This window comes from Rhinolophus hipposideros (assembly GCF_964194185.1).
Source record: "Rhinolophus hipposideros genome assembly, chromosome: 14".
Taxonomy (NCBI): Eukaryota; Metazoa; Chordata; class Mammalia; order Chiroptera; family Rhinolophidae; genus Rhinolophus; species Rhinolophus hipposideros.
This window is the reverse complement of record NC_138060.1, coordinates 60,211,662-60,416,493: the sequence shown is the minus strand read 5'-3', so window position 1 is coordinate 60,416,493 and position 204,832 is coordinate 60,211,662. Positions and strand designations below refer to the sequence as shown.

Sequence of the window (204,832 nt, the reverse complement as noted above, 5' to 3'; positions counted from 1 at the left end):
ATGACCGCAGCCCTTTCTCTGTGAACACGTGGGTGTGATCGAGGGGATGGCCAGCTGTGGCGGGGCCGCCACACAACCTGAGGCCTTTTGAGGGTTAAGGTCCAACCCTGTGGTTGCCTGTGGGTGGCAGCCGGGCTGAATGAGCACACACACTGGACCAGGGAGACCCAGGAAGGGGCTGCTCAACACTTGCTGTCCCACCCTGCAGGGACAGTGAGTGGTGACGGCTGCCAGTGGTGCGGGTACCGACAGGAGCAGCTGTGAGATGGGGCTGGCCCAGTACTGCAAGCTGCCGAAGGCCATTGGGGTTCAAGCTGAAAGGCAGGTCTAAGGTGCTTCCTCCCCAAAGACAGCGCTTCCACTTTCTGTTTGCGACCACAGCTCAGCGTGCTGAGGCCCCAAGAGGAGCCCCCAGAGGAGAGCAATGCTCACAAGGGATAAATATAACTTTATTTTAAATAAACATTTGCACTCTGTACACAGCCCCAGCGCCCCAGGGCTCAGTCGTCAGCCGACTTGCGCACGTCAAAGCTGCCACAGGGTCCCCGCAGCAGCTCGGCCAGCAGGGCCAGCAGCCGCCCGTGCTCCTGCTGCACTGGCAGCGGCAGTGCGGCCAGCTCACTGCGCAGGCTGCGCTCCACCATGCGGCCCAGGGCCCGGCGCAGCTCCCGCAGCAGCCGCACTGTGCGTGAGTCGCCCTCCAGCCTCAGCAGGTCACTGTCGCTCAGTGATATGGTGGCCCGGCGTCCATCATCTACAGGAAAGGAGAAGATGGTGGGGAGCCACGGTGAGGCCAGGCCCTGGAGACAGCCAGCCAGGCGCAGCCGTGGGGTGGGAGACACGCAGCACCCACCACGGACGTGGACGTCCCCGTCAGTCAGTAGCAGCACAGCCAGCGGGTGCACCTGGGAGGAGTCCCGCACGAAGACGCTGCCATTGGACTTGACAGCCATGAAATACGTCAGCCACCGGCTCCGTAGCCGGGTGGCCTCCCTGGGGAATAGAGGGCTGGGTGAGGCCCCCCTTCTGGCCCATCCCAGCTGCCCCCGCCCGGCCCGCCTGCACCCCACCTGTTAATGGTCGACTTGTGCAGCAAGATGTTGCCTGATTTGGTCCTGTACGTGACACTGTTGGGCTTGAACTTGCCCTGCCGGGTCACCTTGCCCTGCCTCACCTGCGGGGTGAAGGACAAGATGGGTGGGCTGAGCAAGGCGCTGCAGATGGACGGGAGAGGCGGCTGGGGCCCGGTCGCTCCTCCCAAGGCAGTACCTGGATGAGGTTGGGGTAGAGACCCGCCATCAGCACGCCCTTCACCAGCTCCTCTTCCTCACTGTATTCGTTGCATTGGGCTGAGGCCAGAGTGCAGTCCGAGGGCTTCCCCACCAGGAAAGCCTCATAAATGTTCTCCGAGAACTGCTTGATGAGTCCTGGGAAGGCAAAGTCGGGGTGAACCCGGGGCACCAGGGTGTCTGGGAGTGCGAGGGGCTTAAGGTGTGTGTGGGACCTGCTGACCATGGATGAAGCGCAGGCTGGGCGCGTAGAGCAGGTTCTCCTCCAGGTAGTTCTCCCGGGAGCTGCGGTCCTGCCAGCGCAGCACCTCCTCCCAGCCGGCCACGGCCCGCACGAAGGCCAAGTGGTCACTGCCGCTGTCGTGGCTCAACAGTGCCTTCACCTGGGGGAGGGGTTGGGGATGGGCTAGAGTTGGCCACCTCAGGACAGGAGTGGTGCAGGGCTGCAGGGGAGCGCCAGCGGACCACGGGCAGGGACTGGTCTGACCTTGTCCACCTCCGCTCGGTTCTGCAGGCTGCTGCTGAAGGGGTCCCGGGTGAGGCAGGAGACGACCACCAGCAGCGGGTGCAGGCAACGGAAGATGGCGGCCAGCACTATGGCCTTGGCCAGCCGGGGGTCAGTGGAGATGTGGGCCAGGCGCTGCCCCAGGGTGGTCAGGTACTCCCGCTGGTCCAGCACCCCTGCAACAGGCCAGCGGTCAGGCATGCCCTAGGAGCCACTCCAGCCGGGCCCAGCCTCGCCACTCACCGATCTCCTGGAGCAAGATCACAGCCTCATCCACGGCCTTAATGTTTGGACTGTCCACGGCTTTGGAGAGGAACTCCACCGCCTACAGTGAAACAGCCCAGTGAGCCTGCGTTCCCACCGGCCACCCAAGGCCGGCCCGCCTGCCCGCTCGCCCGCCTCACCGTCTTCTCCGGCATGTGGATCTTGGCCTGCAGCACCAGGTTCTCCAGGGGGGTGCGAAGGATCTCCGGCACTTGGAAAGGGACCATTTTCTCCAGCCGGCTCCGTGGGAACAGGTGGTAGGCAAAGCCTGACTGGCAGCGGCCTGCCCGGCCCCGGCGTTGAATCACATTGGCTCGTGACACCCACACAGTCTCCAGGCAGGACACCTGGGGAGGGGACAGGTGAGCAGTGACCCAGAGGCCACAGGACTTCCGCAGTGCCCCATGCCTGGCCGCCACCTCACTTAACCCCTCAACAGCCCCACCCCAACAGGGACAATGAGACCCCACAAGTGTGGCCTTCTCCAGACACACAAGGCCGATCTGGGAGCTGGGAGTTCTTTCCCTGGGAACCCAGGAGATGGAGGCCACCTTGGTCTTCAGGTCGTAGCGCTCTTCCTTGTGCAGGCCGCTGTCCACCACGTGCACAATGTCATTCACTGTGATGGACGTCTCGGCGATGTTGGTGGCCAACACGATCTTGCGCACGCCGGCTGGTGGCTGCTGGAATATGGCCTTCTGGTCCATCATGGGGACGTTGGAGTGCACTGGAAGGCAGCAAGCACGGTTATTTACGGGCATGCTCCGGCCAGAGCCTCCGTGATGATGGCAGGGCAAGGATTTTCACCCCATTCTCCAAAAGTGAGGCCCAGGTCAATATGCCCAGGCAAGGCTGCAAAGCCAGCACCCAGGCCCATGAGTCCCGCTGGGTGGGCCCCAGGACAGAAGTTGCGCGGAGAGTGAGTGCGCAGGGCTCACCTGGCAGGATGAGGTACTTGCTCTCATGAACGCCTAGGGCCTCCTGCAGCCGCTGCTGTACTCCTTTGATCTCCTGCCATCCAGGTAGGAAGCAGAGGATCCCACCTGTGGAGGGAGCTGCAGGTATGAGGCTGGCTCTGGGTACCTGGGGTCGGGGTCAGGGTGGGCACGAGCGGGGAAGGCACCCACCTGGCTCCCCGCGGGCATCGATGTGCAGAACCAGGTCAGTGACGAGGTCCAAATCCAGTGCACATTCGTCCTCAGACTGGAGTGGGGGAAGAGAGGCCCGTCACAGCCCCAGGCAGGGCCAGGGATCGAGTACAGGACACAGCCACCAGGGACGTAGTGAGGCTGACACCTAACGTGTCCCCTGCAACCCTCACCACACCCCTGCCATAGCCCCCATCATTCCTGTTTCTATGAGAAAAACCAAAGCTTGGGGGGGGGGGGAACCTCGCGCCAGGCCCCTAGCCACAGGGACAGGTAGGGGCAGCCACCAAGCCAAGACGGGGAGCCCTGGGTGGGAAAGGGCGGCGCGCCCTCACCTCGTGGTGCCGGTGCCGGTGTGGGTACTGGTGCTTGCCCAGCTTGGCCAGGATGTCCTCTAGGTAGTGCTCCCGGACAGGGTACATGAAGCCGGGCACCTTGATGACGGGGCAGCCACCGAAGTAGCGGGAAAAGCGCTCGTTGTCACCGGTGGCGCTCATGAGCACCAGCCGCAGGGCGGGGTTGAGCCGCTGCAGGCCCTTGAGCAGGATCAGCAGGAAGTCCGTGTTCACGTCCCGCTCGTGCACCTCGTCCACGACCACGTGGCTCACGCCCTCCAGGCTGGGGTTGCCCTGCAGCTTGCGCAGCAGGATACCCACGGTGCAGAAGAGCAGGGCCCCACCCCGGGCCGGGGGCTTGCTCTCGAGGCGCACCTGGAAGCCCACGTTCCGGCGCAGCGAGGGGCCCAGCTCGTGGCTGACCCGCTGGGCCACGGACACGGCCGAGATGCGGCGCGGCTGCGTGATGATGACATTGCAGCTGGCACCTCGGCCCTCGGTCACATAGCGCTCCAGCAGCAGCTGGGGGATGCGCGTGGTCTTCCCACAGCCCGTGTCCCCAGAGATGACCACCACTGGATGCTGCTCGATGGCGTTCAGGATGGTGTCCCGATGCGGGTCCACAGGCAGCTGTGGGACCTCCTGCCAGACAGGCCCTCGTCGCCGCCACATCTCCAGCAGGCTCTGGCTCAGACGTGCCTCCTCTGCCTCTGACAGGGGCACATAGGGCTTGCCTGTGATGGGGTCACTCAGGGGCCCGGAGTCCTTGCCCAAGGGCAAGATGTCATCACTCTGCAGCCGGAGCTCTGGGGAGATCCAGGAACTGTCCACGGGGTACTGGGTGGGGGACAGGAGAAACAAGTGAAATGGTGAAAGGGACGCCTTCCTTCTCACTCGCACCCAGCCCCTTCCACGTGACTCTGGGTCGCCCGCTGTGGCCCAACCCCCTGGGCAGATGCCAGTCCAGGACTGCCCTGGGACCCTCGTGGGCAAAGCTGAGCTGCTAGGGTAAGGGCCTCCCCAGGCTCCATCCTCAGTGGGGAAACAGGGAGTTCCTATGGCCTGTTGTTGGGGGTAGGAGCTCTTAGTCTGGAGAAGATGGAGGCAGGGCTGGAAGGGGTCCTCTTACCTGGTTCAAAAAGGTCTCTATCTTGCGGAGGATGGGCTCAGGCAGCTGGATGGTACACGGCCGGCGCTGGGTCTCACCCAGCTCGCGCAGGGAGGCCAGGTTGTACATGGCGTGGGTGAGCGGCTCGTTGTTCCGGTCCACCAGGCCCAGGCTCTGTGGGGGACACACAAGGCTCGCTCTGCCTGCCTCCCCAGAAGTGGCCCAGGCGGGTCAGGGCTCTAGTGGGAAGTCGTGCAAAGCAACTGCTTTCCTTTCCTAAGATTTTGGTTTCCGGCTGACATGACGCAGGAGGGAGAAATGAGGAACCAGGAAAATGTGAATCTCCACCGAAGGAAATTAACTAGTTAAAACGAATGCAAGAAAAGCAAGCCCTGACATGTCCGAGCAGACAGCCTCACACTTGACATGGGGGGGGGTGTGCTCCTGAGAAACCTCCCACAGCAGCTGGAGCCCCCAAAACCGTCCCATCTCACCTCCACAAATTGCCAACACGGACTCCCTGACACACTGCACAGGCTACCTCTGCCTCCGCGGCCTCCCCGAAGCCCACCCGCCTCCTATCTGCATGGCGCCCGTTCCATCTGTGACCCCATCATACAAACGGACATGGCATTCCTATTTATGTGGCTTGATAAAATAAGCCACTGGAAGGGAACCACTGCATCCTACGTCCCTACGCCCAAAGCCATCTCACCAGAGATAACACCTCACGCAAGTGTGTAAAACCAGTCATTCTTCTGGTGTTGTGTTCCCGTCACCTGTAATGTCTGGATGCTGCTCTCCCTCTGAAGGCCAGGTCAAACACTCCCTCCGCCAAGTCTGCCCCCGCAGGAACCAGCATCCCGCAGGAACCCCGCAGGAACTGGTCTCCTGGTTGACCTCAAGGACAGGGGTCTAGTCCGTGCACCACAGGAGGTACCAACACAGCCCCCTTGCTGCAGGAGACGCTTCCACCGTTCCCAGGACAGCAAGAGTTTACCAGCAGCTGCTCTGCTGGGCTGGGCCGGCCCGTCGTTTTCTGCACATTGCTCCGGCTCAGGGCTGCTTCCTGAAACAGGACTCCAGCAGCTGCGAGGCTTCTGGTGCTTGTATCTGGCAAGCCAAATTCAGACCTCGTCCAAGTTCTCCCAGTGAGCCCTAGTTCTGCTCTTGAGCCAGGGGTAACATCCATTTCCTTTTCTGTCACCACTTACCCGTCCCTGTCTCTCCTGTTCTCCAGGCTCTTGTAACCTCTCACCATCAGCTATATCTAAAATGCACTTCACAAAGCCAAACATGCACCATTCAGAGTAAAGCAGGGCCTCAAATCCTCTGGTTCTGCAAACTGAACCTCGAGACATGCGTCCAAATCACTAACTTCTTGGGCAATCACGACACAAGGCTAACTCCCAGTGCTGGGGCATCTGCTGACCGCCAAAGCCCCTTCGAGGAAACTGCCAGCTGGAGGCCACTGCCTTTGCCTCGCCATGGTTTGTTTCATCAGTCTTCATCCCAGATAAACATCTTATTACTTGTTTTGGCCACAAAGCCCAGGTTCTCAGGATCTTTCTAGACACTGAGCTTGCCACTCAAGACAGGCGCCATCTCTCCGGCTTTTCACCATCCACAATGAAGGTCTCCTGCTAGCTTCACCCGGGTTCTGCCCACAGCACCGAAAAGGCTGGGCTCACAGGCCAAGCCCTTCCAGAGGGACTGTGGCAAGTCCTGGGGACAGCGGCCACAGCCTGACAAACAAGGCTTGGACACCATTCCATGGCCAGGCCAAAGCCTGGTACGCTGGATTTCACTTCCTAAAACGTGGACCTGTTTGCCAAGGGCAGTGGGGAGCACTGAGACATCTCATGCTTCGTACCAGGGACCCTCCTGGACTCACCTTCAGTTTCTTGCAGGCCAAGGCTGCCGCCTTATTCTCAGCCTCTGCTTTGCGACGCCCTTTGGCAACAAAGGTCATGGGACAGGGCCAGAGCAGGGTGAGGGTGGACAGCTTGGTCTTGGTGCCCACAGTATGGAACTGCATGAGGTTCTACAGGGAAGGCGAGAGAGGTGGTTGTGAGAAGGCGGAGATTGAAAACATCTGCTGCATTCTCAGAACACCAAGGAACCCGGAGATGGAATTAACCGCCAGCTTAGCATGTGCCAAACATGAGCCACAGGACAAGTGCCACCATCCAGACAGACAGAAGAGACGCAGGCCCCCACGCCCAGCGCCTGGACTTGCTTCTCCTGTGCTGTGAATCACAGGCGAAGACGGTGTCCAGGCAATGGCACTACCTGCCCTCCTAACTCACTGTCCTCTCAGCATCTTCAAGGCAAACAGCTGTGCTGGCAGCTGTGTGCTAAAAACCAGGCACATCCTGGGGAAGCCAAGGCCCACACCCGGAGAGATCTGCTTCACCAGAACCCCTGGGCGGGCAGCAAAGATGCAATTCACACCTCAGCGACACAGCTGCCACACCCCGACCCCTCCTTTCCTGTCCGCCACACCTGACAGATATGGCTCTGCCACTCCCACAGTCCCCAGCCCACTCGCCGTGCTCCTGTGTTTTGACTTCCATTCTGTCCTCACTCTTCTACCCTCTTTGCTCTCCAAGGACCCCCCAGCTGGCCTAGGTGTGGGCTGGGTGAACAGATGGCTCAGCCCTTCCAGACACCTGTAGTTTCCCTCCTACCTGGTCTTGGGGAAAAACTAGGCACGACCAAGCCAGCTTCCCACACCCATGCATTTTCAGAAGATCGAACTCACCTTAGCTGTGGAGGACGACGTTGCAATCTGAATCACCTTGGCCAGAAGGTTCTTGGGAAGCGGAAACTGGGTCAGAGCCCTAATAGCACTGTCATCGTCTGTCATTTCAAGGGAACCCCCCCTGGGAGGACCAAAAGTTTAGGTGAAAAAGTTCTATCTTTTTCCGGGCCAATTTCACCCCGGGCTCTGAGACCCCGGAGGCAGGACACTGAGTAGGACACTGAGTAGTCACAGCAGGCACGAAAAAGATGACAGACTGGGCATCTCTGCTTGGCCGGTGACATTCAGACACGCAGCATGGCCGATGCTCCCTCAGTTCCCCCAAACACATAAGAGGGCAGGGGGAAGGCAGAGTGGTTGCTGGGCCTCTGAGGGAGCCAAATGTCCACTGAGGAAAGGGCCACGCTGCTGTTTTGCCAAAGCCCAGCCCCATGTACAAGACCACAGCTGGCTCTCTCCTGAGAACAGGCCGACGGACCAGTGAGTAACGGGGCACACAAGGGGAGACGTGGGGCAGGGGCCGTCCTGTCTCAGAGAAGGCATCACCCCACTCCCATGTCACAGTGCGGCCAGCTTCCCCTGCACCCCCCCTCCAGCTGTACCTGAGTGGGGTGTGGGGGTCCTGCTGGGTCATGGACAGGAAATCGGTCACATCGATGGTCCCCTCTTCTAGCTCTTCCTCATCTTCCTCCTCCTCTCGGCCCAAGGAACGGGATAGGCCCCCAGGGCCCCCTGGCCTGATGCTCTCGGGATTCAGCTGCCGCCAGGAAGTGGGTGGCATGGTGGGTTCCGGGCGCCACCAGCTGTCAGCCGGAGAGCCAAAGCGGTCGGCTAGCACACGGTATTTGGCTGCATCAAACAGCTCATTCCGGGGACCCAGCAGACCCCAGCCCTGGGGGGAAAGGGGCGTTGTGAGGGTCTACACCCCCCTCACTCCTCAGCCTGCCTGGAATGCGCCCGGTTACACTGTAAGTCCGTCGTGTGGGAGCCATGCTTTTTCACCTATCTACCCGCCTCAGCCCCTAGTCAGAACTGGGCACGGAGAAGACACTAAAAATGTCTAGCTTTGGCAGATGAAAATGACAAGGTAAATTCTTACACCTCTTAAGATGAAAGACAAAAAAACAAACAAAAAAACAAAACCCCAACGGGAGGCAGACATTCTCCAAGTGATCTAAGAAGCCTCACCGAGAATAGCAATTAAGACACATCTGGCCCACCCCACAAAACAGATACACCTTGTGACACAAGCACGCTATGCTCCATGGGAAGGCTCAGAGGACACTGCTCCCTAAAGCAGTATGGATGATGAGAGGGGCGCCAGCATCACCAAACAGGACCGAAACTAGGGTGAAGTGAGTGAGGTACTTCCCTCAGGAAAAAAAAAAAGGAATGCGACGCTGGGAACATATTCTAGAAATATCCTGCAGTGTTTCTAAGCCACTTATACAAAAACATTAGTTTAAAATGTATTGTAGTTTCATTGTTTTCTGGAGAGTATCAAATAGAACATCTGCCGAGTCTCTGCGTGTGCAAAAAACACCTGGAGCATCAGCAGGACAGACGACTCCTGGTCCCTGCCCTCAGCAAGCTCAGAACCTAAGAAGCGGAACCAAACTGCAGACGACTGGTCTCAGGAACAAGAAAGTGAGAAGCTAGAAGAACAAGGAGCAGAGTAGGAATAAAGAATCGGTTCAGGAAATTCAAGTTGGGAGTGGTAAAGGCAACACAGCGAGACATGGCCATGTGACAGTGGGCATGGGGGCGTCAAGCGGGTTTCTGACAGAAGGGCCATGTGACAGTGGTCACAGCATGCTTGTTCACAAACAGCCAAAAGGCAGAAGCAACCCCAGTGTCCATCGATAGAAGAATGGATAAACAAAATGTGGTCCACGCACACAGTGGAATATTATTCAGCCTTAAAGGAGTGAAATCCTGACACGTTACAACATGGATGAACCCTGAAGACGTTATGCTGAGTGCAATGGCCAGTCAAAGAAGGCAAGTATTGTATGATTCTACTTCACGTGAGTTTCTTAGTCAAATACACAGAAGCAGGAAGTAAAATAGTGGTTGTCAGGGGCTCGGGTGAGGAAAAATGGGGAGTTAGTGTTTAATGGGGACACAATTCCAGTTTTACAAAGATGAAAAAGTCCTGGAGACAGGTTTGCACAACAACGTGACTGTGCGTAATATTACTGAACTGTACGCTTCAAAGTGGGTAAGATGATAAATTCTGTCTTTTGTGTATTTTGCCACAATTAAACATATAAACAAAAAAAAGGCTTTGAGCACAGACAGGGAAAGAGGAAGGGCCGGGGAGCAATGTGCTCAGGAATTGTGCACACAGGTTTGGTTTAAAGGGTCTTCCAAGGTCCAGGGAGGGACCAATTTCTCCCCCTCGGCACTACTGCCATTCGGGCCAGCTCATTCTTTGCTGTGCCTTGTAGGACATTTAGAAGCTGGCTTCACACCAGTGCCATTTCTCCAGTTGTGGCCACCAAAAATGTCTCCAGACATTGCTAAATGTCCACTGGGGGACACCTCCCCCTAGTTGAGAACCCTTGAACTCTATGGGAGACAGAGACTTCTTAGACATTAAACACAGAGAGGGTGGCTGTACCTCTAAGTCAAGATTTCTCTAGGGAGAAGGGGTAGAGAAAAAGAGATGTTTACAAAGGGTGGCAGAGGAAAAGGGCCTTGGGGAGCCCCAGAGGGAAGGAGGAGCAGGTGTCATCCAGAGGCTGAGGAAGGGACGCCTGGCAGTGCCAAAGCTACAGAGCAATCGAGCAGAGCAAGGACCAATGGCTAAGGGCTTGGTCAAGCATTGTTCCCGTCAGTCAACAGTCAGCTGCTACACGTCCCACTGTGTGGATGTGAAGATAAGCCAGCGACCGCAACACCGGAGCAGAGAACACGCGAAGCACAGCAAGGGAAGCTGTGTGCGGTGGACGCAAGGCCAAGGGAAGGGACCAGAGAATACACCGAAGTGTTTCTGAAGCGTACAGAAAAGAATCAGAAGAAGAATCTGAGAAGTAAGTAAAAGGGTGGGAGGGGTGGGGAAGGGACACAGAGAGGGGACAGAGAAAAGAGCAGAGTGGTTGGGGGGGCAGGACAACAGAGGAACTTTCCTCCTCCAATGTAGGAAGGAGCAGACACAGTGAAGACCGGGAGCCCATGAACGGAGAGAAGCCAAAGGACAACGCTGACAGTTTTATCCTTATCAGAGCAGAGATGAAGACCTAGGACCCTGAGTAAGATTCAAGGTTGGCACAATCAATGAGGAATGGAGAGAAAGGTTGAAGAGAGGGTCTACAAATGCTTGGAAACCAAAAACCTGAAAGCAATCACGTGCGACCACTGGGAAGTGAGAAAAACCAGTACCATGCTTCCATTACAAGTCAGAGAGGACATCTGGCTCCAGGGGAATATCCCCCATTAAATAACGGGAAAAGACAGACAGAAACCCAAATGGACGGACATCCACGTGCTGTATGTAGGGAGTGTGCTTCACGAAGGGGTTCCTTTCTGTGGTTTCTGAAACCTCAGAAAGTAGGTAACTACAGTGGCAGGAAAAAACGCTATTCCATTGTTGGCTGAACAGCAAGAAAGGAACCACGAGGCAGGAAGGGCTCAGGACAGGTAAGGGGTTGAACCCCATCAACCTCCACCTGAAAGGCCATCAGAGCAAGGGGCAAGGAGTGTCCCAGGAGAGAGGTCTGCATGTCTTTTGCTAGGGGAGGGTCACCTTGAACAGCTGGCAGGCCGCGGCTGCAGCCTGGCGCTCAGCGTCGATCTTCTTGCTGCCATAGCCTTCGACCTCCACACTCTTGGGCCACTTTATGTGGAGGGTGACTTTCTGGGGAAGAGAAGACAGAATCAGGACCCTTGCCCCTCCAGACTGCAAAGCTGTTGCACAGCCCGCAGAGACTCAGCAGCAAAGCCGTGGACTTCATGGCAGCCGTGCAGGACAGATTCTCCCCCTGCCCCCATCACTGACTCCTTGTAAGGCTCTAATTCTCCTATCCTCAAACCATTCATCCCACCTAGTTGTTCTGCTTCTTCGAAGTGTTCTGGCCAGGGGGCAAGGTGGAACCCATTTTTAATGTTAAAAATCTTCATTCAGAATGGTTTGCCTGTAGGCTTCAGTGGGTCCCAGGACAGACAATGCTGTTGGAGCAGGAATTCCCATCATCATCTCTAACCCTCTGCAGTGCCAGTTAGTTGACTAGGGGGCTGTGTTACACAAGATGAGAAGCCCTCACTTCACCTGCCCTGGGTTCCCTTTCCCTAAACCAGGTTCTTCTTCAAACCTAACTTTGCTCTGAGATTCTCTGCTGACTGTTTTCAATTCAGAAATGGCCTCCTTGACAAAGAAATCTGAAGGAGAAAAGGGCAGCCAGTCTTCTTCCTGAGAGTCAGACTGACACATCCCCGCCAGCAGTGGAGTTACCTTTTTCTTCGGTCCATTTGTATGCACGTAGACCAGTTTGTCTTTTGCATGTGAGATGCCCAGAGCTCTTCCAATCACACTGTTGAGAAGGTTTTTGGGCTGTGGGAATTCTTTTAATAGGTCCCTAGAAGCTAAGAAAATAAGAACAAAAGCATTATAGTTCTTTTTCTTTTAAAAACTCCATGGGATGTGTATCAGGGCATCCCTGGGCTGGATAGAGGGTGTTGGCTCATGACCCGAAACCACCCAGGAGCATCGTAGAAAAGGAGAGCAGAATGGCTTCAGACTTTACAAGGGAGAGTGGGGCTAGACCCACTTGCACCACCATCTCCTGAAGGAGAATGGCCAATGACCTGCACATCACAGAGGGAACCAGCCAGCATCCTTTTGCCCACCAAGCTCCTGATTTAATACACCAGCTACAAAAGCTGAGATGGCAACAAACCCCCTATTCTAATGTCTGGAAGAAAGCAATGAACAAAGAAAATAAAAATTCACCACACACACAAACTGGAGATTAAGACAATGCAAGACCCCTCCTAAAATCAAAGACACACAAAAGGGAGGATTCGCTCTAGTCTAAATACCAGGTTCCAGCTCTCAACTGTCCTCAGCATCCTACAATAGGTCTCCCTAGAGTCAGGCTACGTGTAGGGACACTGATTAGAGACCTCCATAGCTGAGACACAGGTATGAGCTACTCCTTCCCCGAGTTCACTGGAGTCACGTGATGGCAGGAGGCAGCAGACACCCTGAGAGGTACCTCACTTTTTTTACCTGGACCAATCCCTGAGCACAAATGAATGAGATGTCCACCTAGAGCCAGCTTGTGCCAGACACAGGGCTTAGCCAGACCATGAAGAAGCCTGCTGGGAGCATCTAAAAACAAAACGAAGGGCCCCAAAGCACCAGAGTAGCCCTTCAAGAAATTCATGGTCAGAGACCGACAGAGGACAGAGGAAGCCTTTTCATTCTCCACTCACAGTCTCTGGCATAGTCAACTTGAAACCAGCTCCAAAAAGGAACTTTGTAGGGGGTACATATGCACACACGTGCACCTGCACATACCTATCCTAAATCACCCAGGGAGCTTGTTCACAGCACGGGACAGACACCCGATCCCTGGGTTCTGATGTTGGGAAAAGCTCCTCCAGGAGTTCTGATGGAACCCTGCTGCCTGGGCTGCGGCTGCTTCCCTGGGGCAGACTCCTGTGCAACTAGCCAAGAGGGACGATCCTGTCTGGCTCTGGCTCCCTCCAAATGATAACTTGCAAAGCACCTAAGAGTCGAGCAGTCAAGAAAGAGTACTATCTAAGCAGACTCAAAAGAGTTTGATTCCCAAGGACCCAACTTTAAGTAGCCCACTAGACCCACAGGTATAAGCAGACCTGTGCTGGTGCCCCCTCCATCTCTGCAGGGCAAGCAAGCAGAGGCCAGCGCTCTCCATCCATCCCTGATGGGCAAGGATGCTCTCACCCGTTTCATTCCCTTCACTTTCCAGGAGGCACAGCGCTGCGATCCACCCGAGCCATCATTCCATCTCCATTTGAGATCTTGAGTCCCAGGTGTATTTGGGGCTTTCCCCCACACCGGTATGTGGGCGCTTTACCCTTGATGCTCTAACGCTTGGCCACCCATCCGGGCGACGTGTACGTTTTCTCCCCTCTCCAGGTCCGGCGCCGCTCACCCGCTCTTGCCCGGTGCAGGCGCTGCAGTCCCCGAACCTCCGCGCTCGGGGTCCCGGGGCGCCGGGACCACCCTGCGCTTTAGGACAGCGGGGCTGCGGCCCGCCGGCGAATAGCGGTCTCGATCGCAGAGTGGGCCCAGCCCGCCGGCCCGGCCCGCGCCCCTGGCTCTGCCATCCCCGGGAGTCAAGGGCGTCGCGCGACCCGCCACTGCCCTCACCGTTCACCACGCTTCCGTCGCCTTCCTCGGGCCCGCAGGGAGCCACCCCCGCCTCGGCCTCGGTGGCCTCCTTGTTGCGGTCGGGGCGGGCGCAGTCTGATGAGAAGCCGCGCGAGCGTCCCTGTCGCCCGGCAGCGCGGGGACCAGGCTGCCGCAGGCGCGGAGAGACGCCGGCGGCCAGCGCCATGAACCTCCTGGCGGCCGCCATCGCGCTCCCGCCGGCCCCCGCGGCCCCGGAGCCAGGCAGGGACAGCGCGGAAGGGCGGGACCGGGCGGCCCGCGCGCCCCCTGCGGGACGGGCGGACCCCGGGCCGGGCCGGCGCGGCCCCAGCCGCCAGGCTCCATCCGGCCTCACACAGCACAGGGCCTCGGCGCCCAGGCTCTCCTCAGCCCGTGAGCACGCCGGCCCTGGGCCGGACCCTGCCGAAATCCCTCCCCGGTAAATCTAAACCCACAGACTCGTCACCTGAACCTGAGGGAGAAAGAGGGAATGAGATATTTTGGGAAATAGTGCAGACCTTAGTTCAACATCCATCCGTAAATACCTCACGAGCCCTGGCAAATGGGCCTGCACTCCAAGCCACAGTGTTCAGAGAACTGCTAAAGGAGGGCACCCCATCTCCCCGAATGGCTTACAGAGTAAACCCAGGGAAGCATCTGGAGCCAGGACAGGGAAGCCCTCTTGACCATAAGCAGACCAGATTTACTCCCCAGCGCTGGCGTCGGAGGTCAAAGGCCCGGACACTGCGCCCAAGAGCCAAGCTGGTCCAGCAGTGAGAGCCTGAGCTGCCGTTCTTCGCTTGTTTGAAAACCAGGTGGGATTGGGCCGAAACTACTACGCCTGTGTTCTAGCCAGGCTCCTTCCTCTTCTGCCTGGTAGGGCACCGAGGAGCAGGGCTTCGGCTCGGCTGCGAATCAGACTGAACCCGCCTTTTGAGGCAGTGACAAGGACAGTAAGGGGGCCTCACGGGCTCATTTGCTTGGAAGGAGGCCTTGGTCAGAGGTTGGCAGTGCAGTTGGGGGGTAAGCTGGGAGGGTGTTGTTTGTAAACTCTAAATCTGACACCGGTGACCCCCTGGAGAGCGCATTAAAACATGGCTAGGAGCCACCCCAAGAGTTTCTTAGTCATTAGGTCTGGTGTGGGGGGCCTGAGAACCTGCAGTTTTGACAAGTTCCCAGATTTAACCAATTCCCAACACTGTGGGAACCACTGGCCAATGGCAAGAACGTGGGGTTTGAGTACTAATATTGGGCTTACTTAGTCCCAACTCCATCACTTACCAGCTGTGAACGTTGGACAATGGCATCAACTGGGAAAATCAGGGCAAACTTGCTCTACTCATTTGGCATGGCTGTGGTTAGGATAAGATGGGAATGTTTGGAAGGCAGCTTTGCAGAGTGCTGTGGTAGAGAAGACCCTGCCCTCTGAGGTCTGAGGTAACGGGACAGGTGCCTTAGCGACAGACCCAGGGCAGGATGGGGCAGCTTCAACTCTTGCTCTTCTATTTCTTCCTCAGTTGGTTTTTATTAAGAAAGGGGCTAAAGTAAAAGTGGCCTTGGCAGCCATATCTAACCCCACCAGGGGACACCACCATCTGTACCAAATGCCCACACCCAGCTCATCCACGTTGGGATAGCAAGACCCTTGGGGCAGAACGTGATTCTCCAAGGGCTTTGAATTTGGACAAATGGCACTTTAATTGGCCAAAAGGTCAGGCATCCACCCAGCTTCAGGAGTATTCAAGGGCTCTTAGCAGCTCAAATTCCCTCAAAAGAATCCAGAAGCTTATGAAGTCTGGTAGTGGCAGCAGGGGCTGAGGCCAAATTTTGAAAACTAGGGTGTCTGAAAGCTGGAAAACAGCCTAGACAGAAAGACCCGGAGCCTGAGTCCATCACGGTGCTTCAGGAAGCCCTCAGTACAGCACTCGGCCTTGAGAGCCAGCGGAGTCAGGCCAAGGTGGAAATGCTATGGTTTCATGGATCTGCTTCCAAGAGGCCAACATGGAGGGATTGGCCAGGAGTTAATTGTTCAAGCTGAATGACAGGGACGTGGGGGTTCATTATACTACTTTCTTGATTTTAGAAAATGTATTTCAAACACATTTAAAATTTTATGTAAATAAATAAATAAATAAATAAAGCAAGCAAGCAAGCATCAGGGGACACCAACCAACTAGTTGGTTCTCAGGGAACACCTTGTCCTCTTTTCCTATTTCATTTACTTCATTTGGGTTCTAAGAGCTGGTGTCACCTTGAGTAAATATTTCGTCTCTACAAACCTCATTGCCTCTTGTAAAATGAGGAAAACTCTTAGACCAGCTCTTGGAACCCTTCTGGTTCTGTAATCTTCTTTCCCTTGGTCTAGAGCAGGGATTGCCAAACTATAGCCTACAGACCAAATCTGCCCACTGCCTGTTTTTACAAATAAAGTTTTATTGGAATATAGCCATGCTCATCTCTATGTATTATCTATTACTGCTTTCATGCTGTAATGGCAGAGTTAAGTAACTGCAAGAGAAACTGCATGGTCCACAAAGCCCATTTACTCTCTGACCCTTAAAGAAAGTTTGCTGACTCCTGCTTTAGGGGACCTTGAAGAAAGTTACAGGGGCTCAGGCATGCACCCTTTCCTTTCCACCAACATTAAGCCTTCTCCTCCACTCTCCATTCTTTAGGGAGGGAGTGTTGACTCGTCTGCCTGTAAAAAAGAAGGGAAGTTCTGAGAAAAGAAGAGGGTTACTGGCTCAGAGGTCTGTCCACTCACTTCTGGGTCAAGCACACCATCTGGTACCAAACGTGCTACACAACAACATCTAGCAGCATGGAATTACAGTGTAAAAGACCCCGAAACTTTGGAGGCCCCAGGGAAAAGCAACAGGAGGAAGCCCAAGAGAGTCCAGACTTTGGGCAGAGCAGAGAACTTCTGGAAGGAAAGAGAGAGGGACCACTGACACCTGAAGAAACCAGGGGTCTCAGCCAACGTCTTCAACAATAGTTACTTTATGGATGGTCCAAATGGCAAGAAATGGTTCACTTGATCGGTAACAAGAAAGGTAAGGAGCTACAGGGGCTGGGTGGCCACCCTGACCACCCTCCCTGTCCTCACGGCTTTCCCACTCACACATGTAAGCCACAAGGGCTCTTAAGGTAAACCACCACACCAAGAGGAAGGGACACATCTATCTGAGAGAATGCACAGGAAAGACCAGTTCCAGGCCCCCAGGATCCTGCCAGGAATGTTAGCCGTGTTGCTTTCCAGTGCTCTGCGTCTCCGATCTGAATGGGTGGGCAAAATTCACAGGGGACGCTTAGAGGTGTTTCTTAGTTTATTCACCGTTTACCTTAAAAAGAGGCTTTGGTCAGAAGTTGGCAGCGGGGTGGGGATGGGTGTGGGAGGGTAGAGCTTAGGAAAGAAGGTAATAGTTTTTCCCCATTCCACATCTGACTCTGATGGGCACTATAACCTATTCAAGTGGCCAGTTTTTCTGAGCGCTGTTTTCCTGTTTGAACGCCAGAAGACTGTTTCTGACATATCCTTCCTTCTTGCCTGCCACCAAAGCCCCTAGAGAATCAGAAAACATGGCAGAAAGGTCCCAGAGTCATATGTGGACTAAGAGGTCTGTTGCTTCTATGATGAAGAAACAGAGGCAAGAACCCTTTGTAGAGTGAGCGAGAGAGAGAGAGAAAAAGAGAGAGAGAGAGAGAGAGAGGGAGAGAGAGAGATGGAGAGAGAGAGAGAAGGCAGAGGTGCATACACCCATGGGTGCCTTCTGGAGGCACAGCTGTGAGGAGACAAGCACGCTCAAGGTCTGTACCCCTCAGAGGAAGACACAGTGGGGCCTGAGGGGCCGACCCACAGGGAGGAACTGCCCCTCCCTAAGGCGGCGACCTTCTCCTCTGCATGTGCTCAAGGAGGCATTGCCTACCCATACTGCCTGCGTCATCCCAACTAACCATCTTTAAGCTTAGCTAAAGCACATCTGACACTCTCAGAGCCACTCACCTGCCATGTTGGAAATGTTAACGTTCAGCCTTTTCGAGTTACAGGGCATTTTAAGAAAGAAGAAAAAAAGGGCAATCAACTCTTGTTTTGGCAAAGGTACGGGGCAGCATTTCTTTAACACCTAAGTCAAATGGTCAGAGGGGCCGGAAGTACTCATTTCTATACTGCTGGCTGTAGTTGGGCCATTGCAGCAGGAGGGCAGTGGGTGTACAAACTGCATGGGAACATGGCAGCCGCGTGTGCTGCAGAAACCGAGGTGCTCTGTGCTCCCTGCACCCTTCCTGAGCGCTTACCTTCAAAGCACTTTACGGACAGCGTCTAAAGGGGACATGCTATCTGTCTCCACATGAGACAAAGACTCTATGACCTAAAACAGCGTCCGTCTGCTAGGCTACCGGGGGAAGGATGTGCACAGGCAGCCAGTGGGGCAGAGAGAGGCAGCGTCAGGACAAGAAAGAGACCACAGGAGCACTGGGCTTAGCAGACCTGGAAGAGACAGTCTGAAGGAAGAGAGGAGACGCTCACGGGCAGAAACACTTCCCTGGGTCCTATTACTGGGCCCGTCCCTGGATATCAGTGGGACCTGAGCTGAGCCGTCCCGAGGGCTTTGACATTCTCCCTGACCAAAAGGGAGCCAGATGGACTGAGAAGAGATTTTAATGTCAGTAAAGTGCTTTGAGGTGCTGGGGGAGACAGGAAGTGATTGACCAGGCATCCCAAAAGCCTCCAAGATGGAGGGCGCTGGGATGAGTCTGGCCCTGCTACGAGTGCCCTGTACTTTTTAAACCACCTGAGCCATCAGCCTAGAGGAGCCAGACCCTGCAGACTCCATACTGGTGCCGAACAGCCAGACTGAGCCTAGGCTTCATTCCTGGCCACATGAGGAGGCCCAAGGAGACCACAGGGTCTAAACCATGTAGCCAACGACCATGACATATAGCCCAGATCTTTCCACATGATCTCACCCTGAGGGCTCCAAGTGCTCTGCTAACCCCATTCCTCCTCACTTTCCAGAGGCCTGGCACCCGGGCTCCCGCGGCTGCCCATCTCCCCAGACCCTGAACCAAACTGGTGCTGGAGGCAAGGCTCCTCCCTTACCTCGAGAGATGGTCCCTCCAGGGGCAGGGTTGACACACATGGGTGGAAGGCGGGGTGGGGGAAGTTTGCACTGACGCTGCCTGTGCTGGGCCCGATCTGGGGAAAGAGAGAGGGCATCAGGGCGTTATCTTCTCACCCCTCACAGTTACAGACCCCTGGACTGACTCACCCCAGGCCATCTGTGAGGGGCTCTGGGCAGCACGGTTGCTGGGCGGTATCTGGAGCCAGTCACAGGTTCTGAGAGTGTCACCAATGCCACACAGAAAGAAGGCAGTTGTCTTTTAGAGATGTGATGATACATGATAGCCTTGTAGAGTTCTCTCCTTGGCTCTCAAAAAAGCCCTCAAACTCTCCCTGTTCCGTTAGCCACCTTCTATGAGTTTAACACCCACCCCATGTACTTCTCTATAGTCTTGAGTTGTGAGGCTGAGACAGGAGGAGTTGAAAACTGAAAAGCCATAGTACCGTGTAAACCCCTGGGGTTCTTCCACTTGCGCCTTCCACTTTCGGTAGCTGTCCCTGTATGGGTTCCCCAGAGGGCCACTTCAGCCAGCAGGCCTCAACTCTATTTCTCCCATAAGCCCCCGCACAATATTAAAGGTGTGTGATTTTGCAGAAAACACATATAATGTCAGAATAGAAATGCCTGTAGGGTCTTCTGGAACACAGTACTTAGGATCAAGGTTTATTTTATCTTGGAACTCACTCCAGCTCTGTCTGGAAGCTAAGGCTGGAAATGACTAGCTTCACCTCTCTGTTCCTGTTTGAGAAGGATCCCCATTCATACACAGGGATGCTGGATTTGAAAAAAGAAAAGAAGAATGATTTGATTACTGATTATCTCATTGAGCATTTTCAGTAATTGGGGCAAAGCTGTTATAATCCCACATCCCTGAGCCCGCTTCTGCCCATGGAGCTGGAAAAAATTACACATCCTTGCTGTTGATCCAGTGCCTTTCAGTTTTGTGCTCCCTGTAAAAGTTCCAGTTTGCTCTTTGTGGCCTGATTCTGATGGCATTACAGCTGAGAGACAAGAAACGTATGTTAAGTTGCTGACGAAGGCAACAACAGGTCACTTACTAGGCACATAAGTATTCTAATTGTGGGGTGTTGGCAGCTCTGTTGAATTACATAATGGGAAAGATGGTTGCCACAGGGAATTGCTGTAGCCATCACCGTCAGAACCATCAAATGGCCCCTGCCACTGAGACTGGAAGCCCCTGAGTACAGGAAGCCTCTCTGAGACGCAGCTGTCGCCACCCTGGTGTCCCCTGTGCAGCAGTTGTCCAGTCGTGCAGCCACACAGCACACTGCATGCTGAGGCCAGGCTGTCACTCTCCAGCAAAACATTGGCTCTGATCTGCACCCCAGATAAATCAAGATACTCACATTTATCATGGACCTTCCAACCCAAGACTAGGTGCTGGGGACAGACCCAGTGCTTTTCTACATCATCTCAAATCTTCACTATATCCCTGAAGATAAGGGCTGGGAAACAGGATCAGGTAAGTCAACACCTTGCTAATGTTGGTGGGGACCAGATTTGAACCCCAGCCAGTCTGACTCGGGAGCCCCAAGACTCACACCACATGACGTTTCCTCTCAAGAGTCATGACACCTTAGGGAGCTCATGATCTCATCATGAGGAACAAAGAAACATAAAAACTCTGTAAGAGGTAAAATAACAGTCCTATAGAACAATATAAAAGTGTCACAAGTCCACACATGACCAATTGGCAAGGTCATGATGTAAACCACAAGTGATATCAGCATTCAGAGGACAGAAAAGGGCATTCGGCCTTAGAGTCAAGAAACTGAAAGGATAGGTTTGCCTGAAGGACAATATTCAAAACAGTGACTTTTTGATTGACGGTTTTCCCTGAGACTTCCAAGCATGAACTGGCTGTTGGTGAGAACACAAAACTTACCTGTGTGGAAGGCAAAGCCCCAAACAAGACTATTAGTCCTGAGGCTACTTAATTACTAACACAGATGGTGAGTTTACCAGGTGTCAGGCCCTGTTCTAAGCTCTTTATGTGTATTAGGCCATCTGATCCTCTGAGGCAGGTACTATGATCTGGCCCACTCAAATCGTGAGGAAATCGCAGCAGAGGGGCTCTGTCACCTGCTCAGGCCTCCTGAGCGAGGGGCAGAACGGTGACGTGAACCCACTGGGCACCTGGGCCCGTAGCTTTTGCTCAGAGAGGTTGCACTGCCTCCTGCTAAACTGAGTGCTAATGCTGTCACCCTTGATGGACAATCTCTCAAACAAATCCATCCCAGCCTAAGAAGTAAAATCACAAATGCTATGAAGGAATTTCGCCCCCAAACTCTCTCACCTGGTACCATCTCCCTATCACGTCTGAGTTAAATGGAAAAAGGAGGATCGTGACTTTATCAGGCCTCCGTCTCTTCACAGAATCAGTGCTCTTAACAGAATCAGAGACGCTCCCATAGTAAGAAAGCCCATTTCCATCCAACTTCTACAAAGTGGACCACAAAGCCCACTGATTAGCAGGGAGACATAAAGCAATTAAATGTACTTCATTTTCAGCTCAAAATGTGCTGTCCACACTAATCTCAAGTTCAATATTGCCTTTTTCAGATACAGTTAACCCACAACCAAATCAGGATGACAGCCATTAATTTTTTTCATGTAATATGGAAAGAGAGGGGGCGGCTTAAGACAAACAAAGAGGCAGGAAGAGGCTGCTGTGCCCTGGTATCTCCAGCCCTCCTTCTGGCCCCATTCGGTGGTGACACAGGGTACCAACCGGCCAAGATTTCCCAGGCCTCTAGGAGCATAATTTGGAGAGGAGACACAACGGAAAGATCTCTTTAATCAGCGGTTAGGGAAGGCCTCTACGGTTCTCATTTATTTGGAAGATGCTCAGACAGGAGCCTCGCGGTCAGCCTCAATACAGGCGACAGGCCTTTTATTCTGTTCCCTTAAGGAGAAAAGTCACGGTGTGGGGACAAAGCCCCAGAGAGCAGTTTCCAGACTCTTGGCCTCACGTTGAAAGGTGCTCACTCAGGTAGTAGATGGTCATCAGCTGTGGCTAGTTGGCCGTCAGCTGTAACCAGTGAGCCTTTGGCCACTAATATAACTGTTTGCTACGCTAGCAGCAAATGGGGCTAGCCAGAAGATGGTGGCTGAGCTAGCAAGCGGCGGAGTGTGGATTGCAGTTAGCAAATGGGAAGTCGGTCGGTTGGCAGAAAAGCGGACAGCAGGTAGCACATCGTGTGAATCCAGCCTCCAGTGAGACCATACTGGTATGACTCCCCTACCAATGGCTCCGTGGGTGTTCCTTTTTGGCCTCACCGTGTCCTGTGCTCTTGTGTGGGGAGCGGGAGCTGAGACCCTGCCGGATGCCCCGCGTGACCCGTGGCCTGTCTAAGGCATACAGAGTCCTCGGGCCCTTGAAGTCCTTATCAGCTACTTATCACTTCCTGGAAGCAGCTCTTGACGCTACCCTCCCGCCCGGCTAGAGCTTAATTCTGCCACTGCTGATGCAACTCTCACCCCGTCTGCTGGAGGGCACTGATTTCAAGACTTGCCACAGCTTCTATGACACCTTGCTGATGTTGGTGGAATATAACATGACTCCATCCACTTCCAGCAGCGTTTATGGAGACGTAGCACGTGCAACTGCTGTGCTAGGTACTATGGATGATACAAGAGCACAACAGGCCCTGACTGCAGGGAGCCTCCAATCTAGTGGTGCAATGTTTCATTTAATTCAGAATAGACTAAGCACCAAGTATGGTGCTGAGGCAAGTCGGACAGAAAAGATTGCCTTTCGTTGACAGAATCGAAAATGGTTCATGGAGGAAGGAAACGGTATAAAACACAGGCCTGGAAAAATTCGTAGGAGTTCAATAAGCAGTGACTACGTGGGAGAGGGCATTTCAGGGGGAGGGGTGGCAAATGTACACCAAGGCCTGGGCAAGAGGCGGCATGGGTTATGAGGGTCACGCGTGATGGACTCTGGAAAGTCACCCAAAGAAAGGGTCCAAGAACATGCTGGTGAGAGGTTTTCACAGCCTTCACAGCTGCCCGTCACAGGGAAGAAGGGCACGAGGTCAGAAGCACAGTTAACGTTCTTACCTTTTCTGAATGAGTCCAGGCTGAACATTTCTGGCCAGGAGGGAAAGCTGGAATCCTAAAAAGGATGGCCGAGAGGCAATGGTTAATATTCCCAGTCCAGGAGCCCAAAGGGAAGACTTCAATTACACAGAGCACACTGTCCAGAAGACGAGAGAAATGAAGCTCTTTACTAATGAGCCCCAACTGCTGCTCCCAGTCTTAAGGACGGAAGGGCCATCTCCACTCTAGAGTAATTACATGTCTTTGTTTCTAATTGAGAGCTTTCTTCTGTGTCCTAATCTCCCTGGACCCTGCTAAACAGAAGGCGATGCATTTCATCATGAGACATATATTTCCACCTCATCAGAATACTTGCAGTTTTCCTGAGACTTCTAGGAAAAAGCGAAATTCTACATGGACCCCTTTTCTCATGTGGCATCAGGAAATGGGACTGATGACTGCTTTAAGGATACACTAGCTTACTGGGCTTTCACAAAACCTAGTGAAGCCCCTAAGAACGGGATGTGACTGACAGTATCAAACAGTATCTATAGTGATTCAAAATAAAATGCTTTTTATGGCCGAGTTTCTAATATTAATAACAAATATGAAATTGATAATTCAACTGTTGGCCAAAAATTTTGGTGCATTTTGCTCATTAGTACATTTAACTGAGGAATCTACCTAGAGACTTCAAAAAAACCCCAAAAAACCCCAAATAAGTAATGCCTCTGGTTTAACAATTTTGTTTTTGAAAAACACTCAGACTCATAGATGTTTTTAACAATGCAGTCCTCCTGGGTTGATGCAGGAACACTACGTGGCCTTACTTTAAAAACATCTACACAATGCTTTAGCAAATCAGGGTAATGTTCAACATTCCTAGGAGTCTACTGGGGCCTACACGCCTGCTCCTGACTGTTATTCCCTCTTAATCGTGGGATGGTGGGGGGTGGAGGGCTGACCTGGGGCCGAATCTTTCAGGTCCATAGCAGGTCTGCCCTGATGGCCTCCTCTCCCCCAGGGATGCCGGAAATTTCAGCCGATAGGATATGGTAGCTCAGAGAGAAAACTTCAATACAATATCAACAATGATTCAATTTACTTTAAGAAATTACATTCTGTAGACGCCTTCTATCCAAAATAAAAGAAGAAAGGTGTAATTTGAGATTCTAATTTTAAAGAAAACCTGAATATTATAAAATCTAAAACATCTAAGTGATTATTTAAGAAACAATACTTTCTTGCTAAGAAATAAGTTAATTTGCTTGTAAACAGGCTTTTGGTTTTGCTTTTAAAAAGTCCCCAATCCTCTCCATGCCAACACTATCTCATGTAACATATCATATAACACTCTCTTTTCCTGTATCAGTCTAAAAAATATAGTATGATATTCAAGATAGGATCTTTTAAAGATATTTCACAGAGCTCTAGAACATTTCACAGAGATCCAAAAGAAAGCTGCCTTCCTTGTCATACAGCATTACATCGAAAACCTTCACAGTTCTGAGTTTCTCTTAAATAATTCAGAGATAAGTAAAATAATATTATGTCAAGATTTCTTGCATAATGAAACACCATTTAACTCCAAGTAGAGTCACTATGGGATGATTCAAGGACAGAGAGCTTCCATAATGACTAATTAAAAATGATACCCGTCATCTAAGATAGCCACAAACGAACTGAATATATGCCTTTTGCTTCACAGTGGGGCTGAGCAGCAGAGCCAGCACGGCTTTGTATGCGTGGCTAGGCCAACTTACCTTACAAGAGCAGTGGAAGTCTCCGATTTTGTAGGCTTTTGAACTGGAGCTGAATTCTCTGCTTGCTATTCCTCATCACGAGGCTGGGCCTCCTCCTGGGAAGTACAACCCTGGGTCCCTAAAGAGATGGCCCCCACGGGGAAAGAAAGTTGCTCCGGGTCATTGAAATTCATTTACTAACTTTGACAACAAGGACAAGTGTTGTTAGTGGTGTGAAACACACACACTGGACCCACTGGCCTCACTTCAGGACCTGCCGTGACCCACTCTAGACCCATCAAATTGTGAGCTGCCCTTCATCAGCACCTGTAAGATACCAAGAAAGAAACCTCATGGTAGAGGGGCTTGTAGGTCTGAGAGCATTTTTTCCAAGCCCAGAGCACGGCCTACTGCGTTCTGAATTCTGCTCCCACCATGACTGTAGAATGAACCCATCTAAGGGAGATAACGCAGCTCTTCCAGAGTGGGGAAATAACAACTAGGTGTTGAGTGCCATGTTTAGTTTACAAAGTACTTCCTTAGACATTATCTCACTTAGTCTATGTAACTACCCGATGAGGTAGGAATTTTCTTTCCCAGAGAAGGTTACACAACTGGCCCATGATCCCACAGCTGCCTCAGGGCAGAATGGAAATCTCCTGATAGGGACTGGGTTCCAAAGCTTTCCTTCCTTATGCTACACCACTTTTCTATTCCCATGATATCATTTCATTACCTAGATGTGCCATGGGTCAGTCTTTGCAATAAAACTTTATAGTGACATCTTCAAAAGTTGAAAGGGGCAAGAAGTGCCCAACTGATAAACTTAGGACCACAGCCACATTAGTTAAAACACATGGAGAGTAACTATCTTTTGGAGGTAAAGGGATACCGTACACAGGTTTTTAAAAAATGCAGCAAAGGATGTATTTCTTGTTCCTTAAACAGCTACACAAATAAAGAGCACTATCCTAACCCCCAAAAACGGTATCAGGAAAAGAGTCCTTTCTCCAGAAAACTCCAAAATTCCAAGAGTTAAGTGTAAATTACAAGATGTGGTCAGCACCCACCAGGACTGTGGGATGTCCACTGCCTTTAAAGAACACGCAAAGGAAACCATTAGACAACGTCTCTTTTCACTCTGGCCAGTAAGTTGCAACCAAAAACAGGTTGAAGGTCTGTAAGTGGCCGTCTGCAAGTGGCCATCTGCGGTACACCTGCCACAGTGTGTGCCAAGCCCCTGTGGACTGGGGGTGCAAAGTGGGACAACCTGAGTCTTGCAAAATCACAATTAAGGTGACCAATGTTGCCACAAGAGGACTAGCTAGACAGCATGCTAAAGCCATACTCCTGGCTTGGGGATTCTGAGGACCCCTGGGACTCCAGTTCACTGCAAACAAAGAACCCAACATGCGTTAGGTCTTCCCTGCGAAATGGGACAAGGCACCATCAGCAAACAAAGAACACCTCACCCCTTGGCCTCCCCCAGTGACAAGGTCGGTGCAAAACGGGACAAACCAGGGGGGACAGATTGCACCAGGCCTCCCTTTGGACGCACGGTCCAGCCCACACGGGGGGGCAGACAAAGATCCCAGAGCACTCCGAGAGCTTTCTGCAGGCCCTGCTCGGGAAACCGAGCATCCCCTAAGGCGGAGGCGTTGTTGCGCCAATGAAGCTGCCTCTCCCGCGGCCCCCGTGGAGCCCCTGGCTACCAAGACGGCCCCAGCGGACCTGTTTGCCCCCCGCCCCCGCCCCAGCTCCATGGCAACGGCGGGCCGAGGCCTGGCTGCCCACGATCGGCCCGGCCGGCTTCTCCCGCAGGCCTAGGATGCCCGGCCTGCTCCTCGGGCCCGCCCGCTCCTCCGCCCCACTCTCCGCCAAGCCGGCGGTCGGACCCAGGCCCCTCCTCGCGCTGACTACCCCTGGCCGCGGCAAGCTCCTCAAGGGGGCACGAAAGGGGAGAATAAAAAGCCCAATTCACCTGTTGTTACAGATGTGAAACAAGCCTCGGTGCACCGCGCATGAGCCGCGGGCCCCCCCAACCACGGCCAGACTACAACTCCCACCAGCGATGGCGCGGCCTTTTCCGGGTCCCGGGGCGGAAGTCCCGCCCGCCGCCTGGGTGCTCTCCGCCTAGCCTCTCGGCCCCGCCTCCCGCTCTCAACCCTGCGTTTCAGCTTGTCTCGAGCGGGTTCCCCTTCAGGGACTCATAGCGGCCGCTCGAGGCTCACGCGGGCGGTCGGCGAACCCGCGGCGAGACCCCGGTGCAGGGCCCAATGGGGGACGGCCGCAGGCGGCGCAGGCGGGACTTCCGGCAGAGTCGCGAACGTGTGGGCGCGCGGGTAGCTCTGGGGTCGCCGAGGAAGCTGCCTTGGGCCGCCGGGGGCCGCGTACGGCCGAGCCGCTCGCAGCGCCTCAGCATCCGGCACTACGAGAACCGGAGGGCTTAGGTGTCCTTTGCGCGCCCGCCCCGCGCTTCCCTGTGCGCGCAAGGAGAGGCCGGGTCAGGGCTGAACCGGGAACGAACTCCAGCTTGGGCTCCGGGCTTCCACCCGCCCAGCCCGCCACAGCTTGTTGCCACGCCTCTTCTCTTCGCCATCTCCCTTCGATCTCCTGTTTCTTTAGGGAGGTGAGAATTTCTGCCTCAAGACATTGTTAGGAGGATGAAATCAACGTGACCGCGCGTTGTAAATATATTATGCAACGCGAGGGAAGGCCTAGGTGGCACTTGCAGGTCGCGGGGAGACCGCAGGTCAGAGTGCTGCTGGGCGGGCCTGGCGGTCCCGCCCTCCCCCTGTGCTCCCTCCTCCCCCCTCCCTCTTCCCTCCTCGCTCCTCGCTCCTCCCTCCTCCCTCCTCCCTCCTCCCTCCTCCCCCCTCCCCGCCCCACGTCCCATCGCTGCAGAAGTGAGGCCGTGCATTGTCCCTGTTGTATGTATGGTGCCGTCCTTTGGATGAGGCTTCTGTGTGAGTTCGGTGGAATCCAGCTTCAAAAGGAAACAACTCAGTATGAGAAACTCGGAAGCTGGGTCAGGATTTCACAGCTGGAAAAACCTAGAGTATGGTTTTAAGATGTGGCCATTCAGGATATGTGAAGAATCAGTACCATATCCCGTCATTTTTGCCCAAACAAATTCAACAAGTATTTATTATTTTCTTTCTACTTGGGACAGAATCGTGGGGAGTTGGGCGTGGGACACCATTCGTTCATTCAAATAATTATCTGTTCTGAGCAGGACGTGGAGGAATGATCCCTGGGCAGATGCTTGGGTGAACTACATAGCAGGTGTTCAGCAGGCGTGGAGGACCTTGTCTTCAAGGGGCTTTAGGGCCTATTAGAGAAGATGAAAACGTGTGAAGCAAATCCAAAGCGATGAATGCTGGAGAAGAAGTATAAAGTATTACCGGGGTTCAGAGAAAGGCCTTTACTCCTGAATGGCAACACCGGGGAGAAAACTATGTGAGCCAAGAAATCCAGGTGGGACAAGGAGCAAATGCTAAGGATATACAGTAGTTCAGTATGGCCAAAGGGTTGGATATGTGTACAGGTTTTAGAGGAGACAGAAAAAACTAGAGTGGGGATTGCTGCTCTAAGAAATTTTGACTTTATTTGTAATCTTTTTTTGTTTGTTTTGCAGTTCTAAGGAGAGTAAAGGAACTACGTTTAGGAAGCAAAATAATGAATTTTAGGAAAATTGGCTGGAAAAGCAGAAGCTAGGATCTATAATTAGAGGAGTGGTAATGAGGACTTCAAAACTACCTATGCTCGCTGTGGAAAAGGCAGAAAAGAAGGACACCAGAGGACGAATGAAGAGCTCTAGGCTGCAGGTGTGTGGAGTGATGACTTTGACATCTGTACCAGCGTGACTAGGAGGATTATGCTTTTAAATTAAGGGATCCAAGAGTTGGAGATGATGGATTCAGCTTCATACAGACTATGTTTATAATGCTGTTTTGAGTGTTAAGTTATAAATATGTGATCTCCACTCCAAAGGAAATTCTAATGTGATAGAGGGGATGAGAAAAGCATGTAAATAAGTCTTAAAAACCTAGAGTAAGCACTGCAAAAGAGGTGCAAGTGGAGCATTTTAAATACTTTAGCTTTTTGCACATTTTATATTTTTAGTTTTCTCTGAAGATCTCTTATTCTTGAGCCTTGAACTACTCTTAACGAACAGTTGTGTCCGGGGAGGCTGAGAAAATGATCCACTTTATGCTAAGGTGAGTGCTAGTTGGTGTCTATCTTTTTCCTTCCCTCCCACATATTACACCTCTTGTTTCCTGGTCATTTCCTTATCATTGCCTTATTTTCCTCTGTCCAGTCTCTAAACTTCATGCTTTGCTAACATCTCCATCTAGAAATTTCTCTACTTCAGACAGGCTCCTACTCATTCTGCAGAAATAGGAGGATTTGGGTAACCTAGTATCACGTTTTTTGGTATGCATTAAACACTGTTACAAAATCAGTTATTTCTGACAGAAACTCTAGTTTATGTCATCGGCCAAATTATACAAGTCACCTATTCTCAATATTATAAAATATTTGTTGGTATAACTGGAAAGAAAATACATGGCTCCCAGGCTGCTTTTTAGCCAACACTGTTAACCGTGGTACTGCCAAAGGACCAACATATAGACTTTTTAAGAAACATGAATGAAACTGACTTCTGGTCAAGATAGTGTTGTGTACACACTTTGATGCCACTCCCTTTGTTCCAAACACGTGGTAGTATTCATAAGAAAAGATTAAAATTACCCATATTTGGAAACAAGTAAAACATTTATGTCGACCAGAAAGAAAGACCTGGAAACTTGCTGGGCTACGGATCCAAAAACAGATAGAAGCAGTCTGGAGATTATAGCCTATAATGTAATATGATTGAGGGGGTGTCTCATGTAATATGGATAACTGGGGCCAGGATTGCTGTTTGTAGTAAGGACTTTTGATGGGGCTCCCTAGATTTAATAGATATTGAATAAAAAAAAAGAAATCTACAGGCCATCCATTCATGGAGGCTGCTGATACAAGCAAAGTTGTATCTGCTCCCTAAGTATACAATTTCATTTAACTATATATCTTCAGTTTGTTAACTACATATAACTAACTGAAGATATATAGTTAAATGAAATTGTATACTTAGGGAGCAGATACAACTTTGATCCAGACCTAAATCCAGCTACCTTCTCACTTGGTTCCTGTGTCTCCTATCTCCCAAATTTCATGGTGGAAACAAAGTCTCAAGTTACTAATGTAAGACTTATTTCTGGTTTCCTGGAGGATTGAGTAGAGATTACCACAAAACCATCAGGGAGGAAGAGATATGGGAGAAAAAAATTGCCATTCACAAGGAACTCATAAGGTAAGCTTCAAAACATACAACAAAACCTAAGCAAAGGAAAGACAAAATAAGCATCAAGAGATGAATTCACTGCAATTGAAATGAAAATAATGGAGCGACTTGATTATAACTAGAATAAGTATGTTGAGAATATTCAAAGACATGAAGGAGGAAGATGAAAAACAGTAATCACTTCGGATTTGTTAGAAAATTGTATTTAGAATGAGTAGAAGCAATGTAAGTATAACTAGTAAACAAATAAATGTAATTTATAGCTTCCAAGCCAGGCAAGGGGAAATAAAACAATATTACTTGAACAGAACAAAGCAGGAGAAAAGAGAAGAAAAGAAAACACATAGTAAACAGAAAATAAACATATGATAGCAATACATCAAAATATAACAGAGATCACGATGAATGTAAAAGGTTCAAACTTGCCTGCTTATTCCCCTCACACCAAGGAAATCAGTGACCAGCCAGCCAGCCGGTGGTTTTTTGTTGCCAGCCCTCTGCTTGGGGTCTTTTGAGGGGAAATGTAATTCTTCTATTAGGCGCTAGAGGTCAGCAGCGTTCGTTACTGTATTCTTTTCCCTACAGGATTTGGCTGTACTGTCAGATTCTCAAGAATCAGGAATGTGTTTCTTTTAGAGCTGACATGATTTTTCACCTAAGCCTCATTCCCAATTTTCAAAAAAACAATTTTACAGCATTTAGAATTTCAGCTACTCAAAATAGTTGCCAGGGATGTATTGAACTGCCTCGTAGATCTAGGAAGTGGACTTGGAGGCCAGATTTCTTACAGATTACTCTTCTTAATTGATGGGAATCATTTGGCTGTCCAATGAAGATGGCAGCTATAGCTATTGAATGAGGATTTAAGCAAGACTAAGGCAGCTAGAGAGCCTTCAGGGGATCCAGGGACACAATCTGTACAAGTTAATGTCTACTGTTGAAACACTTTTGAATCTGGCTAGCAGTTAACCTCGGAGAATCATATAGCTTGTTCATCTCTTGGAGGTGTGCTACCAGACAGGTTTTTTTTTTCAGATCCCCACCTTTTTCTCAAAAGCTCATTGGACTTTCTTAACCCCTGCTACTAGAAGAAGCAGAAAATGAGAGGGATTCATAAATGGGGGCACCCTCCTGCTCTGACCAGTTGTAAAATTTTTCCATTTCGTCTTGACTGCATCTTTACTTTCATCTTTATTACGTTAATTCCAGGAATAGTGGCTGTTAGTCAAGAGCCACTGGCTGCAAGTAATATTTGGTTACTCAGGCTGAATTTGAAACCAGGAATTATGTTTAACTTGTGTTTAAGTAGACAGTGGCTCATTTTTTTCTTTTTTTGACAGTGGCTCATTTTAACTTCACTTATGTGATGTCATCATGTGGCACATAATAATTTCATTATGCTACCAAGACATTATTAGCACATGAGGTAAGACAATTAAGTTTGCAAGAGCTATGAACTGTTGGTGAAAAGTTCAGGTTGTCTTAACTTTTTCACGCAGCCTTTTCAGCACTTCCAAATAGTAAACTTGGGTTAACTGTTTGTCCAGTTGGTACAAATTCATAATGAATAATCCCTGTGGTATCAAAAAAGGTTAGCAACATCTTTGCAACAAGTTCACGAACTTAATTATCCGACCTCCTATTGCTATGGCCCATCATATGTGTCTAATAACTTTATAGCTAATGGACACTTCTCTTTCCAGCTTGACTATCAAAGGATAGCACTTTTAAAGTTGAGCTTCTTGTTAAATTCACCATTTGTTAAATAGCTTTTCCAGAAGTGAACTATGCCATTTGTTAAAGTTTTCAAACCAGTAGTGAACTCTTCAGAATTTCTGCCTTGGGTATGAATTATTCATATCCTGAATAACAAAGGAAAAAAAAGCAAGTCTGATTTTAAAAGCAAAATTCAATGTTAAAATCTTTGAGCAATTTACAGTATTGTTTGAAATGGTAAAACTAATCTCTGGTGCAGGAAGTCAAGAGAATGGTAATCTCTGGGATAGGAATCGGTAGTGACTGGAGAAGGCAATGGAGAGGGGCTTTGGGGGTGCTTCCAGCGTTCCAGTTCATGAGTTGGATAGTGATTTCACAAGTGTGTCCATTTTGTCATAATCTGTCAAGCCCTACACTATGATCTACATGCATTCCTGCAAGCACATCATACTCCAGTATGTTTTTTCTGAATTTCACCTTAATCCAGACTGCATCCTAAAGTTCCTCCAGGTAAAGGAAAATTTTCAAGGATCCCTAGTCTTTACCTTGCCTTTTTAAGACCCTGGTTTCGCTGTGTTCCAGGAGGCGCACTGAGTAATGGGTCTCCCCCAGTTTTTTCCAACTTAGACTCATAGGGGATCTAGAAGTGATGTCACCAATTATCCTTCTGAATGTATGGTAGTGTGTGTTTTATGTTTGAATGTCAGTGTCATCTGTGCTTCTGTTAGATCCCCAGACCTTGTAGGCTTAGAGAATGGGATTGGAAGTGGCGTTGGAGCCATAACTCTAGTAAATTATTAAACCTGGTTAGACCTTTGCAAAGATATTGTCCCTACTGTTGTATCAAAAACTTGTCACAAGGCTTGGACTATAGTGTGAACTATGTCTATAGTGTTTATTTTCATTTTAAAAATAATTTTATTAACAGAAAAATTTAAAGAATAATGCAAAGAACTCCTGTCTACCCTTTACCAAATTCCCCTGTTGTTGACATGGCCACATTTACTTTCTATTCTCTTTCTCTTTTGGAAATAGGTTGCAGGCATGATACCCAATTACCCCTAAATACCTTAGTGCATATTTCCTAAAAATAAGGACACTTTCCTACATATAACCATTAAAATCAAGAATGTAACATCAATATATTAATAACACTACCATCTAATATACAAACCCTGTTCAAATTTTGCCAGTTGTCCCAATATGCAGGATCATGTGTTACATATATTTGTCATGTCTTTTTCATGTTAAATCTTGAATAGTTCCTAAGTATTTCCTTATCTGTCACAACCAGAACAATATTTAAAAGCACAGGCCAGAAGCAGTAGACTGCTTCTCAGTTTGGATTTTTGTCTGATGTCTCCTCGTGAATAGATTTAGGTCAAGCCTTTTTGGCAGGAATGTCAATAAGTGAATGGTGTTCTCATCATGTGGCATCATTACTGGCATTTGTTGACGACTCACTTGGTTAAGGTGGTTTCTGGCAGTTCACTTCACTGTGTAATTAGTAAGAATCTCATGAGCAGATACTTTGAAACCAGGTAAATATCTCCTTCCTCTGCAAAATTTCACTACTTTTAGCATCTATTTATGATTCTTCTCTGAATCAGGTGTTACTATGATTGTTGACAAAAGGTGATTTTCTAATGTCATCATTCTTTCCACATTTGTAGTTGGCGTTCTACCATAGGTAAGCGCTTCCTCTTTTCTTCATTAATTCATTTATTTTGTTTATATCATTATGCGTCCATGGATTCCTATTTTATTCAATGGGTTATGATCCATTACCATCATAAGATGTACTATACGCATACATGTACTTTCCATGTATGCGTGTGGTACATCTTATGAACACACTTTCCAGGTGTGTTCATTGCTAATGAGCTATCACTGTGTACTTACACACACACATAAATGTACTCACAACTGTATTTCTCTAACTTTCCATCTATTGAAAACCATGTGTTCACACCTATATCTCCAGTGCCTGTCGAACACCACAGGCGTTCATTCAGTCTTCCCCTTCTCCATATTTGTAACTTCTCTAATAGTGAGAAACCTGGTTCTCATTACCATCTGTATATTTAGTTATTTGTTCACCACCCCTGCCGAATAACCAGTCTTAGGGCATGCTCACCCTTCCCTCACCGTGACGACCTCTTCACTTGATCTTGACACTGTTGGGTGCCTCCAGTAAATATTGGGGAAAGAGAGAGAGTCATCTAAGTATCCATGAATTGGGTCCAGTCACCTCCGTCTCCTCATTTCCTCATGCTGGCTGCTCTAACATTGGCCTCCATTCTGTTCTTGCACATATGACGTGTTCTCTCATTGCCTTGGCACTTGCTTTGCAGTTGGTGTGGAATGGTCTTCCTCAGAGCGGTGGCTTGCTTTCACCCCCTTCTGAAGATTTCCTTCAAAAGCCTTAATGTAAAATGTGTACCCGCCCTCAACATCTCATATCCCTCCTCCATGCTTTATATTCTCCCCGATACCACTGACATATTGTGTGTATATCTTACTACTACACTCTGCCTTGCTTCATGGGGCAGGGATTTTGATACGTGGTGTTCACTACTTTATTCCTATCACCTAACTGTCTAGGACATACTAAGCCCTCAAGAGATTTTCGGTGTTCTTCTGTTAATAATTTATCACAGGAAAAGAAAGTCCAACTTACCATGGCTATTCCATAAAGCAGACAGCTGAAACTAGAGTTGACAGTGGTGAGCAACTTTGAACTCAGTGTCTCTGACACTTACGTAATCAGTGCGCATTATTTCCTCTGAGTACATCTGTGTCAAGCAGAACACTTTTCAAAAAACCGTGCAGAAATGGCAACCTCAGGATACTTGTCAGAGTCACTTCCTGTACTTACTGGAGGCATGAACTTCCTAAGTATACAGCAAGGATATATTATATCACGAACGTCATTCCTGTTGTGTGTAGTATTGCCAAAAGTCCTGGTTGTTGGCAGGAAGGTTGGAGGGTGATCACTTCCACGTGGATTACAGTTCCTAAACATTTTGTTTGTGGAAGATACTGTCACAACCCTTCACAGAGGCAGTGGAGTCACATAAAGTTTTTACTATGATGTATTTAGGTATGGCTTTTTTTTTTTCCTTCTTGAGGTTCGTGGTCTTCTTGACTCTGAGGATTATTGTTGGAAATAAAGTGTTTGAAAATTATCAGCCATTATTTCTTCAAATATTCTGTTAGTCTCTTCTCTCTTTCTGGGAATCTAAATATGGGTTATGACTTCTTTATCCTCTGTGTATCTTTATCTTTCTTTTTTTAGAGAGAGAATGAGAGAGAGATTTTGAGATTTTAGTTTTAGAGCATTCAAGTCTTACATTTTATTTATTTTTTTTAAAGATTTTATTGGAGAAGAGGAACAGGACTTTATTGGGGAACAGTGTGTACTTCCAGGCCTTTTTTTCCAAGTCACGTTGTTGTCTTTTCAGTCTTAGTTGTGGAGGGTGCCATTTAGCTTCAAGTTGTTGTCCTGTCAGACTTAGTTGTGGAGGGCGCAGCTCAGCTCCAGGTCCAGTTGCTGTTGCTAGTTGCAGGGGGCGTAGCCCACCATCCCTTGCGGGACTAGAGGAGTTGAACTGGCAACCCTGTGGTAGAGAGCCCACTGGCCCATGTGGGAATCGAACCGGTAGCCTTCGGAGTTAGGAGAACTGAGCTCCAACCGTCTGAGCCACCAGGCGGCTCTGTCTTTAATCTTTATTTGTTCATGCTTCTTTCTGCTTCTGTTTTTGCACTTCATACAGCTGTGTCTAATTTGCTATTAAAACCATCATGTTATCAATTTCAATTACTGTTTATTTCAATTTTAGAATTTCTATTTGCTTCCTTTCAAATCTGTTATGCCCTTTTACTTTCTAATTCTTTCCTGAAATTTAAATCTTGTCTTTTATCTTAAACTAGTTTAAACTAGTTAGGTAATTTTAACCTGTAATAATCACATTATCTACAGCCCCTGAAAGTCTATTTAAAAATCCCTCCGGCTCTGACATCCCATGTCAGGCTGTTCTCTCTGTGTAGAGGCTTTCCTTACCTTGCTTAGGCTCTGAAGAAGCCTAAGGTGGCTTTCCCAGGTGAAAAACCCTTCTCACTCTGCCTAGGCTCACCATGCCAGGTTGCCCCTCGGCATCCTGAGCACCCACCTCACTGCATTTGGGACCAGACACCGTGTGCTGGGTTGCCCCCACATGGATGCCCTCCTAACTGCTCTTGGACTATGAAACTCCACAAGGGACAGCCACTCAACCGCCATGTGGATGCCCTTATCTGGCCTAGACTGTGACATCGCACCTGGGCTACCACAGCCCTGTTCCCTGTGGACAGATGCCTCACCTGATAGCTTTCGGAACAAATTGTTCAGGACAGTAAGGGAAGGGGAAGAAGAGAAAGAAACATAGTTAAAAAACAAGTCCAATGTGAAGGGTTTGTCTTTTAAGTGAAGGCTTTTGGTTCTAATAAGTTTAATGCAATTACTAATACATTTTGGGTTGAAGCTACCATCCAGTTTTGTATTTTCTGTTTCCTATAGTCCGTTCCACTCTTTTGTTGCCTATTTTTTTCTCCACTGTACTACTATGAGTGATATGCAATGTTTCTACTCTTCTAATGGTTCACTAGAAATTAAATACATCATTAATTTATTAAATATTAATGGTAATATCATTATCTTCCTTCTTAGAATACTACCATTTCTCCACTCACAACATACACATTATTTTGTTAAACATTTCAATTCTCTAGTTTTAAACCACAAAGACGTTCTTCTTGTTTTATACAGATAATATTGAGAGTCACTACCACTTTCTTTGCTTTTTATTCCTTCTTACAAATCCGGTTATTTTTCCTCTAATAATACATCTTTTAGAATTTCTACAGTTTTACTAAAATGAATCTAAATGAGAATTTCTTTTTATTTGTCATGTGTGGCATTTGTTAGGCTTCTTGCATTTATGAATATCTGTCATCATTTTGGGGTAATTCTAAATCATTTCTTCAGTTATTGCCTCTACTCTCTCATCCTTTGAGATTCCAATCACCTGTATATTAGAACTTTTCACTGTATCTTATTGTTTACTCTGTCTCCCCCTTGGTTTCCCCTCGTTCTTTGGTCTTTTTGAACATATTTTTTCTGACTTATCTTCCTAGTTCACTGATTCTTTTGCTGTGTCCAATCTACTTCCTAATATGTACACAGAATTTTAATTACAGTTATTATATTTTCTATTTTTTCAAATCTGCTGTCACTTCTAATAGTTTTCCAATTTCTCAGTGAAACTTTCAAACTTGTATTTAATGTCGAAAAATAAACATAGTATACCTTAAACTAATAAATATTATGTCAGTTATATCTCAACAAAACTGGGGAAGAAATTAACATAATATTTTTATGGCTTATAGCTAATAAGTTCAATAATCGAAGCCCCTTTTGGTTACCTCTTTCTTCCCCATTTTTTTATTGTGGTGAAATGCACATAACATAAAATTTTCCATCTTAACCATTGTTTTTAATTTTTTATTGAGGTATAATTGACATATTAATTTCAGGTGTACAACATAATGATTCAATATTTGTATATATTGTGAAATGATCACCACAATAAATCTAGTTAACATTTGTCATCTTACATAGTTACAAAAAATTTTTCTTGTGAGAACTTTTGAGATCTACTTTCTTAGCAACTTTCAAATATGCAATATAGTGATATTAACTATAGTCACCATGCTGTACATTAATTCCCCATGACTTACTTGTTTTATAACTAGGCATTTATACCTTTTGACCCTCTTCATCCATTTCTCCAACTCCCAACTCCCTTTGGCAACTACCAATCTGTCCTCTGTATCGGTGAACTTGGTTTTTTCTGTTTCATTTTTTTGACTCCACATATAAATTAGATCATATGGTATTCGTGTTTCTCTGACTTTTTTCACGTAGTCATCTTAACCATTTTTAAGTATACAGTTTAATGGTATTAAGTACATTCATAATGTTGTACAACCATCACCACCATCCATCTCCATATCTCTTTTCATCTTATAAAACTGAAACTCTATATTCATTAAGCAATGACTCCTAATTTGCCCTTGCCCTTGGCCCTGACAACCAACATTCTACTGTCTGTCTTTAGGATTTTGACTACTCAAAGTACCTTGTATAGTGGAATCATATAGTATTCGTCTTTTTGTGACTGACTTATTTCACTTAGCATAATGTCCTCAAGATTGAAATCCATGTTGTAGCGTATGTCAGAATCACCTTCTTTATAAAAGTGGAATAATAGTCCATTGTATGTGTCACGTTTTGTTTATCTAAACCATGAAGGTTTGCCCTCGTTTTCTTCTGAATTTTGTAGTTTTAGCTCTCACATTCTGGCTTTTGAGCATTGTGAGTTAACTTTTGTATTTAATGTGAGGTAAAGGTTCAACTTCATTGTTTTGCATGTAGCTATCCAGTTTTCTCCTCACCGTTTGTTGAAGACTATTCTTTCTTCATTGAATGATTTTGGCAGCCTTGTCAAAAATTAGTTGGCCATAGACATATGGGTTTATCTCTGGACTCTCAGTTCTACTCCACTGACCTGTATATCTACCCGGTGTCAGCACCACCACTGTCTTTATTACTATTGCTGTGTAGTGACTTTCAAAGTCAGGCAATATGAGTTCTCCCATTTTGTTCTTTTCAGGATTTGAAAAGTTAAGTTGGTTATTCTGGTCTTTTGCAATTCCATATACACTTTAGAATCTGTTTATCAATTTATACGAAGAGGTCAGTTGGGATTTTAACAGTAGTTACATTGACTCTGTAGATCAGTTTGGGGAGTTTTGTCACTTTAAAGATGTTAAATCTTCTGATCCATAAGATTTTTTTCATTTATTTATATCTAATTTCTTTCAATAATATGGTGTATTTTTCCGACTATTAGAGTTACATTTTTTTGTTAAATTTATTCCTAATATTTTATTCTTTTTGATGCTATTGAGAATGCAATTGTTTTCTTAATTTAATTTTCAGATTGTTTACAGGCATACCTGATTTTATTGTACTTCACTTTGTTGTTCTCACAGATGTTGCGTTTTTTTACAAATTGAAGGCAAGACCCTCCCCCAGCAAAAAGATTGTCTTGCTTTATTGTGATACTCACTTTATTGCAGTGTTCTAGAACTGAACCTGCAATATTTCTGAAGTATGCCTGTATTTGTATACTGATCTTTTATCTTCCAACCTTGTTGAACTCATTTATTAATGGGATTTCTTTAGTGGCTTGCTTAGGATTTTTCATATAAAGGTCATGTCATCTGCAAATAGAGGTCATTTTACTTCTTACATTCCACTTTGAATGCCTTTTATTTTTTTATTTAGTTTTTCCTAATTGTGCTGCCTAGAACCTCCAGTACACCGCAGGATAGAAGTGGTAAGAGCAGATACCTTTGTTTCTGATGTTAGGGGGAAAGCATTCAGTCTTTCACCATTAAGCATGATGTTAGTGATGGAGTTTTCGTTGATGCCCAGGAGTTCTCAATGTCAGGTTGAAGAAGTTCCTTTCTATTTCAAATTTGTTGTGTGTTTTTATCATGAAAAGTATTGGATTTTGTCAAACTTTGTGTGTGTGTTTTTTTCCTGTAGCTATTGAGATGGTCAGGTGATTTTTGTGTTTTATTCTATTGCTAAGAAGTGAAATTCAAACCAAATGTAAATAGCATTAGAGAAGAAACAGCTGACCTTAGGAATGTTGACACTGATTGTTCTTTGAGAGACTCAAGATATACAGCCAGAGGAACTTAGTGAAGCCAAACATCCACATAAATGAGGAAACTGTGAACAAAAGTGATGAAGACATCTCAGAGGAGATGATACCTGTAAAAAGCTTCACCTTACAAGTGCAAAGTACAAAATTTTGGAAGCTGATCCAAATTTAGAAAGGGGTATGAGAATTTGACAAGCCCAAACAAAAAAGCCTTGCTCATATGTTATATAATGAGACATTCAAACTATTGTTAATTTTTTCACCAAAAAAAAACCCACTTTAATTCTCAATGTTTCTAATGTTTTAAATTCTAATGTACTAAATAAATTTAATTTTACTATATCCATTTCCTTATATACTGATAACCGATTGGGTTTTTAATGTTTTGATAAAAAAAAGTTTAAAGTCTATGGAATAAGTGTAATTTTCCCCATTGATTATTAAGTTTATTTTGTATAGTTTGTGCTTTGACTGTAATTTTGATGGTATTGCACTCCTATGCTAAGAGATAGAATGTATTTTATTGTGGCTAAGAGATAAGGTGTTTTTTATCATGGCCAACAAATTATTACATATTTAGACTTCAGTAGGTTTTAGAATGACGTCTTCTTGCTTTTGCTATTCCCCGACTATCTCTTCTCAAATAACTCAGTCGTCAAGCCATTAGGTAGAGTAGAGCAAGGTAGATGTGAGCATATTAGGATGGGTGAGCATTCCCGTGTAGGAGCCAGTCCCTACCTGGGCGGGTAGCCCAGCATGTAGATCGGTTACAATAGGTGAACCGTTATAATAAGTAAATATCGTAAGGATAATAGCAGCCAGAGTTTTCATTGTCAGAGAAGGAAGTTACATTTAGTCAAGTTTGGAGCCATTTGGGTTTGTCTGATAAAAATAAACAGAAATTTAAAGTAGGAATGGGATATTTACATACTTTCAAAATACCTCCCCAGAAAATACCAATTAATTACAGAGGCATAAATGATAACTTCACAGTAGAGAAGCTTGGCAATTACTCTCTTAAGCAAGTCATCAGAGTAATGGAAGAAATGAAGTCACAAATATATGGGGATGGAAGGAGAACTGACTCTGGTTGGTGAACACACAATGGGATTTATAGATGCTGTAATACAGAATTGTACACCTGAAATCTATGTAACTTTCCTAACAATTGTCACTCCAATAAACTTTAATTAAAAAAATTAAAAAATGAAAGAAATGAAATCATGAGCCATTTGATTGTATGAAATGAAAAGACCACAGTATGAAGAATATCAGCCAAACTTAAACTGAGGAACATTCTACAAAATAAGGGGCTTGTAATCTTCAAAGTTGTCAATGTTGTGAAAGTTAAAGCCTAGGGACCTGTCCAGATTGAAAGAAACTTGAAACTTAACCTAATGCAATGAATGATTCTGATCTGGAATCTTTGCTGCAGCGGAGCTTCTAGGAGCAACAAGAAAAACTTGATGAGGTCTGAGGACAGTTTTAATGTTAGATTGTGATTATTTTGTAAAAGAATATACTTGTCTGTAGGAAACACACAGATGTTTGAGTGATGGGCATGATATCAGCAATATACAGTCATAGTTCAAAAACAGAAAAAAGTTCTTTGTACTATACTTGCAACTTTTTATAAGTTTGAGATTATTTAAAAATAAAAACTTGTAAAAAGTGATTAACCATTTTATTTAAAATGTCCATTTTTATAATGTGCTCTTCAATGATTTAATTTTTGGTGAAAATTTTTAGATATTTTTCTAATAAAAAAAGGTGTATGGTTTTCCAAATTATTTTAGAAGTTATTTGAGCATAAAGTTGGAAAAACCACTGCCCTGGAAGAACCAACTTCCCTATGACTCCAGCAAATGAAACAGCTTTCAGAACTATTCCAGTGCGTTTTCTCTGCTGTACTCACATGCTATTACTAGAAAACACATTGTACTTGGGAAGAGAGGGAAGTAGTACTCCAGGGTCTAATTCCTGGGTTCAAACTCCTGACTCTAATATGTACTTGTTAGCCAGGTACTTAACCTCTCTCTACCTCAATACCCTAATCTGTGGGAATGTAGGTGTACTTAGCACAAAGCACCACACAGAAATGCACCATAAACACCAGCTATTATCATTTCTAAAATCTGAGCCCTTAAGAGGGCATGATCCATGTCTTACTCATATTTTAATCTCATTGCTTCTCATTCCTAGACTATTTATCAGGTCATCTTTTCTCCAATGTTCTTTCCTCTGATCTATCATTCACTGTTGCAATTGTTATCTTCCTAGTCTGTAAATCTGATCATGTCATTCTCTGTTCAAGTTGGTTTCCCAATTTTTACAGGATTAAGTCAAAATTCACTGCCACAAGCATAATCTCTGCTTCCATCCCATGTGTTTAAGGAGAGTTCCACCAAGCATGCTTTCACACTTTAATGGCTTTGTTCTAGTTGTTTCCATGCATCTGAAATGTCGTTCCCATCACATTCTATTCATTTTTTTTTTTTTTAACACAGAACAAGAAATTTTATTATCTCGAATGCTGGTGCATAACCAATAATAAGCTTCATTAGAGGAGGAGACAGAGGGAAACTTCAGAAACTTCAGGTGGATTTCTGGACAGGTTTAAAAACCTTTAAAGGTTGATGGCATAATTGTTCAGTCTTTTTGAAATGTAGGACTTTCCTTTTACTTGACAATTTTCACTTGACTGCTCTTGTTAAAAAGTTCAACCAGTCTGTAAAGTTAAATGAAAACCAGAGAGCAAGTAAAACAAAATTTCTCTAATATATAACAATATTAGAAGTCGTTTTTGTTTGTACTTTTACATACATTTTAATGTCTAAATTTGAAAATTTACTAAGGACTTTTTCATTTTTGACTTTTAAAAATGGTCAAGACAATGAATTTTCTTGAATTACGGATCACAGTAGCTTTATAAATGATCAAGATACATGTACAAAATTTCAGATGCTCTTGGAAACATTTTAAGATATAGCACACAAGATACATATTTCTTTTTGGGTTTGCTTATCCTTCTGGGAATGCTAATAATATTCAACTTATTAGACCCTAAAAATTTAGCCTTTGATAGATCACAAAGTGGAATCTTCAAAGTTTTCTTATCAGGTTTTCATTTCAGTCCAAATAACTCAAAGACATCTCGTTTCCTAAGTTGGAAGTTACTTATTCTTTCGTAATTAGTATCAGTGGGCTCTTGTACTGGCAGTTTGTCTTGGTCATGATTTATTCTTGCAAAACCATCCTGTGAAGTGAAATAGGAAAGTAACTTCCCCCAATGCAAAGAAAATAATCTGGATTAATAACAGTCAAAGCCATACGTGTTTCAGGACATTCTTGAAAACAGTTTTCGACAGTCCTAAGATCCTTTTTCTTTGTTTTCTTTTCCACAACAGTGCAGTCACAGCCCTATTCTGTTCTGCAAAACAAACAAAAAAAAACTGTTTTCTTTTGAACATCAAGTTCTTCATTGGCACAGAACTATTTGGAATAAACCCAAGAGACAGTGGAATGTTGGGTCTCTCCTCAAGTAGTTTCCTCCTCTGCTAACTGCATTTAACTACTCTCTGTCAATAATCTTGTCACAGCCAAGTTCTTCGGTCAGACAACTGACAACCATGAGTGAGAAAAGCTCTCCAATAAAAGCCAACTGATCAAACGGAGTCTTCTCCTAATGCATCTGAGAACCGCCATCCAGGGCTGCTTCTCTTGCTCTGGATGTTCTCAGAAACATTTTGTTGGCTTCTTCCAGGGCTGCGGATACTCTGTAGCCCGCACCACTCAGTGGCTCCTCTTCCGGATAGTCGTACTCATCCTCCCACTCATCAAATTCCTTGCCCTCGTTCTCCAAGTCAGGGCCTGCGATCTGGCTTGGCTGTTCCCCGGGGTTGGGGCGATGAGCAAGGCTTCGTTCCCCCTTTGGCTCCGCCATTGGCTGGGCCTCCTCCTCCTCCATTGGGCCTTCTTCCTCCAACTGTGGCGGGGCCCTGTTGCGGTAGGGGTTCGGGGATGGCTCCCGGCTCCCGCTGCCTACCTCCATCTACACTGGAAGGTCACTCTCGCCAGGCATCACATCCATCTGCAGGTCGTTGCTCTCATACAGCTCCGACAGCTCATTCGTTTCCGACATTGTGCAAGCGGCTCAATCTCCTGCAAGGCGTTTTCAACCTCTATTCATTCTGAAAAGTTGGTCTTGGGCAGCCAGATGGCTCAGTTTGTTAGAGCACGACCTCTGCATAACAGTTCCCGGTTCGATTCCCACATGGACCAGTGAGCTGCGCCCTCCACAACTAGATTGAAGACAACAAGCTGCTGCTGAGCTTCTGGAGGGGCCGCGGGATGTCTCAGTTGGCTCAGTTGGTTAGAGCGCAGGCTCTCAACAATGAGGTGGAGAGTTAAATTCCCACGTGGGATAGTGGGCTGTGCCTTCTGCAACTAAAGATTGAAAATGGTAACTAGACTTGGAGCTGAGATGTGTCCTCCACAACTAGATTGAAGGACAACGACTTGGAGCTGATGGGTCCTGGAAAAGCACACTGTTCTCTAATATTTCCCAATTAAAAAAAAAAGTTGGTCTCAAAAACTCACTAGACTTTCTCAGTCACCTTCTGTTGTAGGCTTTGTAGGGTCATGCTCATAAATCCATAATGGCCATACTTTGTTAATAATGTAAAACCTTTCCACCTCTCTCTAGATCATTCATACATTCATCAAATATTCATTGAACTATATTTATGAGATAACAGGCTCTGTTCCCAACAAGTCAAGACTAGATTCTCATATAATTTATGTAGATGATTATTAAGAAAAATAAATACCAAGTCGCGGTGACTGCTACGCAAAGAATGTCAGTTGAGTATGATTAGTTGTTCAAGAGTGTATGGTCAGGGATCGTTTTTCTGAAGTACCTTTACGCTATGAATTTGAAAGCGTCTAAGTGACAATTAGAGGGCAAGTGTTGCAGGTCGCAGGAAGAGCTGCTGGTCGTGGGAACAGCGGGTGCAAGAGGCAGCAATAAGCTGGTGTGGCTGGCACCCAAACAGCCCCTGGTGGTCGTCCCCTGGGATGGTTGTGTACAAAGGCTGACCCGGCAACTTAAGTGTGTAGAGAGTCTGAGGGCCAGCGGGGGCAGGCACGTATTCCTGCGAGTGGGTTCCTCCGCCAGCATCTGATACCCTGAATGGGCTTTCCCTGCGGAACTCCTCACACCAGCCCTTTTCTCTCCGGCGGTGGCAAAGGATGACACAGAACCTTAATGCAGTTGCTGAGCGCATAAGGATCCGACAAAGGAACCACGAAAGAGCTAGTCGCGCAGGGGCCGAGCCTGGGTAGCAGACGAGGACAGCGAGCCTGCACTGGCGGAAGAAGTCGGAGGAGGTACGAACCCGAAGGCCCCCGGCGCGAATGCTGCGCATGCGCATGCGCGCGCATACGTCAGTTAGGGCGCCGGTCCGAAAAAGGGCGGGGCGAGCCATCCGCACCGGAAGGGGGTTGGCTGGGCGGGGCCGGCAGGCGGCGGTGGCGGCTACGCGCGCGCGCGGGTGCGAACGGGGAACGCCGCGAGGGCCGAGGCGGGCCGGGCTGTGGGCACGACGGACGGCGACGATGGCCGCGGCAGCGGGCGGCAGCGGGCCGGGGACAGCGGCAGGCGCCACTGGTGCGGGAGGCGCGGCGGCGGCTGCGGGCCTGGCGGTGTATCGGCGGAAGGACGGGGGCCCGGCCAGCAAGTTTTGGGAAAGCCCGGAGACGGTGTCCCAGCTGGATTCGGTGCGGGTCTGGCTGGGCAAGCACTACAAGAAGGTGGGTTCGCGCGCCTGTGGGAGCCGGGAGGCCACGCGACGGAGGCCGGGGGCGGCTGCCGGCCTCGCGGACCTCGGGCTGCCCCTCCCCCCCGCGCGCCACGAGGGACAACAAAGGCAGGCGCCGGGCTCGCCACGCCCCCGCGGTCCGCTCCCGGGGCCCGCGGGCGCGGGGGTCTCCCCCGGACCCTCAGGGCCCTGCTCTTTGGAGCTCAGGCATCCCGGGCGAAGCCCCTGCTCCCCGGACGGGAACAGTCGAGCTCAGCAGCCCGGAGGGTGTGCATCTCTTTTGTTAGCTGCCCTATTAGGTGTGTGAACAGTGATTGTTAAAAACAGCTTGAACCAGTGTGTAAAAGCGGCTTCGTTTTGTTTAGAGACTAGTCTTCAAAGTCAAGTGAGGTAACTAAGGTCTCACTACCTGTTGTTGATTTGCTAGAGAAGGAACATGGACGATTGTGCTCGGAAGGTAATAACAGCAGGTTAATGTAAGGAATTCCAGTATTGATGGAAACTCGCATTAAAAATGGACTGTTTTTACTCTATAGTATTTTCAGTTGTGTATAGTGGGAGTAAAAGAGTTAATGTTCACTTGTACTTGAGGGTTTCTCAGTGAGGCCTTCCCTGAGAGCCCCATTTATATTAGATCACCCCACTTCATGTCCTCTTTATATTCTTCGTACCGCTTTTTATTTTTTTTCATTTCATTCTGTTTCTCCTTCCTTTGGGATTTAAGTTCCACCGGGTCGATGGTGTTGAAAGTTGTGACTTAACCCCTTGATCATAACAAATGTTTTTTAAGTTCCCCTTTATGTAAATACTTAGGAATGACTCCCTTACACGGTGTAATGAAGCACACGGCCAGAAATACTCCCTCTGCCCCCAAGTTTCCGTAACACCCTTTTCAGTTCTGTATTTCCCCATTGAAGACCATAGCACTGGGGCAAGGAGCTAATCAGGCCTGTTCACTACAATGTGTCCTTGAACATGGTTGGTACTCATTGCCTCGCCCTTAGTAGTTGCTTAGTAAATACTAGTTGAATGAATGAAAAGATAAGTACTCTAGGAACCTGTTCATGGGGTTCTACAGCGGAGTGAAGCCTGTTGGCCTTTAGAAGTCTTTATGCATGAACAAGGGACCTGGGGTTCCGTTGACATTACAGTGTGGTACTTCCAGAAATGACGATTTCTTATCTGAAGTTTTAGGAAGTGAGAGACAAATATTATTTACAGTATATTTTTAGATGCTTTGATTATTATTTCCTCCTGAAGTTTTGGAGTCACATTTGGGATTGTAGATTGATCTTTCTCATCTGTATGTAAGTAGACAAGAATATTGTTCTCTCTTGTACAGTTAAAATTGGTCACTTTTTTGTGTAGGCAATAGAGCTTCTGGAAGTGGCTAAGGTAATTGAATATATATGTAGTCTATATCTGTATCTATACATATAAAATGAGAGTTTTATATTTTATCCTGTTTCCTTCAGCTAATGCTTTGGATCTTAATTTCAGTGTTCCTTAACGTAGTTATTTTTTCCCACAGTCTGGATTTTTTTCCACCAGTTTTATTGAGTTACAATTGACATATAATATTGTATTACTTTATCAAAGTAGCTTTAACAAAGAAAAGGACTCAGGAGTAATACTTTTTTGGATTATCCCTTTGTGACTCCCATAGGACTGTTTTACAAAATCAAGTATCAAGGAAGGGAAAGGAAAAAGGGAAATAATTTCTGCTTCTCCAAAGTTGGTGTGCATCTGTTGGATCCCAATCTTAAGAGATCAGTTTGAGACTTAGATAACCAGCAGTTAGATAACAATGTTGGCTCAGTGTCCCTGAGGCCTAAGACAAAGTCAAAGTTAGGTTTGATTTCTCAGGGTTTCATAAAGCCGGACTATATTTCTTGCGTCTACTCAGATTCAGAATTCAATCTGACAGCTGGAATCCTATCAGTTTCTGAGAGTGTTGTTGGAGTGGTGAAAGTATTAACCAGACGGTTCTTTGCTGCTTTTGTACACACTGTATCTCTACTTGTATACGGATGGGTTTTAACTAAACTTTTCTATTGCATTTAATACTGAAGTTTCAGATTGATCAATCTCAGCAACTAGATGAAATAAGCATGACGTCGGTAGTCCCCTTTTTATTGATGGGTCTATACATGCAGTCAGTGAACTGAGCATCTACCATATCCAGGCACTTAAAACATAACTCATTTAAATCCTCACAACAGTCATGAATGATAGACATTATTTACTTTATATTACACGGGAAAGGAACCTGAGGCTCCCGATTTAAGAAACTTCTCCAAGATTGCTGGTAGAGGTGGCAGATTTGGGATTCAGTGAATCCTGCCTGGCTTCAAACCCGTTTTCTTTTTTGCTACACATCATTTCTCTTTAAGGAACTCAATGTGGAAAAGATAGACATAGACACCTATCCAGATGATTGCAAATTAGAAGAGAACTTCATTGTATTTTCATTTTCTAAGTGCCCATAATAGATGTTCAGTAAATACTTGTTTAATGAATGAAAAGGTGAACTATAGGTCTAGGAACCTATTCATTTAGGTTTTGTAAATACATTTGGCTTAGCAACACAGAAGGGAGGTGAGTACTTTTTGAGTGGAATGAACTTCTGGTCCGCCAAAGAAGTCCAGAGGAGGGGACCACTTTAGATAAGAGGAATCCGAAGCACAGGGAGGTTAACTGTTTGCCTGAGGTAGTAGCATTTTAAGTCAAGTAGCAGAGCAGAAGCTTGTTATCTACCTAAGCTGCCTTCTTCGTGTTTGTGTACATGTGTTCTGTACTGACTTTGATAGAGAGCTGTATTTCTGTTCATAGTTTCTGAGTGGTTTTCAGAACCTTCCTGATCTCAAATTGATGTAACTCAGATCGAGCACCTTGGCGGTGAAGTAGATCTCTAAGTCACTAAGTTCCCAGTCATTAAGTCTCTTCCCGAGGTTTGTCTAATTCCGGAAATAAGATTTAAGATACCAGAATGGTTTAAGGATGGTCACTAAAATAGACTGGATTGCGCAAGGAAGGCATTTCAACGGCCTTTACATAAATTAACAGGTAAAGAAAGTTACTTTTTTTAATGGGACATTTGCTGCAATAGGATTGTTTAGGGACAAATTAAACTTTTTTATTAATGCCGTAGGTAATATAAAGCAGATTTATTGATAAAACTTTCTAAACATATCTTCTTAACTTTCGTAATCAAAATACTTTGAGACTAAAGAACTGTTTTACGTTTAACATGGTTTTGAACCTTTTTTGATCAAAACAAAATATTTATGATTGAAATAGTCTATGTAATCCATTTTTTTCATTATCAGGATTCAGTATTTTGAAAGCTGTTAAGCACTTACATTTTAGGTGATATTTTTGGAAGCACTTGAAATAAACTCTGTTATATCAACATGAGATAGTGGGATGAACATTACATTTGGTTGGGAGATGTGAGTTTGGTACTCTTGGTTGCTAATTGGTGGTGTCCTTGAACAGATCACTTGATTTCTGTGTTTTAATTTTTCATTTGTAAGTAGGGAGTAAGACTGACTCCCATAAGACTGTTTAAATCTAATGAGATAATCTTTAAAGATGGGGTTATAGAAGTTTGAGGTGGTAGTGATACTTTTGCCATATATCTCGTGGTCAGCCTGCTTCCTTCTTATTGATTAAATAGAATGTAACTATTAAAAAAATTTTTTTAAGTTGATTAAAAAACCGTTTAAAAAGTCATACAGTGGCTGGCTGCCTTTTGAGTGGGTACAAGGTATAATACGTTCACCCTAATACATTAATTTCAAATTTCATACATGAGTTAAAAATGTTATCTCTTCCATACATTTTCATGTTTTATAATTTTTGTGGGTGATTGGAAAAGAGTAGCCAGAGTCAAATATTTTATAATTTACAAATGAGATTTAAAAATATCTAAAGTAATAATTATCATGGGACTTTGAACCTGGCCATACTTTCTTGTGAAACTATAGGGTTGTCCACATAAAACCTTTCTCATTCTAAATGACAGAATACATTGAAGAAAACATGTGCAGTAGTGAAGTTTAGAACATATACAAAGCTGTATATATAACAATTATTAAAAATGATGTTTTTGCCTGGAGGGTAGATTTGACTTTAGTTGAAAGCCTTCCTTCAAGATAGTATCATTTTTAGTTTTAGGATTCGGCATTGTTCAGTTATCTACCAGTATCTGAAAAATAAAAAGTTATGGTTATTTTTATGTTGCTTCACCATATGCAGAAAAATGGCAGCGTTGTTTTTTGTTTGTTTTTAGTTTTGTTTTTTTGACCCCTTTGGGAAGTCTGTACTTATTAAAGGTGATAAAGTACAGTGTATTTTGCCAGCTCTGTAGGATAAACTTGTAGAGTTTATTCTTTTTTAAAGGTTATACTATTACTAATTCCTTACTAGTTGAATATTACTTAGTGAAGATTTATTATGTTGAGTAAGTTGGAAAAAACTGATGCTGAATTTTCACTTGAAAAGTATATAGTCCTTAAAAAAGTAAACTTGATAGTTTTGTGGGAATTGGCAATATATTATAGGAAATATAGGGGACTTGTAAGTAGTTTTTAACATTTCGAAAATGCTTAACTGGTTTTTAGCTTTTATTATAATAAAATGGATTCTTTAACTGAGATATGTAATAATATCTGAAATGAATTTTTTAAAAAAGGTCAGTGGTTATTAAAAAGTGTGGTTCCTAGTCCAGTAGTGTCACCTGGGAACTTACTAGAAATGCAAATTCTTGGGCCTGACATTGAATTAAGAATTCTGGGAATGGGATTAAAATTTGAGGACCATTGTTTTAGACTAACAGAATTGGCATCTTGTATGCTTAATTGTATGAAACTTGTTTTCAGTTTTCGATTCATGTCTGCAATACTTGTTTCACTTTGTGGCCTTTTGGAAATGTGTTTTTACAGAACACCTTTTATACAAAAGGAAACTTTATAAGGATTAAAAGGAATGGTCCAGAACAGGAATAGGCAAAATTTTTCTACCAAGAGCAAGAGAGTAAATACTTTAGGCTTTAAAGGTCATGCAGTTCAAGTTATAACTGCTCGACTCGGCTGTTTCATGAAAGCAGCCATAGACCATGTGTAATGAATGAATGTTCTGTGTTTTGATAAAATTTGATGGATACTGAAATTTGAATTTAATGAAATATTTGTTGTATGTCATGAAATACTATGCTTTTAAATTTCTTCCCAGCCATTTAAAAGTACAAAAACCATTTTTAGCTGTAAGCCACAGAGAAACAGACAGCAGGCTCAATTTTACTAACCTTTGGTCTAGAAGATTTCATGTGAAATAAAACATTCCAACAAAATACCAGTCTTCAGCAAAGTTAACTGCATGCTGGCTGTTTCATTTGGAGTAGAAAGCTAATGCACCTGAACAAATAAAAATTTGGGAGGGTATTGAGCTTTAAAAAGAATTATCTTTATTTTATACGTTATGCTCTGTCTTTGGCAGTAGCACACGTTGAGAACCATTCAACTTACTGTACAGTAAGGATAGACTGTGCAGCTGGTATTTTTTGCCATGTATGAATAACTTAGAAATTATTTATTGTAATGGAAACATACCATATTAATCTTGCATGTTGGGTGGTACTGGGAAAGAAGTTTGCTTCAGAAAGAAAAAAATTAGTTCTTCGGTATCTTTTGTGAAATTGAAGGAGGTATAAATGCTTTTCCTGCTCAAAATTGATGTTTTTTTTAAAAAATTATTGCCTGTATGTGTTTCTCAATGTGATATTGAACATTTAATACCAGACTAAACTTTTGCATTTAATTGAACTCACACTAATTTATACTTTCCCTGTCATGTTACCCATTATCTTTCCTTGCTGTGAAGTTGTTATGGCTTGATTTGATGCCACTGGTTTGATCTTTTGACATTATCCACCTCAGTGTGGATAACTTTTGCATACTTTTTTTTTAAAACAACTTATTGTGTTAAAAACCAAAAAATTTACCATCCCAATTAACCATTTTTAAATGCACACACATGTATTTTTTTGATGCATAAAAACAAACATTCTATTGTGCTCAAACCTTAATGGCATAAAACAACCATTTTGTTATGCTTAAAGTTCCTGTGTGTCGGGAATTAGGAAGGGCGTAATGGGGACAGTTGTGTGTCTGCTCAATGGTGTCTGGATTCTTGATTGGGGAGATTTGGTGACGGGAAATTTGGTGACTTGGGGGTGAATTGACAGCTGTGGGTCAAAATCATCTGGAACCATTGTGTCTGGTGGTTGTGTCATCAGTCTTTTGGGACATCCGCTGGGGCTGGTAGCCATAGCATCTCCATGTGGCCTCCCCATGTAGCCTGGGCTTCCTTCAAGTATGGTGGTGTCAGGGTGGTTGGACTTTTTCATCATAGTTCAGGGCTCCAAAGGTGAGTGTCCCAAAAGAACTACGTGGTAGCTGTATCACCTTTCTTGACTTGTTCTTAGAAGTAACATAGCATCACTTTTGCTGCATTCTATTGGTTACAAGTGAGTCACTTAAGTATCGACCTGATTCAATAGAAGAAGGCATTCAGCCCATGTCTTGATGGGAGGAGTGTCAAAGAATTTGTGGATCTATTTTAAAAACAAAACAGTTTGCTCTCTGGCCACAAATTATGAACATCCCACATACAAAATACACTGTCCCATAGGTCTCATCCCATTGTATCAGGCTCCACTTTGAGGTCTGCTATATCATTGTCTAAGTTAATTCAGGGCAGATGAGATGGCTTGGGTTTGGTTTCTTGGGCATGGTATCTCTCATTCTGAAGATCTGTTAACTACAGAGACTTGTCTGTCCCTTTCGCCACCCCCAGGATTTGTTTTTGTAAGCTCCTTTAGAGCAGAGAGCGTGTCTCAGACATTTATAACTGCACTGTGCCAGTGCTTAGTAGGTACTAGGAAGTAAGCTAATGTTCTCTTCTGTACAATTGTCCCAATTTTTGAATCCCTGTCTTTATCTTGCAGTATGTTCATGCGGATGCTCCTACCAATAAAACACTGGCTGGGCTGGTGGTGCAGCTTCTGCAGTTTCAGGAAGATGCCTTTGGGAAGCATGTCACCAACCCCGCCTTCACCAAACTCCCTGTAAGTACGTCAGCTTTTAACTGTAGAATGTTATCGCTATTTAACTGTAGGAAGCTTCTCTTTCAGGCATCATTTAACATCTGCATTAAACAGCACAACAATTATTATGTAGACTTAACTGTTAACATTATACTATGTTTTAGTTTCCTTATAGTTTCTACTGTACCAAGTCGTCTCTGTTTTTTCTCCTGATTCAATTCTTGTGGCCAGAATACTATTTCATGGAATTTTTATATTTAGTAGGTAGGATTTCTTTGAGCCTATGTAAGAATATAATTCTGTTTTTCTTGCAATTGATATTTTGACTGATAGTTTGGCTGGGTATAGAAATACTGGGGTACGCTTTATTTCTTTTTGAAATATGTGGGTTTTGTTTTTCCTTAGAATTTGATTTTGTAGAGGAAAAATCTGATAACTGCTTGTTGATTTCTCTCCTTTTTTATACTGATCTTAAAAATCTTTTTTATCTTTGAAATTCAGAAATATGTCTAATTGTGATAAGTCATGCTCTGAAGACTCAATTATATTTCTTTAGCTCAGGGAACATTCAATCTTTTAGTCTTCTCTGCTGTCCTGTACACCTTTAATATAATGTTTGAACTCTGATTGTACAAATACTAGATTTCCAGGGACTACTTGTCATACCTTTTCTCATAATTTTTGTTTTCCAGTTCTCCGATTTGTGTTTTTACAGTTTCCGTTCTGCTGTTTTCTACCTCCACTGAATTTTTTATCAGTAGACTTTTTTTTTAAATCTCGGAAACTTCTGATTTGAGTGTTCTTATTTAATCGCTAAACCTCTTGTTGTAACAACTCACTGATCTCTCAGATATAATTGAGAATAAGAATTAGTATTGTTTTACTGATCTTGTAGTAAATGTGTTGACTTTGCTTATGGTATTTTTGCTATCCAGACATTTATTTATTTTTTTATTTTATTTTATTTTTAAGAAGGGCACAGCTCACAGTGGCCCATGTGGGAATCAAACCGACAACCTTGGTATTATTAGCACCACTGTCCAACCAACTGAGCTAACCAGCCACCCCCAGACATTTTTCATTTAGTCAAATGTGGCAATGTTTTTTTGAATCATGTTAGGAAGCTTTCTCCTCTTGTAGGTGATAAAGGAATTCAGCCACGTGTTCTTCAAGTATTTACATGGTTTCATTTTTTACAATTAACTCTCATCCATTTAGAATTTATCTTGGTATTCAGTATGAGCAGTGAATCTAGTTGTTTTTTCCCCCTATATGATTATCTAGTTACCCCAACAACATTTATTAAAAAGTGCTTGTTTTAGCACTGGTTTGCGCTCAGCAGATACTAAGCATTTGATTACTTACTGAGCTCTGAGAGTTCAGAGTAATGTGGTGTGTTGTTTGTCTTCAGGGAGCTCACACCTTGGGAGCTTTATGAAGAGAGTCTTTGACTTTCCTGACTCAGGAAGTGTTTTCCAGGGGAAAGGATGTTTGAACTGAGTCCTGAAAGTTGAGTATCAGTTCTTCAGGGAAGTGCTTGAGGATGGGATTTGCAGACAGTGATAGCATAAGATCCACAAAGCACAAAGGCCTGAGAAAATTTGGTACTTTAAGGTAGTTGCAGATAGTTCAACAAGGTTAGAACTAAGGACAATGGGCAGAGAGATGGGCCAAAATCAGTCCTAAAAGGACAAGTTTACCATGCTACAAGTATGCCTTTAATCTTGAAAGTAGTGGGGAACTAAAAGCAAGAGAGTAGAATTTAGAGGAAAAGGAACATGAAGCTTTAAATGATTCAGAAAATACATGCATACACGCGTGCACACAAACACACACAGCAAATGATAAAATTAACGTGGTAAAATGTTAACAACGGGATTCTGAATGAAGAGAAAATGAAAGTTCATTGTACAAGCGAGAGAGTCAGTTTTGGGTTTTAGAATAATCCTGCAGGCTTCAATGTGAAGAATGGATTGGAAGCTGTTGATACTGGAAGCTTTGAAAGCTAGTTTTCCATGAAAAGGCTGCTCTCAATCCAAGTGAGCAGTGATCACAGCCCATGGAGGAAGCAGTGGATTCAAAGAAGGCCGAAAGGAATTGAAAGAGTGTAACGGGGTAGAACTTTGTGATTTTGGGGTGTGTGAGTTGGGGGGGAGGTTGTGGGGCAGGAGCAAGAGAGAATTGATGAGGATACCTGTGCTAAGCAGATACCTTTGGCACTAAGGGGAAAGTCAATGTGAAAGCAGCTGTCTGGAGAAAGGCTCTTGCTCTAACTGTTGAGATTGGCTCTTATTCCAGGCACTTCAAGTTTAGAAATCCCACAGGTAGTAGGAATGAGGTCTGGAGTTGTAGAGGAAAGGTGGGATTGGAGAAAGAGATTTATGGTGACTGGATACTGGTTCAATTCAGCGTTGTAGGGTGATGTCATTCCTTCTATTTTAATCTATTTTCTAGCTTATTCTTTAAAAATACCTACATTTTAGTATGTAATTTATGTTATGTATATGTATACATATGTAATGTATTGGCATCGTAGTAAATACATGTATATAATTTATAAATGAATTTAGATATTGGAGGTACATACTCATTTTTTACTAAAAATGAACTTCTCAACTGGATAATTAGTATATTTCGTTTTCTGAACTCATGTGACTGAGATTTTTTTTTTTGGGTGGGGAGAGGTAAGTTAATTAATTCAAAATTAAAATTTGCAAGAATAGTACAAAGAGCTTTCATTTTCTATTCATTCAGAATAGAAAATGTGGTTAACATTTTACCACATTAACTTTATCGTTTGCTCTGTGTGTATTTTCTGAATCATTTGAAAGCTTCATATTCCCTTTCCTCTAAATTCTCAAGTGTTTATTTCCTGTTGGAACTAGTTGATGTTTTCATAATTTAAAACACTAATATAATACAAATAGATTGTACTTTACCAAGTAGAACATGATTTAGAATAAAATTTACACATAACATTGTATATGTTATGTAATGTAATTTACATTATATTGGTATTCCTAATTAGGATTATATGAGTATCTTAAAAAATAGGATTTATAGTGGGTTTTATTTGTGGAATATTTGTTAACTCCTGGAAACTGAACTATTATTTTTTTGCAGATTTTAAAGATTAGGGATATTTTAGGCATACACCATAATTAAAAATAATTCCTGGTTTAGTGCCAGTGGGACCAGATGTACTTCTCTTCCTCTCAAAATAGTGTTTAGCATTTCCCCAAATGAAAGGGATTGCTATAATGTGTAATTGTTTAAAACAAAAGTGGATGAGACAAAGCAAACAATGTTTTAGTGAAACATGTAAGCTATTTACCTTAAAAAGTTTCTTTTTCTCTTGAATAAACAGTACTGATATAAGAGTTCACTATTTGGGCTAATTTCTTAATCAAAGTGGAACTTTATAACTAACTTCCTAAATGATACTGGGTATTAAAAAAGCTGGCTCAACATAGGGTGTGTTCTATCTAATATAACTGAGAAGTTACAATGACTTAGGAAAAAAGTATTTCATAAGGCTAAAAGTATATTACATAGGCAAACATAATATGAATTGAAACAAGAAAAAATGTGTTTTTATCTCTACCACAAGTGAAAATTCTCATTTTTCCCTAATTCCTTCACAGCTTAGTACATACGCATACATAGCATAAACATAAATTGTAATGACAGGATAGAACCAGTTTTGTATTCTACCTTTTAAAAAAGATCCTAAGCATCTATGTTTAAAAACAACAAAGCTCTAAGACCTAGAAGACTATTAGAAGGTCAACTCAGAGTCTGAAGTAGCTGAAATTTTATTTTTTATTTTTTTCTTGTAATGAGAACTTTTTCCTTTTATTATATTGGGGAACAGTGTGTTTCTCCAGAGCCCATCAGCTCCAAGTTGTTGTCCTTCAATCTAGTTGTGGAGGGTGCAGCTCAGCTCCAAGTTCATTCGCCGTTCAATCGTAGTTGCAGGTGGCGCAGCCCACCATCCCATGCAGGAATTGAACTGGCAACCTTGTTGAGAGCTTGTTCTCTAACCAACTGAACCATTTGAGCTCTTGTCTTCAATCTAGTTGTGGAGGGCGCAGCTCACTGGTGCATGTAGGAATCGAACCGGCAACCCTGTTGTTCAGAGCTGGTGCTCTAACCAACTGAGCCATCTGGCCGCCCCAAGACTGATGTGTTTCTTGAAGCTGAGGATTTATATTCTTTACAATTTCAAAGAAATTTTAACTTCTATTCTGTATCTAGTTGTCTAATCCCCTATATAACCTGATAGTTATGCTTTTAGTTTTATTGAATGTTATTCATTTTAGGAGTTAATGTGTATTTTTTTCAAATTTTTCTCATTTTAACTATTTTATATATTCTGATTTTTATAGAAGCCCTATTATCTTTTTTCTGTTATCTGAAAATTTTAGCATTCTAATCTTGCTGTTTGTTGACTTAAAAACACTTGTGTTTTGTTTCTTTGTGTGTTTGAATTTTGGCCTATGAGCTCTCCTTCAGTGGAACTTTATCAGACAGTCCTGTTGGTCTGGGCTGAGAGTTTGCTTGTAAGGCCTTTTAGAGGACATGCCAAATTTAGGACCAATTCTTATTTTAATTTGGCACGAGGTTCCGAGACTAAGGTTAGTGTCAGTTCCAAACCCAAACTTGCTTGAGAAGGGAAGCTTATTTTCCTCTTTAGTTTTTGGCTGGCACACATTTTTTTCTTGCTCATCCTTTCCCTCATGGTACCACCTTTTGACACCTCTGGCTTTATATGTGTGTGGTGGGTGATTGTCTTAGTTCTAACAACTTCCCTTGCTTAGGTCTAAGATCTTATTTTCTGTCCTTGCATAGCCTGGGAAACCTTAGCCTTTAGATGATCAAAGCTGACATTATTGTCTGCTTAATGTCCTCGTTATCCCCAGCCCCATGTCAGTCTAGAGTCATGTGTTTTACCTCACAAGATTACCATTTTTATTTTTTTCTTTGATTTTCACACCTGGGGATTTGCCTTCTTTCTAGAAATTCAGCCACACATTTTTCTAGGTTTCATTCTACTCAGCAGAATTTTAGGTAGGATGAGACAGTATATGTACATCCAGAATAAGATAAATTTCCAGTTTAGTTGCCAGAGATGGAACAGCTTATCAAAAGCAATGTGGTCGCTCCGCTGGGAATAGAAGCAGCCTATTGAAACTGCCCCTGACCTCCGGAGTCTCGGATGGGGAGTGCAGCTGCTGGGATACGCCTATCAGGCGTGATCCCGCTGGCTCTGGAAAGCTCAAGTTTTGGTACCCTATTGCCCTTTTATTCTTTAGGTTTTTCAATACCAATAGAGAGGAATTGACCCTTGGCTGTCTGTGCTTCTGCTTTAGAGAATGTTTAAGAGCATGAGCTTTTATACGTGAACTACATCCGGAGTCAGTTAGAGAGCAAGGCCTCTTTAGGGTGGGGTGGTTGGGATCAGGGTTGAACCAGGAAATAGGGTCCAGCCCAGGGGGTGTCCCTGAGAAGTGTCTTGTCTGCCTCCAGCTCTCCATTCCCTGACTCTGGTGTACTGCTTTTTATCTGGGTGATTCTGATACTGAGCTTGTCATGAGGACCAGAATCCCAAATCCATTTCTGTGTAGGCTCTAAGAATCCTTGCTGTGTGGTGAGTGTTCCGTTTGGTTTTTTATTCTGCCGCATCTTTAAGGATGTTGTTCTTGTTGCACGTTATTACTGAAACTCATGCGCATGACACTTTCATGAATTTCCCTCTTTCCATTTATTCAGATACTACCACTGGAAAATTAAAGGCCACAGTTTTCTACTTCTTCATTCGTCACTTGTCCCTATAGTGGTTGACATGAAGAAGTTATTTTTGTCTTGAGCATATATCTGATAATGATTTAATGTCTCGAATTTAAAACCTGTCAAAAAATTGATTGTTGTCACACAGCAGCCTAGCCGATTTTCCCCCCACCCCCCGTGTCTTTCCTTAAGGAAAGAAGAGTCTGAGACTGTGCCTTTCTGGGACTTTGTTTTATCTTGATGTTTTACACCTCATATCTCTATCTAGTCTCCAAAAGAGGGTTTACAGCCAAATGACAAGTAAGATTCCCCACGGGGGGGGGGGGGGGAAACAACTCAAGCCAGGCGGAACCGCGTGGAGACCCCCGATGAGATGCCTTAGAAAGATCTGGGAACGGGCCTTGCCTCCCCTGCCTCCTGCCTGGGAAAAACCACTGCTGACTCTGGCTTTCCCCTCTCGCCTGACTGTGAGAGAAGTCAAGAGATAATGATCAAGCCCTCCTTGCTCAGCTCTCTGGAACAGTTTCAACATGTGATATATGTCCCTTAGGGAGTCACATACCTCGCCTCAGTTGTCATAGGACTTTCTGCTTCGGCTGTTTGGGGACCAACATAATTGGTTTGGGTTGTCTCTATGACGTGATAAGCGAGTCTCACAGACCGTGTCAGAAACAACGCTACCCCCTTGTATGCTTAGCAATAACAGCCGCCAGTCGGTCTGATTAGGGGCTCCAGTCGCTGGTGACTGAGAGACCACTGGCCTTCTGAGCTTTAACTGCATTAAGTCTCTGTTTCTTTCTTTCTTAAAAACTTAACCCAAAGCCGCCCCTTCTCGCACCCTCACTGCCCGTGTTGCGCTGGACGCGACAATTGACCTTAACCATAAACTATGTGTGCAAATGTTTTATTGTTCTGGTCTGCTCAGTATGTATTTCTCAGTAACATGGATCTGAATTTTTAAATGATTTTAGTATAGCTGAACTGTTGAGAAAATTTTCACAGATTACGTACCTACTTTGTCAGGCACTCTGCTGAATATTGGTGTTAAAGATTTGAATAAGACACTGTTCCTGTCCTCAGGGAGTTCATATTACAGATAAATCTATCGAACATCCGTTTCAGTATTGTGCTGTGAGTGGTGTGCGTGTGTGCAGTAGTGACATGCAGATGTGGCGTGAGGGAACATTTCGCCCAATCTCGGGGGGTTCAGGAAAGGCTTAGGAAGAGAACTAAGTCTCATTCTACTCTAGTAAGTGCCCACCTAGCACCTTATTCTACTTTAAGATGTGAATACTGTAAAATTGTAATGACTTGTGCATTTTCTCAGATAAGTAAATTGTCAGTGATTAGAATTGCATCCAGATATATTTGTCTAAGAATATGTAATGTAGCATTTGGGATGTACTGGGAATAGTGTTGGCAAAAAAATTAGGAACTCAGGACCCATGTCTTTAAAAAGACACAGGATAATGAGACTGAGGTAGAGGGCTTACTAGTCAGCTTAACTTTAGAAGAGTTCATCTTAATACTTCCTAATTTTTATTTTAAAAACTTTATTAAAATTTTTGTGGAAAAATATATATAACATTATAAATATACCATTTTAATAATTTTAAGTGTACAGTGGTATTAAATACATTCTCGTTGTTGTAAAAACATCACCACTTTCCATCTCCAGAAGTTTTTAATTTTCCCAAACTGAAACTCTTGTCCGCATTTCTCCCTCTTTCCAGCCCCTAGCAACCACCATTCTATTTTCTCTTTCTTCTTAATATTTGACATCATATAGTTCTTTTCATTATATTACTTTGTCATAATAGTTTTCAAAGAAAAAATGCATGGTGTATATCCAAAACTTCATCTTACTAGCCTATATGATGATCAGTTCATATTAAGTTTTTACTTCCATGATGTGGAAATCATTCAGCATTTAATTTAATTGAGTTATACTTTTATAATCCATAAAGTGCCAATCTTTTAAATTGTGCAGATTTTAGCTATAAGTTTATATATAGTTAAATATATTAATACTGTGTTTTAGTAGTCATTAAAATATTATGGAGTTCAGTTACAATTTTTTTGATAATTTAAAGTCAGGAAATTAAATTGGAAAAATATTTAATGTATACTAAATCTTACTTATTCTACAGGACCATTTTATGGGAAATTGTCTGTTGCTAGAATTTTAACATTTTAAAATCAAACTTTAAATTTACCAGTGGAGTTTGTAGTATATCAGTATTTTGTCTGTTGTCTCCTGTTGAAACATTTTAATGTATCTTTTGTAAATCTAGTTTTTCGGACTGTTTATTTATAGAGTAAAATGTTAATTGAATACAAAAATAAATGTTTTTCTGCATCCATTTTTGGAAAATTTTGTTTATACCTCTATTTGCTACAAAATGTATTAAAGGAGTTGTTTATATCTTTGACTTTATTAAACTTAGAATTCAGACATAGGTAATTTTGTCAGAACTTTTATTTTTCTCATGTGTAACTTGTATCATTTATAGGCAAAATGTTTCATGGATTTCAAAGCTGGAGGCACCTTGTGTCACATTCTTGGGGCTGCTTACAAGTATAAAAATGAACAGGGATGGTAAGTTTTTGCAGTTATTTGCATGTTTTGATGTGGTATTTGTTATTAAATTAGTTAAATCCTGTTCCTTCATTGGTGTTGGAGAAATCTATAAGTACATTATGCTTAACATGCAAAGTAGATTGTCTTATTTGGAGCCCTTATTTACTTTGTGCCTACATCCAAGAAAAATATCAAACGATTGCATTTATTAGGCAAGCTATTTTTCATATATGGTTATAAATGGGCGTGCATTGTTAGCAAATTGGAAGGTGGCTTAACTGTGAAGTACATGTGTGTATTATGAACTTACAATGTGCTGGAAGGTCGCAGTTTTAAGTGTTTAGTGAACCAGGCCTTCACAATGACAGTCATCCAAGTGGCTATGCTCAGGACACATGAAAAGGAGTCTGGCTTCGAGGAGGCCATGTCATTGCGAGGGCAGCGCTGGAGCCAGGATGAGAATTCCTGCTCTTGTTCCTACAGTTTTGCTTTTTCCTCCATTCCACCTTTTCCTGCCCTTTCTCTCTCTCTCTGTCTCTCTGTCTCTCTCTCTCTCTCTCTGCTCTCTTCCTTTTCTTTCTTGAACTTTGGTTCCCGTCTCAGTGTGGGAGATTCAGCTGCCAGGGCTAGTGAATGTTTAATGGTGATAGTTCTGAGTTCAAGGGTGATGGGGGAGTCGCTTCACAGGGAGGGACGTAAGAGGGATGCTGGAGTGTATTGACTTGAGGTTGTTTGGTGGTTTTAGTTGCATGGTCTGTGGACAGTTTGTAATTTTAGCATTTTTCACTTAGAATACTCGTGTAATTTATGTGTTTTAATATAAAATTTAAGCTAATTCAATACTTTATGGCTGGGAAATGCAAATAAGTATTCACATCAACAATCAGGACAGGTTTATAATTAAATGATTATTTATAGTAAATAGAGTTATAGACTTGAGTGTATTTTCTAGACCTTGTTATATATGTGTGGGTGTTTAAGAGACAATGCTTAATTGATTAAGTGAACATGAGAGTTTGTTGTTATCAGAGGCAGCTTTCGGTTTTTCAGTTCTGTTTCTGGCTCTAGAGTGTTCTCTGATCTGGGATTGACAACGTGCCTGAGTACTGTCAAATACTGTTTGGACTCTCGCTCTAGACTCCCAGTTGGAACTCTTTTCTCTGTTTTCTTGTCCATCTTGTATTCCAAGTTCTGACCTGGACTCTTGAAGACAGTCTCAAAGTGAAATGACTTTTCCTTAATCACATGTTATAGAACTCGCTTTGTGACCCAGCACAATTAAATATTTTTATCTGAAAGGATTTAGGTGGTTTTGAAGGATATGTAAAATAAAATGTCCTTAAATTAAAGATAGAGTGAGAGACTTTAAGAGGAGTGAGGAGTAAGAATTTTTCCAAATCCTTTACTTGTATTGTACTAGAACCATCCTCTTCCAGGTATAATTATACACCCAATTGCAGTGCGTATCTTCCCCCATCTCCCATGACTTGCACACTTGTAGAGCGGGTCACTTACACTCTGACCATATTTATGGACATCTGAATCGTGACCTGTCATCTCGACAGCTCTTCTGATAGTGCCCCACGCCCAACATTCCCCTCTGAACCTTGTTTGTGTTCTCCACTGAACCTCACAGTCTAGCTCCTAAATTAGCTGGTTTCCACATTATGGCCAAACACTCTTGCTCTTGTTCTTTTCGGTTCTTCTTTCTGCTTTCTGGTAGCTTCCAGTGATGTCAAGCTGGAGTGTTATGTGAGATGAGGTTGCATGGGAACACCTGGTAATTACTGGCATATTTGTGAATAGACTGTACAGATCAAGTGTTTGATTTTGATATTTCTGGACGTCTCTAAATAGTAAAAACGAGTGCCTTATTTGTGGTTTTTCAGTGAAGGATAAAACTTTGGGCTAATTTCAAGTTTAGTTGCATATAACTGAGGGATACCAAGTAGGGTGATTTTTGACATGCTATGGAAATCCAGAAGCATTTCTTGAAGATCTAGAGATTTAAATGGCAACCAGATTTAACTCAGTAATGGAAAAGCAAATGTTATTGTCCTTGTGCAGAGTGATTAGGACCTTGTTTATTCTCTTTTATAGCTATAAACAGATTGCTGTATGTTGTAATGGTATTTTATGCCCTCCAAAGAGATTATTGATTGTTATTTTGCTAGTTTTTCTGGCAGTGGTAAACTAGGTTCATTCAGCATAAAGTTTAGAATTTGCCTTAATGTGAGAAGTGACCTTTATTTTTTTTCCTATGACATTATTCACTGCTGACATCTATTTCTTGCAGACATGCTCAGACCCTTTTGTTTCTGGTGTTCATATGTAAGTTAGAGTTACAGTACTTTTATTTCTACCTTAAAACTTGGTTGTCCAACTTTTATGTTCTTTCAGATTAAAAGTTTGTTTTTTTAGATATTACCACAGTAGGTCTCTGGCACTGGCTTTCAAACTTTAGGAATCACTTGGAGTCCCTGTTAAAAATACAAATTACCGGGCTTCATGGACAGACTGTCAGCTACTGAAAATGTGCATTTTCAGAAAGCTCTCTAGATGGTCTTTATGCCTCACTTCAAGACATGCTGGTCAGTAAGGTTGTCATTTAGCACAAAGGTGGTTTAGATGTTTTAACGTGGGAAGAACTATGCATTTTAATATCATATTTTAAAACACTGCCTTCTGTTAGTCATCTTGCTTTTCTGTTAAAAAATAATAATATAGCAAGGACCCAAACCAGTTTCCTTATCCCCAAAGTCACACACCTAGCGTAATCTAAATTTTGATCTACTTATGTATAGTAAATCTCCCTCCCCCCATAATTATTTACAAACACTAATTATCTTTAGGCTGTTTGCTACTGTTTTGGTGTGTGGTACACTAGACCAGCTTTCTGGTGATGGTCTCCAGGCTTTTTAGCTTGCCATCCCTGAACAAAGCCCCTTGCCCTGGAGGCCAGCTTCGGTCACTTCCCACACAACTGTTCCAAGCATTGCTGCCTGCTGTTTGCCTTGCTCCCAGCTCAGTACATTTTTGTTTTACCTTTTAGAAGTTTGCCTCAGAAGGCCTTCACACAACTCTCCCAGGAGTTAAACTCATTCTCTAGGATCCATTGTTGATTATTTATATTCAGACTATATTTTCTATGTGTAGCTGAGCATGAAAAGAGAACACCCCTAAATATATTTACAAGAAGCTGCAAAACTAGAGTAGTATGGCTAGCTGAAGACAGTAGGTATTGCCTGAAATTGAAAGGTTGCAAGACATTGCCTCAGGTCACAAGAAGAAAACAAAGCAGAAGACTCATAATTAATTAATAAGCCCTTGATGGAGAGCTCTTATTTACAGTGTGAATGGCCAAAGGTTTTAAAAGTCAGAAAGAAAGATAATGTGTTCATTTGTTGCCTCTTTCTCTCTAGGGTTGTGGTAGCATAGGGCACAAATATCTCTTAAATTCTTTTTTCCCCCTTTTCTAGAGCCTTCCTATGAGACCTGCCCAGATGGGCATAAGGAATTAAGATACTCTTGTTGAAATAACAAGAAACATAATACAAATAAACATAATATAAACAGTTGCCAAATCATCTTCCATTAATGCTAACTTATTGTCCTACCAACAATGTATCGAGAATGTACCTTTCCCCTCTAACTGGCCAACAGTGTATTTATTTGTATTCTGTATTACCTCTCCTTTCTTTGCCAAATTGTGATAGATTCAAAAAGGTTTTAGAATTTTAGTTTCAATTTGCATTTCTAATTATGAGCAAGATTCAGCATCTTTCTATATTACAAATTGCAAAGCTTATTTCCCTACTTTTGCGAGATAAATCAGATGAACTTTCTTAAAGATTATAACTGAATTCTTCATTTAAATTTTTAAAGATATCCATATATTTTAAATACATATTTACATAGTATAATGCTGACTCAGGCTTTAATCTGTTGTGTTACTAAAAATCGTTGTTTGGCAAACCAATGTAGTTTATTATGGAAGATGCAAACTAAGTATAAGAGCAGAGAAAAGACAATGAACTGCCGTTTACCGTCATGCATTTTTAACTTACGTAATTTCATCTGTAAATATTTCACTGTGTTTATTTCTAAAATAGAATTTTTAAACTATAATAGTACCGTTATCACAACTAAGAAAATTATCAATAACTTTTCAGTATTAAATAACCTCTTACTTAGTGTTCAAGTCTCCCTGATTATCTCATGAATGGTTTTTATGTTTTGTTTGAATCAGTATTCAAATACGATTCATACATGGCATTTGGTTGTGATGAATCTTAAGTCTCTCTAAACGAATTTATAGTTTTCCTTCTCACTCTCTTTTCCTCCTTTTTTCTCTGCAAGTTATTTTTTTTACAAACACAGGTTGCATCGTAGAATTGTCTACATTCTGAATTTTGCTAATAAGTCCCTGGGATATTATTTAACATAGTTGTGTAAATTTCTAGTAAGGTAGTTGTTAGATCCACCGTGTTTCCCTGAAAATAAGACCTACCCCAAAAATAAGCCCCAGTTAAGATCGTCAGCCAGACGATGCATTTAGTACGTTATGACGATGTTTTAGAAGATGACAAGACTGTATTTGAATAAATGTAGATTGTTGTACATGAAAAAACAAGAAATCCCCTGAAAATAAGCCCTAATGGAGCAAAAATTAGTATAACACCTGGTCTTATTTTTGGGGAAACATGGTAGAGGTTTAGTCTGATCAGGTTCAGCACTTTTATTTATTTATTTATTTATTTAAATTTCAGGTGTGCAAAGCAACATAATAGACATTTACACCCCTCACAAAGTGATAACCCTCCTCCCCCAAGCTACTACCCCTGTGACATCTTATAAAAATATGGAATACTTCACGAATTTGCATGTCTTCCTTGCGCAGGGGCCATGCTAATCTTCTCTGTATCTCTGTATCGTTCCAATTTTAGTATATGTGCTACCGAAGTGAGAACTTGCGGTGTTTTGGGTTTTTTGTGGGTTTTTTTTGCCTGCTTGCAAGAGTGTAGAAGGTCCTCAAATAACGTTTTATTCAACGTAGTTTTTGTTTAGTGTAGTTTCACATAACACTGAGGTGCTGTAGGAAGCTTAGTCAAAGAACCTATCCACGATGTTAAGTGAGGACTTACTGTACTTCATAGACAACGTTTTGTTGTTCCATCTGCAGGCATATAATGTGTGGTTGTTTCTCTGTAATGGATAGTCGTCATAGCCTATCTTTACAACTTTATCTAATTTTGAGAAAAATAGAACATAGACATTCTAATGTATATCAGTCTTTATTGTTATTAGATTATTCCTTATTAAAGACTGTTACCTGCCATTCCTTCATTTAGTAGCTGGTTATTGATTTATTTATTTTTATTAATTTCAGTGTACAAAACAATGCAATATTTAGACATTTCACCCCTCAAAGTGATAACCCCTCTCCCCCATCTGTTGCGCCCCTGACCTCATATATATCTATTACAATTCCATTGACTCTACTCCCTATGCTATACTCCATATCCCGTGACTATATATATATTACATTATAGTTGACATACAATATTATTCAACTTCAGCTTCAGGTGTACAGTGCAGTGGTCAAGCATCTACACCATCCATGAAGTGGTCTCCCTAATAAGACATGTGCCCATCTGACACGCTACAAGATCTTGACATTATTGATTATATTCCCCAAACTGTCTTTCATATCCCATAGCAATATTGTAGTTACCAATTTATGCTGTCTAATCTCTTCACCTTCTCCCTCATCCCCACCCTCCTCCCTTCTAGCAACCATCAGTTTTTCCTGTATATCTCAGACTATTTCTGTTTACTTTGCTCATTTATTCAGATCTTTAGATTCCACATATAAGTGAGGTCATATGGTATTTGTCTTTCTCTGACTGACTTATTTCACTTAGCATAATGTTCTCTAGGTCCGTGGCATTTTTTTTTAGGAGAAATTGTATATCAACAGTTGGAAAGACGGGATAAATTCTTGATTATTTCTCTATTAATAGATTGATTAAACGTTTACTATTCATTTGCAGATCAATCTAGGCAGCTTTCTTTTCATTTGTTTAATGACTGCTTTCAAATTATTCCTCCAATTTGTAGTAGAGATAATTCCCTTCAGCCTTATTATCTGAATCATTAATTAAGGAAGCAATTTCTCTATGAATAATGAGTAAACTCTTATGTAAGCAGTTCTGTAAGTGATGCATTTCTGGGTAGAGAAGCCCAGAAGCCTATCAGAAGCTATGAAAGAAGCCTGTGAAAGAGTGACCCTGTCTTTAGAAAGGGGAGACACACGTCTCCCTTTTTATTGTGCTGAAAAAACCCTGGGAAGGTTGTCAGCTGTAAGAGGATTGTCTCAGTTCATCTGTTAATAATCAGTTGTCCTGCCAGTTAATGGAAATTGCTTGGAATTTTTAACCTACCCCTTCCTCAAAAGAGCTTAGGGAAGGAGGTTACTCAAATACCAAAAGAATGGAATTTAAGGAAAAGTTCTGTGTACCAGGTTAAATCAAGATACCGTTACTTGGGACAGCGGTCCCTCTTATCTATAAATGTCGTTTTTAAAGTTGTAACTAGTTCTCTTCTAAATTACCAGTTTCTTTGCTTTAATGGACTCTTTGCTTAAACTCTGAATTGAATTTATTTTAGGAAACACTTCAGTCTGTCCTAATGTAATAATGAAAATTTCATTACAAATACTAGACCTCAGCCATAATAAATTATGATTTATTGAGTGGTTTGCTTTATAAAGACACATGCTATTAGTCTCTAGGGCTATATAGGAAAAAATTTAAAAACCTGATCCTTTTCATCAAGGTATTTAAAGAGATGTCTCACCATCTAATGAGATGATTCTATTGTGGGGCCGTAACAACAGTGTGCACAGGATGTGTTAGGAACATGAAGGAAGACAGAAATAGCTTCATAGAGGAAATGACTTCTGGACTGATTCTGAAAGTGATAGTATCAAGCCATTGAGTGGGTAGTGACGTCCTGGAAAGGCTACAGAATTTCGAAAGAAAGATTGGAGGTGTGGTGAGCCTCTGCGGGGTAAAATAGGATGACATGAGACTTAAAAGCATTAGTTCTGGGCTCTGACTTCCTAATCTTAGGTAGTACATAGTAGCAATGATTTTAAAAAATTGTTGAAATGCTGTGCTTGCCTCTTTCCATGACCACATTAAAATTATGACTAATTTATAGAATAGTCAACCTGGAGAGTTATCTGCAGACTAGCTGAACAGAAGTCCTGTAACTGAGGTTGTAAAGAAGCCCTGAGGAGACTGGCAGGAGTGGTGGAGATGTGGATCGGGTGGCCCCACCCACGTGTGGGGGTTGAGCATCAGGAGGGATATCTCAGCTGTGGAGGACCCCCTGAGAAGCAAGGGGCCCCAGCCCCACACCGGACTCCCCAGCCCAGGGTTCCAGTGCCAGGAAGAGGAGTCCCCACACCATCTGGCTGTGAAAATCAGCAGGATTCTGTCTGTTGGGGTGAGATGAAAGGCAGCTGGAAACACAGGTGTCCTCTTTAAAGGGCCAGCGTACAGAGTCTCGCTTCCAGGCATTCACCCTTAGCTCCAGCGGATGGATGGATGGCCACTCAAGAGGCACCAGAGATACAGGCAGAGACTCAGTTGGGTGATTAGTGGGTGAGGCTGGAGGGACAGCTGCCATTGTCCCTGTTTTGAGCCCTCCTCCCGTGAAGCTTACATGCGGGTACCATCTTTTCTGTGTTGAGCCCTCTACCCACACATCCAAATCTGAATCTGCATTGGCCTGGTAAAATCTGCCTGTTCCACCCTGGTGACTCCCTGGAATCCTGCCCCACCCAACTCACACATCTCAGGAGGCACTTTAAGTAGCCTGGCAACCAGCCCCACACTGAACACTACAGGAGGCTCTTTCAACATTAAAAAAACAACCTTGGCTTGTGTGCCACCAGAAGCACTTTTGGTGGCAGAAAACCAGCTTCAGACTACTATCTTTTTCGGAAAACTGTGGGCCCAAGGCAAGTGGCAGCTGGCCTCAATGTGCTCTGACCCTCTTGCGGAGTGGCCACAGGCTTAGCAAACTAGTGTCAAACAGAATCTACATTAACCTGAGGAACACCACTTGCCCCACTCTGGTGATGCCCAGGTGCTGCCTCACTCAACTCTTGTGCTTCCTGAGGCTCCTTCAGTTGCTGAGCCTTATGGACAGGAGGCATCAAGCTTTGGGGTGCCCTGGGCCTTTTGCTGAGCTACCCCTGGCTTGGTAATGATGGCAGCTGGCTTTGGTTCCAAGCGTGGCTTCTCCCACGTGCCTCCCGGTCTAGCACAGGCAGTGACCAACCGTGGATAGCTTTGTAGCTCTTACCAGATAGCTCAGGGCCAGTTACAGGCAGTGGCTGACCTTGGCCTGCACAGGAAGCCCTCCAAAGAGACCCCAGAATCAGCACACCTGAAGGCATCCTCAGGCCACAACAGGGCACCACCCAATTAGCCCCACAAGTGGCACATCCAAAGCGTAGTCTCAACAGGCACATAAGCCCACTGGGGCGAATCCCTCTCCATGGGGTCAGCCTCTTCATAGCAGCTCACATGTTGTAAGCGTGGGCAATCCTCACAGTCAGTTAGCCTGAGGGTCAGTTCCTCCTACTGACGTGCCAACAGCAATCAAGACTCAACTACAACAGGAAGTCACACCCAACCCACACAAAAGACACTCCTGAAGCACCCGGCTCAGGTGATCTTATAGTAAAATAAGACTGGGTCTTATATTAATTTTTGCTCCTAAAGATGCATTAGGGCTGATGGTCTAGCTAGGTCTTATTTACGAGGAAACACGGTACTACGTAAGGCCATCTGGCCAAGACTGGAAGACATAGCAGATCTACCTAATGTATACAAATAAAGAGAGGCATGCAAAATGAGGAAACAAAGAAATATGTTCCAAATGAAAGAACAGAAAATCCCAGAAAAGGAACTAAATGAAATGGAGGCAAGCAACCTACCAGATGCAGAGTTCAAAATACTGGTTATAAGGATGTTCAAGGAACTTAGGACTTCAACAAAGAGATAGTAAGCATGGAAAAGGGCATAGAAACCTTAAAAAGGAATCAGTCAGAAATGAAGAATACTCTAGAAAGAATCAACAGCAGAATAGAGGAAACAGAGGATCGATCGAATCAACAATTTGGAAGACAGCAGAAAACACACAATCAGAACAGCAAAAAGAAAAAAAGAATAAAAGGGGGTAGTTTGAAGGACCTCTGGGAGGGACAGCATCAAGCGTACCAACGTTTGCCTCATAGTTGTACCAGAAGGAGAAAAGAGAGAGCAAGTGATTGAGAACCCATTTGAAGAAATAATGACTGAAAACTTCCCTAACCTGGTGAAGGAAATAGTTATACAAGCCCAGGAAGCACAGAGATTTTCAAACAGGCCCACACCAAGACACATCATAATTAAAATGCCAAAGGTTAAAGACAAAGAAACAATCCTAAAAGCAGCAAGAGAAAGGCAGACAGTTACTTACAAGGGAGCTTATTTCTCAACTGAAACTTTGCAGGCCAGAAGGGATTGGCAGGAAATATTGAAAGTGGTGAAATGAAAGGACCTTCATCCAAGATTACTTTCCCCAGCAAAACTATCATTTAAAATCAAAGGACAGATAAAGAGCTCCCCAGACAAGAAAAATCTAAAGGTGTTCATTGCCACCAAACCAGTATTACAATAAATGTTAAAGGGACTTTAAGAATAAGAAGGGGGGGGGAAAGCAAAAATAAAACAATTATTATATGGGTGGCTGGTTGGCTCAGTTGGTTAGAGTGTGGTGCTCACAAGACCAACGTCGCCTGTTCATTTCCCACATGGGCCAGTGAGCTGTGCTCTCCACAACGAGATTGAAAACAATGACTTGACTTGGAGCTGAGCTGCACCCTCCACAACTAGATTGAAAACAGCGACTACACGACTAGATTGAAAACACGACTTGACTTGGAGCTGATGGGTCCTGGAAAAACACACTGTTCCCCAGTATTCCCCAATTAAAAAAAATATATAACCATCATTAACATTCATTTATCAATTACCAGCAGCATAAATACTACACTAAGCTCTTAGTGTGTGTATCTTATTTAACTGTCACAAAAACTCATATTGGGCCATTGGACTCATGACAAAATTGATCCTTGGATTAGTAAATCACTCAAGATTACATAAGTAAAAATGGGGTCAGGATTCAAACCCAGTGCAGTTTGACTTCACAGCCCAATCATTAAGCTATACTCCTCTCCCTGGAATTAAAATGGAGCAAAAGCGAAGTTAAGTGTTAATTTAAAAATATGTAGAAAGTGTTTAAATTTGTAAAGATTTAACCACATGAAAATGGCTGGGAATAGGTGAAAATAACTCCAGAATGTTATGCTTAGGTGCTTACATAAAGAGACATCGGGGAAAGATTTCAAATAAAGGTGAAATGATTAATTTTACCAGATTTAGGATAATAGTAATCCAAAAAAGAACACAGACACTGTTAAATTTGAACAAATGACTTTTAAGTATATAAAGTAGATAGACTTTACTTATATTTGAAGAATGGGTGTAGTAGTTCAGTTTCTTTGGATCTGTGGACTACTTTTCTATATGACGTCAAGTGTCTAAGATGTAAGGAAAATGGGGTGCTTCATGGAACACGTACTACATTTTGACTGGAGTGGATCGTAATGTCATAACATTTAATCTTTTAGGTATTGACACTGCTGCTTTATACTACTGAGAACATACCCTCATACATTTTGTGGAGTGCTGTTTTAATTTCCAAATCTTTCCAACTTATTTGCATTGGATGCTAACACCAAGTTTTCAGTTTTGTTTAAGTTGGGGGAGACAAATTAATGATTTTCTTGTTTTAGGCGGAGGTTTGATCTACAGAATCCTTCCCGAATGGATCGTAATGTTGAGATGTTTATGAACATAGAAAAAACATTGGTGCAGGTAACTCAGAAAGCTAAATTACAGAAAGTTAAATTTTTTTCCTTGCATATACTTTTAGTTCTAAGATTAACTTCATTAGATTGACAAAAAAAATCAAATAAAATTTTTCTGAAATTATTACAGGTTTTGGGGGGATTATGGCTATAAAGTATGACTAAAACTTATTTATAGAATGTTGATCTTAAACTTCTGGTGAAATAATCTATGATATTTTTCTTTATTAATTTCACCTAATCCATTATTTGAATTTCTTTCATATTTTATATAAGTATTCTTATTTTACTAGTCACTTGTTTATACAGTCCTTTTCTTTGAATTTGTTTCATGGTTGTACCATAAATATAGATCTTATTTCCCCAACTAGATTATAACTTGGAGGAGACAATACTTAATTTTATTCTTTTCTTTCCTAGTATTTTTATTGATTGGTAATTTATAGTTATCATTGAATTAACTTTCCTGGGAAGAGGCAGCTGGCAAAATTTTAGCTAGATATTATTCACTAATGCCTAAAACTTGTTTCATGGACTGTTAGCTAGAGAAATAATTGAATGTTTTTTGTTGGTTGATTTTTGGTGATGGTTTGGGGAGTTAATATCCGTGTTTTAATCACTGTCACGTGTAATAGTAATGGGGGGAAAAAAGCTATAATTCACAGTCTTTATATTTTAAGTAACTTACATGATAAACCAAAATGAGCACATACTTCCCCCCTGCCAACAATAGGTGTAGGTGAAAACACTACATTAGACTTAGACTGATAGGTAAGTTCAGTAAAATTGACTGGAAGCATCAATATGTCATTATGGTACCTTAGTGAAAAAGATGATGAATTTCTTTAGGTCATGATCCTGAGCAAATTTTTGTCAGGGAGTACCTAGCTACAGAGGAGGGACATGGGGATGTTGTTAAGTACTCTGCTGAACACCTAGGTTTTATATTGAAATAAGACATTCTATGCGAAAGTACATCTTCCCATTTTAAGCAGTATTGCTTTGAGTGACACCTTTTACTATTAGGGTGATACATAAATAATACGACATTTCAAAACGAAAAGAATTTCAAAATCTATTCTTTATTTCTCAGAGCAATTGTCTGACCAGACCCAACATCTACCTCATTCCAGACATTGATCTGAAGTTGGCCAACAAATTGAAAGATATCATCAAACGACATCAGGTAATAGACACGATCACTTCAAAACATTGTGTAGTAGTAAACTTATTACAAGTCGCAACCATAGTATTTAATTTCTGTTTGTATCTTCATGAAATGAAAGTTTTCTCTCTGGGTTCTTACAGTACCAAATGTTTTCTCTCCACTTACCTTCAATTCTTAGCCCAGAATAGCATTTCCCTGGTGTTACTGAGATATAATTGACAGACAACATTGTGCAGGTTTAAGGTGTATAACGTGATGATTTTGATACATGTGTGTGTCCTAGAGTAGCATTTAATAAAGTCACCGGGGAGGAGTCTTCACAGTCTTACCGTGAAAAGTGCTTATGCAGAATGAACGAGACGTATGCCATAGCACTGTGATCAAAGTCAGAGTTGGTGACAGTTGTGGGTAGAAGATCAAATACAACTTCAAGTAAACCTGGCCCCCCCCCTTCGTTATGTGTATTTTATTTATATTCGTGGCTTTCAAAAAATGACTGGGAAATTATTTTCCCTATAAGCTTACTTAATCTTTTACATGTACCAGGGCTAACTTTTAACTTCTTCACTTCCTTCATGTAACTTCTTTATAGGCCAAGACTTTAGGTATTTTCTGCCTGTAGGTTTGTAACTACATGTGGCTAAACTGTAATATAAGCCAGCCCATGTCGTGATAAACTAGCTAAGGAGACCTATGTAGATGGTAATTTTCTGAAACAACTTCATTTGAGGACAAAGTTTTACCAATCCTTAGGTTTAATTGAGAAGCCTCATTAAATATCTTTTTTTCTGCTGCAAGAGAGATTGCCAGTTGAATTATGTTTTAGCATTTTCCAAGTTCCTAAAGTCAAGAAAGGTAATAAAATTGTGTTGTCAAATCAGGCAATCTGAAGTCCAGTTCTTTCACTAGCGTTATGACTTTGAACAAATCGCTTAACCTTCTTTTCTCTTTTGGACTCTCTGGTTATTGGAATGGCTGTCAAGTGTAGCTTTATTACATGTGGAATGATAGAGGGCAGAAATGGAACAAATTAACCTCCTGGTTATTGCCTTCCAAACTGAAATTTCCCACTCTTATTGCTATGAAACCATCCTGGGAAAAGTTTATATATTTTCCTACAGTTTTACTGAGCATTTAGTTGTCATAGTTGTTAAGAAATCTGACTTAGCAATTGTTTTCTAGGGATAACCTCCAGAGCTAATAATCTTACCATTATTGAATACTCATGATCAGACCTTTGCTCAGGCATTTAAAATGTATCAATTAGTCCATTGAATGAGCACTTACAGTGTATCTGTCACTATTTTTATTAGTTCATTGCATCTATTAGGTCTAATAAAATCCTTATGAAAAAGATATTGTTACCAATCTATTTCACAGGAGACATTGAAGTACAAAAAAAATTTACATGCTTGTCACATATCAGGCAAGTAATAAATGGTCGGGCTGAGTTCAAACCCAGGCCTGTCTGATGGACTGCAAGAGGCCAGAGTGCTAAATACTCTGCTCTGCTGTCGCCTCCCACTCGTGAGATGTTGACACCCCTTTCAGCTTCTGTGGCTGCTCAGAAGTGTACTCAAACACTTCTAATGGTGGAGAACTCCTTGCCTTATTTGGTAGCTCGTTCCCCTTTAAATCGCCCTCAATTTTACAGTTTTCTTTCTGTTTAAAATACCATTATTACGGTTTTCTGTTAATTTTGTTTAGGTGCTATGTAAACGCTTGATTTTAAGGCTTCTCATCATTTTTAGCATTTCTAGAATGAGCATTTTTGTGTCTAAATGTCATCCAAGTCATGTATGTAATATTCTACCTGTGGCCTCACTAAAATTTGACGTCAGCATGTATATCATCCACTTTTTTAACGTTGAATTAATAGTAGCATATATACGAATTGTGATCAAACAATACAGCAAATGTTTAAATAAAAAAAAATTATTACAGTAAAAGACACACTGCCATTAATCCCCCCTCCAAATACTCCCCTTCACTTTGAACACACTTATCCCATTGTTCTTGCCACTTTCTGAAGCAGTTCTGGAAGTGCTCTTTCGTGAGTATCTTTAGTTGAGCTATCATGGTTACCTCGAAGTCCTGAATCATTTTGACTTTGGGGAAGAGCCAGAAGTCCTACGGTGCCAGGTCCAGTGAATCAGGTGGATGAGGATACACCGTAATGTTTTTATTTGACAGAAATTGCTATACCAGAAGCGATGTGTGACACAGCATGTCATGATGGAGGGTGATTTATGGCACACTTTAAAGCACACCTTCTTTCAACTGTAGCTCACACCCCACTGACTCCACCGAACAAGTTCTCACACAGTGGTACCAAGGTTTGACGCGCCACTTCCCGTATTGAAGATCCCTGCCTTTCCATTGGATGTCACTCAGCAGCAGCATTCACTATATTTTGTGATCACAACGGAAGGCTCCCTGTCACACATCGCTTCTGGTACGGCAATTTCTGTCAAATAAAAACATGACGGTGTGTTCTAATCCACCTTATTCACTGGATCTGGCACCATGCAACTTCTGGCTCCTTCCCCAAAGTCAAAATAACCATGCTTTCATGGTTTTGAATCAGTTTAGGACATTGAGACAACCACGACAGCACAAGTAAAGATACTCACGAAAGAGGATTTCCAGAGCTGGTTCAGAAAGTGGCAAGAACTATGGAATAAGTGTGTTCAAAACAAGGGGGATTATTTTGAGGGGGATTAATGGCAATGGTCTTTTGCTGTAATAAATTTTTTAAATTTAAACATTCACCATACTTTATCGTTACACCTTATACATGCTAGAGTCAAGTCAATGTCCATCATTTATATATGTATGTGTAAGATATTGCTCATGGCCATAAACCTGCATTGATTCACTTCTAATAATAATGATAATTTATGATTACTTTGGAGTAACTTTTGAAATTAGAGGTACTCGTATTACTGATAGTTACTTGAGAGATACATAGAGAATTAGCTAAGAGGTACTTGTATTTTTTTTCCTATACAACAGTGTAAATCGTGTCTATAGATAATTTATTTTTGTTCTTGTTAACCACTATCCTTTTCCTTGACTAAAAATAATAAGAATATTGTAGTCTTAAAATGATACTTTTAAAATATAGTAAGTAAAATAATACCTTTATAATTCTTAGGCATGTTGCATCTGGCATCTCATAGTTTGTTGGCCATGTGCTTTATTTTTATGTTATTTGTTCATTTGCTTTTCAGGGTACATTTACTGATGAGAAGTCAAAAGCTTCCCACCACATTTATCCATATCCTTCCTCACAAGAGGATGGTAAGTTAGCTTTTGGTTGTGAACTGATAAACTCACATTTCACTAGATTTTAAGTTATATCAGCAGAGGTTTAAACGATATAACCAGCATTTTTAGAAAGAGACTATCAAGCATTAAATACAATCCACAGATTGTTTAAGTTTATAGTTTTTCCTTTTTTTGCTGAATTGGGCTAAGCAAACTAATTCTGTGATGTCCAACTTTTTAATCATTAGACTTTTATTTCTTAGTTGGTAATTACCATCTGGTGTTAAGTCTAGGCATGCCTTATGTATTAACTTTTTAAGTTTTATTATGTCTCTTGTGTTCTGAAGATTAAGAGACATTGCAGGAGAGCACAACATGTTTGGGGAATATGGCTTACAGGCGGTCAAAAGTAGGCCTCTCCAAAATAATGTTAGTTTGGTGAATTTACAGTGGTTCAGATTCTGATCGTCAACACTGCTATCCTGACAGTCGACTTTGTCAGTAGCCGCGGTTCATTAGACACCTATGGAAACTGATTTGTCCTAAGCATTCTTTCAAAAGTTGGAAAGTTGGGAAACAAAATGTGAATTATTAATCAACCAAATTAATTAGTTTAGATTAAGAAATAAATCTCCTGTAGGGATCAAATATTCTGGTAAGCACAACATATCCTTGTAAGACATCTGTGTAAGAAGCCAAATTATATCAGATTTGAGCTGCTAATTACCCCATGCTGAGTTTTTTTCCTGACCAGTGTGTTCTGGTAACCAGAAGATTACCAGACAGTTCCCATATGTTTGAAAATTAAGACGTATATTGCCAAATAATCCATGGATCAAAAAATAAATTGCAATGGAAATGGAAAATCTTTGAGTCTTAGTAATTATGCAATGAATAATAAAGTATAAGAACCTTAAATTTTGTAGGATGCAGCTGACTCTTTATCAAGAGGGAAATTTGTGTCTAAATGTGTATTATTAGGAAAGAAGAAAGACTGAAAGATCAGTGGTCCACTCATCTTTCTCAAGAAATTAGAAAAATAATGTCAAATTAAAATTAAAAGAAGGAAGGAAATAAGTAAAAGAGCAAAAATTAATGTACAAAATATACAGTATCAAAGTGCTCAGCTGTGTCAGAAACGGTTTTTAGACAAGACTAATATAAGCCTATTAAAATTTTGCTGCAAACAGGAGAGAAAAAGAAAGAACACATGATGTCAAGAATGGAAGGGGGCATTACTACAAATTCTACAGATACTAAAAACAATTATAAGCGATTGGGTTGGTTTGATTGATTGCTTGCTTGCGTGCTTGTTATCGAATATAAGTCATAAAGTTTTATACACCTATTTTTTCTTCTAAAAGTTTCATAGTTTTAGCTATTACATTTAAGTCTTTCCATCATTAGTTTTTATAGCTGAAAGTTTGATTTTATTTGTAACAGTCACAATTTTAGCTCTATGATTATTACGCTTTTAAAAAGTAAAAAACCTCACCCTGCCTTTTGTGTTTAGTGAGTTGGTTTTTGATTGTATCCTGTTAGGTAGTTGCAACTAGTTTCCACTAGATGGAGGTGGTGGATAGCTGTGTACGTTAGAATACTGATTCTGTTCCTGGCCAACTAATAAAGATTTCTCTCATAAAGGTGGTATAAATGTTCAGGTAGTGAACTTATTTGGGGGGAGAACCCTGTTTTTTACAGATTTGAACTGCAATTTTTATACCTTAGCTACTTAGTAATTAATTCTTTATGTGAGTTTTTTCCTTTGTTTAATACAACTTCGTTTACTACATACTGATGCTTGTATTGCTATCGGTAGTTAATTGTTAGGAGATATAATTTAAATTTAATTTTTTTTTTTTTTTTTAAAGATTTTATTGGGGAAGGGGAACAGGACTTCACTGGGGAACAATGTGCACTTCCAGCACATATTTTTTTTCCAAGTCAAGTTGCCGTCCTCTCAGTCCCAGCTGCGGAGGGCGCAGCCCAGCCCCAGCCGCCGTTTGCTGGTTGCAGGGGGCGCAGCCCACCATCCCTTGCGGGACTCGAGGAGCTGGACTGACAACCCTGTGGTTGAGAGCCCACTGGCCCACGTGGGAATCGAACCGGCAGCCTTCGGAGTTAGGAGCATGGAGCTCCAACCGCCTGAGCCACCGGGCCGGCCCTAAATTTAATTTTTACTATATTGAAGGTTATCTTTTTAATATAAAACATGATCCTACATACTGTGTGATTATCCTTAGAATAAATGGCTCTCAAGTAAATGTTGGCTCTGAGTGAAGCCTTGACCTGGGCTGCTTACCTGTACTTGTTTCATGCAAGTGTACAGGTGCTAAAACCGCCACAGCACATTAAAAACCAAGTTGTAAAACCCTTACAAATGCAATGTATCTTTCGTGAGGATTAGTTACAGAATTTAAAGTAAAAGGTGATATTTAATGGTGCTTAAAATTTTAAGTATGGCATACTAAAAGGGGATACAAAATATGGAAAAGCATAGAGGTAATAAATTATGACATTTAAGGAAAAGCAAATGGCAAGGTTGGGCTTAATGTCTCAGGATAGTGGGAGATAAGGTAGGTAAGTGAGAAGATACGCGTTCTGGTTTTAAGAGCTTTGTTTTTATTTGGTGGATGAAGGAAAAGGTAGACAGTATTGATCATTGTGGTGAAGAGAAATGTCCAACTGAGGCTGTATTAGGAGAGTTTGCCTGGGAGCTGATTTCTGGGATATATGCTGTAGGTAGACTGATCAGAAAGCAAGACCCATTGGAAGCTCTGGATTAAATTGCTGAGTGAGAGAACATTTACAACCCATTGGCTGGGATAAATCCATACATCTGGAGAGCAAAGGAGGTTAGGCAACCGACAAACCAGGATGGTCTGTATCTTAAAAGTCGGGAAAAGAAGGAAATGAAAGCATTTCAAAACGGAGGAGGTGGGCAGTGGAATTGTTCTACAAAGTAAGGCCTGAGACAGGGCATTTGGATTTGTCAGGAAATAATTGATAACCTTTGAGAATAAAATTTCAGTAACTTGCAAGTGAGAGGAAGTTGGGGAGTTGGTGGAAGAGCACCCTTTTCTCAGAAAGTGTGGCAGGGGAAAGAAAATCGAGGACTCTACCTAGCAGGTGGCCTGGGTTTTGTCTTTCAGGTCATGGCTTTATAATGCATTTCTGGGCAGAGCAGATGTAAATTGAAGCACATAATAGGGTTGAGACCTGGAAGGGATGGAGAAATTGGTTTAAGAACATGGGTTGATGTACTCGTTTTATCAGAAAGAATATGTACTTCCTCAGAGATGAAAGAAATTGAAACAAATCGAGATATTAATTAAAAGAGGAAAAGATACTAAATCTTATTCAAAAGAAATCTTATTCATTCATCTAAAGTCCCTTAGGCTTTCTTATCTGTTCATCATTCTTTTTTCTTTTTGTTCATCTGACTTGATAATTTCAAATTACTAGTTTTTGAATTTATTGATTCTTCTGATTGTTCAAGTCTAATATTGAACCTGAATTGAATTTTTCAATTCAGTTATTACATTTTTCAGCTACTCTGGTTGTTTTTTATAGTTTCTGTCTCTGTGTTGATGTTCTCGTTCATGCATCATTTCTTTAATTTTGTTTGTTTAACTCTGTTCTCTTGTAGTACATTGAACCCTCTTTAAAATGATTATTTTGAATTTGTCGGGCAATTCTTAGATCTTTGTTTTTTTAGGATTGGTTTTGAGATTCATTTCATTTCTTTGGGCCATTTTCCCTTTCTCTTTTTGTGTCTTGTTATTTTCTGCTGTTTTGTGTATTTGCAAAAATAGCCACCTCTCGGAGCCTTCTTTACGTTCTGGCTTTGTACGAGGGAAGACTCACTAGTCAGTTCAGCTTGAGAGGTCTAGGCATCTCTCAAATGATTTCTGGGTATGCATCTTCTCTGGACTTGGGTGTGCAATTTCCCAGTCAGAGAGGTTTACTGGTTTCTCTTTCAACAGCTTATAATCTTGTTGCTTTCTCCAGTGTCTCTCTGCTCTACTGTAAGTTCTCTGTGGCTGCAGCAAGCCACTGCGCTCTTTCCATCTCTGCAGTATCCAGACTTCCAACATATGTTGGTTCCCCATCAGCACTCTGAGTCAGTAGAGACAGAAACCATCCCTTGGGCTGTCCCCCCACCCCCCTCGCGAAGTCGGAATGTTGGATACATGTTCCACTCTTTTTCCCTACCAAGGGAGAAGTTGGGATCTGGGTGCTTTATCCCGATTGCACTGAGCTGAGCCAGCCTCTGTCTGTAGCACTGCTGGTTTGCTGGTGCTGCAGAAGCTGCTGACTTTTGTTCTCCATGGCTACCACGCATCCAAAACATGCCAGTTCCATCAGTGCTTTGAGTCAGGTGAGCCAGACCAGTCCCTTGGCGGCCCCCTGAAAAGTCGGAACATTGGATGCACTTTTGCTCTTTTCAGCCCAAAGAGGAAGCTGTGAGCTGATCTCACTGAGCTCTGCTGGCTTGGGAGAAGTGCTATTGTGGTTAATAACAAAGAGCTTTTCTTACTGTCTCAGTGCAGCTCATCTTGACTTTGAGCTTGCCAGGGTGTGGGCCTTTCTGTTCTCTCTTGCTAACATCACTTCCTGTGCATTATTCCCTTTTATTGCCAAATAACATTACATTATCTGGATATATGTGCTACCTTTTGTTTAGCCGTTTGAAAGTTGATGGACATTCATTTATAAATAATGCTGTTATGATCATTTGTATAAAAGTTATTGTTGGACATGCTTTCAATTCTCTTGTATTTTTATCTAGACAGTAGATTGCTGAGTTATATTGGCAACTCTGTGTTAAATATTTTGAGGTACTGCCACCCTGTTTCCCAAAGTGGCTGTACCATTTTATGAACCCATCAGCATTGTATGAAGATACCAATTTCTCTACATCCTTATTTGCACTTTATCTGCTGTTTTTTTATGTGAACCATTCTAGTGGGTGTCAGACAGTATATCCTTATGGTTAACGATTCCAAGTGTCTTGTCATGTGCTTTTTGGCTATTTGTATATCTTTTCTGGAGAAATATCTGTATAGATCCTTTTTCTGTTTTTCAGTTGGGTTACTTGCCTTTTTATTGTTGAGTTGTAAGAGTTACTTCCATGTTTTGATTTTGGGCTAATTTTTACTCATAAAATTGTGGGGTTTTTATAGGTTCTATGTAGCTTATGATCGTCTCTGGGAAGAGTATGAATTCACATCCCTAACCATTAGCTGTTTCTGCTATGAAAAATTTCAAGGGCAATCAGTGCCACAGTCTCTATCAAAGTCGGCTGTAGAAAGGATGAATATCCTCTGTTCTTTACCTCCTAAAGCTGCACAACCTTTGAAGGTAGATTCCGTATCCTAAAGACAGCTCTTGGTAGTTAGAGAGTCAGTATATCTCATATCCAGAGTGAGTTCTGAAAAGCCCACTGCCCTCCTCTTCACCTTTTCCTTGGACATTTTGGGACATCAGGCCAAGGAACATGGCCTGATTTCTTCCTTTTCACTTTTTTTCGAGAGTAAGGTGAGCACGTGGATGCTTAACAAAGAGCACAGGCATGTGGACCTCATGGCTTCAGTCAGTGAAGGGGCTATTTCATGTTGGAACGGGCAGTGCAAAGCCAATTTTACTTAGCTTGATTTCACTTAGTTTTTCTGTTTTGCTGTTTCTTGGGTTTCAAGGAGTTTCATTAGCTCCTTTTTAGTACCTAGAAACAAGTTTTCTAAGCTAAATTTAGACTACCAAAGAAATATAACAAGTGCTAAAATGTAGATATAATTCAACTATGACGAAAAGTTAGTAAGAATAATATGAGTATATAAATTTGCACCTATATTTGTTAAGGAAACTTGAAATAAAAATATCTGATGTGATCATATTTGCTTACAGTCTTGTTGGGAGGGCTCAATTAACAGGAGGCCGTTAAAGAATACCAGAAATCGTATTATTGCTAAAAGCTGTGATGTAGCACTATAAAGCATTACAGGATACAGAAAAAGTGGATCAAGAGGAAGAAGAGTATTTGGCAAAACTTTCAGGGAGTTGCAACATGACTTACACCTTGAAATATGTGTAGTGATTGCAAAGCCTCACAGAAAAGGGAGAGGGTCTACAAGAGAAATGAGGCACTAAAGAATATAGTGACTGATTTGGGACCTGGAGACACTCAGGCAGGTGAGTGGGAGGGGAGGGTTATACTGCACTGGACAGCTGGTTTGGTCAGGAGGGAGGGATAATAGGCCTAGACCGAGTAAATCTGAATACACGGTGGAGAAACTTCCCCTTAAAGTGTGGTAGATAACATTCAATTGTGAGAATACATTTTTGGGGAGGACTTCTTAGCAAACCAAAAACTTAGCAAACCAAAAATTAAGTCTAAATAATAGTTTATTCATTTATTTTGTCAGCTTGACTAAAGTTTTTTCTTTTTCCCTTTCAGAAGAATGGTTGAGACCTGTGATGAGAAAAGACAAGCAAGTGTTAGTGCATTGGGGGTTTTACCCAGACAGGTAATGTTGGGAGGTCCTGATTTGGCCTAAAGGTCTTTGTCAATGCAAGCCAGAGTTATGTATAAAGAGTGTCACTTTATGAATAATGACAACTTTGTTATAGTTTTAGTCATCAATCTCACTCTTTTGAGTCTTTTAGTGATTGTTTTCTTAGGGCATTCATGAAGTCACATGGCTTTATTTTTCTTAATAAACTGATATGTTTGCTGAATTTGCCAGAACAGTGCTACAGTATGGGATTAGGCTGCTAATTTAGATTCGTTTCCTTCAAGAAATGAATTTTTGTCCCTGGTATTTTATGACTGGGTAGTTTTATTTGTTTTTTCAGAAGGTACTCATGCCATACTATTAAAGACAACATTTTAGGTTTAAAAATGTTTTTCTTCTTGGCAGAAATTTATTCCCTAGTGGTTGTGCTGTTTTTTATATATCATGGCTCATGCTATATTTCAGTATCTAAGTATGAGTAAAGAATATTATAAAGAAGAGGTTAATGAAAGTGGTGGTCCTCATTTAATATTTTGCCCACTTGGGGCACCTTAGGAATAAGGATATGCTTCCATACCCACAGGAGAGCTGTTTGGGCATTCATTTCACTATTGTCTTGTCAGGTGGCAGTTTTCTCCATTGTGGGTTTTTCATGTCAGACCAGTGTTCTTTGACCTGTACCTACATCCACTTCTAGCCTTCCCATATTGCTGGAAGTAAATCCCAAATGTATCATTTCAATATGCCAATAATAAATATTTTAATATGTATTTCTATAAGCTAAGGGAAAAAATTAACAAAATTCCTTAATATCAAATATCTAGTCAGTATTGTTGTGTAAGCGATATATTTGATTAATTCTTATTTGTTAGAATTCAACCACATCTTGTGATTAGTTGATACATTTCTGAGGTATTTTTCAATTTATAAGTTCTCTCTTTGTCCTCCCACACCTACCCCAGTGTTTTATTTAAGAAACCAGGTTGTCTTGCAATTTACCACAGTGTGAATTTTTTTATGGCATCACTGGTATATTTGAACATGTTTCTCTGTTTTCTGTATTTCGTTTAACTTGGTCATTGGATCTGTAATCAGAATTTATTTCAGTTTATGGAAGGAACGAGACTATTGTATCAGTGTGTGTTCATCTTGAGACATAGAATGTCTGGTGTGTGCGGTTTTTAAGTTAGTCTATTTGAGTAACTATTTTATGCGTAAATATATTTTTTATAGAAGGAGATATGTCTTTAGATATGTTCAAACTCTTAAGAGGATATGCACAGTCTTTATACAGTTTGAGTTAATTAGAACCAAATCAAGTCAGCTTGCTAATCAACCTCTTCTAAACCATAATTGACTACTTTGAATGAACTAAGAATTTTTTTAGAATAACAAATAAATGCTTTCTATGAAACATTTCTAATCTTGAGGCTTCGTGTAGTCCTTGGGACTATTAAAACAAACCTTTCAGTATTATGGGAACTAGTAATTTAGTTTGCCCTTTGAAACTCTTAGATGGAAACGCAAACTTATGATGATAAGCTATGTAAGTAAAGAGTTGAGATAAATTTTGTAACAACACATTATAAGACGTGGTACCCTGTTTGCTAACCTTTTCTTCACGTGTCAAATACGATGTGGCCAGCTCAGGTCCTGTCTTTTCAGGGGGTCTTGTTAGTTGACTTTCTTTCTTAACTATAGTTTATGCCCTCACTTATACCTGTAGAACGTTTTCTACTCAAGGTTTTTAAAGAACAGGGTCACCAGTGCTTTCTTCCCATTGTAATCTTTAGCTGGAGTAGGTAATTGGCAAAGGAACTTTTTTCCTCCAGCTCATTTTTAAGTGTCCCTAGAAAACTTACTGGATGTTACTGATAGATAGGTAGAGCTGTGCTTATTCCAAATGCTTTTGAACTGTTTTGTGAGTTGTGGCTACAGGAATCCAATGCTTGTTAACCATACTTGTATTTCATTTAGATTTTATTGTTGGCCAGTATAGTAGCACTGACAAAGTTTAGATTTTATGCTTATTTCAGAATCGTGGCGGCGTAGGGGGAATGATTTATTTATATTAGTGAGTTGGACCTCACCAACAAGATAACCTTTGAGCTAAGAGATGTGAAGATAGGGGGGAGTGAGCTACATGGATATCTAGGAAGTGAGGAACATATATGTAAAGGGCATGAACTGGCCACTGCCTGGCAGGTGTAAAGATCGCCACTAAAGTCCATGTGGCTTGAATATATTATGAGTGAGGGGAGAGAAGTAGGAATCAGAGCGGCACTCATAGGACGGAATCACCAGGCCTTGGCAAGCCGCTATAAGGATTTTGACTTTCACCCTGAATTGGGTGCAAGTCATTGGAAGGTTGTGAGCAGTGGGGTGATGTGGACTGACTTCGTTTTCAGAAGGATCACTTTGGTTGCTATATGAAAAATGAACTCTTGGGGACTTTGGACAGGAGTGGAAGGGTGAGAAGTAGATAGATTCTGGGCATATTTTGAAGGTTGAGCTGGTATGGATTATTGGTGGTTTGTTATAGAATGTGATTTGAGAGTGAAGTCAAGGATATCTCCATGGATTTTGGCCAAAACAATTGAACAGATGAAGTTGGCATTTACTGAGAATGGGGGGGATTGGCTAGAGCCCATTGCTGGGGTCTGGAGGGCATTGTATGTTAACTTTTGAGTGTGTTAGTTTTGAAAGCGTTATTCGACATGTAAGAGGAGATGTGTGATTGGCAGTTGGATTCATGAGTCCAGAAATGAGAGAACAGATAGAAGGTTTTAAGTTGTCAGTATATACAGAGGTGCTAAAAAAAATGTATACACATTTTAAGAAAGGAAAACTGTATTAAAATTGTAACACGTAATATATACAGTGGTACCTCGGTTTTCAAACGTCTCCATTGACGAACATTTCGGTTTACAAACACCTTAAACCCAGAAGTAAATGCTTCGGTTTTTGAACATACCTCGGAAGTGGAAGATGTCACACGGCTTCCGCTGAGAGCAAGATCCTGAGGCCTAGCTGTCAGCTGTTTTCGAATGTTTCAGAACTCGACCGGTCTTCCGGAACGGATGATGTTCAAAAACTGAGGTACCACTGTACTGATAACAAAAGATGAATACAAGTCACGTTTGACTTCTGCAATTACAAGAGGTGCTCAAAGTGGTTACCATCACCATCCAGACACTTCTGATTATGGCGAACTATGGCTTGAGCAAAGTTGACCAAAGTGTCTACATGTATACATTTTTTGGCACCCCTGTATTTGCAGCCATGGGACTGCATGAGATCATCAAGACAATGAATAGATAAGATGATTGTTCCAAAAATCGAAACCTGGGACCTCCTGGTGTTGATGAGGTTTGGGAGAAGAGGAGGCAGTGAAGACTGAAGAGCGGCTAATGACCAGAAGGAGTACCAATCGATAGTACTGTCTTGGAGGCCAAGTAAGGGAAATGCTTTGAAGAGAGAGTGAGTGAGCGACTCGGGGAAATTCTGTGGACTGAGGTTTGACCTTTGGGGTTGCAATGTGCGGAGTGCTGCGGACCTCTACAGAAGCTTTCTTGTCAGAGTGCCTGAGACAAAAGTGTGTGGTAAATTGTTATTACTGGATCTAGGTGGTTCTAAAATATGTTTCTACCTTTTGAGAAAAGACTTTAGTAAACGAATTTTGTTCTAATTCATGTTTCCTATTTTCATGTCCTTTATAGCTATGACACTTGGATCCATATTAATGATGTTGATGCGGAAATTGAAGACCCACCAATTCCAGAAAAGCCATGGAAGGTGAGAGTCTTTTTTAAAAAGATTTATTCTTATGCAACAGCGCTTTTCAGCTATTCTGCACAGGGTTTTTTTAAGAAGATGCAAAATGATGATCTTCCTTTCTTGTCAGCCTATCAGACGTCCAAGGGCCGTGAAGCCCTCATTATCTAGGTCTTAGGTGAAAAGTCTGCAGGGATGTTTGAGGAGACCCCAAAGCCAAGTTAGATTGTGGTTTGAGATGGAGACGTAGATGAGTGTAAACACCACTGCTGGTGTCATTTAGGAAGCTAGAAGCAGTGCCTACGTGGCTTTTATTACAGTACAGACTTGTTTTACGAATCATTGCTATTACAGTGGTAAGAGGCCATAGAATCAACTTCTATTTTTCAAATTATAATGTGGAAATAATTTTGAAAGTTATAAGAATAATACAGAACAAAGTACTACTTTATACTTTTCTTCCAGATTGCCCTGTTGTTAATTGTTTCAGGAAATTAATTCTTAAAACAATACTATTACCTCGTACTGGGTCCATATTCCATTTTCACCACTTGTCTCAATGATATAGTAAGTTTTATACTCTTTTTTTCCCCAGCTCCAGGATCCAGTTTGGGGTCGCACACTGCATTTAGTTGTCAGATCTCTTCAGTCTACTTTAATCTGGATCTTTCAACCTTTATTTTTCTTCTGTGACACTGGCATTTTTGAAATGTATAGGCCAGTTTTGTTTTGTTTCTAGAATGTCTCTGAGTTTGAGTTTATGTGATATCTCCTCATTATTATATTCAGGCTGTGCAGTGTTTGCTGCAGTACTGTATAACAACATTGGGTCCTTCTCTGTGCATCATCTCAGAAGGCACGTGTCCTGTTCTCCATTATGGCTGATAGTTTGATTGTGAAGATGCTATCTGCCTGGTTTTCTTACTGTAACATTACTGTTTTTCTCATTGAAGTTAAACATATTTTGTAGGAAAATACTTTGAAACTATATAAATATTCTTTTTTTCATTAAATTTATATCCCAACGTTTGGCTCATCCATTGGTAATTCCTGCCTGACTGAATTAGTTATTACTGGTACTTTTCCAATTCTGTCTGTCCATCCCATCTGTACCTGTAATTGGCCTTTTGCAATGGGGGGTGAGCTTTTTCTTTTCCTTTCATGTGTGTCTGTAGTATCAGTTTGCACTTGTGGAACCATCACGTCCCTACCATTCTTCATTTTGATGAATTCTCTGGACTTTGGCCATTGGGAACTCTAAGCTGCCTCCTGTGACCTTTTGGCATTGTTTGATCCGTTTTTGTATACTTCCTACTTTCTGAGACAAAAAAATACTTCAAATTCTTTTTTTCATAATTTCTCTGTCCCATCCCCATAATCAGCATTTCAACAGGGAGCTCTGGTCCTTTCCATGAACAGTGGTAACCATACATGATTTTATTGACTGTTTTGTAGTACAGTGAACTCTTCAATTGAATCAAAATAATAGACTTTAGATCTGGTTCAACCTATTTCTGTTAGTGTGACCTTGAGAAAGACTTAGGTTTGAGCTTTAGATTCTGTGTGAGGAAAATGGAATTAACAAAAATTAGCCCTTTTAAAAAAAGGTTTTGTTTGGAATAATTTCAAACTCAGAGAAAAGTTGCAGGAATAGGAATAAGAATAGTACATGGCATACCTGTATATCCTTTATCCAGATTTGCCTGTTGTTAACATTGTATTCCCTTTTTGATTTATCATTTATACTCTGTGTGTTTATATATGTATATATTTTGTTCTGAACCATTTAAGATAATAATGCGTACATATATCATGGGCGTTTACTCCTAAACATAAGTGTGTGTTTCCTTGGAGTAAGGAATTCTCATATATAAGTACAGTACAGTTATCAAAATTATTAAATTTAACATTGACAGAATACTGTCTGTATTCCAGTTTTGCCACTTGACCCAGTAATATTTTTTATAGCGTATTTTTCTCTTCAGTACAGAATCCTGTCTGATAGCAGCTGTTGAATTCATATGTCATGTTTCTCTTAATTTCCTTCAACTTCAGGCATTACCTTTTTTACCTTTTGTGATGTTTTTGAATTTTAAAAGAATGTTTCTCATTTGGGATTTCTCACACTGACCCTCTAAGAGGGCACAGCATTTATTTGTAATCCAGAGGCTAATTTACATGGAGAAGCCAAGGTAATGGTTAAAACAAAGTTCTCAAGTCAACATATTATGAATTTTTAAAACTTGACCTTTCTTTGCTAGAAATAAATTTAACATTTCCCTAATGAATAATTTAGAATCTGGGTTTAAACAGATTTCTGTTAATAGCAGGAACAGGTATTGTGGTTTTAACTCTAAAATGACATAATACTTTTAATGACAGGAATGTTATAAAAATCAAGACAAAATAAATATTTTTAAATGTATAAGCTATAAAGTGTGTTTCTGTAGATGTATGTGGCAGAACAATATTCCTACTGAAGGAGAAACTGCTCTTGTTACATAACCTCTTGTTATTTTATTTACATGCAGAATGGAATCCTGGATCAAAAAGAATATAAACACTCAACTTTTCTAAACACTGCCATATTGTTTCCAAATAGTTGTAAAAATTTCTTTAGCCAGGAATGAGTAAGTTTTCTGGATACTCCCTATTCTGGCCAATCCTTGGTATTTTCTGACTTTGTATAATAATATTTGCCTGTCTAGTGTATGTAAAGTATTTCATTGTGGCTTTAACTTGTATTTGTTTTATTGCTAAGTAATTTTATCATCTTTTCATGACTTCTGTGGCCATTGGTGTTTCCTCTTCTATGAAGTACTTGTCCCATCTTTTGTTCTTTTTTCCATTGCATTGTCTTTTTCTTTTTTTATTCATAGGTACTCTTTAGATGTTCTGTATACTAACCATCATCAATTATATATGTTAAAAATATGGTTTCCTAGTAGGTTGCCTTTTGTTTTTCAGTCCTGACATCCTGATATTCTCCTACGTTGTTTCATAAAGTTCTTTAGTTTTGCTTTTCATATGTGCATTGTTAATGCACCTGGAATTAATTCTTTAAATGTTATGGAAGAAAGATTTTTCCCCCTGTGGTGTTAGATCAACTGCCTTGAAGAAGGAAAAATGTTGAAGTGGGATTCTTCTCTCCACTGATCAGTGTCATTTCTGTCAAAAACAATTTTTTTTATACATGTACAGATTTGTTTTCTATATGTAGAGATTGTTAGGTTTTACCAAGTTGTCTGTACTTGAATAGTCGCACTTTTTTCTTCAGTGTTCTCTTGGGTCTTGGATCTTTGCTTTTTTGTATAAATTTTAGGATCAATTTGTTGAGGTCTATGAGAAACAATTACACTTGTTGGGATTTAGTTTGGAATTAAATTGAATCTGTAGAACAATTTAGAGAAAACTGGCATTTTTACAGTATTAACTCTCAATCTGTGGATGCGATTTGTCTCCCAACTTACTTATTTTATATCTTTCAGTAAAGTTACATAATTTTTTTCATACTTCATTGATCATCTTAAGAATGACCGTATAGTAATTAAGATATGTTTTTGGAGAAATTTTTCTCTCTTAAATTTCACATGTGGAGTGTCAGTTGGATAAAACTAATTTTACTTTTTTGTAAGAGTGGCATATTATAGCCCATTATGTCAAATCATAGCCACCTGTTTTTGTATATAAAATTTTATTGGGTTACTGTCACCCCATTTCATTATGTATTGTCTATGGCTGCTTTCGCACTATAGCAGCAGAGTTGAGCAGTTGGGACACAGACCATATGGTGTGCACGCCTAAAATATTTATGTGACCCCTAAGAAAAAGTTTATTAATCCCTGCTGTACATATTGCCCCATTACCTTCAGTGATTTAAAAAACAAATGAACAAAATTTAAAAATCTGCCTTTAAAGAAGTAATCTGAGGACTTACATCCAAACCGATCTCTTACAGGTTTAATAAGAGATTCTTCAGTTTGTCATTGAAAACTTGACAAAATGTGAAATGTGTTCTGTAATGGCAGAACTACTTAGCTCCCACGATGGCCTAACAGTTTCAAACAGATACATCTTTGTGTATAGTCAGGTGGGGTGTGTTCCACATCTGTCTAGTCAAACAGAGTAAGTTGTTCCTTGGGGGAAAAAGTGTTAATTAAAGGAGTGAAGTATTATATATGACTTATGAGCCATACGACATTGTAAATTACTACCAAAGGATTTTTAGAAACATATATTCCTGAAGATCATGGTGTCAGAAATTTAGGACTGGAATTGATAGCAGAATTTACCATGGTAACCTTTTTATTGGTAAGGAAACTGGACTCTAGAAGTTAGTAGGTAAATTTGCCCAGTGCCACATAACCTATTATGTTATTCTGACCCCATGGTGGTTTAAGAACTTAGGCAGAATTCAGTGCAAACCAAGTGTTGCCTCTAGTTAGGTATGTAACCGGGCAACTTACTGACACTCTGTTCATTTGTTGATTTGGGCAAGTAGAGAGATGAACACTTGCATTGCTTTGTCATGTTTAGGAGAATTAAATGAGATCAGACACATAAGTAGTCAGCAGAGAGCCTGGCACACAAACTCTTGTTAGCTGTCCTAACATACTTTCTCAAAAGATTTCCGGTAAGTTTTCCTGGATAGTAAAGAATGTACAACGTGAATATTCAGCTCTACTTTTACAATATGTACTCACATTTTTTATTTTTTTATTTTATTGGGGAATATCGGTAAACAGTGTGTTTCTCCAGGGCCCATCAGCTCCAAGTCCAGTTGCCTTTTTCAGTCTTTAGTTGCAGGGGGCACAGCCCACCAACCCATGTGGGAATTGAACCGTCAACCTTGTTGTTGAGAGCTCGCACTCTAACCAACTGAGCCATCCTGCCGCCCCTGCACACACTTTTAACTCTCTGGTAAACACGAGTCTGTTTTCAAATACCATGACATATTTTATGCAGTGTTACTGATACCTTGGTCTTTAACACAGTCATAATACCTTTCAATAGATTTTCTTTGTCAATCTACTGCCAAAGAATAGATTTTAAATTAGCTTAAGGTTTCTTATGTGCTCTGTTTATACCCTTCCCATAATTTGTACATACAGGAGTCTTTTTCAGTTTACATTATTTAATGTCTTATTTTCTCATTGGTAGGATATTATTTTTGTGTTTGTGTGTGTTACTGCGTAACTATAGTTGTAGGGAAAGCGGAGGCATGTAATCAATGGATTTCATTCTTAAATCAGTATATGATAGAGGCATTATCCTGAACAACCAAGTTCGTAATCCCCTCCCCTTTTTTAATTTAGAAAAAGGGCAATGGGGAGCTTAGATTGAAAAAATGTTTTCTTTAGAAAATCCGTGCTATCTTCTAGTGATTGCCGTGTTGTATTTTCTTTTTACTTCTAGGAAGCCTTCATAGGTGTAGTTGCTGCTCTCTTTGCTCTCATGCTAATATTTTAATGGTTCTTAACCAGGCATGTTAATTGCGATACACACATACACACCAATACACCCATAACGTGAGATGTGCCAGCAGTCCCACACAGGCAGGAATTGTCTAGCCCCAGCTCCAGTTGTTCCCCTTGAGAAAAAGTATTGGATAAAAAGGAATATTACACAGGCTAGTCCTGCGGTTTAAATATTTACCTATGTCTTTATCTATACAACATCCAGAGGACATTTTTTTTTAATTAAGTCTTACTCAGAAATATTAATAGAAAAACAAGAGAGGTGGCCGTGTAAAGGACTGGGAAGAACCGTGAATGTGACTGTCACCTCTCTGTCCCAGCCCCAGCCATGGCTGTCCCTGAAAGGTCTCCGTAGAGCAGCATGTGTGCTTGACGGGGCTTAGTGATCGGTCTCTGTAAATGCCCTCTTGTCAACACTTTGAGTATCGTTGAGTGCGTAAACCTAGAGACAGCCTTTGTGCCTAAAGCAATGACTATGTTTGGCCCTTTGCTCTTGAATGGTTTTATCAGTGATTTTTATGAAGGTAAAGATGCCATGATTAGTGAAAGAGGTCAGACAAGGATCGATACTGCATGGCATCACTTATACATGAAACCTGAGAAAAATGAAGAAAAACTGCTGGAAACAATAGAAAAGTGGTTGGCAAGGAGCTGGGGGAAAATAGAGAGAGGTTGGTGAAAGGTACCAGCTATAAAATGAATAAGGTCTGAGACTCCAATGTGAATCATTAGTGACTGTAGTTGATAACACTGTACTTACTGTATAATTGAAATTTGCTAAGGGTAGAACTTAAATGTTCTCTTACACATAAGAAAATAAATATGTGAGGTGAAGGATGTGTTAATTAACTAGATGGGGGAATCCTTTCCCAATGTATACTGATATCAAATTACCAGTGGACACCTTTCATATCTTAATGTTTATTTGTCAGTTATACTTCAGTAAAGCTGTAATTAAAAAAAGAAGGTGGCATAATTGTCAAATGAAGGGTCTTAGTTATCAAAACCTCAGTCTACACAAAACCAGTGATCCTTTCTTAATCTGTTTATTCAGTAAAAGACATGGAATAAAAATTACTCATGTCATTGTTCGTAATTTGTTTTATGCAGTTGAGGATTTGAGAATAGTAAACCAGCTTCTTTCATTTTAAATACTTCTGAAGCTTCTTTCCTCTTCAATCCTTTTTAATACTTTCAAGTGATTTTATTATTTATGTAGATATTCTTGCTTTGATGTGGTTTTAGGTTCACGCAAAATGGATTTTGGACACTGATGTTTTCAATGAGTGGATGAATGAAGAGGATTATGAGGTGGATGAGAACAGGAAGCCTGTGAGTGTTCGTCAGCGAATTCCAACAAAGAATGAAGAGGTATTTGGTTTGGCACCATTTCTCTCCACTAGGCGTTTCTTCTTTCTTGGCCTGAAAGGTCTTAGATATTCATTGATAAACTGTTCATACACACCATGGTGCATGAGCCATCAGGTTAAGTGTACGTGAAAGTTACTACATGGCTGTAACGGCCATCTCAGGACCTGCCATCCCCAGAGAGAGGGCATGAAAAATCTCAGGGTCACTGAGATTTAAAGTGGCCCATACTGTATGACAGTCTATTTTGTTCACAAAATCAGGAATAGTGATTTCCTTCTCTAGATCATGAGTTTTAATTTTGTATGCCAAATATTTTCATGGGATAATTTAACTCAGTTGGTTTTACAAGGGAAAACTCCTTTAGTTTTAATATTTTTAACAGCTTTGTTAATAAACGTAGAATAGTTAGTACAAAGTATAGGCTTAAGGATCTCAAAGGACTATATATAGTTCAGTCCTTTTTTGAAATGGGAAGACTTTGCTATTTAAAACTAATCCTTTAAGAAGCCCAACCACTTAAATATTTAGCTGTGATTCTTTACAAGTTACAACTTGTGAGGTATGTGTGTCCCTAGAGGAAGACCTGAAACTGAAAAGAAGGCTTAGATGTGTTTGTGTTGGGCTTGTGACAACTTTAAATAGAGACCTATGATTCTGAAGTCTTTTTCAATGGGGAAATTTGAATGTTGGGGTTTTATTTTCCATTTTAGTTTTTTTTTTTTTTTTTAAATCTTGGAGACAGATATACTTTAACCATTAACTTAGAAAGTAATTCTTTTCATAATCTATTTTCAGCCCTGTGACTTTCTTCCTAAAACTTCTTTGTCACACTATATGTATTCTTTATGTTAAGAGAAACATTTTGAGACTGGGTCTTTTTCGTATCCTTTCATTTTCAGTTTGTCCCTATTAGCTTTGGAATTTCACTTAAAAATTTTTTGTTTTAGCCTATCTCATATGCTTATATATTTGTTTTCCCTTAATGTATTTCAGATTGAGTCTATTGTGTCATTAGGAATATTCCATTTTCTGTATCACATTATTAGACTGTCCTGTTCCTGTTCATCCCTGTTCAGATTTAGATGGTTTGTTTATTTGTTCACTTATATTTAGGGAGATTATATAAAAATTGATTTAACATCCCTTAAAAATTTTAACTTCAGGTTTACTCAAAGGTATGTGTAATTTAGATTTTCTTTAAAATTTCTCTTAGAGCTTGTAAGATGCAATATGTTCCCCCATTTGATGCTATAGAGATGCTGAAATGAAACAAGTAGTTGTAAGAGGTATGAGCATGCCAGAGAAAATGAATGTTCAATCAGTATTTTAATCTGATTATTTTTTTTTTGCACCTCTGACGCAATACTTTGGATCAGTTTAGGTTTTTCCTAGGTTTGTTTGGTTAAATTGGCATTTACTACCTACAGGTTGACTTTTTGTACGTTGATATGTATCCTGCAACTCAGCTGAACACATTGGTTAGCTCTGGTAATTGTTTTGTGGATTCCTTAGGGCTATTTAATGTCATCTGCTAGTAGGGATAGTTTTACTTCTACAGATTGACTTTTATTTCGTAAATTGCAACCTTAACATTTTTGTGTCATAAAGTTATCTCATTACTTTTACTGATGAATCAGGAGTAGTGTCTGGTACATTTTCACAAACTCATTCAGCCTTTCTTTCTATTTGTTTAATTTAGTAGCATGTGTTTCATATTTTTCCAGTAGTTACTGAAAATGCTTTTGCCACCTGAAGCACAGAATGTGAACAGGAGCAGTTTTTAGTTGTGTGGGGTTTGGGCATGTCTGTATTGTAGCATAGTTTGAGTACCTGTGGGATGGCATTGCCATTTCCATTGGTGATGCATCACCTAAAAGGTCAGGGGAAGTGTTTTGACTGCTGGTGGCCCAGGATGCTTAATGATGTGCCTTTCGTTTGCTCTGAGCTTGTTGGTTTGTTACTGTCGTTGTGAAAATTCACCTTTGGACGAGTATTTGTAGAAACTGAGGAGTCGGCAAAGCTGGCTGATATTTATTTCCGTTTACTTCTTCCTAGCCAGTCAGAAGTCCAGAGAGAAGAGATAGAAAAGCATCATCTAATGCTCGAAAGAGGAAACATTCACCTTCCCCTCCTCCTCCCGCAGCCACAGAGTCACGGAAGAAGAGTGGGAAGAAAGGGTAAGAACTGCAGCGTGGATTCAGAGGGCATTAAAACAAACTCCAAAGGAGTTCCTAGAGTTTTCCTTTTACAATGGAAGTTTTGCTGAAAGGAAGTCTTACTTTGACTCGATTGCAAGTCTGCTCTGATAGTTTATTTTTGCTATGGGTGGTTGTCTGACTGGCATCTCATGTCCTTATTTCTTGAATTTCTAATCTGAATCATGACGTTCAGAGATTTCAGTTACCTGAGATCCTCGTGCAGAAGCTTGACATCAGGTGTGCCACTCTTCCCACTTAAGGGCGCATATGGGCTACCCGGGCACTAGTGGTCACTGAACCAAGATGTAAAGGCCACACGGTTAACAGTGATGACATTTAGCTTCTACTCTCGAGTGTACAACCCACCACTGAGTTTCCCAGAATAAATGCATGCGTGTCCTTTAATTGACTATATCTGTTGTCTAAAGGGCAGGCCTTTGCTCATTTTAGGTTTCCCCTTAGAATTCTGTATTTAACCAAAGCATACTGAAACCTGTTTTCCTAATGTCTTATTCATCTTTCCTGCATCTTTTCTTCCCTTTTTAAATATTTTGTTTCCCCATCACTTTTAGATTGATAGGCCTTTTAAAAGTTGTCATGTAATTTTTATTTTACATTTAATCTGTATACCTCATTCTGCCTCTACCTCTACCAACATGTTGCCCATCTCAGAAGAGAGCTTTGAGTATTCTCTCGGCAGTGTGAGGACTCAGGCTGTGGCATCCTGGGTTTCACCCTTCCCACTCTCACTTGTGCATGTACTTTAATTTACTACCCATTCCTTCCCAATAGAAGTGATTTTTTTTATGTCTTTATGCCTTTGCTCATCCTCCTGAAACAGTGCCTACTGCTTGGTAAATTGTTACTGTTTCCACCGTTCAGCTTAACTGTCATCTTCAAGCTGGACTAACTGTTCTCTGAGCTTTATGTTTTGCTTGGTACTGTTATCCCTTTCTCGGTATTGGAATGCGTCACATTGAATGGGTTAGGTTATGATTCCTGTCATGTATCCCTTGTAATTCCTCAAGGTAAGGAATCATTCCGTTTTTGTTCCCACCCTAACATGCTTTCTGGCATGTATTAGCTTTAAAAATAAATATTGATTTGACTGAATTGGTGGTGAAAGAGCAATGGCAATTTTTGCAGAAAGAATTATTGTCATTCTAAGTGATTCTACTTTGCAGTTCCTGGTATTTGGATGATACAAAGAACCAGGAAAATACAGTTGTGTATCTTTGAGAAAATGCCTTATGTAAGTGATTGCTTATGATTTGGGATAAAATAGTGCCATATTTCCTTAGTTTTTATAACACTAATTAAGGCCCCTTTTTAGGATATGGTCTGCAGTTTGTATAGCAGGGTTTCTATTTCTATTTCCTAAGCCCAATATCTCTTTTTTTTGGCTGTAATTTGGAGACTATATCTAATTTGTTGATTTCTTTTGTCTTTTAAAGTGATTCTGAGCATAGATCCTAACAACAGTGAAAGTAAAGCCTCTGAAATTGCTTGCTAGAGTAGCTATAATCAGTCTTATTTATTTTTCGTATACCTTGTGTGTTTTAGCCAGGCTAGTCTTTATGGGAAGCGCAGAAGTCAGAAAGAGGAAGATGAGCAAGAAGATCTTACCAAGGACATGGAAGACCCAACGCCTGTCCCCAACATCGAGGAAGTGGTTCTTCCAAAAAATGGTCTGTATTCTGCCTAGACTATGAGTGTTAGACGTGATTGAGTCATTCCCAGCAGTGCCACGGGATGGTTGATTTCTTGCTCTGCATCCCCATTTCTCAACTTTCAAATATGAATAGATTCGCTCTTTTAATGTTAATGTTTATGAAATTTCCTCTTTCCCAGTCTTTTGGTGTAGTTTTCCCATTTGTTTATTGAGAAAATACACTGTGACCAAAAAGTTCTCTAAATTAGTACTTTAATGCTTTAAAATTAATGTTTTTAAAATCCCAACAGAATCAATATATGTGAGAAGAAATCGACTACTTATCTATGTACAATTTAATGTGTTTGAATCAGGTTTTGGAAGGAGGAGGATTGTTATACCTTTTTAAGTGTGATTGTGGATTTGTCGATTTTTCTCTTTATTCCTGTTAAGTATTTTTCATGTATTTTTTTCATGTGCTTTGAAGCTCTGCTATTTAAGGGCATATACATGTAGGATCATCATGTCCTCCTGATGCACTGACCCGTGTGTCGTGTCTGTTTGTGCTTGTGTTGATGTCTCAGTTCTCTGATAATAATTAAGCATCATTTAACCGTATCCTTTTTAAAATTTCTACATTTCAGTTTTTATTAGTCTTCAGTGATATATATTATAGTTTTAATTGAGATGTACTTCACATAGCATAAAATTCACTATTTTAAAGTGTATACTTCAATGTTAGTATATTCATTATGTTGTACATCATCACCACTCTTAATAGCAGAGCATTTACATCCCCTGCAAAGAACCCCCCTACCTATTGGGCTTCGTCTGAATTAACCCTTCCCCCATACCCTGCAAACACGGTTCTCCTTTCCTTCTCTATGGATTTTCTTCTTCTCTATTTGCTTTTTAGCTATTTTTTTCCTAGTGGTTGCTCTAGGTATTATGATATATATCCTTAATTTAGCAAATCTATTTAGAATTACTATTGTCTAGTTGAGGGGAAAATGTGTGAAATTTACATAATATATGCCCTCTCCTGTCTTTTGTGATCTTTTCATGTATTTCACTTCCACATGTGTTGTAATTCTCACATCCTTTTTTGTTGGTTGTTCTTTTTTTAAGGAGTCTATTATATTTTTAAAATTTTAAATAACGAAATACACAATATGTAATATGTTACATGCATTTTAAAAATTCATTGTGTTATATAAAACTAGGCACTAAAAACCACACAAATGTATTTTTAAGGTCATATGGAAGAAAATATTTATAAAAGTAATTAAAAGAATTACTTTAAAGAAAAGAGCTATAAAGGTGGTAGTAGTCCTAACAGATACCTAAACTGTAAAGCTCTAATAATTATGATTTGGACACAGGAATGGATGAATCCATCAGTGGACTAGAGTGGCCAATGTAAATGTAGACCCATATGTTTATAAATTTCATTTATTGTGAATTTGGCAATGCTAGTCAGTTTGGAAAAGACCAAACAAATTATTCCATAAATACTTTTGGTAAAATTTACTGTTCTTTGTATCATATATAAGAATGTAAATTTAGGTGGATTAAAGTACTAAGTATAAAAAAAACTGTAAAAGTAACCATCAAGTACTAATGCACTTTAAACAAGTGTAAACCATGGAAAAAATATTCACTACGCATTTAACAAAGAATTAGAACCCTAAATATGCATAAAGATTCATAAACCTCATAAAAGGCAATGTATTATGTACTGGTAATTTTGTAAAATACAAAGCCAGTAGGTGTCTGAAAAGATGCTCAACTTCACTTAACCAAGGATATGTAAATTATTAAAGTGTTTTCAGTCATCAAATTTTGACAACTTAGGTGATTCCTAAAGTACAAATGTTTTGAGAAAGTAGGTACTTCCAAATGCTGTTATTGCTGGAAGTGTAAATTGATGAAGTCACTTCACACAATCTGGCTATATCTGTTAAATTTTAAATGTGTACATCCAGTAGCAGTTTTAATTTCAGAGTCTTATCTTAAATAATTACATGCATGCGTAATGATAAGTAGAAAACAGTGTTGATTAAAGAAAAGTGAAAAATTAAAAATAAATCATTTCTATCAATATAAGACTACTTACTTTATGATCCACACGTGAACACGCTGGGCCTATTAAAAATGAAAGGGACGTAGCGTAAGTAAAAATTCTTACATGGAAATATTAGTGTCATGTGAGAAAATTAGAGGGCTAAGGACGGTGTGAATAACGTTTATATAAGATTTTTTAAATCCTCAAAGTATGTTTTAAAATCCACATAGATGTATAAATGGTTATCCGTTCTTCAGTTTATCTTTCTACATGAATGGTACAAAAATGGGAATCAAATGCACAAAAAACATAATAGAAATATTTTTAGGAAAGGGGTCAAAAGGTTCTTTTCAGATTTTGCTCCATATTGTTTACTTTTATGATGAAAAAAAATTGGTGCTTTGGTAATTAATTACGAATGTAGTGCCTTACATGAAGTGGTAATGCTTCTCAGTGGGCCTGTGGTTTTTATTTGAAGGTGAGTACTGCATGAGGGTGCAGTTGCAGTGAGATTCATGTAAAATTTAATTGTACCCTATTCGGTTTTCTTATTAAAAACGAGTAGAAATTGTCCCCTAAAACATGATTCTTTTTTTTTCCTTTGTAGTAAATCCAAAGAAAGATAGTGAAAATACACCTGTTAAAGGAGGAACTGTGGCAGATCTAGGTAAAACCCAAAACATCTATACACTTCTGTGTTGCTTTCTGTCTTGGATGTATGTATCTTCAGCTCTCATTGTTTTTCTTTACTGAGAGATGTTGCTTTCAATTGCTGTGCTTTCCAGAGCAGATATTAAGTGTGACTGCCTTCAGTAACCTTGTGGATTAGTGTGCTATTATATTAGGAAATTTAATTTCCAGCAATCCATTCCTTTCAGTCGTACTGATCTGCCCGTTTCACGACGTAATGTTTTCCTGCAAACTAGCAAAGGTGGTAGGTAATATTGTACCTAAATCTGAATTTTAAAGAATTTGTTGCAGTTAAAGCACTTTTTATATATAATCTTTGAAATATTTGCTTCACAACATGTGCACATTGAATTTTCATCTTTAGAACAAAAATCTGTTGATTGTTAGTACTTTGTAAGCCAACTTTCAGTTTTCTAAACAGTATAAAATGAGATTCCCATTATCCTGTTAATATCCTGTTAATAGTATTCTCAAGTTATAGAATACATTTTCACAAGTCAGGCATAATTCTTAGATGTGCTACGAGGGTAGAAAAGTGGAGTGCAGTCACTTGTTCTAGTTTTAAAAAATAGGGGTGGTTTTAAACATCTTTATTCCTGAGGGTTTTATGTGGAGTAATAATCTTGACTACTTTCTTCACTTGTAAAAAAAAAAAACCAAAAAAAAAAAACAAAACAGAAGAATCTAGTGTTTTCAGTATATACTAAATATTTGACTTGATGGAATTTTAGAACTGAAAGGAATTTTTAAGAGATCCTTATGTGGAAAATGAGATTTCAGTTTCTCTATCTCCTATTTAAATGAATTCTGTATTTCACATAAATCATGTGCTTCTTGCTGGGCAGATATGAGTGGGTGTTTGGGAGAGTTGTTTTACTTAATTTCACTAAGTACATCCTGTTTTTCTCTGGCTTAAGTCCTGTCATTGAACATCAGGGGACAATTTTATTTTTGATTATGTCTAAAATAGAAGCAGAAAATTATCTTCATGACAGTTTATATAAAGGTGGTTTAGGTCAACAAAATAGAGTAGTCTCTCATATCCGTGAGGGGTACGTTCCAGGACCACACGTGGATGCCTGAAACCATGGATAGTACCAGGTCCTACATGTTCTGTTTTTTCCTATGCATGCATACCTGTCATAAAGTTTAATTTATAAATTAGTAAGAGATTAACAAAAACAGTAGTAAAATAGGACAGTTAAAACAATATCCTGTAATAAAAGTTATATGCATGTAGTCTCTTTTTCTCTCTCTGATAACCATTTTGATAACCGAGACAGCTACTAAGTGATGAACAGGCAGGTATGTAGAGAATAGATACACTGGACAAATGGATGATTCTCATCCCAGGCAGGAGTGAGCAGCACGGCATTCGATTTTATCATGCTACCCAGAATGGCCCATAGTTTCAAACTTAATTGTTTATTTCTGAAATTTTTCCATTTAGTATTTTAGGACAGTGTTGGATTGGGGGTGGGACTGCTGTAAATGAAAAATGAGATGCCATCAAAACGTTATATCTACCTTAATTGCTTTTAACATTAATAGAATATTGATCTTGAATAACTTAATAGTTTACATTCTCCATAAATTTATATTGCCCATTCTACAGCTGCACTTACTCACTGAATCAAAGGCCAAGAAAGTAAACACTAACTATAAACAGTCTTTTATTTTTTATTCTCAGTAAAGAAGTGACAGGGTAGAAGATTGTTAAGACTTGAAACTCTTCACAGACAATTTATTAAACAGAATGGTATGGTAGTTTATAGTTTTAAGTATATCTATCAGAAGACTCAAATTTCAGCCAATTTTAAGAGAAGAATAGTGGTCCCAACAGGATTAAAATTTTTTAATGCTGTATATGAAAGATCTTTTGTGTTTGTGAACCTTGAAATTCAAGTCAGGAGTGTTGTAGCTGATGATGCTGCTGGTCACAGATGGTGCATTAGGGTCTATGGGATTTGAAAATGTTGTCCTGGCCTTTGATCCAGGGACCACCAGGCTTCCCATGTGTCATTTAATCATCTGGCTTTCTGCATCAGCTCTAACCTGAACCATGCCAAGGGCATCTGATCTGCCCACTGGGAATTGTTTTTCACAGACTTGTGTTTTTCACCGATCCCTCTTCTGCCTTAACGTGCCACCTAGCAAACTGTACCTAGTCCTTTTTTGAGTACTCAGAAAGGGCAAGATCTAGGGGCTGAGGTGAGAGGATATATGGCCACATCTAGAAGGAGGAGGGGAACATTTATGGAGTATTATCATTTAGGAATCAGTAGGAAGGGTGTCCGTCCTTTTCTTACTATCAGATAGTTTACTTTCCCTGGATACCAAGACCACCTCAGGGATGGAAATGTCAGACTCAAATTAAATGGTATATTATGGCCAGAGAGAGATCAAGTTGTGCTAGCACCATCTGATGAGAAGTTGATCATCCTTTGGTTTACCAAGATCCAAAGGACAAAAAGTTCATTTTGACAGCCTTACCTAGGTTTCTTTCTTAGTCACTTCCTAGAAAGAAAGGAAAAAATATCTCTGTGCGCAGCTGGATGACTCATGTGGGTACTTAGTACCATAATAGACCACACTGAATCCCCTATTCCTGTTGGCAGGTGTTTGTCTCTAACTTAAAACAAATCAAGCAACAGGGTCCATCTTTATGTTGCATGAGTACCTGCCAGGTATCATTCTACATATGTTTTCATTTCACCATAAAAACATGTTAGCCCTGTTTTACTGATGGGGAAATGGAGACTGGAGGGGTTCAGTATCATTTCTAAGCATACAGCTGTTATTAATAATTAAGTGCCAGAGCCCAGGTTCAGGTCCAGGCCTGTTTGACTAGCGCCTATGTGACCCATGCTTTCTCCTTGCTGCTGTATGTGGAATATAGGCTTTCTCCGCCTGTATTCATGCTCACAGTGGCCTTCCAATTTTGTGAAGTCATCAAGTGCATCCCCACCTGAGGCCTTTTGATCTGGCTGCTTTCTGTCTGTGGAAGGCTTTTTATGCCCTTCTCTTCTCATGCTTCAGCATAAATGCCACCTTTTCAGAGAGGCTTCTCTCTTTATGTGCTCTGAAGGGTCCACTCACCCAGTCTCTCTCCTAAATATGTCACTTTGCTTTTATTTTCTGTATGGCAATTTCAGCATCTTACATCTTTATTTTATTTTCCATCCCCTGCCACTGCTAACTGGAATGTAAGCTCCATCAAGATGGGGACCTTTCTTTTTCATCATTGTATCCTTGGCATTTGGACAGTGGCTGACACATACACCTGTTAAAATGCTAATCATCTGTTTATGTCTTCTAAAGTACGGATTGGCAGACTTCTGAAAAGAGCCAGATAGTGTATTTTTTCGGCATTGGTGGGCTCAGTGTTCCCTGTCACAACTCATCAACTTTGCCATTGTAGTGGGAACGTAGTCATGGATATTGTGTAAACAAGTGATCATGGCTTATTCCAGGAAAACATTTATTTATGGACACTGAAATTTAAATGTCAGTTTATTTTCATGTGTCATGATGTATCCTTCTATTGATTTTCTTTTCAACCATTTAAAAAATGTAAAAACTGTTCTGCTCTTGCAGGTGCATTGGGAATCCCCAAGGCCATCCCCAGGTTTCTCCAGGACTCATGAGATTCAGCATATAGTTGTACTCACAGCTGACATATATATGTGTATATATATATATCAGCTACGTAGGAAGTATAAACAGATCCTAAGGGAAAATGACACAAACAGTGCATGCAGTTATTTTTATGCTCTTTCCCTCACATGAGGGGTCACATAGAGTACACTCTTCCTGCAACAACAAAAATACAGCAACACGTATGCATGGTTTCTGTCCAGGGAAGCGCATTCGAGGGTCTACAACCAAGTTTGTTTGGGGGTTCCTGGTTATGTCGAGTACTCTCTGCCTAGCACTTACCAGAATTTCAGGCTCCTGGAAGTAAAGCAAGGTTTCCTCATGAGGCATGTTGTTCGCACAGTCCAGGCAGAGTAAACCACCTTATCAGATGACTTGACTAGGAACACACTGAGAGTCAAACTCCCAGATTCATACAGAAAGAGGCAGTGGGCCACATTGGCCTGTGGGCTGTACATTGCTGGCTGCTGGACTAAACAGCTTATTTACTTCTTTTCAAATACCTTATTCTTGGAATATTTGTTAAATGAGTAATTTAAAAAGTGACTTTGCCATGTTCTCTTGAACTTCACAGTGCCCTAGTCACTGCCAACATCATAATAATTACTTTTTTTTTAAAATGTTACAGGAGCTTAATGTAATTATTTGTGCCCGAGTTTCTTACCCGTTTTACACTGGCACTTCTACTTTACACAGTGGAAATCGGCTGCTTGGTTTAGATGATGTGGGTTTGCTCCTGTCTTTGCAAGGCCAGCATTTAGGTCATGGAGTCCCCTATTCTCAGAAGGTATTAACACTTACCAGGACTTCGTAGGGAATGAGTATAACCTCTTCCTTTACTCCTCATTCTTTACGCACTGCTTTGGGATCTAAAATGTCATTACTTAGTTTCTTATCAAACCTCTGGAGGCCAGAGCCTTATTCAAGCCTCTTACCTATTATTAAGCAAGATCATGACTAAGATAGTAGCCCAAGCAGTAATTAATTATAAATTCCCTACTGTTGGAAATTTTTAATTATTTATGCTTTGAAAGTCTGTTCCCCTTTGTGCTACTGTGTACAGTTCTAATTTACTGAGTTATCTGAGATGAATTTGCTTTACTCCCCTATTTCCTTTTGTCCAGTATCAATTACTTAAACCTTAAAGCAGGGGTGTCCAAACTGTGGCCCACAATCCATTTTTTTATTGGCCCGCAGCAAATTCCAAAAATATATTTAGTTTACTTAAATAAACCAGGTGAGGCAGTATATACTTCACCTCAAGTGAGTGGCCCGGCTCTTTGTGTATTTTACCGCATATGGCCCTTGGTGAAAAATGTTGAAAAAAGTTTGGACACCCCTGCCTTAAAGTTTCTGTGTAATCCAGACAGTATTTACCTGTTTTTCAAATAAATGATGTGATGTGTTTTGATTTGACAGATGAGCAGGATGAAGAAACAGTCACAACAGGAATCAAGGTAATGACCGAGTTCGGCCCAGTGTAGGGGACACACTCTGACGTTAAGTCCTGTGGAGCGAGCACTAGGAATGCGGAAGTAGAAGCGTCCTTAGAAATAGTCTGCTTGGAGGCCCTTTACGATTTTTTGTTTCTTTAACATATCCCAAAATAATTTGTGTTTCTCGACCTCCAAAATTTTATCAAAAGGAAATGTCCATATTCCCAAATAGTGTACCCCGAGAAGCAGTGGGTTTGAAATTACTGTGTTTGCAAAACCAGGTTTTTTAGGTGGAATCATTTGCAAAACCAGCATAATTGACATTCTGATACAAATCAGAGGTAATTGTTCGTAGTGGAAGTGATTGAGAGTTTTGGCCCTCTGGTTGGACTACCTGGAGTTACATCTTGATTGTAACTTACTAGTTCTATGCATGAGTTTCTCACCCACAGTGAGGGCAGTAAATAGTACCTGTTGGTGGTATTGGGGAGTCAGTGAGGTAATGCACCAAAGCCGTTAGCATATACTTAACGCTCAGGCTTTGGACAGGGGAAGCCTTGTTATTATGCCTTATTAGTGACCACCTTACAAGTCACTTGAGAACTTGTAATTTAGATTTGTGGTCCTACAATTAGGTAAAATTGGATAAGGACAAAGCAAGCTATTGTGAAAAAAGTTTTGGGCTATGAGTCTGAATTCCTCATTGTAGAAACAGCCTTTGTTTAAGTTGTTGTTTAATCTTATTATGAGACATTTACCTTTTCTTTGTTGATCCCTTCATCTGTAAAAGGGAGGAATAAAATCTGCTATGTCATGTGGACATCTTGTGAAGGAACCTTAAAAATTGTGACTGATTTTACTTGAAATTTGTTTTCCTTGATATTAGATCAACTAGCCATTTTCTGTAATGTAATATCAGAAGTTTGAAAGCTGTTACATACCTCTCTGTAGTTCTGTTTTTCTCTGAACTTCAGCTTCTTTTCTGTAGGAAGACGAAGATCCCAGCAAAGGTGATCAAAATCGATCAGTTGACCCTGGAGAAGATAATGTGACAGAGCAGACCAATCACATTATTATTCCTAGCTATGCATCGTGGTTTGATTATAACTGGTGAGTGAGCCACTTCATCTGTCAACATCGTACTCCGGGGTGGAAAAACGTTCCTTGAAATCATATTGTGCCATTGTGCCTAAGTTCCCACATCAGAAATCACTGTCTCACTGGATAAAGGAAGGTAGAAAGTGATTTTAACTTTGGAAGGTATACTTTAGAACAATTTCAGAATGTTAAGGATGGGTCAAAGGGGAAGGGATTAAGAAATAAAAATTGGTAGTTAATACAGTATGGGGAATATAATCAACAGTGTTATAAAGATCATGTAAGGTGTCAGATGGGCACTGGACTTATCAGGGGGATCATATCATAGATTAGATGCCTGAACACTGCGCTATGTGCCTGAGGCTGAAGTAGAATAATATTGAATGTCAACTATAGCTAAATAGGAATATATTGTCACAGGATGTGGAGTACGACATAGGGAAGATAGTGATATTGTAACAGCTATTTAAGTTGTCAGAAAGGTAGTAACTTGGGTGGGTTATCACTTTATGAGCGGTTTAAATGTCTATTTTGCTTTGTACACTTGACACTAATAAAAAATTTTTTTAAATTAACATTAAAGTTTCAGAATGGAAACTAGATTTTATTGTAACGGGGTTATAAAATTTTCGTAAGTTTGAACCTAACTCAATAGGAATCAGTCATAACTCAGACAAATGCTTGAGTGTTTAATTATATTAATATAATATGATATTGAAACATTAAAGAAATATATAAAGAACTCATCTGACTGTCGAGTAATGCCTTCATTTTAATAGGAGATGTTTTCACATTAGGAGGCTTTTCACATACAAACTCTGGTATGGAAAAGAGCTCAAGAAGGCAGACCTCCTTAGCATCTTCCCTGTTACTCACCACAGCCTCTGTGGTGCCATGGGAGCAGTCCTCACGGGGTGTAGTGCAGAGCGGGCTGGGTTTTGTTGTTTGTTTTCTTAGTTTTACACGTATGTACCAAAGGTTTTGTACTTATTTCAGTGATGCTCCCTGCCCTGACTTGGAATCTATTTTTATTTTTATTTTTTTTTTAATTTTATTGGGGAATATTGGGGAACAGTGTGTTTCTCCAGGGCCCATCAGCTCCAAGTCGTTGTCCTTCAATCTACTTGTGGAGGGCGCAGCTCAGCTCCGAGTCCAGTCATTGTTTTCAATCTTTAGTTGCAGGAGATGCAGCCCATCATCCCATGTGGGGATTGAATCAGCAACTTTGCTGTTGAGAGCTCGCACTCGACGCACTCGAACCAACTGAGCAATCAGGCCGCCCCTCTGGCAGCTCATCTTCAGTCTAGTTGTAGAGGGCGCAGCTCACTGGCCCATGTGGGAATCGAACTGGCAACCCTGTTGAATCTTGTTTGGATATTTTGCTTGCTCTTAATGATTATTACACTATCGTCTTTAAGGATAAACATGATTTTTAACTACATATATACATATGTATGATTTAGAAATCTTGAGAAGCCAATTTAAAGGAATAGGGTAAATGGTTCACTTAAGCTATATACCTTATATTTTTCCCAAAACCACAGGGTATGTCTCTAACACTGAGACTTTTCTTCATTGCTTCTTTAAAACCAACTCTGAATGCTGTTCCTAAATGTTCTGAATAAGTAGAAGCTGGAACAGAATAAGTATGTATTAATAGCTCTTCCTTGAAGGTCATTCTTCATTATATTGATTATTCTGTTAAATTACTTTTAAATATGGAAGTATCTCGGTGTTATTATTTGTAATTACATGTTAAGATTCAGACTGCCTCGGGACACACTTGAGAAACTAGCATTATTTTCCTCTAAAATTAAAAAAAAGGGGACGCCGTAACAGCAAATGATTTTGTAGGTCTTAGTAGTTACAGAAACACTTTGATTTGCATGATAACCTTTACATGTCACAAAGCGTACTGTTGGATGGATAGTGGTGGTATCAGCTGTATCCCTGTTGGATGGATGAGATAATTACTGCTTCAGTCCAAGTGTTCCACAGTTGCAGAGTTGATAATTAGAAGAACTCAGTTTTTCTGATTCTGAATACTCCGTTTCTTCCATTGCTTGACTCATTCTCAGAACCTAAGGAATCATCTGCCAGCACTTCAAACATAGATGCTGAAAAGAAAGTGCTTGGGATTTAACATTTTTTGTGTGTTTTGTTCTTGGTGAATATAGAAATTTTTTTTGGTGGGCTCTTCCAACCCTAGAACAGTTAAAGAGAGGTATATTAAAACTATATAATTAATTGCTGACAGCTCTTCTTTTTTTAAAAAGATTTTATTGGGGAAGGGGAACAGGATTTTATTGGGGAATAGTGTGTACTTCCAGGACTTTTTTCCAAGTCAAGTTGTTGTCCTTTCAATCTTAGTTGTGGAGGGTGCCGTTCAGCTTCAAGTTGTTGTCCTTTTAGTCTTAGTTGTGGAGGGTGCAGCTCAGCTCCAGGTCCAGTTGCCGTTGCTAGTTGCAGTGGGGTACAGCCCACCATACCTTACGGGAGTCGAAACCGGCAATCTTGTGGTTGAGAGGACGCACTCCAACCAACTGAGCCATTCAGGAGCTCAGCTCAAGGTGCCGTGTTCAATCTTAGTTGCAGGGGGCGCAGCCCACCATCCCTTGCAGGACTCAAGGAAGTGAACCGGCAACCTTGTGGTTGAGAGCCCACTGGCCCTTACGGGAATCGAACCGGCAGCCTTCAGAGTTAGGAGCATGGAGCTCTAACCGCCTGAACCACCAGGCCGGCCCGGCAGCTCTTCTTTTTATAGTAAAACTTAGAAAGTCGTTATACATATATCTATATAGCATTAATTCATCTTAGAAATTATCTTTCTAGAATTTTGCAGGTAATTCATTGCATTTATAGAATTTGGTAGTGCAGGTCCAGTTCAGATGACGTAAATGTTACCAAATAACAAGTGAATACTTTGCTTTTAGTTATATTTGCTCTTTCCCTTGTGACCAATACATGTTGCATACTTAGAAAGCTGCTGAGGAACTAAAATGTATTATTAGCAAAAACATTGATTAGTATTAGTGTCAAAACCTTTGTGCTGGATATACAGTTTGTTTATATGGATAGTGTGTTAGGCCTGATAATTTTAAATGGTCTCTACACTGCTTATCACCTATAACATTTTATAAAATTCTCAGTGACTTTATCTAAATGTTAAAAATTAGTGATATGATCTTTTTAAAAGCAGTAAATCACTGAAATAATTTTAAAATTCAATTCACTACAAAGGTTTTGAGAGCTGAACAGACAGGTGCATTGATGTTAAGAGCCTGAGAAACTGATTATTATAAATTCCATTGTTTTTTGGCCATTAATTTTATCAATTTGTTGCCATGCCAGCTACTGTGATTTTTGTCAGTCAGTTTCTAAAGAATGTCTTGTCATGACGTATAATGACAACATAATAAAATCTTTAGCTTTCAGTGTGTTAATGGAATTTTTTGAGTTTGGTTAAAGGAATAGAAAAACCACAGTAAGTATTGGGGGTGAGAAAGGGAAAGCTTTCTTTGATTTTATTATATGCTCTTAATACATAGGAACTTGTGCAAGCCGATTAATTTTTGCATATAGTGCTCAGTTTTTGGATTAATTAGTTTTACTTTGAAAATTAAACAAACTTAGCTTAAATTTTAAGATTTTTATTTTTCAAGGAGTACTCCCAATCCTTTTTTTTCTTTTCAGTATTCATGTGATTGAACGGCGTGCTCTTCCTGAGTTTTTCAATGGAAAAAACAAATCCAAGACTCCAGAGATGTGAGTGAAATGTGAACATGTAATCCTGATACCTTTAAATACTTTAGTGGGGCAGTGTTTAGAAAAATTGTTTATTTGTATATGTTTGGCAGGGGGATCTTAAAGCACACTTCTGAGTTAATCTTTGCTAATGTGTGGAAGTTTATAAAAAATTCTGCTTATAAAATATTCCATTCTGAGCAGTGTTCATATCTCAGCTGTACTGAATTCTTTGCTTCAAAGGAAATTGTTTCAATTTTTTTCTTCCTCAGCCTTGAACTACAATACATGTCAGCTCTTGCAGCTAAAGATGGACTTCAGTAATAGATATTCACTAAAATGAGTTCATGTTTCTTTCTAACAATTCCCACTTTGTGTATATATATATGTTTTTATGGGCTATAGATAATTCATGTGTAATGGTCTAGGAGAAAGTGGAATCTTTATCTTTCCTGATGAATGACTAGTACTTAAGAGATTCCAGGTATGATGATATAACGACATATGAATTGATCTTAATTGCATAAAGTATTGTTGTGCTTTTACACTGAAAATAGAAGAACTTTTATTGGAAAGAAGAAGTTTGTCAAGATGTATTTTTGCCTTTGCCTGGTGACCCTTAAATACATACTTCTGGAAACCCTTGCCACTAAAGTAAATCCACACCTGTCATACTTTAAATATTTTTCTGTGTATTATCTTCATAGTGTTAATTTGTTGTTTATTACACACATGTGACTGCATAAATACATGTCTCTTATTTGAATTGTTAGGGAAAGATAATTTTCCCTAGACCATTATAACACATGGCATAAATGAAATAATTGAAGGATAAATATATTTTGGTGGTAGATAGTTTGAGATTCTAACTTTAGATGTCAAAGATAAATCCAGCCTTTTCATAAGAAAGCTGTATGTAAGGAGTCATTTAGAACCAGAATCCCATTTGGCATGAGAAACCTTGGTAGTTTTTCCACCTATTGAGACACGATATATTCTTCCAGCTAATTTACTTATTGCCAGCATTTGTAAGTAATTATGGCCCGTGGGAGTCTCCTGTTTAAAATCACAATTTAGCACTTGAACCCATTTAACTTTGTAAATTCACTTTTCAGTCTGTTTATCCACCTGTGCTTATACAGGACCCTTTTGAGCAGTATACTTTTTCTACTCTGATGTAGCTAATCTCAAGCTGCCAAGCTTTTCTTTGACTTTTGTGGCAAGAACTTTTGCTAGGTCTCTTAACTTTTTAACATTTCAAGTTTTTTGTGGCAGAAATGCTTGGTTACATTGTGGAATCTGCTCTGTCCCCCAATCTGTTTTTCTCTCCTTTTGATATATTCTTGTCTTACTACCTTTGCGGGGATCTCTAAAAAACTGCCAGCCAGAAGGTACATGACCATGTCAGAGCCAAAGCCACATGTGGCTCTAGGAGAAGTGTAGAAATGAGATCCAGTATCATGCTGTCTGTGCTGAATTCTGCCTTCCCCCTTACCAGCATTGTGGTCTAGGACAAATTCTTTAATCGCTCTGTGCTTCAGTTTCCTCTTCTGTCAATGGGATGATAATAGACTGCACTTCATGAGGAGATCGGGAGGGTTACTGCATGGAAAATGCTCAGAACTATTCCGGCACACAGTAAAAATGCTAGATAAATATCACAGCATTCCCCCCTTATCTGCAGGGAATACCTTCCAAGACCCCCCAGTGGATGCCCCACACCGTGCATATTGCTGAACCCTGTACTGTTGGCCCTGTGTCTCTGTGGGTTTCCACATCCACAGATTCAATGAACGGGATTGAAAACAATATTTTCCATCCAGCCCTACGAATACCTGGATGCGTAGGGCTGACTGTAGTTAGGGAGACAGCCTAAGTTACCAGGTGGTACTTGCAAATTCTGCAGGCAAGCGTCCATTCATCTCTTTGATGAAGTTTGTATTTCTTACTTCACATTCACTTTGTCAAATCACTCCATTTCCTTATTGTTGGTATATATTAAGTAGTTGCTTTGCATGAGTCACACTCATGACTAAATACTCAATACGCTATCAGCGTTATTTATTGGAATGTTGTGTTTTTCTTTTATTTGCTTATGAGGAATATGCAGATTTGGGCTCTATGAGGTCCTGTTTCTGAAAGGATGTATGCTCACCTCGTGAATTTTGCTGTTGCTTTTTAGATACTTGGCATATCGAAATTTTATGATCGACACGTATCGCCTAAACCCCCAAGAATATTTAACCAGCACTGCTTGTCGGAGGAACTTGACTGGAGACGTGTGTGCTGTGATGAGGTAAAATGTCTGACTTTCTCAGACACTTCATTGCAGGTGGTTACTGATACATTGCTGTCTAATGTTTCTTGATTAAACTGGGTGTTTTCTTGGTTAATAAAAATACCTCAATCTTATGTCTCGTTTAGGGGTTGAATATTTATAATACCTTAGCATTTTTTCTCTTTTGAAAATTTTATAATCTTTTCATTTTATAATCAAATTTGAAAATGACCAGGAATGGAGAGTGGGTTGGAATGGGGAGTTGATAAGCTCTGTGCTCCAGATTTATCTAAAGAAACAAGCCAAAAGATGGATTTCCTTCTGTGTATTTGGTCTTTGTGTAAGCACTTTCATCGTGGACCTAAATGAGCATTTGTTCTTTCATTTCTGTGATTGAAGAGATTAGGCTTTATATTAGGTCGTGGGGTGCTATATTATCGGCATTATTTTGAGTTTGTAGAAATTGTCCTTCTTGAAACAAACCGAAATTGTCTGTTACTTTGTGTTGGTTCTTAGCCTACAGAAAACATGTTTACTTAATTTTTTTTTATTTGTTGTTTTGCTTTTGAGATGTGATGATGGTTATGAAGATGATGAGGTACATTTTTCAGATTTTAACTTTCGGAGCTTTATTCTTCAGGGTTCATGCCTTTTTAGAGCAATGGGGGCTTGTTAATTACCAAGTGGATCCAGAAAGTCGACCCATGGCAATGGGACCTCCTCCTACTCCTCATTTCAATGTACTGGCTGATACCCCCTCTGGGCTCGTGCCTCTACATCTTCGATCACCTCAGGTATATTTATTAATGCTGCCTTTTCTTCAGGTCTAGATGGTAACAGGCTACCACTTTTAGCATTCCTATTTAGGAACTGTTATCATCATAATGCTATTTCTTACCTGGTAGGTTTTGTTTGTTTTTATCTATTATAAATGTTTGAGTCCATAAGACGATTTAGTGTTTAAGATAATGCTCTCTTGTTAACCCCAACACTGGGCCTTACCCTATCATGTGTTACAGATGTGCTTTCATACTCATGATTCCCTTTATCACTTATCATCAAAGACACTAATAAACAAGCAGATTGTTTAAATCTCTTAAATCGTTTAAACCTTCTTCTTTTTCCTAACGTTTGGAAAGTGAACATCCATACACATGTTCTTGATAGGATTATTGCATCAGTCAGATTATGTATAGCATTAAGTTGGAATCATATGAATCTAAACTATAAATTGCCCTCCATTGTTAAATGGAAGATCATATTTAAGAAAATTTGTTGTCTGTCTTCTCTATGACTTAAAACAGACAAAAAAATGTTTGTTGTATGTTGAAATTTTGTTAGAAGTGTAAGTGTGGAGGTGTGGGTATTACTCTACCAGGAGTGCTTTTAAGTGCCAGTGTTCAACAATTTTTTAAAAACCTCTATCCTCTTGACTTTGTAGAGGTTACTAGAGCTGTTTGTCGTTTATCTGACTCAGGTCCCTGCTGCTCAGCAGATGTTAAATTTTCCTGAGAAGAACAAGGAAAAACCAATTGATTTGCAGAACTTTGGTCTCCGTACTGACATTTACTCCAAGAAAACCTTAGCAAAGGTAAGAATTTTTTCCCCTCGACACACATGGACTGCATTCCAGCATGTCCTCTTTGCCCTTCTTGTAAGGATCATCATTTTTCATAAGAAACCTAGTTTATTTTCTGTAGTGTAAGGAGGGGAGCTTTCTACTTAATCTGATGGCATTTTATAAAACAGCAATCACTTATTTTAACCATTTTTTCTATGTAGTTAGAAGATAGGTATTTAAAAATAACTGTGATTAATATAGTTAAAGAAAATAGAGAGAAAATGGAGAATTTCAACAGGGAATTGGAATATATAAAAAGAATCAAGTGTATAATTGAAAACGGTAGCTGGAATTAAATCATTGGATGCGTTTAATAGCAGGCAGGATACAGCAAACAATAGGATTAGTGAACCCAGGTTAGTAGACAAACTGAAACTGAAGGAACAAGAGAAAAAGTTGAATGAGTGTGGAGGAGACAGAACAAAGAGAAAAGAATGCAAGAGACACATAATATACAGTGAAAAGAACTCATATTTATTATTAGAGCCCTTATAAGAAGAGGGGGGAAAATGGATTGGAAGTGATAATTTGTAAATGTAATGGCTAAAAACTTTCCATAACTGATAAAAAATATACCAACTCACAAAATAAAAGAGACTAAACAGATCTAAATTTGGATACAGAGAAAACCACACCTAGGCACATTATACTTAAACTTGTTTAAAAAACTAGCATCTTAAAAGCAACAAGGACAGTGGGTCGGAATGGGATTGGAGATGACCACATTAAATTAAAAGGAACAATAATAAAACTGATACCTGACTTTTTAACAGAAATGATGGAAACCAGAGAACAATGTAATAACATTTTAAAATGCTGAGGGAAAAACTGTCATTCTGATAGTCTATATCCCATAGAAATACCTTTCTAAACTGAAGTTGCAGTGAAGTCCTTTTCAGACTTTCAAAAGGTGGAGAAGTTATCACTAGCATACATTAATTCCTCATTTAATTACACACTGTCAGAAAACTAAAGAAAGTTTTTCATAGTGAAGGGTAATGATCCCCGATGAAAGCACATGACTTTAGGAAGGAATAATAATCATGGAAAACGGTAAATGTATAAACATACATTTTAAACAACTTTTTAAACAGTGATCCTTTTGGAGAATATATACCATGTAGAAATGACAAAAATAACCAAAAGACAGTAAGATTAAGTTGAGGTAAAATGTTGTAAAGTTTTGACATTAGTTAGAAATGTGACAAAAATGCTAATTCAGGGTAAGCTATGAAAATTTGAGCATTTTGGGAGGGGACTGGATCTACATGGAAGAATAAACAATTCCGGAAGAGGTCAACATATGAGTCAGTATTAAGGATGTTTCCCCCTCACTTTAGTTTTTAAAGAGGGTAATAGACTGTTTAAACCCAAAATGATAATAATACGTTGTTAAGTTTACAACTTCTAAGCCTCATACTATATGTGAGATGCTAAAATACTATTTGAAGGTACACTGTGACAAGTTAGAGGTGACTATTATAAATCTTAGAGCAACTATTTAAAGTCACATAACTACAAAGCCAATAATGGAGATAAAAACAGAATAATACTCCATAACAAAGTCACTCCACAAGGGGGAAGGAAATGGGAAAACAAGGAACATACGGGAAGAGTAGAAATTAGCAAAATAGTAGATTTACATCTTACCATAGGTACAGTAGCAATTATAAGTGGTTTTAATACTCCATTTAAGCTGCAGAGATGATCACATTGGATAAAAACATCACATATAAGCATATGCTGTCTATAAGAAATCCACTTTAAATACGGAGACACTTCAAATGTAAAAGTAAAAGAATAGGAAAATACATACCTTCTAGACATTAATCAAGCAAAAGCTAATGTCACTATATTAATATTGGTAAAGTAGACATCAGAACAAGTGATTTTACCAGAATTAAACATAGATATTTCACAATGATAAAGGAGTGAATTAATTAAGAGGACATGATTATCCTAAATACGTATGCATCTAATTATAGAGATTCAAAATACACAAAGCAAAAACTTACAGAATAGCAAAGAGAAATAGGCAGGCACAATTGTACTTAGAGATTTCAGTAATCTTTTCTCAGTAATTGATAAAGCAAGCAGTTAGAAAGTCGATAAGAAAATAAAAGACTTAGAAAAAACTACCGGTGTCAACCAATATGACCTAGTTAGTGTTCGTAGAAGACTATACAAAATCACAGAAAAGACATTCTTTTAACGGTCACAGGTAACACTCACCAAAGTACACCCAATTCTGAGGCTTAATATGTCTCAAAAAATTTTAAAGAATTGATAGTATAGAATGTGGCTGTATGGTTTCACATGTGAAATAAATGTGGTTGGCTGACCACAACAAAATTAAACTAGAAACAAAAGACAAAAAAATATTGATAAAATTAAGGAGATGGTTATTTGAAAAGATTAATAAATATGATATAATAATATGATAAATAATATGATAAATAATAAATATGATAAACCTCTAGCCAGAAAGATCAAGGAAAATATAGAAGACAGATTACTGATCAGCAATGAACTGACTCTACATATATTTAAATGCCAATAAATAGTATGTTTATTAACAACTTGGTGGTAATATATCTGACCAACTTTGATGAAATGGAAAGCAACAAAATATAAAAATTTACTCAGGATGAAATAGATAACTTGATGTAATAGACTGAAAAACGGCCTCCAGAAAAATTAGATCTGATGCCCGGAACTTACAAATACTACCTTAATTAGAAAAAGGTTCTTTGCAGATATGAGTAAGTTAAAGGTCTTGAAGATGAGGAGATAGTCCTGTATTATCCAGGTGGATGTTGAGTGCCGTCATGTGTGTCCTTATAAGAAAGATAGGGATTTGACAGACAGAAGAAGAGAAGTGACCTCAGACACAGATTTGAATGAGGCAGCTACAACCAAGGAATTCTAGGGCAGCCACCAGAAGCTGGAAGAGGCAGATAATGAATTTTCTCCTGGAGCATCCAGAGGGAACATAGCCCTGCTGACACCTTGATTTTGTCCCAATGATAATGATTTTGGATTTCTAGCCTCCTAAGCTGTGAGAGAATGTGTTTTTGTTACTTTAAGCCATCAAGTTTGTGATCATTTTTTACAGCAGTCACGTGAATAGTCTTGTATCTGTTTTATCTATATGTAAACATCTTCCTAAAAACAAAACACTAGGCCAAGTTGATTCCACTGATGAATTTGTATTACTAAACGTTTCTGGAAGAAACAATACGAATCTACATAAACTCTTCAGAAAATAAAAGTGGAAGGAATACTGTTATAGCTAAACATATATACCCAGTCACCCAGCTTCTGGCTTTATAAACAAGATGAATGAGTTCTAAAAAGAATGAATGTATAGAAGAACATGCATGAGTGTCCATAGCAGCCTTATCAAAGATAGTCAAACACTATAAACAGCCTAGGTGCCTATCAAAAATATTAATATAATGGATAAATTGTGGTTTATTCAAGCAATGTAATAGTATACAGAAATGAAATGACTTCATATAAAAATGTGGTTGAATCTCATTAAGATAGTAAAGAACAAGAAGCCAGACCCACAAACTACATGCAGAATGGTTCTATTAATATAAAAAATTCAAATCCAAGATAAACCTGTGAATATGGAAATCAGAATAGTGTGTTCTTTTGTGCATTGGTATCAATTTGGGGTTTAAAGGAGAAAGAGTCTTTTGGGTGTTGATTTGAGTGATTGTTATATGGACATACAAGTAAAATTGTATCAAACTGTGCACATAAGATTTTTGTATTTTACTGTGTACATTTTATACTCCAATAAATACAAAATAAATTTCTAAAATCATACAAACGTCTCATGGGCCCTGATGAGCTTCCCTCAGTCTTTCGTGCGCCGTCTTTTATCAAGAGGAGAAACACTGACTTACGCTAGGGGAATGCAGAAAACCCTTCCTATACGTTGTGGCTGAGAAGTGGGGAAAAGGTTGCTGAGGACCGACCCGCTAAATGTCACCCATGCCTAGGTTGTGCACTTCTTCCCTATATTTTCATTTAACTTCTTCAGAATTTAGATGACATTTGAGTGAGTTTTGTTCTTCTCCGGGTCCAGATCTGATTGATGGTCACTTACGCCGGTTCGTTAAAAGATGAACCTTTGGTTGTCTTAAAGTAACCGTCAAGGAATCTGGGCAATATATTTTGAGTTACAGCTACATGCATCTTTGTCACAAAGCAATACATTAGGACTTTATTTCTGTAATGCTTAGATTCCTCTTTTTATTCTCTAGTTAAAAGACTAGTATTTTTAGTACATTTTTTGCAAATATTTCAGAATGATATGGATTGAATACCATGGAGACCTAGCAAATCATAATTTAGTTTTTACCTCAAGTGTGTAGCAGGTTAAATAAAATAAATTGAGAAACTCTACAGACACAAACAAGAAAATAACACAGGCTATAGAAATGTTTTCATTTTTTAAATTGTAATCTCCCAAAATAGATTTTTCAAAGAAGGGATAATATGTTCGAATGTATATTTTGAATTAGTAACATCTACAGGTAAAAAATGTCACATATACCACACATTCAGTCCTCTACAAATCTATGAATGGAGCGGGGCCGGCAGATCAAGAAGTATGAATTAATTGATAAATTTTAATTTTTACATAATACAAAATTGATTTTCGTATACCCTCAATACTCACATGAATTATAAGTTGTTAAGGGATTCTCATGGCAAAGATGGAAAAGGTAATTTGGGATTTACAGAATCACTGGAGATTATTTTAATCAAGAGATGTAAATCAAGAGATAGCATGAACTTATTGCCTTTGGAACAAAGAATGTTTCTGAAGAATGTGTCTTTATAGCTTCAAAAGGTATTTTCAAATATCAAAATAATAGAAATACTATGTCCTAAATAGTCTTGAGTTTTTGATAGACAACAAGAAATGTTTGAAATTGGCCAGCCTTTCTGTTGGAGGTTTAGGTACCTTAAGTGTTTTCTTCCTGTTACTCAGGGACTTCTTTTGGTGGTTTGCATAAAACAGCCACCTGAACTCAGAAAGGAATCAGCTGAGCTCCATTTCACCTTTAGGAATGAGTGAATAATTTCTGGTTTTGTTTCTTTAGAGTAAAGGTGCGAGTGCCGGAAGAGAATGGACTGAACAGGAGACCCTTCTGCTCTTGGAGGTAAGCACATCGATGGTGGAGCCTGTGTCCGCCTACGAGACGGGTGCCAGCTTTCAGTGACTCGCATTTTAAATACACCTGGGGAATTTATCCTGAATTTTTTTGATCCAGGTAATGAATTTTAATAGCGTTTTCTTGGGTTTGTTATTATTTGTCAGACTTGTAGGTAATGTACTGGCTGTCAGTAGGAGAGAGCAAGCCTGGATATGTGTTATTGTGGACCAGGATGCGCTTTTGTTTGTTTGTTTGCTTTAAATCTGTCGCCAGCATAAAACAAATATTGGAGCTTTGCCAAAGTAGTCCAGTTTTCTAACTTTTCTTCCAAAATTGGAAGATCTGGCAATTCTGAGGCCTGATTCCCACATAGCAGTAATTGGCTGGCCTTGACTAGCAGATATTCCTTGAAATAGAGCATTTCTTCAGACTCCAGTTTTTCTTTACTCATCCCACCTTAGTCATTGAAGATGAGTTCATTAGTGCTTGTATACAGTGGAGTGTACAACCTCCATATCTCCCAGAAGGACTTAAGAGAAGTAGCTGAAGATATCTGCCATCGAAAACACGATTTGATTTAAGAAAGCAGAAGACTAGTAAACCAATGATACTGCGAGATATCTCTGTCAGCTAGTTTATTGAATACTTATGTGGATTTTTTTCTTGTCTTTGGAGATTCTTGCAATTCTAGCAGTCATTTCTGCACTGAAGGGTAGGAAATAGAGAATATTGGATTCCATATTTACTAACTATTTCTGAAAAAAGACCATTTGTGTTTAGTAATAGAACAATTGTTTGGGTACGATGAAGACTACGTGACACTACTTAGCATTTGTAGGTGGAAGGAGCCGGTGGGAGCTGAATTAGGACCAAATGAGGAAGTTTATTGTTAAATCTGTTAGGAATGCTGTTGCCTGCAGGGAACAGAAAGTCTAACCAACAGTAGATTATACCAAACGGACATTGTTTTTTTGTTGTTCAATTGGATTTCTTCAGTTGGATTGTCAATTCCAGGATTCATTCCATTGCTCAGTTATCAGCACATCCCTAGTTTTCTATTGTATTGTTCCACCTCCTTTAGTTGTCCACATTCTATGTTCTCTTCTGGTCACAGGAAAGCCAGTTAGTTCCAGGCCTCACATCTCCATTCAAAATAGGAAGAAAGTTGGAAAAGGCACCTCTGTGGACCTTCTTCTTGGTCTCTTGGAAAGATAAGCTTTCCCAGAAGCCTCTCATCAGTCTTCCCCTTCAATTTCATTGATCAAAATGGGTCTTCTAACCACTTTGTACGTGATACTCGAAAAACAAATAACTGGCTTTCTAGTTTCTGTAAGGAGTTCGCCCTGAAAGAAGTTGATGATTGCTGCTGGTGACTTACTGACAGCATTATTTATAATTGTAACTACTGACAGCACGATTTATAACTATAACAATGGAATAGTGAGTTTACGGAGGAAGAGACTGCCTTTCACTGGAGCATTCCATCTCATCCGAACTTGTATATCGTGTGGAAAATATGCAAGCCAGAAATCAAACATCAAATACAAGATTAGGTTAGGTCAGCAGTTATCAAACTTTTTAGTCTCAGGATGCACTTAGACTTTCAAAAATTGTACTGATGATTCCAAAGAGTTTTCAGTTATGAGAGTTTGCCAGTATTTTCTGTGTTAAAAATTAAAACAAAAATGTTCAATTGATTTTAAAAAGAACAAACCCATTGCAGGTTGACACAATAAACATTTTTATGAAAATAGCTTTTGAAAAATAAAAGGTATCAGTGACAGTGTGATGTCACACATTTTAGCAAATGTCTGTAATGTTAGGCTTAGTAAAATACAACTGGATTGTCATATTTGCATTTCGCTTAGATATGTTGCTTTAGTTTAAGTATAAAGAAAATCTGGCATACCTCAATGTGTTGTTGGAAACAGCAAGAGTATCTTAATGGCCTTTTCAGATAGTTATGGACATTCTTCTTTAATACCATTATACATTTAAACTTGTTAGTTGCAGCATGGAATCCACTGGTCTCTCTTGTACTTGATCTTTTATTCACATATTACTATGTAACATCTCATATTGGTAAATTAGAAAATATTAGTTTGCTGAATTATGCAGATCTTCCGGTTTTTGTTACAATTTCTTATAAAATATTTTTTAAATCTCATTTGATGATACTGCTACCAATCTCATCTCATCAGAAAATGTCTTTTTAAGTAGTAGGACAAGCTAGTATGGCAATAATGTATTTTTCAGAATTACGATTTTCCTTTAATCATTGGCAACAAACACTATCAGTTGTTTTCCTTGAAGTGACATTTTTGAGAATCCTTGTTTGTTTTTGAGAAAATGTCTGCCAGAAATCTGTGTCTGTGAAACCGTGGTGTGTTAGCCATTGTTCTAGTAAAAAGGGTGTTCAATGAAGATAGTGGCTTGTTGAGCTTGAAACTAAATGATCACACAAATGCTTTTCCTTTAGACAGCCATCATGCTTTGATAGTTTATATTCAGTTCTCTTGTGTACCTTCTGTTTCACAGGGAATTAGATATTTAGATTCAATAAAATTAATAATTTTTACTGTTTCATTAAGGAAACATTTAAGTAAAGTTGGCTTATTTTATATTTTTCCAGTATGTGACAGTGAAGAATAAAGTGACTCTTAAGATATTCTGGTGCCACTGCCTCAATTCATGCTAAGGGGGCCAGTGGTTCGCCCACCATTGCTTTTGCACTGTAAATGGCATCATAATGAAAAAGGCAGAAGAGCCCTGGTATTTTGCCTCGTGGGTCTCCAGACCACACTTTCAGATAACACTTGGCCTGGTGTTCTCACATTTCTGTATTGCTTTGTGGTTTTTTTTTTTGAGTTGCTTCAACAGTTGTGGTTCTTTAAGAAGTTTGAATGGTGTATTAACTCTTCATTTTTACACCACTCTGCTTTTTCTTGTTCTCTTTTCTCAATCTCTCTCTCTCTCTTTCTCTCTGAATCAAATTCAGAAGATTTCTTCTTTTTGAGTTCTTGCCACTTTTTAAATTTATTCTCATCTGCCCATCCAGTATCAGTGATATACAGAGAACTTCTTTTCTGAGCCACTTTTTATTTCAGGACTGTTTTGTCTAGTCATCTGCCATGGATGTTAATTTAATAGTTCTCAGTACTTTTGAGGGAATGTAATATGCTTTTGTATTGCTATTTTAGAATCTTTAGGATCTAGGGATAAATTTACTTGTGCAACACCAACTGGACAACAGTCCGAGGTCAGTTCTTTCCTGAGCATCGATGCTCAGAATTTTCTCATCGTCTGCCTCTCAGATGAGTAGATAGTAAATACAGAGGGAGGTCAGACTGGCTGGGCAACTGTTTACCCTGAACGCACCTAAGGAAACCACAGTGTCTTTACACAATAGTGCGTTTTCTCTCCTGCAGGTGGAACCTATGCAGTGGTTGATTTCTCTCTTAAACATGCAGCTGAATCAACAGGTGTTGTCCACACTTAACACAAAGAGAAATAAAAGGCTGCCCAGCAGAATTGTTTACCACTAACACCTTCTATTTATACAGTTTGTTTATCGGTAATTAATAGCTTAAGAACATAAAGTCAGATGAAAATTTTTAATGGATTTAGAACCAAAAACATATTGTGTTTCTCCCTAATAAGTAGATGAATCTGGAACACTCATTAGGGTTTATTGTTTCCAAAAACATACCACACACCATTTTATTAGACAAGTGTATCACACGGTCAGCATGTCAAGTGTTTTGGGTTATTCTTGAGACCATCCACTTTTATTTTAAAAAGAGTGTGTTGGATATGGTCTCTTATCAAAGCACAGTTCTTGTATGAAACGCTGCAGGTTATTAGCTTTGGTTATGCTCATTTCATTGTTTTATTACAAATACTGTAGGCATGATTTCAATATTGCAAATAACCAAAGTGGAATCGACACATTTGACGAATGCAGTTTGAGAAAGATCTTTGATTGGTAGATATGAAGGATAATATAAGACTCTGCATTCGCTTTTAAAAAAAAATAAATATTTTATAAGATATGATAGAGGCTTGTTTACATACTATTTCATTTGTAAATTGTGTGAGATATTTCAGGTGTTTCATCTGGAAATGTGTCATCAGTATAGCAGTTTGAAATTGCATTGATAGAATCAGAATGCAGAATGAAAGAAGAAAAGGTGCCATTGTATTCCATAGTGATTAAGGAGATTTTTTAAAAAGGCTTTCATAATTTCTTTTTCAAGCCCAGTCCCTGGACTTGAAATTGACAAAACTTGAATCTGAGCTTATTGGTTTTCCCTTGTTAACTTTAGTCTTTCTCATGCCTGCTTTGCTTTCTTGTGCTTTGTATTTCTTTTCCCTTAGATTATTAATGGACATAAAATCTTGTACCTGCAAATAAAACCCATGAGGGTTATTAATGTTTGTTTATCACTAGAATTTCTCACATATTTTATACTGACTAGTTTATGGAAACAATAGCATTAGGAGATACTTAGTAAGCAGCATCAAAGATTTCCTCACAGTATGCATGCACTTGATACACCTTTCCTTCATAAGCAACTCAAGAAATATTTTCTGTGTAATTTTGAATTACACTTTAGATGAGTATGTCTTCCAGTAAAAAAACTTATCTTGAAGAAAACAAGCCTTTTTTAACAAAGCGTTTTATAACATTTGGAGCCATGTTTTATAAAAAAAAGTTTAAATAACAAGTTTGTTTGAAAATATCATGGTAAAGCATGCCAAAAAAAATCTCTACTCAGAATCAGAAACTTAAGATGGCCCCAGTTATGTTTTTGGCCCCAAGGGCCCTGGTGAGATAGGTTGATTTTTCGTTTTTGTTACAATCTGGGTCTTTTTTCTAAGCATTTTCTTCTAAAACTATCCAAAGCTGCTGACTATCCAGAGGAAACCCAGAATTAGCCTTGTTTTCTCAATGAATTTAATGAATAAGACTATTTACTGGCTTGGGTTTTGAAGAGTCCTCTATCATTCCAGCAAGAAAGAAAGACAAGAGCAGCATTTGGAGCCCAGGGTTAAAAATTCATGGAGGCAAGCAAACATGGAGAGAATCATAATGAGAGAGCGCTCCTCTCTCCGTATAGGTCAGCGAATGAGGCTGTAGAGCAGGGTTTTTCAGCCGCACCTCTATTGATGTTTGGGCCCGATAGTTTTTGTTGTTGTTGTGGGCTCTTCTGTGCATTGTTGAATGTTTAACAACATCCATGGCCTCTACTCAGTAGATGCCAATAACACCTCCCCAGTTCTGTCAGTCAGGTGTCTCCACACATTGACGAATGTCCCCAAGGAGTCAAAATTGCCCCTGGTTGAGAATCATGACCAGAGGGAACCATGTGAGTAACAACTTTGGCAAGCTACTGAATAGACTTTTTTTTACCCAATTAATTCCTTGACACAGCACCACATACATTTCTGGTTTTATTTATAACATTCTATCCTTCTCTCCCTTGGAGATTTCTTTACTCCAACCATATTTGTTGGAGTTTCTCAGCATTTTTCTATGAAACCTTACAAATTTTGAAACTAGAAATTTATGTACTTTATAAATTCTAATATCAGTTTCTTAATTTTTAACAAAAAACGCTTGGAGTTTGAATGGGATAATGTTGACTCTAGTTCACTGTAGAGAGAATTGGCATCTTAAGAGTACTGAGACTTCTAACAAGTGAAAACAGTGTATCTATCTCTTATTTAGGTCTTTCCTTTCAGCATGTTTTCTTTTTTCCAGCATGTTGATCTTACATGTTCTTTATTATATTTATTCCTGAGTATTTTCATTTTTGTTCTATTCTACTTTTCCCCAATTAAAAAATTTTTATTGCTGATATATATAGAAATGTAATTGAGTTTTTCTATTCCCTTCTATCCTGTGACCTTGCAGAACTTTTTAGTTTGAGTACCTCTTTTGTAAATTCCTTAGGATTTTCTATATAAACAATCATGTGTATTAATAAAAGACAGTTGCTCTAACTTTGTAATGTGCATGCCTTTTATTTTTCTTGCCTGATGGATAATGTAATAAGGAAAGCAATCGAGTCTGCTTATTTTCTTATGTAGAAGATAACCATTTTCTTTTTCTTTTTTTTTAAGAAACCTATCGCAAGAACAGTCACAGGCTTCTGATGTCGTTGCATATTATTTCGTTGTTATCTGGCATTAAAGCTCCTTGGTTTTTTTCTGTTGTAGGCCCTGGAGATGTACAAGGATGATTGGAACAAAGTGTCAGAACACGTTGGAAGTCGTACTCAGGATGAATGCATCCTCCACTTTTTGAGGCTTCCCATTGAGGACCCGTACCTTGAGAATTCCGATGCTTCCCTGGGGCCCCTAGCCTATCAGCCTGTCCCCTTTAGTCAGTCAGGAAACCCAGTCATGAGCACTGTTGCTTTTTTGGCATCTGTGGTGGACCCTCGTGTGGCATCTGCTGCAGCAAAGGCGGCTTTGGGTAAGTACTCTCGTAAGCCATATCGCCAGCATGACAACTTCAGATAATGCCTTGATACTTTCCTTCATATTAATGTTATCTAAAATTTAAATGTTATCAGCTGTTACATTCAGTTATTTAAATAGCAAAAAATTAGATATAGCCCCTTAAAAATACTATGTTATATTTAAAAGTATTACAACATTTTAAACTGAAGTACTTAAAATGTAATAGTTTTAAAATTAAGAGTACTTATTAAGAATTGGAGGGACAAAAGATATTTTGTGATTCATTTGAAATTTGATCGAACCAGCAAAAGAAGTCATTCGACATTCTTAAGTTATATTACTAATTGTAATTAGAACTTTATCATACCACAGATCTCTTTCTTGGCTTTCTGCTTTTTTAATCCTTACTGTTTTCTTTATTGTCAAACTAGCCAAGCAAAGTTAGATAGAATATGGATATCAGTTTTGGTTGTTACTGATAGAAATCTAAGGATCTCTTTTTATTCATAAAGCAAGATACTATGACATGTTAGGTAAACACACAGTCGTAGAATTTTATTACTTCATGCTGCTCTCAGTTGGCCCTGTTGTTTTGCTGAGATACAGAGGATGAAGTCCTCAAAAAGGTCACTTTTGCACAAGACACTAATGTTGTATTGGATTGACTAGTGGTTTACAGTGAAGCAAATATTTGTGTAAAACCAGGCCACTTCCATTTTTATTCTTGAACAGAGGAGTTTTCTCGGGTCCGGGAGGAGGTACCGCTGGAATTGGTTGAAGCTCATGTCAAGAAAGTACAAGAAGCAGCTCGAGCGTCCGGGAAAGTGGATCCCACCTATGGCCTGGAGAGCAGCTGCATTGCAGGCACAGGACCCGATGAGCCCGAAAAGCTTGGTGAGTTACTGTGTGCCCAAGGACAGTGTTAATCCATGTTGTATTTTCCTATGAGCTTGCTAATTGGGTTGGCTTGCACTTACAAGTGAGTACAATGATCAGTATAAACTTGTCTCTTAACATTAGTATATGATGTTTTTCTCTTCCTTTTATGGTAGCGAGAACTAAAATAATTGTCTCATAACTGCCAGTAATATCACACTAATGCCTGATGCCTGTTTTTAGATCAAGGTTTTAAGCATGTAGACGGGAATACTGAAAGGACTTCAACTGTTGTTTTAATTTTTATGTTGCTGGGTAGGTGTAAGTTCATTGTTTTGGTTATTTTTAAATTGAGGTAAAATTCATATAAAATTCTCTTTTTAACCACTTGAAGATATAATCCAGTGGCTTCTAGTACATTCACAATGTTGTGCAGCCATCATTACTATCTAATTCCACAACATTTTCATCACCCCAAAGAAAATTCCATACCACTTAAGCAGTCACTCCCCATTGCTTCCTCTCTTCAGCCCTGGTAACCACTTACCTGCTTTCTGTCTCTGGATTTGCCTATTCTGGATATTTCCTATAAATGAACTCATATAGCATGTGGCCTTTTGCATCTGACTTCTTTCTCTTAGCATAATGTTTTCAAAGTTCATTTATGTTGTATAAATCAGTTCTTCATTCCTTTCTATGCTGAATAATATTCTTTGAGTGGATATACCACATTTTATGTATCCAGTTGATCAGTTTATGGCTACTTGTATTGTTTCCACTATTTTGGATAATGCTACCATCAATATTCATGCGCAGGTTGTTTTGTGAACATAGTTTTTCATGTCTTGAGTACTATGAGGGGAATTGCTGGATCATAATGGTGATTACATATTTGTCTTTTTGAGGAAGTACCCAACTATTTTCCATAATGGTTGTACCATTTTCTGTTCCCACCAGCAATGTATGAAGGTTCCAATTTCTCCACATCCTCACTAACACTTGTTTTCCTCCTCTCTTTTTTTAATACCCAACCTAGTGGATGTGAAGTGGTATCTCCTGATTTTATTTGTGTTGTTTGGGGAGTATTGCCATCTCAAAAATATTTTCTTTTTAAATCAATGAACATAGGATGTCTTTCAGTTAATTAGATTATCTTTTAATTTCTTTTACCAGTGTTTTGAAGTTTTTAGTCTAGCATTTCCTGGTTAAATTCAGTGCTATGTATTTTATTCTTTTGGATGCTATTATAAATGAAATTGTTTTCCTGATTTTAGGGGGAAAGTTTTTAGTGTTTCATCATTAAGTACGATGTTAGCGGTTGGATTTCCCTAGATTCCTTTTAATCGGATTTAAGAAGGTCCCTTCTATTTCTAGTTTGTTGAGTGCTAATTTTATCATAATAGTGTTGGATTTAATCACCTGTTTTTTTCTGCATCAAATGAGATGCTTGTGTGATGTTTTTACTTTATTCTTAAATGTGTTGTATTACACTAATTGATTCTTGCCTATTGAACCACCTTTGTGTTTCTGAGATAAATCCCACTTATCAATGTGAATAATCCATTTAATATTTTATTGGATTAGGTTTGCTGGTATTTTGTTGAAGGTTTTTATATCTATATTTTTCAGGGATATAAGTACTTTTCACTCCTTGTAATGACTTTGTCTGGTTTTGGTATTGGGGTGATACTGACCTCATTTTTAATTCAAATTTTTATTTGTTTACATTTAGGGACTTGTTTTTTGCATTATAAAGGAATGTTAGCATTATTTTTTAATTATTATTTTATTTAGCATTATTATGGTACAAAAAATTTTATGTAACAAATAATTGCAAAACAGATACAAGGTACAATAAATTTTATGTACTGGGGTAACGAATTTATGGTATTTATGCATCATAGAAGGCCAGGAAGTCTTCCTCATTGCAAGTTTGTCTTAAGTTCAACAACACCGATTATCATATTCCAGGCTATTATTTTGCATACGGATATTGTTACTGATTTCTAGAATTACACTTTTAACTCATAAGCATAAATAAAAATTAAAAACATTTTATATAGATAACGGAATTAGTACTACCCATGTATAATGCACACCCTTATTTCCCCCTCACAAATTGGGGTAAAAACGTACACATTATACAGGCAAAATACTGTACCTTCACTAGCTCGTTCTCTCATCTATAACATGAAAGAGGTGGTTAGATACCCTCTATAATGTATTGTTTAGTTATGCTGATTTGTGATATTGGACAGATGACATTTTTGCTTTTAAGGACTTTTAATTATCAATTTTGTTTAATCAATCTTGAAGAGAAGGAAAATTTTAATACAGTAGCTTCATGAGCACTACGGGCTTCTCAAGTGGGTAATGTTCCTACATAAGAGCTTATTTTCACACCAGGTAAAAATATTATTTTGTATACAATTACCAGTAGTGTATTCCCAATGTTTCTTACATTGTTTTTTTCTTTTCTTTCGTTATGAAATAATTTCTAATGACTAATTCAAGCTAAAGGTTTACTGCTATCATCTTGCCTATTTATTTATAATAGTTCCATTTTTGTCTCAGTTGTATGCAGTTGATACAACCTGTGCTTCAGCTGCAGTAATTTTCTTTTGTCTTTTTCATTTATTCTTACAGAATAAAGATAGTATAAAGGAAAAATTAAAATTGCCAGGCAGTACTCCACGGTACACAATCTGAACTCCTGGTGCTCTGTTCTAGGGGATTTGAGTAGATGTCATTGAAATCTCTTGAAGCCTAAAATCGGTTTCCATGAGTTTGCATAGGTGGACCCCTGTTCTCTCTGCTTTCCTTCAAGTGTCAGTCTAGCAGTGTCACTGCGGAAATATGCAAACAGATTTTCAGGCTTTCAAGCTACTCACTGTAGCCCTCAGAATACATGATTTTATTGACCTAACCTTAACATTGGTTACTTAATCCAGTGTACCAAGCTTTTCAATTAAAAATCGATTTAGAGCATTCACAGTATTTCTTTGTTTGAAAACTCACTTATTTTCCTATTAGATGGAGACTGAAATTAGCAAGCCAAGCCACATCTCTGTTGCTTTTGATTGATTCTTTCCCGAAGGCAGTGCCCAGCTCAGGCGGGGAAAACCTGGGCCTATTGAATGCCTGGGAAAAGTCTTAACTTTCCTCAACTTTTGTGTGTGTTTTTGGTTCATTTGTAGGGTCTTTTGGTTCCCTGTGATCGTGGAATTGAAAAGGGTTGGCAAAGCCTTTTTATTTAATTCAAAGAAGTTTCTGTATTTTGTAGAATCAGGGACATGTTTTTACATGTAAATCTGTTTAAAATTTTTTGGTAGATGATACCACAGAACGTTAGTGGTTAAGAAACAGGTTGGAAATTTGTCCATTTCTGATTTAGTGGGATTTAAAGCAAAGAAGACACCCCCCAAAAAAATAAATAAATAAATAAATAAATAAATAAATAAATAAATAAATAAATAACAAATCTAGCGACCTTAGTCCTTGTGGGGCTGGATTCTCCTGATCGAAAGTGAATGTGTGGTTTCTGTGGTATGCAACGCTTGGGTCAGACTGCTGCAGGCAGCATTGGAGATGCAAAGGGTCATTCTTTGAAAGACATGAGTGGTAAAATTGATCCATAGTATCTGGAAGTAGCCTATCAGGTAACCTCCCAGAAATGCAAAGTGTACTTACTAGTTGTAGCAGCAAAATTTGTGTCTCTTTCCCTTTAATAAGGAGAATACCAACATAATGTGAATATTTCTGAATGAGTTATAAATAGCTTTCTAGAACGAATAATGGCCTGTTAAAGTTACTGTGATTCATATTGAGCTGTGACCAACAGAATACAATAGGAAACAGATGGTACTACTCCCTGTGAAATTCGCTCAGCAAAGTTGTTGTGGGATATTAACAGTGTACCTCCTCTTTCTGAACCCTGTCCTAAGTAGGGAGTTCAAAGAAAGGAAGTATTAACTTTACATTTCAACGTACACTTTATATAGCAAAACAGTGCCCTATTACATAGAACACTGATCTGAAATAGAATGATGTCGTGTTTTCCTTACAAGAGAATATTGTACTTGGGTGGTAGATTCATCATACTTTTTATTATGGTGCTTAATTTACTATGTTACACCTGTTAAATACTAATAATATAAAAGTAATAATATTGGAAAAAATAGTTTCCTTGTCAAATAACAAGACTTTTTTGTCACACAGCTCTGTGAAGAGGAACCCAACTAATCACTGCTAGTTTTCGAGGTTAAGAACTTGTCTCTAGTCCCTCAGGCAAGTAAGAGCATCTTGACAATAATAAAATTGAAAAGGGTCACTTTCTAGGAACATAAAGCCCAGAAATGCCTGTTAAAATTCTGGTCTCAGAGACTATTCGGAGCATATAAGTATAAATTGCTTCATTCTTCTCACCATGAGGATTTTCATAACAATTTTTTAAATAAGGCACTTTTAAAATAGCGTGGTGCAAACAAACTAGGCTAGTGCATCTAAGGAAACAAGGGAACTGTATTCATTCATCAGACTTACATCCTGTGCCGTGGGCTTCTCTCTTCTCTGTGACATTTGAAGGGCTCTTTCAGATCTGTTTCACGAGCCATTGAAATACAGGTGCAAACTTCTGAGCAGCTCATAATGGACATTTAACCTCTAAAAACTAGCTAATACTGTGTACAACTTAAGTGACTTGCCTGAGGACTCAATATTTATTAGATAGTAATATTTACTTTTAGGAAGAAATTGGCTTCCATTGCATAATTTTCTACCTTCTGCGAGACTGTTTTATCAAATCAGATGTTTTGGTTACTTTATATAGATTACTTGCTATGGGCAGTTATATGAGATACAGGTAATACCCTCTATATGGGGCTATATTTTGTGATGTTACACATACATGGAAAGATAATTCAGTGTCAGAGGATACAGTGAAGCATAGTATTGTTGTTCAAGGACGACTGCACGTAGGAAGTGCTGTGAGAATCAACACAAGGGGACACGTAATTTTAGACAGAAAGACTACAAAGAAAGTAGGAGTTGAGCTGAACATTGCGAAAGGTTTAGAATGTCACTGAGCCAGATTGGAGCAGATATTCGATTCTGTAGAACATTGTGGACAAAGTTACAGAGTCAGAAACGGGAGGTTGTTCAGAGGGTGGGAAGTAAACGGGTTGGCTGCAATACAAAGTTCAAATAAGGACGTGGAAAGCGGGCAGCCCACACAGGTGGGTTGGAGCTGGGTTAGAGAGTCTTCTGCAAGGCTCATGAGCTTGGTTGGATTGCGTATTGCCAGCTTCGTGGAATCCTTGAACTTTAACACAGGGAACAACTTAACCAGTCTCCCAGGAATGTTGACTGAGTTCCCACCATGGGTCTCCTGAGGAGACAAAAATTATTGTTTGTTTATTGGGGTTATATATTTATGTTTACTGTATTAGAAATTAAAACTGAGAAACTTTTCAAGCAAAGTAGCACACAAGTGCACTTCCTATAGCTGAATTCTTCAGGCATCATGCAGCCTCAGGAAAGCCACACTTTATACTTGTGCAAGATGAGAGTGAAAAGGCAAATCACATCTTAGTATTGCTATGAAAATAGTTTTGACCTTGGGGACCCCCCAGTTTACCTATACCACACTTCATGAATCTCTAAACAAACACCCTGGTCTTGGAAAAGACTCAGTTTGGGGGGAGATGGTATTTAAAAAGAAATACAGCTACAGATACAGGCACATGTGGAGGAAACACAGTTACTTATGCTTGGGTCAGTTAGGGAAGGCTTCACAAGGCAAGGTGACCTTTTAAACAATAATGAAAAAGGAAAAAAGAATGAATATAGCTGGCATATTCTGGAAATAATACCAAGGAGTCTGTGGGGAGCAGGTACTGTGGCCAAGTGCAGCTGAATAGATGTGTGGTGGGCTGATTTTATTGGGCTTTTTTATAATGAACATTGAGAAGTCACCAGAGAACAGAAGTAACGTGATTCAGCCTGCGTTCGAAAGTAGGTGTTGACGGTTTACGGACTATGTGCGGGAAATGGAGAGAGTTCTTACCAAATAATCATAGTTCCTTCCAGGGAGAATCGTTGCTTAGTCCTAACATACTTTATTAAAGGCAATATTTACAAGCATTTATTTCTGTCCTCACAGCTAACTTTCCCTGTTCCCTCAACTCTTTGGGACGTGGTTTCTCGATCTGCTCGTTTTGATTTTGCCCACCATGTTATTAACTAGACTGAAAGACACTTCATTGCAGAAGCTAGGAGAAAGGGGTGGTGATCGTGACGGAAAGAGTTCTGGACTGATGGATGGGAGGAAAACAGGAGCTCAGCTCAGCTTTCTAGGAAAGGTAAAAGAGACACAGAGATGTCTCCAAGGAATGTAGGACTGGTGGCAGGAGGCGTAACCAGTTAGGAGTGTCACTGCTTCATCTGTGGGAGATGGAGCAAGGGATAAAGCGGAACCTGAATGACAATGACATTTCCTACTTCTGGACTCTGAAGGTATTTTTATCGTGGGTGCTAGCCCATTTGCTTCTCACCGTTGGATGAGATTCAAGTTTAGTAGGTATAGTAGTTATCTATTGACACATAACAAATAACTAGAGTGAGTGGCTCTAAACAAGGTACATTTATTATCTCACAGCATCTGTGAGTGCAGTCCGTGCAGGTTCACTGCTTAGGCTTTTCCCAAGGCTCCAGTGGACGTGGCACCTGGGCTGCCTTCTCGTCTGAGGCTTGACTGTTGAAGAATCCACCTCCAAGCTCACTCTTGTTGTCAGAATTAAGCTCACTCCTGTTAGAATTCGTCGACTTGCACATGGAGAGCTAAAAGCTTCTTGCTGGTTGTCGTCTGGAAGCTGCCCTCAGCTCCTAGTGACACCACAGTTCTTGCTATTTAGGCTTCCCCAGCATGGCAGCCTTTTCATCAAGCTGGCAAGGAGAGGCTCTAGAGAGAGTTGGCTAACAACACGGGCTGCGATATGACTAACATCCCATCATCTTTGCTATATTCTGTTAGAAACAAGTCACAGAGGCTCCTCACACTCGGGGGACATGCAACTTATGAGGCAGGGATCCCGTGAGGCCCCTCGGCCTAGAGTCTCTTCAACGTGGTCACATCACCTATCTGCCAGTGTCCCTCAGTTCCCGACATTAAAGCTGAGACCTTGACAGTCAGACATCTCCAAAGTATATTTATTCACAAGGAAGACTGTCACATTAGCATGAATTTTCTATCACGGGTTAGCTTATTTTTTCTGTAAAGGGCCAGATGGTAAAAGTTATAGGTCTCTGTCACAACTGCTTTGCTTTTGTATTACAAAAGCAACCATAGACAGTGGGTGTGTTGGTTGACACCTTGTCCCATTAGTAACGTTTTAAGGTATAATGGGACATGGAGCAGGTGATTTTATAAAACTCTTTGACCTTTCACAGAAAAGTCAAAGGCACATGGAGAGGGGAAGTCACAAATGACACACCAGATTGGGAAGGCTCGTCTGGCAGTTGGGACAGAAGGAGAGTCCTTTGTTGTCACTGAGGCAGTGCCAGAGGCCACTGAAGGGCCCAAGTGACGAGAGAGAGAAGATCTGGGTCCAGTCAACTGAATTTTCTAATAATAAATTGTCATTGAGCACTTACAATTAGCAAGACAGTTATTAGCATTTTACACAAAACAGCTTGTTTAATCCTTAGCAGTACAGTTCGGAAGGAGATACTATTATTTTCCTTTTGTAGAAAGGCAGACCGAGGTTCCTGTCAGCTAAGTAGCTTGCCTATGGTCATTTGAGTTAGTAAATTGTGGGGACAGGATTTGAATCCAGTTAGTGGATCCTCTTTCTAGAGCAGGGGCTAGCATATTTTGCTTCTTAGGCCAAATCCAGGTTGCAACTTGTTTTTATTTAGCCCACAATATTAAGAATGGTTTTACAGTTTTAAATGGTTGAAAAAAAAATCAAAAGAAGAAGAAGAATTCATGACACATAAAAATTATATGACATTCAGATTTCAGTGGAACACAGCCACACTCATTCATTTTCAAGCTGCTTTCGTGGCTGATTTTGTGCTCCAGTGACAGAGTTGAGTACAGTTGAAACCCTTGAACAATGTGGGGATTAGGGGCACTGACCCTCGTGCAGTCAAAAATCCACATACTATTTCCACATTTGTGGGTTCCCAGCCTTGGATCGAAAAATACAGTTCCTCCATGTAACAGATGCCTGCATGTCAGTGGACCCATGCAGTTCAAACCTGTGTTGTTCAAGCGTCTGCTGAAGTTGCGACTTAGACCCTATGGCCTGCAAAGCAGAAAATAGTTACTATCTGACCCTTTACTGAAAACGTTTACCAACCCCGGCTCTACAGTGTAAGCTCTGGTTGTAAACTATGATTTCGATAGTTTCCCCTGGCTGGCCTGATAGTCCCCTCATGGCTCCATCACCTAGTCAGAGGCGTTTTTACTTTCTCGTCCTTTTTGTCTTCAGTGCATGGCCCTCAGTTCATTTTATGTGCCTTGTTTAAGTTGGAGGTTTTATTTGATTCATTCTAGAATCCTCTTTACTTAACTCTGCAGACATGGGTGAGACCACACACTTTATAAGGAAGGATTCCCAACCGTCTAGATTATCTGCATCAATAAGATGACGTGGGATATATGAGCGACTGCAGGCCCTTTAAGGGTTTGTAATTCTGACCAGAATTCAGACCAAAGAGAAGCCAGGTTTTGTGTGTTTTTTTCTCTTTTTCCAAGAATATGTCTTAAGCTTGAAAACATGTCTTATAGACTAGAAACCACTTTACTTACTCTACCAAAACACACATGTCATAATTAAACTCTTAATAGACATCTTAAAAGTCTGAGCACTTGTTTCCAGGTTTTCCCCTTTACAAAGCATGTGTTTACCATCATTATATGAATGAATATTAATATTATGTAATTGTAATTGTTCATCTTGAAGTCATAGCTAATTAAAAGTTGATATCAAGTTTGGCTTGCCTTACAATAGAGAAAAATGAGTATATAATCTTTTTAGAATGTGGAGCTGTAGATTGTGGGTAACCATTTGAAAAGCAGATTATCTTTATCAAAAAAATACTGCATTTCTCCCACATAATACATAATTCAGTCTAACTAAACTGACTCAGCAAAGCTAGCCTAATACACATTCAATTAAGAGTAATTTTTTGATTTTTAAAAACCCCATCTGCGTTTGATTTTTTTTGTTCAGATCTCTTCATTGTTACATTTTAATGTCTTATTTACATGTTTCATCTGAGCTAAGAATTAGAACATTACGGGGCCGGCCCAGTGGCTCAGGCAGTTAGAGCTCCGTGCTCCTAACTCTGAAGGCTACCGGTTCGATTCCCACATGGGCCAGTGGGCTCTCAACCACAAGGCCAATTCCTCCAGTCCCGCAGTTCAATTCCTCGAGTCCTGCAAGGGATGGTGGGCAGCGCCCCCCGCAACTAAGATTGAACACGGCACCTTGAGCTGAGCTGCCACTGAACTCCCAGATGGCTCAGTTGGTTGGAGCGCGTCCTCTCAACCACAAGGTTGCCAGTTTGACTCCCGCAAGGGATGGTGGGCTGCGCCCCCTGCAACTAGTAATGGCAACTGGACCTGGAGCTGAACAGCACCCTCCACAACTAAGATTGAAAGGATAACAATGTGACTTGGAAAAAAAAGTCCTGGAAGTACTCACTGTTCCCCAATAAATTCCAGTTCCCCTTCCCCAATAAAAAAAAATCTTTAAAAAAGAAAAAGAATTAAACATTACCAATAATTTCTATCTCTTTGTTCCTGCCTTTATTTTAATCTCACCTTCCCACTCCCAACACTTACTTACGAATCCTAAATTTTGAATATTTTCTACTTTTTAAAAAATTTGTAGTAAATTTTATTGGGCAGTATTGGGGAACAGTGTGTTTCTCCAGGGTCGTCGTCCTTCAATCTAGTTGTGGAGGACCCAGCTCAGCAACAAGTTCATTCGTTTTCAATCGTAGTTGCAGGGGGCGCAGCTCACCATCCCATGTGGAAATTGAACGGGCAGCCCTGTTGTTCAGAGCTCACACTCTGACCAACTGAGCCATCGGGCCACCCTGAATATTTTCTACTTTTAAAGTGGTATTTATCACAAAGGTGTGTTTAAAAACATAATATTACATATAATTTTGTTTCTCAGCTTTATAAAACATGGTATATTTAGACTTCTGAGACTTTTTTAAATTCAGTATTAAGTTTTCAATGTTTATCCACGTAGCCAGAGTTGATTTATTTCCACTGCTGTAAAATATTCTGTTGTGTGATTATAATCCAGTTTAATTATCCATTTTCCTATTGGATGAGCAATTTGGGTTGGTGCCTGTTTTTACTATTTCTAACATGCTTGTACAATCTCGTAAGTGCCTCACCGTGCACATATACAGGGTTTCGCTTAGATGCTGGAAGTGTAGTGAGTGGACCACATGCCACATCAAGATAAAGAGCTTGCTTCACTACATTCTTTGTTTATTTCAGTTGTTACTCTCTCCTAAGGTGAATTTTTTGATAAAAGAAGGGACGCACATTGAATATTTTTGAACATCAAACCTTGACCATTCCTGCTTACCTCCTTGTTTTCTTGTGAAGTGGTCCTGTGAGTAACACTGTTTTAGGGAATTCCAGTTTTGTTCCCAGAGTGGGTGTAGCAATTGACACTTTGACCCGAAACACTTCATCCAACACTTGTTAGTGTTATACTCTGCTGATATAGCAGGGATAAAATGACTTTCCATTGTAGTTTTAGGTTATCTCTCTCTGACAATTAATTTGAATATCTTCTATTTATTAATCAAATGTCATTCTGTAAAGCAGCTATTCCTGTTTTTAATGTTTATCTAAAGTGAGCAACTGCTCACTTGTCTTCTCTAGTGTTTATCTTTATAAATCTGATATACTAACTTTCTGCTAGTTACTTTGCTGTCTGTTTACTCCCATTTTTGTTGCTTGTTTTTTCTTTTTGCCATTTTTTATTGAAAAGAAGTCCTTGATTTTAATAGAGTTAAGTTTGTCTTTTATGGTTAGCACTTTTTGTATTGTGTGTATGGAAGATATTCAAGTTTTGTTTTTCGTGTCTTTATCTAGAATTGATTTTTGTTAACATGTCGAAATACAGTTGATTTTGTATGACAATTTTATAGCTAACCACTTTGCTAAACCCTGTGATTATCTCTAGTAACTTTTCTGCAGATTCTTCTAGCTACTTGCAGTTTTATTCTCTGCAAATTATAACTATTTTCTTCTTTACTTTCTAGTCCTCTTTAATTTCTTTTCTTAATTGACTGCCATGGCTATGATCTCCATGGCAATATTGAAGCGAAGTAGTAATACTGGCATCTATGTCTCGATCTTGATTTTAAAGAGAGTCCTGTAGGCATCTCCATGAAGAATGACACTTGTAGGATTTTTGATAATACCATTTGGGGACTCAGGAACTCTTCCTTGTAGCCCTGGTTTTCCAGGAGCGTATCAGGAAAGATGACTGAGTTTTATCAGATACTTTTCATGCCTGTGATCAAATAAGTTTATAGACTTAACTAATGTTGTATCACCCTTTCGTTACTATCATATTATGTTGTAATAATATGTTGCCTTTTTATATACTATATAGATATTTTTAGATGTTTTGCTTGGAGATTTTTATTTATGATTATAAGTGAGATTTAGCCTAGTGGTTCCTTATCTGTTTTCTATATCTGATTTGTGAATACTGGCCTCATAGAATGAGTTAGGGGCATTCCCTGTCTATTCTCTAGAAAAGTTTGTGTGAGATTGTAGTCATCTTCTCCCCTAAAAGTTTGGTAGGATTTTCTAGTAAAAACATCTGGGCCTGTGGCGGTTTGTTCATTTGTTTTAAAGTTTTTAAAATTATTTCAGTTTTTCTGTTGTAGGACTACTCAGGATTTCTTTTTCTTCTTGAATCTGGTACAATAGATTTCCTAATTGTCTGTAATTTTTCTATTTTATTTGGCATAAAATGTTTTAGAGTACTTTGTCACTTCTTTTTTGACCTTTGCTTTATCAATAGTTATGACCTTTTCTTCCATTTCTAATATATTTGTGTCTTCTCTCTCTTTTCTTGGATCTCTCACTAGAGATTTATCAATTTTATTAATCATTTTAAAGAACTAAGTTTTTGTGTTTTTTTTAAAAGATTTTATTGGGGAAGGGGAACAGGACTTTATTGGGGCACAGTGTGTACTTCCAGGCCTTTTTGCCAAGTCAAGTTGTTGTCCTTTCAATCTTAGTTGTGGAGGGTACCATTTAGCTTCAAGTTGTCCTTTCAGTCTTAGTTTTGGAGGGTGCAGCTCAGCTCCAGGTCCAGTTGCCTTTGCTAGTTGGAGGGGGCACAGCCCACCATCCCTTGCGGGAGTTGAACCGGCAGCCTTGTGGTTGAGAGGACGTGCGCTCCAACCAACTGAGCCATCCAGGAGCTCAGCTCAAGGTGCCGTGTTCAATCTTAGTTGCGGGGGGTGGAGCCCACCATCCCTTGCGGGACTCGAGGAATTCAACTGGCAACCTTGTGGTTGAGAGCCCACTGGCCCACGTGGGAATCGAACCGGCAGCCTTCGGAGTTAGGAGCATGGAGCTCTAACCGCCTGAGCCACCGGGCCAGCCCCTAAAGAACTAAGTTTTGGGTATCTTGACTCTATTGTATATTTTTAAACTCTGTTGTGGTTTTTTTTGTAGTTCTTTGATTTTTACTCTTTGATTTTTACCCTTGTTATTTTTTTCCCCTACGTAATCTGTTATTCTTTCTCTGCTTTCTTAAAAAGGACAGCTCATGAACTTTGAACCTTTTTTCTTTTCTGATATAAGCCTAAGTAGGCTTTATATTTACTTCCTTCTAGGTGCTATTTTTACTGATTCCCTTAACTACATTTCTAAGCACCAAGACATTTATCTGTATGTTTCAAACTTCTAATTTCAGTGTATTGTGGTAAAAGAACTTGGTGAGAAAATGTCATTGACTTTGAAATTTGCAAAAACTTGCTTTATGACCTAATTTGTGATCAATTTTTATTAAATGTTCCATGTGAGCTTTATATTAATTTATGTATGTATGTATCCTATAATTGGTGGGTATAGAATTTTACACATATACATTAGAACCACCTTGCTGTGTTCACGTGCTCTGTATATCTTAATTGAGAGAAATACGTTCAAATCGCCCACTGTGATGTACATTTTCGTTTTCTCTGACATTCTGTCAGTTTTTACTATATATAGTTTAACACATTTAATAGAGTCCTCAAAATATAAAAACTGAATAGTTTTCTGGTGATTTTAACCTTTTCTTCGTTAGGTTGTTACTCTTTCTTTCTAATAACGCTCTGTTCTGAATGCCTATATTGTCTTATATTACCTGGAAGGGCAGCTGTCCCTTGGATTCATTTTTGCGTCACATAGTTTTCCATGCTTCCTGTCCTTGTATGGGTCGTTTCTTTAGGCATGTTTTACGGTCTTGTAATTCTTCACTTACCTAACACTGCTTTGATGTTTTGATTATTTTTTGAAATCTTTGACTATCTCTAACATTCTGTTGTTGATGAGAGATCTTTGTGATTCTGTGTGTTATTTATTTACATATTGCATCCATGGCTGTTCTCCATTCAGGATCTGACAGATCTCGTTGGGTTCTGAAACTGTTGATTAATGTTTCTGGTCAGTCTTAGTGGCTTCCTTTCTTGGTGTTTGTTCTTTGAGTTCATGACTTGGGCATCATCTTGGCTAAAATGGGTATTAGAAAAAACTGCTTGCAGAGGATTCTGCTTCTCGTAGCCAGGGCTTTCCATTGGCTTGAAGTCACATTGGCCACCCTTGTGGCTGGCTCTGTGTAGGAACCCAGGCTTCCTTTCCCTGCCCTGGACCTGGCTAATCCATGGCTCAGCTTTCTCGGGGGGAGCTGTTGCAAGCAACTGTGTCTCGGTGACCCTGCTCCTATTTCTTCCATACTCTGGTCCAGCTTCTGGTCTTGTAGACTTAGGGCATTTTTTGTAAGGTGGTGATCCTTATGTGAGATTCCCAGTGTCCCAAAATATGTCCCTGGGAATTCCTAGTCAGTCTTAACTCGGGAGGTAATCTGATTCATCCTCAAAAATTAGAGAACGGGATTTTCCTACTCAATAACTTTAACACTGTTAGTTTTAAACATACTTGTTTAACTATGTTTACATATTCGTATTCTCATTGTGTGTAAATACTGTTAGTCTTATCATTTATAAGAGGATAATTAAGCTATAGGATATTTGAATGCTTTTATTTAAAATTGTAGCAAACCCTCATTATGTTTGAAATATTTGTTTCTGTATAAATTTCTAAAACCAAAAATATTTATCTGATTGTGTTTTAAAAATCTCTATTAACTTCTTATCTGTGGGATATTGTTGACCACCACATTCAGAGTGTTCATTAGGTGGCGTTATCTCTCTCTTTCTGATTTCTCTTCTCTGTCCTCCTTTTCTGGTCGTCACTGGTGACTTACATTTCCCCTGCACCCTTGAGTCTTTGTCTTTTTGCCTTGAAATGACCTTCCCTGTACCTGCACACCCCCAGTCGTGTCTGCCTGGGAGATGCTTATGCAGTTGTTTGTCCTTCCCTGACTGAGCTCGTTGCTTCCTCAGCACCTCATGTGCGCATGTGTGCTGGCTGTGTCCTCTCCCGCCAGAACATGACGCTCTTCGGTTTCGGGGAATATCTAGCTAAGCATTGCTTCTCCAGTACCTGACTCATGAAGTCTCTGTTAAATAATAACAAAAGTATTTTTGCCTTTTTTACTAAAAACATTTTGACTTTTTTTTTTTTAATTAAATTTATTGGGGTGACAATTGTTAGTAAATTTACATAGACCTCAGGTGTACAATTCTGTATTACATCGTCTATAAATCCCATTGTGTGTTCACCACCCGGAGTCAGTTCTCCTTCCATCACCATATATTTGAAAAACATTTTGACTTTTAATACATACAGAAAAGTGAAACCCATCAGTAAAATAGCCCCAAGATCAAGAAACAGATTGTCACCCTAGGACCTTCCCCTCAAATCTGCTTTCTGATTTTGCACCCCTTCCCTGGTTAACTGCTGTCCGATTTCTAACACGTATTTTTGAACTTTATCGGAATCATAAAGTGTGTATTGTTTTTGTATTAGACTTCTTATACCAACCGTACGGTTGTGAGACTCATCCATAATACCGTGTGTAGTTGTATTTCAGACAGTCTCATAGCTATATACCTTTTACTTTTTTTTCTGTATTGTATTACTTGTTTTTATTCTTTAATTTGTAGAAGGAACTGAAGAGGAAAAGATGGAAACAGATACTGATGGTCAGCAGCCTGAGAAGGTGAAGCCTGTTTGAATTCCCCCACAACAGAAAAGCCACAGAGAGGATGCCTTTCAGGGCATAATGGTTTGGGTTTATTCTGACCTTTAGTCCCTCATAGGGGCTGTAAATAATTCTATTAGCCATTTGGACTTTGCTGGGTTTTAAGGGATAGTTTTCTCAAAACATAATATAGGACATTTTTCATTTATTCATTGGGTGAACATTTATCCTCTCCCTACCTCTTTTTTAGTACCCTTTTCAGGCACATTTGGGAATGTGAATATAAGAGTCGTAGTTCTTAGGAATATTGAATTACAGGGTTTAGGTCCTAACCTTGTGTCAGAAGAGAATTATAGAAGATTAAGGGATTTTTTAAGAAAGTTGTCTGCCAGCAGAAAGATACTTAGGAAAGACTTACTGAGAAGATGGCATTTGAAGTAGATTTGAAAGAGCAGGTAGAACTAGAGAGATTAAAATGGAGGATACGGAATCAAAGATTCCAACTGGTGGCAGAGGGAAAACACTGAAGCCAGTGTGTGGAGGGCATCGAAATGCCGTGTGTACTAAACGTGATCCCTGACCCATAGAGGCATAAGTGCAAGTGCACTAGGGGCAGGACATTAGTCTTCAAGGTCAGAATACATGAGAGCAGTCCGTCACTATGTGAGTGGAAAGATAAAAGCAGAGATTTGCGGTCTCAAATTACATGAGGTGTTTTAAAGTTATACATAGGTAAGAAGAGGATGAGAGTAAAATTAATTACAATTCTTACAATGTTCCAAATACTGTGCTTTGTACTTTACATTTATGAATTCATCTCATTCCTAAAACAGTTTCATCAAGTCAGTGATAGTCTTTTCATTTTATAGGTGATATTACAGGTTTTTCCAGGGTTACAGGGATTTCAAAGTCAGCAGATGATCCCAAATGTTGACCAGAGGAATTGAAGTTTTTGGTCCCCAAAGCGAGCATGCTCACTGCTGCTCTGTTGTGGCTCTTGCTACAAACCGTTGGCAAGTGGCTGTGTTGCAGGGCTTTGTCACCTTTCTAGTTCAGCAGCATTGCATTTTTCTTCTTGGTTGGTATTGTGCATTATAGATGCTCTTAGTCCTTTTGGACAATAATCTGATCATTTATTTATTATGTAGTTCTCCATTTAACCGATCAATAATATAAATGAATTCCCCTGGCATTCCTTTGAGTGCTGTAACCGTGGCCTTATGGCAGAGGATGCAGAGGGGGCAGGGCCGCTGTCCCTGGGGGCGGCTTGTCTGGGGAGCGAGCACGCAGGTGTTGAGGGAGTGAAAGTTATTTCTCTGAATTTATTAATTTCTATTCCAGCGTTTCTCTCTAAGGCCCTTTTGAACCTAGTCCACTTTTTGTCAAAAATAAGAGAACTTTTAGTTATTCTGTTCTATATCACTTGTAAAGGGGCCGTTTTTTACTCACTCTCTATCTGCTTCTACTCCTTTCAGGCAGAAAACAAAGGGGAAAATGAAACGGATGAAGGTGATAAAGCACAAGATGGAGAAAATGAAAAAAATAGTGAGAAGGAACAAGATAGTGAAGTTAGTGAGGACGCCAAATCAGGTAATTTGAGGAAAGTCTTTAAACTTTGTTATATGAAACTGTAAAGGCCACTGGAGAAATGTGGGCAGTTTTTAATTGTTTAGGAATAATTCCTCGTTTATTTTTAGTTTGTTTCTTAATGTAACAATAAATACGCAGTTTGAGTTTTATATGGTAAGTAGGTAGCAGTACTAATGCTAGAAGCTGCATGGTTTTCAGTAGTATACAGACAGATAAGTTGGTCACCACACAGACCTGCCATTTCATGTTCAGTGTCAGTTGCTGGCAGATCTCATCGTGCCTGGCAGAAGCTTGCGGAAGTGCTCTCTTGGCTTTTCTGATTTCCTCCAGACCCTGGGATTTCCCAGGGCATTTCACTGATTAAGGGACAAACATGTTGGTCTTAGCTCTTAGTTCCCCTGAATTTTTCTTTATATCCAAGGGGACTACACACAGCTTAGAGAAAGGAAGGAAAGACAAAGTGTACTATTTAGCAAATCTGTCTCAGATAGAGGCAGACTTACATGCATGGGATGGTTCAGCAAAAATCTTTAAAAGGTCTCTTTGTAACATCAGTCCTCATTTGTCATGTGGCAGAAGTGAGAAGTCGGTGGCTTTTTGAGATGGGGCGCACTGCTAATAAAGCTTTCTGAGTTATTTTATTTATTCATTTTTTTCCAGAAGAAAAGGAGACTGAAGAGAACAAGGAACTCACTGATACTTGTAAAGAACGAGAAAGTGATATTGGGAAGAAGAAAGTAGAACATGAAATTTCTGAAGGAAACGTCGCCACAGCCGCAGCAGCTGCTCTTGCCTCAGCTGCAACCAAAGCCAAGGTTTGCCCTTGACAGCTCTTTTCCAGTGCGCTCTTAAGCCATGAACGGTTGTGTTGTTTTTAGGTTCTTGGGGAGCATTTAGTATAAAGAGCCTTGTGCCCAAAAGGAGATGACTGTTCGCTTGAGGCATCTCTAGGTTGAGAATTCCACAGGCAGAAGGAGGACGGTGGAAGGCACACCTGCTCCTGAAAGGGACGGCCTTCGACACAGCCATCGTGTCACCCAGCCTTGGGAAGACTGCAGAGAGTGGAGGCAGACATTAAAGTCTAATTTGATGGACTATTGTTCCAATTTCTACCAGATTGAAATATTTGATTTTTGAGACAAAAATCTGTTTCCTTGTATAAATACTTTACCCTGCTCTTACAGACTGAAAGGAGAGCGAGGAAACCTGAAATAGCTCTTTTTCTTCTTGAATTTGCCAGCTTTTCTGGGGGTGGCTTGCTCTATTTATAACACAGTATTGGATTCACAGCATATTTAAGAAGAAAAGAGAATGTTATTTTCCCTGCTTGTTAATTTACCATTTTAAAGCATTCCAGGCATGAATATGTGATTTTAAAAAACTTTTTAACCCCTTCACCATTTTACCCTCACAAGCAGTTTCCTTCCACTATAGGTTACCGCATTTCAAGCAGTAGTTGCTGGAACATACCTAATGGTTTTATCTTGAACTGTTCTTAATCCTTTGGTAAAGATGTTCTTGCTTGGCCCCTAATTTCCCAGACCCTTCAGCTGCTGCGAACTACTTCTGCAGTGTTTCATCTGTGGAGCATGTTTTATAAGGAACCCATAGATGGCCCAGTTCCAGCCACCAAACCATTGTTTGCAGTGTCTACCCATCAGACATAGGTGTAGACAGCAGGGGAGGCGTGTTTACAGGCCACAGTTCTGCTCTTCTGATTGTTCTGTTATAGTAGCTTGATGTATTCCTGGATGTTTACACTTGTCGGTCTTCCAAACATGCCTCCTGACCTTCAGCGCAGTTTTGGGGGCTCTCTTCTCTACCACCCCCGCCTCTAGGAATTTTTGAAGTGTGCCCTTGTATAAGCGAATACTGATGGTAGACACCAATTTTGGTGTTTTTTTCACAGTTGTTTGGTTTTCCTCCTTCACTGGAAGCATTTTTTTGAGTCTCTTTGTCTTCTGCCAGATTGTGCTTTTTTGGCATCTCATTATCTGTGAGCTGTTCAAGTTCTTACTGTTTATACTATTATCAGACCTTAAGGATTGTCTTGGGTATACTTTCTCTTTTTATAAATGAGATGCTGGAGGCCAGGAGGGCTTCCCTCTTTTCTGCCCTTTATCAGGGCATAGCATAGCCATCTATCCAATCTTCCAGCCTGCAGCTTCCGCTCATCTTGGACTTCTTCATTCTCCCACTTCTTCATTTTCTGTAGCTGTTTAGCCACCAAATCAAATCCTTCATGGCGCTTTAGTTCATCTGATAATGCCCAACCCTTCATTACTCCCTTAGGCCCCTCCCATCATCTGTTGCCTGTCTGCTTCATTCCATTATCTATTCTTCAGCCAAAGTAATCTTTGTTTTTTAAGTTTTTATTGAGTTATAACTTACATTCAAATGAGTGGGTACATCTATATAACTAGTGAATTTTTCAGACGGAGCCCACAAACAGCACCTACATCAAGAACATATCATTACCAGTCCTCCCAAAGCTTCCTCAGACTCCTTTCCAGTTGTTCTACCTCCTGTAAGAGCAGTTGCTGGCTGGTCTCTTAACACCATGGGTTAGTTTCCCGTTTTGATTTCATATAAATGGAATCATATGCAGAAGAATCTTTAAAAATACAAATGTGAGCACAGTACTTCAATAGATAACCTCCCTCTCTCTCTCAGACTAAAATTTCAAACTCTTTAGTAGGGAATTCAGGAGTTTTTCCTGATCAGGACACTTGTCAGTTCTTAAGCATTATTTCTTGCCTCTGTCCGTCCTGGACTGTTTCTTGCAGTGCTGCTTGACAGAACCCAGTCGGTCTCCAGCTGAGCCTCTCTTCTCTCTCACAGAGGACGGTTCTCTCCTCCTTTTCATTATTTCTCTTCTCTGTACCACTGTGTGCCTCATTCTAGGTTGCCAAAGAAGGAACTAAAATGGTAGATTTCCATAAAAAGTTGGACGAATTCTTCATGATGTTTTCATAGCTGATGAAAATGTGATGACCTTATAGCTGTGAATATGTGCAACTTTGCAAACAAAAGCCTGTGTTCTGTGCACCACTGACCACCTTGCCACAGCTGTTTGACTCCTTCAATGCAGAGAAGCCATTCTTATGGTCGGTTTTTCTGGCCCTTAGATAGTCCACACAAGAATGTCCAAAGAACATTTTTTTTCCAGGTCACTGAATTTTTACTCCCTCATCATCACCCACTCTTATTTCTAATACCTGGGAACTTAGATTTTTATTCTCAAAACTCCCAGGTTTTCTACCACTTTGTGAGAGTGATACGTACGGATGCTCGTGTGACGTGATGTGACTTGGCACAGATGAACTGTTCAGTGCCACTTACAGCTGGGTCTGGTACATTTCACAGCACACATAATCATTTTTGTGCTACATGGTAATTAAGGGGTAAGGAAGTCACTTAAATTACTGTAATCAGTACAACTTATCTAGCCAATCCAAGTTTTCTCTTATTCTCTTTTTCTTCTTCAGTATCTATAAACAGCTTTGTTATTAGGAGTTTTCCTGATACATTTTAATTGTTTGTCATGGACAGGAGTGGTAATTAGAGGTTCTGGATCTAGCCCCAGCACAGGCAGGGTGGCATGCTTCCTGGCTTTTCTCCAGCCTTCCCATGGGGGACTCGGCGGCAGCATGTCCTATTTTCATTGCACCTACTGACAAACTGTGAATTGACTCACCTGAAGGTTGGTATGTGGGAACAGAAAGGAACTTCATTGGCTGGCTGCCCTGGATCCCTTCCATCTGGGTGATTAGGTTTATCTGGAAGGAAAAGTCCAGAACTATTGCTGGAATAAATTAGAACATGTTTTGTTTTTCAGCTGCAGGATTCAGTTCTTCCAGGATAGCAAAGATCACATTTTCTTAGGACCGCAGACATTTCCTTCTGACTTATTCTTCCACCACCCCATGCCTGTATACCCTAAAATGGCTAAAGTTGGGTGTCTTCAAGGTAACTGGGTGTTAGTTCTGGAGCAGCAGAGTCTTTCTTACGCCTCAAAAATACCTTTTACTTCCTTATGCCTAAAATTTTCTTGAGATAGGAAAATTTTCATTGTACATTTCAGTCACAAGGCTTTACCAGATAAGCATTGATTGAAATTGATTTACACTATATGCATTGATTACTGATACCATATCTTTTACTTGATGAAACTAGGGAGAAAAGACAGATGGAAAAATTGACTATTTGATCAGTTTGCCTACAGTTAACCTGTTCACTTACCTGACGAAATAGACGCTGCTTTTATAAGTTTCCTCTAAAATAAGACCTAGCTGGACAATCAGCTCTAATGCGTCCTTTGGAACAAAAATTAATATTAAGACCCAGTCTTATATTTTATTCCATTATGTTATGTTTCTTATCATATCATATCATACCCGGTCTTATTTTGCTATAGTTAAATAAGACTGGGTCTTATATTAATTTTTGCTCCAAAAGATGCATTAGAGCTGATTGTCCAGCTAGGTCTTACAATCAGGGAAACACGTTAGCACCAGCTAGAATCATTGCTTTGTTACCTCAACTCTATTCCGATCAAGTTACTTCTTTCTTATCATTAATTAGTTTTTGTGGGGTTTTTTGTTTGTTTTTAATTTTATTGGGGGACACTATGTTTTTCCAGGACCTATCAGCTCCAAGTCGTTGTCCTCAATCTAGTTGTGGAGGGCGCAGCTCAGCTCCAAGTCCAGTAGCCGTTTTCAATCTTTAGTTGCTGGGGGTACAGCCCACCATCCCATGCGGGAATTGAACCAGCAACTTTGTTGTTGAGAACTCACACTCTAACCAACTGAGCAATCAGGCCGCTCCTCCAGAAGCTCAGCGGCAGCTCATTGTCTTCAATCTAGTTGTGGAGGGTGCAGCTCACTGGCCCATGTGGGAATCGAACCTCAATCCTGTTGTTCAGAGCTCACGCTCTGACCAACTGAGCCATCCGGCCGTCCCTAATTAATTTTTTAGGCTGATTCTCCTGCATTCCATACATCACAACACACTCTGAGACCTCATCATTCTTAGGTTTTCTAAAGCCGCGGTTTGCAGGGTTGGGGCTCTCTCGGTAGACCTTCTTTTGGAAGGCTCTGGTTATCACTGTTACCAGACCCTTCTAGAATCCACGCCTGAGCATCAGCAGTGATTGCTCTTGCTGCAGTGATCCATGGTTGTGTAACTACCACAAGACCTAGTGGCTTAAAACCATACTCATTTTGTTGTGTCTCATGATTTTTACAAGTGAGAAACTCGGGTAGACTCACTCAGCTGGGAAAACTCTGCTCCCTGTGGCATTGGCTCTGTTCATTCCGTGTTCCCCTCATGGCTGAGCTGCTGCTGAGGCCTGAGCGACTTCCCTTAGGCCATATGCCTAGACCCCCAGGGCTGGCTGGCGTCACTGTCTCCATACAGACCATCTAAGCGTTTTCTTGGACTTCTTCATATGAGGGTGGTTTCAGAGTAGTTGGGCTTTTTACGTGACTGCTTGTAACAGATAAAAGTGTCCCAAGTGACAAGGAGAACTTGCAAGTGTCTTTTGACTTGGGCCCTACCTGGCACTGCACAACTTCTACCCACCTCTACTGGTCAAAGGTTCTATCCGAATTCAAAATAACGGCATCGGAGATCACACCTCTAGATGGAAGGTGTGCCATCTAAACCCTCGACACTCTGCCCTCTGATCCCATGTGGTATTAGTTGAGTCATTTCGTGGTAGTCACCTCATAGGTAGGTTTATCCAGTGGGTCTAAGGCAGCTTCCTTCAAGTCCTGTCCTTGGCAGGGTAGCTGTGTCCTGTCTCTCCAGGTAGTCTCGGCGTCTCTCCCTGTGCTCTCTAGCAGGGTGATGATACTTCTTGCATTGCAGCTTGTGACTCCCAGAAAGAACATTCCACGAGATAAGACATGACGTTCTCAGGCTGGGAACTGGAAAATGGCACTATTTTCTATTGGGCAACGCAGTTAAGAGAGCCTGCCCTAATTCAGGAGGACAGGTTATAGACCCGACTTCTTGATGGAAGGAAGACCAATGTGTTTGTGGCCATCTTTAATCTCCCACAAGTCCCTTCTAAGAATTCCCCCGGAAACTATCCACTAGCATATCATTTGTTCTTATTAGGTATTGGGAGTTAACTGAACGGCCTTTGGATTGGAATTTTAAATTGTAGTTCCAGCTCTGCCATTTACTAGTCTCTTAATCTTAGGCAACTAAAATAACTTTTCTGAGTCTGTATCATTTTGTTTGCCGCAGAAGTCTTGCATTTTGGGTAAGATTATTGTAAGCTTCAATTAAGTTAAAGTATAAAAAAGCAAACTGTCAGCTGGAAAGTGCCATACTTTGACTATTCATTAAACTAGTATTTGAGTTCTCGTTATGTGCCGGACGCTACTATAATACTAGATTTGAGGCCTAAAATAGATATGGATGGTCCCTTAGGAACTTATGATCAACCCGTTATCCTTGAACCTCATATAATCATTTGAGTTGAGTTATTAGACTGTACATTTAAAGACTGTATAAAATGCTGAAAGTGTCACCTTGAGGAGTAAGTCTTAGTTGAGCTCTAATCAGAGATTATATCCTGTTTCAAAATTTCTTGGAATAAAACTTTCCTTTTCACACATATATCCACACTTAAAACACGTAAATTTATTCTACTTTTGCATATTTGATTTTCACACAGGTGTGTTTATAAATGGATTACTGCCTGAATAGATCACTTAAGCCCTACCAACAGACATTTCATTTGTAACATCAAAGAATGATTTTAGAGTTTGTTGAACTCTCCTTCATCTCATAGATGTAGAAACAGACCCACAGAAGTTAATGACAAACCGAAAGTTATGTCACTAGTTGTTGGCAGAACAAAAACCGAAACCCAGATCTACATACTTAGAATACGGTAATCCCAATCAATAGAGAAGTATAATCTGATAAGATTCTCCTATCTAATAAAAATATTTTCATATGTTTTACAATTGAAAACCCAATGGCTAGCTCAAAAAACATACCTTTTTTTTAAAGTACCTGTTGTATACCAATTGTGGTTTTAAGTTTCTAATTTTTAAGATCCAAAAAATAACAGGAAAAAGAAGAAAACATTTATACAAGACTGTTTTATACAGTACTATTAACTCCTCCCCAACTCTCAGTGTGTCACCTTTCTTACTACTCAGTTTTGTTTCTAGGCACTTCAGAACTGAATTCAGTTCCCAGCTCTCTTAACTGTGACCCTGGCAAGATATTTAACTTCTCTGAGCTTTATTTGCATTCTATATATTAGGTTGGTGCAAAAGTAATTCTGGTTTAAAAGGTTAAAAATAATTGCAAAAACCTCAGTTACTTTTGCACCAACCTAATAAAATGGAGATAATGTGTTTCTGGGTAGGTTATTATTAGAAGTAAAAGAAGTAGCATGAAAATACCCAGCATGAAAATACACCGTGGTGTCTAAAATGGCATCAGTGCTTAGTAAACCTAGTATTTCCCCCTAGTCCCATAATGTATGCCAACAATTCTCACTTTTACCATCTTCTAAGAATTTTTTTTTCTTAAAGCAAACATGAGTAATATTTGGATCCATTAATTTATTTTTTATTTTTTATTTGTTTATTTTCCCCCAGTGCTTGGTAACATTTATCTAATCATTTCAGGACCCCATGAAGCCTTTGTAATTTCCTTCAAAGTCAGTTTCTAAGCCTCTTTGACTTCTGCTGGGTTCAACTGGTACACCAAATCCATAAATTAGCAAAGTGTTTTCAAGTCTTGGTAGCAGGAAGTATGCTGTTCTATGAAAGAAGTTGCTCTCTTGCCTTCTTCCAGATTAGAAAGGATTTCTTACCAGTAAAAGTATGATAGTCACGGATGTTTAAATCAATATAAAAGAGGTTTTTCCTATAGATCTAGAAATACAGTACATAGAGACATGTCACGTTAACCAATGTATTAGGATTCAATCAGCAAAATTCAGAAAGGGAGACAGTGCGCAGGAGCAAGCTCCTTCTTTCAGAGAAACCTACTGTTGCATTTGTCCTCTTATAAGTAAGGTTTGCAAGATGGAGAAAGATGGGAAGATGCAGTCATTTGGTTTTAGTAATTGTATAAAGTCAGAATATTAAGACTTGAAATAATGAAAAAGCCAAACTTAATGTGCAACTTTGGTTCTTTTCTCTTGTTTCCACTCAAAACCCAATGTCATTAACCACACCAGTGAATAGTTCTTATACTTGAGGTGGAGTAATTTTGATAATTAAAAAAACTGCTTAGAGGTCAGAGTGAATAATTCTATAAATCTTTAATAATAAACTCATAAAATTTAGAGGTACAAGTTTTTTTTGTTTATTTTTTTCCTTTCCCTAAATTTTTTATTCAAATTTACTTTTGTAGTTTGAAGGCCACAATTTGCTGGTCATGATCTCATCCTTCACTTCAAAGTGCCCAGGTTTACTTCTGGAGATTTCCAGTGATTTTTCTAACCTCAGATACAGATGAATTCTAGGCTGCCTCTTCTCCCTGTCCTCTCTATTTCCCACTTCGTGCCCTTATTTACTCCCTCTCTGAAATTGCCAAAGGTACATAAATATGGGGCTTTTCTCGGCCTTGGCTCTTGGGAGAGGAAGTCAAGTGAATAGATAAAATGCAGTTCCAAGTACTTTCCTGAGGCTTTGGGAGCCATGATGCAGGAAGCTACCCAGAGCAGGTGATACCTAATGCCAAGTCTTAAAGACATGTTAGAACTGGTCCAGTACAGGTAGAGGAGGGTCTTCCAACATCCCAGCACTATTACAGCTCACAAGTGTCAGGCACCTACTATCATTCTGTGTGTGTGTCCTCACAACCATCCTGATGTAGGTACAGTTGTCCAGTTTCACAGAGGAGGAAACAATCACAGAGAGGCAAGGTAACTTCTCAGCCATGACTGCACAGGCAGTAAGCAGTCTGGCCTCCCCGCCCCCTTTCCTATTAACCTTTGCGCCATACAGCTTAATGAGAGAAGTCACGTTCACTGGCTGGAGTGGCAGAAAACTCTTAATGTGGACGGAGACAAGGCAAGTACATATAAAACTATCGAAGAACATTTTAAAACATATCTAAGGACTTAAGGTGGTCCAATTTCAATTCTAAGCATAATCAAGCCACCCTTCATGCATGAGGCTTAAATAAAATAACATTTGCCTAGACAGTCGCTTATTCAGTATCTCTTCTACTTCACATGAAGGAGACATAAAAGACTCTTTAAAAGCGTCTTCAAACTGGTTTTAATCCCTTTCCTGCCACATGATAGTTGTGTAGCCTTGGGCAGGCTTTATTTTCTTCCCACTTTTTTTTTTCTTTTTTTCTTCCCACTTTTTATTTGGAAATAACTATAGATTCATAGAAATTGAAAAAATACTATATAGCAGTCCTGTGTACTAGTCACCAATTTCCTCCAAAGTAACATCTTATTTTTAATTAATCCAATATATTTTATTCTATTTTCTCCTGTGATCTTGTTAATTACATATTTTGGTTATTAGTTTTTTTCCTAATGATTACATGTTGCATTCTTGAATTAAATCCAAATTATTTTTACCACTTCTTTAATATAATGGAACATAATTCACCTTTCCCTGTTGACTATGTCTAGTTTCTTTCTCCATTTCAATGTTTTCTTAAATGGAATAGGTTTTTTTTCCTCCTGTTCAAAGAACTCCCTTTAGAATTTCTTAGTGCTCAGTCCAGTTATCAGTGACTTTCCTTTTGTATCTCTTAAAAAGTCTTGATTTCACCTTCATTTTTGAAGTGCATCTTTTCAGTAGGTGTAGAATTCCAAGTTGGCAGGGTTGGGTTTTTTTGTTGGGGTTTTTTTTTCCCCATTTACAAAATACCATGCCATTTTCCATTGTAACTGTTAATAAGCCAACTATAATCCTCATTATTGTGTCACTGGAGGTTATTGAATGAAGGTAAAGTGTTCTTTTTTCTCCCCCTTTGGATACTTTTAAGATGATCTAATTTGTTTTCAGTACTCTGTGTTGTACCTTGATACGAATTTTTTCTTGAATTTTCTCTTTGAAGTTTAAGTTTGAATCTCTCTGTTGATTTGTTTCATCTGTTTTAGGAAATTCTCACCCTTTGCCTCTTTAAATGTTCCTTCTACCTCATTTTCTATCCTCCCTTGTGATTCTATTTACATAAATATTATACCTTTTGTGTATGTCCCAGGTCTTTTATGCTTGGTTCTGGTTTTCTTTTTTATTCTTTTCACTCTCCTGCAGTTTGAATATTTTTTGTTAACCTGTCAGTTCAGTAGTCTGCTTTTAAACCTAATCATTGAGTTATTATTTCACTTATTATATTATTTAGTCATATACTCAGTCAGGTATATGTTTATTTTTACATACATGTATTATACGAGGTCTGACAGTTATGTTCGTGACAATGTTGCGACAATGTTGCTAACCTCTTTTTAATATCAGAGGGATCATTCATTATGAATTTGTACCAACTGGACAGACAGTTAACCAAGTTTACTATTTGGAAGTACTGAAAAGGCTGCATGAAAAAGTTAGACGACCTGAACTTTTCACCAACAATTCATGGTTCTTACGTCACAACAGTGCACCAGCTCACACAGCACTGTCTGTGAGGGAGTTTTTAACCAGTAAACAAACAACTGTATTGGATCACCCTCCCTACTCACTTGATCTGCCCCCAGTGACTTTTTTCTTTACCTGAAGGTAAAGGAAATATTGAAAGGAAGACATTTTGATGACATTCAGGACATGAAAGGTAATATGATGGCAGCTCTGATGGCCACTCCAGAAAGAGTTCCAAAATTGCTTTAAAGGGTGGACTAGGTGCTGGCATGGGAGCATAGCTTCCCAAGGTGAGGACTTCGAAGGTGACCGTAGTGATATTCAGCAGTGAGGTATGTAGTACTTTTTCTAGGATGAGTTCGCGAACTTAATTGTCCGACCTCATATGTATTCTAAATTGTTGAAATTCTCTTATCCATATTTTTCTACATCTTATCGAAATAGTGACCTTAAGTTATTTTAAAGTCCTTGCCTGCTAAGTCTAGTGTCTGTACCATCTGTGGAGCTGCTTGTTTGATTGAATGCCAGATGTGTATAAAAGTTGAGCTTTCTGTCGCTGGACGCTGCATGTAGTGTGGTTAAAGTCTCCCCTCCCGCGGTCTTCATGTCTAAGTCAGAGTCTCCCAAAGAGCCCGAATAGCTGCGATGCTCCTCATCAGAGGTTTGAGCTTTGAAACATCCGAAGAGAGTCTGAGGAGCTGTTCTGAGCAGTGCGGGGGGTGCTCCCGGACTGTGTGGTGATGAGAGATCCAAACACCACGCGCTTCAAGGCTGAGTTTGTCACCTGTGCCACCGAGAAGGGAGTGGATGCAGCCGTGAAGGCCATACAAGGTGGATGAAGAGTTGTGGGACCAAAGAGGGCTTTCTGAAGAGAAGAGTCTCAAAGACCTGGTGCCCACTTCACTGCGGAAAAGACTTTTGTCAGTGGTATTAAGACGACAGTGAAGCACATTACCTTAGAGATGGTTTTGAACAGCGTGGGGAAACTGAAGTGACTGAAATCATGACCAACCGAGACAGGGGCTAGAAGAGAGGCTTTGCTTTTGTAACCTTGGAGGACCATGACTCAGCAGACAAGATTGTCATGCAAAAATACCATGCTGTGAATGTCCGTAACTGTCAACTAAGGAAAGCCCTATCTAAGCGACAGATGGCTAGTGCTTCATCCAGCCAAAGAGGTCGAAGTCGTTCTGGAAACTTCGGTGGTGGTCGAGGAGGTGGTTTGTTGGGAATGACAACTTTGGTCATGGAGGGAACTTCAGTGGCTTTCGTGGCAGTCGTGGTGGCGAGGATATGGTGACAGTGGGGATAGCTATAATGGATTTGGTCATGAATGAAACAGTTTTGGAGGCAGCAGAAACTGCATTGATTTTGGCAATTACAACAATCAGTGTTCAGTTTTTGGACCCATGAAAGGAGGAAACTTTGAGGCAGAAGCTCTGGCCCCTGTGGAGGCCATTCCTTTGCCAAACATGAAACCACGGTGTCTGTTGTGGTTCCAATAGCAGCAGTAGCTATGGCAGTGGCAGAAGGTTTTAATTACTGCTGGAAAACAAAGCTTAGCAGGAGAGAACGAGCGAAGTGACAGGGAAGCTACAGGTTACAACAGATTTGTGATCTCAGCCAAGCACAGTGGTAGCAGGGCTTAGTTACTACAAAAGAGACATGTTTGAGACAATACTCGTGTATGGGCAAAAAATGCAAGGACTGTATTTATGACTAATAGGTGGGTTTAGTTTCTGTCTGTGGAAAGTGTAAGGCATTCCAACAAAGAGTTTTGATGTAGTGTTTTGTTTCATTTTATTTTGGGGCACCTATGCTATTGATTGCTAAATATAGTAATAGTCTGAATAAACGTGTCTTTTTAAAAATGTGCTGCGTAAAGTTAGTCTAATCTGAAGCCATCTTGGTAAAGTACCCCAACAGTATGAAGTTAGAATTCCTTGAGGGTGATGCCAGGCTCCATTTAAAATTTATTTACAGCCTGTTTGGGAGCAGAAACTATTGTCTTTAGAAACATTGGTGTAGTTCAGTTGGCAGTTACTGTGTTGTGACCTGGAAATCATCATTGAAAGGTCACCCAAGTAGAGTCATGGAGTTTATTTGGTTATTAATGATTGTTGGTACTTCCTGTGCAATATATCTAAATTGAATTATGGTACGAGGTAAAATTATAGATGGGAATGAAGCTTGTTTGTCATCCATTATCATGTGTAATCAATAAATGACTTAATAGCCTCTCGAAAAAACTAAAGTTTAGATGCTCCTGAGGTGATGTATTCAGTATACACGATTCAGCCCGCTGCGGTGGTGACAGAACTGAGAGGGGGAGGACTGAGTTGAATCTAGATGGCAGTTCGGTTATTCTCCTCCTGGATCACCCTGTTCCTCTGGTGTGACTTTCCAGAACTTCTGACTGAGATTTTGAAGCAATCTTTACTGCCTCAAAAGGGAGTTTGCAGGAATTTCTGTTCTTACTTAACCCTCGTTTCTTAGTTTCCCATCCTCTGCATCTTCAAAATTTGCCAGTGTCTTGAGGTAGGTGGCCAATCTGCGTCTGAAGTCTTTCAAGTTTCTACCAGTATCACCTCATCCCTAGGCATGAATTATAAATAAGAGTTCTTTATATACTCTGGGTACGAGTCTCATCAGACATACAATTTACAAATATTTTCTCATAGTCTGTGGGCTGTGTTTTCACCTTCTTGATGGTGTCCTTTGAAGCACAGATGTTTTTAATTTTTATGAAGTCCAATTTATCAATCTCTTTTATCACTTGTGCTTTTGGTGTCATGTCTAAGAAATCTTTCACTTAACCTAAGATTGTTCAGATTTACTCCTATTTTTTTCTTCTAAGAATTTTTTAGTGTTATGTCTATGATCTACTGAATTTTTGTGTATGATGTGAGATAGCGTCCAAATTCATTATTTTGCCTTTGAACATTCAGTTGTCCCAATACCATCTGTTGACCCACCCACCAGTCCCTTTTAAATTTTATTACGGAACTACTGGACTATGTACAAAGCTAGACAACACAGTATATTGACTCTGTATTCCCACCATCCAGGTAGATTATCAACATCTTGCCAGTCTTGTTTCATTCGTCCCATTTGCTTTTGGCCTGTTAATGACTCCCTGTGAGCTTAGGGCTTCTTTCTTAGGTTCAGTCTATGACTTCTGGATCTCATGTCCTTGTCTTTTTCTGGTTTTTCACTGGGTTAACTGGAGCACATCTTTCAATGTGTAGGAAGTAAATTTACTGAGTCCTTGGTTTCGAATATGTCTTTATTCTGAACTTCCACTTAATTCATGTAAGTTGCTCTACTTGAAATTCTAGATTGAAACTACATCATCCCTCAGAATTTGGACGGCATTTTCCCATTGTCTTCAAAATCCATGGTTTGCTTTGGAAAAATCTGATAACAATTTAAATTTTTGTGTGTAAACCTATTTCTTTATTTGTTTGCCTTTCTGGAAACAGAATTTTCACTCTGTCTCACATTCTTAAATTTCCAAAGTTTTTCTTTGCTTTGGGTTTTTTTTTAATGTTTATTTTCTTTTTACTTTGAAATCTCATGATCTTAAGTTTTAAGAGGAAATATTTTGACATATTTATTTCATACTACTTGGGGAGTTCTTGAATCATTAGCAAGAAAATAAAACATTTTCTGCCAAAGCCAGCAGAGTTCCATTCTTACAAAAATAGATCTAGGAACTGATGATAACATCAGTCTCCTCTGAAGGATTGAAACTGGCAGATAGGCAAATACAAGGAAAAGGAGACTTAACTTTTTATGTGACGCCTCCTTGTAAACTTTCAGTTTTATGCCATGTGCATAAATTTCGTATTCAGAAATATCAGTTGCATGACACTATACATTGATGGCAGGCTTAGAATCATGCAATCTTTACTTAAACTTTTGGTGTAATTGACGTAGTGCAGGAATGCAAACGTATCATTAATAGCTGTGGATTCTTACGTAAAACCTTATCGTCACCTTGTACATACACTTCTGAATCTATGTGCAAATAAATGAGTCCATGGTTTAAGACTACATTTCTCTTTTTCAACTATAAAAGTGAAAAATAAGACTCTTAAGTGTTGTCTATCCATTTAGCTTCCAAAAGCCTATATTAAAATCCTCCTGCGTAGAACTCCTTCTGGATTCTGTAAGAAATGCAGAGACCGATAAGACTGCCTCTCTATGTTCTCAAAAAGTTGGATAGAAGCAGGATAAGCACATAAATTTAGCAGATTAATAAAAGTGAATGCTAAGCGGTGTTGGGCATTTGTTTGTAGAAGCGCTTAGATGATGCCTGGAGAGGGTGGGATTGGTTCCCTTGCCAGGTATTCAGGGCCTTGGCCAAATAATGGGGTCCTCATCTTCTCTGGGTGACGTGGATCTTCCTCTGTGTGATGCTCAGTGGGCAGGACACATGAGTGGGACTCACCATGAGTTCTGTTGCAGGCGAGTGGCACATTCTTCCAGAGTAGTGGCCTATCTTGTACTGTATTTGTTTGTCTTGCTCTGGACCCTCTTCTCAAGCTAGGGATGGAATATTGTTCACCGTTCCTCTCCGTACACAGTTCCACTCACCAGGGAGAAGGCAGAGGCTTTCCATCTGAATGGTTGGGTACCGAAGGAAACCACTGCTTTCCTGCGCCTGGACAGTTCCCAAGGAGGGAGGGGAGGGTCAGTATAGGGTGAAGGTGGGACCTCGGTGGGAGGGGAGGGGTTGGTGAATGGAGAAGTGCCCCCCAGGCCAAATGTGTCCTCCTCTCTGCCCATCAGGGCCTTGGTTCAACCTCTACTCCTTGGTCGCTCTTTGAAGGGAGAAGTTCACCATGCGAAGGTTTTCTTTTAATCCTTTAAAGGAGCTGATTTATGTCTATAAGGACCAGAAATTCAGGGACAGTTGGCATTTTAAGTTGAAATAAGTGTCTGGTAGTAACATACAAAGGGAATATCTAGAGCACCGCTCTTAATTACCTAATCCCCATTTTGAGTAGCAACCTCAGCATTTTGTTACCCTTTTTAAGCAGATGTTTAAATAATTTGAATGATCTTTTGTGCTTAGCACCTGGCTGCCGTGGAAGAGAGAAAGATCAAGTCTCTGGTCGCTCTCCTGGTTGAAACACAGATGAAGAAACTGGAGATCAAACTTCGGCATTTTGAGGAGCTGGAAACAATCATGGACAGAGAGAAAGAGGCTGTAAGTATGGGGGACTGTACAGTGGCCTTTGGACAACTGAGTTCTGACCACCTTTCATAGAATCCAAGTTAGGTGAGACGGATGGTAGCCTACACTCTTGGTCTCTGTGCACAATTATCTTCTGTCCTTGCTTTGCCCTTTCAGAAGGTTTATCAGGAATGATGGTAAGTAAGAAGAACTCTGTTCACATTCTGAAACTAATTATCCAAATACCAGCTTCTTAGACCGATCAGCTTTCCCGATACATGATGGCATCAAATTCTCCCCTTTTAGACTTGTTTTATTACCTAGTTGTTACCAATAAAGTAGAATCCTTATAGATCAATTACCTGATTCAAGGATTTTCTTGATTTCCTGTCTTCTTCAATACAAATATCAGAAAGGAGGAGTTAGGGGTGTATTCCTGTGATTCCTTTTAACCAAACCTTCCTTGGCCTTGACCCAGGCCCGCAATCTTCCTTCCCTCTCCTCTGTATGGTGGTGGGACGGCCCACACTGGGCCCCTGAGCAGCATTCTCTGAAGTAGACAGTTTTCATATTAGGATGACCCAAACAGGATGAAGAGAATTATGAAAAGGCCAAAAATAAAGAAGGAGCAACAAGAAGTAAGAAACATAGAGGCAAGAGGAACATTTGATATCTCAAGGGAATTTTGGGAAAAACGGGTCTTGGGAGAAATTTCTTTTCATGAGTTGACTAGAAAAGAAATTGGTGCCTTTCTAAGCAATGGGCTAAATTTGAGGATTTAATTAAGACTATTTCCCTCTGGTTTTTTTGACTTCTTATCTGCATAAGAGTTACTGGTAATTGGTACCTCTAAATGGTAGAATCTTAAGATCATCCCAGAAAAGTTTGAATGTTAAGGATCTGTTTGTATTTGTTAAGTTGTTTCTTATGGCTCAGTTCAAGCAAGTCTCTGCAAACCCCTCATAATGAGCAGCCTGGCAGCTGTCACAGTAGCCCATTTTCCGTTTTGTCCTGAGACCAGCTCTGCCACTTAAACAGGTATTCTGGCCCCGGGAGGATGGAGAGGCTGCTTCAGGAAGTCTGCGAACACCCTACACCATCCCACCTCAGTTCCCTGAGCCTAGAAGTGTTTGTTCCCTCACTGGCGCTCTCCTGCCCTGGGAGCTGCCAACCACCCCATCTTGCCTCCATCACCCTCTGTGCACCAGCCATGCCACACCACGTGCAGGCTGCCCTCCTGGCCTTGTTCTCTGTGCCACCTGTGAACATCCTGCCCCCCCTGCCAGTAAGGCTCCTTTCCCAACTCTGCCTCCCTTTTCCTTGCTTCAGCCCTGCACCTCTGACTGACAGGCCGGCTCCATTGGCAGCCTTGGCAGCCTAACAGAGCACTTCCTGTACTGTAATCGCTAATTCACATGTCTACCTCCCGGACCAACGTGGGCACTCTGAGGGCAGAACTTATCAGGTGTCTTTATAAACACAAAATTGGCACCTCATAGGCCCCTGTTTTAAGTGTCTGTTGAATGAATGTATGCGAGCATCAGTGGCAGAGCTAGAAAAATGGAAAAGTCCTTCCTTTAGTTTAATGAGGAAGACAGGGAAACAAAAGACAGTGTGTTTGGTTCCTATGGGAACAGAAAGGAGGAATACCTGGAAGGTGGGGAGAGGGGAAACAGTATTGGAGAAAACTTCCGAGAGGTGAGCTGGAGCTTTGAGGAATGAGTATTTGTGTTTAGCCCTAATAAGCTGCGCTTTCGTCATTTCATGATTTTTTTTTTTAGGGGGCTGTAATGAAACGGAGTATTGACCCGTACAGAATTGACGTGATGATTGCGTAGTTCCCACTGGCACCCAGATGCCTTGCTGTCTGTCATTCATGAAGCAGAACGGACATGTTAGCCTGGAAGATTGGCATGACCCCAACTGGGCATTTCCAGAACAGTAGATTGCCAGGGGGCTCTTTTCTCAGCTCTCAGTCACTTTGTCTTTAGAGGACAAACCTGCAGATCCCCCAGCTTTTAACGTGCCAGATGGAACCACCACCTGGAATAGCAGAGTCCTCAGACCCTCCCGAGTTCTCGCCACTGATTCCCAGACACCCAGGGCACTGTGTGATGGCTCCGTGTCTCTTGGGCGCTTGAATGTCCCTTGTGCTGGGGATTTTTAATAATTACTTTAATTATATAACCCCATTGTGTTTTTCTTACTTGAATCTACTTTTTTATGTTAAATAGTAATCAGAGCACATGAAACATTTTACAGAATAGTCTCTGAATAAAACGACAGAACTGAAAATTTTGGGGAAACACTCTCCTGAATCTGTCTACCCCACAAGGTTGCTCTGTTCAGATCCTTTGGTGTCAGCCTGCCTTTTCTTAATCAGCATTTGGGGCAGGAACATTCTTTGTTTGTGACAGTCCCTAGCCCGAGCCACTGGATGTCAGTAGCATATCTGTATTAATTATCTATTGCGGTGTAAAAAAATTACCGCAAGCTTAGTGACTGAAAACAGAACGTCACATGGTTTCTGAGGGTTGGGATTCTGTGAGCAGCTTAGCTGGGTGGTTCAGGCTCAGGGTATGTCATGAGGTTGGCAGTCTTCTTAAGATTCAGCTGTGGCTGGAGAATATACCTATAAGCTTCTTCATGTGGCTGTGGTCAGGAGACTTCAGTTCCTTGCCATGTGGGCCTTTCCCTAGTGCTGCTCTGGAAAAGGCTTCCCCCGGAGTGAGTGAAAAGAGAGGAGCATGAAAGAGCACCCAAAATGGAAGCCACAGTACAATCCAAACTTGGAAGTCACATCCCCTCACGACCCTGGACCTGGGTTCGGGTCAGGGAGGGACAGGCTTCAGTTCAGAAGTTGTAAGTATTAGGAAGCAGGATCGTTGGGGGCCAGTTCAGAGGCTCGCTGTCTCAACAACCAGAAAGTCCTTCGGACTTCAAAGTGTCCCTCATTCATCCACAGTTAAGACGTAACCTGTTCTTCTCCACCCCAGCATTAGTGTCCTGTCCTACCCTGTGGGCAGGCAAAGCCATAGTTGTTTTTCTCCTGATAATTTCCTCACAGGACTGTTGTGAGCATTAAATGGGAAAAGTATGGCCGGTGCCTGGTACAGTGCCTAGAACACATAGGAAGTGTTCAGTGAATGTTACACGCCTCTTTATGCAAACCAGTCATCAAGTATTTAGCAAATTCTTAATCATGGTAAGCCTTTGTTGGCTTTATGAACATTTACTGGACCTGTCACTGTGCTAAACCACTTTATATGGATTTTCTCATTTAATCTCTCAAAAACTGTATGAGAAAGCCATTAGCAAGAAAATACTGATTGCTTTGACTCTCCTGGACAAGAACCCCACAGTGATGCTGGATGGAACTATAAAGCCATTTCTTTGTTAACCCTTCTTACAGACGAAGAAACTGGAGCTTGGACAGGGTGCTTTCTGTACCTCAGCTGACACAGCTCCCGAATGACAGGGCCAGGTCTTGAACCTGTATTTGTTCAGCTCTGTATTTTTGTCTGGCACTTTATAATTTATAAGGAAACAAGCCATTCTTATCTCATTTTAACCTAGAGACTCTGAGATATGCAAGGTGTTACTATTCCTTATTATGACTCAGGAAAATTGAGACTAGAAAGTGATGGAGCCCACTGAGAGTGCAGCCTTCCCATCGCCTTGTGCTCTTTTGCCCCCCATACGGCCTCAGTTCACCTTAGGTGCACTCCTGCTTAACTTTCCCCACTAAGCAGTAGCTTCAGGACATATTTCTTTGAATTAAACAATTGGCTTTGTTTATATAGCATTAGATTTTAAAAATCATTTTTTTGGTCTTTAAGAATCAGACATGATTCTTAAGAATTGTTAATATTCTTAGGAATCAAATATGAAATTTCTTTTTTCCTCTAATGACTTGAATTCAGATGTTCTCTTGAGTGTTTAATATTTAATAATTAAGAATACAGATGTAAACATTTTTAACCTTTTGAAGATATTATGAATACAAGTTTAATTAGAGCTCAGTAGGCTGTTACAGCCCTCTCATAAAGGACTAATATTGGAGGAAGGCCATTACGTACAGAGTCTCAGGGAAGTGACTTGATAAGCAGTACTGACTCCAGTGCAGGTGACGATGGTGAGCTGGCACTGGGTTCACAAGTCAGGGTACTCCCCGCTGAGCAGCCTTCGGTGCCAGGCAGAAGCACACACCAGTCAACAGAGCAGGTTTCAGCATGGGCTCTATTGGGACCGGCAGCACCTGGAGAGAACTGGGGGGCTGGGCCCTACGTAAAGCATTCCCGTTAGGATTAAAAACAACCACCGCTTTGAGGCTGATGAGAGTGCATCTGTAAGCAGATCTAGTTTATAGCTTCTGGAATAAATATTATCTGAGTCTCTGGAAGTCATTTGGCTGGGTATAGAGATTGTATACCTTTAGACAAGAGAGGCGTTGTAGGCAATTCAAAGCTGTGAAAAACCCGGAACCTCTCTTTAAGGAGGTTAGAGGGTGGATGAGACTGGACACATAGACACCAAATACTTGAGACCATAGGGCTGTGGAAACGGAGAGGAGAGGATGTTGTGGTTGGCTGAGATTGTCAGGGAAGGATTCCTGGTAGAGGAGGGACTAATCTAAGCTGTAAAAAAGGAAGGACCAAATCCAGAAACGTGAATAGAACGGCATGATTACTGAGACGACTGAAAGGTCCACCTGCCCAGAGCTAAGGGTTTTGCAGCATAGGTGATGGATTAAGTTCATTTGTTCATTTGGCAAGTATTTATTGAGCACCTACTTTGTCTAGGTATGTAGATACTGGGGAATGCAGTGGTGAATAAAACCCAACAAAACTCTCTGCCTTGGTAGAGCTTAAATAATTAACGGAGGGTGTTAGAAGGTGTTATGTGCTATGTATGTGTATGCACACGTAGATACTGTATCTATACTTACCTCTATTACAGGCAGGGTAGAGGAGATTGAGAATCAAGGGAGGGATTTCTGTTTTACGTGATATCATCCAAGTAGGCCTCACTGAGAAACTGACAGTTGGGCAGGCACTTCTAAGCACTAAAAGAGCCAGCGTAGAGTCTCTGAGGCAGCAGCTGGATGGGCTGGAGGGTAAACATGCCGGAGGGGGTAAGAGGATAAAGTCAGAGGTAATGGTGACCGAAGCACAGAAGTCCCTGTGAGCCGTCCAGAGGCCTTTCATTTTCCTCTGACTCAGATGTGGAATAATTGTAGGGCCTATTGTATGCATTCAATAAAAATGTGCATAAATGCAGAGGGCTGGCACAGTTTTGCAGGGATCGGTCTGTCTGCTGTGTTGTAGGGAATAAATTATAAAGTGGTTCAGATAGAAGGGGACACTGATGAGGACTCTGTTAAGGTAACCACGGGAGAGGACGCTGGCGTCGACTGGGATGGTGGTGGCCATGGAAGTGAAGAGAAATGCTCAAGTTCTGGACAGATTAAAGGTATTACTAATGGGATAATCTCACACATAGGATATAGCTTTAGGAAAGTTCATTGTAATTTATAACAAATTAAGGAAGAAAGAACAAAAAGCCAAAAAGTGAATGTCATACTTCCCCAGGAGAATGGTACTGAACTGTTTTCTGCATATTTATAGTAATTCATCTCTGTGCTGCCATCGTATAAGTGAATCTATTGTTAGACATGCACGGTTGCGTTATGGGCAGTTTTATTTGAGATTAAGAAAGCTGTACCCAGTTGCAGGTTTAGTTCTGAATCAAGCAGTCGCATGGCCTCAGAAAGCAAGCACACTGTGAGAGGGACAGAGGGACCAGTCACAACAGCCTTTTGTGTTTCTGCCTCCGGAAGCACATGTGGAAGCAGCATGATGCGGCTGTATTTTGTCTTCCCACAGGTGTAAGAAGGAATGAATGTGTCTATTTTCTTGAGTGGAGGTCTGGTCACTGATACCAACATTTCAAGGAAAGGTGTGATTATTTACTTCAGTTCTGAGGCCAAGTCCTTGAGGCTTCAAGTCTCAGCTGATATTTTAGTCTTTGGCAGTGAGGATGGATTTTGTACCCCCCCTCCCCCATTTTATTCTTTCCCACCCCTCCTCCATGCTTTATGCAAATGAAGTGGGGAGAAGGGCTTTTGTGTGAACTTCAGCTGCACTTGCAGCTGTGTCTGCATTTGGGGGTCTTGGTACAGAAGAGTGCCCTGTTGTGCTCAGGTTCCGCTTGGACTCGGCTGCTTCATACGCACAGTGTAGGAGTGAACAGAGAGGAGGGCAGGGTGTGAATGCAGTCGGCGGATATCCTCAGAGTAGCTTGCCAGCTTTGTATGAAACTGGTTCCCTAGAGCCAGACTGGAGCCATGGGAGAAAGTGAACAGACTCATTGACACCCGATTTACGGGAGTAATTTACACGGTTTAGTTTAGCCATTGGGACTTTATCCATAGTTCTAGGAAATGGAAAAGGGAGAGAAGAAATTAAGATATCTGTGGGCAGTTGTTAGCATTTTTTTTTTCATTACAAAAATGTGTGATGAAAATTTCTTTTAAATAATAAAGAAATGAATAAATTGTCTCTCCTACCCTCAATTTCATACCTAGGAATAATCACCGTTAATAATTTTGTGTCTTCCAGAACATTTTTAGTGTTTATATTACGTTTATGCATGGACACAACTTTTTTTAATATAATTGGGATTATGTTATATTGTTGCAACTTGCCTTTTTTCTCCATGTATATAGATATAACTATACATCAAAAATTAATACTTTAATGACTGTCATTATACACACATGCATACAGTTTTCTAGGATAGATATCCAGGTGTAGAATCACTGGGTCATTGGTTAAGTCCATTTAAAATTTGCTCAATACTGTAAAACTCTCCTCAAAAATTCCCAGTTCACATCATTCTGATTGCCACAAAGTCGAATGCAGTCTTAGTTGGATTTAATAATGATAAGGTGTCCACAATAAGAGAAATGTTTCTTTTGCATGATGGGACCGAGATGGGCCCACAATTCTGCTGTGTGTGCCCCAGAGCAGAGGTGACCCTCCTGGAGCCAGTTTGTGACCTGCTCTCATCTTAGGACGTGTTCATCCCACATCAGAGCTTAAGCTTAAACAGGGTTGTCTTTCGGGTGTGTGTGTGTGTGTGTGTGTGTGTGTGTGTGTGTGTGTGTGTGTTTAACCACTTATCCTTTTTAATTCTAATTATTTTCTTTTAATTACCTTCTGTGCTTTGAAATGACAAGTGAAGCTTATGAAAAAAATCGTATAATTGAGGTAATTCATTTGTAGGCAAGGAAAATTCGGCAATATTTTTCCTCCAAGGTGAATACCTTGATACTAAGGTCAGCTCCCAAAGAAAGGCTTGTTCGGTAAAAAAAAAAACAAACAAACAAAAAAACAGATAGGTATTACAGAGACTAAACTTTCTCTTTAGAGACAAAATCTCCTTCCAGTAACTGTGCAGCTTCTTTATAAAGCAGATTTGACCTAAATTGCATAGTTCTTACATAACCACAGGACTTGAGCCAAACTGCAGACCAGTAGTGGCTCAACAAGAACATAGTAGGTAGGAGGTCCCTTTTTGGCAGACCTCAGCAAAGGCCTAAATTTCCTAGAAAGAAAGGTTTGAAGAAAGCAAAACCTAGGACCTGTAGTCAGAATCTTTAAATCCCTTTGTTGTCATTCTCCCTCTTACTGGCATTATCTCACTGATTAGTCTTGTTACAGAGCTGGACTTCTAGGGGATTTTTTCACTATTTACATCTTACAGCTCCCCCTTCTCATCCTGTAAACAAGAAGTTAAACTGGGCCAGGTTTTACCCCCTTGGGGTCACCCTCCCTAGAAAAAAGAAGAGTCCATACTGGTCTGTTGGAAACATGGTAGCACCGTGTCTTCCTCCCCCTGGTAACCCTCAGCCGCTCACAGGATCCTTCTTTCAGAAACTCTCCTCCTTCCTAGGGAGACACTCCGAAAGCCAGCTGACCATCACTCGGGTCATAAGCCTGACAGTCTGTTCTCTCCATTTCTCCTCCTCCTCACCGGCTCATGGGTCCTCACGCCGTGCCCATGGCCTGTCTGTCCATGGACATGGCCTTGTTGTTGCTCCTGACAGCCAGCGGTGCTTCTCACTTGGTTTTGCAGAGATTTCTCCCCAAGCAGACCCTCAGGCTAATTCTAATGCACATTCCACCTAGTTTTTGCTAATGATAGTATATAGTATTTATCTGTAGCACTGGCTGCTTCTGAAAGCTAAAAGGTTACATTTCCTTAACCTCTTAAATGCCTTGGAATAGTGCTATCCAACAGAAATATAGTGTGAGTCACATACATAATTTGAAATTTTCCAGTAGCCACATTTAAAAGTCCAGTGTATACAAACTCTTATATCAACATGTACTCAGTATGAAAAATTACTTTTTTTTTCCACACTAACTCATCAAAGTCAGCATGTACTTGACACAGCACATCTCATTGCAGGTGGTCCGGTCCTTTTTGTGGTTTGTGGCTGCTGTGTCGGACAGCTCTAGAAAATGCTTCCCAGTGACTCAGCTCTTGTTATAAAAAATGGTGGGAGATGGGACATTATTGAAAGGAAATAGATCTGTTAACCTTCTTGATCTTTATACCACTTCCAGAAATCTGGATTTTTCTTTTTATTTTCAACCCGAAACTAAATTACTTTGATAACGTATGAGGTGGGCTCCATTCTTTGAGCTATCATCAGGCATATGGTTTCTGAATTTCCTGGCACATGAAATAACTTTTTTCTCTGTATTTTAATGTGGGTTTTAGAAAGATGATCTTGAATATTGAAATGCTGATATTCAAACCAAGATTCATGCAAATTTCTATTTAGACATCTAAAATATACTGTGAATGTGTCACCCAGTGTAATTTTGGGTCTTAAGCTAAAATTTAGTGGCATTGCCAAAGTTCCATATAGAAAAATGTATATCGTTGCAGCTAAGGCCACATCCACTCACCCAGAAGATTTAACTCTGGTGACACACTCTAAAATAGTAACCCAAAAGGACCCATCCAGAAAAGAGTGCCTGGGAAGATTGAATAAACTTGAAACACTAGCATCTGAGGGACCATTATAAGGACAGGAAAGACTTGCTTTACCTGGGGAAGATTAAGGCAGTCATGGAAATTTTGTAAGTATCTGAAGGCCTGCCAGACAGAGGATTGCATGTGTCCTGTGCAGACGCTGAGAACAATAGCCCCACTGGGTAAAGGTCACAAGGAAAGGCAGACATGCTTAACACAGAGAAAACCTGGAGCCCCGTAAAAGATGTCCAAGTGGAAACACGCTACTCAAGAAATAATGTCTTTTCTCTCGGGGCAGATGTTGCAGGAGGCAGGGTGTCTTGTAACTGATGAGGTAGGGAGTGCAGGCATCGGGTAGAGGTCTGTGTGTCATCCATTCCTGAGACTCTCTCCTAGTATCATTTCTCCTCCCCTTCCTCTTAACAGTTAGAACAACAGAGGCAGCAATTGCTTACTGAGCGCCAGAACTTTCACATGGAACAGCTGAAATACGCGGAATTGCGAGCCCGCCAACAAATGGAACAGCAGCAGCACGGGCAGAACCCTCCGCAGGCACACCAGCACTCAGGACCGGGCCTGGCGCCGCTGGGAGCAGCAGGGCACCCTGGCATGATGCCTCACCAGCAGCCCCCTCCCTACCCTCTGATGCACCACCAGATGCCGCCACCTCACCCACCCCAGCCAGGTAGGAGAGGGCTCTGCTCACGGACAAGGATGGGCTGTCCCCATGGCACCGAGCGTCAGAGGGGCTAATACGCCACTGGTGACTAGGACTGTTCACAGTGTCCATTGTCATCCAGGAAATGGTAGGCAAGTGGGAGCTGGTTTTATAGGCATCACCACGTAATGCCTGCTGTGTGCTCCTTCCAGAATCTTCTTGGCATGATGTCCTTCCTTGGGTAGATTGGCCTCTGAATGGACAGTGTATTCTAGAGTTCCTTAGATATTCACCGTTGGATTGTCTGCACATTTTTTTTTTAAACTTACAGACATTATCAAAGATAGACTCACACAAAAAGAATAGTACAGTGAACTCTTATGTCCCAGTTTCCACAACCATCACCTTTCTGCCATTTTTAACTTTTTGTTACGGAACCATTCAGCTATATACAAAAGTAGAGAGAATAGTATAATAATCTCCCAATAACTATTGCATAAAATTATCAGTACTTTATCTTTTCCTCCTTGCTTTGGGGTGAGAAGCAGACTTCAAAATGTATCACTAACCAATGGAAATCTTATTCTTTAAGATAACCTCCTATTATTACACCCAACAGAAGTAACCCTAGTTCCTAATAGCATTAGTTAAATGTCTTTGAATGCTTCATTTGTTTGAATTAGTATTCAAATAAGGTCCACACATTGCATTTGCTGATAGTTCTGTTAAATCTATTTTAATGTGTTAACAGTGCCCCCTCCTTTTCTTTTTCTTCAGTGTTTAATGCCATTCATGTGTTGAAGAAACCAGGGTTTTCCACTTGTGTCTGTGTCCAGTTGTGCACTAGGTGTGTGTTGTCATTGCACCAATCTGTCTTTCCGCCTTTTCTCCCTCCCACACATTTCCCATAAACCAGAAGATTGTTCTGGATATTTTATCAAGCTCAAGCTCATAAAAAGCAAATTTTGTTCATCAATCATTTAGTTATCCTGGAAATCAGTCCTTACAGAAAAGCTAGATAAATGCATCATCCTTTCTTTCTTTCTCTATTAGTTATTGAATAGTCACTACCCCCTATCCCACCCTCATCTTCAAAGGTTGGTTTGTTTGTTTTCTATGTGTTTGTCCCATTTTTAGCATGTGGGAGCCCTTTCAAATTGACAGTATTTGTCACATTTTAACCACCTTGAAAGCTGAACTCACAATTCTTTCAAACTTAACTACCAACATCATTAAAACTAAAATGTACCTTTAATTCCAGCTTTCTTCTTCCCCGCATTCTTTCCCGTTTTATACGACAATATGTATGGGTGTGTGCTGCGTATTTTATTGCTCTAGTAACAGTCATTCTATAAAATTTTTATAATTTCTCTATAGTAGTGTGCCAAGTGCCCAGAAGAGCCGAGGGTTGTGCTTCTTGGGGTGGGATACAGATTCTTTGGCCAAAGGCATACAGAGGTGAACTAAGATAAATGCAGAGAGATCCTTGGAAGCACGAGAAAGTCCCAACATGACTAATGTCAGTTGGCCTGACCTCAAATGACAGATTTTCTAAGTCTCCTCGTGGAAATAACCAGGAATGATTGCCTGAAGAAGCCACAACTTAAAAATCTGCTATCTGACAACCTGTGTTATCAACATGAATCTTTAATTCACAACCCAAAACGTGTTTTAGGTTTTTATTGGCTTTACCCAAAAATGAGGCTAGGTTGACTTTGTTTGGGGGGCATTAATTTTCTCACACACATGCACACAAAACTATTAAACTGCAGTTGTAGCATTTCCTACTGTCATCAGCCTTGCCACTTGCTGTCAGTGGTGGTTGTGGATATAGTCCTAGAAGTCTGCCGTGCTCACAGGATACTCTCTCTTCCTCAGACCTTCTCTCTGCCTGCTTGAGTGGATCTTAAATTCTCTGTATGAGATCTAATTTCCTCCCATGTTATTAAGCTCTCAAAAGATACGAATGCCTAACAGAGTGAAGACCACAAAGTGACTTCTCAGTAACCGTAATTATTTTAGAAATTTAGTTCCTAAAACTGTCAGGGTAAATTTAAGAGGTAGTTCGCTGTAGCTGCCTGACATTTGGTTCTTGATGGCTTAAAGCGTCATCATCTGCAGTCACTGTTCCCAGAGAACTTAGAAGTAGCTCCAGCATTTGCATGTAGCTTGTAAAAGATGGGAGAGCGGTGCTTCTGCCTTTTCCCTGAGTTACGTCCCGGTGAGAGTAGGTGTCTGCAGGCCAGCCCGGCACCCACATGTTTCACTTCGTTCTCACTGTCTGCATCACAGTTGAAGAACTGACGCGTGGCCAGGCCACAAGGCCTTGCTGCATAGTGGAGCAGGGCCCATCCTGGGCCCCATCTCATTCCAAAGTGGTGTGGCAGCGCTGCTCCCACCCCGTGGTGGTGGGCAGACAGACTCAGGTACAACTGTTCTCTTAGGTGATGCCAGAAAACTAGAGTTCATAAAAATAGCCTTTAGAATAGAAATAGGCCATTTCTCTCCTTTTACCTGCACACAGAAATAGGTGTAAGTGAATTTGTAAAGAAAAGGATCATGATATATGTATGACAGTAGCTTTTTTTAATCTGTAATGATATACTGTCTTCTCTTAGAATTTTTTATTGAACTATAATGTATATGTGGAAAACTATAGATCATAAGTAAGTTAGTTGGTGGGTTTTAGCAAAGAGAATATACCTATGTAAGCAATACCCAGAAGCCCCATCCTACTCCTCCATCTCCTCCTTCCTGAGCTTAACAACTGTCCTGATCTCAACCACCACAGACTAGTGGGGCTGGTTTTCAATGTTACCTGATGGGTTTACTTGGTGAGTTTTGTTGGTATCTGACTACTTCCATGCCAGAGTGAGTCCACGTTGTTGTGGCTGCTTCTGCCTTCCTTTCATTCCCCATGTTCCACCGTGGGGCTCCACCATGATTTCTTAGTCCACTCTCCCGTTATCATTTCAGTTATTACGATTAGTAAGTGCAGCTGTGAACGTGCGTGTGTCTGGTGGGCAAAGGTATACATTTTTGTTTGTGTGCCCCTGGGGAGTGGCCTTTGGTGTGTAACTGGAATGGGTCACGGGACATGCATATGTTCCCATTAGTAGATGCTGCCACAGTTTTTCCCAGAGTGCTCATGCCAGTATACACTGCCTCGAGCAGTGTGTGAAAGCTCCAGCAACTCAAGGTAATCATTTTTCTTAATTGTCCCTTTTGCAGTTCAGGTGTAAAATGAAATCAGGTGTATTAGAGAGTAAAATTAATAACAATAAATTAAACCCTTAAATTAGTTAAAAGTTGCCTTAGTATTACCAGTTCAGGAAAAGGTGGCTCTAACAGGTGAATCTAGCACACCGTGTTCTAGAGATCAGCTAAGGGGCCATTCAAATCAGGGCAGGTGAGAAAATATGAGTATTGTCCTTCCAACGAATGTTTCCTAAGTTCTAGAAAAGTTAGCAAGCCACAGCAGTTCTGTTAGGAGCTCAGGATAATTATCCAGGTCCGTTGGCTAGCTTTTGGTATTTGGCCAGACTTGATGGTACGTGAAGGAAGGGGAAAAGCGGCCCCTGAAAGCCAGTGAGATGAGAGAATTGTTGAGAAGAACGTCAAGACAAATTTATTACTGCGTGGTTAATTTGGCAGCTCTCTGACTTCCTAGAGTTTATATGATTATATAGATAAATAGTCTTTTCTCCACAAAACTGGCTGTCATTTTGTATAGAGCCCATTAAAATAGCAACTCAGTGTTGTGACTCTACAAGGCTGTCACATGCATATGGGCCCGGGCTCTAAAGTGGCTCATACAAACTGACACCTCATATATTCTATTTAATTTGTACCTCTGCAGTCCACCCCCCACTTGCCCCCACCCCTTAATTCATTCAGATGCTTAGAATTTTGTGTAGAGTACTAGTCTGTATGCTGCTCTCTCTCCTTGGCTCTTTTATTATTTGGTCTTACTCCTGACTCACCTGGGAACTCCAGCTTTTTGTAGATTTTGTCCCCATATCTAATGAAGTATCCCAAGTTGATTTATTCCTACCAAACAAAAAGGCAAAGGGTGTACCTGTAGTAGAATGTTTCTGGTGGACGTTCGGCAACTGGAAACTGGAGGCCACAACCACCTTTATACCACTCTTAAATGTTGTTGATCTTCATAAAAGAGCACTGCGCTTCATCTTTTCATTTATATTGTTAAACAGTATGATTTCATGGAATGATTCCTGAATTAAAGCCTTACTAATTCTCCCTGTAAGGCTGACATTCCAGATGGAACGAGATGAATAGTCCCGATAGCAGCCAGTTCTTGAACACACACATAGTATCCCTTGACCACACCCTGGCCTCAGTTTCCATGACAGCACGTGGAGAACCAAGAAACAGAGTGGCCTGGGTGGTGGCAACTGTTTCCTGCAGTGCTGACTGTGCCGCTTACTCGAGCAAGGGCAGCACCCCGGACTGCTGGAGATCTCCTCAAAGTGAGGTGGTCGGTCCCCCTGGGGCTGGGCCACAAACTTAAAGGACGATTACCTATCAGTGGCTTGAGTCAAAAGGAAATGACAAATCTCGTGCGTGAGTGCCGTGGAAACTCTGCCCTCCTCTGGGCATTGGTAGTAAAAGAGGCACTCGGGAGTAGTCATGAGTGAGCTAGCTGCGTGCATTAGGGACGCCTTTGTGAAAAGCAGAGGGAAAAGGACATACTGGTTTAAATAGCTCTATGGTTTCCTTATTTATGTATAGGAATTTTTAGAAGTGCCTAAAAACAATATAGGAATTGATCTGATTTGATGAACACTCAGACATGGTAGCAATGATGTGTTAATGATAAAATTAGGACATTTTGCGTCATTTAGTAAAATATTGGTTGTTCAAGGAAAGTTAACCAATGTATTGGGGCACTTGGCTTTTAAGCCCCCAGGGTAGACCCTCTTACACAACCCTACCCGTGGGAAACAGGACTGAGGAAAGGATTACAACCAGCCGTCACTTCCCAGCCCACATACTGGACTCACAGTCCCGCGTTGACAGAGAAGGACCAGCATATCACACCAGCCGGCTTTTTCTGACCTGTGCCGCCTCTGGTCCTGTTTGCCTCGTGTGATAACAAGGTTACTGAGCCACTTTCCGGAGTAGCAGGTTACCCTCACAGAGAGAACAGTGAGGGCTCAGTCCTGAACAAAGAGTGGCTGTGGCGGGCGCCCCCGGAAGCTGCTGTGGGAGAAACAGCCTTGGGAGCTTGGGCTTCCCCTCACTTGGTCCCCATTGTTATTTCCGTTCTCCGGGGACTCAGCCAGAGCACGTGCTAAGGACAGTTAGAAACGGAGCTATGAAATGTGCTCAAGAGTTTCCTTTCCTAGTTTCCATGTTCTTTTCCCACCTGCCTCTTCCGTCCTAAAAAATAAAAAGTAAATCCTTAAATAATATTCCATTAGGCATGATGGGGTGTAACACTTTAGTAAAAGACCTAATAAACCTGAGAGTGTGAGGGGTTTTTCCACTAGGCTAAACCTAATTTTAGCAAACCTTTCCATTTTTTAGCCTTCAGGTACCTGCTGGGTTTTTTTTTTTTTTTTTTTTTTTTTTTTTTTTTTTTTTTTAAAGCTTGTATGTAGGTCAGACTCCCACCAGCTTACTCTTTGATACTGCTATTTTGAAGCCACAGCTCTCTATCACCCCCCTCTCTACTGGGAAAGGAAATACCTGAATTTTTTCAAAAATGGAAAATATGTATGTGCACACTGTTTATGTTGTTTGGTAAGGCCTGCTCCTGTGCGTTTCAGGTTCGTATGGGCTGGACTTCTTCATGTTTAGTAAGAATTAGTAGAAATGCTTTCAGACATTCTCATCCATTTAAAAATGGTAAGACCTGTATCAGACACCGGAAAAACCACAATGATGTATATGTTTTAAAAGGATGGGGTAGCTTTACAAGAAATTGATTTGTATTCTTTCCAGTCCTCTTAAGTTCTACACCATTTCAAATTTGATCCTTAAAAATCAGCTTTTGCGAGGATTGAGGTACTCCTTTAAGGCAGGGTGGTGTAAAGAAAAAAAGAATGGGCCTCAGGTCACACAGACCTGGGTTTGTTCCTGTGACTGTGAGCCATGTTACACAGCCTCTCTGAGATGTAGTTTCCTTATCTTAAAACTGGGCCCTTTCTGTCTCACAGTAACCTGGAGCATTCCAAGAGACAGCTGTCACTGCCTGGCTAATGGCAGGCCCAGACTCAGGGATACTCTGTCTCCTCCCTGTCTGTTCTGGAAATCCACCACCACAGGCACAGCAACACTGTGAGTCGCATAGCAGGTGACAGCAGTAACCTTTGGATGGCATAGGGACATCACTCACGCTTAGTGCTCCTTGCTTTCCTGAGAAATGTCTGTGGTCCCACGAGCAAATAAACTATTTTTCCTCTAGTCCGTCCTTTTTGCTGCCACCCTTCCCAAGGATCCATTGTCCTCTTGTACCCTGAGCACCCGTATCCCACTGGCTTTATTGCCCTGTTTGTGATAGGAGGATAGAAAGAACTTTATTTTTCAGAAGGCTTTGCAATTTACAGTGAGAGAAATAAAGGATTTTTTCTCAGCTTTTGGGCTCCTAGCCTTGGAAAACCCTAAAGCTGCCCTATCCCAGCTTGTTGCCATAAAGATATGGGGAAATAGGTAAATGGGCCACTGCCGCTGAGCATGTCTCTTTGGGAATGGCACTGCTGGGCCTGACGCAACAGCCTGCAGGCTTAGCCTCGTGCGTGGAGGATGGGCATCACCTCATGGTCGGTGTTTCAGTGCTGGGACGCACTCTGAGCTGCTGGTTCGGAGAACTGTTCTGTTTGGAGCGAGGTGTGGGCCGAACAACTGACGCATCCCTTCAGTGGCAGCAGAGTTTGCTTCACGTAGTCTGCTGGAGAGGGACGGACCCCTCCTCCACACCTTCCTCCAGGGGTGTGCTGTGGTCATGGGCACCATCTCTGGAGCCAGAGTACCCTGGTCGGAACTGGGCTCCCGTCTGCACACTGGCTGACATGGGGCAAGTTACTCAGTCTTTACGTCTTCCCCTCCCACAAACTTGGTGACTTAAAATAAGTCTATTCTCTTACAGTTCTAGTTGCTGCAAGTTCAGTCTCTAGCAAGGCCATGCTTCTTCTGGGGCTCTAGGGAAGTCTGTCCCTTGCCTCTTTCAGCTTTTGCTGGGTGGCAGCGTTCCTTGGCTTGTGGCCACATCTCTCTTTGCTCCATCTTCGTTTCTCCTCTCTGTGTCTCTTACAAGGACATTTGTCATTAGATTTAGGGCCCACCAAGATAATTCAGTATCTCCTCAAGATCCTTAACATAAGCACATCTGCAAAGGCCTTTTTCCCAAAGATGGTTCCATTTACAAGTTCCGGGTATTAAGGCATGTATGTATCTGTTTGGGGGCCACCATCCAATCCACTGCAAGGTGCTATGTTTGTTAAATTAAACACCTATTTATTGTAGGAAGCAGAGCAGTCTCTTAACTGTGACACAGTGAAGAAGAAAACGTGATGCCAGTTAAAATGTACAGCTTCAGAAATTTTTATGCTGGCTGTCATATGAAGTCCTGTCACATGAACTGTTTTGAGTACAGCATAGTGTGACAGAAAGAGAATTGGATTTAGACTCAGAAGACTGGGTCTGATTCCCATACAAGTTTTATGACCATGAGGAAGATTCTTAACTTTTCTGAGCTGCTGTTTACTCTCCATAAAATGACAATATTTGCTGTTCCTCTCAGAAGTGTGTTGGAGGAGCTAGACGTAATAGGGCACTATAACAAACAGTTCCCCTGGTCATACAAAAGCCGTGTGGTGAAAGTGCGTAGATGTTTAGCTTCACTCTCTGTAATCCCAGGAAACAGGCTCAGGGCACCCTAAATTACCTGCCCAAGGGCACTCATCTGGGTGAGGTGAAGTGGAAGTGAGCATCGCACTATTTAGTTTCCAGTCTCGTTCGTCTGTACTTTTCCGTGTTGAGGATGAATTGGGGTGCCCTGGCCAGTCAGGGGTTTGGTCAGTCCACACCTTGCTCTAGACATCAAAGTGTGAAACTGTCATACTGAAAACAGAAAGTGCTGAGGACTGAAGAGTTGTGTATTGTATCCCTTATGTGAGCACACACTTGGTGTGCTCTTCCCCTCCCCTTACCCAGTGCTCTTCTGGCCTCTGTGAAGGCCACAGGTATGCTTCACTGCTCCACTGTCAGTTTTCGAGAGAGAGACCTGAGAAGGACTGACAAAATGTTCTTCCTAACTTGCTCAAGTCCTCTTGTCCAGGTAGAACTTGGTAGAAGGAGGCAGCCTGTATGCATTGATAGACCTGGGCTGTATTATCTGTTCTAGTACATGGCTTCCATTGATCATGAGTCCATTAATAGCGTTCTTTCATCTCCAGGTTAGGATTCTGTAGGTCTGGGCTTACCAGTAGGCCTCTTGCCTCCAACAACAGCAAAAGTATCTCTTCTCTCCCTATCACACCACCTGGAGTGCCATTAGAGAACTGTTACTAGCAAGTGGGAAACAAAGTATCGCACTTAGTAATGGCCTAGGAGGTGACCTGTGGTAAGAAGGGAGCAACAAAAGGGGCCTCTGAAAGGGACATGGGAGAGTATCTCCTGAAAAACAAAAGTGTCTCTTTAACTAGCTTACAGAGCCCTGGCCCTGATTCTTAGTATAATAATATTCTGTGTACCACTGCCCTCTTGAAACTTGAAGAGGGCTGTACCTTCCTTCACCCTCCCAGAGTTCCACTCCAGTGGCAGCCAGTCCCGTGTCTCCTGTTCCAACAGGAAAGGTGCTCCCCGTCCTCTTCACTCCATCCCACCTGCCCATCACACGCCCAGTCAGATGCCAAGCCGGCCTCTTCCTCCTTAGCTGCACACTTGCCCCTCCTTGCTCTCACACATCCCGAGGGTGCCTGCAGGGTGAGTTCCCCGCCACCTCAGCTCCCACATTTCCCTACTAATCCTGCCCTCATGTCGCCCCTGCTCCTCCACAGCTCCAGAGAAGCTCTTCCTCTGCTCCAGGCGCTGACTCCTGCATCCCTTAAAGCTTTCCATCACGCGGGAAATCAGGCCCACATTCCTCCCTTCTCCACACCTTGGACCTAGTGCCCTGTAGCCTTACCATCGGAGGCCCCACCCCGTTTGTGTGGGACTCATCCCGTGCCCTCTGCTCTGAATCACGTCCGACAGACTGAGTGTAGAGAACTTGCCTCTAAAAGCTGGGTGCCTCTTTGAGCCTTCTGCCCCTCAGTTGAACTCAGGTGATGGGTGGGTGATACGGTGATGCAGTTACTTAGGATGACGGTGCTCCCCGTAAGCGATGGCTGGCTGAGGGGCATTTGTGTTATTTCCGGGTTGCTTAACTGTGGCCAGGCCTTGTGCTTTGAAAATTGTGCTGTTATCCTGTCCCTAGTCCCCCTCCTCCACTTGGCACATCCTCCATAATCCCATGTCACTCACAAGTTGTCTTGATTAACTGGAAAGTTTCTTCTGCTTTCTTCTTCCATAGTTTTCCCTTGGTGTGCACTGATCCTGTGTGACTTCTAACATATCTGCCATGTGTTCCTTCCTGTCATCCTCCAGCGCTGCCTGCATCTGTCCCGGCACCGGGGCCCGGGCACCGCATCTTTTATTGTCAGTGCTCGTTGGTGTCAGCCCAGCACCTGCTCTTGCTTCCTTGGAGGCGCTTTGACCACGTGGTCCTCCAGCGGGTGGGCTTCTGGGGCTCCTGTGCTGAGCTTGTGCGTGATTGCATTGGGAGGCACAGGGAGGGGCAGGTCGGCCCAAAACTCACGCTCCTGCTGCTTCTGGGGCATAATGTTCATGTCTTATGCTTAAAAAAAAAATCCTCCAAAGACAGTAGACTACCTCTATGCCTGAGTCTTGTACCTCAGTGGGGTTCTCTTCATTGACACCCCTGTAGTGAAGGGCTCCTCTGGGTCCTGGGTCAGGGAACAGACTGGAAATAGATGGTGTGAAGTCTGAAGCTTTGTGTGTCTTTCTTAAGACAGTCCTTTTTGTAAGCAGTGACAGAGAAGTCTTCACTTCTCCAGTACTGCTCTGTATATTTTAATCACCAGTTAGCTGTCAGGTAATCCCATCTCACAAATTTTCCAACAGCCTCAAGCAGTCTTATTTCCAGCTGTCTCGGGACTATGTCTAGAAACCTGTATTCAGTTCCACACAATTGCCCTTATGTAGATACTGAAGTCCCAAGATTTTTTAAAAAGAAAAAACTACTTAGATTCTTTTTCCTCATTCTGTAGAGAGTATAATTTGCCCTTTTATAAAAGAGCTTCAACTTCGGTTTGTACCCATTAAACTATTTTCCTTTGTTCGTGCCAATTTAAAACCAAGCCCAGCAGCCAAACCACTGAGTTCAAGATCTAATAAAATCTACCATCATATCTAGAGCAGGATTGGCAAACTGCAACCCGCAGCCAGATCTGGCCCATCTCCAGTTTTTGAATGGGCCATAGACAAAGAACGTTTTTTACAGCTTTAATAGTTGAGGGATCTCAAAAGAGGAAGAATGTTGATGTCAAATGAATATTATGTGACATTCACATTTCATAAATAAATATACAGCCACACTTATTTCATATCACCTATGACTGCCTTCATGCTACAATGGCAAAGTTGAATAGTTGTGACAGACTATGGCCTGCAAAGTCCAAATATTTACTATCTGACTCTTTACAGAACAAGTCTGCTAAAAATTCTGAGGGCTCAGAAACTGACAAGGAGGTATTTTACTATTCTTATGTCTAGAATAGAAACAATAGAAAGAGGTGAAGGAGGTGTTTGTCTTTCTCACTCTCTCCCCACCATGCTCTCACATGATTCTCCAGGGCCAGTGCTTCATGGTGGGGGATAGAGGGAGAGAGTTGTGTGCCCAGGACTTGGGGATTCCAATCGGAATCCCTTTCTAATGATACTTTCACTATAGTGACGGAAACCCACGAAGCCTGTGTGAGAAGCCCAGTCCTGACTGAGCTGCGGTCTTTGGACTGTGCACTGATTTGGAGTTAAAGTCTTCCTCCATTCCCTGTGGTCTGCGCTTAGCATTTTGTGTCCTCAGAAAGATATTTGATGACACACTGTTCCCCAAAACCAGAAGGAATCCTTTCTTTTAGGATACTTTTTTTGTCATTGCTTCATACAGCTACTTGGCTATCCCAGGGTTTAGGGTAGTCATTCATTCCTCAGACCTACCCATTACACCTCCCCACCCCCCAAAAGTAATAATAATAATAAGTGGACATTGAGATTGTTACAGATTATTGCTCTGTTGCTATTTCAGAGGGTTAGGTATTTGTTTGTGTTCAGTACTCTTGGGCAGTAAGTTGATCCCTTTCTTCCTAGTACGCTTACATTAGTACTTTATGTCTCCCTCCACAGGGCAGATACCAGGCCCAGGTTCCATGATGCCTGGGCAGCCCATGCCAGGCCGCATGATTCCCACCGTCGCAGCCAACATCCACCCCCCTGGGAGTGGCCCTCCCCCTCCTGGTATGCCTCCAATGCCAGGCAACATCTTAGGACCCCGGGTAACCCTCACGGCGCCGAACGGCATGTGTAAGTACCGCACGGGGGCTGCATTACCCCAGGGTCCCTCTGGGAGGGCTGCAAATGAGGGAGGACGGAGGAGGCTCTATTCTCTCCCTGCGCTTTGGCAGCCCGTGGACAGGGCAGCCTGTGACAGTGGGTTCCAGAATATCATCCCCACTGGGCAGGTGCAGAGATGATGAGTGCAACGTGCTTCCCGTCATCAAGCCTTGTATGCCATAGCCTTCGTGCCATGCACTCGTGTCAGTTCTGAGGAGGCCAGAAGGATATTTCTCGCCTGCTCCTGTGTAACCTATGTAGTGTGAATCTTGGTAGGCGTAGAGCTACTGGTTGTTATTTTTCCTACAGGACCCTTTATCGATACAGGGTTCCAAATAGTGGGTGTGAAGAAAAGAACAGGAACCTGTTTAAGGCAGGAATAACAGATAAGTGTCTTGTGGCCACTGCCATTCCTAAGGAAGGAATATTCGGGGCGGTGTTGAGAAGGATATGAGGTCTCCATAGGCTCGGAGGAGAAGGCACAGGTGCTGCCAAGAGATCTGTGTGATGGTGTATCGGCAGCCACGTCGTTTCTCATGTAGAGCCCTGGCTCTGCTCCAGCCTTGGTCTCCCCGGGGGTGTTTCAGAGGCTCTGGCCTTCCCTTTACTCCGATAGTCCTTCTCAGTTGAGAACGATCCAGAAATGCAGCCTTAGTGGTCACATACCCCAGCCACATGTGTGATCCCAGGTTCATTTCGAAGCTCACATATGTGCCACGGAGTTGGCTCCTGTACACAGTAGAGCTGGGATGCATAAGAATTCCTTGTCTCCAGGAGCTGTAGTCAAACAAGTGAGAAATGAGCTCTTAGATGGTAGTACAGGATTTCCCAGAAGTTACAGGAGACCGGGTCTGGAGTGCACTGTCGTACCCTGAGGGCGGGGCATCGCCGGGCCGGGAGGCAGCTGCGTGGGTAAAGGCCTGTCTCATGTCTGTTCAGACCCCTACGAGCTGGGACAGAGTAGGAGCACAGAAGAAAAGCAGGTGTCTGTCTCATTGGGTGTACAGGATCGCAACAGTACGGAAAACATGATGTCCCTTGAGTCAGTGGTTAGAGGTTATTAAGGTATAGCAGGTACCTCTTCTCCTTGGCAAGAAAGTGCAACATACAAACGTGCCAGCCTACCAAGGAGTTGACCAGTTTTCCATCCCTGTGCAGAGATGGTATCTTTGTTCTTGACCACTGTGACATCCTGCTGATCACCCATAATTCGTGACCCTAAAGGGCCCTGCGTGGAGCACGTTGAGAATATGGAGGGTTTGGCCCCTCCACACCCCTCCACTTCTTCCCACAAATGAATGTTTCAGGGATTCTGAGCTGCTGGCTTGGCTCTGGGGTCCTGGGCAGGCAGGCCTCACCAGGTGAGTTGCTTCCCCTCTTCAGGCCTTAGTTTTCTCCGCTGAAAGGTGACACAAAGGATTAGATCAGTGGGCTTTAAACACTTTGAAGACCCTTGGCGGTTGGGTGGAAACCTCTTGGGGGGAGGGTCGAGTGAACTGACTAGTAAGCAAGGCTGCACTTCAGTTATTTGTTTCATATGTTTTCATTTCTGACAAAATCTAGAGGTTTAAAAAACCCTGGATTAAATGATCTCTAGGGTTCCTTTGTACACTAAAGCAGCTAAAGTTGAAATAGGAAAGAGCCCCAGACACTCATACTAATTGTTCCCTTCAGGACCTGACCTAGTTTGGGCCAAAAATCCAAGGACTGCAGTTCAGGCGCTGTGGGGCCTCCCAGGACTGTCCAACTTGTCAGCAGCTGCCTCGAGTGAAGTTCTCTGGCCTTGGCGGAGACAGATAATCAGCAAGAAGTTATTGATAATCTGTTTTGTGCCCAAGTAGGCTAGGCACTGTGAGAGAAAGAAAAGAAGACACTGAACTTGCCCAGGGAAGAGCTTATCATTTAACTGAAGAAATAAAATTAGCACAGAGAACCATTAAAGTACAATAAAATCAAAATGTACTTAAGTTCTGAAAAGGTCTGGAGTGATTCTTGGAAGGGGTGGACCTTGCAGGAGGTGGGACAGATTCAGACACCTCCCCCCAACCCCAACCCCTTGGGTCTGAGAGCACCGTGAGCAGTGGCCTGGAGGTTCGAGCGGACCTGACCTGTGTGGACCGCAGCGGCAGCGATGCCTCAGGCCGCACTGGGTGCCTGCCTTGGAGGCAATTTCTTCCGGTATCCTTGTTCTCTGAGCGGGCTCTTCCCAAGCCCTGCATGTTTCCAGCAATGACAAGTCACTCTTGGATGTGTTTGCAGATCCCCCCCCACCGCAGCAGCCGCCGCCACCCGCAGATGGAGTCCCTCCACCTCCTGCTCCAGGCCCACCAGCCTCTGCCGCACCCTAGCCTGGGAGACACAGGGAACGTCCACGCCCAGTGCCACCAGCTGCAGTGGCGAGGACAAGACTTACGTTCCTCCGCTTCCTTGGATTTCTTTCAGGATTTTTCTTCTCACAGCGCCAAGCAGGCATCCCATATCTCCTCTCTCCCCACCCCTCTCCATGCTCCACACCCCTCGTGTTAGGTCCTCAGCCAACACTTGGGGGCACCTGTGGTGACAGTGTGCCCTGGTCCTCCTAAAAATAATCTGCTTGTCCCCTGTCCTGGTGTGGGGTATACTAGCAGTTTCTCTGCAGGTCCTGTCTCTGTCATTTTTGCTCTCCTGTTCTGCTGCTGTTTTTTTGCTTTGTCTTATGCTTCTGTGGATAATGCTTTTTTTTTTCTTTTTTTTTTTTTTTTGGTCATTATTGCTTTAAAGGGAGAGCATCATCCTAAGGTAATAGGAACCAAAAAAATAGTGATGGGCAGAGGGGATAGCCAGAGGGGACAAACCTTAAGGCATTATAAGTGACCTTATTTCTGCTTATCTGAGCTAAGGATGGTGCTGATTGTGAAGTATCATGAGGCTTTTGCTACATGTAGGTGCACCAAAACTACACGCGATAGGGAAAGCGACACCAGTAATCTGTATCCCCAGTGAGGACTGTGAGGGCCTCCATCCTACCTGGCAGAACATACCCCATTAGTACTTGGGTGGGGAGAGCAAGCATTAGAATAGACACCCCCTCCTGCCCCAGGCCCACTGGTTCTGGCTTTCTATGCAGATGGTTTATTGGATTGGGGGGTGGGTGTTTTTGTTTTTCTGAGGGCAGTTTGAGCTTTGAGGGCTGAGATTTGGGGAGGCATTCCTTAGTTCCCGAGACTAGCAGAAAGTTTTAGGGGTCTAGGGCAATGGCCACTCAGTGAATCTAGGCCACTATTCACTGCTTGTACGCATTCTTTTTGCTCCCTCTTTTAAAAAAAAAAAAAAAAAAGCTTTAAAAAGGAAAAAAAAAGTAGATAGTGCTGACCATTTTAGCTCATGGGACTTGGTTAGGATGGCGGGGGGGGGGGGTGCAAGTCCCCACACTACCTCTTGCAGTAGCCAGGGTGAATGGAATTTAGTGAAGCGGTACTTTAGGTTTGGGATGGAAATGGAGAAGTGGGGTGGGATCAGCGGCCTCTCGTACCTTCTCCCTTCCCTTTCTGAGATCTCACATTCCATCTGTCTCGAGGTTGTCAAGGAGATGCTGGGTCTGTCAAGGAAGTCACTTGGCAATCAGAGTCTTGCTTTGAGGGTTGGGGTGCTCCGGCTGAGAGAGTGGAATGCCATTCCAGAGGGAGAGCCACAAAAATGCCTTAATTTGAGCCCATTTCTACCCCTGCTGATGAGTGACTTGAGAGTTCTTGGTTTTCTCTTCTTGTCTTCCTTTCCTCCCCTCTGTCCTTCCATAGGTGGGGGAAGGGTGTTTTGGGTAGAGTTTGATTTCCAAAGCACCTGGCCTCTTTACTTCACATTCTCAAGTGGCAGTTTCATTTAGAATGCCAAGTGGAACATCTTTTCTGTGTATTTTATAAAGCTTTACATGTGAGAGGGCATAGATAGGTGTTTGTAAAAACACCTTAGAAGTTCTTTTCCTTAATATCAGGAAGCAAAAAAGAAAACCACAATTAAGATTTGCCTTTCAAACCCTCAGGTGTTACCTCTAGCCAGGTGGCCGTGGTCACCATCAGAGTCCTGGAACCAAGGAGACCTTGTTCCTTTTGTGTGTCTGTGCTGGATTCTTGGAGTAGAAATGAGTTTGTTCCTACTGGAGTTTAGTTCGAATGCATTTGCCTCCAGAAAGACCCCAGTGCCTTTTGACAATGGCCAGGGTTTTCCCTATTTCCTACCAGTCTTTCCCAAAGGAAACTCATTCCAAATAATTACCTTTTCCACTGAGGTCTTAGACGGAAAATGGAATTCTGGTTCATACTGTGGTCCCTTGTAACCTCAGGTCTTTAATGTGATCACTTTCAAATTTAGAAGATCCAGGTGGAAATATTTTTACTCTGCTGGTAATAATTCTACACAATATCTGAATTCTTCACACTGTTATGTTTCAGTGTGAGTGGTGACTTTTTCTTTTCATGTCTTTGATCTGGTTTTGTTCCTGTAATACAGCTACTCGATTCTGTGAGGGGGGAATAATATTTGGTTTTTGTACAAACATTTCTCAGTGTGGTGTTATTTTGGAAAATGAAAGGAGGGAGTTTTGGGAGATTGGAGGAAATTGATCAAGAAGGCCTAACCTCCTCCCTCTTTTTCGGTGAATAAATGGAACATCATTTCTGGATTCTAGTCCCATTCTCTGCATTCCTGTCCCAGTTTCTTCATATGTCCTATGAAGAGCTGAAGTATTTAGCCTCATCTGGTCCTGGTTAGCAGTTGAAGTTCGGTGACTTGGGGCTTCCTAACTGACCACCTTTGTGACGCTTCAGGAACATACAATTGAATGTCCTCACCCACTGTTTATTTCCATGGTCAAAGTGAAGAAGGTGGAAGTTCTCCAGGAAGGGTGGCCAACATGCTGACAACTCCAGGAGAGGCCAAGTTTTTCTTGGTGAGCTAGAGAATGTTCATCAGGGTGCAGCTTAGCCCCACATTGGAGGCGGCCCCTGAGGGCAGGTGATGGACTTTGCACACCCACAGGTGCAAACCCTGTTCAGGAAACTGGAAGAAACCATTGTCTTCAAGATGCTTATGAGCCCAGTGAAGCAAAAGAGGCAGATTCTGTGTCTGCCAGGAGGTGCACACGCGGCTCCTCACAGAAGTGTACAAGGCCTATTGTGCTTTCCTTCCTGAACTGTTGCACCTCTTCCTCTGGTAAGAGTGCAGGAGCCAGCTGGGTCTCACGGGATTCCTATACTTCCCTAGGGTGATGAGGGAGGTCAATGCTTGATCCAAACCAGAGACTGGTTTACAAACTTGAGTGTGAATTCTGTTTAGAGCATAACAGGACCTGCACCATCAATGAGTCTTCCACAGGTGCCTCAGATCCTTACTGTGGACTGAGTCCCCCAAATGCGATGAAGAGCAGCAGGGTTCCAACCTCAGTGTCGTCAGGATCACCTGCGGGATTGTAACATCCAATCGGCTGGCCCCCACCCTCAGAGCTTCCAGTTCAGTAGGTCTGGGGTGAGTTGTAAAATTTTGCATTTTTAACAGGTTCCTAGCGGACCCTAGGGCAGTTGGTCAAGGGACCACCCTTTAGAACCACTGGTTAAGAAGATTGTGTGGTAGATTGAGCAAGTTCACTCCAGTTCCTGACAGTTCATTCTGAGTCCATTAATCCAGTAAACACTTGAGGGCCTACTATGTGCCAGGCATTGACACTTGCATGCAGTGAAGCCGTAATTATGAATAAGGTAGGCAAGGTCCCTGCAATCCCGGCTAAACATTCTTGTGGGGTGAGGGACACCAGACACTTTCATAAACAATAACTAATGATCATCATATTAGTGTTTGTGAAGAAAAACACAGTATGATCAAGACTTCTGGGATGATGTATATAGTCCGAATAGGATATTCTCCCGTGATTTCTGTTCTGGTAGGTGTGGGAACTTGAGGGTTGACCTTCATTCCAGGAAAACCTCCATCTGAATAATCAGAACACCCTTTCGTCTGGATGCACAAATACCAGCCCGAGGAGCACTTAGGTCGCCTGCTGGGGCAGCAGGACTCTTCTGCAGACAAGTCTAGTTGCTCCACATCTGAGTCTCTCTGTTGGCCTGTGCTACGTGACTTTCTCCAAGCTGACTTGACTTTGGGATAATGGAAATCGGGCCTTTCCAATCTTGTAGTAGACCTGCTGCCCGGACAAGATGACAACCTCCAAGTTGTGATGTCCTTTGCTAGAATGAGAGCACTTGTGCGGTTGAGAATCCAGAGTTCCCTGCAGCAATGAGCTGGTGGTCAGCACAAAGCACTCAGGCCCCTGACCCTTGGTTCTTCCTTCCCGGTAATGGTACAAGCAGGCCCCTTCCCAGCAGCCCCATCACCAGAACGGTCACACAGCCGCCTGCCCTGCAGCCCACACCCAGTGTCTACCCAGCACACAGGCCATTCTAGATAACCCTTTCTGACTATGATCTAGGACATGGGTCTGGACTTGTTATCATGTTGTAACCTGTTAAGAGCTCATAGCATTCATTAACTCTTTAAAGTCCCAGGTCGAAGTAGGGTTTTAGAGGGCGACGCAAAGCTTCCATTCTGCCAAGTGGTGCCCTACCTCTACACCCTGATTTCTTTTCTGAAATTAAGAATGCAAAGCCTCCATGTGAAAAGGTGTGAAATCAAGCTCTTTGTTCAAGTTGGCCTGACCACATTAGCATGAGCTCAGTGTCAGTTTGCAAATGTGTAAAATGACCAGTAAGATGTTTGGAGTATGGTTGTGAAGAATATGACAAATTAGACCACTAGGAAATGAAAACCAGATGTGAGTGATTACTACTGAGAATTTAAAGCCAGGAACCATGCTGCTTCCTGTACAGACTGAAGGATGTCCCCAGCCTTGGTGAATTCAGGGGCTATGCACAGGGAGGCAGGCTGTAGCCTTGGTAATGGGCCTTGTGCCTAACTTAGTACTGGAGGTAGGTTGCCAAACCCAGAAGGAACCTCAGAGGCATGTAGTAGCCACTGCCTCACAAAGCATCCCTGATGCCCAAATGTACAAGACTTGAATGTGGGGACATGGTAAGCCCTAGAGGTCAATTTCCTTTCCTTTCACTTTGTAGTTCCTACATCTTACAGCTCCTCCTCTTTAGCCTACGTTAGCCCATGTCCCCAGAAAAGATCATTACATTCATTTGACACTCTGTAGTTACCACTTGGACATATATGAGACTCAGGTTACTGACTGTCCCAAGGTCACACAGACCTGATGCCAAATCCTGCTGTTCCTATCACATTACACTGCCTGGATAAACTTCTTGTGGGGTTGTCGCTCAACCAGGTGTGCTGTGCTCAGTTCTCAAACTGCTTGGTGAGATCTGCTAGTGAGGATCAGAATGAAACTAAATGGCATTAGCTGATTTAAAATCCCAAAATGAAAGTCATAATAGTTTGTCTCCACGGAAGGGGAGGTTGTTCAGGAAGGAAACCTTTTATATTTTATATATGTACTTATTTTACTTAATTCGAAAGTTAAAATATATTTAAATATTCAACAAAATTATTAAAATGAAAAACAAACGTGTTGGGTAGAGTTTTAAGAAAGGGGTGGGAGAAGGGGCCCCATCCAGACCCATCCTGTGAAAAACATGGGAGTGGTTGTCATGCCCCAGATGTCAAAGGACCCATCCATGAGGCCTCCTTCCCACACAGACTGGCCTCAAGAAGGAGTGGGTAGTTAGGCATGTCCACCAAGATCCTCCATTCTGACAACCACAGCTGAGTCGAGATACAGAGAGAAGCTACAGACAAGGGAAGCAGTGGTGGGGTTGGAGGGTGCATTAGTGCCTCTGGCCAACAGGCAAGGGCAGAGCCCTGCCTAGCCCTCTGCTCAGAGAAGGCTGTATTTCATACTGGTACTTACTGCCCCCAGAGGCAGCGTAAAGCAACGAAACATCTCAATCCATCTCAGTCCAACGCAACTCCAGACCCTCGGTGCTGGGTTGAGAGTAGATTGTTGCCATTAGTTTATGCCTTCTCCCAACTTTAGGAAGCCTCATTCTCTGCGTGGTCCAGTGATATCCTAAGTGTCTTTAACTGCTTGGGTCAGGCTGAGAAGCTTCCGGGAGGGGAAGGTACTAGGAACTGAACTTTCTGGGTTCAGGACTTTGCCAGGCAGATCTGGAGGGGAGGAAACACCAGGCAGAGCAAACAGGCTGCAGCGGTAGTTCCAGCGAAACTGAGGCTGAACCTAGGCAACCCCATCCCGAGACGCCTACTAGAGATGTTAGGAGATTGGATGTCCATCTTGGTCACCTATGTAAGTGGTTCCCTAGGGAAAGAAATGGGAGTGTCAAGAGTTGCCACATCTCGGGCTGTGACCCCGAATGGCATCATCTGGCTCAACACATCCGGAGGTTGACGGTCGATTTGGTGGATAAACTAGGTGAGTAGGCCGCAACTCTGCACCAAGCAGGGCTCCGGAGTTGAGTGGTCCTAGGTCGGAGAGTGAGCTTTGGACGGAGTCCCCCCCAGACTAACTCGTGGCCTGGCGTCTGCGTGTCCCAAGTTTGCGATCTAGACCGCTTGAGTCTACTCAGGAACTTGAGCTTTGGTGCTTCGGGATACATGGAGAGATGTTTCCTGGGAGGGAAGAAGGGATCGGGATTAAAGCCGCTCCCCAGGCTTCCCAGAGGAGGCAGAAGCAAGGGGAGGTAGCCGCAGCCCCAGGAAGGTCTCATCCCCTGCCACCGGCATGCATTCCGGCGGGCCCGGCTGCGCGAGGTCTGGGCTTTGGCTGCGACGGATTAGGTCTGATCCGATTAGAGCTTGGGCCCTCGGCTTCGCGCCCTTGCCTGGCGCTGCCAGCGCCCGCCCTACTCTTGTCGGGACCGGGAGACCTCCCCAAGACTCCCCGAACTCAGGGCTGGCGCTGGAACCCTAGAGGCTCCACGCATCCTGGGTTCGGCTCATTGCCACAGCGCGGGCTAGGGCTTCCGCCCCTGCGGCCCTTCGGAGCCCCGCCCCGAGCCTGCGGGTGTCTCGGCCCCCGCCTCCGTCCTCGCCGCGTGGCGGGTGGTTTCCTCGCGGGTGGGGGGTCGTGCCAGCCCTCCACAAGGAGGGCGGCACCGCGCCCCCGCCCTGCAGGTCTCCAGCCAGTGCACCTGTCGGCTAACGCTGTGCGAGGCGCTGTGCGTCTTGCCGCCGCACCACTCCACATCTGTTTGTCTTCGCGTCCCGAGCCGGGGGTCTGTCTGTCCCTCCGGCAGGCGGACCGAGCAGGGCCGGCGTCAGAGCTACGTGCGGCGGGGCGGGCGCGGCGGGCGGGGTGGGGGCGGCGCTGAGCGCGGCAGCCGCGGCGCGGGAGGCGGGGAGGCGCGGAGGCGCGGCGCGCCGGGGACAGCGGCGGACGGCGGCGGCGGCATGCGGCTTCTAGTGCTGCCCATCGTGGGCTGAGACGGCCTCAGCACGGGCAGGAGGCGCGGCGGCCGGCGAGCCGAAGGCGCAGCCAGCCGGGCAGACCGTGGACAGCGGTCAGGGCGCCGCGCCATGGGTCGCGCTGGGGGCCGGGGCCGGGGGCCGCCGCCGCTGCTGTTGCTTCTGGGGGCCACGCTGGTCCTCGTCTCCGGTGCCGCGCCGGGTAGGTACCGACTGCGACCGGGACCCCAGCGGCCCCCGCGTCCCGCACTGAGCCAAGGGTCCTGCTAGCTTCGGGTGCAGGCGGAGTCCGAGAGCTGTGGCCAGGGGGCGGGGCAGCGCCTTGCCTGCGGCTGGAGCGGGGGAAGGGGCGCGCGAGGAGGTGGGGGTCTTGCGGGAGGCCGAATGGTGGGGAGCGGCCCAGGGTGTGCGGACAGATGTGCACGCTGGGGATGGGTAGGGGTGGGGTCCTTGAGGGTGAGACCAAGGCGTGGTACTTGGAGGTGATGGGGGGCGTGAGGATGTGAGTCCAGGGCGGGGCCCTAAGGGTGCGAGTTCAGGGCGGGGCCTGGAGGTGGAATGGAGCACTGGGGTTAATTAAGACTTATTCCGACGTCCGCGTTGGGGGCCGCCTGGTTAGACTGAGGGTCATGTCGAGGGCCGGGCCTCACGCTTGAGGGGCGGGGCCTGAGGGGGGGAACGTTGTGGCGGGTGTATTTCCTAGCTTGGGGGCGGGGTCGGGGCGGGGCTTGGCGGTGGGCGTGGCCTCGGGAAACCTTGAAGCTGCAGCTTAGAGATGGCTGGGATCTAGGAGAGCCAGCCATGGTCGAAGGGGGGCGAGGCCAGAGGCCATCCACACGTGCAGCCCTGATGCCCCGCCCCTCTTCTTCCCGCCCGCAGCGCGTGAGGCGGGCAGCGCCGTCGAGGCCAACGAGCGCGTGAAGAGCGCCCAGGTGTGGGAGCCGCGTGCCAACATCACGCGGGAGAATGCCAGCCCACCATCAGGTGGGGAAGATGCAACGTCGTGGACCGTGCCTGAAGGCGAGCAGGCCGCGGTGGGCCCTGGGGTCGGGCCAGAGGATGTGCTGGAGGCGTCAGCAGCGGTGACAGGCTCCGTCTGGCTGGATGCCGACAGCCCAGGCCTGGGCGGAGTGACTGCAGAAGCGGGCAGTGGAGACACCCAGGCCCTTCCAGCCACGCTCCCGGCTTCAGATGAAGCCCTGGGACAGTCATCCATACCTCCCACCATCCCTGAGGCTACAGAGGCCATCGGACCACCCTCCCCAACCCCTGGCCACAAGCTGAGCTCAGGCCCAGAACTCCCCAAGGAGAACCCCTTGGAGGTTTGGCTGAACCTGGGAGGCAGCACACCTGACCCTCATGGGCCAGAGCCCACGTACCCCATTCAGGGCACCCTGGAGCCCCAACCGGCATCAGATATAATTGACATCGAGTACTTCGAAGGATTGGATGGTGAGGGCCGTGGCACGGACCTGGAGAGCTTCCCGGAGTCGCCAGGAACCTCAGAGCACCACCCAGATAATGGGGGGGAGACCCCTTCTTGGAGCTTGCTTGACTTATATGATGACTTCACCCCCTTTGACGAATCTGATTTCTACCCCACCACATCCTTCTATGACGATTTGGAGGAAGAGGAGGAAGAAGAGGAGGATGACAAGGACGCAATGGGAGGTGGAGACTTAGAAGATGACAATGACTTTCTAGAGCCCAGTGAGAAGCCTGGGATGGGGGCTGGGACAGGCCAGCCCACCAGTCGGTGGCATGCTGTCCCTCCACAGCAGACTCTGGGCATGGTCCCCGGCAGCAGCATTGCCCTCCGGCCAGGCCCTGGAGAGCCAGGCAGGGACCTGGCCCCAAGCGTGAATGGCACTGAGTGCCGCAGCGGGTTTGTGCGGCATAATGGCTCCTGCCGGTCAGTGTGCGACCTCTTCCCAAGTTACTGTCACAATGGCGGCCAGTGCTACCTGGTGGAGAATATAGGGGCCTTCTGCAGGTAAGCGTGTGCACAGTGACTTGTAAAAGAACTCCTGACGAGTGTATATGAGGCAGACTCAGCAAAGGGAAATGTGACAGGCACAACTTCCAAGAGGTTGTGGGTTCCCAGGATTCCCAGGTCAAGAGATGTTCACTTGGGCATCTTTTCAGAATTACTTCTTAAATCTTCTGCTCATCATCTCATCACTAGGAGATGAGAAATTCAGAAACCTTATTCAGAAATAAGGTTTTGTATTCATCTAAGTGTGGTGTCCTTTATCCACTAAACTATAAAGACAAAATGAAGGGGCTTCTCTAAGGGTTTTGGAAAGAGGTCTGTGCTGGCTTGAGGGGGTTTTGTTGGGGAGTTCTGTCTACTAGCAAGAGGAGTAGACCCATAAACCTACTCTGGAGAAAAGATTGCTACGGAGCGCCCTCCCTCTGAGCCTTGTGTGTGTGGCAGGAGGAGGGCCCGTCTCCCTGTGGGGCATAAGTGAGGATGTCAGAATGAGCGCCTCCTCATTGGGAGCTGACCCAGACGGCAGCCGCTCAGATAGGTTAAGTGGAGTGGGGAGTCTTTCTTGGCATAGATGTGGTGAGGTGTCTTAACTTTGGGTATTGGCTTCTTCACTTCTACCTTCCCTTTTGTCTTCCTTGGAATACCCAGTCCAGGATGTTTCAAAGACACAAAGTTCAGTGTCCCTAAGAGACATTGTCTGCAGCCACCATCCCATGCCTCATCAGTACCTACCCGATAGACCGTTCTCACCGCGAGGTAGTTAACCAGCTAGAGAGCCCCCTGGCTTATTTTGGAAGAATCACAAGTCAGGGGTGATCTGGGTATTTTGCTTGTCTCCATTCTTTACAGGCCCTAGAAGTGGAGTAGTACCCTCTGATTCCTCTGGGACTTGTTTCCATTGATCCTTGGAGGAGCATTTCTGTAATCTGGGTGTCTTTCAAGTGTCATTCCTGATGTTTCTTTTTCTTGGTCATTTTGGAAATATGTCAAGAATTCAAATTCTGTAGGTCTTGATGTTCTGAGAGAAGAATAACATAGAAAGCATTGTGCCTTTGTCATTAAAGCTTGAGTTCCAGTTTCTTCCTATGAAGCCATTTCCTATAAATGATCATGATGTTAGGGTCACTTATATAGGATGTGTCCACACCGTTCTGATTGGAGTTGTCCAACCATTGCCAAAAGGAGCAACTATCGCCAAGAAATTATGGCAGCAAGATCTTGCTGGTTGGTTAAGGGTTGCCAGAAATATGGGGGAAGCCTGTGATTTTGCTTGTCGAACTTTAGTTGGGGAGAACTGTAGTGATGAATTCAGCCTGGGAGCTATGGAATCTCTGTGCCAAATCATCATCTTTCATCCTATTGGAGGTCTGAGTGTTCACCTTCAAAGTAAGCTCCCCATCAGAGTATGAAATTTGGAGCCTTTGCTGCCGCTGGGGAGCTGGAAAAGTTCCCCAAACCTACTGGAGCTCTCAGGGGATTCCCAAGTGGAAGAATAAGCGTGTCCTTCTCACTGAGCTGCGTGGCTGTGCCACCATGCGTCCACCATGCCTCTGAAGGGCTTTTCCACAAGCCCATCCCAGTTCCCCTTGCTCATCATCCATCCCAGGATGGCACTTGGGCCTCCCTACCAAAGAGTCCTCCTCCGGCTGAGTACACCCAGGCCGCCTGTGGCTCGGAAACTGTTTTTGCATTCCACTCACAGGAGACTGCTGAGCCCTTAGTTGCAGACTGCAGCATGCCTTTGTCTCTGTCACCCTGACCCACTGCAGAGGAACGATCAGAGCTATGACAGAACTTCCCTGGAACAGTGGGTTAGAGGGATCGGCGATCCTCATCATCCTCATACAGCTTCTCCATGACTGCAGAGGGTCAGTTGAAAAAGAAAGAATTCCCTGTTAGCCATGTCTCCCCACACTGTTCTGGGTGTGGAATAGCCAATTCTTCTTTCTCTTGTCTATTATTCACCCTGAGGTTCATGTCCTCCCTCCTTTGCCTGCCTCTGTATCCTTCCACATCTTTCCTTTTTGAAGCAGCCTGGTTCCCATGGAAACAGCAATGTCATTGGAAGAGCTGGAGCCTGGGAATGTCCCCAAGGGCAGGAGAAAGTCACTCAACAAAAGGACTGAAACCCACCCAGAGGGTTCGTTCTCACTGTGCTTTCATGACAGTTCTCATGGTAATAGGACAGGAAGCTTCATGGGCAGAACTTCGGGGGCTGCAGAGATAGGAGGAGAGTATCCATCCACCTTTGTGTTTGTCCTTGTCTGTCACTTCCCTATTTTTCAGTGTCTGGTTAGCCACACGCACTCGACGGGACTGCCAAGCAACAAGATAGGTTTTCATGGTAGGGCAGATCCCACTACTTTGTACCATAGCTCCTATTCATCTTGTTTTTCATCTTTCATCCAGAGCCTGTCGGGGGAGGAGGGGTGCGGTGGCTGAGAGAACTGTGATTGTGCTCATCGAAGCTGTGAGGTGGGAAACCGGGGTTCCCTTCCCTCCCTGGTCATGTCAGTCATGTAAATGAGCGGTTCGCTCAGTTTCTCAGCGCCCCGGTTGTCTTTATGGCATGGACCTCAAAGCTGCTGGGCCCACTGCATAGGGTGGTTATACAGCATATCCGCTGTAGGTCTGCACAGCGTGGTGGCATCACAGTTCCTCTAGCGGGTCATAGGAACAGCCAGTGAGGTGAGGCCTGGGTCGGGGACAGGCCTGTGCTATGGCCAGGGCTGCCTGCCTTCCCGTCGCCAAGGTCTCACCCTGTCCCCACTGCAGGTGCAACACGCAGGACTACATGTGGCACAAGGGGACGCGCTGTGAGTCCATCATCACCGACTTCCAGGTGATGTGCGTGGCTGTGGGCTCGGCCGCCCTCGTCCTGCTCCTGCTCTTTATGATGACAGTGTTCTTTGCCAAGAAGCTCTATCTGCTCAAGACGGAGAACACCAAGCTGCGTAGGACCAAGTGAGTGCACCTGCCAGCTGACCCCAGCCCCTGCGGCTGTGCCCCGCCATCCCATCCAGGGAGGGGTGACCCGAGCGTGTCCATTCCTACACAGAATGTGCTGGAATTACCGCCGAGGCCAAGGCCCTGGGGCACACTGCAGCCCTCCAGCACCATTCCCCACAGCCCCACCCAGGGACAGAGGGTGCAGCGTGTAGCCACTCCCAGCTCTGGTCCCCATGTAGGTTCCTGTGCTCAGCCCCAACACTCCCACCCCCGCCTGACTCCACCTGCCTCTCAGCTCAGGTCATTGACAGTTGGTGGCCAGTGTGAGGATTTCACTCCCAAGTCAGCGTGAAGTAAGCCCAGGTCCCTGGAATGAGGTGTCACTCAGTAGCAGCCCCTTGTCAGTGAGTAAGGTGTGGCACTGCAGTGCCTTGCGTTTTGAAGCTTGTCAACCCTGGGTCCAGACAGAAGTGCAAGGAACTTAAGGAAATCCTCTTTCCCTTGCCTAAATAGAATTTGGGGGTGAAGGGTCCAAGGCCTAACTTCCTCTGTTGTGGATTGTAAGAGCCACGTAGGGATAGATTCTCATTTCAACTCTTCTCTTAGCAGAGGGGTGACTGCTGTGTGAAAATCAACGTGTTTCACCCTTTCAGCCACGCCTTGAACACTCGAATATGACCTTACACACTGTGAGAGAATCGCTCTAATCACTAAGTAAAGAGCCTTCTTCAGAAGTGTCACAAGTCACAAAAGGAGGAGAGTGGAGTCAGCTTCCTTGGGGCCCAAGACACAATTTATGCGGAACTGTGCCCACCTCCCTTTCAACCTGTTGCCCCATTGATCCCCTCCCCCTGACCTGAGACTCCCTCCAGAGAATGAGACTGAAGGCTTGTCCCTGGGTCCTGGGAAAAGGACAAAACACCATCTGTTGCTCCTTCGCTGGGTAAACTCATGTAGTGCACAGATGCCTGCAGCTCTGCAGCCTTTCAGCTAACGTCGTGGGGCTGGAGGGGCCCCTCCATTGTGCCTGTGCAGTGAGGCGGGGCTGTATCTGTGCACGTGATCACAAGCCAGGACCGTGCCTCCACCAAAGGGGTGTATGGCGGGGGAGGAGAAGAGAAGGTAGGACCCCCCATCCGGACAGCCACTGATGAGGATGGGGGAGAAAAGAGAGCAACTAACTGCCAGGGGAGTGGAGAAGCAGGAGCTGGGACCAGGGACAGGGCCTCGTGCTAGCCCTTCCTCCCTTAGCTGGCTGTGTGCTTAGCACAGAGTGTGGCTCCCGTAGCCCTTGTGCTCAGACGCTGCCTCCCTGTCTCCCTCTGCGCGCCTCGTTCTTCCCCAGGCCTGGTTACTGCTCTGATAATGCTGTCTGCGCCCAGTGCACTCCAGATCCTGCAGCAGTTGATTCATTCAAAGGCAAACAATTTTTTTCACGTATTAACATCTCTGGAATTGGATTGTGTTCTTACAGTCCCTGGCATCTTGCCACCACTGTTGGCCAGATGGCATTCATAATGTAGCTGGGACTGCCTGGCGTGCACGACGTGGTCATGGCTGTTCATATCGTTGTCTGTCAGTTCTTCATCTAACGTCTAAGTGGGCTACTTCGAGCATATATTAAAAACTCCAAGTGATAAGAAAGTATGGGATCATGGTTTAAATGGTAGAAGCTTTTTCTTAGTGGCACAGCGAATCATGGCGTATCTTATTACAGTCCACGGCATTTGATGAAATACAGTACTTGACCCTTAAAGCTTTGTCAGTTTGCCATGGTCATTTCACTGACATTTTCCCTTCTCTCTTCTGTCCTACCCAGCAAATTCCGGACCCCATCTGAACTCCACAATGATAACTTCTCCCTCTCCACCATTGCCGAGGGCTCTCACCCAAATGTAAGGAAACTTTGCGACACTCCCCGTACCTTCTCCCCCCATGCCCGTGCCTTGGCTCACTATGATAACGTTGTCTGTCAGGTAACTCGTCTTCTTCACGTCTCCCCCTCTGCATGCTGAAGCCCCTGCCCATGCCTGTGGTCTGTTTCAGAGTATGGAACCACTCCAGAGCTCTGGAGAGCTGCTTAGGGCAACCAGTCAGGGCGGGGACGTGGGACGGAGGGCCTGATGGTGTGTCACGTCCTTGACAAGCAGGCTTGGAGGTAGTACAGAGATCTCTTTTAGGACGACTCGTGATTTTTAGCTTCGTCTAGACTTTTTAAAGTCTGATTTTTGTCTTTCTATTTTCTGTATCAAGGAGAAAGGCTCTGCTTTCATTGCTATGGAATTTCCTGATGGTCATTGAAGCAAAAGGTGGTTGCTCTTTAGGATGAGTGGAAAAACCTCTGGGGTGGCCAGAAAAAAGTGTCTTTGACACTGTCTGAGGACCCCAAAAACCAGCAGGCTTATATACACTGGTTATGGCGGAGATGAGCAACAAATACTGGAGGAACCTAAGAAATTCTGTTCTTAGGAGATGGGCTCATAAATATCACTTGAAACCCAATAAAAGGTCCCAACAGATCATTTTCTTAAGACCCCAGCCTAGTGTGTTGTCTGGACCAGACTAACCAGTAAAATACTGGGTACTGCACAGAAAAATTTCAGAAATAAAGCAGAAACCACCCAAGCCCCAAATCATGTCATATCCAAGCCACACCATTCTGTAGCATGCAGGCGCCATACCTCAAGGTAAATGCATCGTGACCCACATGAGGGAGCTACACCAAGACTTCGGATGGAAACAGTGGAGCGTAAGAGGGAATTTTGATGGAAGTTCTTTGAAATAGTGAACCATAGAGTATCAGAGCTCATAGGCCAGTGCTGTCCAGCAGAACTTTCTGGGACAGAAAGTGTCCTGTAGACATCTGCACTGCCCCCTACAGCAGCCACTAGCTATGCGCGGCTGTAGAGCCCTCAGCATGTGGCCAGTGCGCTGTATTGACCAGCACAGATGTACATCAGTCTCCTTATTGGCGGGAAGGAGTGGCCCCAGACAGGAGGCAGAGAAGACTAGTAAGTGAGACTTTGGTCACCAAAGCCCGGAAAAGAAAAAAAACGGCTTAGTCGAGGGAGGAGCAAAAGGGGTTAATTGAAATAAGAAATGAAAGAGGTTAGTTCAGGATAATTTTTAAAAGTCTTTAATAGAAACGGTAGAGAAAGAACAGATATCATTTTACTTCGTGTGCACCAAGATATTAACAAGTTCAGGATGGACAGAATAACCAAGGAAACGAGCTGTCCTGTGAACTTTAAGATTGACAGCCACATTAACCAACCCACAAGGATGCGGACACCTGGAGGGCAGGAAGCATCTTGCTCACGTGGGCACACTCCATCCCTGCCCACCCAGGCCCTGCAGGAATATGCGTTTGGTCGGCATTTATGGAATACTAGTGGATGATGGCTGATAGCAGGGTGGCGGTTCCGCAGTCTGATCTGCCATCTCGTATGTATGGCAGCTGCTGTGCCCTGAATGGCGGCTCCTGCAGTCAGGATCTTCATTGTCCACGGAGTACAGGGGCCCTCAGGAAAGTTTCTGACTCGTGTATGTCTGGCACCCCAGGACGGACGCCTTTCTTCCTCACAAGGGAAGGGGAAGGAAGCAGGTCCTCTTGGAGGCCTTGGTTGCACAGGCCAATACAAAGGCTTCCAGTTCTTCTTGGCTGACCCAACTTTGTGGAAAGCAGAGCGTTCATCCGTGAAAGCTACCACTGACCTTGAGTCAGAATATGGCAAGCAGAGGACAGAGTGGGGGTGTTCGGCCACGGTGGACTGTGCCTGAGAAGGGCCGGTGTCTGGGCAGCACTCGGCACCCCACTGGCAGGAGGAGGCTCTGGCAGTCTCTGGCTCCTCTTGGGTCTTGAAGGTCGTTTCCACCTGGCATCCTTCCCTTAGCTTGTGCCCCACGGGCCATCCTGTCCTCTCTGCCAAAGCTCTGAGCTGGTGAGGGGATGAGTCTGCTGCCCGACAGGGATGTACTAGCAGATTTTCTACCTTTATCTCTAATTCTCTCCACCTAGCCCAAAAGTCAGACGTGGGCATATTCAAGATCAGTGGGCACTCGCAGTTAAGACAGTTGGCCACTTTATCATGAAGTGAAACCCTGTTCATTGCGTCAGGCTTACCAGTAGGCGACAGCAGAAAGTGAGATAACCTCCAGGTGAGCTGTGAAACAGCAGCATCCAAGTCAAGCCTGCTCATCCAGTCTTTCCCCATCCCTTTCCCTTCACCCTTCAAATTTCCTTTTTGATATTGGCATCTCCTAAAATTTGGGGGAGTTGTGTTTATCTTAACAGAGGGGTTATTTCTTTACACAAGTAAGGTAGGTGGCGTGGGCCATTTTCCTACTCACTTCCAATCATCTCTGAAAGCTACACTCTAAAAAGATTTCAGATTGGGTCTGTGGTGGGGAAAGGGTCAGTTGCTGGTGTCTGCCCTTCCCCCTGCTGCTCACCAGGCCCCACCGGACTGCTGTGCCACCTTGTAGCTGGTGAGCCAGGGGCCGAGTATGTGGGAGTCCTTTGTGTAGCTGAGCAGCCAGCCTCCGAAAGACCATCAGAAGGAAAGGGAAACGCCTGCTGTGGGGGTTTGCGGGTGTCCCAGGAGGAATGGCCAGTGTGTAGGAGCTGGACACTGTCCAGGCGCACAGCATGAATGAAGTTACCTGAAGTCCTTGGGCAGACTGCCCAAGCACGGAGCCGCCCTGTGGGTTCTCACAGCTGTGCTGTCCGTGGGCTGTCATGGCTGGACGTGTTCTACTAAGATTTGACAGACCTTCCAGGATTTCACTATTACTAGAGCTACTCCATGGTATTCCTTAGTACCCCCCTCCCCCGCCCCATCTACCCCATTTAAATCTTTCTAACATCCAGATCGTTTTTTCCATGTTTGGGTGAAGCACTCACCGTGCATCTCCTCCTGATAGAAGCTTGTGTCTAGACGAGTAGGGGTCCAGGCCTGAGCTCACACTACTCCTGCGCTGAAGGACACCCATGTGGCTGGGGTGGGATGCCGAGAGTGGGGGCGCCCAGTATGCCAGGTGGAGGTCTAGCTCACTGGTGATGAGGGTCTTCCGCCAAACCAAAGACAGATGGACCTTCTGCGGAAGGATTTACAGCCCTACGCTTAGCAGGCACATGTTTCCCAGGAAACACTTCCATTAGGAGAACTCTGTCTTTAAACCAGTCCCTCACCTATTCTCTTTGTTGGCAGTACTTAGTTTGTCTCACAGCATTTTTTGTACACTTGTGTCCCTTATTTTTAGAATATACGTCACCCACCCAATGGCCCAGAGGCAGTTGTCTCATCTGCCCAAATCCCTTGAGCCCTCAAGGGGCCAGGTTTAATCTGAACCCCAACATTCATGGCGTCGCAACTCTGATGCCCAGGCTGTAAGGACTCACTAAATCTACTTTCCTTCACATTATGAGGATGTCCCTGTGCCCCGTGTGCCCCCAGAGAGTGTGTGAGAGGGGGTAAGGGGAGGTTATCTTGAAGAACATGAAGTAACTTTCATCCTTGGAAGAGGAAAGGTGATTATAGGCCGTCCAGTCTCGTTCCAGGTTTTGCTGTGATCCAGGGTCATTAATGGCCCAAGTCTCAAGCCTCTGCGCCCATCATCTTCCCCCAAACAACGCAGGGGTACACAAAATAAAAAGTGCGGTGTAGTTCCATGTCACCCCACTTCCCTTTCCATAAAACCTGTTAGTGTGCGTGTGTGTGTGTGTGTGTGTGTGTGTATATACATATACTTAATATGTCAGGGAGATCTTTCCATCTCAGCACATATAGATTTATGTCATTTTAAAGTTTTTCTTAATCTCTCCAAGCAGTGATATAAGAAAATATAAGGTGCCCTTGGGTACCGTGCACAGCTGCCTTGCCTGAAATCTGCCTCGATTCTGTCTGATGTTCCTTTTCTCTTGTTGTCTCAGTAGAAATGGGGAATATGCGTTGCCTTCTTGTGTGTAAATCACTCCTGAGGTCTTTGAAACTACCGTGTTTCCCCGAAAATAAGATCACGTCTCATACTGTATTTCCCCCCAAATAAGACCAGGTCTTATATTAATTTTTGCTCCAAAAGATGCATTAGGGCGTATTTTCAGGGAATGTCTTATTTTGTCATGTACAACAATCTACATTTATTCAAATACAGTCATGTCATCTTCTGGAACACCATCATAATGTACTAAATGCGTCCGTCTGGCTGACAATCTTAACTGGGGCTTGTTTTTGGGGTAGGTCGTATTTTCGGGGAAACACAGTATTACATCTCTCTGTTCGAGCTGGTCTTCTGGAAGAGGGCTAAGTGAGGCTGGGAGCAGGGGCAGGTGACAGTGATTTCTATGTACACAGCACTTTTAACACTGCAGTGTCCTGTATAAGCCTGGTGCCTTTCCTCACTTTTCCAACTCGTCAGTCCCCTGACCTCGTGCTGTTGGGGATCAAATTCAGTAGCAGGCAGCGTGGACAAGAGCTCGGCTGTTCTATGGAGAATGCCCGGCCCTTCGGCATGATGATCACCTTAAACTTTGGAAGGGGTTAAAGCAAGAAGGGTCTGGGCTAGCTGGTCACATGGGGACATTCTCTGGTCTTCTTGCCACCCATGAACCTGCCTGGGTGGTTACACAACCTCTCTGATCAGCAGAGTTCCAAGCATTGACAGTAGCCATTTGGGGCACCTGAGAAAGAATGGAGGCCCCTGAATCTCACTGGGTATCATCCCCTCAGGTGGTCCTAAAAGAAAATTGTGGGAAGGCAGGAATTTCTGGAAGAGTTCTCCTCAGAATGTGGGATTGGAGAACTGTATACTGGGGCAGGTTTCCTGAAAACATTAACAGGCAAATGCATCTCAGGTTCAGGAGCTTGTCAGAGGGCTGCAGGCAACATACATGTAGGCAGGAGGGCACGGTACACATCAGACACGGGTGGTGAACCAGCAACACGAATCACATCTTTTGCACAGAATGGCAGCCCATGGAAGCACCAGACTCATCCCATCTGGACTCAGATTGAGGGGACACCTTGCAAGTTAGCATCTATGGTAGATAAGCTTCTGAGGGTAAGAGGCTCACGTGTCTCTGGGCTCCTTTCAGAGGACGTATATCTGCCGTGTGGAGAGGGGCCCTAACTCTGGCAGGGGCAGCTCTGCGGCTGACCACAGTCCTGGGCGCTCCCCACTGTCTGCACTGACATGCCAGCTTCCCTGACCAAGACCTTTTAGTGAGAGCAGAACTCAACAGGCTGGAGGGTCCTGGGAAGAGGGACCAGGCTGGCCAATCCAAGTCCTGAGAGGTGAGACTTTAGAGGGACCAGGCCAAGTATTAAAAGGGACTGTTTCTCCCCAATCTCTGTCAAAGGGAAAACCTTGGACTGGCTTCCATTAAAGATATTTGTGGTCCGGTCAACTGTCAAGCTTTCAACTATATCTGGCCAGTGTCTCTGAGGATGACTTTTCAGAAAAGTAGCTGCTAATGGGTCATTTTGGTTCATTCAAGTCCTGGAGCTTCTTCCTTTTTTCAGTTCTGTGTCATTCAGCCAGAGGGAAAAGCCTGAGCTTGTTATTTGATCCCTCTCCACCAATGTCTCCTTCCTGTCCCTCCCTCACCTTTCTTCCTCTTTCAGGATGATCCTAGTGCTCCCCACAAAATCCAAGAAGTTCTCAAGTCCTGCCTGAAAGAGGAGGAGTCATTTAACATCCAGAACTCCATGTCGCCCAAACTCGAGGGTGGCAAAGGTGACCAGGCTGATTTGGAGGTGAACTGTCTTCAGAATAACTTAACCTAAAGCTGAGCAAGAAGAGAGGAAGAGGGGGGCGGGGGTGGGGGCTGGAAGAACCATTACTCCTCTTGTACAGTCTATTTCTTGTAACCATTTGTTAAGCTCTTTTCCTTTTCTGATCTCATGGCATGCTTTGATGTATTTTGTACAGGAGGGGAAAAACACAAAATAAGCAAAGAACCTAAACAGAATTGTATTCATTGGATCGTTGGTCTGTGCTGTCTGTACATTGCTTCTGCTGCTGTGATTTCTAAACCTATGCTGTTATTCAACTGACTTTGTTTTTGTACTTTGATCCACCTTTTTTTGAAATACCAGTACAAAACAAAGTTCTTGAAATAAAACTTTTTAAAAAGCCATTTTCCTAATGTCATTGTGTCCACTCCCTACCTACTCTTGTCAGTTTGAGTTGAATTCTTTCCTTCATTGAAGATATATATTTATATATGTTTTAAATCCCAGAAATTATCTACGTATTAGGTTGGGAACCCATAACAAAATGACATAGACTAAGTGGCTTAAACATCAGAAATCTTTTTCTCACAGTAGTGGAGGCTGGAAGTCCAAGATCAAGGTGCCAGCAGAGTTGGTTTCTGACAAGGCCTCTCTTTCCATCTTGTAAACAGATATCTTATTGCTATAGCCTTTTCTCTGTGTGTGTATGTGGAAAGAAAGAGAGATCTCTGGTGTCTCTTCCTCTTCTGATAAGGACACCAGTCCTATTGGATTAGGGCCCTACCTGATGACCTCATTTAATCTTATAGGCCCTTATCTCCAATACAGTCACGTTAAGGGTTAGGGCCTCACCATACAACTTTTGGGGGGGATACAGTTGAGTTTATAACATTCTGTAGCAGCTACTATTAAGGATACTCTTTCCTTCTTTCATAAATATTTATTAAGCACCTATCCAGCCAGGTGCTATGCTAGATGCCAAGAACTCTAGTTGCATAAGATAGACCCTAACCTCAACAAATTAATTGTACTTGAGAAACAGACTTATAAAAAATATAATGCAGGGCCGGCCCAGTGGCATAGGCGGTTAGAGCTCCATACTTCTAACTTTAAAGACTGCCGGTTCGATTCCCACGTGGGCCAGTGGGCTCTCAACCACAAGGTTGCCAGTTCAACTCCTCAAGTCCCACAAGGGATGGTGGGCTCGGCCCCCGCACAACTAAGATTGAACACGGCACCTTGAGCTGAGCTGCCGCTGAGCTCCCAGATGGCTCAGTTGGTTGGAGCGCATCCTCTCAACCACAAGGTTGCTGGTTCGACTCCCACAAGGGATGGTGGGCTGCACCTCCTGCAACTAGAAAACGGCAACTGGACCTGGAGCTGAGCTGTGCCCCACAACTAAGACTGAAAGGACAACAACTTGACTTGGAAAAAAAGTCCTAGAAGTACATACTGTTTCCCAGTAAAGTCCTGTCCCCCTTCCCCAATAGAAGCTAAAAAAAAAAAAATTATAAAAGAAAATAATGCAGATGTCAGTATTATAGTAGAGATATATGCAAAGCTGTGGAAGTTGGACTTATGAGTTCAGGAAGGTTCAAGGAGAGATGTAAATTGGACTTTGAAAGATGAGGAGACATTTTCAGGATGATGCAGGAGAGCGGACATTCAAGGCAGAATGGAGAATACTCAGGAAGATCAGGCTATATGACTAGAAATTGTGAGACAAAGGGACCCTAGGTGATAAGAATGGAAAGAGGAATTTAGGACATTGTGAAGGGCCCTGAGTGCCATTAAACACAGGGCTGAGGCAAGGTCAGATTTGTTTTCTAAGAAGATACCTCTGGAGACAGCAGTGATGGCAGACAGAACAGGGATTGTAGCAATCCAGACATTGAATAAGGATGGATTAGAGAGCGAGTTAACAGTTCAAATAGCCAGATTACTAACTACTGGGGGAGTTTTCTAGAACTTTGCTTGTATGTAATCTGTGATAATTCCTATAACTGGAGACCCCGTGAGTATATTTCTATTGCATGCTTTCTGCTGGTTCTCTCTGATTTGTCTTCTCAGGTGCTCTGTTATTTTTTATGTTGTGCTGGACATTGTATTTGAAAAATTGTTTATTGAAATATTTTGAGGCCTAGACTAATTTCTTCTTTCAGAGAAAGTGTTTTTGTTTGTTTCTGTCAGGTGCCCAGGGGCACTAGAATTCTGGGATCACATTATTCCAGATACAAGGTTGGATATTTCCCAGACTGCAGGCCTAACAGATTATGCAACAGCTGGTTTGCTTTTGGTTCACCCTTACGCTTG

The 204,832-nt window shown here is 42.1% G+C and overlaps 4 protein-coding genes and 1 long non-coding RNA gene across 15 annotated transcripts; 3 read left to right on the top strand and 2 right to left on the bottom strand.

The window, feature by feature from the left end:
- Nucleotides 1–431: 431 nt before the first annotated feature.
- On the bottom strand, nt 432–26,817 carry DHX30 (DExH-box helicase 30). 9 transcript variants are annotated; one of them, XM_081072765.1, is made up of 24 exons: nt 26,683–26,817; nt 24,723–24,840; nt 23,925–24,031; nt 22,981–23,035; nt 18,873–18,968; nt 17,775–17,803; nt 11,867–11,997; nt 11,162–11,272; nt 8,016–8,305; nt 7,414–7,534; nt 6,544–6,693; nt 4,671–4,823; nt 3,542–4,378; nt 3,186–3,261; nt 2,997–3,101; nt 2,610–2,785; nt 2,199–2,405; nt 2,038–2,119; nt 1,777–1,970; nt 1,513–1,672; nt 1,270–1,427; nt 1,071–1,174; nt 854–993; nt 432–754 (listed from the first exon to the last, which is right to left on the bottom strand). In XM_081072765.1, the coding sequence occupies exons 3-24, from the start codon at nt 23,947–23,949 to the stop codon at nt 501–503; spliced, it is 3,654 nt and encodes a 1,217-aa protein (XP_080928891.1). In that variant the 5' UTR covers nt 23,950–24,031; nt 24,723–24,840; nt 26,683–26,817; the 3' UTR covers nt 432–500. The 9 variants fall into 9 exon arrangements, with proteins under 9 accessions (XP_080928891.1, XP_080928893.1, XP_080928895.1 ...); XM_081072767.1 differs by lacking the exon at nt 17,775–17,803; XM_081072769.1 differs by lacking the exon at nt 23,925–24,031.
- A 34-nt stretch (nt 26,818–26,851) lies between these two features.
- Nucleotides 26,852–30,092, top strand: LOC308507588. The gene is made up of 4 exons (XR_013994899.1): nt 26,852–27,330; nt 27,937–28,178; nt 28,339–28,528; nt 28,827–30,092. It is a non-coding gene; the product is annotated as an uncharacterized lncRNA (long non-coding RNA).
- Nucleotides 30,093–42,975: 12,883 nt separating this feature from the next.
- LOC308507587 (EP300-interacting inhibitor of differentiation 1-like) lies at nt 42,976–44,133 on the bottom strand. Its single transcript, XM_081072776.1, has one exon. The coding sequence runs from the start codon at nt 43,591–43,593 to the stop codon at nt 43,225–43,227; it is 369 nt and encodes a 122-aa protein (XP_080928902.1). The 5' UTR covers nt 43,594–44,133; the 3' UTR covers nt 42,976–43,224.
- Nucleotides 44,134–45,056: 923 nt separating this feature from the next.
- On the top strand, nt 45,057–185,089 carry SMARCC1 (SWI/SNF related BAF chromatin remodeling complex subunit C1). Of its 2 annotated transcripts, none has more exons than XM_081072761.1 (28): nt 45,057–45,353; nt 52,371–52,490; nt 60,773–60,858; nt 71,756–71,837; nt 72,924–73,016; nt 76,232–76,301; nt 82,726–82,795; nt 86,503–86,578; nt 93,280–93,405; nt 95,461–95,582; nt 97,167–97,291; nt 99,927–99,986; nt 105,086–105,123; nt 106,091–106,212; nt 109,894–109,965; nt 112,127–112,240; nt 112,863–113,016; nt 113,700–113,813; nt 118,967–119,026; nt 125,243–125,501; nt 126,221–126,382; nt 141,698–141,753; nt 143,211–143,325; nt 143,986–144,140; nt 158,989–159,123; nt 168,565–168,823; nt 180,227–180,403; nt 182,693–185,089. In XM_081072761.1, the coding sequence occupies exons 1-28, from the start codon at nt 45,159–45,161 to the stop codon at nt 182,779–182,781; spliced, it is 3,306 nt and encodes a 1,101-aa protein (XP_080928887.1). In that variant the 5' UTR covers nt 45,057–45,158; the 3' UTR covers nt 182,782–185,089. The 2 variants fall into 2 exon arrangements, with proteins under 2 accessions (XP_080928887.1, XP_080928888.1); XM_081072762.1 differs by lacking the exon at nt 182,693–185,089 and adding an exon at nt 182,108–182,406.
- A 4,688-nt stretch (nt 185,090–189,777) lies between these two features.
- On the top strand, nt 189,778–202,923 carry CSPG5 (chondroitin sulfate proteoglycan 5). 2 transcript variants are annotated; one of them, XM_081072763.1, is made up of 5 exons: nt 189,778–190,046; nt 190,724–191,837; nt 194,613–194,801; nt 196,606–196,762; nt 202,409–202,923. In XM_081072763.1, exons 1-5 carry the CDS (start codon nt 189,956–189,958, stop codon nt 202,568–202,570), a joined length of 1,713 nt encoding a protein of 570 aa, XP_080928889.1. In that variant the 5' UTR covers nt 189,778–189,955; the 3' UTR covers nt 202,571–202,923. The 2 variants fall into 2 exon arrangements, with proteins under 2 accessions (XP_080928889.1, XP_080928890.1); XM_081072764.1 differs by having other exon boundaries at nt 189,792–190,046; nt 196,606–196,681.
- Nucleotides 202,924–204,832: the final 1,909 nt, after the last annotated feature.

Coding starts and splice junctions, on each gene's coding strand:
- DHX30 (XM_081072770.1), bottom strand. CDS start 13,979: ATGGCGGCCGCCAGGAGGTTCATGGCGCTGGCCGCCGGCGTCTCTCCG. Junction 8,306..11,161: donor CGGCCTGCCAGCTGTTCAAG/GTGACCCTCCCC, acceptor CTTTCCCCCCAG/GGCTGGGGTCTGCTGGGTCC. Junction 1,428..1,512: donor CAGCCTGCGCTTCATCCATG/GTCAGCAGGTCC, acceptor TTGCCTTCCCAG/GACTCATCAAGCAGTTCTCG.
- LOC308507587 (XM_081072776.1), bottom strand. CDS start 43,593: ATGGAGGTAGGCAGCGGGAGCCGGGAGCCATCCCCGAACCCCTACCGC.
- SMARCC1 (XM_081072761.1), top strand. CDS start 45,159: ATGGCCGCGGCAGCGGGCGGCAGCGGGCCGGGGACAGCGGCAGGCGCC. Junction 82,796..86,502: donor TGGGGGTTTTACCCAGACAG/GTAATGTTGGGA, acceptor TGTCCTTTATAG/CTATGACACTTGGATCCATA. Junction 99,987..105,085: donor AGGAACTGTGGCAGATCTAG/GTAAAACCCAAA, acceptor TTGATTTGACAG/ATGAGCAGGATGAAGAAACA.
- CSPG5 (XM_081072763.1), top strand. CDS start 189,956: ATGGGTCGCGCTGGGGGCCGGGGCCGGGGGCCGCCGCCGCTGCTGTTG. Junction 190,047..190,723: donor CGTCTCCGGTGCCGCGCCGG/GTAGGTACCGAC, acceptor TCCCGCCCGCAG/CGCGTGAGGCGGGCAGCGCC. Junction 191,838..194,612: donor AATATAGGGGCCTTCTGCAG/GTAAGCGTGTGC, acceptor TCCCCACTGCAG/GTGCAACACGCAGGACTACA.